We start from the raw sequence: 288,358 nt of genomic DNA, 5'->3' as shown, positions 1-288,358 counted from the left end.
TTACGCTTCATCCTTCGGACAAATTCCAAACTGTGCGAAACAGGATGTTGAAGGTGCTGACTTTCCCAAGTGGGGAGATTGTTAGGAAAAAGGCTGGCGGGGTGAACCCGAACACCAGGAGATGAGGAGATGACGTGCCTTTTCCAAACTCTTCCGATCAGACGGTGTACCATCCTCTGGGTGTCCCAAGCATGTTCTAGCTCTAGGAAGCTTCCCCTGCACCTGGAAATTTTGGACCCATGGAATGGGGACCAGGCAGTGTTACTGTAAACGGGCTGCATTTGCTGGCCCATCCTCACCAAGCCTCTCGGCCTCACGAGTGTCCAGCCTTAGGTCCCATCCAGCTGTGGGTCTAGATGTGGTCAGTCCAGGTTGCATCACAGCCCCTGAACGAATTCTGTAAGAATTTCTCTCTCTCTCACTGTCTTTTTTTTTTTTTTGTAATATATTTTTTTAATGGTGTATAACTGATTTTCAATGCTGTGTTACTTGCTGGTGTACATCCACTAGATTCACTTACAGAGAGACATCAATAAATTCTTTTTCATGTTCTTAATAGTCTGGTTTTTTTAATAACTTGATTTATTTATTTTTTGCTATGTTGGGTCTTTTTGCTGCACGCCGGCTTTCTCTAGTTGCGACGAGCTGGGGGCTACTCTTCGTTGTGGTGCACAGGCTTCTCATTGTGGTGGCTTCTCTTGTTGCGGAGCATGTGCTCTAGGCCTCTGGGCTTCAGTAGTGGTGGCACTCGGGTTCAGTAGTTGTGGCTCGCGAGCTCTAGAGCGCAGGCTCAGTATTTGTGGCGCACGGGTAAGGTGCTCCACGGCATGTGGGATCTTCCCAGACCAGGGCTTGAACCCGTGTTCCCTGCATTGGCTGGCGGTTTCTTAACAAGTGTGCCAACAGGGAAGCCCTAAATGTGTGACTATGTTTCTGTTTTGTAATTTAGTTCATGTGTAGCCATTTTTAGATTCCACCTATAAGTGATAATCTTACGATAATTCTGTTTTTCTGACTTAGGTCACTTACAATGATTGTACCTAAGTCCACGTGACTTGCTGCAACTGGCCTTATTTCATTGATTTCCTGGCTGAGTAATATTCCATTGTACATACATACCACATCTTCTTTATTCATTTTTCCTTCCAAGGACCTTTACGTTGTATCCAAATCAAGGCTCTTGTAAATCGAGCAGCACTAGACGTTGGCTTGCCTGTGTCCTGTCGATTTTTGATTATCCCAAGACATATGCCCATGAGTGGAAGTGCCTATGCTCTGTAGCTCTGCTTTTTAAATTGTTTAGGAAACACAATACACTTCTCCACAGTGGCCGTTGGCAATTTACATTCCCACCATCAGCAGTAGCAGGGCTCCCTTTTCTCCACGCCCTGTCCAGCATTTCTCGTTTTTACACTTTGGGAGCATGGCCCTTCTGACTGATGCGAAGTGAAACTCTTTGTAGTGTTGATTTGCATCACCCGCCTGTTTGGTTGGCCAAAAAAGGGCGTATGCGTTTTTCCTGAATATATTCAGGAAAAACGCATACGCCCTTTTTTGGCCAACTGCATCGTTGGCGAAGTTCAGCCTCTTTTCATGTGCTTTAAGGGCGAGTCCAATCTACTTCTTGAAATCCCTTTCCTGCAATTCTACCTTGCTTACAAGTGCTTTTCGATGACTGACCTCGAGACATTTTTCCACGGTAGGTATCATTTACAACTCTCCAGGTTTGTGAATTGCAGTGCCCCTGAGCTCCATTTTTCAACTTGTTTTTTTTGGGAACTGGCCACAAAAGAGTAGGATTGTTTCAAGCCCTATTCTGCTTCCGGGTGCAAGCTGAGCCTTTGGTGAATTCCTCTTCATGACTGGAAATTTAAGTGGCATGTGTCTGTCCAAACACCTAGGGCTTGTGTCTTATTGGTTCCCCCCCTTCCGCTTTATCATCTGGGCAAATTCCATACGGTGCGAAACAGGATGTTGAAGGTGCTGATTCCCACTAGTGGGGAGATTGTTAGGAAAGAGGCTCGAGGGGGGAACCCGACCACCAAGAGAGTAGGAGATGAGGTGCCTTTTCCAAACTCTTCCCGATCAGACCGTGTACCATCCTCTGGGTGTCACAGGCATGTTTTAGCTGTAGGAAGGGTCCCCTGTAACTAAGGAGAACACCAGGGATCGTTCCAAATCAGTGTCTTCCCGAACCCCAAAACTGAGGATGTTTTAACCTACGGGTACATGCATGTTCATGATGGGCCTTGGGCAGTAGGCAGATTCCAAGCTTTAGATGATTGAATTCTTGAGGGTCAGAAGCGGTCACCATCGGCCTCCCTTATGTTACATTTTATCTGTTGTTGATAGATGATGTAGATATAGATATCTATTCTTTTTCAAATTCTTTCTCCTTATAGGTTATTACAAAATATTTAGTGTAGTTCCCTGTGCTATACAGTAGTTCCTTGTTGATTCTCTTTTATACATAGCAGTGTGTATGTGTTTATCCCAAACTCTTAATTTATCCCTCCCCCCACCTTTCCCCTTTGCTAACAATAAGTTATAGGATTTTATATTCCTCAGGAATGGGGGAGCTGAAAGAGAGGTATCATTTTCAATGGAAAACCATTCAAAAGAAGATTGACGCTTCAGCCAAGGTTTTTAGATGTATATCCTTGAAAAAAAATCACTTAATTTCTCTAAACTTCACCTGACAAATAAGACAAAAACCTTCCACTGAACTTGCTTATAATAAAGTTTTGGAAATATCAAATAGAAGTGTTAGAAACATCTTATTTTACACGAGTCTTATACACTGCTCTGCGTTAATTACAGTTTGGTTCACACATCTGTTCATTGAAGTTACAATATTCTCAAATTCTGTTACTGATCCTCCAGAATGGGCCCCAACAATTGTACCCCTGCCCAATGTTATTGGAGCCAACAGAACGAGACAGAGTTTGGTTCAGAAGCAAAGGAAACCTTATATTTTGATCAGAGAATGGAGAGGTGAGAGCGTGCGCTCCCCCGCGGGCTGTGGGCCGGGCTGCTGTGTAGGGATCCCGTCCGCGTCAGCGGGAGGGAGGGGGCGGAGCTCTCGAGGGCCGGGTTGGCTGGAGCTCAGGCTCTATGTCGCGGAGTCTGCGCCAGGCGCAGCGAGCTGAGGTGTCGGCCCAGCCCTTTTGCACTAGGAAATCGGGTCTGAAGTGCCGGGTGTGAGGCCTCTGCATGCGGAACCCTAGGAGCACGTGAAATTAGAAAAAGCACAAAGGAAAAAAAAGTTAGACTTTATTTTATTGCCCAGGTTCTATTTTTATCTCTCAGGAATTTAATGGGCTTTGCCGGTGACAAACCCCTCCTCTGCCTTTTGTCCCATTCCTCATTCTTGGGGCGCTGAGGGTGCAGACCCCTCTTCTGTAACTGCTTCGTGCTGAGTTGGGTGTCCTCATACCCAAAGGGGGGAGGGGCAGAACTTCTCCCCAGCAGCCTCCAGGTGAGTTTGATAGTCCCCAGGCCTCCTCCCTCGCTGCTCGTCTGCCTGAGCAGCAGCATTTGAAGTTTTATAGATTCTAATGACCTTTAAGGGTCCAGGAAAGAGATGCCCAGAGACGCTGTGTGGGCCGGTTTTATCCCGGCCCCCATTTGTTCAGCCACATTAGGCTGACGGTTTATGCCAGCCTAGGTTCTCTGACCAGTAGTCTGAGCTTTCTTCAATTAGGCCACTGAATTAACGTACAAACAGCACCAGGTGTCAGATCCCTGCCTGGTCAACTCCCAGACAGTCCAGGGCCGGTGGTGATCCAGGACCATGACGGCCACTGAGTCAACGGCCTTTTGAAGTAGCTAGGAGTCCAGCCAGTCTCATTGGCCACCGTCACCGAGGTGGCTGTTGGCGTTTCTGTGGTGACAGCGTTATATACAGTTCCCCCGCCGAGCTTATTAGCTCCCCTCTGGGTGCAGTAAGTCCTGCAACCAGTAGTCTACTCTTTTGGGGCACACTCTTGTTGTTTTCTGGAAGAGATACTCCAGGTCAAGGAGATGGTCACACGAGTCGTCATGGGGTCCTGTTGCCCCAGGTTGTCTCTCTGGAGGTTGGAGCTTGAGGGCCTCTTCACTCGAGGTCAGTGTGCCCACGGAGCGATCCCTGCAACTTCAGGGCAAGGTGGCTGGTTAGGATCACCAAGTGGGGTCCTTTTCCCTTAGGAGGGAACTGGCCTTGCGGGCTGCTGATTTCCAGGTTTTTAGATACCCCCAGTATCCTGGCCGGATGGGGCGGCGGGCCCAGCCCTTGGTTACCGTAGTTTCTCCTACCCTGAGGGCATACTTGAGTTGTTCCATTTCAGGTGGTCCCAGTTTTTGCACTAATATTCCAAGGGTGATTTACCTCCTACCGGGAATGTAAAGGTCAAAGGGTTTAGCTAACTTAGGGAGGTCCAGGGCAAGGGTCTGAATTGACTGCTCTTTCCATTCTTGAAAGGCCGCTTCTGGATTCTATTCAAAAGGATCATCATCTTTTCCTTTCAGTGTTTCATATAGAGGCCCAGCTATTAGACTGTAATTAGGGATCCAGATGCAGCAAACCCCGACCTCCCCAGGAACCCCTAAGCTGTCTTCTAGTTTTAGGAGGGGTAAGGCTGCAAATGGCTTCTTCCCTTTCCTGGGATGGGCTTCTCCGACCGTCTGTGAGAATGAAGCCCAGGCAGGTCACCCTAGTCTGTGATATTTGAGCCTTTTTCTTGGACACCTTCCATCCTTTATTGGTTAGGTAGTTCAGAGGCCTCCTTAGTAGGGCTGGTGATCAGAATGTCGCCTGCATATTGAAGGAGGGTTCCCTTCTCCAGAGGTAGATCTTTTAGGTCTTTAGCTAAAGTTTCCCCAAAGATGGTGGCGGAAATTTTGAACCCTTGGGGCAGGACGGCCCAGCAGTATTGTTTCTGTTGTATGTTGAGTCCTGCCACTCAAAAGCCAAAATTTCTTGTGATTCTGGGACTAATGGAATACAGAAGAAGGCATCTTTTAAATCTAATACAGAATACCATGTCCTGGTGGATGGTAGAATGACCAGCAGGGTGTAGGAGTTAGGAACTACTGGATGTATATCCTCTATGGCTTCACTGACTGTTCTGACATCCTTTACCGGGTACCCCGCAGCCCACGGGGCTCTCGTGGTCAGGCCCCTCCCAGGATATGGAGCTCACCTGGGCTGGCACCCAGCAGCCCACGGGGCTCTCATGGGCAGGCCCCTCCCAGGATATGGAGCTCACCTGGGCTGGCACCCAGCAGCCCACAGGGCTCTCATGGGCAGGCCCCTCCCAGGATATGGAGCTCCCCTGGGCAGGCACCCAGCAGCCCACGGGGCTCTCATGGGCAGGCCCCTCCCAGGATATGGAGCTCACCTGGGCTGGCACCCAGCAGCCCACGGGGCTCTCATGGGCAGGCCCCTCCCAGGATATGGAGCTCCCCTGGGCAGGCACCCAGCAGCCCACGGGGCTCTCATGGGCAGGCCCCTCCCAGGATATGGAGCTCACCTGGGCTGGCACCCAGCAGCCCACGGGGCTCTCATGGGCAGGTCCCTCCCAGGATATGGAGCTCCCCTGGGCAGGCACCCCGGCAGGGCTGGGCACACAAGAACCGTGCGCATAGCCCTCATTGCAGAGCACCCCCAGGTCACCTGTCGGTCAGAGCTGACACAGAGCACCTCAGAGCAGGACTTGAACTAACAAACAGCAGCTCCGGCAGGTCTGTGACCCTGGGCTTCACTCTGTGTGGCCTCCCTCCACCGGGTCTTCCAGGGGCTTCCACTGCAGCTGGGGCACCAGGCCTCTGTCTCCACCCACCACTCCTCCTCTCCCTGACTCCTGCGTTCTTCTCATTAGGAGAGGGTCTTCTTCAAATTATCTCCCACTCATGGACCAGATAATATGATTAGAAAACAAGCCAGAGTTGCAGCCCCTTGTCTATCCTGACTCTCAGGACCCTACACCTGTTCCTTGGACCTGGCCGGTGCAGCAAGGCCCATTTTCTGCAAGTATGAGCCCCTGATGGGCGAGGATTGGCTGATCTGGGCAGCCTGACCCGGCCGGCCAGCCCTCCCCAGGTGTGCCTGGGTTGAGGTCAATATAAACACCCCTCCAGGCAGCAAGATCCCCTGTAGCTGTGCCTGACGCCATATTCTCTGCCCCGTCAGCAGTCTCGGGGCTGGGCTGGTGGGAGGAAGGGAGCGGCCACGGCTTTGTGGGTGGCTCGCTGTGAGTGGGGCTCTGCTGGACTTTCTGCAGGAGTTGCCGGGCTGCCACCTGCTAAGGAAGAGGATGTATCACCAATACCTGCTGTTGGAATTTCTCCCTGGGCAGAGGTGAGGAAGGAAAAAAGCAGTGGGGACCAGGACAGGAGGGGTACCTGGACAGGAGGGGTACCTCAGGTAGGGAAATGGAAAGCTTCCAGAAGAGCGCCCGGGGCCAGGACCATCCTGGCTGGCCTGCAGGCACCAACTCGGACCTGTGTGCTGTCGCTCGTGTGACTCCAAGCCCCTTCCTCTAGGCTTTAAAGTCTTTGCACACGTTCAGGTGTTTTACCTGGGAAGGGTGGGAAAAGTTCAGGAGCAGCTGCCCTTGGGCTCAGCTCACGTTTACTCAGAGACGCCTCTGAGTCCGCCAGCTTTGCAATGAGGACGCTGCTTGCGGGGGGTCTGCTGGCTGCATGGGAGACGATTCCCCACCTCTGACCAACTTCAGAATTGTTTACCACTGGAGCAAGTGTCCTGATAGGGTTTTCATCTTTATGACTGGGGGGTTCTGTTTCTTTTTTTGTTTCAAGGTAGGTTTTATTCCTCGTTTTTGTATTTATAGATATAAGCATGGAAATCATTCATTCATATAAATACGTCTATGGGAAGGGAAAAACTTTTTTTCTGTTTTTTAAAAAATTTTATTTATATTTTTAATTTTTGAATTTTTTTTTTTTTTTGGCTGGTTTCTCCTGAGGCCTCTCTCTCCTTGGCGTGTACACAGCCATCTTCCCCCCATATCCTCACATGGTCTCCCCCTGTGCCAATCTGTGTCCTAATCTCTTCTTGTAGGACATCAGTCCTATTGGACTAGGATCCACCCTAGTGACCTCATTTTTACCTTGATCACTTCTTTAAAAACCCCGTCTCCAAATACAGCCACATCCTGGGGTCCTGGGGGTTAGGGATTCAACATGTGAATTTGTGGGGGACATGGCTGAGCCCACAGCCTCCTGCTTAGGAACCAATATGTGCCTCGGTCCCTCCTTAAGTCGCACGGGGATCATGCGATGGCTCAGGGAGAGTCTGGGCAGAGTTTGTGTCCCAGCTGGGGAGCCCTTCTCTGCTCTCTCTGATCAGGCAGTGGCAGTGCGTTGCTAGCCCCGTCCTGAGGTGAGCAGTTCTGGGGTTTTGTGCCGTGTCGCCTGGCCTGCTGAGATGCTCATTGTCAGGGAACCCAGGAGCCAGCAGCCTAGTGGGGTTGCCGGGGACTCTCAGGGCCATGATGGATGCCTCTCCCACCAGACAGCCCAGCAAAAGTGGGGAAACATTTGCGGGGGTGTACAGGTGGGAGAGAGTCAAAGTCTCATTTATGCTTCAGAAAGACCACTCTTTGGGGTGGGATGTGATATGCGCCTGGGGACAGGGAGCTTTGTCAGGGCCTAATGGAGGGATCGGGCTTGGGCCAGGGCTGTGGTTGTAGAGGGAAATTAGTGTGGGGACTGGCCACAGACTCTGGAGGAGGAGCTGACAGCCACTGGGGCACAAGGAGAGTGAGAACCTAGGAGAGACCAGTGTTACCGAACTGAACTTGGGTCCGCTTGCCGGAATGCAGTAAAGCCAATCTACTGACACCGGTTGTGGTGAAGGAAAGTACAGCTTTAATTGTAAAAGCGCCAGTACAAGGAGGACAGGTGGCTTGTGCTCTAAAAGCCCGAACTCCCTGAGGGATTTCAGCACAGCAATGTTAAAGGCCAGTTGAAGGAGGGGGGGTCACAGGGTATGTGATCAGCTGGCACACAATTCTCTGATTGGTTGATGGAGAGGTAACAGGTGGTTAACATTGTAAATTCTTAGGCACCAGAAGCTCTGGGGCTACGTGTTCATGATCATTAGGTAGTTAATTTCTTCCACTTGGTGGTGGTTTTAAGCATCTGTAAAACAACCCAGGAAGCGTGCATCAGATACTACTATCCAGGTACTTCAGAGAGGAGCTACAGCAGAGGATATGGGGGAGGGGGTCTGTCCTGGGAAGGCCCCGTAGGGTCCTGCTCGGTTACACCTGGTGCCTGGGCTCGGCAACCTGGGAAGGTGGGGCTGCTCCTGGCTGTGGGGAGCTGCAGGATCACAGGCCTCTGAGGGGGCCTGTTAGCCCCCAGGGTGAGATGGGGATGCGGTGGCTGGACAGAGGCATCTGGCCTGGGAGAGGGGTCCGCGCTGGAAATGTCACTGGAATCATCGCAGGGAGAGAGAGGAAAGGCCAATGGGGGCAGGTAGGTCACAGCAGACTAAATGCAGGTGACCGCAGTCCTGTTGGAAGCAACTCAGCCAGAAAGGAGTGGCCGTCAGGGGCTCAGCTTCATTCTCTTGTTCCTTTGTAAAACCGCTGTGTCAGAGTTTGAGACACTGCCAGGCGACTTCTGGGCCCAGTGCTTCCATGGCTTCATCAAAGGGCCCAGGTGGAACACAGAACCACTGCAGGCCCCGCTCATGTCCCCACAGGGAATGAATCCCGTCGGGGCACCGCAGCTCACAGACTTCAGGGGACCTTTGTCCTCAGGACTGGTCCTCCTGCTTCCTCTCACCAGCTGGCCGGAGGCCCAAGAACCCCCAACCTGGCTCCACCCCCAGGGCCTGGATTCTGGGACAGCTTAGGGGTAAGCAAGACCCTTATGCTCCGTTATCTGCCTAGGGGTGAGGATGTCTTAAAAGCTGCAATTGACTGATTATGAAGGACTGAGTGTTTCCAGCAGGTATCGGTGGAAAGATGGGGTGTGAAGTTCCTATGTCTGCAGGGTCTTCCCAGCGTGAAGATCTGTGTTTCCCCCGGCCAGTCAGTGTCCTCCCAGGAAGCCTAGATCCAGGATTACGAGGGCAGAGGCTCTCCCCTTGCTTACTTGTAACTTCCCACTCCCACAGCAAGGAGCCTGGCTCCCACCATCTGCCATTTATCTATGCATTGCTCCTTTCCAGGTTACATGTGCAGAGGTTTCAGAATTGTTAGCTACTACACCCTGGGAAGAACTTCATAAAATAAAGCCCACTGTTTATATACGGTCCATTTTGCCTTTAGTCTACAGATTCCATTCATTTCCAAAGGTAGCGTAGGTCAGCACCTTATAACCCATCCCCTACAGTGAGTTTTTTCCATATATTTCTAATACAGTTAGATTCTGTCACATTATGTATTCCATCCTGCAACACTCCTACATTCTAAATAACTAAATTTGATTATGATTGACCCCTTGGGCTATACACATCTATGGGCTTAGGCAAGTGCATAGTGACAGGTATCCATCCTAGAGTGTCACATGGAACACTTCAAACCCCCCACCGCATGATCTGCTTATCATCTGTGTAGCTTTGCCTTTCCCAGAATGTCACCAATGGGGTCATACTGTGTGCAGCCTCCTCAGCCTGGATGCTTTCACGTAGCAGTATATACTGAAGATTTATCCATGTCTTTCCATAGGTTGATGGTGCATTCCTTTCTGCTGAGTAGTATTCCACTGCATGTGTATGGGAGGAAAAACAGTTTTCCCTCTACTTTTCTAGGTTCTTGGTTGAGACCCCCCACCCCTGTAATAAAACACAGATAACCAGGAGAAAAACAGAAGTTTAATAACATGTATACCTCCTGTATCCAGGGGAGATACCACGGAAAACTGAGTCACTCCCTGAAATGGCCAAAACCATCCCCTTAAATTCTGTCTTCAGCTAAAAACAGAAGATGCTGGGGAAGGGGGGAAGCCAGTTATGTCAGGTTATCATGCAAAGCACAGTAAACAAGGGTATGATTGTTTGCACATTTAAGTCAGGACTTCTTCAATGGTAAGAGTTACTTGAGATTTCATTATCCTTCTATTTCTGGTGCAAAGAGGGACATACCCTTATAAATGGACACTTCTCTATTGTAAATGTCCTTCACAAAAGGGCAATCTCTACTCAGTTTTCTGAGATTTTTTTTTTTAATCATACTGAAATAATCCTTATGCCAGAGAGGCGTATTTTGGGGTGGCATATTCTACTCGCCTTGACATGGATGTACCCCAGTTTGCTTATGCATTCACCTATTGAAGGACATTCTGATTTCCTCAAGTTTTTAGCCATTGTGAGTATAGCTGCTGTGCATAATTGCATCTTTGTTTGCATTTGGACATAGATTTTCAAAGCAGTTGCCTAAATACTGGAAGCACGATTGTTGGATCCCAAGGTGAGACTTGTTTAGCTTTGGAAAGAAGTGACAAACTGTCTTACATAGTGGCTGTACCTGCATCCCACCAGTAAGCAGGGAGAGTTCCTGTTGTTCCTCACCCTCTAGCAATTGGTATTGTCATTATCTTGAGTTTGGCAGTCCTGATCTTGGAGAGGCAGCAGTGAGTGGTGGCGTGAAGTGAGATCTTAATTCCCTGCCCAGGAATTGAACCTGGGGAGCCTGGATGAAAACTAGGAATGCTAGCCATCACACCCTCTGGCTCTTGCCCCCAGTGAAAAATGCATTTCTTACAGAGGCAAAACTGTAAAAACAGGTACAAAGTTTATTATTAGAGACATAGCACAACAACAAGTGGGAGAGCACACGGAGAAACAGTTTGTTTAGTTAAGACAGAAGCAAGGCAGAGATACACACCCGGAGAGAAAGGTGTGGGCATCCCCCCAGTGAGGAGGAGTGCAGTAAAGAGGCAGTTAAGTCACTTATATCGGGCAGTTCTTCCGGGTCTCTCTTTACCTCTGGCCAATTATCTGGTTTCTTTTTCCACACCTGCCCTGCCCTAGGACCCTCCCCAACATGTGTGTGCAACTTTTTTCCAAGATGGATTACAGCCCAGAGACCTATGGGACGGCCTTAGCATCACCTATTATGGGGTGGTGCCCCTTCCTTTTTGACCCCCAAGGAGGCTTTCTGTACATGTGCAATGTCTCCCTTGCCCCAAGAATGGGAAATGTATGACCTCTTGATCTTTTAACAGGGTTTAGTCCCACTCTGTCCTTGCCATAAAAATGTCCAATGTCCAGTTATTTACCCTGTTTCTGTTGCTGGTTTTTATATCGAGGTGCAGTTCTCGAAATATAGACAGGAGTCCAGTCATAAACATGTAATCCTGGAGACCGTTTGTCTCTCGCTTTAGGAAATGTAAACAGGGAGCTGGTAATGAATGTCCGGCTTGGAGCCCATCTTCTTCTCACCCCAGGAAGTGTGAACAGGAGGCCAGTTGTAAATGTCTAGCCTGGAGCCCATCTGTCTCCTGCCTCAGTCCTAATAGGTGTGCTGTGATATCTCATGATTTTAATTTGTAATTCCCTAACGGTGTATGACGTTGACCATGTTTTTGTATGACATTTACTATCTGTATATCATTTTTGGCCGGGTGTCTGTTCAGATCCTAACCCATTTTTTTATGGGGTTGTTTTAGAGATCTTTGTCTATTTTGAGTCCAAATCCTTTATCAGATACGAGTTTCGCAAATATTTTTCTCCCAGTTTGTGGCTTGTCTTTTGATTTTCTGAATAAGGTCTTTGAGAGTAGAAATTTTTAATTTCATAAAGTCCATAATATTACTTTTTTCTTTTGTGGATTGACCTTTGGTCTTGTGTGTTAAAACTCAACGCCCATGATCTCCAGACCAAACCCAGGGTCATGTAGATTTTCTATGTTTATCTCTGTAATATAGTTTCACATTTTAAATGTCTGTTAATAAATTTGAGTGAGTTTGGCGTAACTTTTTTTTTAAATCAGTCATCAATTTTATACACATCACTGTATACATGTCAATCCCAAACGCCCAATTCAGCACACCGCCATCCCCAGCCCACTGCAGTTTTCCCCCCTTGGTGTCCATACGTTTGTTCTCTACATCTGTGTCTCAACTTCTGCCCTGCAAACCAGTTCATCTGTATCATTTTTCTAGGTTCCACATACATGCGTTAATATACAATATTTGTTTTTCTCTTTCTGACTTACTTCACTCTGTATGACAGCCTCTAGATCCACCCACGTCTCAACAAATGACTCAATTTCATTCCTTTTTATGGCTGAGTAATATTCCATTGTATATATGTACCACATCTTCTTTATCCATTCATCTGTTGATGGGCATTTAGGTTGCTTCCATGACCTGGCTATTGTAAATAGTGCTGCAATGAACATTGGGGTGCATGTGTCTTTTTGAATTACGGTTTTCTCTGGGTATATGCCCAGTAGTGGGATTGCTGGGTCATATGGTAATTCTATTTTTAGTTTTTTAAGGAACCTCCATATTGTTCTCCATAGTGGCTGTATCAATTTACATTCCCACCAACAGTGCAAGAGGGTTCCCTTTTCTCCACACCCTCTCCAGCATTTGTTGTTTGTAGATTTTCTGATGATGCCCATCCTAACTGGTGTGAGGTGGTACCTCATTGTAGTTTTCATTTGCATTTCTCTAATAATTAGTGATGTTGAGCAGCTTTTCATGTGCTTCTTAGCCATCTGTATGTCTTCTTTGGAGAAATGTCTATTTAGGTCTTCTGCCCATTTTTGATTGGGTTGTTTGTTTCTTTAATATTGAGCTGAATGAGCTGTTTATATATTTTGGAGATTAATCCTTGGTCTGTTGATTCATTTGCAAATATTTTCTCCCATTCTGAGGGTTGTCTTTTCGTCTTGTTTATGGTTTCCTTTGCTGTGCAAAAGCTTTGAAGTTTCATTAGGTCCCATTTGTTTATTTTTGTTTTTATTTCCATTACTCTAGGAGGTGGATCAAAAAAGATCTTGCTGTGATTTATGTCAAAGAGTGTTCTTCCTATGTTTTCCTCTAAGAGTTTTATAGTGTCCAGTCTTAAATTTAGGTCTGTAATCATTTTGAGTTTATTTTTGTGTATGGTGTTAGGGAGTATTCTAAATTCATTCTTTTACATGTACCTGTCTAGTTTTCCCAGCACCACTTATTGAAGAGACTGTCTTTTCTCCATTGTATATCTTTGCTGCCTCTGTCATAGATTAGTTGACCATAGGTGTGTGGGTTTATCTCTGGGCTTTCTATCTTGTTCCATTGATCTATGTTTCTGTTTTTGTGCCAGTACCATATTGTCTTGATTACTGTAGCTTTGTAGTATAGTCTGAAGTCAGGGAGTCTGATTCCTCCAGCTCCGTTTTTTTCCCTCAAGACTGCTTTGGCTATTCGGGGTCTTTTGTGTCTCCATACAAATTTTAAGATGATTTGTTCTAGTTCCATAAAAAATGCCACTGGTAATTTGATAGGGATTGCATTGAATCTGTAGATTGCTTAGGGTAGTATAGTCATTTTCACAATATTGATTCTTCCAATCCAAGAACATGGTATATCTCTCCATCTGTTGGTATCACCTTTAATTTCTTTCATCAGTGTCTTATAGCTTTCTGCATACAGGTCTTTTGTCTCCCTAGGTAGGTTTATTCCTAGGTATTTTATTCTTTTTGTTGCAATGGTAAATGGGAGTGTTTCCATAATTTCTCTTTCAGATTTTTCATCATTAGTGTATAGGAATGCAAGAGATTTCTGTGCATTAATTTTGTATCCTGCAACTTTACCAAATTCATTGATTAGCTCTAGTAGTTTTCTGGTGGCAGTTTTAGGATCCTCTATGTATAGTATCATGTCATCTGCAAACAGTGACAGTTTTACTTCTTCTTTTCCAATTTGTATCCCTTTTATTTCTTTTTCTTCTCTGATTGCCGTGTCTAGGACTTCCAGAACTACGTTGAATAAGAGTGGTGAGAGTGGACATCCTTGTCTCGTTCCTGATCTTAGAGGAAATGCTTTCAGTTTTTCAACATTGAGAATGATGTTTGCTGTGGGTTTGTCGTATATGGCCTTTATTATGTTGAGGTAGGTTCCCTCTATGCCCACTTTCTGGAGAGTTTTTATCAGAAATGGGTGTTGAATTTTGTCAAAAGCTTTTTCTGAGTCTATTGAGATGATCATATGGTTTTTATTCTTCAATTTGTTAATATGGTGTATCACATTGATTGATTTGCGTACATTGAAGAATCCTTGCATCCCTGGGATAAATCCCACTTGATTGTGGTGTATTATCCTTTTAATGTGTTGTTGGATTCTGTTTGCTAGTATTTTGTTGAGGATTTTTGCATCTATATTCATCAGTGATATTGGTCTGTAATTTTCTTTTTTTGTAGTATCTTTTTCTGGTTTTGGTATCAGGGTGATGGTGGCCTCATAGAATGCGTTTGGGAGTGTTCCTTCCTCTGCAATTTTTTGGAAGAGTTTGAGAAGAATGAGTGTTAGCTCTTCTCTATATGTTTGATAGAATTCACCTGGGAAGCCATCTGGTCCTGGACTTTTGTTTGTTGGAAGATTTTTAATCACAGTTTCAAATTCATTACTTGTGATTGGTCTGTTCATATTTTCTGTTTCTTGCTGGTTCAGTCTTGGAACGTTATACCTTTCTAAGAATTTGTCCGTTTCTTCCAGGTTGTCCATTTTATTGGCATAGAGTTGCTTGTAGTAGTCTCTTAGGATGCTTTGTATTTCTGCAGTGTCTGTTACAACTTCTCCTTTGTCATTTCTGATTTTATTGATTTGAGTCCTCTCCCTCTTTTTCTTGATGAGTCTGGCTAATGGCTTATCAACTTTGTTTATCTTCTCAAAGAACCAGCTTTTAGTTTTATTGATCTTTGCTATTGTTTTCTTTGTTTCTATTTCATTTATTTCCACTCTGATCTTTATGATTTCTTTCCTTCTGCTAACTTTGGGTTTTGTTTGTTCTTCTTTCTCTAGTTTCTTTAGGTGTAAGGTTAGATTGTTTACTTGAGATTTTTCTTGTTTCTTGAGGTAGGCTTGTATAGCTATAAACTTCCCTCTTAGAACTGCTTTTGCTGCATCCCATAGGTTTTGGGTCATCGTGTTTTCATTGTCATTTGTCTCTAGGTACTTTTTGATTTCCTCTTTGATTTCTTCAGTGATCTCTTTGTTATTTAGTAACATATTGTTTAGCCTCCATGTGTTTGTGTTTTTTACGTTGTTTTCCCTGTAATTCATTTCTAATCTCATGGCGTTGTGGTCAGAAAAGATGCTTGATATGATTTCAGTTTTCTTAAATTTACTGAGGCTTGATTTGTGACCCAAGATGTGATCTATCCTGGAGAATGTTCCGTGCGCAATTGAGAAGAATGTGTAATCTGCTGTTTTTGGATGGAATGTCCTATAAATATCAATTAAATCTATCTGGCCTATTGTGTCATTTAAAGCTTGTGTTTCCTTATTTATTTTCATTTTGGATGATCTGTCCATTGGTGTAAGTGAGGTGTTAAAGTCCCCCGCTATGATTGTGTTACTGTTGATTTCCTCTTTTATAGCTGTTAGCAGTTGCCTTATGTATTGAGGTGCTCCTATGTTGGGTGCATATATATTTATAATTGTTATATCTTCTTCTTGGATTGATCCCTTGATCATTATGTAGTGTCCTTCCTTGTCTCTTGTAACATTCTTTATTTTAAAGTCTATTTTATCTGATATGAGTATAGCTACTCCAGCTTTGATTTCCATTTGCATGGAATATCTTTTTCCATCCCCTCACTTTCAGTCTGTATGTGTCCCTAGGTCTAAAGTGGGCCTCTTGTAGACAGCATATATATGGGTCTTGTTTTTGTATCCATTCAGCAAGCCTGTGTCTTTTGGTTGGAGCGTTTAATCCATTCACATTTAAGGTAATTATCGATATGTATGTTCCTATGACCATTTTCTCAATTGTTTTGGGTTTGTTTTTGTAGGTCCTTTTCTTCTCTTGTGTTTCCCACTTAGAGAAGTTCCTTTAGCATTTGTTGTTGAGCTGGTTTGGTGGTGCTGAATTCTCTTAGCTTTTGCTTGTCTGTAAAGCTTTTGATTTCTCCATCGAATCTAAATGAGATCCTTGGCGGTTAGAGTAATCTTGGTTGTAGGTTCTTCCCTTTCATCACTTTACATATATCATGCCACTCCCTTCTCGCTTGTAGAGTTTCTGCTGAGAAATCAGCTGTTAACCTTATGGGAGTTCCCTTGTATGTTATTTGTCCTTTTTCCCTTGCTGCTTTCAATAATTTTTCTTTGTCTTTAATTTTTGCCAATTTGATTACTATGTGTCTCAGCGTGTTTCTCCTTGGGTTTATCCTGTATGGGACTCTCTGCGCTTCCTGGACTTGGGTGGCTATTTCCTTTCCCATGTTAGGGAAGTTTTTGACTATAATCTCTTCAAATATTTTCTCTGGTCCTTTCTCTCTCTCTTCTCCTTCTGGGACCCCTATAATGCGACTGTTGTTGCGTTTAATGTTGTCCCAGATGTCTCTTAGGCTGTCTTCATTTCTTTTCATTATTTTTTCTTTATTCTGTTCTGCAGCAGTGAATTCCACCATTCTGTCTTCCAGGTCACTTATCCGTTCTTTTGCCTCAGTTATTCTGCTATTGATTCCTTCTAGTGTAGTTTTCATTTCAGTTATTGTATTGTTTATCTCTGTTTGTTCTTCAGTTCTTCTAGGTCTTTGTTAATCATTTCTTGCATCTTCTCAATCTTTGCCTCCATTCTTATTCTGAGGTCCTGGATCATCTTCACTATCATTATTCTGAATTCTTTTTCTGGAAGGTTGCCTATCTCCACTTCATTTAGTTGTTTTTCTGGGGGTTTTTTCTTGTTCCTTCATCTGGTATATAGCCCTCTGCCTTTTCATCTTGTCTGTCTTTCTGTAAATGTGGTTTTTGTTCCACAGGCTGCAGGATTGTAGCTTTTCTTGCTTCTGCTGTCTGCCCTCTGGTGGTTGAGGCTATCTAAGAGGCTTGATGGGAGGCTCTGGTGGTGGGTAGAGCTGACTGTTGCTGTGGTGGTCAGAGCTCAGTAAAACTTTAATCCACTTGACTGTTGATGGGTGGGGCTGGGTGGGTCTGGGTGGGGCTGGGTTCCCTCCCTGTTGGTTGTTTTGCCTGAGGCAACCCAACACTGGAGCCTACCTGGGCTCTTTGGTGGGGCTAATGACAGACTCTGGGAGGGCTCACGCCAAGGAGTGCTTCCCAGAACTTCTGCTGCCAGTGTCCTTGTCCCCACGGTGAAACAGAGCCACCCCCTGCCTCTGCAGGAGACCTTCCAACACTAGCAGGTAGGTCTGGTTCAGTCTCCTCCAGGGTCACTGCTCCTTCCCCTAGGTCCCGATGCGCACACTATTTTGTGTGCGCCCTCCAAGCGTGGGGTCTCTGTTTCCCCCAGTCCTGTCGAAGTCCTGCAATCAATTCCCACTAGGCTTCAAAGTCTGATTCTCTAGGAATTCCTTCTCCTGTTGCCAGACCCCCAGGTTGGGAAGCCTGACGTGGGGCTCAGAACCTTCACCCAGTGGGTGGACTTCTGTGGTATGTGTTCGCCAGTCTGTGAGTCACCCACCCAGCAGTTATGGGATTTGATTTTACTGTGATTGCGCCCCTTCTACCATCTCATTGTGGCTTCTCCTTTGTCTTTGGATGTGGGGTATCTTTTTTGGTGAGTTCCAGTGTCTTCCTGTCGATGATTGTCCAGCAGCTAGTTGTGATTCTGGTGTTCTCACAAGAGGGCGTGAGAGCACGTCCTTCTACTCCGCCATCTTGGTTCCTCTCCCGAAGTTGCTGAAATTCAAGGCTGTGGTTCTTAAAGTGTGGTCTCTGGACCAGCCTGGCATAAGTTTTAAAATTTGTGTCTACAGTCATTTCATTTCATACAATTTCCAGTTAATTGTTCCTTAATTATTTTGGAGAAGTCATGAGATATTTGACTGTATTTCAGTTTGAATTTCCACAGTTTACTGGATGCAGCCGAAGTGCCTTCAAGGGGCGGGGCCTCCACTGAACTGGGAGGTGGCTTGGTCTGCACGTTCCCATTGGCTGGCAGGGAACGTGAGCCTGCCTCCCTGACCCTCTGTGGGAACACGCATTCTGCCTGTGGACTTCGCTCCGTGCAGTGCTGACGGGAGCCCTGTGTCCTCAGGACCCGCTGGGGCTTTGGCTTCTGTAACACGCGGGGCCGAGTCCATGCTGACGGCTGGGCTTCAGGACAACCTGGGGTCGAGACCACACTAACGGAAGCTGGGTCTCCTCAGGACCCGCTGGGGCTTCAGCTTTGGGACATCGTGGGGTCCATTTCTCTCTGACAGGAGCCTGGTCTCCTCAGGACCTGCCGGGAGGTGATGCCCCTGAGGGAAAAGGTGAGGAAAAGTGGGGAGAAGATTCCTGTGTGTGGCTGACCGCTGAGGGTGTCTGTCTTCAGAGGAGCCAGGAGGGGAAGGGCTTGATGTGGAAAACTGGGTTTTTGGCCCCTTTTGTGTGTGGTGTAGACAGAGTGCAGTGTTGTTCTTTGGCGTGTGGCGTCCGGTTTTCCCAGCACCGTTTATTGAGGGGACTGTCCTTTCCCTGATGTATGTTCTTGGCTCCTTTCTTGTGAATTAACTGGCCACATAACTGTAGGTTGATTCCTGGGCTCTCTGTTCTGTTCCTCTGCTCTGTGTACCTGTTTTTATGCCAATTCCACAATTTTTTGTGACTGTAGCTTCGTAACGTAGTGTGAAGTCGGGGAGGGAGATGCCGCCGGTCCATTCTCCTTCCTCAGGGTCGCTTTGGCTCTTCTGGGTCTTTTGTGGCTCCACACAAATGTTAAGATTATTTGTTTTGTTTTTATGAAATGTCATTGAAATTTTGGTAGTGGTTGCGTGTATGTGTACATTGCTTTGGGTAGCATGGACATTTTCACAATATTTTCACCCATGCGCGTGGGATATCTTTCCATTGATTTGTGTCTGTTCAGTTTCTTTCATCAGTGTCTTAGTTTTCAGTGTGCAGGTCTTACAAGTCCTTGGTTAAATTTATTCCTAGTTTTCTGGGGGATGAAATTATAAATGGAATTGTTTTCTTAATTCCTTTTTCTGATCGTTCATGATTAGTGTATAGAATCACAAGTGATCCTGCAGTTTTACTGAATTCATTTTTTTTAGTTCTGACAGTTTTTTTGGTGGTTTTATGTGGAAACCTAGAATTCAGAAATCCCATTGTTTTCCACTACATCCAGGTCATCCACAGCACCCAAGACCTAGTGGCTCCTAACATTATCTTCCCACGGTGCCTCTTAATACCATGTGGACAAAGTGATCAGCATCACCACTGTGGTTGAATTTGGTCTGGGTAAGTCTTGGCCTCTCTAGCAATGTTTCATGTCATCGCTGATTTTCTGGCATGTTACTGACATGGTTGTATTGAAAAGTATTTTCTAGTAAATTTCAAATGTTTAAACTTTAAATAGCAGTACAAAGTTTTCTACATTTACACCAAATACTGCAGTGTGTTTTAGGCAAAACAGGGCCAGTCTCCCAGGGAACCAGCACATAACCCCAAAATGAGGGATAATTGTGGTTTCCACATTATAATCCTATCCACAGGACCACTTCAGCTTTCACCAGCTGCCCCAACTTTGTGGAAATATCTTTTTCCATTCTAATCCAGTTTTCTTTTTCTGGAACCATCACTGGGGCTTTCCCTCATTTTAAAAACCTTCATGGATTCAAAGTGTACAAGATGAGTATGATCTGGGTGGCTTTTCCTGTATGGCTTCTTTCACTTAGGATGTTTTCAGTGTTTATCCATGTTGTAACATGTATCATTTTTTTCATTGTGATTGAAAACACATAACATTTATCACTTAAGTCATCTTAAGTACACACTTCTGTAGCATTAAATACATTCACATTGTTGTAAAGACATCCTCACCATCCATCTCCAGAACTTTTTCATTTTCCCCAAGTGAAACTGTCACCATTAAACACTTATTCCCCTCAACCCCTGGCAAACTTATTCTACTTTTTGTCTTTGAATTTGACTTCTCTGGATACCTCATACTAGTGGAATCATAGAATGTTTGTCCTTTTGTGTCTGGCTTGTTTCACTTAGCATAATGACTTCAAGGTTCATCCACATTGTAGCCTGTGTGAGAGTTACCTTAGTTTTAAAGGTGGAATTGTATTCCATTGTGTATATACTACATTATGTTTATCCATTCATCTGCTGAAGGACACTTGTGTTGCTTCCACCTTTTGGCTATTGTAAATAATGTTGCTATGAATATGGGGTACAGATATCTGTTCCAGTCCTTGCTTTCTAATATTTTGGGTGTATACCCTGGAGCAGAATTGAGGGATCATACGTTAATTCCATGTTTAAGTTTTTGAGGAGCTGCCATACTGTTTTCCACAGCGGCTGCACAATTTTACTTCATTCCTTTATATGAAAGAATAATGCAGCTTATGGATCTACCTTATTTTGCTTTTCCATTCACCTGTTGGTGGACATTTTAATTGTTTCTACCTTGGGCTATTGTGAACAGTGCTGCTATGAATATTGGTGTATAAGTTTTTATTTGAACACCTGTTATTAGTTCTTTGGGTATATATCTAGGAGTGGAGTTGTTGAAACATATGATAATTATATTTTTATATTTTTGAGAAAATGCCAACGTTTTGTACACATAGATTGCACCGTTTTACATTTCCATGAGTAAAGTTTAAGGGTTCCAATTTCCCTACATTGTTGCCAACATTTGTTATTTTTATTTATTTTTAATATAACCATTCTAGTGTGTGTGAAGGGGTATCACATTGTGGTTTTAATTTGCATTTCCATCATGACTACTGATGTTTGACATCTTTTCATGTGCTTGTTGACCATTTGTATGTCTTCTCTGGAGAACAGTCCATGCAACTCCTTTGTGCATTTCAAACATTGGGTTGCTCTTTTACTGAGTGGTAAAAGTTCTTGATATATTCTGAATAAAGACTCTTATTAGATATATAATGTTCCTATATTTTCTTCCATTCTGTGGGCAGTCTTTTTACTTTATGGATAGCCTCTTTTGATGTACAAAGGTTTGTAATTTTGAGAAACTCCAGATTATCTGTTTTTTTCTTTCCTTGCTTGTGTTTTAGTGTCAGATCTAAGAAACTATTGCTAAATGCAAGGTCATGAATCCCTTGGTTTATTCCAGAGTACCGTCATCCCTCGGTATGCACTGGGCTAGGGTTTAGGTCTGGGGTTTGAGTCAGGTCAGGGTTTAGGGGTCAGGGGTCAGGGTTGGAGAGTCAGGGTAGAGGGTCTGGGGTTAGGGTGTTAGGGTTAGAGGTTAGGGTTCTTTAGGGTTAGGGTTAGGTTTAAGCATAACTGGCCCCCATTGCCCTTCCTTTCTCCTCTCTGAAGTCTCCAGGATGGATAGGATTTGCCCAGGGTCACACATGAGTCAGGGAGTTGAGCTGGACCACTGTTTTTCTACCCCCCAGTCCTGGGCTCTGAGAGAAGAATGAAATGTCTGTACTGTCTCCGAGGGTTTCACATTGAACTCGATGTCAGTCACGGGTTGTGGAGGGTGTCAGGAGTCATGATGGGTTCCTTCCTGCCCTCCCATCTGGGAAAGGTTGTGCTGGCCCTGCTCTGCCTGGGCAGCCCCAGTGCCAGCAGAGTGCCAGATAGGAGGGCACTCAGTGGACATGTGTGGATTAATGTAGGACTGGGTGTAGCAACCTGCCAGCCCCCTGCCTACTTGAGGGCTGGTGGGGCCCTCCTGGGACTGCAGGCATGGTTCGTCCCATCTGAGTGGGTATCAATGGACAGTCAAGTCTCAGGCAGGACAGTCCTTGACCTCTGACCATTCAGGCAGGCATCTGTGGTCCTCTAGCTCAGTTCAGCCTGGGCCCTCTCAAGACCACATGGACAGTTAGTGAGCTGACCATGCTGCTGAGCAGTGGAACAGCTACCTGGGCACTGTAGACACTCCTTTGAGATGTTTCAACTACCAACGTCCATGTGGCTGAGAAAAGGGCCTCCTCTTCACAGCCTTCACAGCCTCGTAGCCTGCAAAGAGAGGTAATAACCCTCTAAATGTTTGAGTGTGTCCCTGACACAACAACCATACAGCAGACCATGACCCTGCAATCCTTTGTCCTTTCAGTTGTTAGAAATTTTGACATTCATATTCATTAAGAATCAAAGTTATGGGAGTAACTGGGCCTCCCAGTGGGAGGTTCACACTGAGACTGCATTGTCTTGGAGAGCCAAATGCATCCACGTGGCCTCTGGAAAACCTGCCAATTATGGGTTCCATGGCATGGAATAATTCTTGAGCCTCCCATTACCTCATTGCACAAGAGTTTCCTTACCACCCTAGCATTTGGTTTCTTCCCTTAGTAAAGGAGACAGAAGAAACTGGAAAAGGACCAGTATTGTTTTTCAGGGATGGGTAATTAATATGGCCAGGGAGATGGCATAACTCAAGGGCTCCCACCTCTCAGGGGCAGGAATGAGGTCTGTGTGTCTTCTGAGGGCACGTGGGCTGTTCTGGGCCAGCCTCTGAGATGTGAGGACCTGATGCCCAAGGCAGGAGACTTGAGTTTACCAACAACAATGATCCTGCCTTTTCAGCAGGTGAAAGAACTTCTTGCAGTCTTGGGAGGACAGTGAGAGCACTGGAGGAGTAGCTGCAGCCCCTGACCCTAAGTGAACCCCTTTCTTCCTTTTGTGTCAGATTCTGTGCTGTGCAGCGAGCTGTCATTGACATAGAATCTGCTGCTTTCCCCCAGCCAGCACCTGTTCTCATGCCCAAGTCTAGTGCCTCAGTTTTCCTTTGGGAATTACATCTCACCTGCTTCCAGTCCAAATAGTTCCAGAAGGATAACCCCATGTTCCACCCAGCTCAAAGATGGGTTTACAGCCCACATCTAGCCAGTCCCATTTTCCGTCTTCTGGTGATGGCTCAAGGATGAGAATGAAACCCAAGCCAGGCCAAAGGTATTCAAAACCATGACTCTTCTTAGAACCCAAGAAAAGGAGAAACTTTTTCTCGGAAAAAGGATGGTGAGTGGTTGTCAGCCTAGAATTGCTGTTGGCCCAAGGGCGGAGAGAGAGACTGTGCCTGTGAATGGGGTCCCCCAAAGGCACTGCGCAGGACTAAGCTTTGGAGAGAAGTAAGGTCACACTGAGAGAGTGTGAGACACTGGACCTGCCAGGTCCAAACCCATTCTTAAACTTGCCACTTGCAAGTATTAATTTATTTCTACCCTTACAATAAATACTAATTTATTTTACTTCAGTATGTGTGTCCAGTCGCTGGGAATAGAAGTCCTAGTTGACACATCTGGATCAATAATCCCTGATCCTTCCTCAGGTGTCCTCCCTGGGTAGGCGTGGCCGGGGGAGATGAAGACACTGGGTGGGGTCATATACTAGGGGAGCTGCCAAACAGCTCTGTCCCTGTTCCTTCCCTGTCCTCGGAGAGGGAAACCCTGGAACAGTGATAACCAGTATGGGGAAGAGGTTCCTCAGTGGTTAATTGGTCTTTTTGTATTTTCCTTAATTTAGGGTCCATTTTGGTAATGTGTTTTTACAAAGAAATCACCCGTTTCCTCTAGATTTCCAGTTTGTTACAATAGGTTTCTCTTATTTGACTTTTAATTTTTCTAGTCTAATTTCCTACAGAATCATCACAAGTAATGAACAAATATTGATACTTTGTTATTAACTGAAGTCCCTATTCATGTTCCCTTTGTTATACCTTTCCTTGTTACATGGTCTCAAAGGACATGGGGTCATCATGTCTGTTTAGTCTCTTCTGGGCTTTGACAGTTGCTCAGACTCTCCTTGTTTCCATGACCTTGACAGTGTGGAGGAGGACTGGTCAGGTATTGTGTAAACTGCCCTGCACTGGGATTTGCTTGGTGTTTTTGTTGTAATTAGACCTGGCTTTGAAAAAGCAGATCACAGAGGTAAAGTGCTTCCTCTTCACTATATATCGAGAGAACAGGCTCTTAAGGGAACTTCTCACTTCTATTCTTAACTTTGGTCACCAGGCTGAGGTGGTGTTTGTGAAGTTTTCCCACAGTGAAGTTAATTTTTTCCCATGTCCATCCTGTGTGTCTTATTCAGGAGGAAGTCATAATGCAGAAGCCACACTTGAGGAGAGAGGGGTTAGCTTCACATCCTTGATGGACAGCTGAGTGTCTATATGAATTGTTTAGAAGCTTTCTGCATAGGAGATTTCTATTTAACATCATTCATCAAAAACTATGTAACTTATTTTTACCAGTTTGGACACATGAATAATTATTGTAAACTTTTGGTTATAAGCCAGCACTACATTATTAGACTGCTTAGTTCATTCTTGCTTTGGCCGTTGAGAGCTTTTTCCATTTGCTCCTGTTTTCATTTTACATAATTTTTCTTTTGTGGGTTTTTAAAATTTTTGGTACTTCTTTACTTTCTGATATTTTAAGATTATCCTGCTTCATATATTTACTGTCTCAGTCCTAGCATCAGCCCTTTCTTCACAGAGCCCTCGTTCCTTTTATTAGAGACTGGTATTAAAAACTTACATGTGGGAGCTAAATATGCTCAGCTGACAGTGCATGGAAATATATGCATGTATCCCAGCCTATGCATATACATATAATTATAAAGATTTCCATGTGGAACTATGTGTATCTCTGTTAGGCTAAAGATAGTTTATACTGATGGCTCCAACCTGATCTGTTATGACATGGGTATTGTAACCTTCTCCCTTTGTCTGTCTGTGACTTCCCACTCCAGTGGTAAGAAACTTGGCTTCCACCATTTGTCATTAAATTCAGTGTTTGTTCCATTCGATTACTGATATAGTAGTTTCAGTACTGTTAGCTTCTGCTCCCCATGGGAAGGAACTTAGAGTCCACTGTGTGTACAGCATATTTTGGCTTTGGCCTACAGAGTCCGCTCATTTCCAAAGTTAACTTAGGTCAGCCCATTTTGTCCCACCACCAATAGTGAGTTTTTTTCATACCTTTCTAAATCAGTTAGATTGTTTGTTACATTCTGTATGCTAGTCTTTGACACTCCCATATCCTAAGTAACTAAATTTGAATAGATTATAATTTACTTGTTGGGTTGTAAAAAATCTGCAGGTGTAGACAAATGCATAGTGACAGGTATTCACCACTAAAGTATCACACGGACCTTTTCAACCACATATTCCGTAAACTGTTTACCATGTCTGTTTTGCCTTTTCTAGAATGTCATATAAATGAGGTCATACAGTGTGTAGCACTTCAGACTGGATTCTTTCACTTAGCAATATAAGTGTTAGATTCATCTTTTTTTTTTTTTTTTTTTGCACGGGTTGATGATTCATTCCTTTATATCTCTGAATACTATTGCATTGCATGTATATGAGAGGAAAAATAATTTTCCCTCTACCCTTCTATGTTCTTCATTGAGATCCCCCTTGTAATGAAAGGGAGATGAACTGGAGAAAAACAATCAGAAGTTTAATATATACCATGCATACCTCCTGTATAGTTGAAAGATACCCAGGAAAACTTAGTCTGGCCCAAGCCATTACCTTAAAGGCTACCTTCAGCTAAGAACAGAAGAAAGATGTTAGGGAATGGAGGAAGCCATTTAAGGGAGGTTATTAGGCAAAGCACAGTAAACAAGGGTACGGCTGTTAGGCAGATTTACATCCAGATCTATGTCATTGACAAGCTTTTTTTTGTTTTAATATTTATTTATTTGGGTGTGCCAGGTGTTAGTTGTGGCATGTGGGATGTAGTTCCCTGACCAGGGATCGAACCCAGGCCCCCTGCATTGGGAGTGTGGAGTCTTAACCACTGGACCACCAGGGAAGTCCCGACAAGTTTTCTTGATATTTAGTCATCATTCAATTCCTGGTCCAGAGAGGGACATACCATTACAAATGGAGATATCCTTAATAAATGTAAATTTACCTCATAAAAGGGCATTTTCTACTTGGTTTTCAAAGATTCTCCTGGGTCTGCTGTTCTTTTAAATTAATCTGTCTAAAATAATCCTTTTGTCAAATGGGCACATTTTGGGGTGGTGTATTCTGCTCCCCTTGACATGTATGTGCCCTAATTTACTTATGAATTCATCTACAGAAGGACATCCTCATATCTTTAAGTTTTTAGCCATTATGAATAGAGCTGCTGTGCATTACTTGATGCTAGTTATTGTTTGAACACAGGTTTTCAAAGCAGTTGTCTAAATACAAGAGGTACACTTCTTGGATCCTAAGGTGAGACTATTTAGATTTGGAAAAAACTGCCAAACCATCTTCCAAAGTTGTTGTACATGCATTCCACCAGCATCTTGAGTATATTCTTGTATGCTTATTTAGTATCTGTTTATCTTCTTTGGCCAGGTGTGTGTTTCAATCTTTACCAGATATTAATGGCATCGTTTGGTATAATTTGAGTACAAACCCTTTATTAGATATGTGTTTTGGAAATAGTTTCTTCCAGTGTGTGGTTTGTCTTTTGGTTTTCTGAATAAATTCTTTCATAGAGTAGAAATTTTTAATTTTATAAAGTCCACATTATTATTTTTCTTTTGTTGATAGACTTTTGGTGTTGTGTGTTTAAAACGCATCACCACACCCAAGGTCATGTAGATTTTGTTTTCTTTTTTAAATAAATTTTATTTATTTATTTATGGCTGCGTTGGCTCTTCGTTGCTGCGCGTGGGCTTTCTCTAGTTGCGGCGAGCGGGGGCTACTCTTTGTTGCCGTGTGTGGGCTTCTCATTGCGGTGGCTTCTCTAGTTGTGGAGCACGGGCTCTAGGCACGCGGGCTTCCGTAGTTGCGGCACGTGGGCTCAGTAGTTGTGGTGTGTGGGCTCTGTAGTTGTGGTGCGTGGGCTCTAGAGCGCAGGCTCAGTAGTTGTGGCACACGGGCTTAGTTGCTCCGTGGCATGTGGGATCTTCCCGGACCAGGGCTCGAACCTGTGTGCCCTGCATTGGCAGGCAGATTCTTAACCACTGCACCACCAGGGAAGTCCTAGATTTTCTTTTTTCTTCTAGAATTTTTATGGTTTGGTAATTTAAACTTGTCTATGGGCACTTTTGAGTGAATTTTGGTTTACGTTGTAAAGTTTGTGTCTGCATTCTTTTCATTACATATGGTTTCTAATTAATTGTTCCTTAACCATGTTTTGAGAAGATACAGTGAGATACTTGGCTCCATTTCAGTTTGGATTTCCAAACTTAGTATACACAGCAGAACAGCATTTGGGATGAGGCCTCTGGGTTTGTGAGTGTGGTGCTCCTGGCACTTCCCTGACGTCCCACAGTGGGCAGTGAAACCACCTGTCTGACCCTGGGGGCACAGGTGCATCTGGCCCACAGACTTTGCTCTGTGACAAGCTGACAGGAGCTTTGTCTCCTGTCAGGGCTTAGGTTTCTGGACCATGGGGCAGTGTCTACACTGACTGGAGCTGACTTTTCTCAGGACCCACTGGTGAGGAGATGCTATAAGAGGAAAAAATGAGAAATTGTGGAGAATCTTCCTGTGCAGCTGACTGCGGGGTGGGTGGGGTGCATCTTCAGGGGACTCAGGAGAGAAAGGGTTTAATGTGCGCTTTTAGTTAGTTTTATGTGCAGTGTACATGGTGACCAGTGTCGTTCTTTGGAGTCTGGTGTGTAGTTTTCCTGGTACTGTTTGTTGATGGCTTTGGGTAGAATAAACATTTTAATAATAGTCATTTTTCTGATGCATGAGCATGAGCATGGAATATTGTTTTCTACTGTGTCTTCAATTTCTTTATCAATGCTTTATAGTTTGCTGAGTATAGGTCTTTCATGTCCTTGGTTAAATTTATTCCTAAATAGTTTGTTCTTTTTGATGGAGTTGTAAATGGGATTGTTTTCTTAATTTTTCGTTCTGACGCTTCATTTTAAGTTATAGAAACAAAACTGATTTGTGCGTATTGATTCCATATTTTGCAACTTTACTGAATTTATTTTTTAAACATATTTTTTTTTAATTTATTTATTTATTATTATTTATTTTTGTTTTTTATTTTTGGCTGTGTTGGGTCTTCGTTTCTGTGCGAGGGCTTTCTCCAGTTGCGGCAAGTGGGGGCCACTCTTCATCGCGGTGCGCGGGCCTCTCACCGTCGCGGCCTCTCCCGTTGTGGAGCGCAGGCCCAGCAGTTGTGGCTCACGGGCCCAGTCGCTCCGCGGCATGTGGGATCTTCCCAGACCAGGGCTCGAACCCGTGTCCCCTGCATCGGCAGGCAGACTCCCAACCACTGCGCCACCAGGGAAGCCCTAAACATATTTTTGAAGTAATGTGAAAAATTGTAATGCTAAAATCTCACTGTTTCTACTGCATCCCAGGTAATCCGAGGACCCAAGACATGGTAGCTACTAGTATACTCCTCTCACGGTGGCTTTTGTTTTTATTTTTATTTTTTTTATTTTTGGCTGTGTTGGGTCTTCATTTCTGCCTACGGGCTTTCTCTAGTTGCAGCAAGCGGGGGGCTACTCTTCGTTGCAGTGTGTGGGCTTCTCATTGCAGTGGCTTCTCTTGTTGTAGAGCACGGGCTCTAGGCGCCCGGGCTCAGTAGCTGTGGTGCATGGGCTCTAGAGTACAGGCTCAGTAGTTGTGGCCCATGGGCTTAGTTGCTCCGCGGCATGTGGGATCTTCCCGGACCAGGGGTTGAACCCATGTTCCCTGCATTGGCAGATGGATTCTTAACCACTGTGCCACCAGGGAAGTCCCTCCCACTGTGCCTCTGAATACCATGTGTACTCCTACAAAGGAAATAACAATCACAACTTTGGTTGAACTTTGCCTGGGTAAGTCTTGGCCTCTATAACAAAGTTTGATGGCTGTTTTATCTGATTTTCTGGCATGGTACTGACATGGCTGTTTTGAAAAGTAATTTACTCTCCAGTAATTTAAAATGTACAGAAAAGTTTCAATAATGGCAAAAGTACTCACATTTGCCACTTCACACAAAATGTTCAGTGTGTTTTACCCAAAACAGGGACACTCTCCTGAGGAATCAGCACATAACCCCTAAATGAGGAAATCATGATGTCTACATTATAGTTTAATACACAGACCCACTTCAACTTTCACCTGTTGTCCCAACTGTATGAAAATGTCTTTTTCCATCCCGATCCAGTTTCCTTTTTCTGGAACCATTACTGAGTTTTTCCTTCATTTGGACAACCTTAATGGATTTAAAGCAGACAAGATGAGTATGGGATCTGGGTGGCTTTTTCTGTATGGCTTTTTTCACTAAGGATGTTTTTAATGTTCATTTACGTTGTAAGAAATATCAGCACTACACTTTTTTTTCATTGTCATTAAAAATACAAGACATAACATTTACCATTTAATTCATTTTATGTGTAGTTTTGTGGTATTAACTGCCTTCATATAGTTGCACAAACAGGTTAACTAACGTGTACCTCCTGTGTGCATGGGAGATACCCAGGAAATTGAGTAACACCCTGAAATGGCCCAAGACATCACCTTAAATACCGTCTTCATCTAAAAGGAAAAAAAAAAGGAAGGGTATGGTTGTTTCTGTCTACATGCATTTGATTGTATATGGTTTCCAATTGATTGTCGCATAACTAGTTTTGGAGAAGTCATGGGATAGTTGGTTTCATTTCAGTTTGAATTTCCAAATTTAGTGGATTCTGCAGGCTCGATACAAGGTTTACAAACTTGATATTGGATCAGGACATCCCATGGTGTAATTGGTATTAATGGTTTGTTTAACAAAGTTCTGTGTGATATTAGTTCAGGCTGGAGTAATCCTGGTTAGTGTCTATCTGTTATACATTTGTCCCAGGATGAAAGGACAAGAAAAATAAGGCCTACTTTATAACAGTGACTTTAAACTAATTGATGGTATAATCTCAACCTAATTTTTAAAAAATTTATTTCATTGAAGTATAGTTGACTTACAATGTTGTGTTAATTTCTGGTGTACAGCAAAGTGATTCAGATATATATATATATATATATATATATATATATACACACACACACATACTGTTTATTACTTGTATATATATGGTTTATTACAGGGTATTGAATATAGTTTTCTGTGCTATACAGTAAGACCTTGTTGTTTATCCATCCTATATATAATAGTTTGCATCTGCTAATCCCAAACTCCCAATCCATCCCTCCCCATCTTCCCCTTAGCAACCACAAGTCTGTTTTCTATATCTGTGAGTCTGTTTCTGTTTTGTAGATTCATTTGTGTCTCATTTTAAATTTCACAAATAAGTAATATCATATGGTCTTTGTCGTTCTCTGTCTGACTTAACATGATAATCTCTAGGTCCATCCATGTAGATGCAAATGGCATTATTTCACTCTGTTTTATGGCTGAGTAATATCCCATTGTGTATATTTATCACATCTTCTTTATCCATTCATCTGTTGATGGACATTCAGGTTGCTTTCATGTCTTGGCTATTGTGAATAGTGGTGCTGTGCTATGAACATAGTGGTTCATGTATCTTTTCAAATTATAGTTTTGTCTGGATATGTGTCCAGAAGTGGGATTGCTGGTTCATATGGCAATTCTATTTTTATTTTATTTTTCTTTAATAAATTTATTTATTATTTATTTTTATTTTTGGCTGTGTTGGGTCTTCGTTGCTGTGCGCGGACTTTCTCTGGTTATGGCGAGCGGGGTCTACTCTTCGTTGCAGTGCACGGGCTTCTCGTTGCGGTTGCTTCTCTTGTTGGGAGCACGGGCTCTAGGCGTGCGGGCTTCAGTAGTTGTGGCATGCGGGCTCAGTAGTTGTGGCTCGTGGGTTCTAGAGTGCAGGCTCAGTACTTGTGGCACACGGGCTTAGTTACTCCGTGGCATGTGGGATCTTCCTGGGCCAGGGCTCGAACCTGTGTCCCCTGCATTGGCAGGCGGATTCTTAATCACTGTGCTACCAGGGAAGCCCCGGCAACTCTATTTTTAGTTTTTTGAGGAACCTCTGTACTGTTTTTCATAGTGGCTGCACCAATTTACATTCCGGCCAGCAGCGTAGGAGGGTTTCCTTTTCTCCACACCCCCTCCAGCATTTATTTGTAGACTTTTTATTGATGGCCATTCTGACCACTATGAGGTGATACCTCATTGTAGTTTTAATTTGCATTGTTCTAATAATTAGCGATGTGGAGCATCTTTTCATGTGCCTATTGGCCATCTGCATGTCTTCTTTGTAGAAATGTCTGTTTAGACCTTCTGCCCACTTTTTGATTTTTTGGGGGTGGGGGGTTGTATGAGCTGTTTGTATATTTTAGAAATTTAGGCCCTTGTTGGTCACATCATCTGCAAATATTTTCTCCCAAACAATTAGCACAGGTGCTGGGACAGCTGGATACCCACACACAGAAGAATAAAGTTGGACCCTTCTCCCCCTGATCCCGTATACAAAATCAACACAAAATGGATCAAAAGCCTAGATGTAAGAACCAAAATTATAAAACTCATAGAAGAAAACATGAGAGTAAATCTTCATGACCTTGGATTTGGCTCTGTTTTCTTAGATCTGCTACCAAAAGCACAAGCAACAAAAGATAAAATAGATGAATTGGACTTCCTCAAAATGAAAAACCATTGTGTATAAAAGGAGCAAGGAATAAAATAATCCACCATCCAAAATGGCACAAGATGTTTGCAAACCATGTATCTGATAAAGGATTGTAGCCCACCAGCCAAGCCCCCGGTGGTCCAGTGGAGTGTCTGTGCAGCCCCTCCCGTCCTCGGTGATCAGGGGATCTCAGGCCCCACAGTACCCAAGGGGTGGACACTGGTTATCCTCAGCACCCTCAAGGAGTGAGCGCTGGATGGCCTTGAGCCCAGATGCACTCCCATTACTGCCCTCAAAGGCTGAAGGCTTCAGCATGCCTCCAGAAGGACACAGAGTATTTGCAAGTCTTTGAGAACGAAGAGAACAGTCTTCACTTTTCTGAAAAGGGCATCTTATTATTTCACAACATGAACATTTTCAATCTGGCTCCCAGGGGTGCCCTCCCACCTTCTTTATTTCTCTGAAAGTGGGCATGGTGGTTTGGCTGTCCCCAATCCCCACACCAGGTGACAAGGCCAGTGGGGCCAGCTCCTGGTGGTCCTTAGCTTCTTTGGAGATTAACCCAGACCCTCAGCCTGAGATTGAACATGGACGCCCCTGCTTCTCCCCATCACCAATTCTCATCTCCTCCCCTGTCTCTTTTCCTCTTGCTTTTCAGAATCAGATTTACCTGATGGTCACCACTTACAGTTCCCTCAGAATCCAGAGATTTCGCCTCGAAGGAAAGGTTCTGGAAAAATCAGAGGGATAAATAAAGAATGCAGCTGATTCCCACCTTGTGCTGATGCCCAAGAAGGTGATGAGAATGAGTGTTTTCATTAGAATTTTAAATCCTCCAAGTAATAGATCATTGGGTGGGCATTGTGTCTTCCTGCTCATTCTAACTATGTCATTCCTGAATTCTAATGCAGCAAATAATTTATATTATAAATATGCCGAGGGGGAGATCCATTTAAAAAATGTTAGAGGTAACTCCAAGGGTTTTACAACAAAAAAGGACACAGAACCCTGTGTCCAGACACTGGCTGAGCGATTCCTACCCTGAGCCACAGTCCCCTGGAGGGCAGAGTGGCCATGACCCTCCTCCCCAAGGTGAGCCTACCCAGGCTCATCCCATGTGGGACCACTGCATTGCAGAATCTTAGAGTGGACAATGGCAGGCAGCTGGCTATAGAGGCGGACAAGAGAAAACTGCCCAGCAGCCTGGGACAACCCCAGGGTGAGGCCTTAGTAAGGGCCACCATCAGGTCATTAGTTAGGGCCAGCATCAGGGCTGGAGTTAGGACCAGCATCAGGGCCTTAGTTAGGGACAGCACCTCAGCCATTTTGAGAATAGAATATTCTGTTGTTTATAAACTACCAAGTCTCTGGTATTTCATTTTAGCAGCCAAAGAGCTGGCTGAGGATAAATATCTCTGAGCTTGAATACCTATCAAGAGAAACCTTCAAATCTCAAAAGAAAAGAGAAAATGGGCTGGAAAGAAACCAACAGAACCAAATAATCAATAATTGTGGAACAACTAAAAATGCTATGATATATACATAATGGGTATAGCAAGAGAAGAATAAAGAAAGAAAACAGAAAATATTTTTTAAATGACTGAGAATTTCCTCAAATGAATGTCTGACACCAAAAACACAACATGGGAACTCAGACAAAAATATGAATAGTAAAGAAAACTACTGACCAATATCTCTCCAGAACTTAGATGCAAAACTCCTCAAAAAAATATTAATGAATTGAATCCAACAATGTTTTGACAGAATTGTATACCATGAATGAGAAGGATTTATCTCAGGTATGCAAGGTCTGTTCCACATTCTAAAATCAAATAATTACAGCCATCATATTAACAACCTAAAGAAGAAAACTATATTATCATATCCATAGATGCAGAAGACTTTTTTAAAAAATCCAACACTCATTCTTCATGAAAACTCTCAGTAAAATAGAAATAAATAGGAGTTTTCTCAAGTTGATAACAAAAATCTACAAAAACTTTCACCTCACATTGTGCTTAGTGATAAGAAACATGAAACTTTCCCACTAAATTCAGTTAAAAATCAAGGATGTCCCTTGCTCGTGCAATAAGGCAAGAAAAGAAATAAAATACAGATTGGGTAGAAAAAAAAAAAAAGCAGCTCAGTTAAAAAGTGGACCAATACAATTTACAGCCACCTCACCAGAGAATACAGACACTTTGCATGTAAGTATATGGAAGAATAATCCAGATTACATGCTGTCATTAAAATGCAAATTAAAAATACAATGTTATACCACTACGTAACTCTTAGACTGGCCAAAATGTGGAACAATGACAGCAACAAATGCTGTAGAGGATGTGGAGCAATAGGAACTCTCGTTCGTTGCTGGTGGAAATGAAAAATAATAGAGCTACTTTGGAAGACAGATTGACACTTTCTACAACATTGAACATACTCTTACTATACAATCCAGAAAGTGTTGTCATGGATGTATACTGAAAGGAGTTAAAAACAGTTGTCCATACAAAATCTGCAGATGGATATTTTTAGCACCTTTATTCAATATTGCCAAAACGTGAATGAAACCAAGGTGTCTTTCAGTAGATGAATGGAAAAATATACTCTAGTATATTCTGGGAATGGAATAATATTCAGCACAAAAAAAGTAAGCTATCAAGCCATAAAAATACATGGGAAATTCTTTTTTTCTCTTTTGAAGTATAAATGATTTAAAATAATGTTAGTTTCTGTTGTACAGCATACAGATTTTTTTTTTTGGAGATTCCATTCCATAGGTTATTATAAGATATTGAATAAAATTCCCTGTGCTATACAGTAAATCCTTGTTGCTTATCTATGTTATGTATAATAGTTTGTATATGTTAATTCCATACCCTAATTTGTTCCTCTTCCCCTCCCTTTCCCCTTTGGTAACCATAAGTTTGTTTTCTATGTCTGTGAGTGTGTTTCTGTTTTGTATATAAATTTATGTATTATTTTTTTTAGATTCCACCTATAAGTGATCATATAGCATTTGTCTTCCTCTGTCTTATTTCATCAAGCATAATGTTCTCTAAGTCCATCCATGTTGCTTTAAATAGCATTATTTTATTCTTTTTTATGGCTGAGTAATATTCCATTATACAGGCACATACACCACATCTTTTTTTTAATTTAATTAATTAATTAATTTCTGGCTGCATTGTGTCTTCATTGCTGCACGCGGGCCTTCCCTAGTTGCGGCAAGCGGGGGCCACTTTTTGTTGTGGTGTGCAGTCTTCTCATTGCAGTGGCTTCTCTTGTTGCGGAGCAGGGGCTCTAGGCACGTGGGCCTCAGCAGTCGTGGCATGCAGGCTCAGCAGCTGTGGCTCACGGGCCCAGTTGCTCCGCAGCACGTGGGATCTTCTCAGACCATGGCTCGAACCCATGTCCCCGGCATTGGCAGGTGGATTCTCAACCACTGTGCCATCAGGGAAGTCCCTACCACATCTTCTTAAGTCAATCATCTGCTGATGGTAACCTGGGTTGTTTCATTGTCTTGGCTACTGTAAATAGTGCTGCTATCAACATAGGGGTGTAAGTATCCTTTCAAATTAGTGTTTTTGTTTTTTTCAGATTTATACCAAGTAGTGGAATTGCTGGATCATATGGTAGCTTTTAGTTTTTTAAGGAATCTCCAAACTCTTTTCCATAGTGGCTGGAATTCTTAAATGCATATTACAAGGTGAAAGAAACCAGTATGAAAATGGTAAAAGATATATGATGCCAAAGATATGATATTATGTTAAAGACATATGTATAAGACAGTTAAAAGGTCAGTGGTTGCCCAGGGTGGCAGAGATGGGGCAGTGAACAGCTTAAGTCTAGAGAATTCTCAGGATAATTAAAATAATCTGTATAATGCTCTTGATATAATGATGGATTCTTGTCATTATGCATTTGTCCAATCCCACACAATGTACATCACTAAGGATGAACCATAAGGTAAACTATGGTCTTTGAACAAGTATGATATATCAATGTAGATCCATCGACGGTACAAATGTTCCACTCTTTTGTGGGGTGTTGGGCATGAGGGGCCTATACCTGTGTGGGAGCAGGAAGCATATGGGAAATCTCCGTCATGTTTTCATTTTTGCTATGAACCTAAATGGCTTTTTATAAATCACTTAAAATTTAAATATTTACTTTGGTAAGTGGAGCATGAAACACTTATTGGCATATATTAAAAGATTCCAAAACTAAAATTAGAACTACCATATGACCCAGTGATTCCACTCCTGGGTGGATAACGAAAACAACCCCAAAACACTAATTCAAAAGGATACACTAATTCAATGTTCATAGCAGCATTTTTTACAACTGCAAAGATATGGAAGCAAGCTAAGTGTTCATCAACAGATGAATGGATAAAGAAGGTGTGATATATATAAACACAATGCCATCCTACTCAGCCATAAAAAACATAAAATTTTTCCATTTTCAGCAACATGGATGGAGTTGGAGGGCATTATGCTAAGTGAAATAAGTCAGACAGGGAAAGGCAAGTACTGTGTGATATCAAATATATGTGGAATCTAAAAAGTACAACAAATCAGTAAATATAACAAAAAAGCAAACTCACAGATACATAGAACAAACTAGTGGTTACCACTGGGGAGCATGGAGGAGCAATATACTGGTTGGGAAGTGGGAGGTACAAATATTGGCTGTGGGTGGGGATGTAGTTTACAAAACGGAAAATAAACAATATTTTATAATAACTGTAAATGAAAAGTAAACTTTTTAAGTTGTATAAAAATTTAATTTTTAAAAAAGAATAAAATAAAATTTTTAAATGATTCAATATTCTCAAAGAATATTTGAAAAAGTAGATATGCTTTTCTCTAATTTTTATTTAATTAATGCACTTTAAAGATGTGAGAGGACTAGGAACCAAGATGGCGGAGTAGAAGGATGTGCTCTCACTCCCTCTTGCAAGAACACCAGAATCACAACCAGCTGCTGGACAGTCATCAACAGGAAGACACTGGAACTCACCAAAAAAGACACCTCACATCCAAAGACAAAGGAGAAGCCCCGATGAGACGGTAGGAGGGGCACAATCACAGTAAAATCAAATCCTATAACTGGTGCGTGGGTGACTCACAGACTGGAGAACACTTATACCACAGAAGTCCACCCACTGGAGTGAAGGTTCTGAGCCCCACGTCAGGTTCCCAACCTGGGGGTCTGGCAACGGGAGGAGGAATTCCTAGAGAATCAGACTTTGAAGGCTAGTGGGATTTGATTACAGGACTTCGACAGGACTGGGGGAAACAGAGACTCCACTCTTGGAGGGCACACACAAAGTAGTGTGCACATCGGGACCCAGGGGAAGGAGCAGTGACCCCACGGGGGACTGAACCAGACCTACCTGCTAGTGTTGGAGGGTCTCCTGCAGAGGCGGGTGGTGGCTGTGGCTCACCGTGGGAACAAGGACACTGGCAGCAGAAGTTCTGGGAAGTACTCCTTGGCGTGAGCCCTCCCAGAGTCCGCCACTAGCCCCACCAAATAGCCCAGGAAGGCTCCAGTGTTGGGTTGCCTCAGGCCAAACAACCAACAGGGAGGGAACCCAGCCCCACCCATCAGCAGTCAAGCAGATTAAAGTTTTACTGAGCTCTGCCCACCAGAGCAACAGTCAGCTCTACTCACCACCAGTCCCTCCCATCAGGAAACTTGCACAAGCCTCTTAGATAGCCTCATCCACCAGAGGGCAGACAGCAGAAGCAAAAAGAACTACAGACCTGCAGCCTGTGGAACAAAAACCACATTCACAGAAAGATAAGATGAAAAGGCAGAGGGCTATGTACCAGATGAAGGAACAAGATAAAACCCCAGAAACAACTAAATGAAGTGGAGATAGGCAACCTTCCAGAAAAAGAATTCAGAATAATGATAGTGAAGATGATCCAGGACCTCGGAAAAAGAATGGAGGCAAAGATCGAGAAGATGCAAGAAATGTTTAACAAAGACCTAGAAGAATTAAAGAACAAGCAGATGGAGATGAACAATACAATAACTAAAATGAAAACTACACTAGAAGGAATCAATAGAATAAATGAGGCAGAACAACGGATAAGTGACCTGGGAGACAGAATGGTGGAATTCACTGCTGCGGAACAGACTAAAGAAAAAAGAATGAAAAGAAATGAAGACAGTCTAAGAGGCCTCAGGGAAAACATTAAGTGCAACAACATTCCCTTTATAGGGTTCCCAGAAGGAGAAGAGAGAGAGAAAGGACCAGAGAAAATATTTGAAGAGATTATAGTCAAAAACTTCCCTAACATGGGAAGGAAAATAGCCACCCAAGTCCAGGAAGTGCAGAGAGTCCCATACAGGATAAACCCAAAGAGAAACACACCGAGACACAGAGTAATCAAACTGGCAAAAATTAAAGACAAAGCAAAATTATGGAAAGCAGCAAGGGAAGAAGGACAAATAACATACAAGGGAACTCCCATAAGGTTAACAGCTGATTTCTCAGCAGAAACTCTACAAGCCAGAAGGGAGTGGCATGATATACTTAAAGTGATGAAAGGGAAGAACCTACAACCAAGATTACTCTACCCGGCAAGGATCTCATTTAGATTCGATGGAGAAATCAAAAGCTTTACAGACAAGCAAAAGCTAAGAGAATTCAGCACCACCAAACCAGCTCAACAACAAATGCTAAAGGAACTTCTCTAAGTGGGAAACACAAGAGAAGAAAAGGACCTACAAAAACAAACCCAAAACAATTAAGGATATGGTCATAGGAACATACATATTGATAATTACCTTAAATATGAATGGATTAAATGCTCCACCCAAAAGACAGGCTTGCTGAATGGATACAAAAACAAGACCCATCTCTATGCTGTCTACAAGAGACCCACTTCAGACCTAGGGGATGGAAAAAGATATTCCATGCAAATGGAAATCAAAAGAAAGCTGGAGTAGGAATACTCATATCACAGAAAATAGACTTTAAAATTAAAAATGTGACAAGAGACAAGGAAGGACACTACATAATGATCAAGGGATCAATCCAAGAAGAATATATAACAATTATAAATATATATGCACCCAACATAGGAGCACCTCAATACATAAGGCAACTGCTAACATCTATAAAAGAGGAAATCGACAGTAACACAGTAATAGTGGGGGACTTTAACACCTCCCTTACACCAATGGACAGATCATGCAAAATGAAAATAAATAAGGAAACATAAGCTTTAAATGACACAACAGACCAGATAGATTTAATTGATATTTATAGGACATTCCATCCAAAAACAGCAGATTACACTTTCTTCTCATGTGCGCATGGAACATTCTCCAGGATAGATCACATCTTGGGTCACAAATCAAGCCACAGTAAATTTAAGAAAATTGAAATCATATCAAGCATCTTTTCTGACCACAATGCTATGAGATTAGAAATGAATTACAGGGAAAAAAACGTAAAAACCACAAACACATGGAGGGTAAACAATATGTTACTAAATAACCAAGAGTTCACTGAAGAAATCAAAGAGGAAATCAAAAAATACCTAGAGACAAATGACAAAACATGACGATCCAAAACCTATGGGATGCAGCAAAAGCAGTTCTAAGAGGGAGGTTTATAGCTATACAAGGCTACCTCAACAAACAAAAAAAATCTCAAACAATCTAACCTTACACCTAAAGGAACTAGAGAAAGAAGAACGAACAAACAAAACCCAAAGTTAGCAGAAGGAAAGAAATCATAAAGATCAGAGCAGAAATAAATGCAATAGAAATAAAGAAAACAATAGCAAAGATCAATAAAACTAAAAGCTGGTTCTTTGAGAAGATAAACAAAATTGATAAACCATTAGCCAGACTCATCAAGAAAAAGAGGGAGAGGACTCAAATCAATAAACTTAGAAATGAAAAAGGAGAAGTTACAGCAGACACCGCAGAAATACAGAGCATCCTAGGAGACTACTACAAGCAACTCTATGCCAGTAAAATGGACAACCTGGAAGAAATGGAAAATATGAACAGACCAATCACAAGTAATGAAATTGAAACTGTGATTTAAAATCTTCCAACAAACAAAAGTCCAGGACCAGATGGCTTCACAGGTGAATTCTATCAAACATTTAGAGAAGAGCTAAAACCCATCCTTCTCAAACTCTTCCAAAAAATTGCAGAGGAAGGAACACTCCCAAACTCATTCTATGAGGCCACCATCACCCTGATACCAAAACCAGAAAAAGATACTACAAAAAAAGAAAACTACAGACCAATATCACTGATGAATATAGATGCAAAAATCCTCAACAAAATACTAGCAAACAGAATCCAACAACACATTAAAAGGATCATACACCACAATCAAGTGGGATTTATCCCAGGGATGCAAGGATTCTTCAATATATGCAAATCAATCAATGTGATACACCATATTAACAAATTGAAAAATAAAAACCATATGATCATCTCAATAGATGCAGAAAAAGCTTTTGACAAAATTCAACACCCATTTATGATAAAAACTCTCCAGAAAGTGGGCATAGAGGGAACCTACCTCAACATAATAAAGGCCATATATGACAAACCCACAGCAAACATCATTCTCAATGGTGAAAAACTGAAAGCATTTCCTCTAAGATCAGGAATGAGACAAGGATGTCCACTCTCACCATTATTATTCAACATAGTTTTGGAAGTCCTAGCCACGGCAATCAGAGAAGAAAAAGAAATGAATGGAATACAAATTGCAAAAGAAGAAGTAAAACTGTCACTGTTTGCAGATCACATGATACTATACATAGAGAATCCTAGAACTGCCACCAGAAAACTACTAGTGCTAATTAATGAATTCGGTAAAGTTGCAGGATACAAAATTAATGCACAGAAATCTCTTGCATTCCTATACACTAATGATGAAAAATCGGAAAGAGAAATTATGGAAACACTCCCATTTACCATTGCCACAAAAAGAATAAAATACCTAGGAATAAACCTACCTAGGGAGACAATAGACCTGTATGCAGAAAACTATAAGACACTGATGAAAGAAATTAAAGATGATACCAACAGGTGGAGAGATATACCATGTTCTTGGATTGGAAGAATCAATATTGTGAAAATGACTATACTACCCTAAGCAATCTACAGATTCAATGCAATCCCTATAAAATTGCCAATGGCATTTTTTACGGAACTAGAACAAATCATCTTAAAATTTGTATGGAGACACAAAAGACCCCGAATAGCCAAAGCAGTCTTGAGGGAAAAAAACGGAGCTGGAGGAATCAGACTCCCTGACTTCAGACTATATTACAAAGCTACATTAATCAAGACAATATAGTACTGGCACAAAAACAGAAACATAGATCAATGGAACAAGATAGAAAGCCCAGAGATAAACCCACGCACCTATGGTCATCTAATCTATGACAAAGGAGGCAAAGATATACAATGGAGAAAAGACAGTCTCTTCAATAAGTGGTGCTGGGAAAACTGGACAGCTACATGTAAAAGAATGAAATTAGAATACTCCCTAACACCATACACAAAAATAAAAAAAAATAAAAAAAAAAAAAGAATACTCCCTAACACCATACACAAAAATAAACTCAAAATGGATTAGAGACCTAAACGTAAGACTGGACACCATAAAACTCTTAGAGGAAAACATAGGAAGAACACTCTTTGACATAAATCACAGCAAGATCCTTTTTGATCCACCTCCTAGAGTAATGGAGATAAAAACAAAAATAAATGGAACCTAATGAAACTTCAAAGCTTTTGCACAGCAAAGGAAACCATAAACAAGACGAAAAGACAACCCTCAGAATGGGAGAAAATATTTGCAAACGAATCAACAGACCAAGGATTAATCTCCAAAATATATAAACAGCTCATTCAGCTCAATATTAAAGAAACAAACACCCCAATCCAATAATGGGCAGAAGACCTAAATAGACATTTCTCCAAAGAAGACATACAGATGGCCACGAAGCACATGAAAAGATGCTCAACATCACTAATTATTAGAGAAATGCAAATCAAAACTACAATGAGGTATCACCTCACACCAGTTAGAATGGGCATCATCAGAAAATCTATAAACAACAAATGCTGGAGAGGGTGTGAAGAAAAGGGAACCCTCTTGCACTGTTGGTGGGAATGTAAATTGATACAGCCACTATGGAGAACAATATGGAGGTTCCTTAAAAAACTAAAAATAGAATTACCATATGACCCAGCAATCCCACTACTGGGCATATACCCAGAGAAAACCATAATTCAAGAAGACACGTGCACCCCAATGTTCATTGCAGCACTGTTTGCAATAGCCAGGTCATGGAAGCAACCTAAATGCCCATCAGCAGACGAATAGATAAAGAAGATGTGGTACATATATATATACAATGGAATATTACTCAGCCATAAAAAGGAACGAAATTGAGTCATTTGTTGAGACGTGGATGGATCTAGAGACTGTCATACAGAGTGAAGTAAGTCAGAAAGAGAAAAACAAATATCGTGTATTAACACATGTATGTGGAACCTAGAAAAATGGTACAGATGAACCGGGTTGCAGGGCAGAAGTTGAGACACAGATGTAGAGAACAAACGTATGGACACCAAGGGGGAGAACTGCGGTGGGGTGGGGATGGTGGTGTGCTGAATTGGGCAATTGGGATTGACATGTATACAGTGATGTGTATAAAATTGATGACTGATTAAAAAAAAAAAAAGAACCAATAGCTCTTATTTTATATCATTGTGGGTATGTCTCCCCTAGTGTATTTATAATATACAAAGTGTATCACCCACAAATAAATTTATATGATTCACCCAATTAAAAATGATTTGTATTAATTCTTCTTTAAAAGTTTGGTAGAATTCACCAGTGAAGCCATCTAGTCTAGGTATTTTTTTGTTGGGAGATTTTTGAGAACTGATTCAGTCTCCTTAATAGTAATTTGGTCTGTTCAGATTGTTTCATTTCTTCATGATGCAGTCTTTTTATTTTTTTAATAAATTTATTTATTTGTTTTTATTTTCTGCTGTGTTGGGTCTTCGTCGCTGTGCGCAGGCTTTCTCTAGTTGCGGCGAGCAGGGGCTACTCTTCGTTGTGTTGCGCGGGCTTCTCATTGCGGTGGCTTCTCTTGGTGCAGAGCACGGGCTCTAGGCCTGCGGGCTTCAGTAGTTGTGGTGTGTGGGATCAGTAGTTGTGGCTCTTGGGCTCTAGAGCGCAGGCTCAGTAGTTGTGACACACGGGCTTACTTGCTCTGCGGCATGTGGGATCTTCCCAGGCCAGGGCTCGAACCCTTGTCCCTTGCATTGGCAGGCAGATTCTTAACTACTGTGCCACCAGGGAAGCCCCTGGTCATTTTATTTTTTTTCTTTGGCCCATTGATTATTTAGGATCATGTTGTTTAATTTCCACATATTTGTAAAATTTCCAGATTCTGTCCTGTTCATTTCTGGTTTTTTACCATTATGGTTGAAAAAATACTTAGTATGATGTCAGTCTTCTTAAATTTGCAAAGACTTGTTTAGTGACCCATCACATGATCCGTCCTGGAGAATGTTCAATGTGCACTTGAGAAGAATATGTATTCTGCTGCTGTTGGATGGACTGTTCTGTTTTTGTCTGTTCAGTCAATTTGGTCTAATATACAGCTCAGGTTCAGTACTTCCTTATTGATTTTCTTTTTGGATGACCTATTCATTGTTGAAGGTTGGGTATTAAAGATCCCTACACTTTTTTTTTTTTTTTTTTACTATTGTCTATTTGTCTCTTCAAATCTGTTAGTGTTTGCTTAGTATATTAAGATCCTCTACCGTTGGGTGCATACTTATTTATGATTTTTGTCTTGATAAATTGAGAACATTATCATTATATAATGACCTTATTTCTTTTTCCTTGTTGCAGCTTTAGGCTTAAAGTCTGTTTTGTCTCGTAAAACTCTAGCTACCACTGCTTTCTTTTTTTTTTTTTTTTTAAGTTTTTTTTTTGAAATATACGTTTCTTGTTTTTATTTTATAAACTTTTTTTTTTTTAATAATTAATTTATTTTTGACTGTGTTGGGTCTTCGTTTCTGTGCGAGGGCTTTCCCCAGTTGCGGCGAGCAGGGGCCACTCTTCATCGCGGTGCGCGGGCTTCTCGCTGTTGTGGCCTCTTGTTGCGTAGCACAGGCTCCAGCCGCGCAGGCTCAGTAGCTGTGGCTCACGGGCCTAGTTGCTCCGCGGCATGTGGGATCTTCCCAGACCAGGGCACGAACCCGTGTTCCCTGCATTGGCAGGCAGACTCTCAACCACTGCGCCACCAGGGAAGCCCTACCACTGCTTTCTTTGGTTTCCACTTGTATGGAATATCTTGTACCAGAGCTTCAATTTGAGCTTATTTGTGTTTTTAACTCTGAAGTGAGTCTCTGATAGCCAGCATATAGTTCGATCTTGTATTTTTGTCTGTCTAGCCACTCTATGAATTTTGACTAAAGAATTTACTACATTTATGTTTACAGTAATTATTGACAGTTAAGGACTTACCGATGCCATCTTATTGTTTTCTGGATTTTTTGTTGTTTCTTGTTCCTTTCTCTCTTGCTGCCTTTCTTTGTGAATTAGTGATTTTCTGTAGTGGTATGTTATGATTCCCTTCTCTTTATGTTTTCTGAATCTACTATAAGATTTTTGCTCTGTGGTTCCATGAGGCGTACAGAAAACATCTTACAGATATAACAGTCTATTTTATGTTGATAATAATATAACTCCATGTCACAAACACAAAACTACACTCTTACTCCCCTCCATGAATTTTTGTATATGGTGTTACAACTTACCTCTTTGTATATTGTTTATACATTAAAATTATTATAGATGCAGTTATTTTAATAATCACATACTTTAACCTTTATACTACAGTTAACCAGTTAACACACCACCATATCACATTATTAAAAGTATTCTTACCTTAACTATATACTTACGTTTACAAGTCTTCTGTATTCTCATATGTTTTCATGGTACTATTTAGTTTACTTTTATTGTAGCTTGACGAACTCTTTTAGAATTTTTTAAAGACAGATATAGTGATTATGAACTCTCTCAGCTTTTTTGTGAGAGTTTTTAATCTCTTCATTTAAGAAGGACAATTATGATGGAGAGCATATTCTTTGTTGGCAGTATTTTTTTCATTGAGTAATTTGAAGGTATTATCCCACTCTCTCCTAGCCTGTGAGGTTTCTGCTGAGAAATCAACTGATAACCTTATGAGGTTTCTCCTTTAAGTTATAAGCTTCTCTCCTCTTGCTCCTTTTCAGATTCTTTGTTTTTGATTGTTGACAGTTTTACTATAATGTGTTTTGGGGAATGTTTTTGGGTTTTTTTCTTTCTTTTTTTTTTTCAGTTTGGTGCCCTATTAGCTTCATAAACTAGGATATCCAAATCTCTCCCCTGATTATGAAAGTTCTCAGCAAGTATTTCTTTAAATAAGCCTTCTCTCTCTATCTTTTCCTTTTAAGCCTCCGTAATTCACAGATTTCTTTTGATGGTATCCTATAGATCACAAAATCCTTCTTCACTCTTTTTTTATGATCTATTCTGGAGAATGTTCCATGAACACTTGAGAAGAAAGTGTATTCTGTTATTTTTGGATGGAATGTCCTATAAATATCAATTAAGTCGTCTTTTTTAATGTATCATTTAAAGCTTGTGTTTTTTATTTATTTTCATTTTGGTTGATCTGTCCATTGGTGAAAGTGGGGTGTTAAAGTCCCCTACTATGATTGTGTTACTGTCTATTTCCCCTTTTATGGCTGTTAGCATTTGCCTTATGTATTGAGGTGCTCCTATGTTGGGTGCATATATGTTTACAATTGTTATATCTTCTGGGATTGATCCCTTGATCATTATGTAGTGTCCTTGTCTCTTGTAATAGTCTTTATTTTAAAGTCTATTCTGTCTGATATGAGAATTGTTATTACAGCTTTCTTTTGATTTCATTTGCATGGAATATATTTTTCCATCCCCTCACGTTCACTCTGATGTGTCCCTAGGTCTGAAGTGGCACTCTTGTAGACAGCCTACATAACAGATCTTGTTTTTGGATCCATTCAGCCAGTCTATGTCTTTTGGTTGGAGCATTTAATCCATTTACATTTAAGGTAATTATCGATATGTATGTTCCTATTACCATTTTCTTAATTGTTTTGCGTTTGTTATTGTAGGTCTTTTCCTTCTCTTGTGTTTCCTGCCTAGAGAAGTTCCTTTAGCATTTGTTGTAAAGCTGGTTTGGTGGTGCTGAATTCTCTTAGCTTTTGCTTGTCTGTAAAGGTTTTAATTTCTCCGTCGAGTCTGAATGAGATGCTTGCTGGGTAGAGTAATCTTGCTTGTAGGTTTTTCCCTTTCATCACTTTAAGTATGTCCTGCCCCTCCCTTCTGGCTTGCAGAGTTTCTGCTGAAAGATCAGCTGTTAACCTTATGGGCATTTCCTTGTATGTTATTTGTTCCTTTTCCCTTGCTGCTTTTAATATTTTTTCTTTGTATTTAATTTTTGATAGTTTGATTAATATGTGTCTTGGCGTGTTTCTCCTTGGATTTATCCTGTATGGGACTCTCTGGTCTTCCTGGACTTGATTGACTATTTCCTTTCCCATATTAGGGAAGTTTTCCACTATAATCTCTTAAGATATTTTCTCAGTCACTTTCTTTTTCTCTTCTTCTTCTGGGACCCCTATAATTCGAATGTTGGTGCATTTAATGTTGTCCCAGAGGTCTCTGAGACTGTCCTCAATTCTCTTCATTCTTTTTTCTTTATTCTGCTCTGCAGTAGTCATTTCCACTATTTTATCCTCCAGGTCACTTATCCGTTGTTCTGCCTCAGTTATTCTGATATTGATTCCTTCTAGAGAATTTTTAATTTCATTTATTGTGTTGTTCATCATTGTTTGTTTGCTCTTTAGTTCTTCTAGGTCCTTGTTAAACGTTTCGTGTATTTTCTCCCTTCATTGTAGTTTTGATTTACATTTCTCTAATAATTAGCAATTTGAGCATCTTTTCATGTGCCTGTTGGTCATCTGTATATCTTCTTGGGAGAAATGTCTCTTTAGATCTTCTGCAGTTTTCTTCATTGAGTTTTTTTTATATGGAGCTGCATGAGCTGTTTGTATATTTTAGAGTTTAATCCCTTGTGGGTTACATCGTTTGCAAATATTTTCTCCCATTCCACAGGTTGTCTTTTCATTTTGTTCATGGTTTCCTTTACTGTGCAAAAGAGTTTCAGTTTAACTAGGTCCCATTTGTTTATTTTTGTTTTTATCTTCATTACTCTAGGAGGTGGATCCAAAAAGATTTTGCTGCAATTTATGTCAAAGTGTCTTCTCCCTATGTTTTCCTCTAGGGTTTTTTATAGTATCCATTCTTACATTTAGGTCTTTAATTCATTTTAAGATTATTTTTGTGTATGATGTTAAAGAATGTTCTAATTTAATTCTTTTACATGTAGCTGTTCAGTTTTCCCAGAACCACTTATTGAAGAGGCTGTCTTTTCTCCATTGTATGTTCTAGCCTCTGTTGTCATAGATTAATTGACCTTAGGTGATTGGGTTTACTTCTGGGCTTTCTTTCTGCTCCATTGATCTATATTTTTGTTTTGTGCAAGTACCCTGTTGTTTTCAGGACTGTAAGTTTGTAGTATGGCCTGAAGTCAGGAAGTCTGATACTTCCAGCTCCGTTTTTCTTTCTTAAGGTTAGTGCGGCTACTAGGGGTCTTTGTGTTTTCATACAGACTTAAAATTTTTTTGTTCTAGTTCTGTGAAATATGCCATTGGTCATTTGATAGGGATTGCATTTGATCTATGGATTGTCTTGGGTTATATGATCATTTTAACAATATTGATTCTTCCAGTCCAAGAACATAATGTATCATTCCATCTGTTTGTGTCATTTTTAATTTCTTTAATCAGCATCTTACAGTGTTTGGAGTATGGTTCTTTTGTCTCCTCAGGTAGGTTTGTTCCTAGATACTTATTTCTTTTGATGTGATGGTAAATAGGATTGTTTCCTTCATTTTTCTTTCTGATCATTCATTTTGCTTTAAGGCTCCAGTTCCCCCTGCAATCCTGGTCCAGCTGCACACCCGGGGGCCTTGCCACCTGGCTTCCAGTAGAGACCTTGTAAAGATCCATGAAAAATCTGGACTGCAGAGCTGGTCCTTGGGGGCTCCAGCTTAAGAAGTGCTGCCCCAGGGGTTCCAGAAATTGAGAAAGGAAAAGTGAATGGAGTAGTGGGGTGGCATAGAGAAGGGTGAGTGCCCTGGGAGATTTTGAGAGAAATACCCTCCACCTAAAACCCCTACCCCTGCAACTGATATATTGGTGTCATGGGATTTCAGTGCCTTTTGTGAGGTGATGGCTCTGCTTCGTTACTCCTGTGCTCAACACTATGCCAAACCAAATCCTCACCTCTTACTGAATTCCAAGGATTTTGAAAGCACTGTTCACGGCTGACTTGGTTTTCAGTTCCCTAAACAGCAGTTTTGAGCTGTCCAAGCTATTTAAAAGTATTCTGCTTAACTAAGACAAAACTCTATTCTTTTGAAAAACTAACTAGAATTCAGAGAAAATATGCTCTTCGCCCCATTCCATCAATCTTCTGCACACTTGGTGGGTACAAGATTGGATACACCAGACACCTCTGACTATCTGGCCCAAACTGGGTCCCTTCACAGAGGGGACATAGGTCTGCCATTCAATATCCGATTCTGAAGTCTAGCCATGGCAATCAGACAAGAAAAAGAAAGAAAACCTATCCAAATTGGAAGGGAATAGGTAAAATTTTCATTATATGCAGATGACATGATATGATATATAGAACCTAAAGACTCCACACACAAACTACTAGAATTGATAAACAGATTGAGCAGGGTGGCAGGATACAAGATAAATACAGAAATCGGTTGCATGTCTTTACATGAACAATGAAATAGCAGAAAGGGAATGGAAAAAAAAACCAATCCCTTTTAAAATTGCATCCAAAAAAATAAAATACTTGGGAATAAACCTGACCAAGGTTGTGAGAGACATATAAGCTGAGAACTATAAAACATTAATAAAGGAAAGTGAAGAGGATTCAAAGAAATGGAAAGATATCCCATGCTCTTAGAATGGAAGAAATATTATTAAATTGGCCACTGGAACCAAAGCAATCCACAGCTTTAATGCCATCCCTATCAAATTACCCATGATATTTTTCACAGAACTAGAACAAAGAATCTTAAAATTTATATGAAACCATAAACAACCCAGAATTGCCCAAGCAATCCTGAGGAAAAAGAACAAAGCAGGAGACATAACGCTTCCACACTTCAGAGAATACTACAAAGCTACAGTAAACAAAACCGCATGGTATTGGCACAAAAACAGACACATGGATTGATGAAATAGACTAGAGAGCCCAGAAATAAACCCACACACCAATGGTCAATTAATCTTCGACAAAGAGGCAAGACTATACAATGGGAAAAAAGACAGTCTCTTCAGCACGTGGTGTTGGGAATGTTGGACAGCCACAGGTAAACCATTGAAGTTAGAACACACCCTCACACCATGCACAAAAATAAGCTCAAAATGGCTGAAAGAGTTAAATATAACACATGACACCATAAAACTTGTAGAAGAGAACATAGGCAAAACATTCTGTGACATAAGTTGTACAAATGTTTTTGTAGATCATTCTTCCAAGGCAATGGAAATAACAGCAAAAAGAAACAGATGGGACCTATACAAACTTATAAGCTTTTGCAAAACAAAGGAAACCATAAAGAAAATGAAAAGACAACTTATGGAATGCAAGCAACCATTTGCAAATGATGCAACCTACAAGGGCTTAATTTCCAAAATATACAAACAGCTCATACAACCAACCCAATCAAAAAAATGGGCAGAAGACCTAAGCAGACATTTCTGCAAAGAAGACATACCAATAGGCACATGAAAAGATACTCACCATTGCTAATTACTAGAGAAATGCAAATCAAAACTACAGTGAGGTATCACCTTAAACCAGCTGGAATGGCCATCATTTTAAAGTCTACAAATAAATGCTGGAGAGGGTGTGGAGAAAAGGGAATGTTTCTACACTGTTGGTGGGAACGGAAATTGGTGCAGCCACTATAGAAAACAGTATGGAGGTTCCTCAAAAAAATAAAAATAGAGTTGCCATATGATCCAGTAACCCCTCTCCTGGGCTTATATCCAGACAAAAGTGTAATTCAAAAAGATGGACCTCTTGTGGGGAGGGCTGCATAGTCTGGTGGGACAGTCCTTCACCCCATCATCAGTGCCTGCAACCTTTGCTCCTTCACCTACTCCTTCTGTGGTCAGAAGTGGTCTGAATAACCACCTTGAACTCTCTATGGCAACAGTCATGGCACCTGGTGGATATAGGGATCCTAAGGCTGTCTGGCTGCCTGCAGTAAAGGCTAAAGGCTTGGAGATTTCTGGAACATTTACTCACTGCCAAGGGCACATCTATATGGAAATGAACTTCATGAAGAAAGCTCTGTAGCACATGACAGACTTGGCAATTCAGTTTAACAAGAATAGCTTTGGTGTCATCCCCAGCACTCCTCTGGCCATCCCTACAGCACTGATGCCAAACCAGAGCATTGATGTCTCCCTACCTCTCCACACCTTGGACCCAGTCATGAAGATAGAACCTCTGAACAACCTGCAGGTGGCTGTGAAAAACAATAGTGATGTCTTCTACTTCAACTGCCTCATCCCACTCAATGTGGGTTTTGTAGAGGATGGCAAAATGAAGGACCAGGTCTTCCTTGCAACATGGAAGGATATTCCCAATGAAAAAGAACTTCAGTTTCAGATTAGGAAAGTCATTTAAATGCTGACACTGTTTCCAGCAAGTTGCAAAACAACAACATTTATACTATTGCAAAGAGGAATGTGGAAGGGCAGGACATTCTGTACCAATCCCTGACTCACTAATGGCATTTGGGTTTTGGCCCAGCTCCATAGCAAGCCAGAAAACCCCAATTACACACTGTTGCCGAAGTGTAGAGCTAGCTCCTGAAGCCTCCCAGTACATCTATCAGGTCTACGACAGCGTTCTGAAAAACTAATAGACTGGTCCGGTGCCCTCAGGCCATCCTGTGATTGGTGCAAGCCAAGAACTCTTAACTGGAAGAAATTGTATTGCCGTGTGGAATCTGAACCCAAACACACGGAGGCCACCCACCAAGGTAGTGATGGGTCTGACCTGTGCTAATATTAGGGCACAACCTTTTGGATAGTTTTAGCTATCCGACACTGAGCATTTGTAACCACAGCTTCAATCACTTCCCACCTCTTGCCACCTGCTGCTCTCTGTCCTTACTTGTGGGCTTCTCCATCCTGTGCCAGTGGCTGGCATTTTTGACTGTAGTTTGATATTTTGTAATTGAGAGCTGGCTTCAAAAGCAGCAAAAGACAAAATAAAAGCAAGGAAAAGTGTCCCTGATAGAAAAATAAGGTTATTTGTTGTGTTTTTTCTACTCAGCTGTTTGAGCATATTATACATATTACAGAGGTTTTCCAAATATTTCCCCCATTTTGTAGGTACACTCTGCTCTCTGTAAATTGTTTCCTTTGCTGTTCAAAGGTTTATGGTTTAATGCAATCTGTTTTTCAAAATTGTTTTTTCTTTTGCTGCCTGTGTTTTTGTGGTCACATCTAAAAATACATTGCCCATAGCACTGTCAAGACGTTTTTTTGCCCCTATATCTTCTTCTAGTAACTTTACAGTTTCGGATCTTATATTTAATTCTCTAAACCAGTTTGAATTAATTTTTGTATACAGTGTGAGATACAAGTCTAATTTCTTCCTTATGCTTGTGAATATTCAGTTTCCCATGAATTTACTGAAGAGAAGATCCTTTTCTCATTATATATTCCTGGCACTTTTGTCAAGATCAATTGATTGTTATATGTGGATTTATTTCTGAGGTCTGTATTTCGTTCCATTGTTCTATATGTCTGTTTTTGTACTGTGACCATACTGCTTTGATTACTATGCTTTGTAGTATAGTTTGAAATTATGAAGCATGATACCTTCAGCTTTGCTCTTTGTGCTCAAGATTGCTTTGGATATTTGGGGCCTTTTATGGTTCCTTATGAATTTTAGTATTTCTTTTTCTGTTTTCTGGGGAAACTGCCTTCGGAATTTTGACAAGGATTGCATTGACTCTGTAGATTGCTTTGGATAATATGGACATTTTTAATAATGTTCATTTATTCAGTCTATTAATATGGGCGATCGTTCCATTTATTTGTGTCTTCTTCAAATTCTTTCATCAATATTTTATAGTTTGCAGTGTACGGCTCTTTTACATTCTTGGTTAACTTTATTCCTAAATATTTTATTCTTTTCACTGCTATTGTAAATGGGACTTTTTAAAACCTTTTCTGATAGTTTCTGTTGTTAGTATAGAGAACCACAAGTGATTTTTTTTTTAAATGGATGGCTAAATGGGTTTTTATTTATTTATTTTTGGCTGTGCTGGGTCTTCGTTTCTGTGTGAGGGCTTTCTCTAGTTGTGGCGAGTGGGGGCCACTCTTCATCGCGGTGCACAGGCCTCTCACTATCGCGGCCTCTCTTGTTGTGGAGCACAGGCTCCAGACGCGCAGGCTCAGTAGTTGTGGCTCACGGGCCCAGTTGCTCCGCGGCATGTGGGATCTTCCCAGACCAGGGCTTGAACCCGTGTCCCCTGCATTGGCAGGCAGATTCTCAACCACTGCGCCACCAGGGAAGCCCCAACAAGTGATTTTTATATGTTGATTTTGTGTCATGCCGCTGACTCGATTCATTTACTAGTTTGAACAGTTTTTGGAAGTGTCATTTTTAGGTTTTTGTAGATACAAAAACATGTCATCTGCAAACAGAAAATTTAGGGTTACCTTCATGATTTGGATTTATTTTATTTATTTTTCTTGCCTACTTGCTTTGGTTAGGAATTCCAGTACTGTGTTGAAAAGAAGGGGCAAGAATTGGTACCCTTGTCTTGGCTGAAACTTAGGAGAAACACTTTGGGGACTGTTAGCTTTGGGCTTGTCATATGACTTTTAATGTGTTGAGGTATATTCCTTCTATACCTAATTTCCTGACAGTCTTTATCATGAAAGGAAGTTGGATTTTGTCAAATAATTTTTATGTATCTATTAATATGATCATATTTTCCCTTTATTCTCTTAATGTAATGTATCACATTTATTGATTTGCATACATTGAGCCATCCTTGCATCCAGGCATAAATCCCACTTAATCATGGTGAATGAATCCCTTGAATATGCTGCTGAATTTAGTTTGCCAGTATTTTGAGTGTATTTCATCTATGTTATTCAGGAATGTTGATCTGTACTTTTCTCATCGTGCCCTTGTCTGTTTTTTTTTAAATTTATTTATTTTTTTATTTATTTATTTTTGGCTGTGTTGGGTCTTCGTTGCTGCACGTGGGCTTTTCTCCATTTGTGGCAAGTGGGGGCTGCTCTTTCTTGTGGTGTGTGGGCTCCTCGTTGCAGTGGCTTCTCTTGTTGCGGAGCACAGGCTCTAGGCGCGAGGGCTTAGTAGTTGTGGTGCACAGGCTTAGTTGCACCGTGGCATGTGGGATCTTCCCAGACCAGGGATGGAACCTGTGTCCCCTGCATTGGCAGGAGGATTCTTAACCACTGCGCCACCAGGGAAGTCCCCCTTGTCTGGTTTTGGCATTACCCTTGTCTGGGATGCCTCATAAGATGGGTTGAAAGTGTTCCCTCCTCTTTAAATTTTTGGAAGTATTTGAGAAGTCTTGGCTTTAAATACTTTAAATATTTGGCATAATTCACCAGTAAAACCATCTGGTCCTGGGATTTTATTTATTGAGAGGTTTCTCAATACTGTTTCATTCTCTTTACTCATTACTGGTCTGTTCATGTGTTCTATTTCTTGGTAGGTTGTATGTTTCTAGGAGTTTCTCCTTTTTTTCCTACATAATCCAAGTTGTTTGCATATGATTGTCAATAGTACTTTCTGATTGTCATTTGTATTTCTGTGGCATCATTGTAATGCCTTTATATGCGTGTGTGTGTTTATTTGTTCATTCATTCATCATTCATTCAGTTGCTCTTTTTCTTATTCTTGCTAACAGTTTGTCAATTTTGTTTACCTTTTTAAAAAAACTCCAATATTATTTATTCTTCTACTGTTTTTGTAGTCTTTATTACTTTATTTTTAATTTTTATTGGAGTATAGTTGATGTACAATGTTGTGTTCAGTAAAGTGAATCAGTTATACGTATATCCACTCTTTTTTAGATTCTTTTCCCATATAGATCACTACAGAGTATTGAGTAGAGTTCCCTGTGCTACACAGTAGGTCCTTCTATTACTTTTATAACTGCTCTAATCCTATATTATTTATTTTATTCTGCTAATATTGGGCTTAGTTTGTTGTTTTCCTAGTTCCTTTAGTTGTAAAGTTAGGTTCTTTAATTGAGTTTTTCTTCAGAGACAAAAGGTTTTATTACTTATGGCACAGCAAGTGTGAGCATAATATTGTATTGGTTCTCCTCCACACCCCAGTTCCCATTGGGATGACAGAGTGGGATCCAGTTGAGTGCTAGGCATGTACTTGGTTGTGTTACACTGAGGAACACTGAGTTTGAGGAGTCCACTGCTTTTAAAATGAGAGGTTAGCAGGTTCCTGTTTGTCTGAGGGAGAGACATTAGCTCATTCCTCAAGGCTGTTCATTACAAACACACTCCCAAGAAATGGCTCAGGTGAAATGCTGTTAGGGCATGCATTCTTTTTCTTTCTTCTTTTTTTTTTTAATTGAAGAATAGTTGGCATATAATATTACATTAGTTTCAGTTGTACAACATAATGATTCAGCATTTAAGTATATTACAAAACTATCACCTTGATGAGTCTAGTAACCATCTGTCCCCATCCACAGTTACTGCAATATCATGAACCATATTCTTTATTCTGTATATTAAATTCTTGTCAATTTTTATCATATAACTGGAATTTTGTACTTCTTATACCCCTTCACCTGTCTTGTCAAAGACCCACTCACCTCCCCTTTTGCAACCACCAATTTGTTCACTGTGTCTGTAAGACTGGTTTTGTTGTGTGTTTTGTTTTGACATTACACATAGTGAGATCATGTGGTATTTGTCTTTCTCTATGTGAGTTACTTCACTGAGCATAATATTGTCTAGGTTCATCCATGCTGTCAAAAATGGCAAGATTTTATCTTTTTATGGCTGAGTAATATATAACTGTATATGTACATTTGTATATACATATATACATGTATATGTATCTGTATGAGTATATATCTACATATGTGTATAGATACATGTATATATGTGTATGTATGTGTATATGTATATGTATGTGTGTATATGTGTATGTGCATTTTGTATATTCATATGTATGTGTATATGTGTGTGTGTGTGTTTGTATATATATAAAATCACTTTTTTATCCATTTGTCTATCATTGAACATTTAGGCTTCTACCACATATCGGCTATTGTAAGTTACGTTGCAGTGAACACAGGGGTGCATGTATCACTTTAAATTAGTTTTTTGCTTTGTTTTGTTTCCTTTGGATAAAGAACCATAAGTGGAATTGCTAACTCATATGGTAGTTTTATTTTTTTATGCTTTCAGAACCCTCCATAATGTTTTCAATAGTGGCTGCACTGATTTACATTCTTAGCAACAGTGCAGGTCAGTGCTCTTTTCTCCACATCCTCAGCAACACTTATTAACTGTTGTCATTTTGATGATAGCCATTCTGACACCTGTAAGGTGATCTCTTTTTGTGGTTTTGAGGTGCATTTCCCTCCTGATGATTAGTGATGTTGACCATGTTTCCATGTGCCTTTTAGCCATCTTCTTTTTTTTTGGCAAAATGTGTATTCAGATCCTCTACCCAATTGTTTTTTTTGTTTTATTTATTTTTTAAAATCATAGTTTATTTACAATATTATATCAGTTTCAGGTGATATTGGATTTTTCACAGATTACACTTGATTAAAAGTTTTTACAAGAGAATGGCTATAATTCCCTGTCCTATACAATATATATTTTGCTTATCTATTTCATACATAATAGTTTGTACCTCTTAATTCTATACCCCTAATTTGCCCCTCCCCCCTTACCTGTCCCCACTGGTAACCACTAGTTTGTTTACAGATCTGTGAGTCTGTTTCTGTTTTGCATATACATTCATTTGTATTATTTTTAGATTCCACATATAAATGATATCACACAGTATTTGTCTTTCTCTGACTTACTTCATTAAGCATAATATTCTCGAGGTCCATCCACAATGCTGCAAATGGCAGAATTTCATTCTTTTTATGGCTGTGTAAGATTCTACTGTATATATATCCCATATCTTCTTTATCCATTTGTCTGTTCATGGGCATTTCGGTTGCTTTCATATCTTGGCCATTGTCAGTAGTGCTGGTACGCACATTGGGGTTTATGTATCTTTTTGAATTAGTGTTTTCATTTTTTTCCTAGATAGGTACCCAGGAGAGTTATTGATGGATCATATGGTAGTTCTATTTTTAATTATTTTGAGAAACCTCCATTCTATTTTCCATAGTGCCTGCAACAATTTACAATCCTACCCACAGTGTACAAGGGTTCACTTTTCTCCACATCCTCTCCAAAATTTGGTATTTGTAGACATTTTGATGAGAGCTATTTTGACAGGTGTGGGGTTGATATCTCATGGTTGTTTTGAATTGAACTTCTCTAATAGTTAGTGATGTTGAGCACCTTTTCATCTGCCTTTTAGCCATCTGTATCTTCTTTGGAAAGATGTCTATTCATGTCTTCTGACCATTATTGATTGGGTTGTTTGTTCATTTTTTCTGTGTGTGATATTGAATTGTATGAACCATTTATATATTTTGGATATTAACCTTTTGTCAGTCATATCATTTGCAAATATTTTCTAACACTTTGCACTTTGAATTTTGATTTTGTTGATGGTTTTCATGGCTGTGCAAAAGCTCTTAAACTTTATTTAGCTTCCATTTGTTTATTTTTGCTTTTATTTCTTTTGCCTTAGAGGCCAGATCCCCAAAAAATTATTGCTACAATTTATGTCAAAGAGTTCTGCTTATGTTCTCTCCTAGGAGTTTTATGATTTGGTGTATTACCTTTAGGTCCTTAATCCATTTTGAATTTTGTGTCTGGTGTGAGGAAGTGTTCTAAAATCATTATTGTACATGTAGCCCTCCAGTTTTCCCAACACCACTTATTGAAGAGACTGTCTTTTCTCCATTGTATATTCTTGCCTCCTTGGTGCTAGATTTATTCACCATAAGTGTGTGGGTTCCTTTCTGGGCTCTCTATTCTATTCCGTTGATCTATGTGTCTGTTTTTGTCATTATTGTAGCTTTGTAGTCAGGGAGCATGCTATCTCCAGCTTTGGTCTTTTTTTCTCAGGATTGCTTTGGCAGTGTGGGTATTTTGTGGTTCTGTATTTGGGGATTATTTGTTCTGTTTGTGAACAATGTCATGGGTATTTTGATAGGGATTGCTTTAAATCTGTAGGTTGCTTTGAGTAATGGGGCTATTTTAAAAAGATTAATTCTTCCAATCCAAGAGCATGGGCTATCTTTTCATTTATTTGTGTCATCTTCAATTTCCTTCATCAATGTCTTATACTTTTTAATATATAAATCTTTCACCTCCATGGTTAAATTTATTCCCAGGTATTTTATTATTTTTGGTACAATTGTAATTTTTTTTTCTTAATTTCTCTGATAGTTTATTAGTGAAGAGGAAAATAACAGATTTTGGTATATCAATTGTGTATACTTCAATGAAAATAAAAATAAAAATTAACAAATGGGACCTAATTAAAGTTAAAAGCTTTTTTGCACAGCAAAGGAAGCCATAAACGAAAAGACAACACTCACAATGGGAGAAAATATTTGCTAATGAAGCAACTGACAAAGGATTAATCTCCAAAATATACAAATAGCTCATGTAGCTCAATATAAAAAAAAACAAACAACCCAATCAAAAAATGGGTGGAAGACCTACACAGGCATTTCTCCAAAGAAGACATACACATGGCCAACAGGCACATGAAAAGATGCTCAACACCATTAATTATTAGGGAAATGCAAATCAAAACTACAATGAGGTATCACCTCACACCAGCCAGAATGGCCATCATCAAAAAAGCTACAAACAATAAATGCTGGAGAAGGTGTGGAGAAAAGGGAACCCTCTTGCACTGTTGGTGGGAATGTAAATTGATACAGCCACTATGGAGAACAGTATGGAGGTTCATTAAAAAGCTAAGAATAGAGCTATGTTATGATACAGCAATCCCACTACTGGGCATATACCCAGAGAAAACCATAATTCAAGAAGACACGTGCACCCCAATATTCACTGCAACACTATTTACAATAACCAGGACTAGGAGGCAGCCTAAATGTCCATCAATGGAGTAATGGATAAGAAGATGTGGTACATATATACAATGGAATTTTACTCAACTATAAAAAGCAACGAAATTGGGTTATTTGTAGAGACGTGGATGGACCTAGAGAGTCATATAGAGTGAAGTAAGTCAGAAAGAGAAAAACAAATATCATATATTAATGCATATATGTGGAATCTAGAAAAATGGTATAGATGATGTAATTTGCAAAACAGAAATAGAGACATAGATGTAGAGAACAAATGTATGGACACCAAGGGAGGAAAAAGGGGGATGGGAGAAATTGGGAGATTGGGATTGACAGATATACACTATTGATACTATGTATAAAATAGATAACTAATGTGAACTTATTGTATAGCACAGGGAACTCTACTCAGTGCTCTGTGGTGACCTAAATGGGAAGGAAATCCAAAAAACGGGATATATGTATACGTACAGGTGCTTCACTTTGCTGTATACTAGAAACTAACAGAATATTGTAAAGCAACTATACTCCAACAAAGTTAATTTAAAAAAAGAAAAAAAAGTGTATATTTCAAATTTACTGAGTTTATTTATGCTAATAATTTGTTGGTGAGATCTTTAGGGTTTTCTCTACATATTATCATATCTGCAAACAGTGACAGTTTTACTTCCTTTACAAGTTAGATCCTATTTTGTATTTTGATTTTTGTCTTTTGACTGTGGCTAAAACTATTAATCCTGTGTTGAATAAAAGTGGTGAGAGCAGGCATCCTTGTCTTATTCCTGTTCTTGGAGGAGATGCTTTCAGCTTTTCACCATTAAGTATGATGTTAGGTCTGCTTTTGTCATATATACCCTTTATATTTATTTATTTATTCATTCATTCATTCATTCAGGCCGCACCACACAGCATGGGGGACCCTAGTTCCCTGACCAGGGATTGAACCCACACCCCCTGCAGTGGAATTGCAAATTCCCAACCACTGGACTGCCAGGGAAGTTGCTGTCCTTTATTATAAAAAGGTATGTTGCGTCTGTACCCACCTTGTTGAGAGTTTTTATCATAATTCAAATGTTGAACTTTGTCGAATTTTGCCACCTCCTTTGCTGGAGGTGTGAAGTTGATCATATGATTTTATCCTTTGTTCTGCTTATCTGGTGTGTCAATTGATCTGCATAGACTGAATCATTCCTGCATTGCTGAGATGATCCATGTGATCACGGTGTATGGTTCTTTTAGTGTATTGTTGAATTCAGTTTACTAATATTTTGTTGAGGGTTTCTGCATCTATGTTCATCAGGGATATTGGCCTGTAATTTACCTTTTTTGGTAGTGTGTTTATCTGGTTTTCATATATGGGTGATGCTGGCCTCAGAAAATAAGTTTGGAAGCACTCCTTCATCAGTTGTTTGGAATAGCTTGAGAAAGATAGATGTTAACTGTCCTTTAAATGTTTGGTAGAACTTATTAGTAAAGCCACCTGATCCTGGACATTTTATTTATTGGGAGTTTTTTTATTATTGATTGATTTCATTTCTAGTAATTGATCTGTTTAGATTTTTTATTTATTGCTAACTCTATCTTGGAAGATGTATGTTTTTAGGAATTTATCCACTTCTTCTAGGTTGTCCCATTTGTTGGTGTATAATTGTTTGTCTTAATCTCGTAGGATACTTTGTATTTCTGTGGTGTCTACTGTAACTTCATCTCTTTTATTTCTGATTTATTTGGGCCCTCTCTTTTTAAAAAAACATACTACTATTGTCTTTTATTCTTTACAGAAGCTTAGTAAGTGTTTGATCTACTACCCTTACTCTATGTATACTTTTTGCAGTGAGATTTTTACTTTTGTTTTCCTGTTACTATCAATAATTAGTGAGACTTCTTTTAAGCTTAAGTAAATTCCTTCAACATTGCTTATAAGGCTACTTTATTAGTGATGAACTCTTTTAGCTTTTGCTAGTCTGGGAAACTCTTGATCTCTCCTTCGATTCTTTTTTCTCCCACATAAATTTATTTATTTATTTATTTTTGGCTGCATTCGGTCTTTATTGCTGCATGTGGGCTTTTCTCTAGTTGTGGTGAGCGGGGGCTACTCTTCCTTGCGGTGCGTGGGCTTCTCATGGTGGTGGCTTCTCCTGTTGCGGAGCGCAGGCTCTAGGTGCACGGGCTTCAGTAGTTTCGGCTCGCAGGCTCACTAGTTGTGGCTCACGGGCTCTAGAGCACAGGCTCAGTAGTTGTGGCACAATGGCATAGTTGCTCCGCGGCATGTGGGATCTTCCCGGACCAGGGCTCGAACCCGTGTCCCCTGCATTGGCAGGCAGATTCTCAACCACTGCGCCACCGGGGAAGCCCTCTCCTTCAATTCTGAATCATAATCTTACTGGTGGAGTATTCTTGTTGTAGGCTTTTTCCTTTTAGCCCATTGAATATATCCTGTCATTCCTTCCTAGTCTGCAAACTCTGCTGAAAAGTCAGCTGACAGTCTTACGAGAATACCTTGAACATACCTAGATGCTTTTATTTCACTGCTTCTATGATCCCTGTTTACCTTAAATTTTTGGCACTTTATAATATGTCTTGGTGTGGACCTGTTTGTCTTCGTCTTGTTTGGGACTCTGTGTTTCCTGGACCTGGATGTGTGTTTCCTTCCCCAAGTTAGGAAAGTTATCAGTTACTATATCCTCTAATAAGTTCTCTGCCCCTTTCTCTCTTCTCCTCTTTCTGGGACCCCTGTAATGCTCATGTTAATATTCTTGATGTTGTCTCAGAGGTCCCTTTACCTATAGTCTTAATTCTTTTTTCTTCCTGCTATTCAGCTTGGGTGATTTTCACTACTCTGTTTTCCATTTCACTGATCTGTTCTTCTGTATCATATAATATAATGTGGCTTCCCTCGTGTGTGTGTGTGTGTGTGTGTGTGTATGTGTTTTAATCTCATTTATTGTATTTTTCAGCTGTTTGGTTCTTTTTGACATTTTATTACTCTTTGTTGAAATTCTCACTATGTCCATCCTTCTCCTGACTTGGGTGAGCATCTTTATAATCATTACTGTGAACACTTTTTTTTTCGGGTAGAATGCTTATCCCTGTTTTATTTAGTTCTTCTTCTGATGTCGTGTCTTTTTACTTCATTTGTAACATATTCCTCTATTTCCTTATGTTTCCTAGTTCTCTGTGCATTTCTATTCATTAGGTTCAGGTTGTTACATTCCCGGGTCTCAGAGAAGTGGCCTTATATAGGAGATGACTGATAGGGCCCAGCAGCACGTTGTCCTCTGGTCAGCAGAGCCACATGCTCCAGGGGTGTCCCCTGTGTGGGCTGCACACAACTTTCTCTTATGGCAGGGCCAACTACTGTGGAGAAGCTGGTAGGCAGTGTTGGACCCTGGCCTAAGTGGCTGTGAGGCCCTGTGGTATGTGATTGCCATGGGTGTGCTGGTAGCCCAGGCAGCCCTCCGTTATGGGTGGCTGTGTGGTGCTCCAGGTGCACAGGTGGATAGGGTAGGCCCCCAGTGTGTCTAGTTGTGAGGCCTTGTGGTGCAGGAGTGCTATGGGCATGGTGGTAGATGGGGAGGCCCCTGATTCTAATCAGTTCCAGGGAAGACTCTAAAATGTTGCTTGCCAATGTCTCAGTTCCTAGCGAGAGTCCCAGCTGCCTCTTGCCTTTCCCAGAAGCTCTCAGAGATTAGCAAGTGGGTCTGACCCAGGTGTCTTTCACACTGCTGGCTCTGCACAGGGACTGAGAACGTGTGAGATTTGTGTGTGCCCTGTGAGAGCAAAGTCTCAGTTTTCTTTAACATCCACCTTTCCTGAAAGTAAGCCCTGGAGGTTTTCAAAGCCAGACCTGCTGTGTTCTTTTCTTCCCAGGGCAGGAACCCTGGGCTGAGCAGCCTGATGCAGGGCTCAGACCCTTCCCTTCGTGTGGAGGACCTACGCAACTGTGATATCTTCCAGCTGTGCATCACTGTGCTCGAGGTGTGGGTTCCAACTAGACTGTGTTTCCAGTCCTCCTACCTGCCTTGTGGTTTCTCCTTCCTTATATCTTTAGTTGTGGAAAAGTTTCCCTGCTAGTCTTCAGGTCATTCTCAGAGATAATTTCCGTGTAAGTTGTTGTAATTTGGGTGTGTCCGTGACAAGAGGGGAGCCTCAGTATTGTCCTACTCTATCATCTTGATCGCCTCTCAAGAATTCTTTTAAAATATATGCATTTATTACTGTAAACATAACTCTTTGAATTGCATTGTTTTTCCTGTATTCCATACATTTAGGTACTTTGTGTTTCCAATTTTGTTTGCTTTAAGATTTTTTTTTAATTTCCCTTTTGATTTATTCCTGTATTCACTGGCTATTCAGGAGCTTATTGTTCAATTTCTGAGTGTTCTTGAATTTTCAATTATTCTTTCTAATATTGAATTTCAGTTTCATACCATTGTGGTTGGAAATGATACTTGATATGATTTCAGTATCCTTGGATTTTTGAAGACTTGTTTTGTGGCTTAACATATGATGTACCCTAGGAAATGTTCTATGTGTACTTAAGAAGAATGGAAATTTTGCTGCTGTTGAGTGGAATGTACTGTATATGTCTGTTAGGTTCATTTGATATCAAGTGTGTGTTCAAGTTCGGTGTTTCCTGATTGATATTCTGTCCAGTGATCTATACAGTGTTGAAAGTTGGGTATTGATGTTTCTTACCATTATTTTATTTCTGCATTTTCCCTTCATGTGGGTTAATATTTTCTTTATATGTTGAGAGGCTCCAATGCTGGATACATACATATTTATAATTGTCATAATTTCTTGATGAATTAATCCCTTTATCATTATATGATAACCTTCTTTCCTTTGAGAGGTTTGACTTCAAGTCTTTTTTCCCTGATAATAGACTAGTCAGGCAAGTATCATTTTCATGGAGTATTTTTTTTCCAATCATTCAATTTTATGCTACATATATGGATTTAAAGTTAACATGAATCTCTTGTACACAGTATATAATTGAAGTTTCTTTAATCCATTCAGCCACCCTATGGATTATTTAAATTGAAGTATAGTTGATTTACAATATTACATTAGTCTCAGTGGTGCAACATATGGATTTAATAGTTTTACAGATCATGCTCCACTTAAAGTTATTACTAAATAATGGCTATATTTCCCTGTGTAGTACTATATATCCTTGTTTGTTTATTTCAAACATAGGGGTATTGGATTTAGAGAAACAAACTACTGTCTTTCCCTGCCCCCTTCACTCGCCCCACCAGTAACCACTAATTTGTTCTCTGTGAGTCTATTTCTGTTTTCTTATGTACATTCCTTTCTTGCATTTTTTAGATTCCACAGAGAAGTGAGAAGATAGAGTATTTGTCTTTCTCTAACTTAAGTAGGTATAAATATTCTAGGCCTATCCACGTTGTTGCAAGTGGCAGAATTTGATCCTTTTTAATGGCTGAGTAATAGTCTATTGTGTATACATACCACATCTTCTTTATCCACTCATCTGTTGATGGACATTTAGTGTGCTTCCATATGTTGGCAATTGTAAATAATGCTTCTGTGAACATTGGGATGCATGTATCTTGTCAAATTGGTGTCTTCCTTTTCTTTGGACACATACCAAGCAGTGGAATTGTTGGCTAATAGTTCTACTTCTAGCTTTTTTCAGGACCTCCATATTGTTTTCATAGTGGGTGTACTAATTTACAATCCCACCAACAGTGTACTAGGATTCCCTTCTCTCCTTGTCATGAACAACATTTCATATTTGTAGACTTTGGAATAATAGCCATGTTGAGAGGTGTGACGTGATGTCTCATTGTGGGTTTTTTTGTGGGTCATTCATTAAATTTAACTTACACATGAAGGTGATAGGCTGGATGTGATCTCCAGGTTTAGTTTGCTGATGCCTGGTATAGGTTAATTTGAGGAGAATTAATACCCTTACAATGTTATTTATTGCTTCATTTTTTCAGGTTGACATTTAATGATCGGTAACATTTAAAAATTTTTCTCCCTAACGGATATCTGAAGTCTGTCGGTTTCTTTGTTTTATAAATTAGTTCATTTCTATCATTTTTTAGACTCCAGTATAAGTGATATCATAGGATATTTGTCTTTTTCTGTCTGACTTACTGCACTTAGAATGAAATAATGCCATTTGCAACAACAGGGATGGACCTAGAGATGATCATGCTTTTTCATTTCTGAGTAATAATCGATTGTGTGCATGTACCACTTCTTCTTAATCCATTCATCTGTTGATGGACATTTTGGTTGCTTCCATGTCTAGGCTATTGTAAATAGTGCTGCAGTGCATGTTTGGGTTTGGGTGCATTTGTCTTTTCGAATTCTGGTTTTCTGCAGATGTACGCCCAGAAGCAGGACTGCTGGATGATATGGTAGCTCTATTTTTACTTTCTAAAGGCATCTCTATACTGTGCTTTATAGTGGCTGTTACCAGCTTACATCCCACCAACAGCATAGGAGGGTTCCCTTTTCTTCACGTCCTCTCCAGCATTTATGGTTTGTAGACTTTTTGATGATGGCCATTCTGACTGTGTGAGGTGATACCTTGTTGTAGTTTTGATTTGCATGTGTCTAATAACTGGAGATGTTGAGCATCTTTGCATGTGTTTTTTTAAAACACTGTGAGAAAAAGTTACAGTTGAAATTGGCTTCTTGAAAGTCTATTTTGAATTTTTTTTCGATAACTACCACGGGACATTTGTTAAGGGCAGCTGTCATTTACACCCTGGCAGTCCTTGTGAATATTAAGTGCCCACAAGCACGTTTTAAAGTTGCTGTTGTGGAAATGTGCACAGGCGGTAGGATTTCCTTTATGCCCCTCTCTGGTTACTTGGGTAAGCTGAGCTGCTGTGGAAGACGGGCTCCTGGATTGTAAATTAGTGTGGACTGTGCCAGAACAAACCCAAAATCTTGTGTTTTGTTACTTCTTTTTTTTTTTTAATTAATTTTTCTTTTTTATTGGAGTAAAGTTGATTTAAAATATTGTGTTGGTGGTAGGCATACAGAATCTTGTTATGTATATTCATATGTCTATTCATCTTCAGATTCTTTTCCCATATAGGTTATTAGAGAGTGTTGAGTAGACTTCCCTTTGTTATAAAGTAGGTCCTTGTTGATTATCTATTTTATATGTATTAGTGTGTAAATGTTTTTCCCAACCTCCTGATTTATTCCTTCCCCCCACCTTTCTCATTGGGTAACCATAAGGTTGTTTTCTAAGTCTGTGAGTCTGTTTCTCTTTTATTTTTTTGGCTGCACTGCGAGGCATGTGGGATATTAGTTCTCCCAACACCAGGGATCGAGCCCACGCCCGCTGCAGTGGAAGCTCGGATTCTTAACCATTGGACCACCAGGAAAGTTCCTGTTTCTCTCTTGTAAATTAGTTCATTGGTATCAATTTTTAAATTTCACCTATAAGTGGTATCATATGATATTTGACTTTCCCTTTCTGACTTACTTCACTTAGTATGATTATCTCTAGGTCCATCCATGATGCCGCAAATGGCATTCTTTCATTCTTTTTCGTTTCTGAGTAATATTTCACTGTGAACATGTACCACTTCTTTTTTTTTTTTATAAATTTATTTATTTATTTTTGGCTGTGTTGGGTCTTCATCTCTGTGCGAGGGCTTTCTCTAGTTGCGGCGAGTGGGGGCCACCCTTCATCACGGTTTGCGGGCCTCTCACTATCGCCGCCTCTCCTGTTGCGGAGCACTGGTGCCAGACACGCAGGCTCAGTAGTTGTGGCTCACGGGCCCAGTTGCTCTGCGGCATGCAGGATCCTCCCAGACCAGGGCTCGAACCCGTGTCCCCTGCATTGGCAGGCAGACCCTCAACCACTGTGCCACCAGGGAAGCCCCCATGTACCACTTCTTTATCCATCCATCTGCTAATGGATATTTTGGTTGCTTCCATGTCTTAGACATTGTAAATTGTGCTGCGGTGCACATATGGGTGCATGTGTGTTTTCCAATTCTGGTTTTCTCTTGTTATACGCCCGGGAGTGGGAATGCTGGATCATATGGTAGCTCTAATTTTACCTTGTAAAGGCACCTCCATACTGTTCTCTATAGTGGCTGTTACCACCTTAGATCCCAAGAGCAGCATAGGAGGGTTCCCTTTTTTCTACAACCTCTCAACCATTTATTGTTTGTAGACTTTTCAATGATGGCTATTCTGACTCACGTGAAGTGATCCCTCATTGTGGTTTTGATTTCCATGCCACTAATAATACACAAATTAGAGCATCTTTTCAAGTGCTTTTCTTTTAAACAGTGTGAGTAAAATTTACCTATTGAAATAGGATCTTGAAAGTCTGTTTCTTTTGAATATTTTTTTTGCTTACCTACCCCTGGATATTTCCTGATTGCAGGTGTCATTTACAGCCCTACAGTCCTTGTGAATATTAAGTATCCATAAGCATTGGTTTTAAAGTTGCAGTTGCAGGAAAGGGCAACAAGGTAGCGGAATTTATTCATACTCAACTTGATTGCTAGGGCAAACAGAGCCTTAGTGGAACTCCTGTTCCTAGGTTGTAAATTAGAGTGGAAAGTGCCAGGACAAATACACAAAACCTTGTGTCACATTACTTCTTGTTTAATTTTTATTTCTTATCAGAGTAAATTTGATTACAATGTTGTGTTTGTTCTAGGTGTACAGAATCTGGTTCATTCATACGTATACATATATCTAATCAGGTTTAGATTCTTTCCCATGTTGGTCATTACAGAGTGTTGAGTAGACCTCCCTTGGCATCCAGTAGGTCCTTCTTGATTATATATTTTATATGTATTATTAAATGTATGTTAACCCCAACGTCCTAATTTTTCCATTCCTTTCACCTTTTTCTAAGTCTGTATGGGTCTTTCTCTGTGGGAATATGTTCATGGGTATCAATTTTTAGATAACACCAGTAAATGATATCATCGGATATTGTCTTTCTCTTTCTGACTTACTTTACATAGTATGCTTATCTCTAGGCTCATCTGTGGTGCTGCAAAAGGCATCGTTTCATCTTTTCCATGGCTAATATTCCATTGTGTACGTACCACTTCTTCTTTGTCCATTCATTTGTAGATGTACATTTTGGTTGCATCCATGTCTGGCCATTGTAAATATCGCTGCAGTTCACGTTTGGGTGCCTGCGTCTTTCTGAATTCTGGTCTTCTCGGGTTATAGGCCCATTAGTGTTTCGGCAGGATCATATGGTAGCTCAGTTGTTACCTTTCAAAGGCACCTTCATTCTGTTCTAATTAGTGGCTGTTACCAGTTTACATCCCAGCAACAGCATAGGAGGGTGCCCATTCTCGGAAACCCATTCAGCATTTATTGTTTGCAGACATTTTTTTCTGATGGCCATTCAGATTAGTGTGAGGTGATACCTTTTTGTAGTTTAAGTTTGCATGTCTCTAACAATTCTTGATGTTGAACATGTTTTCATGTCCTTTTTGAAAAAAAACAACAACAGCAGTGTGAGCAAATTTACCTCTTGAAATTGTCTTCTTGAGAGTTTGCCCTGTTTTGAATATTAATGTCCATTCCTGACCTCAGGACATTTTTTGAGGGCAGGTGTCATTTAAAGCCCTGCAGTCCTTGTGAATATTAAGAGACCATTAGCACTGGTTTTAAAGCTGCCGTTGCCGGAAATGGCCAGAAGGCGGCAGATTTCTACATTCCCAGTTTTGGTTACAAGGGCAGCAGAGCCTTCCTGGAAGTCGTGTTCCTAGGTTGCAAATTAGAATGGAATGTGCCAGGAAAAACCTCCATAAGTTTCTGTCTCAGTACTTCTTGTTCATTGTTTTAATTTTTTAAATTGAGGTAGTGATTAGAATATTGTTTGTTCTAGATATACACAATTTGGTTCAGTTGTACAGTATATATATCTATTCATGTACTCATCCTCTTCCCATGTAAATTATTGCAGAGTGTTAAGTAGACCTCCCTTGGTATATGTTCGGTCTTTTTGATATATGTATTTAATATGCATTTGTATATGTATGGTAACCCTAATCTTAATTTATCCATTCTTCCCACCTTTCTTTTTTTAAATTTTTTAAACATTTTTATTGGAGTATAATTGCTTTACAATGGTGTGTTAGTTTCTGCTTTATAACAAAAGTGAATCAGTTGTACATCCACCTGTCCTTTTACATAACGATCATTTGTTTTCTAAGTCTCTGAGTCTTTCTCTGTGGAAATATGTTCCTTTGTGTCAGTTGTTAGATAACACCTATACGTGATATCACAGGATATTTGTCTTTTGCTTTCTGACTTACCTCATGTTCTGTGACTATCTCTAGGCTCATCTGTGGTGCTGCAAAGAGCAGTGTTTCATTCTTTTCCATGGCTAGTATTCCACTGTGTACATGGACCACTTCTTCTTTGTCCATTCATCTGCTGATGGACATTTTGGTTGCTTCAATGTCTTAGCTATCATGAATATGGCTTCAGTGCAGCTTTGCCAGCCTGTGTCTTCTCGATTCTGGTCTTCTCAGGTGATAGGGCCAGCGGTGGCCTGCTGTATCGAATGGTAGCTCAGTATTTACTTTTAAACGCAGGTCCTTTCTGTTCTCGTTATTGGCTGTTACCACTTTACATCTCACCAGCAGCTAGAGGGTACACAGTTCTCTAAATCCCCTTCAGCATTTATTGTTTGTAGACTTTTTGATGATGGTCATTCGACTGTTGTGACTTGAAACCTTTTTGTAGATTAGATTTCCATGAGTCTAATAATTCCTGATGTTGAGCTTTTATCCATTTTCCTTTTTTTAAAAAAAAGAGTGAGTAAAACTTACCTCTTCATACTCTCTTCTTGAAAAATTTGCTCTGTTTTGAATTTTTTTGGCCTTTCCCTACCTCAGGACGTTTTTTGAGGGCAGGTGTCCTTTACAGCCCTGAGTCCTTGTGAATATTAAGTGACCATTAGCTGTGGGTTTAAAGCCGCTCTTGCGGGAAATGGCCACAAGGCGGCAGCATTTCTACCTTTCAAACTCTGGGTACTTGGGCAACAGAGCCTTCCTGGAAATCGTGTTAGTAGGCTGCAAATTAGGCTGGAATGTGCCAGGGCAAACCCCCAAGAGCTTACATCTCCTTATTTCTTGTTTGTTTTTTAAATTTAATTTTTTTTTTTTAAAGAAGTTTTTACTTATTCATTTATTTATTTATTTTTGGCTGTGTTGGGTCTTCGTTTCTGTGCGACGGCTTTCGCTAGTTGTGGCAAGCGGGGGCCACTCTTCATCGCGGTGCGTGGGCCTCTCACTATCGCGGCCTCTCCTGTTGCGGAGCACAGGCTCCAGACGCTCAGTCTCAGTAGTTGTGACTCACGGGCCCAGTTGCTCCGCGGCATGTGGGATCTTCCCAGACCAGGGCTCGAACCCGTGTGCCCTGCATTGGCAGGCAGATTCTCAACCACTGCGCCACCAGGGAAGCCCTAATTTTTATTTTTTATCAGAGCAAATTTGATAAAAATGTTGTGTTTGTTCTAGGTGTACAGAATCTGGTTCATTATGTATCTATCTATTCATCTTTGGATCCTTTCCCATGTAGGTTATTACAGAGTGTTGAGTAGACCTCTCTTGGTATTCCATAGGTCTTTGGTGATTATATATTTCATATGTATTAGTATATGTCTGTCAACCCCCATATCCTAATTTATCCATTCCTCACACCTTTCCATATGGTTAAACATAATTTTGTTTTCTTAATCCATGAGTGTCCTTCTCTTGGAAATAAGTTCATGGGTATCAATTTTTAGGTAACACCTATAAAGTGATATCATAGGATATCTGTCTTTCGGTTTCTTTCTTACTTCAAGTTGTGTGATTAACCGTAGGTCCTTCCACGGTGGTGCAAACGGCACTGTTTCATTCTTTTCCATGGCTAATACTCCACTGTTTACATGGACCACTTCTTCTTTGTGCATTCATCTGTTGATGGACATTTTGGTTGCTTGCAAGTCTTGGCTATGGTAAATATTTCTGCAGTGCAGGATGGCCAGCCTGTGTCTTTTTGATTCTGGTTGTCTCAGGTGATAGGCCCAGCAGTGGGCCTACCAGATCATACGGTAGCTCAATTTTTACCTTTAAACGCACCTCCATTCTGTTCTCACTACTGGCTGTTACCAGTTTACATCCCACCAGCAGCTAGAGGGTATACAGTTCTCTAAAACCCCTTCAGCATTTATTGTTTGTAGACTTTTTTGCTGATGATCATTCTGACTGCTGTGAGGTGAACGTTTTTGTAGATTGGATTTGCATGTCTTTATTAATTCCTGATGTTGAGCATTTTTCCATGCTCTTTTTTTTTAAAACAAACAAAAAAAAGAAAAGTAAAAATGTGAGTAAAATATGCATCTTGAAATTGTCTTCTTAGAGGGCTGCCCTCTTTTGAATTTTTTGGTTGATTTTCGACCCCAGGATTTTTTTGGGGGCAGGTGTCATTTACAGACCTGCAATTACTGTGAGTATTAAGTGACCATTAGCACTGGGTTTAAAGCTGTTGTTGCAAGAAACGGCCACAAGGCTGCAGCATTTCTCCATTCCCAAATCTGGTTCCTAGGGCAACAGAGCCTTCCTGGAAGTCCTGTTCCTAGGTTGTAAATTAGAATGGAATGTGCCAGGAAAAACCCCCATAAGTTTATGTCTCATTACTTCTTGTCATTTTTTAAATTTAATTTTTATTTTTTATCACAGCAAATTCGATTACAATGTTTTGTTTGTTTGAGGTGTGCAAGTTGTGGTTCTTTTACACATATACATATATCTATTCATCTTCGGATCCGTTTCCCATGTAGGTTATGACACAATGTTGAGTAGTCTTCTCTTGGTATTCCGTAGGTCTTTGGTGATTATATATTTCACATGTGTTTGTATATCTCTGTTAACCCCAATATCCTAATTTATCCAATCCTCACACCTTTCCATTTGGCTAACCATACGTTTGTTTAATGAATCTGTGATTGCCTTTCTCTGTGGAAATGTCTTCATTGGTATCAATCTTTAGGTAACACCTATAAGTGATATCATAGGATATGTGTTTTTCGCTTTGTGACTTACTTCAAGTTGTGTGAATACCTCTAGACTCATCTATGGTACTGCAAACGGCATTGTTTCATTTTTTTCCTTGGCTAATATTGCATCTGTACATGTACCAGTTCTTCTTTGTCTACTCATCTGTTGATGGACTTTTTGGTTGCTTCCATGACTTGGCTATTGTAATACTGCTGCAGTGCAGTTTTGCCTGCCTGTGTCTTTCCAATTCTGTCTTCTTCGGTTATAGGCCCAGCACATGGTAGCTCAAAGTTTACCTTTTAAGGGCACCTCCATTCTGTTTTCATTAGTGGCTCTTACCAGTTTACGTCCCATTTAGAGCTGAGGGTACACATCTCTCCACAACCCCTTCGGCACTTAGTGTTTGCAGAATTTTTGCTGATGGTCATTCTGACTGGTGTGAGCTGATACGTTTTTGCAGATTGGATTTGCATGTCTTTAATAATTCCTAATGTTGAGCATTTTTCCAGGCCTTTCTTTTTTCTGTTAAAAAAGAAGAAAGAAAGAAGTGTGAGTAAAATCTACCTTTTGAAACTGTCTTCTTGCAAGGTTGCCCTCTTTAAATTTTTTGGTCGATTTTCGACCCCAGGATTTTTTTTTGAGGGCAGGTGTCATTTACAGCCCTGCAATCCTTGTGAATATTACGTAACCATGAGCAGTGGGTTCAAAGCTGGTGTTTCGGGAAACGGCCACTAGGCAGCAGCATTTCTACATTCCCAAATCTGGTTACTAGGGCAACAGAGCCTTCCTGGAAGTTAGGGTTCCTAGGTTGCAAATTAGAGTGGAATGTTCCAGGTCAAACCCCCAAAAGGTTATGTCTCCTTACTTCTTGTGTGTTTTGTTAATTTAATTTTTATTTTTTTTGCAGTAAATTTGATTAGAGTGTTGTGATTGTCTGGGTGTACAGAATCAGGTCAATTATTCATATATATATCTGTTCATCTTCGGAACCTGTTCTCATGTAAGTTATTACAGGGTGTTGTACTAGTAGACCTCTCTTGATATTTGGTAGGTGTTTGGTGATTATATATTTTATATGTATTAGTCATTATATAATTTACATATTTTATATGTTATGTTTATATACATATAACATACATTAGTATATGTATGTTAATCCCATAATCCTAATTATTCCATTCCTCCCACCTTTCATTTGGTTAACCATTATTTTGTTTTATAAGTCTGTGAGTGTCTTTTTCTGTGGAAATATATTCATTGGTAGCAATTTTAGGATAACATCTATAAATGATATCATAGGATATTTGTCTTTCCCTTTCGACTTATTTCACATAATATGATTATTTCTAGTCTCATCTGTAGTCATGAAAACCGCAATGTTCATTTTTTTCTGAGTCTAATATTCCATTAGGTACATGTACCACTTCTTCTTTGTCCATTCATCTGTTGATGGACATTTTGTTTGCTTGCATGTCTTGGCTATCGTAAATATTGCTGTAGTGCATGTTCGCCTGTCTGTTTCTTTCCGATTCTGGTTGTTAGGTTATAGGCCCATTAGTGGATTGGCCAGATCATATGGTAGCTCAATTTTTACCTTTTAAATGCAGCTCCATTCTGTTGTCATTATTAGCTGTTACCAGTTTACATCCAACCAACAGCATATTCAGTATGCATTTCTCCACCACCCCTTCAGCATTCATTGTTTGTAGACTTTTTACTGATGGCATTTTGTATTATGGGTAGTAATACCTTTTTGTAGTTTGGATTTGCATGCATCTAATAATTCCAAATATTGAGCTTTTATCTATGTCCATTTTCTTTTTTTTTTTTTTTATTAAAAGAGTGAGTGAAACTTACCTCTTCAAATTGTTTTTTGAGAAATTTGCCATGTCCTGAATTTTTTTGGCCATTACCTACAGCAGGATATTTTTTGAGGGCATGTGTCATTTACAGCCCTGTAGTTATTGTGAATATTGAGTGACCATTAGTACTGGGTTTAAATCTGTTGCAGGAAATGGTCACAAGGCGGCAGCATTTCTACATTCCCAAGTCTGGTTGCTAGGGCAACAGAGCCTTCCTGGAAGTCCTGTCTGTAGGTTGTAAATTAGAGTGGAATGTGCCAGGACAAATCCCCCAAAGCTTATATCTCCTTATTTGTTGTTTGTTTTGTTAGTTTAATTTTTATTTTTATCAGAGCAAATTTGATTGCAGTGTTGTGTTCTAGGTGTACAGAATTTGTTTCATTGATACATATATCTTTTCATGTTTGGATCCTGTTCCATGTAGGTTATTACAGAATGTTGAGTAGACCTCTCTTGGTATTCCATATGTCTTTGGTGAGTATATATTTTATATATATTAGCATATGTCTGTTAACCCCAATATCCTCATTCATACATTCCTCACACCTTTCCATTTGGTTAACTAAGTTTTTTTTTCTGAATACATGAGTGTCCTTCTCTGTGGCAATAAGTTCATTAGTATCAATTTTTAGATAACACCTATAAGTGATCTCATAGGATATGTGTCTTTTGCTTTCTGACTTGTGTGATTATCACTAGGCTCATCTATGGTGCTGCAAACGGCATTGTTTCATTCTTTTCCGTGGCTAATATTCCACTGTGTACATGGACCACTTCTTCGTCCATTCATCTGTTCATGGACATTTTGGTTGTTTCCATGTCTTGGCTATTGTAAATATTGCTGCAATACACGATTGCCAGCCTGTGTCTTTTTGATTCTGGTCTTCTCAGGTGACAGGCCCAGTAGTGGGCCTGCCAGATCATATGGTATCTCAATTTTTACCTTTTAAACGCGCTGCCATTCTCTTGTCATTATTGGCTCTTACCAGTTTACAACCCACTTAGACCTAGAGGGTACGCTATTCTCCACAGCCCCTTCAGCATCTATTGTTTGTAGACTTTTTGCGATGGTCATTCTGACTGGTGTGAGGTAATACTTTGGGTAGATTGGATTTGCATGTCTCTAAGAATTCCTGATATTGAGCTTTTATCAATATCCTTTTTATTTTTTTAAGATTGAGTAAAACTTACGACTTCAAATTGTCTTCTTGAAAAATTTGCCGTGTTGTGAATTTTTTTGGCCATTCCCTACCCCAGGGCATTTTTTGAGGGCATGTGTCATTTACACACCTGCAGTCCTTGTGAATATAAGTGACCATTAGCAGTGAGTTTAAAGCTGCTGTTTGAGTAAACGGCCAGAGGGTAGCAGCATTTCTACATTACCAACTCTGGTTACTAGGGCAACAGAACCTTCCTGGATGTTGTGCTTTTAGGTTGCAGATTAGAGTGGAATGTGCCAGGACAAACACCCATAAGTTTTAGTCTCCTTATTTCTTGTTTGTGTCTTTAATTTTTATTTTTTTATCAGAGCAAATTTGATTTAAAAATGTCGTTTGTTCTAGGTGTACATAATCTTGTTCATTTACACATATACATATATCTACTGATCTTTGTATCCTTTTCCATGTAGGTTATTACAGAGTGTTGAGTAGACCTCTCTTGGTATTCGTTAGGTCTTTGGTGATTATTTATTTTATATGTATTAGTATATGTCTGTTAACCCCAATATCCTAATTTATCCATTCCTCACACCTTTCCATTTAGTTAACCATAATTTGTTTTCTGAATCTGAGATTGGCTTTCTCTATGGAAATATGTTCATTTTTATCAATTTTTAGATAACACAAGTGATATCATAGGACATTTGTCTTTTGCATTCTGACTCATTTCAAGTTGTGTGATTATCTCTAGGTTCGTCTGTGGCGCTGCAGATGGCATTGTTTCATTTTTTTTTCATGGCTAATATTCCATTCTGTACATATACCACTTCTTGTTTGTCCATTCATCTGTTCATGGACATGTTTTTTGCTTCCATGTCTTGGCTATTTAAATATTGCTGCAGTGCACATTTGCCTGCCTCTGTCTTTCTGATCTGGTCTTCTTTGGTTATAGACCCAGAAGGTGGCCTGCCGGATCATATGGTAGCTCAATTTTTACCTTGTAAAGCACCTCCATTCTGTTTTCATTAGTGCTGTTACCACTTTACATCCCACCAGCAGCTAGAGGCTACATAGTTCTCGTTCATTTGACTGGTATGAGATGAAACCTTTTTGTAGGTTGGATTTGCATGCGTCTAATATTCCTTATACTGAGCTTTTAAGCATAACCTTTTTTTTTTTTTTTAAAGAGTGAGTACAACTTCCCTCTTCATATTGACTTCTTGAAAAATTTGCCATGTGTTGAATTTTCTTAGCTATTCCCTACCTCAGGACATTTTTTGAGAGCAGGTGTCATTTACAGCCCTGTAGTCCTTGTGAATATTAAGTGACCATTAGCTCTGTGTTTAAAGCTGCTGTTGTGGGAAACCGCCACAAGGCGGCAGCATTTCTACGTTCTCAACTCTTGTTACTAGGGCAACAGTCTTCCTGGAAGTCGTGTTCCTAGGTTGTAGAGTGGAATGTGCCAGAATAAACGCCCAGAAGTTTGTCTCCTGACTTACTGTTTTTTTTTTTAATTTTTAATTTTTTATCAGAGTAATTTGATTACAATATTGTTTGTTCTAGGAGTATACAATCTGATTCATTTGTACATATACATTTATCTATTCATGTACGGATCCTCTTCCCATGTAGGTTATTACAGAGTGTTGAGTAGACCTCCCATGGTATACGGTCAGTCTTTTTGATATATGTATTTATTATGAATTTGTATATGTATGGTAACCCTAATATTAATTTATCCATTCCTCCCACCTTTCCTTTAGGATTACCATAGTTTGAATTCTAAGTCTGTGAGTGTCTTTCTCTGTGGGAATAGGTTCATTTATATTAATTTTTAGATAATATCTCTCAACTATATCATAGTATAGTTGTCTTTCTCTTTCTGACTTCACGCAGTGTGATTATCTCTAGGCTGATCTATAGGCCTGCAAAGGCATCGTTTCATTGTTTTCCTTGGCTAATATTCATGGTGTTCATGTACCAGTTCTTCTTTGTCCATTCAGCGGTGGATGGACATTTTGGTTGTTTCCACACCTTGGATATTGCAAATATTGCTGCAGTGCAGGTTTGCCAGCCTGTGTCTTTTCGATTCTGGTCTTCCCAGGTGACAGGCCCAGTAGTGGGCCTGCCGGATCAAATGGTAGTTCAATTTATAGCTTTTCAACGGAGCTCCATTCTGTTCTCATGAGTGACTCTTACCAGTTTTCCTATTTCCAGATTCATAGGAGGATATGCATTTCTCCACAACCCTTCTGCAGTTATTCTTTGTAGACTTTTTAGTGATTTCCATTCTTCCTTTTTTGAGGTGATATTTCTTTGTGGATTGGATTTACATTCATCCAATTATTTATCATGTTGACCACTTTTCCATGTCCTGTTTTGAATTTTTTTCTCAATTCAAGACCGTGAGATATTTGTAAGGGCAGGTGTCATTTACAGCCCTGCAATCTTTGTGAATATTACGTGATAATCAGCCCTGGTTTTAAAGCTGTTTTTGAAAGAATTGGCCACAAGTCGGCATTTCTACACTGGCAACTCCAGAGCTTTCCAGGAAGTCATATTCCTAGGTTGTCAATTAGAGTGGAATGTGCCAGGACAAACCCCCAAAAGCTTATGTCTCCTTACTTCTTGTTTGTTTCTTTAATTTAATTTTTATTTTTTATCAGAGCAAGTTTGAGTAAAATATTTTGTTTATTCCACATGTACAGAAACTGGTTCATTTATACATACATATATATACCTCTGTTCATCCTCAGATCTTGTTCCCATAAGTCTGTCAGCATTTATACGTGGACATTTGTTCATTGGTATAAATTTTTAAATAACACCTACAAAATATATCATAGGACATTTTCTTTCCCTTTCTGACTGACTTCATGTGGTATGATTGCCTCTACACTCATCTATGGTGCTACAAAGAGCATAGTTTCATCATTTTTTGTGGCTAATACTCCATTAGCCACAAATAGTGTATATGTACCACTTCTTCTTGGTCCATACATGTGTCAAAGGGCCTTTTGTATGCTTCCATGTTTTAGTTGTTTTAAATCTTAGCGCAGTGGACATTTGGGTGTCTGTGTCTTTTTGATTCTAGTCTTTTCGGTTAATATTCCCAGTAGTGGGTTGGCCAGATCATATGAGGTAAGTTTTACTCATTTTTTTAAAAAAAGGACATGGATAAAAGCTCAATATCAGGAATTTTAGATACATGTAAATCCAATCTACAAAAAACTATCACCACACACCAGGCAGGATGCCATCAGTAAAAAGTTTACAAACAATGAATGCTGAAGGGGTTCTGGGGAAACACGTAGCCTATTTGCTGTTGGTGGGATGTAAACTGCTAACAGCCAATAATGAGAAGAGAACGGAGATGCATTTAAAAGTTAAAAATTGAGCTACCATATGATCTGGTAGGCCCACTGCTGGGCCTATCACCTGAGAAGACCAGAATCAAAAAGACACAGGCTGGCAATCCTGCACTGCAGCAATATTTACCATAGCCAAGACTTGGAAGCAACCAAAATGTCCATGAACAGGTGAATGCACGAAGAAGAAGTGGTCCATGTACACAATGGAATATTACTCCGATAAAAAATATATAGTAAATTTAAAAAAGAAACGTAAGTAATGAGACATAAGCTTTTGGGGGATTATCCGGGCACAATCCACTCTAATACACAGTCAAGGAACACGACTTCCAGGAAGGTTTGGTTTCCCCAGTAACCAGAGTGGGGAATGTAGAATTATTAGATGCATGCAAATCCAAACTACAAAAAGGTATTACTACCCATAATACAAAATGCCATCAGTAAAAAGTCTACAAACAATGAATGCTGAAGGGGTGGTGGAGAAATGCATACTGAATATGCTGTTGGTTGGATGTAAACTGGTAACAGCTAATAATGACAACAGAATGGAGCTGCATTTAAAAGGTAAAAATTGAGCTACCATATGATCTGGCCAATCCACTAATGGGCCTATAACCTAACAACCAGAATCGGAAAGAAACAGACAGGCGAACATGCACTACAGCAATATTTACGATAGCCAAGACATGCAAGCAAACAAAATGTCCATCAACAGATGAATGGACAAAGAAGAAGTGGTACATGTACCTAATGGAATATTAGACTCAGAAAAAAATGAACATTGCGGTTTTCATGACTACAGATGAGACTAGAAATAATCATATTATGTGAAATAAGTCGAAAGGGAAAGACAAATATCCTATGATATCATTTATAGATGTTATCCTAAAATTGCTACCAATGAATATATTTCCACAGAAAAAGACACTCACAGACTTATAAAACAAAATAATGGTTAACCAAATGAAAGGTGGGAGGAATGGAATAATTAGGATTATGGGATTAACATACATATACTAATGTATGTTATATGTATATAAACATAACATATAAAATATGTAAATTATATAATGACTAATACATATAAAATATATAATCACCAAACACCTACCAAATATCAAGAGAGGTCTACTAGTACAACACCCTGTAATAACTTACATGAGAACAGGTTCCGAAGATGAACAGATATATATATGAATAATTGACCTGATTCTGTACACCCAGACAATCACAACACTCTAATCAAATTTACTGCAAAAAAAATAAAAATTAAATTAACAAAACACACAAGAAGTAAGGAGACATAACCTTTTGGGGGTTTGACCTGGAACATTCCACTCTAATTTGCAACCTAGGAACCCTAACTTCCAGGAAGGCTCTGTTGCCCTAGTAACCAGATTTGGGAATGTAGAAATGCTGCTGCCTAGTGGCCGTTTCCCGAAACACCAGCTTTGAACCCACTGCTCATGGTTACGTAATATTCACAAGGATTGCAGGGCTGTAAATGACACCTGCCCTCAAAAAAAAATCCTGGGGTCGAAAATCGACCAAAAAATTTAAAGAGGGCAACCTTGCAAGAAGACAGTTTCAAAAGGTAGATTTTACTCACACTTCTTTCTTTCTTCTTTTTTAACAGAAAAAAGAAAGGCCTGGAAAAATGCTCAACATTAGGAATTATTAAAGACATGCAAATCCAATCTGCAAAAACGTATCAGCTCACACCAGTCAGAATGACCATCAGCAAAAATTCTGCAAACACTAAGTGCCGAAGGGGTTGTGGAGAGATGTGTACCCTCAGCTCTAAATGGGACGTAAACTGGTAAGAGCCACTAATGAAAACAGAATGGAGGTGCCCTTAAAAGGTAAACTTTGAGCTACCATGTGCTGGGCCTATAACCGAAGAAGACAGAATTGGAAAGACACAGGCAGGCAAAACTGCACTGCAGCAGTATTACAATAGCCAAGTCATGGAAGCAACCAAAAAGTCCATCAACAGATGAGTAGACAAAGAAGAACTGGTACATGTACAGATGCAATATTAGCCAAGGAAAAAAATGAAACAATGCCGTTTGCAGTACCATAGATGAGTCTAGAGGTATTCACACAACTTGAAGTAAGTCACAAAGCGAAAAACACATATCCTATGATATCACTTATAGGTGTTACCTAAAGATTGATACCAATGAAGACATTTCCACAGAGAAAGGCAATCACAGATTCATTAAACAAACGTATGGTTAGCCAAATGGAAAGGTGTGAGGATTGGATAAATTAGGATATTGGGGTTAACAGAGATATACAAACACATGTGAAATATATAATCACCAAAGACCTACGGAATACCAAGAGAAGACTACTCAACATTGTGTCATAACCTACATGGGAAACGGATCCGAAGATGAATAGATATATGTATATGTGTAAAAGAACCACAACTTGCACACCTCAAACAAACAAAACATTGTAATCGAATTTGCTGTGATAAAAAATAAAAATTAAATTTAAAAAATGACAAGAAGTAATGAGACATAAACTTATGGGGGTTTTTCCTGGCACATTCCATTCTAATTTACAACCTAGGAACAGGACTTCCAGGAAGGCTCTGTTGCCCTAGGAACCAGATTTGGGAATGGAGAAATGCTGCAGCCTTGTGGCCGTTTCTTGCAACAACAGCTTTAAACCCAGTGCTAATGGTCACTTAATACTCACAGTAATTGCAGGTCTGTAAATGACACCTGCCCCCAAAAAAATCCTGGGGTCGAAAATCAACCAAAAAATTCAAAAGAGGGCAGCCCTCTAAGAAGACAATTTCAAGATGCATATTTTACTCACATTTTTACTTTTCTTTTTTTTGTTTGTTTTAAAAAAAAAGAGCATGGAAAAATGCTCAACATCAGGAATTAATAAAGACATGCAAATCCAATCTACAAAAACGTTCACCTCACAGCAGTCAGAATGATCATCAGCAAAAAAGTCTACAAACAATAAATGCTGAAGGGGTTTTAGAGAACTGTATACCCTCTAGCTGCTGGTGGGATGTAAACTGGTAACAGCCAGTAGTGAGAACAGAATGGAGGTGCGTTTAAAGGTAAAAATTGAGCTACCGTATGATCTGGTAGGCCCACTGCTGGGCCTATCACCTGAGACAACCAGAATCAAAAAGACACAGGCTGGCCATCCTGCACTGCAGAAATATTTACCATAGCCAAGACTTGCAAGCAACCAAAATGTCCATCAACAGATGAATGCACAAAGAAGAAGTGGTCCATGTAAACAGTGGAGTATTAGCCATGGAAAAGAATGAAACAGTGCCGTTTGCACCACCGTGGAAGGACCTACGGTTAATCACACAACTTGAAGTAAGAAAGAAACCGAAAGACAGATATCCTATGATATCACTTTATAGGTGTTACCTAAAAATTGATACCCATGAACTTATTTCCAAGAGAAGGACACTCATGGATTAAGAAAACAAAATTATGTTTAACCATATGGAAAGGTGTGAGGAATGGATAAATTAGGATATGGGGGTTGACAGACATATACTAATACATATGAAATATATAATCACCAAAGACCTATGGAATACCAAGAGAGGTCTACTCAACACTCTGTAATAACCTACATGGGAAAGGATCCAAAGATGAATAGATAGATACATAATGAACCAGATTCTGTACACCTAGAACAAACACAACATTTTTATCAAATTTGCTCTGATAAAAAATAAAAATTAGGGCTTCCCTGGTGGCGCAGTGGTTGAGAATCTGCCTGCCAATGCAGGGCACACGGGTTCGAGCCCTGGTCTGGGAAGATCCCACATGCCGCGGAGCAACTGGGCCCGTGAGTCACAACTACTGAGACTGAGCGTCTGGAGCCTGTGCTCCGCAACAGGAGAGGCCGCGATAGTGAGAGGCCCACGCACCGCGATGAAGAGTGGCCCCCGCTTGCCACAACTAGCGAAAGCCGTCGCACAGAAACGAAGACCCAACACAGCCAAAAATAAATAAATAAATGAATAAGTAAAAACTTCTTTAAAAAAAAAAAATTAAATTTAAAAAACAAACAAGAAATAAGGAGATGTAAGCTCTTGGGGGTTTGCCCTGGCACATTCCAGCCTAATTTGCAGCCTACTAACACGATTTCCAGGAAGGCTCTGTTGCCCAAGTACCCAGAGTTTGAAAGGTAGAAATGCTGCCGCCTTGTGGCCATTTCCCGCAAGAGCGGCTTTAAACCCACAGCTAATGGTCACTTAATATTCACAAGGACTCAGGGCTGTAAAGGACACCTGCCCTCAAAAAACGTCCTGAGGTAGGGAAAGGCCAAAAAAATTCAAAACAGAGCAAATTTTTCAAGAAGAGAGTATGAAGAGGTAAGTTTTACTCACTCTTTTTTTTAAAAAAAGGAAAATGGATAAAAGCTCAACATCAGGAATTATTAGACTCATGGAAATCTAATCTACAAAAAGGTTTCAAGTCACAACAGTCGAATGACCATCATCAAAAAGTCTACAAACAATAAATGCTGAAGGGGATTTAGAGAACTGTGTACCCTCTAGCTGCTGGTGAGATGTAAAGTGGTAACAGCCAATAACGAGAACAGAAAGGACCTGCGTTTAAAAGTAAATACTGAGCTACCATTCGATACAGCAGGCCACCGCTGGCCCTATCACCTGAGAAGACCAGAATCGAGAAGACACAGGCTGGCAAAGCTGCACTGAAGCCATATTCATGATAGCTAAGACATTGAAGCAACCAAAATGTCCATCAGCAGATGAATGGACAAAGAAGAAGTGGTCCATGTACACAGTGGAATACTAGCCATGGAAAAGAATGAAACACTGCTCTTTGCAGCACCACAGATGAGCCTAGAGATAGTCACAGAACATGAGGTAAGTCAGAAAGCAAAAGACAAATATCCTGTGATATCACGTATAGGTGTTATCTAACAACTGACACAAAGGAACATATTTCCACAGAGAAAGACTCAGAGACTTAGAAAACAAATGATCGTTATGTAAAAGGACAGGTGGATGTACAACTGATTCACTTTTGTTATAAAGCAGAAACTAACACACCATTGTAAAGCAATTATACTCCAATAAAAATGTTTAAAAAATTTAAAAAAAGAAAGGTGGGAAGAATGGATAAATTAAGATTAGGGTTACCATACATATACAAATGCATATTAAATACATATATCAAAAAGACCGAACATATACCAAGGGAGGTCTACTTAACACTCTGCAATAATTTACATGGGAAGAGGATGAGTACATGAATAGATATATATACTGTACAACTGAACCAAATTGTGTATATCTAGAACAAACAATATTCTAATCACTACCTCAATTTAAAAAATTAAAACAATGAACAAGAAGTACTGAGACAGAAACTTATGGAGGTTTTTCCTGGCACATTCCATTCTAATTTGCAACCTAGGAACACGACTTCCAGGAAGGCTCTGCTGCCCTTGTAACCAAAACTGGGAATGTAGAAATCTGCCGCCTTCTGGCCATTTCCGGCAACGGCAGCTTTAAAACCAGTGCTAATGGTCTCTTAATATTCACAAGGACTGCAGGGCTTTAAATGACACCTGCCCTCAAAAAATGTCCTGAGGTCAGGAATGGACATTAATATTCAAAACAGGGCAAACTCTCAAGAAGACAATTTCAAGAGGTAAATTTGCTCACACTGCTGTTGTTGTTTTTTTTCAAAAAGGACATGAAAACATGTTCAACATCAAGAATTGTTAGAGACATGCAAACTTAAACTACAAAAAGGTATCACCTCACACTAATCTGAATGGCCATCAGAAAAAAATGTCTGCAAACAATAAATGCTGAATGGGTTTCCGAGAATGGGCACCCTCCTATGCTGTTGCTGGGATGTAAACTGGTAACAGCCACTAATTAGAACAGAATGAAGGTGCCTTTGAAAGGTAACAACTGAGCTACCATATGATCCTGCCGAAACACTAATGGGCCTATAACCCGAGAAGACCAGAATTCAGAAAGACGCAGGCACCCAAACGTGAACTGCAGCGATATTTACAATGGCCAGACATGGATGCAACCAAAATGTACATCTACAAATGAATGGACAAAGAAGAAGTGGTACGTACACAATGGAATATTAGCCATGGAAAAGATGAAACGATGCCTTTTGCAGCACCACAGATGAGCCTAGAGATAAGCATACTATGTAAAGTAAGTCAGAAAGAGAAAGACAATATCCGATGATATCATTTACTGGTGTTATCTAAAAATTGATACCCATGAACATATTCCCACAGAGAAAGACCCATACAGACTTAGAAAAAGGTGAAAGGAATGGAAAAATTAGGACGTTGGGGTTAACATACATTTAATAATACATATAAAATATATAATCAAGAAGGACCTACTGGATGCCAAGGGAGGTCTACTCAACACTCTGTAATGACCAACATGGGAAAGAATCTAAACCTGATTAGATATATGTATACGTATGAATGAACCAGATTCTGTACACCTAGAACAAACACAACATTGTAATCAAATTTACTCTGATAAGAAATAAAAATTAAACAAGAAGTAATGTGACACAAGGTTTTGTGTATTTGTCCTGGCACTTTCCACTCTAATTTACAACCTAGGAACAGGAGTTCCACTAAGGCTCTGTTTGCCCTAGCAATCAAGTTGAGTATGAATAAATTCCGCTACCTTGTTGCCCTTTCCTGCAACTGCAACTTTAAAACCAATGCTTATGGATACTTAATATTCACAAGGACTGTAGGGCTGTAAATGACACCTGCAATCAGGAAATATCCAGGGGTAGGTAAGCAAAAAAAATATTCAAAAGAAACAGACTTTCAAGATCCTATTTCAATAGGTAAATTTTACTCACACTGTTTAAAAGAAAAGCACTTGAAAAGATGCTCTAATTTGTGTATTATTAGTGGCATGGAAATCAAAACCACAATGAGGGATCACTTCACGTGAGTCAGAATAGCCATCATTGAAAAGTCTACAAACAATAAATGGTTGAGAGGTTGTAGAAAAAAGGGAACCCTCCTATGCTGCTCTTGGGATCTAAGGTGGTAACAGCCACTATAGAGAACAGTATGGAGGTGCCTTTACAAGGTAAAATTAGAGCTACCATATGATCCAGCATTCCCACTCCCGGGCGTATAACAAGAGAAAACCAGAATTGGAAAACACACATGCACCCATATGTGCACCGCAGCACAATTTACAATGTCTAAGACATGGAAGCAACCAAAATATCCATCGGCAGATGGATGAAGAAGCGGTACATGTTCACAGTGAAATATTACTCAGAAATGAAAAAGAATGAAAGAATGCCATTTGCAGCATCATGGATGTACCTACCTAGAGATAGTCATACTAAGTGAAGTAAGTCAGAAAAGGAAAGTCAAATATCATATGATACCACTTATAGATGAAATTTAAAAATTGATACCAATGAACTAATTTACAAGAGAGAAACAGGAACTTTCCTGGTGGTCCAATGGTTAAGAATCCGAGCTTCCACTGCAGGGGGCATGGGTTCGATGCCTGGTATTGGGAGAACTAACATCCGCATGCCTCACAGTGCACCCAAAAAATTAAAAGAGAGAAACAGACTCACAGACTTAGAAAACAAACTTATGGTTACGCCATGAGAAAGGTGGGGGGAAGGAATAAATCAGGAGGTTGGGAAAAATATTTATACACTAATACATATAAAATAGATAATCAACAAGGACCTACTGTATAACAAAGGGAAGTCTACTCAACACTCTAATAACCTATATGGGAAAACTGAAGATGAATAGACATATGAATATACATAACTGAACAAGATTCTTGTACGCCTACCATGAACACAATATTTTAAATCAACTTTACTACAATAAAAAAGAAAAATTAAATTAAAAAAAAAAGAAGAAGTAACAAAACACAAGATTTTGGGTGTTTGTTCTGGCACAGTCCACACTAATTTACAATACAGGAGCCCATCTTCCACAGCAGCTCTGCTTACCCAAGTAACCAGAGAGGAGCGTGAAGGAAATCCTACCACTTGTGCCCATTTCCACAACAGCAACTTCAAAACATGTGCTTATGGGTACTTAATATTCACAAGGACTGCCAGGGTGTAAATGACACCTGCCCTTAACAAATGTCCCGTGGTAGTTATCGAAAAAAAATTCGAAATAGACTTTCAAGAAGCCAATTTCAACTGTAACTTTTTCTCACAGTGTTTTAAAAAAACACATGCAAAGATGCTCAACATCTCCAATTATTAGACACATGCAAATCAAAACTACAACAAGGTATCACCTCACGCAGTCAGAATGGCCATCATCAAAAAGTCTACAAACCATAAATGCTGGAGAGGACGTGGAGAAAAGGGAACCCTCCTATGCTGTTGGTGGGATGTAAGTTGGTAACAGCCACTATAAAGCACAGTATAGAGATGCCTTTAAAAAGTAAAAATAGAGCTACCATATCATCCAGCAGTCCTGCTTCTGGGCGTACATCTGCAGAAAACCAGAATTCGAAAAGACAAATGCACCCAAACCCAAACATGCACTGCAGCACTATTTACAATAGCCTAGACATGGAAGCAACCAAAATGTTCATCAACAGATGAATGGATAAAGAAGAAGTGGTACATGTACAAAATCGATTATTACTAAGAAATGAAAAAGCATGATCATTTCTAGGTCCATCCCTGTTGCTGCAAATGGCATTATTTCATTCTAAGTGCAGTAAGTCATAGAAAAAGACAAATATCCTATGATATCACTTACAGTAGAGTCTGAAAAATGATGGAAATGAACTAATTTATAAAACAGAAACAAACCGACAGACTTCAGATATCCTTTAGGGAGAAAATTTTTTAAATCTGTTACCGATCATTAAATGTCAACCTGAAAAAATGAAGCAGTAAATAACATTATAAAGGTATTAATTCTCCTCCAATTAACCTACACCAGGCATTAGCAAACTATAACTGGAGATCACATCCAGCCTATCACCTTCATGTGTAAGTTAAATTTAATGAATGACCCACAATGAGACATCACGTCACACCTCTCAACATGGCTATTATTCCAAAGTCTACAAATATGAAATGTTGTTCATGACATGGAGAGAACAGAATCCTAGTACACTGTTGGTGGGACTGTAAATTGGTACACCCACTATGAAAACAATATGGAGGTCCTGAAAAAAGCTAAAAGTAGAACTATCATATTAGCCAACAATTCCACTGCTTGGTATATGTCCAAAGAAATTGAAGACACCAATTTGACAAGATACATGCATCCCAATGTTCATAGCAGCCTGCGCGTCTGGAGCCTGTGCTCCGCAGCGGGAGAGGCTGCGATAGTGAGAGGCCTGCACGCCGCGATGAAGAGTGGCCCCCACTTGCCGCAACTAGGGAAAGCCCTCGCGCAGAAACCCAACACAGCCATAAATAAATAAATAAATAAATAAATAAAATTTAAAAAAAAAAGAAATGACAATTATAAATATGTATGTATCCAGCATTGGAGCCTCTCAACATATAAAGAAAATATTAACCCACATGAAGGGAAAATGCAGAAATAAAATAATGGTAAGAAACATCAATACCCAACTTTCAACACTGTATAGATCACTGGACAGAATATCAATCAGGAAACACCGAACTTGAACACACACTTGATATCAAATGAACCTAACAGACATATACAGTACATTCCACTCAACAGCAGCAAAATTTCCATTCTTCTTAAGTACACATAGAACATTTCCTAGGGTACATCATATGTTAAGCCACAAAACAAGTCTTCAAAAATCCAAGGATACTGAAATCATATCAAGTATCATTTCCAACCACAATGGTATGAAACTGAAATTCAATATTAGAAAGAATAATTGAAAATTCAAGAACACTTAGAAATTGAACAATAAGCTCCTGAATAGCCAATGAATACAGGAATAAATCAAAAGGGAAATTAAAAAAAAATCTTAAAGCAAACAAAATTGGAAACACAAAGTACCTAAATGTATGGAATACAGGAAAAACAATGCAATTCAAAGAGTTATGTTTACAGTAATAAATGCATATATTTTAAAAGAATTCTTGAGAGGCGATCAAGATGATAAAGTAGGAAGATACTGAGCTCCCCTCCTGCCACGGACACACCCAAATTACAACAACTTACACGGAAATCATCTCTGAGAATGACCTGAAGACTAGCAGGGAAACTTCCACAACTGAAGATATAAGGAAGGAGAAACCACAAGGCAGGTAGGAGGACTGGAAACACAGTCTAGTTGGAACCCACACCTCGAGCACAGTGATGCACAGCTGGAAGATATCACAGTTGCATAGGTCCTCCACACGGAGGGAAGGGTCTGAGCCCTGCATCAGGCAGCTCAGCCCAGGGTTCCTGCCCTAGGAAGAAAAGAACACAGCAGGTCTGGCTTTGAAAACCTCCAGGGCTTACTTTCAGGAAAGGTGGATGTTAAAGAAAACTGAGACTTTGCTCTCACAGGGCACACACAAATCTCACACGTTCTCAGTCCCTGTGCAGAGCCAGCAGTGTGAAAGACACCTGGGTCAGACCCACTTGCTAATCTCTGAGAGCTTCTGGGAAAGGCAAGAGGCAGCTGGGACTCTCGCTAGGAACTGAGACATTGGCAAGCAACATTTTAGAGTCTTCCCTGGAACTGATTAGAATCAGGGGCCTCCCCATCTACCACCATGCCCATAGCACTCCTGCACCACAAGGCCTCACAACTAGACACACTGGGGGCCTACCCTATCCACCTGTGCACCTGGAGCACCACACAGCCACCCATAACGGAGGGCTGCCTGGGCTACCAGCACACCCATGGCAATCACATACCACAGGGCCTCACAGCCACTTAGGCCAGGGTCCAACACTGCCTACCAGCTTCTCCACAGTAGTTGGCCCTGCCATAAGAGAAAGTTGTGTGCAGCCCACACAGGGGACACCCCTGGAGCATGTGGCTCTGCTGACCAGAGGACAACGTGCTGCTGGGCCCTATCAGTCATCTCCTATATAAGGCCACTTCTCTGAGACCCGGGAATGTAACAACCTGAACCTAATGAATAGAAATGCACAGAGAACTAGGAAACATAAGGAAATAGAGGAATATGTTACAAATGAAGTAAAAAGACACGACATCAGAAGAAGAACTAAATAAAACAGGGATAAGCATTCTACCCGAAAAAAAAAGTGTTCACAGTAATGATTATAAAGATGCTCACCCAAGTCAGGAGAAGGATGGACATAGTGAGAATTTCAACAAAGAGTAATAAAATGTCAAAAAGAACCAAACAGCTGAAAAATACAATAAATGAGATTAAAACACACACACAAACACACACACGAGGGAAGCCACATTATATTATATGATACAGAGGAACAGATCAGTGAAATGGAAAACAGAGTAGTGAAAATCACCCAAGCTGAATAGCAGGAAGAAAAAAGAATTAAGACTATAGGTAAAGGGACCTCTGAGACAACATCAAGAATATTAACATGAGCATTACAGGGGTCCCAGAAAGAGGAGAAGAGAGAAAGGGGCAGAGAACTTATTAGAGGATATAATAACTGATAACTTTCCTAAACTGGGGAAGGAAACACACATCCAGGTCCAGGAAACACAGAGTCCCAAACAAGATGAAGACAACAGGTCCACATCAAGACATGTTATAAAGTGCCAAAAACTTAAGGTAAAGAGGGATCATAGAAGCAGTGAAATAAAAGCATATAATTATGTTCAAGGTATTCCCATAAGACTGTCAGCTGACTTTTCAGCAGACTAGGAAGGAATAACAGGATATATTCAATGGGCTAAAAGGAAAGAGCGTACAACAAGAATGCGCTACCAGCAAGATTATGATTCAGAAATGAAGGAGAGGGCTTCCCCGGTGGCGCAGTGGTTGAGAATCTGCCTGCCAATGCAGGGAACACAGGTTCGAGCCCTGGTCCGGAAAGATCCCACATGCCGCCGAGCACCTACGCCAGTGCGCCACAACTACTGAGCCTGTGCTCTAGAGCCTGTGAGCGACAACTACTGAGCCCGCGAGCCGAAACTACTAAAGCCTGTACACGTAGACCCGTGCTCCACAGCAAGAGAAGCCACCACCGTGAGAAGCCTGCGCACTGCAACGAAGAGTAGCCCCCACTCGCCACAACTAGAGAAAAGCCCGCTTGCAGCAACAAAGACCCAATGCAGCCAAAAATAAATAAATAAATAAATTTATGGAAAAAAAAATTGAAGGAGAGATCAAGAGTTTCCCAACAGAGGAACCAAGATGGCGGAGTAGAAGGATGTGCTCTCACTCCGTCTTGTGAGAACACCAGAATCACAACTAGCTGCTGGACAATCATCGACAGGAAGCCAGTGGAACTCACCAAAAAAGAAACCCCACATCCAAAGACAAGGAGAAGTCACAATGAGAAGGTAGGAGAGGCGCAATCACAGTAAAATCAAATCCCATAACTGCTGGGTGGATGACTCACAGATTGCAGAACACTTATACCACAGAAGTCCACCCACTGGAGTGAAGGTTCTGAGCCCCACGTCAGGTTCGGGAGGAGGAATTCCTAGAGAATCAGACTTTGAAGCCTAGTGGGAATTGATTGCAGGACTTCAACAGGACTGGGGGAAACAGAGACTCCACTCTTGGAGGGCACACACAAAGTAGTGTGCACATCAGGATCCAGGGGAAGGAGCAGTGACCCCAGGGGAGACTGATCCAGACCTACCTGCTAGTGTTGGAGGGTCTCCTGCAGAGGCGGTGGGGGGGGGGCTGTGGCTCACCTTGGGGACACGTACACTGGCAGCAGAAGTTCTGGGAAGTACTCCTTGGCGTGAGCCCTCCCAGAGTCTGTCACTAGCCCCACCAAAGAGCCCAGGTAGGCTCCAGTGTTGGGTTGCCTCAGGCCAAACAACCAATAGGGAGGGAACCCAGCCCCACCTGTCAACAGTCAAGTGAATTAAAGTTTTACTGAGCTCTGCCCACCAGAGCAACAGTCAGCTCTACCCACCACCAGTCCCTCCCATCAAGCCTCTTAGATAGTCTCATCCACCAGAGGGCAGACGGAAGAAGCAAGAAGAACTACAGTCCTGCAGCCTGTGGAACAAAAACCACATTCACAGAAAGATAGACAAGATGAAAAGGCAGAGGGCTATATACCAGATGAAGGAACAAGATAAAACCCCAGAAAAACAACTAACTGAAGTGGAGATAGGCAACCTTCCAGAAAAAGAATTCAGAATAATGATAGCGAAGATGATCCAGGACCTCGGAAAAAGAATGGAGGCAAAGATCGAGAAGATGCAAGAAATGTTTAACAAAGACCTAGAAGAATTAAAGAACAACAGAGATGAACAATAACAATGCAATAACTGAAATGAAAACTACACTACAAGGAATCAATAGCAGAATAACTGAGGCAGAAGAACAGATAAGTGACCTGGAAGACAGAATGGTGGAATTCACTGTTGTGGAACAGAATAAAGAAAAAAGAATGAAAAGAAATGAAGACAGCCTAAGAGGCCTCAGGGAAAACATTAAACGCAACAACATTCGCATTATAGGGGTCCCAGAAGGAGAAGAGAGAGAAAGGACCTGAGAAAATATTTGAAGAGATGATAGTCGAAAATTTCCCTAACATGGGAAAGGAAATAGCCACCCAAGTCCAGGAAGCACAGCGAGTCCCATATAGGATAAACCCAAGGAGAAACACACCAAGACACATATTAATCAAATTGGCAAAAATTAAAGACGAAGAGAAATTATTGAAAGCAGCAAGGGAAAAACGACAAATATCATACAAGGGAACTCCCATAAGGTTAACAGCTGATTTCTCAGCAGAAACTCTACAAGCCAGAAGGGAGTGGCATGATATACTTAAAGTGATGAAAGGGAAGAACCTACAACCAAGATTACTCTACCCGGCAAGGATCTCATTCAGATTTGATGGAGAAATCAAAAGCTTTACAGACAAGCAAAAGCTAAGAGAATTCAGCACCACCAAACCAGCTTGACAACAAATGCTACAGGAAATTCTCTAAGTGGGAAACACAAGAGAAGAAAAGGACCTACAAAAACAAACCCAAAACAATTAAGAAAATGGTCATAGGAACATACATATCAATAATTACCTTAAACGTGAATGGATTAAATGCTCCAACCAAAAGACACAGGCTTGCTGAATGGTTACAAAAACAAGACCCATATATATGCTGTCTACAAGAGACCCACTTCAGACCTAGGGACACATGCAGACTGAAAGTGAGGGGATGGAAAAAGATAGTCCATGCAAATGGAAATCAAAAGAAACCTGGAGTAGCTATACTCATATCAGATAAAATAGACTTTAAAATAAAGAATGTTACAAGAGACAAGGAAGAACACTACATAATGATCAAGGGATCAATCCAAGAAGAAGATATAACAATTATAAATATATATGCACCCAACATAGGAGCACCTCAATACATAAGGCAACTGCTAACAGCTATAAAAGAGGAAATCGACAGTAACACAATAATAGTGGGGGACTTTAAAACCTCACTTACACCAATGGACAGATCATCCAAAATGAAAATAAATAAGGAAACACAAGCTTTAAATGACACAATAGACCAGAAAGATTTAATTGATATTTATAGGACATTCCATCCAAAAACAGCAGATTACACTTTCTTCTCACGTGCACAGGGAACATTCTCCAGGACAGATCACATCTTGGGTCACAAATCAAGCCTCAGTAAATTTAAGAAAACTGAAATCATATCAAGCATCTTTTCTGACCCCAACACTATGAGATTAGAAATGAATTACAGGGAAAAAAACATAAAAAACACAAACACATGGAAGCTAAACAATACGTTACTAAATAACCAAGAGATCACTGAAGAAATCAAAGAGGAAATCAAAAATACCTAGAGACAAATGACAATGAAAACACGATGATCCAAAACCTATGGGATGCAGCAAAAGCAGTTCTAAGAGGGAAGTTTATAGCTATACAAGCCTACCTCATGAAACAAGAAAAATCTCAAGTAAACAATCTAACCTTACACCTAAAGGAACTAGAGAAAGAAGAACAAACAAAACCCAAAGTTAGCAGAAGGAAAGAAATCATAAAGATCAGAGCAGAAATAAATGAAACAAACAAAGAAAAGAATAGCAAAAGTTAATAAAAGTAAAAGCTGGTTCTTTGAGAAGATAAACAAAATTGATAAGCCATTAGCCAGACTCATCAAGAAAAAGAGGGAGAGGACTCAAATCAATAAAATCAGAAATGAAAAAGGAGAAGTTACAACAGACACCGCAGAAATACAAAGCATCCTAAGAGACTACTACAAGCAACTCTATGCCAATAAAATGGACAACCTGCAAGAAATGGACAAATTCTTAGAAAGGTATAACCTTTCAAGACTGAACCAGGAAGAAATAGAAAATATGAACAGACCAATCACAAGTAATGAAATTGAAACTGTGATTAAAAATCTTCCAACAAACAAAAGTCCAGGACCAGATGGCTTCACAGGTGAATTCTATCAAACATTTAGAGAAGAGCTAACACCCATCCTCAAACTCTTCCAAAAAATTGTGGAGGAAGGAACACTCCCAAACTCATTCTATGAGGCCACCATCACCCTGATACCAAAACCAGACAAAGATACTACAAAAAAATAAAATTACAGACCAATATCACTGATGAATATAGATGCAAAAATCCTGAACAAAATACTAGCAAACAGAATCCAACAACACATTAAAAGGATCATACACCACGATCAAGTGGGATTTATCCCAGGGATGCAAGAATTCTTCAATATACGCAAATCAATCAATGTGATACACCATATTAACAAATTGAAAAATAAAAACCATATGATCATCTCAATAGATGCAGAAAAAGCTTTTGACAAAATTCAACACCCATTTATGATAAAAACTCTCCAGAAAGTGGGCATAGAGGGAACCTACCTCAACATAATAAAGGCCATATACGACAAACCCACATCAAACATCATTCTCAACGGTGAAAAAATGAAAGCATTTCCTCTAAGATCAGGAATGAGACAAGGATGTCCACTCTCACCACTATTTTTCAACATAGTTTTGGAAGTCCTAGCCACAGCAATCAGAGAAGAAAAAGAAATAAAAGGAATACAAATTGGAAAAGAAGAAGTAAAACTGTCACTGTTTGCAGATGACATGATACTATACATAGAGAATCCTAAAAATGCCACCAGAAAAGTACAAGAGCTAATTAATGAATTTGGTAATGTTCCAGGATACAAAATTAATGCACAGAAATCTCTTGCATGCCTATACACTAATGATGAAAAATCTGAAAGAGAAATTATGGAAACACTCCCATTTACCACTGCAACAAAAAGAATAAAATACCTAGGAATAAACCTACCTAGGGAGACAAAAGACCTGTATGCAGAAAACTATAAGACACGGATGAAAGAAATTAAAGATGATACCAACAGATGGAGAGATATACCATGTTCTTGGATTGGAAGAATATTGTGAAAATGACTATACTACCCAAAGCAATCCACAGATTCAACGCAATCCCTATCAAATTACCAGTAGCATTTTTTACGGAACTAGAACAAATCATCTTAAAATTTGTACGGAGACACAAAAGACCCCGAATAGCCAAAGCAGTCTTGAGGGGAAAAAACGGAGCTGGAGGAATCAGACTCCCTGACTTCAGACTATACTACAAAGCTACAGTAATCAAGACAATATGGTAGTGGCACAAAAACCGAAACATAGATCAATGGAACAAGATAGAAAGCCCAGAGATAAACCCACGCACCTATGGTCAACTAATCTATGACAAAGGAGGCAAAGATATACAATGGAGAAAAGACAGTCTCTTCAATAAGTGGTGCTGGGAAAACTGGACAGCTACATGTAAAACAATGAAATTAGAACACTCCCTAACACCATACACAAAAATAAACTCAAAATGGATTAGAGACCTAAATGTAAGACCGGACACTATAAAACTCTTAGAGGAAAACATAGGAAGAACACTCTTTGACATAAATCACAGCAAGATCTTTTTTGATCCACCTCCTAGAGTAATGGAGATAAAAACAAAAATAAACAAATGGAACCTAATGAAACTTCAAAGCTTTTGCACAGCAAAGGAAACCATAAACAAGACGAAAAGACAACCCTCAGAATGGGAGAAAATATTTGCAAACGAATCAACGGACAAAGGATTAAACGCCAAAATATATAAACAGCTCATGCAGCTCAATATTAAAGAAACAAACAACCCAATCCAAAAATGGGCAGAAGACCTAAATAGACATTTCTCCAAAGAAGACATACAGATGGCCAAGAAGCACATGAAAAGATGCTCAACATCACTAATTATTAGAGAAATGCAAATCAAAACTACAATGAGGTATCACCTCACACCAGTTAGAATGGGCATCATCAGAAAATCTACAAACAACAAATGCTGGAGAAAAGGGAACCCTCTTGCACTGTTGGTGGGAATGTAAATTGATACAGCCACTATGGAGAACAGTATGGAGGTTCCTTAAAAAACTAAAAATAGAATTACCATATGATCCAGCAATCCCACTACTGGGCATATACCCAGAGAAAACCATAATTCAAAAAGACACATGCACCCCAATGTTCATTGCAGCACTATTTACAATAGCCAGGTCATGGAAGCAACCTAAATGCCCATTGACAGATGAATGGATAAAGAAGTTGTGGTACATACATACAATGGAATATTACTCAGCTGTAAAAAGGAACGAACTTGAGTCATTTGTTGAGACGTGGATGGATCTAGAGACTGTCATACAGAGGGAAGTAAGTCAGAAAGAGAAAAACAAATATCGTATATTAACGCATGTATGTGGAACCTAGAAAAATGGTACAGATGAACCGGTTTGCAGGGCAGAAGTTGAGACACAGATGTAGAGAACAAACGTATGGACACCAAGGGGGGAAAACTGCGGTGGGGTGTGGATGATGGTGTGCTGAATTGGGCGATTGGGATTGACATGTATACACTGATGTGTATAAAATTGATGACTAATAAGAACCTGCAGTATAAAAAAACAAACAAAAAAAAACAACTAATACTAAACTTTCCTTGGGTTATTTGTATAGAAATATGTTAATATAAATGTTTCAGACATTACATGAAATTTCTAAAAATCTTATATGTTCTGGTATAATGTTATAAGTCATAATTCTAGTTAATACTTTAAAATGTATATCTCAGAAATAACTAAATTTCCTTGTCAATTGCATTATTATGAACTTTTATCAAATCTTTAACCGTGGTCATTTTTAAGTCTTTTGTCATTTACACACAGTTCTGGGTGTACTCTGATGCTTTTGCAAAAATGTTCCTATAAAAGGGTTTCATCTTCAAGGAATTCATGGAAAAGACTCTGACAAGTACAGGTTTCTGGTAACGGACTATACTGCTGAAATGAATGAATAAGCATTTTCAGAACTCTAATGGAAAACTGATGAACTCATAAAAGTGCTAACAGAAGATCAAGATGAAAAAAAAATTAATTACATGGGACTGAGTGAACTGATGAGGATGATTATAATTTTTGTGACTTTCTGTTTGAATAAAAAAAAAATCCCACAAGGACTCAGACGCAAAAAAAATATACAAATCAATTTTCACTGCAAAGTAAAGGAACTGTTACAGTGGAGGATTACTGGACTGAATGTCAATATTATGACGTAGTATGAGTGTGTTTCATGTTTGCAATCATTGTTGCTTTTGTTGTGGTCATCCATTTACAATGCTTGGTGTCAGTTTATTTATCTCTTGTAAAAATAAAATACAGTGTGTGTGTGTGAAAAAAAAAGAATAGTTTTGGAGATTTTTGAAATCTATATGTATTTCTATATCTACATCTGTATCTATTCAAACACACAGTGTGTATCCTTTTGCTCAGTATTTTATCTGTGACATTCATCTATGTGGTTGCATATACTTATAGTTAATTCATTTTCATTCTATACAGTATTCCATTGCACAAGTATGACACTTTTTAATCCATTTTACCTTTGATGTACCTTTGATTCAATGCTGCTATACGTGTCTTGTACATATCTTTTGGGATGCATGTGCATGCATTTCTGTTGGGTATATACCTAGAAATGGAATTTCTGGCTCATAGGAAATAAGTATATTCAACCCCAGTAGAACATGCCAAATTTTTGTTTTCCCCAAATGGATATACTTATTACATTACCACCACGAGTGTGTGAAAGTCCTCATTGTTTCACATCTCCATCAATATTTACTCTCATAAAGACTTTCTAATGTTGGTCATTCTGATAGAGGTATAATGAGTTCTCATTGGAATTTAATTTGTATTTCCCAGATTGCTGGTGAGGATTAGCACCATTTCACTTTTTGGTTGACTATTTGAATAATCTATTTTGTGAAATGCCTGGTCAAGCCTCTTGCCAATTTTTCTATTGAGTTCTCTGTCTTTTTTCTATTAATTTGAATAACTTTGTATGTATTCTCAATATGGGTGCATTCTGGTTATATTTATTGCAAACATCTTCTTGTATGTTCCAGGGTGCATTTTTCACTTGCTTAATGATGTCCTCAACTTTCATTAATATAATCAAATAGAAAAAGTTTTTCTGATGGTTAGTGATATGGGTATCTGGCTTATTAAGATACCCACCCTGAGATCTATACTTTTGCCTTTACCTACCCAGAGATCATAAAGATATTTTTCTTTGCTAAAAAAAAAAAAAAAAACTGTTTCCCAGACTAGCAAAAGCTAAAAGAGTTCATCACTAATAAAGTAGCCTTATAAGCAATGTTGAAGGAATTTACTTAAGCTTAAAAGAAGTCTCACTAATTATTGATAGTAATAAGAAAACCAACAAAAGTAAAAATCTCACTGCAAAAAGTATACATAGAGTAAGGGTAGTAGATCAAACACTTACTAAGCTTCTGTAAAGAATAAAAGACAATAGTAGTATGTTTTTTTAAAAAGAGAGGGCCCAAATAAATCAGAAATAAAAGAGATGAAGTTACAGTAGACACCACAGAAATACAAAGTATCCTACGAGATTAAGACAAACAATTATACACCAACAAATGGGACAACCTAGAAGAAGTGGATAAATTCCTAAAAACATACATCTTCCAAGATAGAGTTAGCAATAAATAAAAAATCTAAACAGATCAATTACTAGAAATGAAATCAATCAATAATAAAAAAACTCCCAATAAATAAAATGTCCAGGATCAGGTGGCTTTACTAATAAGTTCTACCAAACATTTAAAGGACAGTTAACATCTATCTTTCTCAAGCTATTCCAAACAACTGATGAAGGAGTGCTTCCAAACTTATTTTCTGAGGCCAGCATCACCCATATATGAAAACCAGATAAACACACTACCAAAAAAGGTAAATTACAGGCCAATATCCCTGATGAACACAGATGCAGAAACCCTCAACAAAATATTAGTAAACTGAATTCAACAATACACTAAAAGAACCATACACCGTGATCACATGGATCATCTCAGCAATGCAGGAATGATTCAGTCTATGCAGATCAATTGACACACCAGATTAGCAGAACAAAGGATAAAATCATATGATCAACTTCACACCTCCAGCAAAGGAGGTGGCAAAATTCGACAAAGTTCAACATTTGAATTATGATAAAAACTCTCAACAAGGTGGGTACAGACACAACATACCTTTTTATAATAAAGGACAGCAACTTCCCTGGCAGTCCAGTGGTTGGGAATTTGCAATTCCACTGCAGGGGGTGTGGGTTCAATCCCTGGTCAGGGAACTAGGGTCCCCCATGCTGTGTGGTGCGGCCTGAATGAATGAATGAATGAATAAATAAATAAATATAAAGGGTATATATGACAAAAGCAGACCTAACATCATACTTAATGGTGAAAAGCTGAAAGCATCTCCTCTAAGAACAGGAACAAGACAAGGATGCCTACTCTCACCACTTTTATTCAACACAGGATTAATAGTTTTAGCCATAGCCAAAAGACAAAAATCAAAATACAAAATAGGATCTAACTTGTAAAGGAAGTAAAACTGTCACTGTTTGCAGATGACATGATAATATGTAGAGAAAACCCTAAAGATCTCACCAACAAATTATTAGCATAAATAAACTCAGTAAATTTGAAGTATACACAATTTTTTTCTTTTTTTAAATTAACTTTGTTGGAGTATAGTTACTTTTCAATGTTGTGTTAGTTTCTACTATACAGCAAAGTGAAGCACCTATACGTATACATATATCCGCTCTTTTTTGGATTTCCTTCCCATTTAGGTCACCACCAAGCACTGAGTAGAGTTCCCTGTGCTATACAGTAGGTTCTCATTAGTTATCTATTTTATACATAGTATCAATGGTGTATATTTGTCAATCCCAATCTCCCAATTTCTCCCATCCCCCCTTTTCCCCCCTTGGTGTCCATACATTTGTTCTCTACATCTATGTCTCTATTTCTGTTTTGCAAATTACATCATCTATACCATTTTTCTAGATTCCACATATATGCGTTAATATACGATATTTGTTTTTCTCTTTCTGATTTACTTCACTCTGTATGACTCTATGTACATCCACGTCTCTACAAATAACCCAATTTCATTCCTTTTTATAGTTGAGAATATTCCATTGTATATATGTACCACATCTTCTTTGTCCATTACTCTGTTGATGGACATCTAGGTTGCCTCCTAGTCCTGGCTATTGTAAATAGTGTCGCAGTGAATACTGGGGTGCACATGTCTTTTTGAATTATGGTTTTCTCTGGGTATATGCCCAGTAGTGGGATTGCTGTATCATAACGTAGCTCTTAGTTTTTAAGGAACCTCCATACTGTTCTCCATAGTGGCTGTATCAATTTACATTCCCACGAAGAGCAAGTGGGTTCCCTTTGCTCCACACCTTCTCCAGCATTTATTGTTTGTAGATATTTTGATGATGGCCATTCTGACCCGTGTGAGGTGATACCTCATTGTAGTTTTTGATTTGCATTTCCCTAATAATTAATGGTGTTGAGCATCTTTTCATGTGCCTCTTGGCCATCTGTATGTCTTTGGAGACATACCTATTTAGGTCTTCCACCCATTTTTTCATTGGCTTGTTTGTTTTTTTGATATTGAGCTACATGAGCTATTTGTATGTTTTGGAGATTAATCCTTTGTCAGTTTCTTCATTTGCAAATATTTTCTCCCATTGTGAGTGCTGTCTTTTCGTCTTCTTATGGTTTCCTTTGCTATGCAAAAAAGCTTTTACGTTTAGTTAGGTCCTATTTGTTAATTTTTGTTTTTATTTTCATTGAAGTATATGCAATTAATATACAGAAATCTGTTATTTTTCTCTGCACTAATAAACTATCAGAGAAATTAAGGAAAAAAATTACAATTGTACCAAAAATAATAAAATACCTGGGAATAAATTTAACCATGGAGGTGAAAGATATATATATTACAAATTATAAGACATTGATGAAGGAAATTGAAGATGACACAAATAAATGAAAAGATAGCCAATGCTCTTGGATTAAAAGAATTAATCTTTTTAAAATAGCCCTATTACTCAAAGCAACCTACAGATTTAAAGCAATCCCTATCAAAATACCCATGACATTGTTCACAAACAGAACAAATAATCCCCAAATACAGAACCACAAAATACCCACACTGCCAAAGCAATCCTGAGAAAAAAAGACCAAAGCTGAAGATAGCATGCTCCCTGACTACAAAGCTACAATAATGACAAAAACAGACACATAGATCAACGGAATAGAATAGAGAGCCCAGAAAGGAACCCACACACTTATGGTGAATAAAAATACCACCAAGGAGGCAAGAATATACAATGGAGAAAAGACAGTCTCTTCAATAAGTGGTGTTGGGAAAACTGGAGGGCTACATGTAAAATAATGAATTTAGAACATTTCCTCACACCAGACACAAAATTCAAAATGGATTAAGGACCTAAAGGTAATACACCAAACCATAAAACTCCCCAGAGAGAACATAGGCAGAACACTCTTCGACATAAATTGTAGCAATAATTATTTTGGGATCTGGCCTCTAAGGCAAAAGAAATAAAAACAAAAATAAACAAATGGAAGCTAAATAAAGTTAAAGAGCTTTTGCACAGCCATGAAAGCCATCAACAAAATCAAAATTCAAAGTGCAAAGTGTAAGAAAATATTTGCAAATGATATGACTGACAAAAGGTTAATATCCAAAATATATAAGTGTTTCATACAACTCAATATCACACACACAAAAAATGAACAAACAACACAATCAATAATGGTCAGAAGACATGTATAGACATCTTTCCAAAGAAGATACAGATGGCTAAAAGGCAGATGAAAAGGTGCTCAACATCACTAATTATTAGAGAAGTTCAATTCAAAACAACCATGAGATATCAACCCCACACCTGTCAAAATAGCTCTCATCAAAATGTCTACAAATACCAAATTTTGGAGAGGATGTGGAGAAAAGTGAACCCTTGTCCACTGTGGGTAGGATTGTAAATTGTTGCAGGCACTATGGAAAATAGGATGGAGGTTTCTCAAAAAATTAAAAATAGAACTACCATATGATCCATCAATAACTCTCCTGGGTACCTATCTAGGAAAAAAATGAAAACACTAATTCAAAAAGATACATAGGGCTTCCCTGGCGGCACAGTGGTTAAGAATCCACCTGCCAATGCAGGGGACAGGGGTTCAATCCCTGGTGTGGGAAGATCCCACATGCCGCGGAGCAACTAGGCCCATGCACCACAAATACTGAGCCTGCACTCTAGAGCCCGCGAGCCACAACTACTGAAGCCCGTGCTCCTAGAGCCCGTGTTCCGCAACAAGAGAAGCCACCACAATGAGAAGCCCGTGCACCGCAACGAACAGCAGCCCCTGCTCGCTGCAACTAGAGAAAGCCCACGCACAGCAACAAAGACCCAATGCAGCCAAAAATAAAAAATAAAATAAAAATAAAAAACATTGTTTAAAAAAAAAAAGATACATAAACCCCAATGTGCATAGCAGCACTATTGACAATGGCCAAGATATGAAAGCAACCAAAATGCCCATGAACAGACAAATGGATAAAGAAGATATGGGATATATGTACAGTGGAATCTTACACAGCCATAAAAAGAATGAAATTCTGCCATTTGCAGCATCGTGGATGGACCTCGAGAATATTATGCTTAATGAAGTAAGTCAGAGAAAGACAAATACTGTGTGATATCATTTATATGTGGAATCTAAAAATAATACAAATGAATGTATATGCAAAACAGAAACAGACTCACAGATCTATATACAAAGTAGTGGTTACCGGTGGGGACAGGTAAGGGGGGAGGAGCAAATTCGGGATATAGAATTAAGAGGTACAAACTACTATGTATGAAATAGATAAGCAACAAAATATATATTGTATAGGACAGAGAATTATAGCCATTCCCTTGTAAAAACTTTTAATCAAGTGTAATCAGTAAAAAATCCAAGATCACCTGAAACTGATATAATATTGTAAATAAACTATAATTTTAAAAAATAAAACAAAAATAAAAACAATTGGGTAGAGGATCTGAATACACATTTTGCCGAAAAAAAAATGATGGCTAAAAGGCACATGGAAACATGGTCAACATTACTAATCATCAGGAGGGAAATGGAACTCAAAATCACAAAAAGAGATCACCTTACAGGTGTCAGAATGGTTATCATCAAAATGGCAACAGTTAATAAGTGTTGCTGAGGATGTGGAGAAAAGAGCACTGACCGGCACTGTTGCTAAGAGTGTAAATCAGTGCAGCCACTATTGAAAACATTATGGAGGGTTCTGAAAACATAAAAAAATAAAACTACCATATGAGTTAGCAATTCCACTTATGGTTATTTATCCAAAGAGAACAAAAAAAAGCAAAAAACTAAAGAGTGACATGCACCCGTGTTCACTGCAACATAACTTACAATAGCCGATATATGGTAGAAACCTAAATGTTCAATGATAGACAAATGGATAAAAAAGTGAGATAGATATATATATATATATGTATACACACACACACATACATGTATACACATACATACATATGAATATACAAAATACACATACACATATATACATGTATCTATACACATATGTAGATATATATTCATATACAAATACATATATATGTATATATGTCTATACAACTGTACATATACAGTTATATATTATGTATTACTCAGCCATAAAAAGATAAAATCTTGCCATTTTTGACAACATGGATGGACCTAGAGAGTATTATTCTCAGTGAAGTAACTCACATAGAGAAAGACAAATACCACATGATCTCACTTATATGTGTAATGTCAAAACAAAACAAACACAACAAAACCAGTCTTACAGACACAGTGAACAAATTGGTGGTTGCAAAAGGGGAGGTGAGTAGGTCTTGGACAAGACAGGTGAAGGGGTATAAGAAGTACAAAATTCCAGTTATAAAAATTGACAAGAATTTAATATACAGAATAAAGAATATGGTTCATGATATTGCAGTAACTGTGGATGGGGACAGATGGTTACTAGACTCATCAAGGTGATCGTTTTGTAATATACTTAAATGCTAAATCATTATGTTGTACATCTGAAACTAATGTAATATTATATGCCAACTATTCTTCAATTTAAAAAAAGAAAGAAAGAAAGAAAAAGAATGCATGCCCTGACAGCATTTCACCTGAGCCATTTCTTGGGAGTGTGTTTGTAATGAACAGCCTTGAGGAATGAGCTAATGTCTCTCCCTCAGACAAACAGGAACCTGCTAACCTCTCATTTTAAAAGCAGTGGACTCCTCAAACTCAGTGTTCTTAGTGTAACACAACCAAATACCTGCTAGCACTCAACTGGATCCCTCTCTGTCATCCCAGTGGGAACTGGGGTGTGGGGAAGGAGAACCAAAACAATATTATGCTCACGCTTGCTGTGCCATAAGTAATAAAACCTTTTGTCTCTGAAAAATAACTCAATTAAAGAACCTAATTTTACAACTAAAGGAACTAGGAAAACAACAAACTAAGCCCAATATTAGCAGAATGAAATAAATAATAAGGATTAGAGCAGTTATGAAAGTAATAGAAGGACCTACTGTGTAGCACAGGGAACTCTACTCAATACTCTGTAGTGAGCTATATGGGAAAAGAATCTAAAAAAGAGTGGATATACATATAACTGATTCACTTTACTGAACACAACATTGTACATCAACTATACTCCAATAAAAATTAAAAATAAATAAAGACTACAAAAACAGTGGAAGAATAAATAATATTGGAGTTTTTTTATTGAAAAGGTAAACAAAATTGACAAACTGTTAGCAAGAATAACTAAAAGAGAGACTGAATGAATGATGAATGAATGAACAAATAAATAAACACACACACATGCATATAACGGCATTACAATTTTGCCATAGAAATACAAATGACAATCAGAAACTACTATTGACAATCATATGCAAACAACTTGGACTACTTAGGAAAAAAAGGACAAACTCCTAGAAACATACAACCTACCAAGAAATGGAACACATGAACAGACCAGTAATGAGTAAAGAGAATGAAACAGTATTGAGAAACCTCAATAAATAAAATCCCAGGACCAGATGGTTCTACTGGTGAATTATGCCAAATACTTAAAGTATTTAAAACCAAGACTTCTCAAATACTTCCAAAAATTTAAAGAGGAGGGAACGCTTTCAACCCATCTTATGAGGCATTATCCCAGACAAGTGTAATGCCAAAACCAGACAAGGGGGACTTCCCTGGTGGCGCAGTGGTTAAGAATCCTCCTGCCAATGCAGGGGACACAGGTTCCATCCCTGGTCTGGGAAGACCCCACATGCCACGGTGCAACTAAGCCTGTGCACCACAACTACTAAGCCCTCGCACCTAGAGCCTGTGCTCTGCAACAAGAGAAGCCACCGCAACGAGGACCCCACACACCACAACGAAGAGCAGCCCCCACTCGCCACAAATGGAGAAAAGCCCGCATGCAGCAACGAAGACCCAACACAGCCAAAATAAATAAGTAAATAATAAATTTTAAAAAAAAAACAGACAAGGGCACGATAAGAAAAGTACAGATCAACATTCCTGAATAACAGATGAAATACACTCAAAATACTGGCAAACTAAATTCAGCAGCATATTGAAAGGATTCATTCACCATGATTAAGTGAGATTTATGCCTGGATGCAAGGATGGCTCAATGTATGCAAATCAATAAATGTGATACACTACATTAAGAGAGTAAAGGGAAAATATCATATTGATACATAAAAATTATTTGACAAAATCCAACTTCCCTTCATGATGAAGACTGTCAAGAAATTAGTTATAGAAGGAATATTCCTCAACACATTAAAAGTCATATGACAAGCCCAAAGCTAACAGTCCCCAAAGTGTTTCTCCTAAGTTTCAGCCAAGACAAGGGTACCAATTCTTGCCCCTTCTATTCAACACAGTACTGGAATTCCTAACCAGAGCAAGTAGGCAAGAAAGATAAATAAAATAAATCCAAATCATAAAGGGAAACCTAGATTTTCTGTTTGCAGATGACATGTTTTTATATCTGCAAAAACCTAAAAATGCCACTTCCAAAAAACTGTTCAAACTAGTAAATAAATCGAGTAAGCAGCATGACACAAAATCAACATATAAAAATCACTTGTGGTTCTGTATACTAACAACATAAACTATCAGAAAAGGTTTTTAAAAGTCCCATTTACAACAGCAGTGAAAAGAATAAAATATTTAGGAATAAAGTTAACCAAGAATGTAAAAGAGCCGTACACTGCAAACTATAAAATATTGATGAAAGAACTTGAAGAAGACAAATAAATGGAACCATCGCCCATATTAATATATTGAATAAATGAACATTGTTAAAAATGTCCATACTATTCAAAGCAATCTACAGAGTCAATGCAATCCATGTCAAAATTCTGAAGGCAGTTTCCCCAGAAAATAGAAAAAGAAATACTAAAATTCATAAGGAACCATAAAAGGCCCCAAATGTCCAAAGCAATCTTGAGCACAAAGAGCAAAGCTGAAGGCATCACGCTTCATAATTTCAAACTATACTACAAAGCATAGTAATCAAAGCAGTACGGTCACAGTACAAAAACAGACATATAGAACAATGGAATGAAATACAGACCTCAGAAATAAATCCACATATTTACAATCAATTGATCTTTCACAAAAGTGCCAGGAATATACAATGAGAAAAGGATCTTCTCTTCAGTAAATTCGTGGGAAACTGAATATTCACAAGCATAAGGAAGAAATTAGACTTGTATCTCACACTGTATACAAAAATTAATTCAAACTGGTTTAGAGAATTAAATATAAGATCTGAAACTGTAAAGTTACTAGAAGAAGATATAGGGGCAAAAAAACGTCTTGACAGTGCTATGGGCAATGTATTTTTAGATGTGACCACAAAAACACAGGCAGCAAAAGAAAAAACAATTTTGAAAAACAGATTGCATTAAACCATAAAGCTTTGAACAGCAAAGGAAACAATTTACAGAGAGCAGAGTGTACCTACAAAATGGGGGAAATATTTGGAAAACCTCTCTAATATGTATAATATGCTCAAACAGCTGAGTAGAAAAAACACAACAAATAACCTTATTTTTCTTTCAGGGACACTTTTCCTTTCTTTAATATATTTTGTCTTTTGCTGCTTTTGAAGCAAGCTCTCAATTACAAAATATCAAACTACAGTCAAAAATGCCAGCCACTGGCACAGGATGGAGAAGCCCACAAGTAAGGACAGAGAGAAGCAGGTGGCAAGAGGTGGGAAGTGATTGAAGCTGTGGTTGCAAATGCTCAGTGTCGGATAGCTAAAACTATCCAAAAGGTTGTGCCCTAATATTAGCACAGGTCAGACCCATCACTACCTTGGTGGGTGGCCTCCGTGTGTTTGGGTTCAGATTCCACACGGCAATACAATTTCTTCCAGTTAAGAGTTCTTGGCTTGCACCAATCACAGGATGGCCTGAGGGCACCGGACCAGTCTATTAGTTTTTCAGAACGCTGTCGTAGACCTGATAGATGTACTGGGAGGCTTCAGGAGCTAGCTCTACACTTCGGCAACAGTGTGTAATTGGGGTTTTCTGGCTTGCTATGGAGCTGGGCCAAAACCCAAATGCCATTAGTGAGTCAGGGATTGGTACAGAATGTCCTGCCCTTCCACATTCCTCTTGGCAATAGTATAAATGTTGTTGTTTTGCAACTTGCTGGAAACAGCGTCAGCATTTAAATGACTTTCCTTAATCTGAAACTGAAGTTCTTTTTCATTGGGAATATCCTTCCATGTTGCAAGGAAGACCTGGTCCTTCATTTTGCCGTCCTCTACAAAACCCACATTGAGTGGGATGAGGCAGTTGAAGTAGAAGACATCACTATTGTTTTTCACAGCCACCTGCAGGTTGTTCAGAGGTTCTATCTTCATGACTGGGTCCAAGGTGTGGAGAGGTAGGGAGACATCAATGCTCTGGTTTGGCATCAGTGCTGTAGGGATGGCCAGAGGAGTGCTGGGGATGACACCAAAGCTATTCTTGTTAAACTGAATTGCCAAGTCTGTCATGTGCTACAGAGCTTTCTTCATGAAGTTCATTTCCATATAGATGTGCCCTTGGCAGTGAGTAAATGTTCCAGAAATCTCCAAGCCTTTAACCTTTACTGCAGGCAGCCAGACAGCCTTAGGAACCCCATATCCACCAGATGCCATGACTGTCGCCATAGAGAGTTCCAGTTGGTTATTCAGACCACTGCTGACCACAGCAGGAGTAGGTGAAGGAGCAAAGGTTGCAGGCACTGATGATGGGGTGAAGGACTGTCCCACCAGACTATGTAGCCCTCCCCACAAGAGGTCCATCTTTTTGAATTATACTTTTGTCTGGATATAAGCCCAGGAGAGGGGTTGCTGGATCATATGGCAACTCTATTTTTTTGAGGAACCTCCATACTGTTTTCTATAGTGGCTGCACCAATTTCCATTCCCACCAACAGTGTAGAAGTGTTCCCTTTTCTCCACACCCTCTCCAGCATTTATTTGTAGACTTTTAAATGATGGCCATTCCATCTGGTTTAAGGTGATACCTCACCGTAGTTTTGATTTGCATTTCTCTAGTAATTAGCAATGGTGAGTATCTTTTCATGTGCCTATTGGTATGTCTTCTTTGCAGAAATGTCTGTTTAGGTCTTCTGCCCATTTTTTTGATTGGGTTTTTTTGTGTGTCTATTTAGGTCTTCTGCCCATTTTTTTGATTGGGTTGGTTGTATGAGCTGTTTGTATATTTTGGAAATTAAGCCCTCGTAGGTTGCATCATTTGCAAATAGTTGCTCCCATTCCATAGGTTGTCTTTTCATTTTCTTTATGGTTTCCTTTGTTTTGCAAAAGCTTATAAATTTGTATAGGTCCCATCTGTTCCTTTTTGTTTTTATTTCCATTGCCTTGGAAGAATGATCTACAAGAACATTGGTATAACTTATGTCAGAGAATGTTTTGCCTATGTTCTCTTCTACAAGTTTTAAGATGTCATGTGTTAAATTTAACTCTTTCAGCCATTTTGAGCTTATTTTTGTGCATGGTGTGAGGGTGTGTTCTAACTTCAATGGTTTACCTGTGGCTGTCCAACATTCCCAACACCACGTGCTGAAGAGACTGTCTTTTTTCCCATTGTATAGTCTTGCCTCTTTGTCGAAGATTAATTGACCACTGGTGTGTGGGTTTATTTCTGGGCTCTCTAGTCTGTTTCATCGATCCATATGTCTGTTTTTGTGCCAATACCACACTGTTTTGTTTACTGTAGCTTTGTAGTATTCTCTGAAGTCTGGAAGCATTAGGTCTCCTGCTTTGTTCTTTTTCCTCAGGATTGCTTTGGCAATTCTGGGTTGTTTATAGTGCCATATAAATTTTAGGATTCTTTGTTCTAGTTCTGTGAAAAATATCATGGGTAGTTTGATAGGGATGGCATTAAATCTGTGGATTGCTTTGGGTCCAATGGCCATTTTAATAATATTTCTTCTAATCCAAGAGCATAGGATATTTTTCCATTTCTTTGAATCCTCTTCACTTTCCTTTATTAATGTTTTATAGTTCTCAGCTTATAAGTCTCTCACAACCTTGGTCAGGTTTATTCCCAAGTATTTTATTTTTTTGGATGCAATTTTAAAAGGGATTTTTTTTTTTACATTCCCTTTCTGCTATTTCATTGTTAATATAAAGACATGCAACGGATTTCTGTATTTTAATCTTGTTTCCTGCTACCTTGCTGAATCTGTTTATCAGTTCTAGTAGTTTGTGTGTGGAGCCTTTAGGTTCTATGTATCATATCATGTCATCTGCATATAATGAAAATTTTACCTTTTCCCTTCCAATTTGGATAGGTTTTCCTTCTTTTTCTTGTCTGATTGCCATGGCTAGACTTCTAATATTATGTTAAAAAGAAGTGGTGAGACTGGGCAGCCTTGTCTTGTTCCAGATTTTAGTGAGAAGGCTAAGTGCTTTTCACCATTAAGCATCATATTTGCTGTGGGTTTGTCATAAATAGCTTTTAGTATGTTGAGATATGTTCCCTCTATACCCACTTCCATAAGAGTTTTTTTTTTATCATGAATGGATGTTGAAATTTATCAAATGCTTTTTCTGAATCTGTTGAGATGATCATGTCATTTCTGTCTTTTTTGTTGTTGATGGGGTGTATCACGTTGATTGATGTGCATATGTTGAAACATCCTTGTGACCCTAGGATAAATTCAACACGTTCATGTGTGTGATCTTTTTTATGTGTTGTTAGGTTCGGTTTGCCAACATTTTGTTGAGAATTTTAGGTTCTATGTTCATCAAAGGTATTGGCCTGTCATTTTCTTTTTTGGTGGTGTCTTTGTCTGGTTTTGGTATCAGGGTGATAGTGGCTTCATAGAATATCTTTGGGAGGCTTCCTTTCTCTTCGATCTTTTGAAAGACTATTGGAAGGAGTATGTGGTGACCAGAGCTTGCACCGGATGTTGAACGGGGTCTCCTCTTTGCTCTGTGGTTGACACAGCCCTCTCAGGGGCAGGGTCTGCTCCCTAGATGTTGGAATAGAAGCCTTCAGGTCTGTTTCTATGCTGGATTAGAGAGCATAATGAGGTAGGCTGGATTGGAGCACTCCCAATGGGAGGGGAGTCACTGAGCATTCCTCTGCCAGAGCTGTCCACCAGGAAGTGTCCTCTGTGGTGTCACCTGTCACCCATGGTGCGGGCTCACAAAATACACTGGTGTTGGCACTGCCTTCAGCCCCTCCTCAACTGTGGGAATGCAGGCAATCAGCCCTGGTGTCCCTTAGGCACAGTGGTCACAAAGCCACCAGCGCAGATCCGTAGGTGCTGACCCACTGATGTCAGGTTCCAGGACCCAGTGTCCCACACATGGACCCACCATGGGAGCTATGGAAGCAGACTAGACCCCAGCCCTGCCCAGCCTCCATGTGCCCGTGCCCACAAACACCACAGCTGCTAAGGCTGGACCTGTCCCAGGCATGGGAGTGCCCACTGTCCACTCGGATGTCCCACAGGTACTGAGTTTATAAAGCCAGTGGCATAAATCTGCAAATTGCACAGCCATGGGGAGAGGGCTCAGGGATCAGCCCTGCTTCCTAAGTCAGGCAGTACCTGGGGATCCACTCTGATGTCAGCCCCACCTCCACGTGTGGGCAACCTGCTGACACTTGTGTGCTCCCAGAGGTCGTCTTAGAGGTGGCACCAAGAAAGAGGCTGCTATGGTGGCCCTGCCCCTCAACAATGACGTTTTGCTTCTATGGCCAGCCTGGTCTTCTTCCGCATACACCCCGGGTTGGGCACATACCACACTCCAGCCCCTTCGTGCTGTCTGCATGCAGCCAAACCCAGTCCACTCCCCTGGTCTGTCCTCTGAAGCCCACATTTCAGCACCCAACCCCCACACACTCCAGCAGGCACACGTCTTGGGCTGAGGACTGCAGCTAGGGAGCACAGGTCCTCTGTGCAGGTCTCTGTTTTGTCTGCTGCAAACTCACTGCTGCGCTCTCCTCCAAGCCTCTGCAGCTCCGTTTCTGTCCCAGCTCATGTCCCCACTGGTTCAGGGGCTTCCCAGGTGAGGGAAACTGTCCTCTTTCACAGCTCCCTCCCAGGAGGGAGCTGCTTCTTCTTCTTCTTCTTTTTCTTTCATCCTATCTCATTACGTGGAGATCTTTCTTGCATGTCTGAGTGTCTGAGATCTTCTGCTGCCATTCAGTAGGTATTCTGTGAGGATTGTTCCACAGGTATGTATTTTTGATGTATTTGTGAGAGGAGGTGAACTCCACATCCTTCTGTTCTGCCATCTTGATTCAACCTCTATATAATTTGTTTGCCTTTTTTCTTCTACTTCAGGAAATCAAATTATCAATGACACAAGGAGACTGACCAGAGGCCCAAGGACACAGGAAATATCAAGGTCGTTACACAAACATCAGCCCCACAGAACCCCAAAAGCCCAGATCCTGAAGAAGCAAAAGAGGAGATAAACTGCCTTAAAAGGGATATTAGTCATGTATACTCCCTGCAAGAAAGAGTACATCAAAGGGCTTGTTTCCTCTGATGATGACAAGAGATGCTACAAAGGCACTTTAAGTTTTCAATATAATGGAAAAAAAACGATCACATTGGCACTGTAATTTATTTTCCCCGCCATCATTGAGGTTGGGTGCCTCTTCATATGTAAAATGATTGTTTTTATTTCTTTTTCAGTGAAATTTAATTTCATAGGTTCCAAATACTTTTATTTGGTTGCTTCTATTTTTTTCTCTTGACTGAGAGGCAATTTGAATATACTGTATATTTGTGGCGTCTTCTCCCACAGCATCCTTCCAAACCAATTACTGTACACATAGTCACTAAAAAATTTGTCAAGAACTTGTTGTCACAGGTCATCCACCACTCAAGACACTTGATATGAGGGCCATCTGCCATGCACAGCCTTACATCAAGAGCTCTGTACTGAGCTCTTTGCTCTCAACTTGTGGACCAGATAAAGGACAGGATGAGGATATCATTATTCCCTCACCAGCTGCACTCAAGCACATTGGTCACTGCTCAAACATCATTGCCAAGCTGACAGACAACAGGCCTGGGATCTTCTCCTATGATTTTCCCCTAGTTTGCCACCAAGACATTTGATCTGGACCATGTCACCATCACCTTACCCTGAGAAGTTTTTTTTTCTAAAATGAACCTGAAATACTGTATTTTTCTCCTTTTGTGTCCAGGGAGAAACATCTCTAGTTTTCTAAATCATAAAAAAAAGTTATGAATATGATGTTCTGTGCAAGAGATAGAAAATCAACATTTTGGGGCTTCACCACATCACCACCCTGCAAGTCACGTGATCGGGCTTTAAATCAATCAGCTGACCCTTGTCCCTCACTGAACAGCTTTAAATAAGCTGCACACCCTTTAATTTACCTGACCCTGTATGAACTCAGAATCTGCCCCTGAAACTTGCACCTTCAAAAGTCAGGAGCTTCACGTTGATCCCAGCACCGAAAATAGCTCTGGGCATACAGGCTGTGATCACTGATGGTGCAACAGATAAGTAAGTGAGACCCTTCTGCTGAGGTCAGGGGTGTGTAGACAGAAGGAAAAGGCTCCGATGAAAAGGGAAGAAAGAAGTTTGGGGAGAACTCTGGAGAGCTCAGGCACAGGGTAGAGTACAGCCCGCCATCAAAAATGCCACTGGTTTTATATGCTCCACATTCACAACCACCTGACCTGTTTTCCAGGTTAAAACACTCACGCAGGCCTGCAGGGAATAAACTGTCAGCCCAAGATTCAAACAAAATATTTCTGAGTCCAGAATCCTGCCTCTGGTGAAAACAAAGGCAATCACAGTACAGAGAGCATGCCACAGTGTCTGGCCACTGTGCCACCCGACCAGGATGTAAGTTCACAATCGGATATTGATGGCAGACCTATATCCCCTCTGTGAAGGGACCCAGTTTGGGCCAGAGAGTCAGAGGTGTCTGAAGTATCAAATCTTGTATCTGCCAAGTGCACAGAAGATTGATGGAATGAGGCGAAGAGCATATTTTCTCTGAATTCTTGTTAGTTTTTCAAAAGAATAGAGTTTTGTCTTAGTTAAGCAGAATACTTTTAAATAGCTTGGACAGCTCAAAACTGCTGCTTAGGGAACTGAAAACCAAGTCAGCCATGAATAGTGCTTTTAAAATCCTTGGAAATCAGTAACAGGTGAGGATTTGGTTTGGCATAGTGTTGAGCACAGGAGTAACGAAGCAGAGCCATCACCTCACAAAAGGCACTGAAATCCCATGACACCAATGGATCAGTTGCAGGGGCAGGGGTTTTGGGTGGAGGGTATTTCTCTCAAAATCTCCCAGGGCACTCACCCTTCTCTATGCCACCCCACTACTCCATTCACTTTTCCTTTCTCAATTTCTGGAACCCCTGGGGCAGCACTTCTTAAGCTGGAGCCCCCAGGGACCAGCTCTGCAGTCAAGATTTTTCATTGGTCTTTACAAGGTCTCTACTGGAAGCCAGGTGGCAAGGCCCCCGGGTGTGCAGCTGGACCAGGATTGCAGGGGGAACTGGAGCCTTAAAGCAAAATGAATGATCAGAAAGAAAAATGAAGGAAACAATCCTATTTACCATCACATCAAAAGAAATAAATACCTAGGAACAAACCTACCTGAGGAGACAAAAGAACCATACTCCAAACACTGTAAGATGCTGATTAAAGAAATTAAAAATGACACAAACAGATGGAATGATACATTATGTTCTTGGACTGGAAGAATCAATATTGTTAAAATGATCATATAACCCAAGACAATTCACAGATTAAATGCAATCCCTATCAAATGACCAATGGCATATTTCACAGAACTAGAACAAAAAAATTTTAACTCTGTATGAAAACACAAAGACCCCTAGTAGCCACACTAACCTTAAGAAAGAAAAACGGAGCTGGAGGTATCAGACTTCCTGACTTCAGACCATACTACAAAGTTATTGTCCTGAAAACAACAGGGTACTTGCACAAAACAAAAATATAGATCAATGGAGCAGGAAAGAAAGCACAGAAGTAAACCCAATCACCTAAGGTCAATTAATCTATGACAACAGAGGCAAGGACATACAATGGAGAAAAGACAGCCTCTTCAATAAGTGGTTCTGGGAAAACTGGACAGCTACATGTAAAAGAATTAAATTAGAACATTCTTTAACAACATACACAAAAATAATCTTAAAATGAATTAAAGACCTAAATGTAAGAATGGATACTATAAAACCCCTAGAGGAAAACATAGGCAGAAGACACTTTGACATAAATTGCAGCAAAATCTTTTTGGATCCACCTCCTAGAGTAATGAAGATAAAAACAAAAATAAACAAATGGGACCTAGTTAAACTGAAACTCTTTTGCACAGCAAAGGAAACTATAAACAAAATGAAAAGACAACCTGTGGAATGGGAGAAAATATTTGTAAACGATGTAACCCACAAGGGATTAAACTCTAAAATATATAAACAGCTCATGCAGCTCCATATAAAAAAAAACTCAATGAAAAAATTGTAGTAGATCTAAAGAGACATTTCTCCCAAGAATATATACAGATGACCAACAGGCACATGAAAAGATGCTCAAATTGCTAATTATTAGAGAAATGTAAATCAAAACTACAATGAAGGGAGAAAATACAAGAAACGTTTAACAAGGACCTAGAAGAACTAAAGAGCAAACAAACAATGATGAACAACACAATAAATGAAATTAAAAACTCTCTAGAAGGAATCAATATCAGAATAACTGAGGCAGAAGAATGGATAAGTGACCTGGAGGTTAAAATAGTGGAAATGACTACTGCAGAGCAGAATAAAGAAAAAAGAATGAAAAGAATTGAGGACAGGTTGGGGAGAAGATGGGGGAATAGTAAGACGCGGAGATCACCTTCCTTCACACAGATACAGTAGAAATACATCTACACGTGGAACTTCTCCTACAGAACACCCACTGAACGCTGGCAGAAAACGTCAGACCTCCCAAAAGGCAAGAAACTCCCCCCGTACTTGGGTAGGGCAAAAGAAAAAAGAAATAACAGAGACAAAAGAATAGGAACGGCACCTGCACCAGTGGGAGGGAGCTGTGAAGGAGGAAAGATTTCCATGCACTAGGAAGGACCTTCGCGGGCAGAGACTGCGGGTGGCAGGGGGGGGAAGCTTCGGAGCCACGGAGGAGAGCGCAGCAACAGGGGTGCAGAGGGCAAAGCGGAGAGATTCCCGCACGGAGGCTCGGCGACGACCAGCACTCACCAGCCCAAGAGGCTTGTCTGCTCAGCCGCCAGGGCGGGCGGGGCTGGGAGCTGAGGCTCGGGCTTCCTTCGGATCCCAGGGAGAGGGCTGGGGTTGGCGGCGTGAACACAGCCTGAAGGGGTTAGTGCACCACAGCTGGCTGGGAGGGAGACCGGGAAAAAGTCTGCAGCTGCCGAAGAGGCAAGAAACTTTTTCTTGCTTCTTTGTTTCACGGCGCGCAAGGAGAGGGGATTCAGAGCGCCGCCTAAACGAACTCCAGAGACTGGCGCGAGCCGCGGCTATCAGCGCGGACCCCAGAGGCGGGCGCGAGCCGCGGCTATCAGCGCGGATCCCACAGCAACAGGGGCGCAGAGGGAAAAACGGAGAGATTCCCACACAGAGGCTCGGCGCCGAGCAGCGCTCACCAGCCCGAGAGGCTTGTCTGCTCCCCGGCCGGGGCGGGCGGGGCTGGGAGCTGAGGCTCGGGCTTCGGTTGGATCGCAGGGAGAGGACTGGGGTTGGCGGCGTGAACACAGCCTGAAGGGGTTAGTGCACCACAGCTGGCTGGGCGGGAGACTGGGAAAAAGTCTACAGCTGCCGAAGAGGCAAGAAACTTTTTCTTGCTTCTTTGTTTCGCGGCGCGCAAGGAGAGGGGATTCAGAGTGCCGCCTAAACGAACTCCAGAGACTGGTGCGAGCCACGGCTATCAGCGCGGACCCCAGAGGCGGGCGTGAGCCGCGGCTAACAGCACAGAATCCAGAGACAGGCGCGAGCCGCGGTTATCAGCGCGGACCCAAGAGACGGGCGTGAGATGCTGGGGCTGCTGCTGCTGCCTCCAAAAAGCCTGTGTGCGAGCACAGGTCACTCTCCACACCGCCCCTCCCGGGAGCCTGTGCAGCCCGCCACTGCCAGGGTCCCGTGATCCAGGGACAACTTCCCCAGGAGAACGCACTGCGCGCCTCAGGCTGGTGCAACGTCACGCCGGCCTCTGCCACCGCAGGCTCGCCCCGCCTCCTCTGTACCCCTCCCTCCCCGCGGCCTGGGTGAGCCAGAGCCCCCGAAGTAGCTGCTCCTTTAACCCCGTCCTGTCTGGGCGGGGAACAGACACCCTCAGGCGACCTACATGCAGAGGCGGGTCCAAATCCAAAGCTGAACCCGGGGAGCTGTGCGAACAGAGAAGAGAAGGGGAAATCTCTCCCAGTAGCATCAGAAGCAGTGGATTAAAACTCCACAAACAACTTGATGAGCCTGCATCTGTTGAATACCTGAATAGACAACGAATCATCCCAAATTCAGGAGGTGGACTTTGGGAGCAGGATATATTAATTTTTCCCCTTTTCCTTTTTTTGTGAGTGTATATGTATATGCTTCTGGGTGAGATTTTGTCTGTATAGCTCTGCTTTATAATAGCTTTATTTTACTTCACTATATTATAGCCTCTTTCTTTCTTTCTTTCTATTTTTTCTCCCTTTTACTCTGAGCCGTGTGGACGAAAGGCTCTTGGTGCTCCAGCCAGGCATCAGGGCCGTACCTCTGAGGTGGGAGAGCCAACTTCAGGACACTGGTCCACAAGAGACCTCCCAGCTCCACGTAATACCAAACGGCGAAAATCTCTCAGAGATCTCCATCTCAACATCAAGACCCAGCATCACTCAATGACCAGCAAGCTACAGTGCTGAACACCCTATGCCAAACAACTAGCAAGACAGGAACACAGCCACATCCATTAGCAGAGAGGCTGCCTAAAATCATAATAAGGCCACAGACACCCCAAAATACACCACCAGACGTGGACGTGCCCACCAGAAAGACAAGATCCAGCCTCATCCACCAGAACTCAGGCACTAGTTCCCTCCACCAGGAAGCCTTCACAACCCACTGAACCAACCTTAGCCACTGGGGACAGATACCAAAAGCAACGGGAACTACGAACCTGCAGCCTGTGAAAAGGAGACCCCAAACACAGTAAGATAAGCAAAATGAGATGACAGAAAAACACACAGCAGATGAAGGAACAGGGTCAAAACACACCAGACTTAACAAATGAAGAGGAAATAGGTAGTCTACCTGAAAAAGAATTCAGAATAATGATAGTAAGGATGATCCAAAATCTGGGAAATAGAATAGACAAAATGCAAGAAACATTTAACAAGGACGTAGAAGAACTAAAGAGGAACCAAGCAATGATGAAAAACACAGTAAATGAAATTAAAAATACTCTAGATGGGATCAATAGCAGAATAACTGAGGCAGAAGAACGGATAAGTGACCTGGAAGATAAAATGGTGGAAATAACTACTGCAGAGCAGGATAAAGAAAAAAGAATGAAAAGAACTGAGGACAGTCTCAGAGACCTCTGGGACAACATTAAACGCACCAACATTCGAATTATAGGGGTCCCAGAAGAAGAAGAGAGAAAGAAAGGGACTGAGAAAATATTTGAAGAGATTATAGTTGAAAACTTCCCTAATATGGGAAAGGAAATAGTTAACCAAGTCCTGGAAGCACAGAGAGTCCCATACAGGATAAACCCAAGGAGAAACACGCCAAGACACATATTAATCAAACTGCCAAAAATTAAATATAAGGAAGACATATTAAAGGCAGCAAGGGAAAAACAACAAATAACACACAAGGGAATCCCCATAAGGTTAACATCTGATCTTTCAGCAGAAACTCTGCAAGCCAGAAGGGAGTGGCAGGATATACTTAAAGTGATGAAGGAGAAAAACCTACAACCAAGATTACTCTACCCAGCAAGGATCTCATTCAGATTTGATGGAGAAATTAAAACCTTTACAGACAAGCAAAAGCTGAGAGAGTTCAGCACCACCAAACCAGCTTTACAACAAATGCTAAAGGAACTTCTCTAGGCAAGAAACACAAGAGAAGGAAAACACCTACAATAACAAACCCAAAACATTTAAGAAAATGGGAATAGGAACATACATATCGATAATTACCTTGAATGTAAATGGATTAAATGCTCCCACCAAAAGACACAGGCTGGCTGAATGGATACAAAAACAAGACCCATATATATGCTGTCTACAAGAGACCCACTTCAGACCTAGAGACACATACAGACTGAAAGTGAGGGGATGGAAAAAGATATTCCATGCAAATAGAAATCAAAAGAAAGCTGGAGTAGCAATTCTCATATCAGACAAAATAGACTTTAAAATAAAGACTATTACAGGAGACAAAGAAGGACACTATATAATGATCAAGGGATCGATCTAAGAGGAAGGTATTACAATTGTAAATATTTATGCACCCAACGTAGGAGCACGTCAATATATAAGGCAAATACTAACAGCCATAAAAGGGGAAATCGACAGCAACACAATCATAGTAGGGGACTTTAACACCCCACTTTCACCAATGGACAGATCATCCAAAATGAAAATAAATAAGGAAACACAAGCTTTAAATGATACATTAAACAAGATGGACTTAATTGATATTTATAGGACATGCCACCCAAAAACAACAGAATACACATTTTTCTCAAGTGCTCATGGAACATTCTCCAGGATAGATCATATCTTGGGTCACAAATCAAGCCTTGGTAAATTTAAGAAAATTGAAATCGTATCAAGTATCTTTTCCGACCACAACGCTATGAGACTAGATATCAATTACAGGAAAAGATCTGTAAAAAATACAAACACATGGAGGCTACACAATACACTACTTAATAACGAAGTGATCACTGAAGAAATCAAAGGGGAAATCAAAAAATACCTAGAAACAAATGACAATGGAGATAAGACGACCCAAAACCTATGGGACGCAGCAAAAGCAGTGCTAAGAGGGAAGTTTATAGCAATACAAGCCTACCTCAAGAAACAGGAAACATCTCGAATAAACAACCTAACCTTGCACCTAAAGCAATTAGAGAAAGAAGAACAAAAAACCCCCAAAGCCAGCAGAAGGAAAGAAATCATAGAGATTAGGTCAGAAATAAATGAAAAAGAAATGAAGGAAACAATAGCAAAAATCAATGAAACTAAAAGCTGGTTCTTTGAGAAGATAAACAAAATTGATAAACCATTAGCCAGACTCATCAAGAGAAAAAGGGAGAAGACTCAAATCAATAGAATTAGAAATGAAAAAGGAGAAGTAACCACTGACACTGCAGAAATACAAACGATCATGAGAGATTACTACAAGCAACTCTATGCCAATAAAATGGACAACCTGGAAGAAATGGACAGATTCTTAGAAATGCACAAACTGCCGAGACTGAACCAGGAAGAAATAGAAAATATGAACAGACCAATCACAAGCACTGAAATTGAAACTGTGATTGAAAACCTTCCAACAAACAAAAGCCCAGGACCAGATGGCTTCACAGGCGAATTCTATCAAACATTTAGAGAAGAGCTAACACCTATCCTTCTCAAACTCTTCCAAAATATTGCAGAGGGAGGAACACTCCCCAACTCATTCTACGAGGCCACCATCACCCTGATACCAAAACCAGACAAAGATGTCACAAAGAAAGAAAACTACAGGCCAATATCACTGATGAACATAGATGCAAAAATCCTCAAAAAAATAGTAGCAAACAGAATCCAACAGCACATTAAAAGGATCATAAACCATGATCAAGTGGGGTTTATCCCAGGAATGCAAGGATTCTTCAACATACGCAAATCAATCAATGTGATACACCATATTAACAAATTGAAGGAGAAAAACCATATGATCATCTCAATAGATGCAGAGAAAGCTTTTGACAAAATTCAACACCCATTTATGATAAAAGCCCTGCAGAAAGTAGGCATAGAGGGAACTTTCCTCAACATAATAAAGGCCATATAAGACAAACCCACAGCCAACATTGTCCTCAATGGTGAAAAACTGAAACCATTTCCACTAAGATCAGGAACAAGACAAGGTTGCCCACTCTCACCACTATTATTCAACATAGTTTTGGAAGTGTTAGCCACAGCAATCAGAGAAGACAAAGAAATAAAAGGAATCCAAATCGGAAAAGAAGAAGTAAAGCTGTCACTATTTGCAGATGACATGATACTATACATAGAGAATCCTAAAGATGCTACCAGAAAACTCCTAGAGCTAATCAATGAATTTGGTAAAGTAGCAGGATACAAAATTAATGCACAGAAATCGCTTGCATTTCTATACACTAATGACGAAAAATCTGAAAGTGAAATTAAGAAAACACTCCCGTTTACCATTGCAACAAAAAGAATAAAATATCTAGGAATAAACCTACCTAAGGGACAAAAGACCTGTATACAGAAAATTATAAGACACTGATGAAAGAAATTAAAGATGATACAAATAGAAAAAAAGCTTTTGCAGAGCAAAGGAAACCATAAACAAGACCAAAAGACAACCCTCAGAATGGGAGAAAATATTTGCAAATGAAGCAACTGACAAAGGATTAATCTCCAAGATTTACAAGCAGCTCATGCAGCTCAATAACAAAAAAACGAACAACCTAATCCAAAAATGGGCAGAAGACCTAAATAGACATTTCTCCAAAGAAGATATACAGATGGCCTACAGACACATGAAAGAATGCTCAACATCATTAAACATTAGAGAAATGCAAATCAAAACTACAATGAGATATCATCTCACACCGGTCAGAATGGCCATCATCAAAAAATCTAGAAACAATAAATGCTGGAGAGGGTGTGGAGGAAAGGGAACACTCTTGCACTGTTGGTGGGAATGTAAATTGATACAGCCACTATGGAGAACAGTAGGGAGGTTCCTTAAAAAACTACAAATAGAACTACCATACGACCCAGCAATCCCACTACTGGGCATATACCCTGAGAAAACCATAGGTCAAAAAGAGTCATGTACCAAAATTTTCATTGCTGCTCTATTTACAATAGCCAGGACATGGAAGCAACCTAAATGTCCATCGACAGATGAATGGATAAAGAAGATGTGGCACATATATACAATGGAATATTACTCAGCCATAAAAAGAAATGAAATGGAGGTATTTGTAATGAGGTGGATGGAGTTAGAGTCTGTCATACAGAGTGAAGTAAGTCAGAAAGAGAAAAACAAATACAGTATGCTAACACATATATACGGAATCTAAGGAAAAAAAAAAAAAAAGGCCATGAAGAACCTAGTGGCAAGACGGGAATAAAGACACAGACCTACCAGAGAATGGACTTGAGGATATGGGGAGGGGGTGGGGTGAGATGTGACAGGGTAAGAGAGTGTCATGGACATATATACACTACCAAATGTAAAATAGATAGCTAGTGGGAAGCAGCCGCATAGCACAGGGAGATCAGCTTGGTGCTTTGTGACCACCTAGGTGGGTGGGATGGGGAGGGTGGGAGATGCAAGAGGGAAGAGAAATGGGAACATATTGTGTATGTATAACTGATTCACTTTGTTATAAAGCAGAAGCTAACACACCATTGTAAGGCAATTATACTTCAATAAAGATGTTTTAAAAAAAATAAACAAACAAATAAATAAATAACCAACAAGAACCTACTGTAAAACATGGGAACTATACTCAATATCTTGTAATAACCTATAATGGAAAAGAATCTGAAAAAGAATATATATATATATATGTAACTGAATCACTTTACTGTACATCTGAAACTAACACAACATTGTAAATCAACTGTACTTCAATTTAAAAACCATCATTTCAGAATACTCATACATAAATATGAATGTAAAAATATTGAATAAAATATTAGCAAATTGGAAAGAAAGAGAGAAAAACAAAGAAAAGAAAGAATGAAGAAAGAAAGAAAAAGAAAGAAAGAAAGAAAGAAAGAAAGAAAGAAAGAAAGAAAGAAAGAAAGAAAGAAAGAAAGAAAAGAAAAGAAAGAAAGAAGGGGAAAGAAAGGAAAAAAGTGGTCACCCACCGAGAAATTTTAAAAAAAGAAGTTCAAACTTCCAGTTATAAGCTAAATAAGTCACAGAGATGTAATGTACATCATAATGAATATAGTCAATTATATAGTGATAACTTTGTATGGTGACAGATGGTTAATAGACCTCATGGTGATCATTTCATAATGTATGTAAATGTTAAATCCCTATGTTGTACACCTGAAACCAACATAATATTGTATGTCAACCATACTTCAATAAAAAAGAAAAGAGAGGGAAAAAAAAAAAAAGAATTGAGGACAGTCTCAGAGACCTCTGGGACAACATTAAACGCACCAACATTTGAATTATAGGGGTCCCAGAAGAAGAAGAGAAAAAGAAAGGGACTGAGAAAATATTTGAAGAGATTATAGTTGAAAACTTCCCTAATATGGGAAAGGAAATAGTCAATCAAGTCCAGGAAGACCAGAGAGTCCCATACAGGATAAATCCAAGGAGAAACATGCCAAGACACATATTAATCAAACTATCAAAAAAGAAAAAAAAAGAAAAAAGAAAAAAAAATTTAAAAAAATTAAATACAAATAAAAAATATTAAAAGCAGCAAGGGAAAAGGCACAAATAACATACAAGGAAATGCCCATAAGGTTAACAGCTGATCTTTCAGCAGAAACTCTGCAAGCCAGCAGGGAGTGGCAAGACATACTTAAAGTGATGAAAGGGAAAAACCTACAAGCAAGATTACTCTACCCAGCAAGCATCTCATTCAGACTCGACGGAGAAATTAAAACCTTTACAGACAAGCAAAAGCTAAGAGAATTCAGCACCACCAAACCAGCTTTACAACAAATGCTAAAGGAACTTCTCTAGGCAGGAAACACAAGAGAAGGAAAAGACCTACAATAACAAATGCAAAACAATTAAGAAAATGGTAATAGGAACATACATATTGATAATTACCTTAAAAGTAAATGGATTGAATGCTCCAACCAAAAGACACAGACTGGATGAATGGATCCAAAAACAAGACCTGTATATATGCCGTCTACAAGAGTCCCACTTCAGACCTAGGGACACATACAGACTGAAAGTGAGGGGGTGGAAAAAGATATTCCATGCAAATGGAAATCAAAAGAAAGCTGGAGTAGCAATTCTCATATCAGACAGAATAGACTTTAAAATAAAGACTATTACAAGAGACAAAGAAGGACACTACATAATGATCAAGGGATCAATTCCAGAAGATATAACAATAGTGAACATATATGCACCCAACATAGGAGCACCTCAATACATAAGGCAAATGCTAACAGCCATAAAAGGGGAAATCGACAGTAACACAATCATAGTAGGGAACTTTAACACCCCACTTTCACCAATGGACAGATCAACCAAAATGAAAATAAATAAAAAACACAAGCTTTAAATAATACATTAAAAAAGACGACTTAATTGATATTTATAGGACATTCCATCCAAAAACTACAGAATACACTTTCTTTTCAAGTGCTCATGGAACATTCTGCCAAATAGATCATACTTTGGGTCACAAATCAACCCTCAGTATATTTAAGAAAATTGAAATTGTATCAAGTATCTTTTCCGACCATAATACTATGAGACTAGACATCAATTACAGGAAAAAAAATCTGTAAAAAATACAAACACATGGAGATTAAACTAACCAAGAGGTCACTGAAGAAATCAAAGAGGAAATCAAAAAATACCTAGAATCAAATGACAATGGAAACACGATGGCCCAAAACCTAATGGATGCAGCAAAAGCAGTTCTAAGAGGGAAGTTTATAGCAATACAATCCTACCTCAAGAAACAAGCAAAATCTCAAATAAACAACCTAACCTTACACCTAAAGCAATTAGAGAAAGAAGAACAAAAAAAACCCAAAGTTAGCAGAAGGAAAGAAATCATAAAGATCAGATCAGAAATAAATGAAAAACAAGTGAAGGAAACGATAGCCAAGATCAATAAAACTAAAAGCAGGTTCTTTGAGAAGATGAACAAAATTGATAAACCATTAGCCAGACTCATCAAGAAAAAAAGGGAGAAGACTCGAATCAACAGAATTAGAAATGAAAAAGGAGAAGTAACAACTGACACTGCAGAAATACAAAGGATGATGAGAGATTACTGCAAGCAACTATATGCCAATATAATGGACAACCTGGAAGAAATAGACAAATTCTTAGAAAAGCACAACTTTCCGAGACTGAACCAGGAAGAAATAGAAAATATAAGCAGACCAATCACAAGCACTGAAATTGAAACTGTGATTAAAAATCTTCCAACAGACGAAGGCCCAGGACCAGATGGCTTCACAGGTGATTCTATGAAACATTTAGAGAAGAGATAACACCTATCCTTCTCAAACTCTTGCAAAATATAGCAGAGGGAGGAACACTCCCAAACTCATTCTACGAGGCCACCATCACCCTGATACCAAAACCAGACAAAGATGTCACAATAAAAGAAAACTACAGGCCAATAGCATTGACGAACATAGATGCAAAAATACTCAACAAAATACTAGCAAACAGAAGCCAACAGAACATTAAAAGGATCATACACCATGATCAAGTGGGGTTTATCCCAGGAATGCAAGGATTCTTCAATATACGCAAATCAATCAATGTGATACACCATATTAACAAACAGAAGGATAAAAACCATACTATAATCTCAATAGATGCAGAAAAAGCTTTCGACAAAATTCAACACCCATTTACGATAAAAACTCTCCAGAAAGTAGGCATAGAGGGAACTTACCTCAACATAATAAAGGCCATATATGACAAGCTAACAGCCCACATCATTCTCAATGGTGAAAAACTGAAAGCATTTCCTCTAAGATCAGGAACGAGACAAGGTTGCCCACTCTTACTACTATTACTCAACATAGTTCTGGAAGCTTTAGCCACAGCAGTCAGAGACAAAAAGAAATAAAAGGAATCCAAATCGGAAAAGAAGTAAAACTGTCACTGTTTGCAGATGACATGATACTATACATAGAGAATCCTAAAGATGCTACCAGAAAACTACTAGAGATAATCAATGAATTTGGTGAAGTAGCAGGATACAAAATTAATACACAGAAATCTCTTGCATTCCTATAAACTAATGATGAAAACTCTGAAAGAGAAATTAAGGAAATCCTCCCATATATCATTGCAACAGAAAGAATAAAATACCTAGGAATAAACCTACGTAAGGAGACAAAAGACCTGTATGCAGAAAACTATAAGACACTGATGAAAGAAATTAAAGATGATACAAACAGATGGAGAGATATACCATGTTATTGGATTAGAAGAATCAACATTGTGAAAATGACTATACTACCCAAAGCAACCTACAGATTCAGTGCAATCCCCATCAAACTACCAATGGCATTTTTCACAGAACTAGAACAAAAAATTTCGCAATCTGTATGGAAACACAAAAGACCCCGAATAGCCAAAGCAATCTTGAGAAAGAAAAACGGAGCTGGAGGAATCAGGCTCCCTGACTTCAGACTATACTACAAAGCTGCAGTAATCAAGACAGTATGGTACTGGCACAAAAACAGAAATATAGATCAATGGAAAAGGATAGAAAGCCCAGAGAAAAACCCACGCATATATGGTCACCTTATCTTTGATAAAGGAGGCAAGAATACACAATGGAGAAAAGACAGCCTCTTCAGTAAGTGGTGCTGGGAGAAATGGACAGCTACATGTAAAAGAATGAAATTAGGGGCTTCCCTGGGGGCGCAGTGGTTGAGAGTCTGCCTGCCAGTGGAGACATGGGTTCGAGCCCTGGTCTGGGAGGATCCCACATGCCACGGAGCAGCTGGGCCCATGAGCCACAACTGCTGAGCCTGCGCGTCTGGAGCTTGTGCTCCACTACAAGAGGGGCTGCGACAGTGAGAGGCCCACACACCGTGATGAAGAGTGGCCCCCGCTCGCCGCAACTGGAGAAAGCCCTCGCACAGAAACGAAGACCCAACACAGCCATAAATAAATAAATAAATAAATAAATGAATGAATGAATGAAATTAGAACGCTCCCTAACACCATACACAAAAATAAACTCAAAATGGATTAAAGACCTAAACGTAAGGCCAGACACTATAAAACCCTTAGAGGAAAACATAGGCAGAACACTCTATGACATAAATCACAGCAAGATCCTTTTTGACCCACCTCCTAGAGAAACGGAAATAAAAACACAAATAAACAAATGGGACCTAATGAAACTTAAAAGCTTTTGCACAGCAAAGGAAACCATAAACAAGATGAAAAGACAACCCTCAGAATGGGAGAAAATATTTGCAAATTAAACAACTGACAAAGGATTAATCTCCAGAATATACAAGTACCTCATGCAGGTCAACATCAAAAAGACAAACAACCCAATGCAAAAATGGGCAGAAGACCTAAATAGACATTTCTCCAAAGAAGATATACAGATTGCCATCAAACACATGAAAGGATGCTCAACATCACTAATTATTAGAGAAATGCAAATCAAAACTACAATGAGGTATCACCTCATACTGGTTAGAGTGGCCATCATCAATATAACTACAAACAATAAATGCTGGAAAGGGTGTGGAGAAAAGGGAACCCTTTTGCACTGTTGGTGGGAATATAAATTGACTCAGCCACTATGGAGAACAGTAAGGAGGTTCCTTAAAAAACTAAAAATAGAACTACCATATGACCCAGCAATCCCACTACTGGGCATATACCCTGAGAAACCATAATTCAAAAAGAGTCATGTACCACAATGTTCATTGCAGCACTATTTACAATAGCCAGGACATGGAAGCAACCTAAGTGTCCATCGACAGGTGAATGGATAAATAAGATGTGGCACATATATACAATGGACTATTACTCAACCATAAAAAGAAACGAAATAGAGTTATTTTAGCGAGGTGGATGGACCTAGAGTATGTCCTACAGAGTGAAGTAAGTCAGAAAGAGAAAAACAAATACTGTATGCTAACACATATATATGGAATCTAAAAACAAAAAAAAAAACAAAAGGTTCTGATGAACCTAGTGGCAGGACAGGAATAAAGACACAGACATAGAGAATGGACTTGAGGACATGGGGAGGAGGAAGGGTAAGCTGAGACGACGTGAGAGAGTAGCATTGGCATATATACACTACCAAATGTAAAATAGATAGCTAGTGGGAAGCAGCTGCATAGCACAGGGAGATCAGCTCGGTGCTTTGTGACCACCTAGATGGGTGGGGTAGGGAGCGTGGGAGGGAGATGCAAGAGGGAGGAGATATGGGGATATATGTATAACTGATTCACCTTGTTATACAGCAGAAACTAACACAACATTGTAAAGCAATTATACTCCAATAAAGATGTTATTAATTAATTAATTAAAAAAAAGATACATGCACCCCAATGTTCACTGCAGCACTATTTACAATAGCCAAGACATGGAAGCAACATGAAAGTCCACTGACAGATGAATGGACAAAGAAGATGTGGTATATATATACAGTGGAACACTACTCAGACATAAAAAAGATGAAATAATGCCATTTGCAACAACATGGATGGACCTAGAGATAATCATACTAAGTGAAGTAAGTCAGACAAAGACAAATACCATATATCACTGGTATGTGGAACCTAAAAAAAAAAGATATACATGAACTTATTTACAAAACAGAAACCAACTCACAGATAAACAAACTTATGGTTACCAAAGGTGAAAGGTGGGGGGGAGGAACACAGTATATTAACCATACTTCAATAAAAAATATAAAAAATAAATTGCATTAAAAAAGTTATATGAGTGCAAGGATAGTTTGGAAAAGGAGTCACTTTTCACCACAGAAGATTTGCTTTAACATACTTTAACTGGTGATCTCTGTTGTAATGCATGATATGTTTCAGAATGTTATTGATAATTTGTTGATTAAATCTAAACTATTTTTTAAAAAGTATAATACACTCCATAATTGACTGTTTCACCAGGCTGTACTCAGTGCTCGAGAATTCACTCATCTTTCATAACAAAGTTTTATACCACTTGAACAGCATCCCCCATATCCCCCACCACAACTTCCTGACAGTCAAGATTCTGGTCAATACGTTACACCAAATGGACTTAACAAGCATATATAGAACATTTCGTCCAACAATTTGTTCTCATGGAACATACTCCAGGATAGGTCATATCATAAAACACAAATACGTCTTAGCAAATTTAAGAAGATCAAAATCATATCAACTGTCTGGACAGAATGATATAGAACTAGAAATCAACAAGAGTCTATCTGGAAAATCTACAAAAATGTGGAAACTAAACAGTACACTTCCAAAAAATCAATGGGTCAAAAAAGAAATCAAAAGTGAATTATAAGGACTTCCCTGGTGGCATGGTGCTTAAGAATCCGCCTGCCAATGCAGCGGACACGGGTTCGAGCCCTGGTCTGGGAAGATCCCACATGCCACAGAGCAGCTAAGCCTGTGTGCCACAGCTACTGAGCCTGTTCCTCTAGAGCCTGTGGGCCACAACTACTGAGCCCGTGTGCCACAACTACTGAAGCCCACACGCCTAGAGCCTGTGCTGCACAACAAGAGAAACCACCGCAATGAGAAGCCCATGCACCGCAGCAAAGAGTAGTGCCCGCGCACCGCAGCAAAGAGTAGCCCCCACTCGCCACAATTAGAGAAAGCCCTCACCCAGCAACAAAGACCAAACACAGCCAAAAATAAATAAATTTTTTTTAAAGTGAATTTTAAAAAACCCTCAAAACAAATGAAAATGGAAACATAACCTACGAAAACCTATGGGATGCTGCAAAAGCAGTTCAGAGAGGAAAGTTTACAGCCATAAGTGCATATGACAAGAAATTAGAAAGCACCTAAATAATCTAACTCTACACTTCAAGGAACTTGAAACAGAAGAAATGTATCCCAAAGTTATCAGAGGGAAGGATGCAATAAAGACTAGAGTGGAAATAAATAAAATAGATTAAAAAAATCAATAGAAATGATCAACGAAATAAAAGCTGGATTTTCAAAACCATAAAATACACAAACTTTCAGCTAGACTAGGAAAAAAGAGAGAAGACAAAATCAGAAATGAAAGAGGAGACATTATCACTGATATGACAGAAATACAGTATCATAAGAGACTACTATGAACAAATATATGCCAACAAATTAGATATCCTAGAAGAAACTGGTAACTCCTAGAAACACACTACCTACCAAGACTGAATCAGGAAGAAATAGAAAATCTAAACAGACTAATAACAAGGGATTGAATCAGTAATCAAAAAACTCCCAACACAGAAAACTCAAGGACCAGATGACGTTACTGGTAAATTCTACCAAGCCTATGAAGAAATATTAACACAAGTAATAACTCTTCCAAAAAATTGAAGAGAAGCGAATACTTCTAAACTTGTTCTATGAGGCCAGCATTTCCAAAACACCAAAGTCAAAGAAAGACTCTGTAAGTAAAGAAAACTACAGGTCAATAAAAGTGATTAACATAGATGCAAAAATTCTGAACGAAATATTAGCAAATCAACTTCAACAATACATTAAAAGGATCATACACTGTGACCAAGCGGGATTTATCACTGGGATATAAGAATGCTTCAACATTCACAAATGAATATGCAAGATACATCACATTAATAGAGTAAAAATTAAAAACACATGATCATTTCAATACATGCAGAAAAAGCAATGGACAAAATGCTACTCTTTTATGATTAAAAACTCTGAACAGATTGAGTATAGGGGGGAATGTACCTCAACGTAATTTAGGCCATATGTAACAAGCCCATAGCTAACATCATACTCGTTGGTAAAAAGGTAAAAGCTGTTTTTCTAAGATCAAGAACAAGACAGTGATGCCCACTTAATCACTCTTATTCAATATAGTACTGGCAGTGTTAGCTGGAGCAATTAGGCAAGGCAAAGAAAGGTGTCCAAATCAGAAAGGGAGAACTAAAATTATCATTATTTGAAGATGGTATGATTTTGTATATAAAATATCCCACGGAATTCACCAAAAAGTTGTAACTAATCAACAAAGTATGTAAAATTGCAGTATATAAAATCAACATACATCATCTCTTGTATTTCTACACACAGATAGTAAAGCATCTGAAAAAATAAAACAATCTAATCTACAATAGCATCAAAAATAATAAAATATTTAGAAATAAATTTGACAAAGTTGTTGAAAAGTCTCTACACTGAACACTGTAAGACATTGATAAAATAAACTGAAGTCACTAAAAAATGGAAAGATATCCTATGTTCATAGATTGGAGGAATTTCTAAGATTAAAAGTCCTTAACACCATCTGTAGATTCTAACAATCTCTCTCAAAAATCCAATGACATTCTCCACAGAAATAAAAAATCAATTCTAAACTTTCTATGGAACCAGAGAAAATCTGAATAGCCAATACAGTGCTGAGAAAGAAGAACAAAACCTGAGGCATCACAGTTCCTAATTTCAAACTATCCTACAATCTATATTAATTAAAACAGTACAGTGCTGGCATCAAAATAGACACCCAGACCAACGCAACAGAACAGAGAGCCCAGAATTAAACCCCTACATATAAGGTTAACTAATTTTTGACAAGGTAGCCAAGAACAACCATAGGAAAATATTAGTGTCTTCAATAATTGGTGTTAGAAAACCTCGATAAGCACAAGCAAAACAAAAATTTGAACCCCTATCTTACGTCAGTCACAAGAATTAACTCAAGATGGATCAAAGACTTGAACCAAAGAACTGATACCATAAAAGTCCTGAAAGCATAAAAAACTCTTCCACATTGGTTTTGATGATTATTTTTTTAATATGACACTAAAAGCACAAACAACAAAAGCAGAAATCCACAACCAAGAAGAAATCAAACTTAAAAGTTTCTAGGGACTTCCCTGGTGGTCCAGTGGTAAAGAATCTGCCTTACAATGCAGGTGATGTGGGTTTGACCCCTGGTCAGGGAACTAAGAACCCACATGCTGCAGGGAAACTAATCCCGTGCATCACAACTACTCAACTCGCCCGCCTCAGTTAGAGAGGCTGCGTGCTGCAAACTACAGAGCCCACGCACCCTGGAGCCTGCGCACCACAACTAGAGAGAGAGAAAAAAAAAAAACCGCATGCCACAGCTAGAGAGAAGCCCGCACACTGTAACGAAGAGCCCACATGCCGCAACTAAGACCCAACGAGGCCAAAAAAAATAAATTAAATACATGAATAAATAATAAAGCTTTAAAAAAGTGCTACTGTACAACAATATAGACAATCAACAAAATGAAAAGTAAACCTACCAAATAGGAAAAAAATGCAAACCATAGATTGGATAAGGGGCCTGTAATCAAAATACATTTTTAGAAAAACTCATAAAACGCCACAAGAAATCAAACAATCCAATGTATGAATGGGCAAAGGAAACAGATTTTTCTTCCAAAAAAGACATATAGATGGCCAATAAGTATACAAAAATGTACTCAACATGACTAATCATCAGTACAATGCACATAAAAACCACAATGAGATATTATCTCACACCTGTTAGAATGGCTATCATCAAAAAGACAAGAAAATAAGCGTTGGTGATGATGTTGACAAAAGGGAACACTTGTGAACTGTTAGTGGGGATATAATTTCACAGCAGGTATGGAAAACAATATGAAGGTTGCTCAGAAAAGTTAAAAATAGATCTATTACATGATCCAGCAATTCCATTTCTGGGTATTTATCCAAAAAAATAAAAGCACTAACTTGAAAAGAAATATGCACTCCCATATTTCTTGCAGCATTATCCACAATAGCCAATATATGGAATCAACCTAAGTTCCTATCAAAAGATGAATGGATAAGAAAGATATGATATCTATATCTATATACTTATCTATATTTACATACACACAATGGATATTATTTAGCCACTAGAAAAAAGGAAATTCTACCATTTTTAACATTGATGCACCTTGGGTGCTGATATATTATGCTGATATAAGTCAAATTATGCTGATATAAGTCAAAAAGAGAAAGACAAATACTATGTGATATCCTTTATATATGGAAATAAAAAGAACCCACACTTATAAAGAGTAGAATGTTGGTCACCAGGGGCTGGGGTATGGGGAATAGGAGAGATGTTGTATAGGATACAAACTTTTAACTAATAGTAAATAATTCCTAAAGAGCTGATTCACACAATAGTCAATATAGACCATGGTATTGTATTATAATCATCAAACTTGCTAAGAGACTAGATCTTAATTTTTCTAACCACAATAAAGAAATAATTATGTGACATGATAGAGGTGATAGCTACTGCTACAATGGCAAAGCATAACACTTAAATGTACCAAAGCACCATTAAATTCAACTAATATTTTATGTTAAATATAAGAAAAAAGAAATGCAATAAGCATAATCAATATACAAACAGATCAAGCAGAATAAATTTTCTGTAAGTTAGAAGACAGTAAGTTGAAAATATCCACTCAGAGGAGAACACAGAAAAAAAGAGTGAAGAAGGATTTTGTTATCTATAGGATACCATCAAAAGAAACCTTCTGTGAATTATGGAGTCTTAAAAGGAAAAGATAGAGAGAGAAGGCTTATTTAAAGAAATAGTTGCTGAGAACTTTCATAATCAGGGGAGAGATTTGGATATCCAAGTTCATGAAGCTCATAGGGCACCAAACTAAAAAAAAAAAAAAAAAAAAAAATTCCCCAAAACACATTATAGTAAAACTGTCAACGATCAAAAACAAAGAATCTGAAAAGCAGCAAGAGGAGAGAAGCTTATAACTTACAGGAGAAACCTCATAAGGTTATCAGTTGATTTCTCAGCAGAAACCTCACAGGCTAGGAGAGAGTGGGATAATACCTTCAAATTACTCAATGAAAAAAATACTGCCAACAAAGAATATCCTCTCCATCATAATTGTCCTTCTTAAGTGAAGAGATTAAAAACTCTCCCAAAAAAGCTGAGAGAGTTCATAATCACTATATCTGTCTTAAAAAAATTCTAAAAGAGTTCCTCAAGCTACAATAAAAGTAACCTAAATAGTACCATGAAAACATATGAAAATACACAAGACTTGTAAACATAAGTATATAGTTAAGGTAAGAATACTTTTAATAATGTGATATGGTGGTGTGTAAACCAGTTAACTTTAGTATAAAGGTTAAAGTATGTGATTATTAAAATAACTGCAGCTATAATAATTTTAATATATAAACAATATACAAAGAGGTAAATTGTAACACCATATACAAAAATTCATGGAGGGAAGTAAAAGCATAGTTTTGTGTTTGTGTCATGAAGTTATATTATTATCAACATAAAATAGACTGTTATACCTGTAAGATATTTTCTGTACGCCTCATGGAACCACAGAGCAAAAATCTTATAGTAGATTCAGAAAACATAAAGAGAAGGGAATCATAACATACCACTACAGAATATCACTAATTCACAAAGAAAGGCAGCAACAGAGGAAAGGACAAGAAAAAACAAAAAATCCAGAAAACAATAAGATGGCATCGGTAAGTCCTTAACTGTCAATAATTACTGTAAACATAAATGTATTAAATTCTTTAGTCAAAAGTCATCGAGTGGCTAGACAGATAAAAATACAAGATCGAACTATATGCTGGCTATCAGAGACTCACTTCAGAGTTAAAAACACAGATAAGCTCAGATTGAAGCTCTGGTACAAGATATTCCATACAAGTGGAAACCAAAAGAAAGCAGTGGTAACTAGAGTTATACCAGACAAAATAGACTTTAAGTGTTAAGCTGCAACAAGGAAAAAAAAATAAGGTCATTATATAATGATAATGTTTTCAATTTATCAAGACAAAAATCAAAAATAAATATGCACCCAACAGTGGAGGATCTTAATATATTAAGCAAACACTAACAGATTTGAAGAGACAAATAGACAATACTAAAAAAAAAGTGGGGCTTCCCTGGTGGTGCAGTGGTTGAGAGTCTGCCTGCCAATGCAGGGGACACGGGTTCGAGCCCTGGTCTGGGAGGATCCCACATGCCGCAGAGCAACTAGGCCCGTGAGCCACAACTACTGAGCCTGCGTGTCTGGAGCCTGTGCTCCGCAACAAGAGAGGCCGCGATAGTGGGGGACCCGCGCACCGCGATGAAGAGTGGCCCCCACTTGCCGCAACTGGAGAGAGCCCTCACGCGGAAACGAGGACCCAACACAGCCACGAGTGGATAAATTAATTAATTAATTAAAAAAAAAGTGTAGGGATCTTTAATACCCAACTTTCAACAATAAATAAGTCATCCAAAAAGAAAATCAATAAGGAAGTACTGAACCTGAGCTGTATATTAGACCAAATTGACTGAACAGACAAAAACAGAACAGTCCATCCAACAGCAGCAGAATACATATTCTTCTCAAGTGCACATTGAACATTCTCCAGGACAGATCATGTGATGGGTCACTAAACAAGTCTTCGCAAATTTAAGAAGACTGACATCATACTAAGTATTTTTTCAACCATAATGGTAAGAAACCAGAAATGAACAGGACAGAATCTGGAAATTTTACAAATATGTGGAAATTAAACAACATGATCCTAAATAATCAATGGGCCAAAGAAAAAAAATAAAAAGACCAGGGGCTTCCCTGGTGGCACAGTAGTTAAGAATCTGCCTGCCAATGCAAGGGACAAGGGTTCGAGCCCTGGCCTGGGAAGATCCCACATGCCACGGGGCAACTTAGCCCGTACGCCACAACTACTGAAGCCTACACGCCTAGAGCCCGTGATCTGCAACAAGAGAAGCCATCACAATGAGAAGCCTGTGCACCGCAACAAAGAGTAGCCCCCGCTCGCCGTAACCAGAGAAAGCCCATGCACAGCAACGAAGACCCAGCGCAGCCAAAAATAATAATAAATAATAAAATAAATAGTTATAAAAAAATAAATAAAGTAAAAATAGAATTGCCATATGAACCAGCAATCCCACTCCTGGGCACATATCCATACAAAATTATAATTTGAAAAGATACATGCACCACTATGTTAATAGCACCACTATTCACAATAGACAAGACATGAAAGCAACCTGAATGTCCATCAACAGATGAATGGATAAAGAAGATGTGATAAATATATACAATGGGATATTACTCAGCCATAAAACAGAGTGAAATAATGCCATTTGCATCTACATGGATGGACTTAGAGATTATCATACTAAGTGAAGTCAGGCAGAGAATGACAAATACCATATGATATCACTTACATGTGAAATCTAAAGTGAGACACAAATGAATCTACAAAACAGAAACAGACTCACAGATATAGAAAACAGACTTGTGGTTGCCAAGGGGAAGACGGGGAGGGATGGATTGGGAGTTTGGGATTAGCAGATGCAAACTATTATATATAGGATGGATAAACAACAAGGTCTTACTGTACAGCACAGGAAACTATATTTAATACCCTGTAATAAACCATATGTATATATGTAATAAACAGTATGTGTGTGTGTGTATATATATATATATATCTGAATCACTGTTGTACAGCAGAAATTAATACAACATTGTAAGTCAACTATACTTCAATGAAATAAACTTTTTAAAAATTAGGTTGAGATTATACCATCAATTAGTTTAAAGTCACTTTTATAAAGTAGGCCTTTTCATTTTTCTTGTCTTTTCATCCTGGGACAAATATATAACAGATAGAAACTAACCAGGATTACTCGAGTCTGAACTCATATCACACAGAACTTTAATTGTTGAACACACCATTAATACCAATTACACCATGGGATGTCCTGATCCAATATCAAGTTTGTAAACCTTGTATCAAGCCTGCAGAATCCACTAAATTTGGAAATTCAAACTGAAATGAAGCCAACTATCCCATGACTTCTCCAAAACTAGTTATACGACAATCAGCTGGAAACCATACGCAATCAAATGAATGTAGACAGAAACAACAATACCCTTCTTTTTTTTTCCTTTTAGATGAAGACGGTATTTAAGGTGATGTCTTGGGCCATTTCAGAGTGTTGCTCAATTTCTTGGGTATCTCCCATGCACACAGGAGGTACACATGTTAGTTAACTTCTTTGTGCAACTATATGAAAGTAGTTAATATCACAAAACTGTATACGTAAAATGAATTAAATGGTAAATGTCATGTTTTGTATTTTTAATGACAATGAAAAAAAAGTGTAGTGCCGATATTTCTTATAACATAAATGAACATTAAAAACACCCTTAGTGAAAAAAGCCATACAGAAAAGGCCACCCAGATCCCATACTCATCTTGTCTGCTTTAAATCCATCAAGGCTGTCCAAATGAGGGAAAAACTCAGTAATGGTTCCAGGAAAAGAAAACTGGATTGGGATGGAAAAAGACATTTACATACAGTTGGGACAACAGGTGAAAGTTGAAGAGGGTCTGTGTATTAAATTATAATGTAGACATCATGATTTCCTCATTTAGGGGTTATGTGCTGATTCCTCAGGAGAGTGTCCCTGTTTTGGGTAAAACACACTGAACATTTTGTGTGAAGTGGCAAATGTGAGTACTTTTGGCATTACTGAAACTTTTCTGTACATTTTAAGTTACTGAAAAGTAAATTACTTTTCAAAACAACCATGTCAGTACCCTGCCAGAAAATCAGATAAGACAGCCATCAAACTTTGTTATAGAGGCCAAGACTTACCCAGACAAAGTTCAACCAAAGTTGTGATTGTTATTTCCTTTGTAGGAGTACACATGGTATTAAGAGGCACAGTGGGAGGGACTTCCCTGGTGGCACAGTGGTTAAGAATCCGTCTGCTAATGCAGGGAACACGGGTTCAACCTCTGGTCCGGGAATATCCCACATGCCGCAGAGCAACTAAGCCCGTGGGCCACAACTACTGAGCCTGCGCTCTAGAGCCCATGCACCACAACTACTGAGCCCACGCGCCTAGAGCCCATGCTCCACAACAAGAGAAGCCACTGCAATGAGAAGCCCACGTACTGCAATGAAGAGTAGCTCCCACTAGCAGCAACTAGAGAAAGCCCGTGCACAGCAACGAAGACCCAACACAGCCAAAAATAAATAAAATAAATAAATTTATTAAAAAACAAAAAGAAAATCTACATGACCTTGGGTCTGGTGATGCGTTTTAAACACACAACACCAAAAGTCTATCAACAAAAGAAAAATAATTGATAATGTGGACTTTATAAAATTAAAAATTTCAACTCTATGAAAGAACTTATTCAGAAAACCAAAAGACAAACCACACACTGGAAGAAACTATTTCCAAAACACATATCTCACTAAAAGGTTTGTACTCAAATTATACCAAACAATGCCATTAAAATTTGGTAAAGATTGAAACACACACCTGGCCAAAGAAGATAAACAGATACTAAATAAGCATACAAGAATATACTCAAGATGCTTGTGGAATGCATGTACAACCAACTTTGGAAGATGGTTTGGCAGTTTTTTCCAAATCTAAATAGTCTCACCTTAGGATGCAAGAAGCGTACCTCTTGTATGTAGACAACCACTTTGAAAACCTGTGTTCAAACAAAAACTAGCATCAAGTAATGCACAGCAGCTCTATTCATAATGGCTAAAAACTTAAAGATATGAAGATGTCCTTCTGTAGATGAATTCATAAGCAAATTAGGGCACATACATGTCAAGGGGAGCAGAATACACCACCCCAAAATGTGCCCATTTGACAAAAGGATTATTTTAGACAGATTAATTTAAAAGAACAGCAGACCCAGGAGAATCTTTGAAAACCAAGTAGAAAATGCCCTTTTATGAGGTAAATTTACATTTATTAAGGATATCTCCATTTGTAATGGTATGTCCCTCTCTGGACCAGGAATTGAATGATGACTAAATATCAAGAAAAACTTGTTGGGACTTCCCTGGTGGTCCAGTGGTTAAGACTCCACACTCCCAATGCAGGGGGCCTGGGTTTGATCCCTAGTCAGGGAACTAGATCCCACATGCCACAACTAATACCTGGGGCAGCCAAATAAAATATATTAAAAAAAAAAAAAAAGCTTGTCAATGAAATAGGTCTGGATGTAAATCTACGTAACAACCATACCCTTGTTTACTGTGCTTTGCCTAATAACCTCCCTTAAATGGCTTCCTCCATTCCCTAACATCTTTCTTCTGTTCTTAGCTGAAGGTAGCCTTTAAGGTAATGGCTTGGGCCAGACTACGTTATCCTGGGTATCTTTCAACTATACAGGAGGTATGCATGGTATATATTAAACTTCTGATTGTTTTTCTCCAGTTCATCTCCCTTTCATTACAAGGGGGATCTCAATGAAGAACATAGAAGGGTAGAGGGAAAATTATTTTTCCTCTCATATACATGCAATGCAATAGTATTCAGAGATATAAAGGAATGAATCATCAACCCGTGCAAAAAAAAAAAAAAGATGAATCTAACACTTATATTGCTAAGTGAAAGAATCCAGTCTGAACTGCTACACACTGTATGACCTCATTTATATGACATTCTAGAAAAGGCAAAACAGACATGGTAAACAGTTTATGGAATATGTGGTTGAAAAGGTCCATGTGATACTTTAGTGGTGAATACCTGTCACTATGCATTTGTCTACACCCGCAGATTTTTTACAACCCAACAAGTAAATTATAATCTATTCAAATTTAGTTACTTAGGATATGGGAGTGTCAAAGACTGACATACAGAATGTAACAAACAATCTAACTGATTTAGAAAGGTATGAAAAAAACTCACTGTTGGTGGTGGGACATAATGGGCTGACCTAAGTTAACTTTGGAAATGACCGGACTCTGTAGGCCAAAGGCAAAATATGCTGTACACACACAGTGGACTCTGTAAGTTCTTTCCCATGGGGAGCAGAAGCTAACAGTACTGAAACTACTATATCAGTAATCGAATGGAACAAACACTGAATTTAATGACGAATGGTGGAAGCCAGGTTTCTTACCACTGGAGTGGGAAGTCACAGACAAACAAAGGGAGAAGGTTACAATACCCATGTCATAACAGATCAGGTTGGAGCCATCAGTATAAACTATCTTTAGCCTAATAGAGATACACATAGTTCCACATGGAAATCTTTATAATTATGTGTATATGCATAGGCTGGGATACATGCATATATTTCCATGCACTGTCAGCTGAGCATATTTAGCTCCCACGTGTAAGTTTTTAACACCATTCTCTAAAAAAAGGAACGAGGGCTCTGTGAAGAAAGGGCTGATGCTAGGACTGAGACAGTAAATATATGAAGCAGGATAATCTTAAAATATCAGAAAGTAAAGAAGTACGAAACATTTTAAAAACCCACAAAAGAAAAATTATGTAAAATGAAAACAGGAGCAAATGGAAAAAGCTCTCAACAGCCAAAGCAAGAATGAACTAAGCAGTCTAATAATGTAGTGCTGGCTTATAACCAGAAGTTTACAATAATTATTCATGTGTCCAAACTGGTAAAAATAAGTTACATAGTTTTTGATGAATGATGTTAAATAGAAATCTCCTATGCAGAAAGCTTCTACATTCATAGAAGTGTCTATTCATATAGACACTCAGCTGTCCATCAAGGATGTGAAGCTAACCCCTCTCTCCTCAAGTGTGGCTTCTGCATTATGACTTCCTCCTGAATAAGACACACAGGATGGACATGGGAAAAAATTAACTTCACTGTGGGAAAACTTCACAAACACTACCTCAGCCTGGTGACCAAAGTTAAGAATAGAAGTGAGAAGTTCCCTTAAGAGCCTGTTCTCTCGATATATAGTGAAGAGGAAGCACTTTACCTCTGTGATCTGCTTTTTCAAAGCCAGGTCTAATTACAACAAAAACACCAAGCAAATCCCAGTGCAGGGCAGTTTACACAATACCTGACCAGTCCTCCTCCACACTGTCAAGGTCATGGAAACAAGGAGAGTCTGAGCAACTGTCAAAGCCCAGAAGAGACTAAACAGACATGATGACCCCATGTCCTTTGAGACCCTGTAACAAGGAAAGGTATAACAAAGGGAACATGAATAGGGACTTCAGTTAATAACAAAGTATCAATATTTGTTCATTATTTGTGATGATTCTGTAGGAAATTAGACTGGAAAAATTAAAAGTCAAATAAGAGAAACCTATTGTAACAAACTGGAAATCTAGAGGAAACTGGTGATTTCTTTGTAAAAACACATTACCAAAATGGACCCTAAATTAAGGAAAATACAAAAAGACCAATTAACCACTGAGGAACCTCTTCCCCATACTGGTTATCACTGTTCCAGGGTTTCCCTCTCCGAGGACAGGGAAGGAACAGGGACAGAGCTGTTTGGCAGCTCCCCTAGTATATGACCCCACCCAGTGTCTTCACCTCCCCCAGCCATGCCCAGGGAGGACACCTGAGGAAGGATCAGGGATTATTGATCCAGATGTGTCAACTAGGACTTCTTCTATTCCCAGCGACTGGACACACTTACTGAAGTAAAATAAATTAGTATTTATTGTAAGGGTAGAAGTAAATTAATACTTGCAAGTGGCAAGTTTAAGAATGGGTTTGGACCTGGCAGGTCCAGTGTCTCACACTCTCTCAGTGTGACCTTACTTCTCTCCAAAGCTTAGTCCTGCTCAGTGCCTTTGGGGGACCCCATTCACAGGCACAGTCTCTCTCTCCGCCCTTGGGCCAACAGCAATTCTAGGCTGACAACCACTCACCATCCTTTTTCCAAGAAAAAGTTTCTCCTTTTCTTGGGTTCTAAGAAGAGTCATGGTTTTGAATACCTTTGGCCTGGCTTGGGTTTCATTCTCATCCTTGACCCATCACCAGAAGACTGAAAATGGGACTGGCTAGATGTGTGTTGTAAACCCAACTTCGAGCTGGGTGGAACATGGGCTCATCCTTCTGGAACTGTTTGGACTGGAAGCAGGTGAGATGTAATTCCCAAAGGAAAACTGAGGCACTAGACTTGGGCATGAGAACAGGTGCTGGCTGGGGGAAAGCAGCAGATTCTATGTCAATGACAGCTCGCTGCACAGCACAGAATCTGACACAAAAGGAAGAAAGGGGTTCACTTAGGGTCAGGGGCTGCAGCTACTCCTCCAGTGCTCTCACTGTCCTCCCAAGACTGCAAGAAGTTCTTTCACCTGCTGAAAAGGCAGGATCATTGTTGTTGGTAAACTCAAGTCTCCTGCCTTGGGCATCAGGTCCTCACATCTCAGAGGCTGGCCCAGAACAGCCCACGTGCCCTCAGAAGACACACAGACCTCATTCCTGCCCCTGAGAGGTGGGAGCCCTTGAGTTATGCCATCTCCCTGGCCATATTAATTACCCATCCCTGAAAAACAATACTGGTCCTTTTCCAGTTTCTTCTGTCTCCTTTACTAAGGGAAGAAACCAAATGCTAGGGTGGTAAGGAAACTCTTGTGCAATGAGGTAATGGGAGGCTCAAGAATTATTCCATGCCATGGAACCCATAATTGGCAGGCTTTCCAGAGGCCACGTGGATGCATTTGGCTCTCCAAGACAATGCAGTCTCAGTGTGAACCTCCCACTGGGAGGCCCAGTTACTCCCATAACTTTGATTCTTAATGAATATGAATGTCAAAATTTCTAACAACTGAAAGGACAAAGGATTGCAGGGTCATGGTCTGCTGTATGGTTGTTGTGTCAGGGACACACTCAAATATTTAGAGGGTTATTACCTCTCTTGGCAGGCTACGAGGCTGTGGAGGCTGTGAAGAGGAGGCCCTTTTCTCAGCCACATGGACGTTGGTAGTTGAAACATCTCAAAGGAGTGTCTACAGTGCCCAGGTAGCTGTTCCACTGCTCAGCAGCATGGTCAGCTCACTAACTGTCCATGTGGTCTTGAGAGGGCCCAGGCTGAACTGAGCTAGAGGACCACAGATGCCTGCCTGAATGGTCAGAGGTCAAGGACTGTCCTGCCTGAGACTTGACTGTCCATTGATACCCACTCAGATGGGACAAACGATGCCTGCAGTCCCAGGAGGGCCCCACCAGCCCTCAAGTAGGCAGGGGGCTGGCAGGTTGCTACACCCAGTCCTGCATTAATCCACACATGTCCACTGAGTGCCCTCCTGTCTGGGCACTCTGCTGGCACTGGGGCTGCCCAGGCAGAGCAGGGCCAGCACAACCTTTCCCAGATGGGAGGGCAGGAAGGAACCCGTCATGACTCCTGACACCCTCCACAACCCGTGAATGACATCGAGTTCAATGTGAAACCCTCGGAGACAGTACAGACATTTCATTCTTCTCTCAGAGCCCAGGACTGGGGAGTAGAAAAACAGTGGTCCAGCTCAACTCCCTGACTCATGTGTGACCCTGGGCAAATCCTATCCATCCTGGAGACCTCAGAGAGGAGAAGGGAAGGGCAACGGGGGCCAGTTATGCTTAAACCTAACCCTAACCCTAAAGAACCCTAACCTCTAACCCTAACACCCCAACTGCAGACCCTTTACCCTGACTCTCCAACCCTGACCCCTGACCCCTAAACCCTGACACTGACTCAAACCCCAGACCTAAATCCTAGCCCAGTGGATACCGAGGGATGACGTATGTACTCTTGAATAAACCAAGGGATTCATGACCTTGCATTTAGCAATAGTTTCTTGGATCTGACACTAAAGCTCAAGCAATGAAAGGGAAAAAAACCGGTAAACTGGAGTTCCTCAAAATTACAAACTTGTACACCAAAAGAGGCTATTCATAAAGTAAGAAGACAGCCCACAGAATGGAAGAAAATATTGGGACATTATATATCTGATAAGAGTCTTTATCCAGAATATATCAAGAACTTTTACCACTCAACAAAAGACCAACCCAATGATAAAGGATTTGCATGGACTGTTCTCCAGGGAAGGCACACAAATGGTCTCAAGCTCATGAAAAGATGTCAAACATCAGCAGTCATGATGGAAATGCAAATTAAAACCACAAAGTGATAACCATTCTAGTGTATGTGAAAGGGTATATTAAAAATAAATAAAAATAACAAATGATGGAAACAATATAGAGAAATTGGAACTCTTAAACTTTACTTGTGGAAATGTAAAATGGTACAATCTATGTGTACAAAACTTTGGCATTTTCTCAAAAATATAAAAATGTAATTATCATATGTCTCAACAACTCCACTCCTAGATATATACCCAAACACTTGAAAACAGGTGTTCAAATAAAAACTTGTAAACCAATATTCAAAGCAGCACTGTTCACAATAGCCCAAGGTAAGAACAATTAAAATGTCCACCAACGGGTGAATGGATAAGCAAAACAGGGTAGATCCATAAGATGCATTATTCTGCCATATAAAGGAATAAAGTAAAATGGTGCAGCAGCTGTGGAAGACAGTAGGGGAGCTCGTCAAAAACTTAAATGTAGATTTAATGTTAGGATCCCTCAATTCCGCTCCAGGCTATACACCCAAAATATTAGAAAGCAAGGACTGGAACAAATATCTGTACCCCATATTCATAGCAACATTATTCACAATAGCCAAAAAGTGGAAGCAACACAAGTGTCCTTCAGCAGATGAATGGATAAACATAATGTAGTATATACACAATGGAATACAATTCCACCTTTAAAACTAAGGTAACTCGGAGGAGGGGCAAGATGGCGGAAGAGTAAGACGCGGAGATCACCTTCCTTCCCACAGATAAAGTAGAAATACATCTACACGTGGAACTGCTCCTACAGAACACCGACTGAACGCTGGCAGAAGACGTCAGACCTCCCAAAAGGCAAGAAACTCCCCACGTACTTAGGTAGGGCAAAAGAAAAAAGAAATAACAGAGACAAAAGAATAGGGACGGGACCTGCACCAGTGGGAGGGAGCCGTGGAGGAAAGGTTTCCACACACTAGGAAGCCCCTTCGCGGGCGGAGACTGCGGGTGGCAGAGGGGGGAAGCTTCGGAGCCACGGAGGAGAGCGCAGCCACAGGGGTGCGGAGGGCAAAGCGGAGAGATTCCCGCACAGAGGCTCGGCGCCGAGCAGCGCTCACCAGCCCGAGAGGCTTGTCTGCTCACCCGCCGGGGCGGGCGGGGACTGGGAGCTGAGGCTCGGGCTTCGGTGCGAGATGGGAGGGAGTCCGGGAAAAAGTCTGCAGCTGCCGAAGAGGCAAGAGACTTTTTCTTGCCTCTTTGTTTCACGGCGCGCAAGGAGAGGGGATTCAGAGCGCCGCCTAAACGAACTCCAGAGACGGGCGCGAGCCGCAGCTATCAGCATGGACCCCAGAGGCGGGCGCAAGCCGCGGCTAACAGCGCGGTACCCAGAGATGGGCACAAGCTGCGGTTATCAGCGCGGACCCCAGAGACGGGCAGGAGACGCTAAGGCTGCTGCTGCCGCCACCAAAAAACCTGTGTGCGAGCACAGGTCACTCTCCACACCACCCCTCCTGGGAGCCGGTGCAGCCCGCCACTGCCAGGGTCCTGTGATCCGGGGACAACTTCCCCGGGAGAACGCACTGCGCGCCTCAGGCTGCTGCAACGTCACGCTGGCCTCTGCCGCCGCAGGCTTGCCCCGCCTCCTCTGTACCCCTCCCTCCCCCAGGCCTGAGTGAGCCAGAGCCCCCGAAGTAGCTGCTCCTTTAACCCCGTCCTGTCTGGGCGGGGAACAGACACCCTCAGGCGACCTACATGCAGAGGCGGGTCCAAATCCAAAGCTGAACCCGGGGAGCTGTGCGAACAGAGAAGAGAAGGGGAAATCTCTCCCAGTAGCATCAGAAGCAGTGGATTAAAACTCCACAAACAACTTGATGAGCCTGCATCTGTTGAATACCTGAATAGACAACGAATCATCCCAAATTCAGGAGGTGGACTTTGGGAGCAGGATATATTAATTTTTCCCCTTTTCCTTTTTTTGTGAGTGTATATGTATATGCTTCTGGGTGAGATTTTGTCTGTATAGCTCTGCTTTATAATAGCTTTATTTTACTTCACTATATTATAGCCTCTTTCTTTCTTTCTTTCTATTTTTTCTCCCTTTTACTCTGAGCCGTGTGGACGAAAGGCTCTTGGTGCTCCAGCCAGGCATCAGGGCCGTACCTCTGAGGTGGGAGAGCCAACTTCAGGACACTGGTCCACAAGAGACCTCCCAGCTCCACGTAATACCAAACGGCGAAAATCTCTCAGAGATCTCCATCTCAACATCAAGACCCAGCTTCACTCAATGACCAGCAAGCTACAGTGCTGGACACCCTATGCCAAACAACTAGCAAGACAGGAACACAGCCCCATCCATTAGCAGAGAGGCTGCCTAAAATCATAATAAGGCCACAGACACCCCAAAACACACCACCAGACGTGGACGTGCCCATCAGAAAGACAAGCTCCAACCTCATCCACCAGAACACAGGCACTAGTCCCCTCCACCAGGAAGCCTACACAACCCACTGAACCAACCTTAGCCACTGGGGACAGATACCAAAAACAACGGGAACTACGAACCCGCAGCCTGTGAAAAGGAGACCCCAAACACAGTAAGATAAGCAAAATGAGAAGACAAAAAACCACACAGCAGGTGAAGGTGCAGGGTCAAAACACCAGACCTAACAAATGAAGAGGAAATAGGCAGTCTACCTGAAAAAGAATTCAGAATAATGATAGTAAAGATGATCCAAAATCTTGGAAATAGAATAGACAAAATGCAAGAAACATTTAACAAGGATGTAGAAGAACTAAAGACGAACCAAGCAATGATGAAAAACACAATAAATGAAATTAAAAATACTCTAGATGGGATCAATAGCAGAATAACTGAGGCAGAAGAACGGATAAGTGACCTGGAAGACAGAATGGTGGAATTCACTGCTGCAGAACAGAATAAAGAAAAGAGAATGAAAAGAACTGAGGACAGTCTCAGAGACCTCTGGGACAACATTAAACGCACCAACATTCGAATTATAGGGGTCCCAGAAGAAGAAGAGAAAAAGAAAGGGACTGAGAAAATATTTGAAGAGATTATAGTTGAAAACTTCCCTAATATGGGAAAGGAAATAGTTAATCAAGTCCTGGAAGCACAGAGAGTCCCATACAGGATAAATCCAAGGAGAAACATGCCAAGACACATATTAATCAAACTATCAAAAATTAAATATAAAGAAAACATATTAAAAGCAGCAAGGGAAAAACAACAAATAACACACAAGGGAATCCCCAAAAGGTTAACAGCTGATCTTTCAGCAGAAACTCTGCAAGCCAGAAGGGAGTGGCAGGATATACTTAAAGTCATGAAGGAGAAAAACCTACAACCAAGGTTACTCTACCCAGCAAGGATCTCATTCAGATCTGATGGAGAAATTAAAACCTTTACAGACAAGCAAAAGCTGAGAGAGTTCAGCACCACCAAACCAGCTTTACAACAAATGCTAAAGGAACTTCTCTAGGCAAGAAACACAAGAGAAGGAAAACACCTACAATAACAAACCCAAAATATTTAAGAAAATGGGAATAGGAACATACATATCGATAATTACCTTAAATGTAAATGGATTAAATGCTCCCACCAAAAGACACAGACTGGCTGAATGGATACAAAAACAAGACCCATATATATGCTGTCTACAAGAGACCCACTTCAGACCTAGAGACACTTACAGACTGAAAGTGAGGGGATGGAAAAAGATATTCCATGCAAATGGAAATCAAAAGAAAGCTGGAGTAGCAATTCTCATATCAGACAAAATAGACTTTAAAATAAAGACTATTATTACAAGAGACAAAGAAGAACACTATATAATGATCAAGGGATCGATCCAAGAGGAAGATATAACAATTGTAAATATTTATGCACCCAACATAGGAGCACCTCAATACATAAGGCAAATACTAACAGCCATAAAAGGGGAAATCGACAGTAACACAATCATAGTAGGGGACTTTAACACCCCACTTTCACCAATGGACAGATCATCCAAAATGAAAATAAATAAGGAAACACAAGCTTTAAATGATACATTAAACAAGATGGACTTAATTGATATTTATAGGACATGCCACCCAAAAACAACAGAATACACATTTTTCTCAAGTGCTCATGGAACATTCTCCAGGATAGATCATATCTTGGGTCACAAATCAAGCCTTGGTAAATTTAAGAAAATTGAAATCGTATCAAGTATCTTTTCCGACCACAACGCTATGAGACTAGATATCAATTACAGGAAAAGATCTGTAAAAAATACAAACACATGGAGGCTACACAATACACTACTTAATAACGAAGTGATCACTGAAGAAATCAAAGGGGATATCAAAAAATACCTAGAAACAAATGACAATGGCGACACGATGACCCAAAACCTATGGGACGCAGCAAAAGCAGTGCTAAGAGGGAAGTTTATAGCAATACAAGCCTACATCAAGAAACAGGAAACATCTCGAATAAACAACCTAACCTTGCACCTAAAGCAATTAGAGAAAGAAGAGCAAAAAAACCCCAAAGCTAGCAGAAGGAAAGAAATCATAAAGATCAGATCAGAAATAAATGAAAGTACGGAATCTAAGGAAAAAAAAAAAAAGGCCATGAAGAACCTAATGGCAAGACGGGAATAAAGACACAGACCTACTAGAGAATGGACTTGAGGATATGGGGAGGGGGTGGGGTGAGATGTGACAGGGTAAGAGAGTGTCATGGACATATATACACTACCAAATGTAAAATAGATAACTAGTGGGAAGCAGCCGCATAGCACAGGGAGATCAGCTCGGTGCTTTGTGACCACCTAGAGGGGTGGGATGGGGAGGGTAGGAGGGAGGGAGATGCAAGAGGGAAGAGAAATGGGAACATATTGTATATGTATAACTGATTCACTTTGTTATAAAGCAGAAGCTAACACACTATTGTAAGGCAATTATACTTCAATAAAGATGTTTAAAAAAAAAAATAAAGAAAGAAATGAAAAAGAAATGAAGGAAACAATAGCAAAAATCAATGAAACTAAAAGCTGGTTCTTTGAGAAGATAAACAAAATTGATAAACCATTAGCCAGACTCATCAAGAGAAAAAGGGAGAAGACTCAAATCAATAGAATTAGAAATGAAAAAGGAGAAGTAACCACTGACACTGCAGAAATACAAACGATCATGAGAGATTACTACAAGCAACTCTATGCCAATAAAATGGACAACCTGGAAGAAATGGACAGATTCTTAGAAATGCACAAACTGCCGAGACTGAACCAGGAAGAAATAGAAAATATGAACAGACCAATCACAAGCACTGAAATTGAAACTGTGATTAAAAACCTTCCAACAAACAAAAGCCCAGGACCAGATGGCTTCACAGGCGAATTCTATCAAACATTTAGAGAAGAGCTAACACCTATCCTTCTCAAACTCTTCCAAAATATTGCAGAGGGAGGAACACTCCCCAACTCATTCTACGAGGCCACCATCACCCTGATACCAAAACCAGACAAAGATGTCACAAAGAAAGAAAACTACAGGCCAATATCACTGATGAACATAGATGCAAAAATCCTCAAAAAAATAGTAGCAAACAGAATCCTACAGCACATTAAAAGGATCATACACCATGATCAAGTGGGGTTTATCCCAGGAATGCAAGGATTCTTCAATATATGCAAATCAATCAACGTGATACATCATATTAACAAACTGAAGGAGAAAAACCATATGATCATATCAATAGATGCAGAGAAAGCTTTCAACAAAATTCAACACCCATTTATGATAAAAGCCCTGCAGAAAGTAGGCATAGAGGGAACTTTCCTCAACATAATAAAGGCCATATATGACAAACCCACAGCCAACATTGTCCTCAATGGTGAAAAACTGAAACCATTTCCACTAAGATCAGGAACAAGACAAGGTTGCCCACTCTCACCACTATTATTCAACATAGTTTTGGAAGTGTTAGCCACAGCAATCAGAGAAGACAAAGAAATAAAAGGAATCCAAATCGGAAAAGAAGAAGTAAAGCTGTCACTGTTTGCAGATGACATGATACTATACATAGAGAATCCTAAAACTGCTACCAGAAAACTCCTAGAGCTAATCAATGAATTTGGTAAAGTAGCAGGATACAAAATTAATGCACAGAAATCTCTTGCATTCCTATATACTAATGATGAAAAATCTGAAAGTGAAATTAAGAAAACACTCCCATTTACCATTGCAACAAAAAGAATAAAATATCTAGGAATAAACCTACCTAAGGAGACAAAAGACCTGTATGCAGAAAATTATAGGACACTGATGAAAGAAATTAAAGATGATACAAATAGATGGAGAGATATACCATGTTCTTGGATTGGAAGAATCAACATTGTGAAAATGACTCTACTACCCAAAGCAATCTACAGATTCAATGCAATCCCTATCAAACTACCACTGGCATTTTTCACAGAACTAGAACAAAAAATTTCACAATTTGTATGGAGACACAAAAGACCCCGAATAGCCAAAGCAATCTTGAGAACGAAAAATGGAGCTGGAGGAATCAGGCTCCCTGACTTCAGACTATACTACAAAGCTACAGTAATCAAGACAGTTTGGTACTGGCACAAAAACAGAAATATAGATCAATGGAACAGGTAGAAAGCCCAGAGATAAACCCACACACATATGGTCACCTTATCTTTGATAAAGGAGGCAAGCATATACAGTGGAGAAAAGACAGCCTCTTCAATAAGTGGTGCTGGGAAAATTGGACAGCTACATGTAAAAGTATGAAATTAGAACACTCCCTGACACCATGCACAAAAATAAACTCAAAATGGATTAAAGACCTAAGTGTAAGGGCAGACACTATCAAACTCTTAGAGGAAAACATAGGCAGAACACTCTATGACATACATCACAGCAAGATTCTTTTTGACCCAGCTCCCAGAGAAATGGAAATAAGAACACAAATAAACAAATGGGACCTAATGAAACTTAAAAGCTTTTGCACAGCAAAGGAAACCATAAACAAGACCAAAAGACAACCCTCAGAATGGGAGAAAATATTTGCAAATGAAGCAACTGACAAAGGATTAATCTCCAAGATTTACAAGCAGCTCATGCAGCTCAATAACAAAAAAACAAACAACCCAATCCAAAAATGGGCAGAAGACCTAAATAGACATTTCTCCAAAGAAGATATACAGATGGCCAACAGACACATGAAAGAATGCTCAACATCATTAATCATTAGAGAAATGCAAATCAAAACTACAATGAGGTATCATCTCACACCGGTCAGAATGGCCATCATCAAAAAATCTAGAAACAATAAATGCTGGAGAGGGTGTGGAGGAAAGGGAACACTCTTGCACTGTTGGTGGGAATGTAAATTGATACAGCCACTATGGAGAACAGTAGGGAGGTTCCTTAAAAAACTACAAATAGAACTACCATACGACCCAGCAATCCCACTACTGGGCATATACCCTGAGAAAACCATAGGTCAAAAAGAGTCATGTACCAAAATTTTCATTGCTGCTCTATTTACAATAGCCAGGACATGGAAGCAACCTAAATGTCCATCGACAGATGAATGGATAAAGAAGATGTGGCACATATATACAATGGAATATTACTCAGCCATAAAAAGAAATGAAATGGAGGTATTTGTAATGAGGTGGATGGAGTTAGAGTCTGTCATACAGAGTGAAGTAAGTCAGAAAGAGAAAAACAAATACAGTATGCTAACACATATATATGGAATCTAAGGGAAAAAAAAAAGGCCATGAAGAACCTAGTGGCAAGATGGGAATAAAGACACAGACCTACTAAAGAATGGACTTGAGGATATGGGGAGGGGGAGAGTTGAGATGTGACAGGGTGAGAGAGTGTCATGGACATATATATACTACCAAATGTAAAATAGATAGCTAGTGGGAAGCAGCCGCATAGCACAGGGAGATCAGCTCGATGCTTTGTGACCGCCTGGGGGGGTGGGATGGGGAGGGTGGGAGGGAGGGAGATGCGGGAGGGAGGAGATATGGGGATATATGTATATGTATAGCTGATTCATTTTGTTATAAAGCAGAAACTAACACACCATTGTGAAGCAATTATACTTCAATAAAGATGTTTAAAAAAAAAAAAAAAAAACTAAGGTAACTCTCACACAGGCTACAATGTGGATGAACCCTGAAGTCATTATGCTAAGTGAAACAAGCCAAACACAAAAGGACAAACATTCTATGATTTCACTTGTATGAGGTATCCAGAGAAGTCAAATTCAAAGACAAAGTAGAATAAGGTTGCCAGGGGTTGAGGGGAGTTAGTGTTTAATGGTTACAGTTTCACTTCGGGAAAATGAAAAGATACTGGAGATGGATGGTGAGGATATTTTTACAACAATGCAAATGTAGTTAACTGTATACTTTAAATGATTTAGATTACAAACGTTATGTGTTTTTAATCACAATGAAAAAAAAATGATACACGTTACAACATGGATAAACACTGAAAACATCCCAAATGAAAGAAGCCATACAGAAAAAGCCACCCAGATCATACTCATCTTGTACACTTTAAATCCATGAAGGTTTTTAAAATGAGGGAAAGCCCCAGTGATGGTTCCAGAAAAACAAAACTGGATGAGAATGGAAAAAGACATTTCCACAAAGTTGGGGCAGCTGGTGAAAGCTGAAGTGGTCCTGTGGATAGAATGATAATGGGTAAACCATAATTATCCCTCATTTTGGGGTTATGTGCTGGTTCCCTGGGACAGTGGCCCTATTTAGGGTAAAACATATTGCAGTATTTGGTGTGAACGTAGAAAACTTTGTACTGCTATTTAAAGTTTGAACAGTTGAAGTTTACTAAAAAATAAATTACTTTTCAATACAACCATGTCAATAACGTGCCAGAAAATCAGAGATGACATCAAACATTGCTACCCAGACCAAATTTGACCACAGTGGCGATGCGAATCGCGCTTGTAGGAGTCCACATGGTATTAAGCAGCACTGTGGGAAGAGTGTATTAGTAGCCACTATGTCTTGGGTGCTGTGGATGACCTGCAGGTAGTTGAAATAGTGGGATTCCTGAATTCTAGTTTTCCACATAAAACCACCAAAAGACTGTCAGAACTAAAAAAATGAATTCAGTAAAACTGCAGGATCATTTGTGATTCTATACACTAATAATAAACAATCAGAAAGAGACATTAAGAAAACAATTCCATTTACAATTGCATCCCTCAAAAAAACTAGGAATAAATTTAACCTAGGACTTGAAAGACTTGCATCCTGAAAACTCTAACACATTGATGAAAGAAACTGAACAGACACAAAAAAATGGAAACGTATCCCATGCTCATGGGTGAAAATATTATTAAAATGTCCATTCTACCTAAAGCAACGTACACATTCACACAACCACTACCAAAATTTCCATGACATTTCACAGAAAAAAAACAAACAATCTTAACATTTGTGTGGAGCCACAGAGGGCCCAGAAGAGCCAAACTGACGCTGAGAAAGGAGAACAAGCTAGAGGCATCTCGCTCCCTGACTTGACACTTCATTACGAAGCTCCAGTCCCAAAAAAGTGTGGAATTGGCCCAGAAACAGGCACACAGACCAGAGGAACAGAACAGGGAGCCCAGAAATAAACCTACAGGTATGTGATCAGTTAATTCACAAGAAAGGAGCCAAGAACATACGCCAGGGATAGGACAGTCCCCTCAATAAACGGTGCTGGGAAAACCAGACGCCACACGCCAAAGAAAAACACTGCACTCTGTCTACACCACACACAAAAGGGGCCAAAAACCCAGTTTTCCACATCAAGCCCTTCCTCTCCTGGGTCCTCTGAAGACAGACACCCTCAGCGGTCAGCCACGCCCAGGAACCTTCTCCCCACTTTTCCTCACCTTCTCCCTCAGCGGCATCACCTCCCGGCAGGTCCTGAGGAGACCAGGCTCCTGTCAGCGTGGACTCGGCCCATGTTGTCCTGAAGCTGAAGCCCCAGCGGGTCCTGAGGAGACCGGGCTCCCGTAGGTGTGGACTCAACCCCAAGTTGTCCTGAAGCCCAGGCCGTCAGCACGGACTCGGCCCCAAGTGTTGCAGAAGCCGAAGCCACATGTGGTGCTGAGGAGACTGGGCTCCCGTCAGCTGTGCGCGGAGCCAAGTCAGCCGGCAGGACGCGTTCCCGCGGAGGGTCAGGGAGGCGGGCTCACGTCCCCTGCCAGCCAATGGGAACGTGCAGACCAAGCCGCCCTCACCGTTCAGCGGAGACCCCGCCCCCTGAGAGCAGTTCTGCTGAATCCATTAAACTGGAAATTCAAACCGAAATAGAACCGAATATCCAAAATAGTTAATGAACAATTAACTTGAAACGGTAGGGAATGAAATGAATGTAGAGACCAAATTCACTCAAATTTATTAACAGGCACTTAAAATGCAGAACTATCAAAATTATAGAGATAAACATAGAAAATCTACATGACCTTGGGTTTGGTCTGTAGGTTATGAGCTTTGAGTTTTAACACACACACACACAAAGCCAATCCACAAAAGAAAAAAGTAATATTGTGGACTTTATAAAATTAAAGATTTCTATGCTGAAAGACCTTATTCAGAAAATCAAAAGACAAACCACAAACTGGGAGAAAAATATTCGCAAAACTTGTATCTGATAAAGGATTTGGACTCAAAATATAGAAAGACCTCTAAAACATCCCCATAAAAAAATGGGTAAGGATCTGAACAGACACCCAGCCAAAAAAAGATACACAGATTGTAAAAGTCATACAAAAACATGCTCAACATAATAAACTGTTAGGGAATTACAAATTAAAATCATGATATATCAAACCACACCTATTAGGACTGCTAAACTCCAAAAATATGACAATACCGATTGCTAGAAGGTGAGGAACAACAGAAACTCTCCCTGCTTACTGGTGGAATGCATGTACAGCCACTTTGTAAGACAGTTTGGCAGCTTTTTCCAAAGCTAAACAAGTCTTACCTTGGGATCCAACAATTGTACTTCCAGTATTTAGGCAACTGCTTTCAAAGTCTATGTCAAAATGCAAACAAGGATGCAATTATGCACAGCAGCTCTACTCATAATGGCTAAAAACTTGAAGAAATCAGAATGTCCTTCAATAGATGAATGCATAAGCAAATTGGGGTACACCCATGTCAAGGCGAGTAGAATATACCACCCTAAAATACACCTCTCTGGCATAAGAATGATTTTGGTCTGCTTTAAAAACAAACAAACAAACAAAACACAAAGAATCTCAGAAAACTGAGATTGCCCTTTTGTGAAGGACATTTACAACAGAGAAATCTCCATTTGTAAGAGTATGTCCCTCTTTGCACCAGAAATAGAAGGATAATTAAATTTCAAGTAATTCTTATCAATGGAGAAGTCCTGACTTAAATCTGCAAGCAATCATACCCTGTGCTTTGCATGATAACCTGCCATAACTAGCAGGTTTACTGTGCTTTGCATGATAACCTGCCATAACTGGCTTCCCCCCTTCCGCAAAATCTTTCTTCTGTTTTTAGCTGAAGATGGTATTTAAGGTGATGGCTTTGGTCATTTCAGGGAGTGACTCAGTTTTCCTTGGTATCTCCCCTGTATTCAGAAGGTATACATGTTATCAAACTTGTTTTTCTCCTGGTAGTCTGTCTTTTATTAAGGGTGGGGGGAGTCTCAACCAAGAACCCAGAAGGGCAGAGTGAAAATTGTTTTTCCTCCCATACATATGCAATGGAATACTACTCAACAGCAGAAAGGAATGAACCATCAACCTATGGAAAGACATGGATAAATCCTCAGTATATACTGTTAAGTGAAAGTGTCCAGTCTGAGGAGGCTGCACACAGTATGACCCCATTGATGACATTCTGGGAAAGGCAAAGCTACATAAGTAATAAGCAGATCACTTCACTGGTTTGAAGTGATACTTTAGGATGGATACGTGGCACTATGCATTTGTCTAAGCCCACAGATTTGTATAGCCCAAAGGGTCAATCATAATCTATTCAAATTTAGTTATTTAGGGTGTAAGAGTGCCACAGGGTGGAATACACAATGCGACAGCATCTAACTGCATTAGAAATGCATGGAAAAAAACTCACTGTAGGGGATGGGGTATAAGGTGCTGACCTAAGTTACCTTTGGAAATGAACAGAATCTGTAGACTAAAGGCAAAATGGACCATACATAAACAGTGGGCTTTATTTTATGAAGTTCTTTCCAGAGGGTAGTAGCTAACAATTATGAAAACTTTGCACATGTAATCTGAAGAGGAGAAATGAATTGATAAATGGCAGATGGTGGGAGCCAGGCACCTCACTGTGGGAGTGGGAAGTTACAGATAGCCAAGGAACAAGAGAATGAGGCTGAGCCCCTGATGGCCACCCCTTTTTGGCTCTGAGTTGCTTCCAACAGGACCGCAGTCACCTGCACGTAGTCTGCTGTGACCTACCTGCCCCCATTGGCCTTTCCTCTCCCTCCCTGGGATGATTCCAGTGACATTTCCAGCCCGGACCCCTCTCCCAGGCCAGATGCATCTGTCCAGCCACTGCATCCCCATCTCACCTTGGGGGCTAACAGGCCCCCTCAGAGGCCTGTGATCCTGCAGCTCCCCACAACCAGGAGCAGCCCCACCTTCCCAGGTTGCCAAGCCCAGGCACCAGGTGTAACCGAGCAGGACCCTACGGGGCCTTCCCAGGACAGACCCCCTCCCCCATATCCTCTGCTGTAGCTCCTCTCTGAAGTACCTGGATAATAGTATCTGATGCACGCTTCTTGGGTTGTTTTACAGATGCTAAAACCAGCACCAAGTGGAAGAAATTAACTATTTGATGATCATGAACACGTAGCCCCAGAGCTACTGGTGCCTAAGAATTTATAATGTTAACCACCTGTTACCTCACCTTCAACCAATCAGAGAATTGTGTGCCAGCTGATCACATACCCTGCGAACCCCTCCTCCCTCAACAGGCCTTTAAAATGCTTTGCTGAAATCCCTCAGGGAGTTCGGGGTTTTAGAGCACAAGCCACCCGTCCTCCTTGTACTGGCGCTTTTACAATTAAAGCTGTACTTTCCTTCACCACAGCCGGTGTCAGTAGGTTGGCTTTACTGCACTCGGGCAAGCGGACCCAAGTTCGGCTCAATAACACTGGAGTTTCCCAGTCTCCCCCTTCCTTGTGCCCCAGTGGCTGTCAGCTCCTCCTCCAGAGTCTGTGTCCAGTCCCCACACTAATTCTCCTCTACACCCACAGCCCTGGCCCTAGCCCGATCTTGTGCCTGATTTCTCCATCAGGCCCTGACAAAGCTCCCCACCCCACGGTGCGTCTCACATCCCACCCCAATGTGGCCTTTCTGAAGCACAAACAAGACCTTGACTCTCTCCCCTGTGTGATCCCCCGAAGGTTTTCCCTCATTTTCTGGAGTGTCTGGTGGGGGAGGCGTCCCCCATGGCCCTGAGAGTCCCCGACATCCCCACCAGGCCGCCGGTTCCTAGGTTCCCTGACACCGAGCACCTCAGCAGGCCAGAAGACCCCGGGGGCTAACAGGCCCCTCAGAGGATTGTGATCCCGCTGCCCCCCACCTCCCCTGCTTGCTGAGCCCAGACACCTGGTGTAGCCGAGCAGGACCCTATGGGGCCTTCCCGGCACAGACCCAGAACTGCTCACCTCAAGAGGGAGCCGGCACTGCCGCTGCCTGATCGAAGGGAGCGGAGAAGGCTTCCCCAGCTGGGACACAAACACTGCAGGAGTGGTCTCTCCCTCGGCCATCACATCACCCCCGTGGGACTTGAGGAAAGGAGGGACCGAGGCACATGTTAGTTCCTAAGCAGGATGGTGTGGGCTCAGTCGTGTCCCCCAAAATTCATATGCTTAATCCCTAACCCCCAGGACCCCAGGATGTGGCTGTATTTGGAGATGAGTTTTTAAAGAAGTGATGAAGGTAAAATGCAGTCACTAGGGCGGATCCTAGTCCAATAGGAGTGATGTCCTACAAGAAGAGATTAGGACACAGATTGGCACAGGGGGAGACCATGTGAGGATACGGGGGGAAGATGGCTGCCTACACGCCAAGGAGAGAGAGGCCTCAGGAGAAACCAGCCTGCAGACACCTTGATCTCAGACAGCATCCAGGACTGGGAGATGTCTGTTGTTTAAGCTGCCCTGTCTGTGGTGTTTGTTATGGCAGCCCCAAACAGACTCACACACAGGGTAACTCAGGGCTCCGACTGGACAGAGCCCACTCTCCATTCCCCCTGTATGTGAGTTCCAGGAGCCTCAGGAACTGAGGAGGGGGGTCCCTGAGGAGAGGCACAAGATACAAGACCTTAGGCACAACACGACTGCATTCACATTAAACGTGCCTGAACTACACTCACACAAGATGCTTTTGTCCTGTATATACACCCACACTGACACCTTCAGTCTGAACTGCAGATCTTTGGCTTCACCACCTCCACTGAGAGCATTAGCTTCACCTGCTGTGAACCACCTCCTATAGGATTTCCAGAACCACAAAGCATCGAAGAGCTCATGCTAATGTGTAATCACATTTCATTAGCCCACAGGGACTGTGGGCTAGTGTCCTGGCAACTCTGCCACAGCAGAGCTGCCCAGCTGCTCACCAAAACCTGTTTTCATTTTTCTTGCTCACGGCTACCCTGCGCCTCCCAGCGATCCCACTCCTTGCAGCTGGGACCACCAAAATGTCTGTGGCACTGTGTCTCATGTTACCAAGGGGAAGGGGTGGAGGTGGTGAGGGCCTTGGCCAGCCTGCACCCTAGGATGGAGGGCATGGTGCCCACGTGGTCACCCCACCCTGCTGGTTGGACCCCTCACCCGGAAGCAAGGAGGAGAAACAAGGTGGACACAGCCTGGGCCCTGGCACCCACCTGCCCTGGACTTTCTCATGAAGGGGACAGAGACACCTTGAGCTTCAGCCCATTTTTGGGGGGACACTTTGTTCCAGTAACAAACATTTGCCCTAAAAGCCGAAGTGCTTTACAAAGCCCTCCCCAACTGTAACAGAAAGTAAGGCTTACTTTATCACACTTTTCTCAAACCATAGCCCAGGCTGAGACCACCACTCTGGTAATGGTGCTTCAGAGCAGCCCCTTTAAAAGATCCCTGGAGTTCAGCTCCCCGAGCTCTGCCTTCGGCTTAAAGGGGAAGGTTCCCTGACAACCTTGACAAACCTGCTTGGTTTCCTTGACAACAAAGTTTCACAATCTCCCGAACTCTTCTCCTTCAAACATTCCTATTCTAGGCTTGATGAGCCTAAAGTGACAGTGCCATCATCACGTGCCAGAAAGCAATTCCTCCAAGCCCATAGTTATTGGTTACATGATTGTAACCTATTGATGATGAAATCCCAGAAGAGCCAGCTTTGCAAGGTAACCACTTCTGCACTTGGCACTAGGTCCCTTTCCACAGGCAGGATGGAGTGGCTGCTTTCACGGGCCCTATGGTGGAAGAGCTCACCTTCTGATGAAGCCAGGCCTTGATCCTTTCCAGGTGATTCCAGGGTTCTCATTCTCCCCAAACCCCCACCCACATGGCTGCTGTCTGTGCCAGTCTATACGGGACCTTAGTAATCTCCTAAAATGAGGGTTATTTTATACACAGATAACGGGTTGAATGGTGGCCCCAAAAGATGGTGGCCCCCAAGAACACATGAACAGGACCATATCTGGGAAAACGGTCTTTGTAGATGTAGTTAAGGATCTCGAGGTGAGGTCATCTTGGGTTAGGGTGGCCCTCAATCCAATTGACAAAGTCCTTATAAGAGACAAAAGAGGAGAGACAGACACAGAGGAGAAGACATGTGAAGACGGAGGCAGTGATGGGAGGGATGCAGCTGCAAGCCTCGGGACGCCTGGAACCCCCAGACTGGAAAAGGCAGGAAGAACCCTGTCCTGGAGCCTCTGGAGGGACTTCAGCCCTACAACACCTTGATCTCAGATGTCTGGTCTCCAGGACTGGGGGAGGATGAATTCCCGTTGATTTAAACCACCCAGCTTGTGGTCATTTGTTACAGAAGCCACAGAACAGTCACACAGACCCTGCTTGGTAGGATCCTGGAAGTGTGGGTTTCACTAAAGGCCGACAGAGGCTGGATTGCAGAACCCTTAGAGTCAGCATTGGGCCCCCGGAAACCCTAAAGCAGTGGCTGGACACCAGAATGTTGAGGGGTCAGTCAGAAGCCCATCCCTAAGGGTGCCGGCTGCACACGGCCTCCCCAGGTCCTTACACCTGTACATGGGGGGGAAGGTACCTCAATCCTGATTGAGGATGTTTAATGTCACCATTCACGTTGCTAATTAAGAACCCGCCAGTTACACAGATGAAAACCCAATCAGGACACTTATTACACCGATGAACAATTCTGAAGATGGTCGGAGGTGGGGAATTGTCTAACATGCAGCCAGCAGTCCCCACAAGGAGGGTCCTCATTGGAAAGCTCGTGGGCCCTGCGGAGGCGTCTCTGAGTAAACATTAGCTGAACCCCAGGCCAGCTGCTCCTGAACTTTATCCACCCTTCCCAGGGAAGCAGACCTAAATACATGCAAGGACCTTACAGGCTGGAGGAAAGGGCTTGGAGCCACGCCAGTGACAGCACGCTTGCTGAATTGGCTCCTGCAGGCCATGTGGGATGGTCCTGGCCCAGAGCCTCTTCGGAAAGCTTTCCATTTACCTACCTGAGTTACCCCTGCTGTCCTGGCTCTGACTTCTTTTTTTCTTGCTTCCTCACCTCTGCCTGGGGAGAACTTTCAACAGCATGTACAGGAGACACACCTTCTTCCTTAGCAGGTGGCAGCCTGGCAACTCCTATAGGCAGTCCAGCAGAGGCCCACTTAGGCCGGGACACCCACAAGGCCGTGGCCGCTCGCTCACTCCCTCCCACCAGCCCAGCCCAGCCCAGCCCCGCGGCTGCTGATGGAGCAGACAGTATGGCGTCAGGCACAGCTGCAGGGGATCTTGATGCCTGGAGGGGGCCGGGGGTGGGGGTTATATTGACCTCAACCCAGGCACACCTGGGGAGGGCTGGCCGGCCGGGTCAGGCTGCCCAGATCAGCCAATCCTCGCCCATCAGGGGCTCATACTTGCAGAAAATGGGCCTTGCTGAACCGGCCAGGTCCAAGGAACAGGTGTAGGGTCCTGAGAGTCAGGATAGACAAGGGGTTGCAGCTCTGGCTTGTTTTCTAATCATTTTAACTGGCCCATGAGTAGGAAACAACTTCAAGAAGACCCTCTCCACACAAGACAAATCTGGAAGTCAGGGAGAGGAGGGGTGGTGGGTGGAGACAGAGGCCTGGTTCCCCGGCTGCAGTGGAAGCCTCTGGAAGACCTGGCGGAGGGAGGCCGCACAGAGTGAAGCCCAGGGTCACAGACCTGTCCAGGAGCTGCTGTTTGTTAGTTCAGATCCTGCTCTGAGGTGCTCAGGCTGGGGGTGCTCTGCAACAAGGGCTATGGGCACGGTTCCTGTGCGCTGAGCCCTGCCAGGGTGCCTACCCAGGTGAGCTCCATATTCTGGGAAGGGCCTGCCCACGAGAGCCCCGTGGGCTGGGAGGGGCATGTGAACGAGCGTCCTGTCTTTGCAGGCAGCACAGCTGCTTAGCAACTCCCCCGTGAGTGGTGCTGGGGTGAGATGAGAGCCAAGAGCTACTGCGGGCCCCCTGAGCCCCTGCCTGGGCCCATCCAGAGTGATGAGGTCAGTAGGCGGGTGCTGGCCACTGTGCTGCATGAGGGGAGCCCCACGGGTACCTCTTGTTTCTTCCACCTGACACCACGGAGGCCTCCCCCAGACAGAACAGACAGCCTGCCTGGGGCAGGTGGGAGCTCCTGGTGACCCTGCAGGGGACACGGAAGGGAAGGACCAGGCAGGATAGGAGTGGGTGCCCAGGTGGAGCCGTTGGGTGGGGACCGAGGGGGCATTTCTGGGTCTAAGCTGGGAGTGGACAAGCAGGTGGTGAGTGTGACCCAGGAAAGCTGGCCTGGTGACGTGAGGCTGAACCCACTTCAGGGTGACAAGCCTCCCGAGTGACTGCCCCGCCAAAAAAAAGGATTGTGAGACGAATCCTGTTAAAAGGTTTTGTAACGTGAATCTGCTGAAGGGAAGGTTTTGCAAAGTGAATCCCCCTAAGAGGAGGCTCTGTGAGCTGTCCCCTCAGAGGGGACACGTGGAACCTGCCGGGTGTGGGCAGTCACCCTGGGCGGCTGGTGGGTTCAGACCCCACTCTGGGGCCTCACCTTGTGCTTTGCCTAATAACCTTCCTTAACTGGGTACCCCCTTCCCCCAACATCTTTCTTCTGTTTTTAGCTGAAGATGGCACTCAAGGTGATGGCTTGGGGCCATTTCAGAGAGTGACTCAGTTTTCCTGGGTATCTCTCAAGTATACAAGAAGTATACACGCTATTAAACTTCTGTTTTTTCTCACTTATTACAGGAGGGCCTAAGCCAAAAACCTAGAAAGGTATAGGGAAAATTATTTTTCATCCTTCCCCATGCAGTTGAGTACTATGCAGCAATAGCAAGGAATGGACCATCAACCCATGCAAAGACATGGATGAATTTTATGTATGCATTGCCAAGTGAAAGAATCCACTCTGAAGAGGCTACACAGTGTGACCAATTTACACAACATTCTGGAAAAGGCAAAACTACACAGAGGGTAAACAGTTCATGGGGTGGGGTTGGGGTAGAAGTATTCCATGCAATTCTTTACTGATACACACCACTATGCGTTTGTCAAAACCCAGAGATTTTTTTCCAGCCCAATGAATAAGGTAGGACATCCAGTTGGTGTCAGAGTATCGGTCATTGGTGTGGGAAAAACTGCATGCACACCACACGTGCATTTGTGAGGCTTGAGAAACACCAGCCACAGTTCTCAAAGGTTATTAATCCCCTGCAGAATGTGGAAATGAGAATTAATCAGTGGCCTTTCCTCTCTAGTCAGTGATGGACACCAGGACTCTGCATGTTTGACAAGTGCACCAGGGATCCTTATGAGTGAAACTTGTGAAAGCATGGCTGACAAGATAAGGACCAGTCCTTAACACGGCTCAAATCTCATCAGGTATGGCCAGAGGGGTCATTTCAGTGTTACTCATATTTCCCTTGAACAGAAGCACCAGCATTTCCTTTATGGAACACATGCTGGTCTGCTTTACTGTCTTGCCCACACATGGCCTTTTTACTGGAACCTCCTTTTCATTCCCAACTTTGCCCTCCTGGACTTTATCTCATTCTACAGCAGTCTGCTTACTTAGGCAGTCTCCTTCTGAAGAAAAAAAAAAAAGAAGACTTTTTTTTTCTAAATTCAATGTATGGCTTGCAAAGTGAAGTAAGCACCAACCTCTATGGGAAATACCCTAAGAGACTTAAGGGCATGAGGCTACCTGGGATCCACAGAACTGTCCCAAGGCCTCTGTCCAATTAAGTGACACTCAGAAAGTGATCAGGGGATGCATAGAGGTGTCTCACTTAGGGTCCAGGGATTAACTACCAGTCCTCCAAGCTCCCTGTATCTCCCCTTTCCCATATTACATAGTCTGAGATTCCCGCCTCCTAGGTTTGGGGACATGCATCTGTGCATATCATGGGAAAAGACTACCCGGGGCAGCAGAAGAGGGAACGCTGAGAAAAAGAGAGAAACTCTGCTCATGACTGCTTAAACCTGGGAATTCTTGAGCTCTGGTTTTAGGTACAGAGGCATTTACAGAAAGAGCTCTTCAATGCAATTAGAGGGGTAAGCTGAGTTCGGGGGACATGAACTCAGCCCTAGAGACCTGGAGGAGCAGGGAGCAGAGCTGCTCCCCCTCCTCTATATGAAACCCAGGGTAGTTCCAGTTCTACTGCCTAAGAGAAAGATATCTTCCAAAATTTAAATTGATTTTGGTTCACATGTTAATATGAAATAAATGTTAAACTTGGAGAAGATGGTATTTGTTCTATCAACCAAAAAATAATGCAGGAGGCTGCAAACAACAGAAGAGTTTATTTTGGGGGGTCTTAAGAATTGCAATTCAGGAGACACAGACTTGGTAACCCCAAAGGAGTGTTCAGGAGAACAGCAAGAGTCAGGGGCTTATAAAGACAAAAAGCCACAAGGTTGTTAAAACTTGCCTGGTGAGAACTGTAATTAATGCTGATGCGAGTCAGAAAATATTTGTCCTTGGGAATCACAAGTTGTTTTAGGGTAGGGGTGCAATACGTAGATAGGCTGTCATGAGTTTCTGGCAGATGTTCTGGATGACTTCATCAGGTCAAAAGGTCAGATTCCAGCCAGGCTGAGAGATGCATTATTTCACACTTCCTTAAGGGTCTCCAGGCTCCATTTTAGAGAACTCTCTCAGCAATACTGACTCCATTTTGATTTTCCTTTCACAGTTCTGGGAAAATCAGAAGTGTGTCTTCTTTTGGAAAAATCTCTGTAGCATGAATAATTGGGATCTGATCTTGCCAAATTCTAGCCAGCACGAACTTCAAATTTTCCAAAATAAATAAATAGATAGATATTAACTTAAAACATTCTTTTTCTATTATTTATCTATTTTATATGTATTAGTGTATATATGTCAATCCCAATCTCCCAATTCAGCCCACCCACCACCCCCACTCGCTTTCCCCCCTTGGTGTCCATACGTTTATTCTCTACATCTGTGTCTCTATTTCTGCTTTGCAAACCAGTTCACCTGTACCATTTTTCTAGATTCCACATATATGTGTTAATATACGATGTTTGTTTTTCTCTTTCTGACTTACTTCACTCTGTATGACAGTCTCTAGGTCCATCCACATCTCTACAAATGACCCAATTTCGTTCCTTTTTATGGCTAATATTCCATTGTATATATGTACCACATCTGCTTTATCCATTTGTCTGTTGATGGGCATTTAGGCTGCTTCCATGACCTGGCTATTGTAAATAGTGCTGCAATGAACATTGGGGTGCATGTGTCTTTTTGAATTATTGTTTTCTCTGGGTATATGCCCAGTAGTGGGATTGCAGGGTCATATGGTAATTCTATTTTCAGTTTTTTAAGACACATCCATGCTGTTCTCCATAGTGGCTGTATCAATTTACATTCCCACCAATGGTACAAGAAGGTTCGCTTTTCTCCACACCCTCTCCAGCATTTGTTGTTTGTAGATTTTCTGATGATGTCCATTCTAACCGGTGTGAGGTGATGCCTCATTATAGTTTTGATTTGCACTTCTCTAATAAGTAGTGATGTTGAGCAGCTTTTCATGTGCCTCTTGGCCATCTGTATGTCTTCTTTGGAGAAATGTCTATTTAGGTCTTCTGCCATTTTTTGATTGGGTTGAAGACAAACATTCTTTGCTTGACCAAACTTTAGGCTCCTAAAGCTTCTCTTATGCCCATCTATGCACTTCCTTGTAAAATCCAGTTTTAGCAAGAATACTGCTAAGTCAGTTCAGCCAGAATCCACCACCCTCGCTATCTGCTCTGGTTCCTCATTCTCTACTATTCCACAGGTGATGTCTGATCACCATGGAGTATCTTCTGAAAGAAACCTGCTCATCAGTTTAGCCAGAATTCCCCTTACCCATGATGTTTCCTCTTAGTAATTTTCTATCCACTGACCCCCCGACCCTGCTCGTTGGCTATAAATTCCCACTTCATCCTGTATTTGGAGTGCAGCCCAATCTCTCTCACCCAATACAAAATCCCATTGCAGTGGTTCCTATACCAGTTGTGGAGATAGCCCACCCCCAGAATAAAATCTTCCTTACGATGCTTTGTCGAGGAACATTCAATTAACTGTCAAGTTAAGAAGAAAACTTGATAGTTAATTGAATTAAGAAGAAAAAAGGGAATTTTTTTTTAACCAAACTGAGGATTATAAGCCGGGAAGCAGATTCTCAGAAAGCTCTGAGAACTGTTCTGCCTGTTAGAACTCTAGGACATAGTCAAATACATTTCTGAGACAAAGGATCATACATCAAAATGACACACTGATATTTTACAGAAGTTCACCAAGGATACATAGTCCAGGTAAGCCCATACAAAGTAAGCTGCAAGTCATCATTACCCCCTACAGAGCTGGGAAAGAACATTATTCTTTCAAGAAGTTACATTGCGGGCCTCCCTGGTGGTGCAGTGGTTGAGAATCTGCCTGCCAATGCAGGGGACATGGGTTCGAGCCCTGGTCTGGGAAGATCCCACATGCTGCGGAGCAACTAGGCCCGTGAGCCACAATTACTGAGCCTGTGCGTCTGGAGCCCGTGCTCCGCAACAAGAGAAGCCGCGATAATGAGAGCCCTGCGCACCGCGATGAAGAGTGGCCCCCACTTGCCGCAACTAGAGAAAGCCCTCGCACAGAAACGAAGACCCAACACAGCCATAAATAAATAAAAATAAATAAATAAAAATTAAAAAAAAAAAAGAAGTTACATTGTTAGCTTAAGAAGAAAGAAAAAAAATTGATCTTTATGGTTGAGCAGGCACCCCCATCTTTGAGGAGCTCTGGTTAACGTGTAATGCAGATGCACACAGCACATTATGGAGGGAGGAGGTCCAAACACAGAAAATTTTATGTTTAATTTTTTTCTTGTCCCGCCTTAAAATATAAACTTATTTCATCAGCTTTAACAAGTATCACTGAAGTTTTTTCTTTAACACAAACATTCTTTCAGATAGCTGGGGAAATATAGATAAGGAAAATGGGAAAATATTTAGAAATTAATGACAAATTATGGGATGCCATCCACGCTTGGCCCCATGAAGTCCCCGATACTGAGCCCAGGGCTGCGTCTCTAGTGAACAGGGAGCAGAAATGGAAATAACGTTCGCTCTGGTTTCCATCGCCCGCACAGACAATTCCAGCCCTTGCTAAACTGAATAACCCATTCCAACCGCAGGAACCACAGACGTTGTTCGGGATCCCACCACGGCCCACTTGGACCCAGCGAGGTCCCCGCCCGAAGCCGAGTCGCGCCCAGAGCACTCGCAGGACACGAGTCTCCAGGCGCGAAAGGGGATTTCGACCTAAACCGTTTTCAACATGTTAACAGGGAAACATCCCAGCATTCACTACGGAAGGCCTCACAGCTCTAAGCTCGTACCTGGAGTTGTCCGAAACATTTAACTTGAAGCCCCGAGGAAGCAGCCCGGCTCCCCGGACACCAGACGAATCAAACGCACCCAAACGCTGAGACTGGAGGTGTGTCGAGCCGCGGTAGGGGCCGACCCGGAAACGGCCTGGGGCGGGGCGGGAAGGCTCAGGCCTCACCCACGCTGCTCCGCCCCGCCTCTCCCTGACTAAGGCCCCGCCCCGCGTGCGTAATTTCCTGCCGACGCGGAAGCGGATTTCGGGAGCGAAGGTCCCCTCGGGTGAGTGAGCCTTTGGGCTCTGAGGATCAGAGCTGCGCTCCACAGCCCCCTCCCGACCGCATCCTTCACACGCAGGTTCCGGGGTCCCCGTTCTCGCCCCTCTGGCCCGCGTCGCCTTGAGACTCGGGATGCCGGGCGCTCGGCTGCCGGGTCCGAGTCCGCGTCCGTTTCCGGTCAAAATCGCTCCGAGGCCGTCCCCGTCAGGCCTTTCTGCCTTCGGTCTCTTCACCGTCTCCCGGACCGACCCGCGCCGTGTCAGGTCCCCACTCGCGACGTGGACTCTTCGCCCTTCGCGCCCCGCATCGCCCCTCTCGGCCCCTCAGGGCAGCCCGGGACGCCGCGCCCTCCCGCGGCCCTGGGACTCCACAGACCCCAGTGTTTTCCTGAGACCAGCTGCCCATCCTGGGCCTCCTGCGGCCGGGCCCTGCCGCTCGCTGCCCTTCGCGGTCACCGCCTCAGAAAGGCCCTAGAGCCCCGGGCTGGGGGCAGGGGCCCAGTCCTGTCCAGTGACGCCGCGTGTCCTTCTGTCCCAAATCCTATCCGCTGGCGATACCGGCCAACGTGTGTCCACATTCCCGATGTCTCACGGGAAAGTGTGCTCTTTTGGGCAGAGCATCTTTGTTCCACCCCTGTGGATGTCGAGTGGGCGGGGGAGGATGAGACAGAACAAGGAGACCGATGGAGTAAAGGAGAGTGAGGACTTGAAAAGTAAAATAGAGGAGGGAGGTAGGTGGGTGCAATGGAATCGGAAAGACAAAATACAGGTGAAAAAGAAAGTGACCTGGGCAAGAAGCAGTATGGTACATGAAAACAGACAAAAAGGAGATCAAGAGGGAGATGGCCAAGGACAGGGTAGATGAGGGGAATTTCACCAACAGTAGCGGTTGGGGAAAGTAGAAGGATAGATTACAAATTCATTAGATTTTTTTTAAATTTTGAAATTACTTTTCTTTTTAAATGTATTGTGTCAGATTCAGATCATGAGGCCTCAGTGCTTTTCCTGTCTTTATTGTATACTAAAAGCATTCTTTAGTGCTTAGTAAAGAAGTTTTACACTATTTTTCAGTGCAGTTGGTAGGGATATTGATGATTTTTGTCTTAAAAGTCAAAACCAGGTAGTTTAAGCAGGTAGTCCAGTATTCAACAGCATCCTTTCTTCTGTATGTGACTTTTTAATTTATTGGTCTGTGAGCTAGTTTCCAACTAAGTATATGCTCTTTTCAAATTCCCTTTGTTTTTTTGTTTTGCAAATATTGAACGATAGGCTGGATGGTTCTAGAACTTTGTTCTCACGGATCTCATTTGTTCATGATGAATACATTATTAAGAGCTATTTCCACAGCTGAACTTTTGTTTTCCAATGCCGATAATTAAGTGTTCTTAATATTATATTTTTTGATATATTCATGGAAATGTATATTTTTATATTTATTATGGAAAAGAGAAATTAAATGATTTTAATCAGTATGATTAAAAACATGACAGAGAACTTGCCCTTGCTCGGGAGAATTAAATATTATCTGGAATCTTTAGGGGCAGGGGTGAGAATGGTAAGCCTTGCCACTATCCAGTCCAGACCACCCCATGCCTGTGAGGCCAGTAATGGTTACTCTCTCCTGTTGACACCTCTTCCTGCCCCCAAACACACACACATAGTACAAAGGCAGCTGGTAGGGAAAGACCAAGATTTTTTAAACTAAGCACAGAGCAAAGGTATTTCTCCAATGAGAAGATGACACTTGGCTCTGGGAAGGGAGCTTGGAGGAGAAAGGGCAATGCAGTTTGGATGTTAAGGAATGGAAGAGAGCCTGGGGAGCTCAGGAATAGGAGAAAAGGAGACCTCTGCCCATCCTTACTTGGGGATCCTGTGCTCAGCAGGTACTAGAAGACACTGTGAGGATGGTGACTTGAAAGGGAGGGTCACACCAACTCACATTCCCATATCTGCCACGTGATGTGTGGGCTTTACAGTATAGAAGGGTGTATGGAGTAAAGGGCAGAGAAACTTAGCTGTTGGTCTCCATGTAGGGGTTTATCGTCCCTGCTCCCTGGTAGTTCAGCAGACAGCAGAGGACTATTTTTTCCAAATGTTGAATTTCTCCCTACATATGTGGTTGTGGCCAGGAAGGGGATAAGTTATTTGAAGACCTGAATGGCACATTCTCAACACTCAGGAGTGACTTCTTGCCTGAGAAAGACACTCAGAGGAGAAAGAAGATGAGGAGTCAGGAATAAATCTTTATCTGGAAAAGGTCATATTGTCTGTTGATTGTTCTGTCCTCTCCTTCCTGAAATACTGTTTTTAGGACGTGCTAAAATCTGACTCTCAGATATCCTGCCTAACACATTTCCTCACTCACTGACGGCCTCTCCTATCTCCAGACCAATTCTGTCTCACTGTCAACCAGTGACATGGAACTTGTGAAATGGCTCCATTTGGGGGATCATTATGAGAAATGCTGCATGCCCAGACATTGATTAGAGACAAGGACTGGGCACCATAGTGTCAGTAAGATTTGCCAGTAGGGCTTGCATAGTGACCAGATCTGGATGTACTATAGACCCAAGATTAAAGAAATTGCACACATCAGTACTGAATTAATGTCAGGAATACCTTAAAAATCATGGAGAGGGGGAAATTTGTTCCACCTGATTTTATAATACATTTGAAGCTTAACTAAGTGAATCTGTGTATTTGGCCTCAAAATATTAATGATTTGCAATAGAAGGGAGAGATTAGAAACTTAACCATGACAAGTTAAGGTGGCATTTCACCCACATCATGTAGTATATTTTATTCCGTAATTGTTTAAAAATAGAATCAGCGAGAGGATTTTAACACTGTTCACATCACATCCGTCCCAGGGAGACCTTGGTGTTCATGGATTTGTAAAGAATTGACGTTTCTGCAGATATTTGAGGGTTCCTCCTCTTTGGGTATGTTGGGGTTTCATTGCTGGGCCAAGAGATGGTACGTTTCATTTTGTAATAGATTCTGGCACGATCCCCCGTACACACATAATACACAACTGTAAAGAAATCCTCATCCATCATCAACTCCTGAGGTTTCCCCCGTACTTTAACCAGGATTCATTTAAAATTTATTTATTTATTTATTTTTGGCTGCGTTGGGTCTTCATTCCTGTGCGCGGGCTCTCTAGTTGCGGCGAGCAGGGGCTACTCTTCGTTGCGGTGCGCAGGCTTCTCATTGCGGTGGCTTCTCTTGTCGCGGAGCACAGGCTCTAGGAGCACGGGCTTCAGTAGTTGTGGCACGCGGGCTCAGTAGTTGTGGCTTGTGGGCTCTAGACGCAGGCTTAGTAGTTGTGGCTCACGGGCTCAGTTGCTCCGCAGCATGTGGGATCTTCCCGGACCAGGGCTTGAACCCGTGTCCCCTGCATTGGCAGGCGGATTCTTAACCACTGCGCCACCAGGGAAGCCCCGCATTTTATTTATATATATATATGTGGTTGTAGATTTGGATAAAATGACAACTCTGTTTTTAATTTCCATTTTCCTAATTACTTAAGAGACTGAATGAATGTTGTTCTTTATAGACATGTATATGTAAAATGAATTTTTCTACTTATTTTTCTGCTTATATTTTATAGTTTATAGTTTAATTATACACACACACATATGTGCACACTTTGGTCTGATAACGTTGGTGAAGTGAAACCAAAATCCTTCCTTCATGGCTTTTGCTTTTTTTTCTTTCCTTTGTAAGGTGTCACCTATTTCATAGTATAAAATATTATGTTCATTTAGTCATAATATATTGTTTATTTCAACTATTTAATTTGAATTATTTTAAAGTTTCCCATAATATAGGTTCAGATGTAATTTGACCTATTTTTTTTTCCCCTTTTCACAATTATTTTGGCTGTATCCTCATCCCAAATCAAAATTGAGACAAAATTGACTTTTAGGATAATTCTCATTTTTTTATGTGAAATATCACATATGACTTTGGGGGTGGGGTATACTTGATTTACAATGTTGTGTTTCAGATGTACAGCAAAGTGGTTCAGTTATACATATACATATATACATTCTTTTTTAGATTCTGCATGTGACTTTTAAATTTGAGTCACACCAAATTTCTGCAGTCACTGAGACATTTTTGTCACCATGTCCTCTAGTCTAAGAATTTGGTTTGGCAGGCTTTGTTCATGTCGTATTTATGTCCTCAAAAAGTTTTAAAATTTCTTTACATGGGTTTGCAAATTTATTTCAAGTGAGTCATAATATTTTGCTGTTGTACATAGAGACTGGCTTTTGTGTGTTTACTTAGTTTTTAAATTATTATTACTAAACAGGAAATATTGATTTCAGTATATTAAGATTGGATTTGTTCTCTTTAAAAAATATTAGGTATGATAGTTAAAATGGATTCTCCTATTTTTTTTTGTTTGAAATCATGTCTTCTGAGAATCAATACAGTTTCAGCTCTTTGATGCTATTTTTGAATTTCCTCTCCTTTCCTCTCTTTTCTTGGTTCTGATTCAAGCACCCAGTGCACTGATTTCTAGGATACTTCCTACTTCTATTTCCTTCTGATAATTTTTGAATAAATTAGACAGACCTCAGACAGGCCATCTTTATCCTGTGCCCAACCAAATAAGTTTAGTTCTCTGCTAACCTGTCTTTAGGTTTATATAGTAACACCATATTGTAACTTAATATTTATGTTTATTAAATTGTAAATGCATTAAGGGGAGGAAATAATCATGTCATTGTTTTGCTTTACTGTATGCCCAGCCCATAACACTAAGTCTGACTTGTAATCGGTGCCCAGCAGTATCTGAGAAACAACAAAAAATTGTTTTGTTTATGTTTCCTTTTCTTTTTCTCTCATATCCTTCCACCTCTCCCACCATAATTTCACTACCCACACCCTGTGCCAGACAACCATCATCTAATTCTTAAAACTCATTAAACCTTTCTGAATTACTTAACTCCATTCTTCAACAAAAGGCTCATGTACAAACACAAGTCTTCCTGTCACTTTCTTGCTTTCAGTTCTCCAGTGAATTCCCACTAGCTTTAGAAGAAGGACCAATCCAATTACAGTGGCCTTTAGGCCCTGAAATCTACTTGCCTGACACCCTCTCCAGGTCTTCCTGTCACTCAACTGCCTTCCAATGTGTTCTCATTTCCTGGGGTACAGCACATTCTGTGATGTGTCCATGATTTTATACTTGTTCCTTCATCAGAAAGAAAAAGCAAACTTCTGAACCTATTTCCGTCTCTGCAAAACTCCCTCAGACTTTTTGCCCAACTGAATTTTTAAGGTGTCATAAATAACGTGTGCATTTCTAGAGAGCTTCCCCACCTCCACAAATGAAATACTTTAGTATATGTTCACAGAGTATCCTTGTCATTATTTCTTTTTTGTTTTTTTTTTTCATTATTTCTTTAATCTCTTCTAAGCTCGTATTTAACTCCATAATGACAAATGATCTCTCTGCTTTATTCATCAGTATGATTTCACTCCCTGCTACAGTCTTGGCCCTGAGTTGACATGAAACATATTCATTTATGGCAAAAGGAGATCATCACTTGCCTCAAATATGTTGCAGTAAATAGGCTGAAAAGACATAGACCATCTCAGAAATACATGGAAATCAAATAGTTGATATAGTTTATTACAAAAGTAATACATACTAAATCCTTTTTTTACTGTCAGAAGAGTATAATTTTAAAAAAGAAAATTACAAAGAATTTCTTATGGGATCAAGTATTTCTTATGCCTTATACCTAAAATGAAAATATATTGCTTGATTTTCCTTCAGAAATAATATCCTTCTATAAAGTAATATCTTAAGATTTTTAAATGTTTAATTTCCTTTTTAATATCAGTTTTTAAAAATATGCTACTTAGATGGGAATTCCCTGGTGGTCTAGTGGTTAGGATTCAGGCTCTCACTGCCATGGCTCGGGTTCAATCCCTGGTCGGGGAACTGAGATCCTGCAAGCCCCACGGCACAGCCCCACCCTCCAAAAAAAATCCTGTTTAGAGACAGAAAGTAGAATGGTGGTTTCCAGGCATTGGGAGGAAGGGGAATAGGGAGTAGTTGTTTAATGGGTACAGAGTTTCAGTTTTACAAAATGAAGAGAGTGTTGGAGATGGATGGCAGTGATGGTTGCACAATATTATGAATGTATTTAACATCACTGAACTATACACTTAAAAATGACTAAGATGGTAAATGTTATGTGTATTTTACCACAATAAAAAAAATTAAATTCTGTCTACAATAAAATCAATCCTGAAACTGATCATTTATTCTGGAAATCCTTAATATTTTGAGGATTGTAGGGTTTTGCAGTTTTTAGGACATGAGCTAGATCTGACTTGAAGAGATCTAACACTGGATGAGCTTTTTCTCACTTGGTAGTAAAAATGAAAGATATTTTCTTTCGGTAGATATTTATTCAGCACAAACACTTACACTTCTATAGAGTCACACTTACGTCCACAGCCTGAGAAAATGTTGGTAGATTACAAATCCTCCTACAAATAAAAATAGAGAGCAGGAAGGGGTCTCTTGGCTGCAGATTCTCAGTACTGCCCTGAACAACCAAAATCCATAAAACACTGAAGTCTCTGAGAAAAGGCATGAAGTTTGCTTTTGAGACTTTTAGAAGAAGCAGAATTAAAGGATATAATTTGTTGTCCTTAATTTCATCTACAGGGTTTACCTAAAGAGGCATTTCTTGATACATTTATCTTGATTGGGACCCAAGTTAATCAGATTTGTCCTTTGGATTACAAAACTGCATTAAAAGAGAGTTCACCATCAAAATGATGCATTCTCTAGAAAGAGAAAGAAGCTCTGAACTCTGGAATGTTGTGTCAGCATCCTCAATAAATATTTGGTTTCACTGGATTTTCCGTCTGTTTGGGTTCTGGTGAGTACTGGAGATCATTTTCACCAGGAGGGATGGCCCTCCTTTATTTTGTAAATGATTTTTTGTGAGAAGTGTTCATTTTGGTAGGAATTCAGTGACAGGATCTCTGAGGAACTGACATTCAAACAGATTGAAGGAAATAAGTATGGGGTAGGAAATTGTGTTTGTGGATTTGAGTAGAAATGAAGGATAATAGTGAACAGTGTAGAAGTAATAGCAATGCTAAATTGTATTTGCGATGTTCTGAGAGAGCATATAAAATGTCAACCCTTGGATGTCTGGTGGAGACATTGAAAAGTTTAGAGACTAGATCAAGAGTAATATTTGGGGAAAGTGGGAGATAATGTCCTGAGATCTATTTCCTTTCTAGTGTATGTTAGTTTCAAAAAAAAAAAGCAAACTCAGAAATGGAATTCAGATACGAGTTTTGTCACTTTCAATTTAGAAAAAGCAATGGAAGAAATTGAAGCAATTGAATAAATATGTGGGCATACCTGGGCAGTGTACATAAGTAGAGAAGGATGAAGGAGTAGGATGGAGTCTTGAGATCTTCCAACAATATTGTTTGAGAAGTTCTTGGCAAGTGATACGGAGTTAGAATGACCAGATTCCTTTGAAGACTGTAGACTGAGATGTTAGAGAAACCTAGGAAAAAGTATGTTCCCAAAAAGAGGTCATGTTATACTTTTTATTAAGCTCTAGGTAAAAGCCTGAGGCACATACGTTGGATTTATTTATGCAGATATTATCAGTACGATAAGTCAAGTGGTGACTGGGATGTGAGGATTTGGCAACTGCACCTTCATCTTTTAATTTGATTGTAAAGGCAAGAAGGGAAAAGTAGGGATGGATTGAGCCACCAGAGGGCTGGAACGGAGCTGGAGAAACTGCTAGTGCACGGAGTAAGAATGATTCAACCTGATAAGTTCTATGGTGGTTACTAGAGGTGGGGACACATGTGGCATGAATCAGGGATCCCTATGGATTTTAGGAGGGGATTGGACAGTTCTGAACACCAGGGGTTAATTAGCATACAAAACTCAATGGTTTTTCACATTCTGCTCTCTAAATTGAAGGTATTTATATCTTCTTTACTAGCAACAATAGTCATAGCCTTCTTGCGTTTGATCCTGGTAGAGGAGAGCTCTAGCCCTATTTCTCTTAGAGCACACTGCATGTTTCTTTTGGTTGTCCAGGGGGCTACTTCCAGGTGAAGCATTGGGGCTTCATGATAAGTGAATATGGAGGTTGTGAACAGCTAGAGTCTAATGACTTTTTTCTTCTTCCTCAGCTTTGCCTCCTGTTGCTTGGACTGTCTGTAAGTGAAAACCCAGAAGTCAGCTGGCAGCTGAGCTAGTTACAATGGAATCACAGGTAAGTAGGAAATTACTCTTTCTACTGAAATTGCATCTCTATTTTCAGTATATGGACATATTTCTCCTACAGGCACACATGTTCTAAGCACACTCGAGAGATTTTTCAAGGATCTGAGCTTCAGTTAAGTTTCCCCAGAATTCTGGAATGGTCATGTTGGATCAAGGACTCATCAAGTGGTAACTTCTTCCCAACATCACACTAAGATATTCCAGTCTCTATTAATGCTGTGTATTCATAGAAGAGATGAGAGAGGTTTTCTTTTTCTCGTCTAGCCCATGGCCTAGTTGGCCAAAAAAAAAAAATTAGTCATTAACCACTTTATTAATTGTAATGAGCTTAGGATTGAGGTGAATACTGGTGATGAAGATGAGTGAGGAGGAAAACATTACAAACCAATAGAGAGGCAGATGTTCCCACAGGTGAGGTCAGTCAATCCAGTGTTACAGGTGCTGGGGGGAGTCTCAGAGCCTCTGGCTTGAGCTGCTGAATCATTTATCCTTTATAATGAACACCTCAGTTTTGTAGAGATGAAAGCCTACACCTTCTGATCCCAAGACCTGTTTGAATTCTAGTCAGTTGTGCAGAATCCTGGATGTTGCTTCAGTATTCTCTGCCATTTCATGAATAATAAACCTAAAAGTTATATTTAAGAAATATTTGCTAGATAGTTAGTACTTTACACATTAGCTCATTAGATCTTTCAGAACTCATAACAGATTATTAAACCTTTTCACTGATGAAGAAACTGAGACCATAAAGGGGAATAATCTAACCATAGCCATGCTTTTTTTTTTTTTAATATATTTTTGGCTGCGTTGGGTCTTCGTTGCTGCACATGGGCTTTCTCTAGTTGCGGCGAGCAGGGGCTACTCTTCATTGTGGTGCGCGGGCTTCTCATTGCAGTGACTACTCTTGTTGTAGAGCATGGGTTCTAGGTGCGCAGGCTTCAGTAGTTGTGGCATGCAGGCTCAGTAGTTGTGGCACGCGGGCTGTAGAGCACAGGCTCAGTAGTTGTGGCGCACGGGCTTGGTTGCTCCGCGGCATGTGGGATCTTCCCAGACCAGGAATCAAACCCGTATCCCCTGCATTGGTAGGCAGATTCTTAACCACTGCGCCACCAGGGAACTCCCACCATAGTCGTGCCTTTAAAAGTGGCATATCATGGATACTTCATCCCTTGTGAGAAGTCTTTAAAAGATTTACTTGAAATTGGTTGAGAAGACTGTTTTCGATATAAGTTTTCAAGTGGAAATGTTATAATCATGATCTGGAAGTCGTAATTACAAATTTATTGGGAAATCTCCAGGGTATATTACACCACACCTCATGTGTTATCTCTTTATAATGAAGTTTTATGTATCTAGAGTGTGTATGTCTCTGTAGGTATATCTGGAAGTCAGATGTTCATGTCAACACTGAGAATGATGTGATTGGACCCAAAATACTGTTTGAGATTTCTGTACACTCGACCCCCATCTCCTTAGTGCTTGACACCTGTACCATCCTCCCCTGGCAGAGATGGCCCTGTCTGAAACAATGTCCATCATATTTTAGGAATCAGTGACCTTCAAGGATGTAGCTGTAGACTTCACCCAGGAAGAGTGGGCCCTATTGGACACATCCCAGAAGAAACTATTCAGAGATGTGATGCTAGAGAACATCAGTCATCTGGTCTCAGTTGGTGAGTCTCTTACTCTTTATTATGTATGTATTCATTCATTCAACAAGTATGGAGAAAAACTTGCCTATTTCTTACTCCAAACTCTGTCTTGATCCTTTCATAACTCTCACAACTACCTTATCGCAGTTTTCTTTACTTCTTGCTTACATTTAGTTTGTCAGTCCCATTACAGTGTAATCTTCTTGACATAATTTTGTGTCTTTCTTGCTACTCAGTCTCTGATGCTCAAACAGTGGTGGGAACTATTTTTGTATGTGAGTAAATGTATTGATTTTTAAAACTTTATTTCTCAGCAAGGACTGGTTTGATCAGATCACAGTGTTAAAAATAACAGATATATTGTTTTCCACATAGAACTTAGATTTTTGTGGTGTATTTATTGGAAGTTATATTCATTGGATTGTTTTTGGAGGCTGTATTTTTTGGATTCTTTTTGGATATAATATTAAAACACCGTAGAATGAAAATATTGCAGATTCCACAGTCTGTCTTTGAACTTGGGCATGGGCATTAGCTGTGATAGGTTCTTAATGTCCTTGGGAACAAGTTCAAGAGCTATCATTTTGCTGGTCAAAGAGTATACATGTTGTTTTCAACGTACTCTTCTCTGTGCTGACCCTCAGAGGTTATTGTATTCTTCCTCATTAGTCTGCCCTGTACTGATGCACTGTTATGTGCACAGAACTCAAAATCCACATATCTTTCTCCTACAAACAGGCAATCAGCTCTACAAATCAGATGTGATTTCCCATTTGGAGCAAGGAGAGCAACTTTCAAGAGAAGGGTTAGGTTTTCTGCAAGGCCAGAGTCCAGGTGAGATCCAAGAAGCTGTGCTTCAATAGGAGGAGGAGCCTGGTCAGTGAGTGAATAGGCCCTAAGAAATATCACATGAAGATATCTAAGTTTAGTGATATTTTTAAAATTTAGACCATATCATAGGAGAAAAATTTTTCAGATGATGTCATACCTTGCAGGTATCAATTTTCTATTCACGTGTCGTTCTGCCTTTGTCTTTGGCTTTAGGCAAGGTGAAATTTATATACTCACTGGAGTTAATAAACATTCACAAAAAATCCCTTTTCATGGTCCTGTTCTATGAATAGGATCTTCTCTTTTCCTCCCCAACTTGCCATCTTCTTTTTTTTTCTTCCTCTTAAGTGTTTGTTTGTTTATTGGCTGCCCCGGGTCTTCGTTGTGGCACATGGGCTCTTCGTTGTGGCATGCGGGCTTTTCTAGTTGTGGCACGTGGGCTCAGTAGTTGTGGCTCCCAGTCTCTCTAGTTGTGGTGCAGGCTCTAGAGTGCATGGGCTCAGTAGTTGTGGTGCACAGGCTTAGTTGCCCTGTGGCATGTGGGATCTTAGTTTCCCCGACCAGGGATCAAACCTGCATTCCCTGCGTTGAAAGGCAGATTCTTAACCACTGGACTACCAGGGAAGTCCCCACCATCTTCATTTTATTTTTCTCATATTTCAGTCCTGAGAATGACAATTGTTATAGTCCTATAATGTGTTTCTTCTCTTTAGAATATTCCTTAATTTGATGTTCTTTCGTTTTTTCTCTTCAGACTATTCCTTAATTTGACATTCTTTCCCATCTGTGTGTCAGTATTTGAAACATACACAAATGGGCATTGGGTCTCTTCACCATTTTAATTCCTAATACCACTATAGAGATTTATTTTTTCCAGTCATTTCAGGTAGAGAAGATGATCTGAGAAAACAAGAAATGATATCCATGCAGCATATCTACAAGAAGGACACATCTGTAATCAGTGCAATGGTAAGCTTCACGGGTGTAAACGTGTTCTTCCAAATGAAGACCTAGGAACTGAATAAGTTGGGAATTTGGCACACTTACCTGATTTAAGTTGGGATCATGGGCTCCCACAGGAGAAAATTTTAGTTAGTTTGGTTTTAGGGAAGAAACATTAACCTGTAGTCAAAACCATAACTTGAGGTCTTATATAAACAGACAATTATATAATCATGGCTTATATTCCTAATCACTGAAACATAATAATGTCTTTAACATCTGTATAAACAGATGTCTCTGCAGTTGGGTTACTACAAAAGATAAAATCTATGCTTGCAAGAGAGTAATGTCCCATGTTTATGTAAATAACATAGGGACAATTTTAACTGGAGTCTGTCACTGCATGATTACTCTAGAATTTATATGTAGAGGAATGAATGAAGGAATGAATAAATGTGGGCAAACCTGTAACAGTCTCTCATTTCCTTTCAAAAAGCAGAGATCTCACAGTCAAGAGGATCCTTTGGAATGCAGTGATTTCAGAGAAAAGTTTACTGAAATCTTAACATTGGCTCAATATGTGATACCTCAAGTGGGAAAGAAACCCTTTATCAGCCAAGATTTTGGAAAAGCCATCAGTTACTTGTCATCCTTTAATATACATAAGCGCATTCATGCTAGAAGTAAATCATATGAATGTCATCAACGTACGAATGCCTTTATTCAAAGTTCTGCCCTTAGGCAGCACAATAATACTCAAACTGGAGAGAAAACATTTGAATGTCATGTATGTAGGAAAGCCTTCGGTAAAAGTTCTAACCTTAGACGACATGAGATGATTCACACTGGAGTGAAACCACATGGATGTCATCTGTGTGGCAAATCCTTTACTCATTGTTCTGACCTTAGAAAACATGAAAGAATTCACACTGGAGAGAAATTATATGGATGTCATCTGTGTGGGAAAGCCTTCAGTAAAAGTTATAACCTTAGGCGACATGAGATGATTCACACTAGAGAGAAACCAAATGAATGTCATCTGTGTGGGAAAGCCTTCACTCATTGTTCTGACCTTAGAAAACATGAGAGAACTCACTTTGGAGAGAAACCATATGGATGCCATCTATGTGGGAAGACATTCAGTAAAACTTCTTACCTTAGACAACATGAGAGAACTCACAATGGAGAGAAACCATATGAATGTCATCTATGTGGGAAGGCCTTCACTCATTGTTCTCACCTTAGAAAACATGAGAGAACTCACACTGGAGAGAAACCATATGAATGTCATCTATGTGGAAAAGCCTTCACTGAGTCTTCTGTGCTTAGACGACATGAGAGAACTCACACTGGAGAGAAACCATATGAATGTCATCTGTGTTGGAAAGCCTTCACTGATTCCTCTGTCCTTAAGCGACATGAGAGAACTCACACTGGAGAAAAACCATATGAATGTCACCTATGTGGGAAAGCCTTCAATCACTCTTCTGTCCTTAGACGACACGAAAGAACTCACACTGGTGAGAAACCATATGAATGCAATATATGTGGGAAAGCCTTCAATAGAAGTTATAACTTTAGATTGCATAAGAGAATTCACACTGGAGAGAAACCGCATAAATGTTATCTATGTGGGAAAGCCTTCAGTAAATATTTTAACCTTAGACAACACGAGAGAACTCATGCTGTAAAGGTAATAAATGTGGAAGATTCACCACCCATAGCTTCAAAGTATAAACACTATTGTGGACTCACACAGTGAAGAAATACTATGTTTATATTCAGTGTATAAGAGCCTTTATTCGTCCTTATTACTCCACTCAACTAAAGTTAATTCAAAGTGGAGAGAATCCATATGTATGTCACCTATGTAACAAAACATTTAGCAGTGGACTCAGGTGGGAGAACTGAAACTGCAAATGGAATGAATGTGGAAGAATCTTCATCCTCAGCTGTAACTGTTAAACTAAATGGATAAATCACATGTCAGAGAAATTCTATGTCTGTAATCAGTGTGGAAATGCCTTGAGTTATAAGTTATCCTTTAAATAAATAAGTAAACTGCACAAGAGAGAAATTCTAGACCTGTAATCACTGTGCACTCTCGTTTAACTTAGCACCACCCTTAGCATTCATGAGAAGACTCAGTGTCAGGTAACTGCTAAAAAAAGAAATAAGTGGGAACAAATTAGGACATAAAGGAGATTGAAGACATTTGGAATGTCCCATTTCTGGAATGCCTAATATATTTACACTTACTCATGTAATGACAAAGTACTGCCCCTCCTAGTGATGCATAAAACACCCAGAAAGCTGGGAGAGCAGAAAGAAGCCAAGATAATCTGATCTTGCCCATATTCCCCTGTCACAACAGCCATGAATCCACAAATCACCAACTGGGAATGATACCCATGAGTCCCAGCCCCTCCCATATACAAATACAGAAGGCTAAGAGAGAAAAAGTTGGAGCTTCTCTGCTGCCAGGGCAACAGAAGGGCTGGTTCTTGGTACTCATTTGAACATGACTAATATCTGTGTTTCACAGGTGGCAAAACTGAGAACACAGATGCTTATAATTCATTTATCCCATGTTTTTCTGAGGGATACATATGGACTCAAAGTGAAGGGATGGGAAAATATATTCCACATAAATGGAAATCATAAGAGCAGAGCTAGCTACACTTTTATCAGACAAAATGGACTAATTCAAAAACTGAGTTCATGAAGAGGATGTAACATTTGTAAATATGTTATACAATATAATACCCAGACTAAGTTCACAAGATATTTTGTAATGACGGAATAGAGGAGGTCTTCCAAAATAAAAGGAGACAACATGAAGGAAAGATTTATATTTTATCATATAAAAATTATAACTCAAATGGATCAAAGTCCAGGCACGTGTACATGTATAAGTCTGTGTGTGCACAATAAAACTACAGAATATAAAACAGTATGTAAAATTACATGAAAAATTGGCCAAGTAAGAAAGTTAACTTATATGTACATGTCTATGAAATAAAATGCATTGATAAATTTTATTCAGTAATCAGTGATAAGGAAAGAGACAATACTCATTTTTCCACATACATAAAAAATAATGTAGTATCAAGTCCTATTTAAAGCTGAGCAAAAAGCCCACATTCTGGTTGTGGGTGAGGATATCATTGCAGCTTTAGGCAGGGGGTAGCTTGCCAAAATCTGTCAAAATATTAATGCACCATAACTTGAACCAGCAACCAAACTCCAACTTGCCCAAAGCAGGGAAACACTCAGACATCTGCAGATAAGTCACTGTGCTCAGAAACAGCCACAAAAAAATTCTTTATGAATCCAGGAACATCAAGGTCTCCTTAGGATAGATGTAGTGTGAGCTATTTTAGACATTTAGGTTGATTGAATTTTAAAAAAGCAGGGAATAAAACCCACCCCATCATGTGGATAAAATGCAGTCTTAATTTTCACTGTTACCAGTTTCTGAGTTCTCTATTTTATTTTAAACAATATTTTGCGGCCAAATTCACACTGATTCACTTTGTTAAAGGTGGGATGTGTTATAAATTTAGGTAGATCAAGTTTTCCATTATCAATCTTGTTTTCCAGCTATTCCTGCAGATTAATAAAAAGTTTTCTGTGCAATTCCTTTAATACCTTATCCATAGAGAATTGACAGTGCATCCAGATGTGACCCCTGCTGTGCTATCTCTTTTAAACTATAGTGCTCATTCCCCATTCAGGTCACATCTGAGTGTGAAGTCCTTCCCATGATTATCCCCCAAATGGAGCCAGTTCACAAGTCATGGTAAGATGGAATCTATCCTGAGGTGGAAGAGGGCTCAGGGAAGGCCATGAGTGACTGTGAGCAAATGTGTTGGTAAGATACATGAGAGTTAGAGATTAGCAGGTCCTGGGGAAAAAAAAAAAAAAAAAGCGTTTTAGGAAGAGAAGGTAACAACCAACAGAGAGGATGATTCCTAAGAAGCATTCCTGACTCCTCATTTCAAATGAGCTTTCTAAGGCAAGATCTAAGTCACTCCTGGGTGTTTGAAAATATGCCTTTCAGCATACCCCCTTCCTGTGACACAACCATACAGATAAGGAGGAATTCACTTGTGGATATGACAGTCGTCTGCTGTCCACTAAAAACTGGGAATTCAGGGTCAGTAAACTACGTGGAGCCTGCAGTTTGGTTTTTCCGTCCTTCAGAAAGTCCTCCTATCCTGATGAAACCCACATATTACTTGGCAGCAGTGGGTGTGTGGGAGGGACTGACCTACCCTTGAAGTTGGAGACATTGAAGACACTTCTAGTACCTGATGAACATAGGATTTCCAGGAAAGGATGGGCAAAGATTTTCATTTTTCCTAATTCTAAGTTTCCCAGTGTCCCACCCATTCCTAGCTCCTTCATCCACTATAGCATTCTTCTTTTCATTCTCCAAGCTCAGTTCACATAGCCAAGTGTCCCCTCCAAATGGGAGAGATATTTATATTCTATGCTTAGTTTTAAAAATCTTGGTCCTCCCCTACCCAACTGACCGGGAACTCTGTGCCTGTGTTGGACAGGCAAGGAAGTCAGTGGGAGAAGCCAGTAGAATGTAGAAACCACTAGCCTCAGAGGAATAATGTAGCCTGAACGGAATAGGGCAGGGTTTACTCTATCACTCCTACATCTAAAGTTTATAGACCGTATTTCATACTCTCAAACAAGAGTACCTTCTCTTCTATGGTTTTAATAATTATCTCAAGTATTTAACATCTCTTTTCTAGAACATTACATTAAACTATCAGAAAACATACAATTAAGAACAAATTACCATCACTGGAAATCATGAAGGAAAGCCAGCTATGTAAACACCTCTATGCAGTGTATTCATCCTGAACAGATGGGCCTTGTTGGAACAAAATTCAGGTACAATTCTGTCAGTCCTTGCACATTTACAAAGAAAGGATAAAGGGAGCTTATAGACTTAGTGGGAAACTTCAGTTTACAGACCACTAAGTTAAAAGATTGCATAAGGGAATTAATGAAAATTATTATTAGACAAACTGGTTAAACAAGATTTTGACTGTTAATACAAAAAAAGTTTTGTCGATATGCTTACCAAGTGCATATTGAAATAGAATAATGTTATTTAGTAAGCTCAAAAGAATATTTTCAGCATACGATAAAGAGTGGAAAATGACATATAATCTGAAAGTGACACAATAAATTTAAGAGAAATAATTTTTAAAACACCGTAATGAATTTGAGATCTATCATTCTTTTACTCTCTTCCTATTCTGTCCTACTCCATCTCTCTGCTGATACCCTTTTTGTCTGTTTTCATTTAACACACTGCTTCTTGCCCAGTCACCGTCTGACTCTTCTCGTATCTAGATAAAGTCCATCAGACCAACCTGTTCCTCCATCTTCTATGTTACCCTCTCATTTTCTCCCTCCCTGACTCACTCTGTCTCCCTGGTTCTCCCTTTGTCTTTCTTCCCCCTTCCCCCTCCCCTGCCCTTCACCTCCGTATTCAGAGGGATGGAATAAAGATGCCACCTGTGCAGGAATGTAAACACACCCTGGCAGGCACCGCCAGTGGGATGGGATCTGGGACAGGACACGGGTGTCACAGGACAGGGCCAGTCACCTTTCCTAGCCAGGGCTCAGGGGTGCCAACTAAAAATCGGCACATGTCATCTGCCTCTATAAGGACTAAGTCACAGACCGCTACAGCTGCTGACCTTCAACAAACCCTGAAAGGAGATCAGGATGGAGATGAGAAAGGAGGCACTCTGTGTTCTGGGGAAAACTGGCAGAACAGGTCTTCAGATAGTTAGCTGTTCTGCTCCTTGTGATGAGCAGCAAGCCTCTGCCAGAAGGTGTGCTTGACTGCACATACCCCCTTCCCTGCAATCCTTTATAACACTGACCTTCCCCTACTTCTCTGGAGCGGTTTCTCAGAGCTATCTGAAGTGCTGTCTCCCGGGCTATTGTCCTAATTTTGCCCCAAATAACACAGCTCACAACTCTCACCTTGTGCATTTTTTTCCCAGTAGACAGGGGCTTCCCAGAGGCAGTGACCGCGAAGGGGAGACCTGTGGAGGTACAGGGCCCAGCTCCATGAAGACAAGGATGAGGAGGTTAGTCCTCTCCCGAGGACTGAGGTCTGCAGAATCCCAGGGCCAGGGAGGGCGTGGCGTCCTGGGGCTGCGTTGAGGGCCAGGATGGGTGATGGGAGGCGAAGGGTGAGAGTCCACGTCCTGAGTGAGGACCTGGCACAGCACGAGGCAGGAGACGGTAAAAAGACCAAATGCGGGAAGGTCGGCAAGGACCTCGGAGTGCTTTTAAGCAGAAAAGGAAATGACCCGAACTCTGCTGCCTGGCCTCCGGGCGTTTCAGGATGAGGCATTCTCCCTGAGGGCGGGACAAGGGGGTGCAGTGCCTGTGACAACTGCAGGGACCCACAGACCCAGGGGTTAGACACTTCAGACACGCCCTCTTGTCATAGGAGTCAAGCACTATACTTCTGCCTCTACGAACTGTCCATTCCCCCAACCCACCTTCCACGTCAAAACTTCTGTGTTCATGTTTACATGCAGTGGGTGTCTGAGTAACGACAGTGTCTCCCCACCACATCTCTGAGACTCTATTTCCTAATGTGGGAATTAAGTCCAATGAAAGCTGAAGGGTAAAAGGAAGTGACAGTGCTTTGAAGTATAATTTAATTGGTTTTCTTTACTATTACTAGAATTAAATTTTTTTTCCAGGTATTCCTTTGCAAAGCCCCCTCATTAAAGAACTACTCTTTTGAGGGGAGAGATTCAGCCATACCTAACACATCTTGATGAGAGTCAGTCGGATGGCCTGAAAAAGATGTGGCCTCTCTAAAACATAACGCAGTGCACATAAGGGAACCTATTTCCACATTCCTGGGGTGGTGGGGGGACTTTCCTCCTCAAGGTACCCCTGGTCCTAGTACATGTGACCATCAAGTGACCTGAGGGTACTCACATGTAAGGGACCCTCAGCTTGAGATGTTTGCTGTGAGTTAAAGTACAGAACCCTGGTGAAATGAAGCAGTTCATACGTTTGGTTTAGACAGATACAATAAGGGAGATTCCAATTCCCCTTCATGGGGACATGAGCACATTAGGGGAGTTAGTGAATAGGGTGTTTCCCAGTGTTGAAAACGTTTGCAAGGCTTTTGTCCTACTGAGATTCTGCTGAGATCATCAGGATGCTTGTGCAGCAACTCTTGTCTCATTTTTTTCATGAAGAATTGTACGTTTATTTTAATATTTTAACAATGCCATGTTGGAAGTGAAGAAAACACAGCCATCCAGGAGTGGAAAGTGGGGAGTGAAGAACATAAACACAATGAGTGTTGGCTGAAAACCTTCACAACCAGCCTCAGATAAACACTTTAGAGGTCCCAGAGCCCCCATCATAGGGAATCACAAGTCATTTCCAAAGACAGACCTTCGTGAACAGGGCAACACAGAAATACCCACATACCCCATATTGCTGTGGTTCACCACCACATCTGTCCACGGGCCTCTGAGAAAGGATCAGAATGTCCAGTTCTTTGTGAGGGAAGTTCACAGTCAATATTTGAAGTTGGCTCCTTCATACTCAATCAGGAACCCTTTCCTTCTACTATTCCTGGAGGAAGAATGAGTTTTGCAGATGAAGGAAAGAATGGTAGATGGCTTCTGAGTCATCTTAAGTGTCATAATTCCAAAAAACATGTACTGGGTTCTGAGTCTCTCCTGTTGTGGATATTAGGCCACTATTTCTCGTAAGATGCCTTCCTGTCAGGATGAGTGCTGAGGACTAAGGGAAGCTGGGGGTGTGGGGATCAACAGGCCCTGAGAGCCGAGTCTTTAGTAACCTCACCTTTACTCACGGTCCCTCCAGTGCCCACTCCTGTGCACAGGGTACCAACTTGCCTCCACAGAACCAGACGCTACCCCAGACACAGGCTCCCCACAGCACCTGTCTGACTGAGGTTCCTGCTCAACAGGCTGCACACGTGGGGAGGATCTGCAATTAGCACTCTCCCCTTGCAGGTTCAGTATCTGCAGCAGCAACCTGGTTCTTTCACTGACTCTAGACTCTAGACCCCTGGACCAGTGACAAGGTCTCAGAGCACAGCAGAATTTGTAGCACAATATCATTCTTCCACCAACTCTGAAATTTCCCCTAGATGTCCTTGCTTGCCTTCTGCCTCCCACCATTTCCACTTCTTCCTTCCTTTCATGCAATGAATATTACTAACTGCCAGGATATTGAGGATTAAATTACATAATGTATTGAGGTCCCCAGCACAGTGCCCTGTACACAGTGGAGCCTAACAAACCTGAGAGCACACAGGAGATGCTCAGTAAAGCTTGTTTTAGTGAATTGATGCATGTTGTTTCTCAAATACTGTCTTGCTCAGACACTGCTGATTTCTCTATTCTTCTCTCAATTTGACAAGGGTCAACAAATAATATAATTTTGGGGAGGGGGAGGTAATGGGTGATATTGCTGGAACCAAATCTACTTGTGCTGAGAAATGATGTTGTGTCCCAGCATTTCCATTTTTAAGTTAAAAATAAAATTTCGGGGGCTTCCCTGGTGGCGCAGTGGTTAAGAATCCGCCTGCCAATGCAGGGGACACAGGTTCGAGCCCTGGTCCGGGAAGATCCCACATGCCGCAGAGCGACCAAGCCCGTATGCCAGAACTACTGAGCCTGTGCTCTAGAGCCCACAAGCCACAACTGCTGAGCCCGCATGCCACAACTACTGAAGCCCACGCGCCTAGAGCCTGTACTCCGCAACAAGAGAAGCCACCACAATGAGAAGCCGGCACCGCAACAAAGAGTAGCCACCGCTCGCCACAACTAGAGAAAGCCCTCATGCAGCAACGAAGACCCAACGTAGCCATAAATAAATAAATAAATTTATAAAATAAAATAAAATTTCATCGGTCCCTCCCAAACTTCCTGAATCATAATTTCCTAGTGTTGAACCCCTGATCTCTAAGAGATTTGCATGTACATTAGAGCTTAAAAAGCAATATTTACTTAAATAATTCTCAACACTGCTTTCCCATTGGGAAACCTTAGGTAGTTGTAAGAAATACCATCACTCCAGAAATTATTTCAGTTGTTCTGAGGATGAGCCTAGGATCAATACTATTTTAACAAAACCTTCATGACCCCTTTTTTTGCAGATCAAAGAACATTTATTAACCCTCAGGTGATTCAAATATCAGGTTGCTATCTATATTAGACCTTAAAATTCTTTGACTCTTGTGGTCATCAGAGGATTCCAGAAAGGAGAAGTTTTTCTGTGCTTCTCTAGACTTTCCATTGCCAGAAATTAAGACCCACGACACTCTTGTTTCTGTCGTTGTTGTTGTTTCAAAATTCATGACACAGTGATGAGGCAGGAGTACCACTATCGCCACTGCTGGAAATGAAGATGCTAAAAGGTTGTCTTAGGCTGCTCTGAGCCCCTGACTCTAAGCTAAATCCCCAAGGCTGTCCTGGAAAAGGTGGTGCTAGAATGGAAAGCAGGAAGACAGCAACACACCAGCAGGACGAAATGTAAAATTTTCTAAGTTCTCCAGGAAGCCCTGCAGGGTTCGTATAGGCATGTGTTACCCTCTGCTGGCCTGGGCACATTGAAAATGGGATCTACCAACAGCCCCTCTGAGATATGAAAACCAAGAGGTCAGACCTCAAAGGAGCTGATCAGAGCAGAAGGTAGAAGGGCACCCAGATGGCAAGGGCTGAGACTGTGCTGGACATATAAGGTATGTTGTAGGCGAGGCTTCTCCTTGCTGGGTACGGATCTGGTTCCTGTCTTTGTAGGGGTTGGCCTAACTCCAGTGTCCAGGGATGGGCAAACCCTGGACCAGGGCCTCTTTTCCTCTCTCTGGTAGTTCTCTTCTCCTAAGTGTCTCACAAGTTCCCAAGTTTTTCCATGCTCTCCTCAGGTTGGTTTTCTTTTCCCTCCTGATGTTTGTCTTTGCCTTGCAGAACAAGTTTCCTAGCACAAACCTAGAACTAAGACTTCAGACTACCCAGTGGGCCCAATGTCATTATCTTGTTATTCAGTTAGAGATGTCTGTATTCTTTTATCTCCTTAGGTGTATTATTATTATACTTCCTCATATTAATGTCATAAGGATAATAATCACTATAGTTATTTATTATTATTAAGTTTCTTAGTATGGATTTTCATGTGTGGTTATAGTTACACAGCATTGACTAGTGATTCTCTACTTAAGAAAGATGTCTGATTTTCAGAAGATGTTTGCCAAGGGTTCTCGAACAGACACACATTCACAGTCCCCCAGGCTCCTTGCCATACCACTTGGTATCTTTTCAATAAGCAAAACCCTTATTTTTCAATTCCAACTCCAGAAGCAGGGACGAACCTGTGAGTAGGTGAGTTCCAGATGAGGATTCCATTGATCTTAGTGAGGCTCTGCTCACTTTGCAACAGCTCTTCAGGGACCAGGAATCTCTTTTTCCATCTGAAGAGACCCAGGGAAGTATTCCTTGACCTGCTAGAGAAATCACAAAGATTTGTAAGTCAACTCAGGGATGCAGAAACCATTCTTATCTTCCTGAAAAGGTTGTAGAAGGTATCTCAACCTGACAGAGCATTGTCAGAATTTTCTATGTCACTTTAGGAGGTCCAAAGTACCATTGCTGAAAACTGAGGAGCACAGAGGATGAGCCACACCTGCCAGAGCCTCTGCAAATATTCTAAGTCCTTTTGGGTGCCCAGAAAAGCCAGGGGCTGAAATGGAAGGCAGGGAGAGTGCAACACACCAGAACGATCAATTGAAGAACTTTATACGTTCTATGTGGCTACAAGGAACCTCTAGTGCCTGCTCGTGTCACACCTTGCCAGCTGGGAGCTCCAATAGTAACATCCTCCAACAGCCCCAGAATGATATATATGAACACAGATGTCTGGACCTCAAGGGGCCTGGGTTGACCAGATGGCAGAAAGAAAGCTAGGCACTGAGAACTGAGATAGCACTGGGGGCTTAATGTATGTTACTGGTGGGGTTACTGTATCCTGGATGTAAATCTGGGGTCAAGCTTTGTCAGCCCATTGACCTGAATCCTGATATCTGGTGGGAATACTTTTTTTTAAAGTATTTATTTATTTATATATTTGGCTGTGGTGGGTCTTAGTTGCGGCACGTGGGATCCTTGTTGCGGCATGCGGGATCTTTTGGTTGCGGCATGTGGGATCTTTTGGTTGCAGCATGCAGGATCTTTAGTTGCAGCATGCAGACACTTAGTTGCGGCATGTGGGATCTAGTTCCCTGACCAGGGATCGAAACCGGGCCCCCTGCATTGGGAGTGTGGAGTCTTAGCCCCTGGACCACCAGGGAAGTCCCTCTGGTAGGAATCCTATGACTGGTAGGCTCCAGACCCGCGTCCTCCACCTCTGCTAGGGAGATCCCTCTTCCCAGGGTTGGTACAGGAGATCCCTCATTGGCCCATATTCCCCTCCTTTGGGTTTTACTTCCCTCCTGTTCTCATCCATGACTTTCAAAACACATTTTATTGTGCAGACCTAGGGTTCAAACTCCAAAATATTCCATGAGGTCCAATAACAGTATCTGGTCACTGAGGTAGAAGAGCCTGTATTCTATTCTACAATCTCCCTAGGTTTCTAATTATTATCATTTTTATAGTTACTACTTTTATTGTAATTAGGATAATCATCATTATCAATGTTGTTACTCATTATGATTTTTAGTATTACGGTTTTTTTAAAAAAATTTATTTATTTATTTATTTTTGGCTGTGTTGGGTCTTCGTTTCTGTGTGAGGGCTTTCTCTAGTTGTGGCAAGCGGGGGCCACTCTTTATCGCGGTGCGCAGGCCTCTCACCGTCGCGGCCTCTCTTCTTGTGGAACACAGGCTCCAGACGCGCAGGCTCAGCAATCGTGGCTCACGGGCCCAGTTGCTCCGCGGCATGTGGGATCTTCCCAGACCAGGGCTCGAACCCGTGTGCCCTGCATTGGCAGGCAGATTCTCAACCACTGCGCCACCAGGGAAGCCCAGTATTACGGTTTTTTATTATGCATTATTTTTGTGGTGGTAGTTATACAGCACTGAGCAGAGTTTCTCTTTTCACCTAGGTGTCAGGTTGACTGAAGATAAGGGAAGGTCCCTCAACATACCTACACATTCACAGTTCTCCCAGGTTCCTGCAGTAGCCTTTTTTTTTTTTTTACGTGAAAGCACCTTCATCAGTTTTTTTTTTTAATAATATTTTTTAAATTAATTAATTTATTTTTGGTTGCATTGGGTCTTCATTGCTGTGAAAGGGTTCTCTCTAGTTGCGCCGAGCGGGGGCTACTCTTCATCACGGTGCACGGGCCTCTCATTGCGGTGGCTTCTCTTGTTGCGGAGCAGGGGCTCCAGGTGCACAGGCTTCCGTAGTTGTGGCACGTGGGCTCAGTAGTTGTGGCTCACGGGCTCCAGAGCACAGGCTCAGCAGTTGTAGCGCACGGGCTTAGTTGTTCCATGGCATGTGGGATCTTCCTGGACCAGGGATTGAACACATGTCCCCTGCATTGGCAGGCGGACTCCCAACCACTGTGTCAGCAGGGAAGTCCCCCTGCAGTAGTCCTTGAGGCCTGTTTGTCAGATGAGCCTTTTGAAATATTAGAAGTCTCCTTCCAGAGGCAAACCCTGCCTGGGCATCTGGAAAATTTTACAAGTCTTATTGAGGGCCCCCAAACTGTTTTGCTGGCCTTAAGGACCCAGAAGGCTGTCTTAGACTAACCAGAGACTTCACATAATTTTCTAAAACAATTCAAAGGCACGGGAGGTGCTGTTACCTTCCTGGAAAAGCTGCAGAGGGCATCCTTGCCCACATGAGCCTCCTCAGGATTCTAAAAGTCAGCAGAGAGGCTGGAAATCTGGCTTTAAAAACAACTGAGGCTCAAGGGAGGCATCCTAGGCCCTCCTGAGCCTCTGGGAATGTTCTACAACCCCTTCGGTGTCTAAGAAAGGCTGGTGCTGGACTGGATGGCAAGGAGGGGACAACCTGTCATGTGACCTACCATCAAATTTTCTAAATCACTCAGTGAACTCAGTAACAGCTCAGGCTGCTACTGTCGCCCCTGCTGGATGAGGAGCACCGGCTGAGATATGTGAACTGAAATTTCTGGACCTGAAGAGGCTAGGTAAAGAACAAGAAAGGCAACCAGGCCATCATGAGGACTTAAAGTGCCTAGTAGAGGGGGCCTTTGAGCAGCAGGTGGATCTGGGCCCTGCCTTCTTTGCAGGGACCCAGGCCATCAGAAAATTGGCTCAACCCCTGAAATTCCGTGAGGTTCCTGTGGCTGGTTGGTTCTAAAACAGGGTCTCTGTATGTCTGCCCTATAGGGATCTCTTCCTGGGGTTGGCATGGGAGTTCCCAAGATTGCCCATGTCCTGAATATTATTACAATAATTCCTTATCTTTATTGTTGTTGTTGTTATAAAACATTGAATAAAGTTTCTTGATCCGTGAAGAACTGTCTGATTTCCTGAAGATGAAAGAGGGTTCCCAAAGCACACACTGCTGCTCTCTGGCTCCCAGGTTAGCTCCACAGTCACTTCCCCCAGGGAACTTCCAGAAACTTTCCAAGTACACTACCAGATGCTTGGACTGGGTTTTTTTTGGTTTTTTTTTTTCCTCAGGAGAAACTCAGGGAGGGCATCTTGCCTGTCTGAGCCCCTGGAAAATATTCTAAGTCACCGTAGGTGCAGCTTTGAAGTGGTTGCCTATTTGAAGTGGATGCCTCAACAGTCAAAGCTTAACTCAGGCACTTGTATTACAAAAAAAGAAAAACCAACTGTCACGATATACATTACAGACATTTAAATGAACAAAAATAAGAGTTGTCTCGAATGACAGATTGTTCTTCAGATGAATATTTATGCCCTATCTTGCTTTTACTTATTTCAAAGTCAGCATTTCAGAATAATGACTACATATAAATACTAGTCCATTTCATTTTTTAAATAAGAAAAATTAATATTGTTACTATGGCTTAGTTGGATTACACAAGAAATCAACATGACCAGCTAGTCTAGAACATCATTCTTGAAATAAGCAATATTTACAATAAACAAAAAATACACCATTGGCAAGCCATTAATTTAATTTAATTTAAACCTCAATTAACGAATATCTACATTAAATTTGATAGTTTCCTTACATTATTTCTCCTGTTTGACAGAAACCATGAGCTCAATGAAAGTGGGTTCTGCTGCCCCCAAGTGATCTCTTTCTGTCATAGAACCTCCAGATGTAGCATGGGCCTACTTACACCTTGGTTTTGATGTAGCAAAAGCGATTTAGGACTCCCGGGTACAGAGTTGTAAGAGACTAATTTTGTGTTACTTTAAGTCAACAAGTCTGTGGTAATTTTAGAGTAACAGTAGGACATTATCCATGGAAGAATATCAATACAATCAACATTTAGATGGAATACAGTATGACCATGAGCAAGGTGCCTTGCTTTAAAACAGGTTAGGGAGCTACAAGCAGAATTGGGAAGAGCACAAACAAATAAATCAGATCACATACATTGCTATCTTTATGTTTATTTGTTTCTGATTGTTACAGATTATGATTTTGATAAGAATAAATAAAGTAGTCCTTTAATAACTTGATTCTATTTTAAAAAGTGTATTGGTGCAGACATCTTCCATCAGAACTACTGTATGTTATATTGTGTACAAGTTCACAGAAAATGAATTTGTCAAAACTCAATTTACTAAATATAGCAAATTTCCCACTCACCAACCTCACTGATTTACCAAAACGTAATTTGTGTCAAACATAAATACATTTTAAGGAGATTTATATTTGGAAGGAATGATTTTTTAACACAGTTTAAGGTCAGCTAGGTATTTCAGTTGACCAGTTACCACTGGATTTAATAGATCCAGTAAAATCAATTTGTTGACTTTCAGTGTGGTTTAGTCTTCTAATGAGTTAACATTCATTTAGAGATGTATACATTCTGATGTTGTGTACATGTATGCATACATTCACAATATTATTCAGCCTTTCAAAAGAAGGAAATGTTGCCATTTCAACAATGTGGATGAACATAGCTGATGTTATGCTGAGTGAAATAAGCCAGACACAGAAAGACAAATACTGCATAATATCACTTACATGTGGAATCTTAAAAAGTGGAACTTACAGAAACACAGAGTAAAATGATGGTTTTCATGGGCTTGAGGTGGAGGAAATGTGGGGCTTTTTTAGTTGTAAGATGAATAACTTTTGGAGGTCTAATGTAGAGCATAGTGATTATAGTTTAAAATAGTGTACACTTGAAATTTGCTAAATTAGTAGATCTCAACACGCACAAAACAGTAATCTGTGAGGTGATGAATAGGTTAATTAGCTTGATTGAGGGAATCGTTTCACAATGTGTATGTATATCAGAACATCACATTGTACACTTTTAGTATATACAGTGTTTGTCAATCACACCTCAATAAAGCTGGAACAAATAGTTTGAAAAAAGGAAAAAAGGAAATAGAGAACAGTATGGATCCTCTTGCTGAAGATTCTGTGCTGTAGTAATGATAACAATGAAAAACCTCAAAAACATGGGGCTTCCCTGGTGGCGCAGTGGTTGAGAATCTGCCTGCCAATGCAGGGGACACGGGTTCGAAGCCGGGTCTGGGAAGATCCCACATGCCGTGGAGCAACTGGGCCCGTGAGCCACAATTACTGAGCCTGCGCGTCTGGGGCCTGTGCTCCACAACAAGAGAGGCCGCGATGGTGAGAGGCCCACACACTGCAATGAAGAGTGGCCCCTCTTGCCACAACTAGAGAAAGCCCTCGCACAGAAATGAAGACCCAACACAGCCATAAAAATAAATAAAAATAAATTAAAAAAAAAAAAACCTCAAAAAGAGTGAAACCTCTGGGAAAGAACAGGAAGTTTGCTTCTGAGACCTTTAGAAGAAGTGCAGAACTAGAGGACTTGGTCAGTTTTTAAAAGTTGTATCTACATGATTTACCTAAGCAGGGGGACATATTTTGTTACTGGGAATGCTTGATTGGATTTATCTTGACAGACACTCAAGTTACTTAGGATGTGTCCTTTGGGTTACATGGTGAGAGAGGTTAGATGGTTGATGGGATTATAGTTTATGAGGTTATATGCTTGATGAGGTTATCAACTGCATAAAAAGAGAACTCACATCAGAGCAGTGCTTTGTGTAGAGAAAGAAGTTCTGAGCTCTGGAGTGTGGTGACAGCAACCTCAGGAAAAGACCTGGCTTCATTGGATTTTCCATCCATTTGATTTCTGGTAAATAATGAAGATAATTTTCACAAGAAGGGACAAATGTCATTTATTTTAAAAATGAATTTTAATTGAAAAATGATCACATAATCTGTCTACAAGAATTTGGGGTAGGCCCCTTGAGGGTTGGTTTGGTTGTTATGGACATAGAAGTTTTCTAGATTAATAATTTCTACGTCATGGTCACAGGGAATTGTACCTAACCTTAGAATTCAGGTAATATTTTTTTGCAGTTATACCAGTGGAGAGCACAGTAAATAAATAAATGAGTTGCCTAAATGAATAGTAGAATTATATTTAACACAAAGGGGAGGGAAAGAGGAAGGCTAACTGCGGCTGAGATTTAGAAAAGGGATCTTTGAGGAGTTAACATTTAAACCAAGACCGAAAGAAACTGTGTATGGTGTGAGAGTGTATGTGTGGATGAAGAATGCTAATAGGTCTCCGTGTAGGGATGAGAGCAATACCTAATTGTATTTGTGTGGTTCTCTGAGGGTATGTGAAAGATCAACCCCTAAAGGTCTGGCAGAACCATTAATTAACAATGCCAAATAGAGGAGTCTGATTTACATCTTCATTTTGGTAGGGGAGGTAATGTCCTAAAACATTTAATTTTAGTAGCACATGACTATGCAATTAGAGTTGGTAGGTCAGGATTCCATAATCCCTGGGATTAGTGTCTTGATCAGCAGAGGTGGTAAAAGTTCAGACAGACATGAGAATCGCTGGTCTTTCTACTGAAGTGAGTAAATGTGGATTAAACAGGCAGGTACAGCGAGGAAGGTGGTGGACGGCAGGTTCCCAGGTGGTAGGAGAACCTGGGTGGGGAGTGATTCTGTGAGATGAGCTGAAAGGGGAGAGGCTGGGATTCCATGGTGGGGCCTCTGAGTCCTTCCCTGAGAGGTGATGATTCCTGGTGAAACCTAGGTGTGGCGTGTACCCCTCACGACAATCCTGCTGAGAAATTTGAGTTTGGGAAACAGACCAAAATTGAAAGGCCAGATGACCCATTTCCAAGCCGTGCAATTTTGTCACGTTACTAAAGCTCTCTAAACCCCTGTTCACAACATTGGTTCCCTCAGTAAAGGATTCAAAATCAGCAGGGTTATCGTGGGGCTCAATGAAGCCTCTCTATGGAACTCTGCAAGCAGGGATCTCATTTAATAAAACTTTTTTCTTTTTCTCTAGACATAGGAACAAGGAGGTGCGTTGAAACTCCTGCAGAGAGGACCATCAGAAGGGTGCACAGATCTCACACCCAGGCCTGAAAGATGGGGAACTGCCTCAAATCCAGCATCTTGGATGACAGCTCTGTTCCTGAGTCTCCATCCCGCTGGGTGGGCCCAGGCGGGAGGAGACGTTGGGATCAGGAACCACATCCGGAACAAGTTCCAAATCCCATCCATCTTCCAACACCCAGCCCACTTCACCAAGCAGCACAGCTGACGGAAGAGGAACAAGTGAGGTTAGCTCAAAGAATCAGCCTTAAAAAGCACCTGCCTCAAGGAGTGTACGGAACAGATGGATTTGAAGAAAAGATCCAGGAGGAGTGTGTGATTTGTTGGTTGGAGTTTATGTGTGGGGACTCCATCAGATCTCTGCCCTGCGAGCACTTCTATCACCTGAACTGCATCAATGAGTGGTTGACCAGGTCCTTCACCTGCCCCTACTGCCGGGGGCCCGTGGATGTCGCACAGCCTTCATCCCAGGACATTAATTGAGCCAGGATCTCTTGTTTGATTTCAAGTGTCCCATCATTTTTAGTGATTTTGGTATTTTGTCATCGTGTCTAAATAGCCAGGGATTAGGAATTAAAATCATGCACAAAGACTTCCTAAAAATTCCTGTCATGTTGCAGATGCTGGCAAACAATTTATAATGTTTTAGAAACTTAGGGAGATAATGGCATGTAAAGCCTTGACCAAGTGTTCAGAAGTGTAATTATATCTTAGCATTTTTCCAGTACATAGGATGTGTACCATGTTGCAGCAGCTATACATGTTGTATTGTGTCTGTTGAAGATTAGGGAAAAGATAATGGTTACTTTTCCTAAGTGATATAACTTTCTTCTCCCCAATCCAAACTGGCATTTGGACCAAGGTTTTATGAAAAACTACAATTTATACAACTGAACTAAAATGAAATCCAATTATATATGAGTGAATAAGTGAAGAATCTTATTTTCAAATAACCCTCCTAAATGGTCTTATCTTTTTTGTTCTCCATCATTTTGAGACATTTAACTTTTTGTCTTGTAAGTCCAATCAAGGTGAACAGAGTGTGTCACAGGGAAGAACAGTCCTGAGTAGGTTTATTAGCTGTGTAATTACGGTGTGTTCATGTAATTTAGCTGTGTTTGTGTAAAGGGATAATAAAATAGTTTTCCATCTAAAGTCAGAGTTGAGGGAGTGATATTGCTGGAGACCCCACGTGGAGGAGGGAGTCAGAATGATTCAGGATGAGTGTATGCAGAGGTTTGACTTGGATTTGCAATCATGATTTGGAATTATGGAGTGAACTGAACTTCTGATCACTGTGGGCTAATGAGCATACACACCTCCGTGTTTTCCACATTTTTATCTCCCAAATGGAGGTGTTCATATATTATTCATTAGCAATAATAGTCATAGTCGTCTTCCTTGTGACCATAGGCAAGGAAAGCTCTCCCCTTCTTTCTCTTAGAGCACACTGCATGTTCCCGGTGATTAGGCCCACATCCTCGTGAAGAACTGATGTTTATGAGATGTGGGTCTGGAAATTGGAAAACTGGGGTCCCATGGCTTCTCTGTCCTTCCTCAGCTTTGCCTTCTTGATGCTTGTACTGGCGACCCTTCCCCTTTCACCCTCTCTCCTAGTTCAGATGAACTTGTGAGTCCCACCTAAACCACACAGACCCTGGGTAAATGCCTGCCACAGCTCTCAGTGCTCCATCTTGTGCAAACTGTTCCCCTCAGTTCTCTTCCTCCTCTGTCTCGGACCCTGACCCTGTGGAAACAGAGGGAGGTTAGGTGACTGGACACGCCCTGGGCACATAGAATCCTCTAGTCCACCCTGAGCCATATATGTGGGACATTCTCTCCACTGAGACTGTCCAACCAGTGCTGAGAGTGAACAAGAGGAATCTGGCTCCAGGGGATAATTGCACGACTTTCTCAGACCTCCTAGGACTATAAGCCATTTGTGATCTCCTGTTCCAAATACACCCAGCCAAAGGCACTTTAGGTTTGATTTCCCATAGCAATCCTCCCAGGATCTGCACAAACATTACAATTCCCTATCCAATCTTTGGGGATAAGTCTCTGATGACTGTGTAGGGAGTGTCTTCTCTTTTCTCTTCTTTAAAATTTCTTTTTTCTTAATTTAACTATACTTGATTTACAATATTGTGTTAGTTTCAGGTGTACAGCTTCACATTCTTTTCCATTATAGGTCATTACAAGATATTGAATATAGTTCCCTGTGCTATATAGTAAATCCTTGTTGTTTATCTATTTTACATATACTGTAGTGGTGTGGGTCCTCTACTCCTAATTTAATCCCATACTCCTAATTTATCACTCCCCCTCCCCTTTCCCCTTTGGTAACCATAAGTTTGTTTTCTATGTCTGAGGGTGTTTCTGTTTTATAAATAAATTGATCTGCATTATTTTTTAGATTCCACATATAAGTGATATCATATAATATTTGTCTTTTTCTACCTGACTTACTTCATTTAGTATGATAATCTCTAGGTCCATCCATGTAGCTGCAAACTGCAATATTTCATTCTTTTTTATGGCTGAGTTTTATTCCATTGCATATATGTACCACATCTTATTTATCCATTCATCTGTTGATGGACACTGAGGTTGCTTCCATATCTTGGCTATTGTAAATAGCACTGCTATGAACATTAGTGTGCATGTATCTTTTCAAATTAGTGCTTTTGGTTTTTTTGGACATATACACTAGAGTGGAATTGGTGGGTCATACGGTACTCCTATTTTTAGTTTTTTGAGAAACTGCCATACTGTTTTCCACAGTGGCTGCACAAATTTACATTCCTACCAACAGTGTACTAGGGTTCCCTTTTCTCCACATCCTTGCCAACATTTGTTATTTGTGTTCCTTTAGATGAAAACCATTTTGACAGGTGTGAGGTGACATCTCATTGTGGTTTTGATTTGCATTTCCCTGATGATTAGCGATGTTGAGCAGCTTTTCTTGTGCCTGATGGCTATCTGTATGTCTTCTTTGGAAAAATGTCTATTCAGGTCTTCTGCCCACTTATTAATCAAGTTGTTTTTTTTTTTTTTTTGATGTTGAGTTGCATGAGCTGTTCATATATGTTGAATATTAACCCCTTATCAGACATATTATTTGCAAATGTTTTCTCCCACTCAGTAAGTTGTCTTTTCATTTTGTCGATGGTTTCCTTTGCTTGCAAAAGCTTTTAAGTTTACTTAGATCCCATTTACTTTTGCTTTTGTTTCCTTTGTTTTAGGAGTTATGGTATGATATCAAAAACTGTAATTGTGAGGGAAGGAGAGTATATATGAAGGATTTTAAAAATGCATTTGGAATTAAGAGATCAGCAACTTAAAACAATCACGAATATATATAGACTGATATCATATACCTATTATTTATTATCAGTATTATAATTATTTATATTTATACCATTCTGATCATTGTCAAGTAAAATCAAACCCAGATTTACATAGGGAGAGACTTTAATTAGAAAGAAAGGTTATTGCAGGAATTCCCTGGTGGTCCAGTGGTTAGGACCCCTCACTTTCACTGCCATGGCTCCTCAGGTTCAATCCCTGGTCGGGGAACTAAGATCTCACAAGCTGTGCTGCATGGCCCAAAAAAGGGAAGAAAGAATTAAAAGCTATTGCAATAGAGAGAACTATCTGATTGCAGAGATCAGCAAGCATCTCAAAGTCAAACAAAAAAAAGGATTTTCTTTCACATGGTAAAGGGGGTAAGTGGTAAGGGGAAGTTGGGCACTATGAGGAGCTTAAGCCAACTGTGTGACCAGTGTGGTGTGGAGGGAAATATGTCTTGCCATAGCCCATCTATCCAGGCTTCCCATGTCTCCAACCCCCTCTGCTTGCTTTCCATGTCTATCCTCAAGTATCTCTACCCACTGTGCCGTAGTTTGGTTATAAGTTTGCCTACTGAAGGGCATCTTGGCTCCTCATAGATTTTGGTCATTGTGCATAAAGCTGCTGAATATATTGCATGCTGTTTATTCTGTGGACACAAATTTTCAAACCAGTTGGGCAAATATACAGGGACACAAATGATGCATCGTATGCTGAGACCATGCTTACGTTTCTAGGAAACTACCAAAATGTTTTCCAAAGTGGCTGTACATTATACATTCCCACCAGCAATGAATCAAATTTCCTGGTGTTCCCCATCCTCCTTTGTGACTCACATTATCAGTTTTTTCAGTTAGCTATTGTAATAGGTGTGCAGGGTATCTTGTTGCTCTTTTAATTGGCTGTTTCCTAACGACAAGTAATATTGAGCATGTTTTTGTATGTTTGTTTCCTATTTGTATATCTTGCATGATGACCTTTCTGTTCAGATACTCAACCTTTTTTTTTTTAATTTTTAATTTATTATTTATTTATTATTTTTATTTTTGGCTGTGTTGGGTCTTCGTTTCTTTGCCTGTGAGGGCTTTCTCCAGTTGCGGCGAGTGGGGGCCACTCTTCATCGCGGTGTGCAGGCCTCTCACTATCGCGGCCTCTCTTGTTGCGGAGCACAGGCTCCAGACGCTCAAGCTCAGTAGTTGTGGCTCACAGGCCCAGCTGCTCCGCGGCATGTGGGATCTTCCCAGACCAGGGCTCGAACCCGTGTCCCCTGCATTGGCAGGCAGATTCTCAACCACTGCGCCACCAGGGAAGCCCTCAACCATTTTTTAATTGGGTAGTTTGTTTTCTCTATGTTGAGTTTCACAAGTGCCTTGTATATTTTGGGTACAAGTCCTTCTAAACATTTATGTTTTGCAAATATTTTCTCCCAGTCTGGGACTTGTGTTTTCATTGCTTGAATTGTTTCTTTTGTAGAATGAAAAATTTTAATTTAATAAGGTCCATATTATCAATTTTTTTCTCATAGATTGTTGTTTTGATTTTGTACATTAAACTAATTAACGTATATTAAAATTCATGTATATTCTCTGTTTTCTTATGTCACTTTTTGTTTTAAATTTTACGTTTAAGTATATGAACTATTTTAAGTGAACATACATATAAGTTTTGTGTCTTTGTTCATTTCATTGCATATGGTCATCCATTTGTGCCATCATCTTTTGTTGAGAGACTGTATTTCCCACTGAGTTGCCTTTTCTTCTTTTACTACAATCATTTGACTGTATTTTCCTGGGTCTGTTTGTACACTCTCTGTTCTGTTTTTTTATTTATCTGTCTATTATTTCTCCAATGTCAGGCACTCTTGTTTACTGAAGATTTATAATAAACTTTGGATTAGGAAGTGTGGTTCATCAACTTTGTTCTTCAATATTACTTAGTCTACTCCAAGTTTTAATAGAGTTAGCTGATAGCTTCAAAATAGCTTGATTCGTATTGGGATTGCACCGAATTTATAGATCAAGTTGGGAAGAATTAACATCATAACAATATTGTGTCTTTCAATCATGATCAAGGGATACCTCTCCCCTGATTTACATTTTTTTTCAACAATTTTTTTTTCTACACACAGACTTGTACATATTTTGTTGGAGTTATACTTGACGATTATTTGGGGGTATGCATTGAAAATTGCATTGTTTTTCTTTCCAATTCCAATCATTAAGTGTTAGTGTATGGGAATGCAGTTGACATATTTTGCTTCTTGTTATCTCCATCCATTCCAATCAAAGCACGGTGTGGTAGGCTCCATTTGGTGTTAACTTTCAAAATCGTGGCCTTGAATAATCCAACACTGGATTTCAGTTACTCAGACAGAGACTAGGAGAGGGCGCCAGGAAGCACTGAACAGCGAGCTCCGTGCGTCTTCTACTGCCCCCAGTCCTTCAGCCTGCAGGCGGTGCAAACCCTCCTGCGGGGACCCTCCTGCGGGGACCCTCCTGGCATGCGTGCACATTCTGCCTGCTGACGTCACAGCGTCCTCAGTGAGGAAAGCTTTTCCTTCTCCGATGACTCGCCAGAGCGCGCCGCCAGCTTCCGGAAGACATGGGACCGCGTTGCCCTGAGGAGAATGCTCCCTGTCCACGCCAAGGGCTGAAGGGGCTGTGGGTGCGTCTCCCCGACGACTTCCTTAAACTGCAGCAGAGCCCCTTGATTTCCTGGACGATCCTGCGTGGTTTATTCTCTACTTTCCCAGGTAGTATTTCAGCAGGACTGACTCTTCAAAAACAAAACCCAAGAACAACGGACATTGAGAGTTTGGATGGATAATCATAGAATACTGTGGTGTTTGCTATGGATTCAGGCTTGTTTTGAGGAAGGAACCCCTACACAGATTCGGAGAAAGGGAAACACATGGACACTCATGACGGGAATACGCGAACTGTCGGGCCCTTCCTGGGGGACGAGGGTGTGGGCAGTGCGGGTCTGGCCGTGAGAGAAAGGGAAGTAGGGCGGCCACCCCTGGGCTTCTGTTAATTTTCAGCGGTTAGTTCCCCCACAACTGTAACGTACTTGAACAATATCAGACGGTTGCAGAGTGTATGTCTTCTAACGCTCACGTTATTTTAAGTCCATACATTATTTATACCAAAACCATAACTTATCACACTTTGAAATGAGACTACTGTCAGCTGTCTTTCTCCCAGGTCTTTATGAGATGATGTAATTTGATACAAAGAGTGGAAATTTCGGGAGAAATCTTTTAAAATGGATCAGAAAGGGGTAGTGCTTTGTGATTGCGAGAATTAGAATACACATACCCCTCTCGTATGATTCAAGGCTTTCTGAAAGTTGGGCCCTCTTCACATCTGCGGTGATCTTCCACCTCCTCATTCTCTGAGAGAGCTCTGCATTTTGTGTCAGAGGCCAGTGGGAGAAGATTTTTAATATGACCCTTTGCCTGACCCACGATTCTGGGGTTGTTTACTCTCCAGGTAACCAAAACCTTCAGGACTGACCACATCATTTTAATATTAAGATACAGTGAACTTTAATTTGATTTTAAGTTTTGAGAGCAATAATGGCACTTTATTATTATTATTTTTTTAAGTGGAGTCTCTGACCTGGGGTGTCAGGTCCCCTGCGGGGCCCTTAGCATATGCAGGCCTCACATCTCTCTAGAGTTAAACTAAGGAGCAGGCTTCAGAGGATGCTGCCACAGCTTTACTTTTTCTTTTTCGTTGAGGTATAACTGACATAGAACACGATATTAGTTTCAGGTGTACGACATAATGATTCAGTGTTTGTATATCTTGTGAACTGATCACTATAAATCTAGTTAACATCCATCACCACACACAGTGACACAGATTTGTTTCTTGTGATGAGAACTTGTAAGACTTACTCTCTTAGCAACTTTCAAAGATGCAGCACAGTTTTAATAACTATAGTCACCGTGCTGTGCATGACATCCCCGTGACTTATTTACTTTATAACTGACAGTTTGTAGCTTTTGAACCCCTTCACCCATTTTGTGCACCCCACACTCCCCACCTCTGGCAACTGCAACTATTCTCGGTATCTGTGAGCTAAACTTATTTATTTATTTATTTATTTATTTATTTATTTATTTATTTATTTATTTATGGCTGCATTGGGTCTTCATTGCTGCATGCAGGCTTCCTCTAGTTGCGGCGAGCGGGGGCTACTCTTCCTTGCGGTGCGTGGGCTTCTCATTGTGGTGGCTTCTCTTGTTGTGGAGCATGGGCTCTAGGCGCACAGGCTTCAGTAGTTGTGGCACTCGGGCTCAGTAGTTGTGGCTTGAGGGCTGTAGAGCACAGGCTCATTAGTTGTGGCGCATGGGCTTAGTTGCTCCACGGCATGTGGGATCCTCCCGGACCAGGGCTCGAACCCATGTCCCCTGCATTGGCAGGTGGATTCCCAACCACTGCACCACCAGGGAAGTCCCTATGAGCTAAATTTTTAAAAGATTCCTCATGTAAGTGAGATCTTCCTCTGTCTGACTTATTTCACTTAGAATAATGCACTCAAGAACCATCCATGTGGTCACAAATGGCAGGGCTTCCTTCTTTCTTATGGCTGAATTAAAGCAAGGAAACAGTCGGTCAGGAAACGCAGAACATTTTTACTGTGTTGCTTACTTGAATTGACTCCAAAAATGTTTGACTTTTTCCCTTAATGAAACAATCATAATAGGTAGGACTTAACTCTCTTTGTATTTTGACCCATAGTGTCCCCTAAAATAAATTGGAAACATAAAATCATATACGTTGCTGATGAGTTAGTGTGTAAACACCTGGCTCTAAATTTACCATGAGCTGAAAAGGACTGGGTGTCATTGGGTCCACCTGGACCCATGTCCACGTGGACACCCACACCAGGGCAGCCTTTCTGGACCTGAAATACTGCTGGGCAGAACCAGGAGACCAGGGAGAAGCAGGAGAGGAAGATGGGAGGAGGCTGAGGGAAGAATCAGCTCCTCAACCGCTGTTCCAGGTGCCTGAGGAGTGAGTCCTGTGCAAGGTAGTATGTCCTTGGGCACTGCAGGGCATCGTGAGGGATGGAAGGGTGGAAGTCCTGTGGTCCTGGGCAGCTGTCAGCACTCCTCCAAGTCACCTGCAGACCGTCCGTTGTTATGAAGGCCTGTGAGACAGGCATGCACAGCCCCCTCCAGACACAGACTTCCTACTGGAAAGTGCTTGTGGCTCAACTAAGTCTGCATTTTATGGCCTTTTCCTCTTCATGGCCTGCTACTAGTTGCACAATTTAACCTTCATATAGTGTTCTAAACGGAAAACGACAAACTCACAGAAGCAGAGATAGAATGGTGGTTGCCGGGGGCTGGGGTGGGAAAATGGAGAAAAGGTACAAACTTCTAGTTCCAAGTTCCAAGCCTCCAGCTTAAGATTACTTCGGCTATTCAGGATCTTCTGTGGTTCCATACAAATTTTAGGATTGTTTGTTCTATTTCTGTTTTTATAAAGAAAGCCATTGGGATTTTGATAGGAATCAGTTGAATTTGCATATTACTTTGGGTTGTATGGACATTTTTGAACAATATTCTCTCAATCCCTGAGCACAGAATAATTTCCATTTATTTGTTTTCAATTTCTTTCATCAATGTCTTAGTTTTTCACTGTCTAGGTCCTTTACCACCTTGGTTAAATTTATTTCTAGACATTCTTTTTGATTCAGTTGTAAATGGGATTATTTTTTATTGTTTGTTAATGTGTGGAAATGGAACAGATATTTGTATATGGATTTTCGTATCCTGCAACTTTACTGAATATATTTATTCTAACAGTTTTTTGGAGTCCTCAGGGTTTTCTATATATAATATGTCATCTGCAAATAGTGACATTTGACTTCTTTTCCATGTTGGATGCCTTTTTTCTTGCTTAATTGCTCTGGCTAGGACTTCCAATATTACACTGAATAAAAGTGGTGAGAGTGGGCACTCTTGTCTGTTTCTGATCTTAAAAGCTTTCAGCTTTTCACCATTGAGTATGATATTAGCTGTGGGCTTGTTATATATGGCCTTTATTATGTTGAGGTGTGTTCTTTCTGTACCCATTTTGAGTTTTTATCATAAATTGGTGTTCAATCTTGTTAAATGCTTTTCTGCATCTACTAATCATATGGGTTTTATTCTTCAGTTTGTTAATGTGGCCTATCACATTGATTTTGTGGATGTTGAAACATCCTTGCATCCCTGGAATAAATTCCACTTGATCATGGTGTATGTCTTTTTAATGTATTGATGAAATTGATTTGCTAATATTTTGTTGAAGATTTTTGCATCTATATTAATCAGTGCTTGTCTGGTTTTTGCTATCAGGGTAGCGCTAGCTGGTAAAATGAGTTTAGAAGTGCTCCTTCCTCTTCTATTTTTTTGTAGAGTTTGAGGATTGGTATTAATTCTCCTTTAAATGTTTTGTAGACTTCACTAGGACCTTCTGGTCCTGGACTTTTGTTTGTTGGGAGGTTTTTGATTACTGATTCAGTCTCCTTACTAGTAATCAATCTGTTCAGATTTTGTTTCTTTGAGTCAGTAATGGTAGGTTGTATGTTTCTAGAAATTTGTCCATTTCTTCTAGGGTGTCCAATTTGATGGAGTATAATTGTTCAAAGCAATCTCTCATGGTCTTTTCTGTGGTATCAACTGAGACCTCGTTTTTTCTTGGTGAATCTAGCTACAGGTTTATCAATACTATTTATATTATTATACTATTTATATTATTCAAAGAACCAGCTCTTGGTTTCATTGATCTTTTCTATTGTCTTTTTAGTCTCTATTTCATTTATTTTCCCTCTGACGTTTATTTCTTTTCTTCTACCAACCTTGGGTTTCATTTGTTCTTTTCCTAATTCCTTTCTAGTTTGTACTGCTATAAACTTCCCTCTTACTATAGCTTTTGCTGCATTGCATAGTTTTTTTTTTTTTTTTAGAAATTTCATGTAATGTCTGAAACATTTATATTAACATATTTCCATACAAATAACCTAATGAAAGTTTAGTATTAGTTGTTTTGTTTGTTTGTTTTTTTATACTGCAGGTTCTTATTAGGCATCAATTTTATACACATCAGTGTATACATGTCAGTCCCAATCGCCCAATTCAGCACACCACCATCCCCACCCCACCGCAGTTTTCCCCCCTTGGTGTCCATATGTCTATTCTCTACATCTGTGTCTCAACTTCTGCCCTGCAAACCGGCTCATCTGTACCATTTTTCTAGGTTCCACATACATGCATTAATATACGATATTTGTTTTTCTCTTTCTGACTTACTTCACTCTGTATGACAGTCTCTAGATCCATCCACTTCTCAACAAATGACTCAATTTCGTTCCTTTTTATGGCTGAGTAATATTCCATTGTATATATGTACCAAATCTTCTGTATCCATTCGTCTGCTGATGGGCATTTAGGTTGCTTCCATGACCTGGCTATTGTAAATAGTGCTGCAATGAACATTGGGGTGCATGTGTCTTTTTGAATTACGGTTTTCTCTGGGTATATGCCCAGTAGTGGGATTGCTGGGTCATATGGTAATTCTATTTTTAGTTTTTTAAGGAACCTCCATACTGTTCTCCATAGTGGCTGTATCAATTTACATTCCCACCAACAGTGCAAGAGGGTTCCCTTTTCTCCACACCCTCTCCAGCATTTGTTGTTTGTAGATTTTCTGATGATGCCCATTCTAACAGGAGTGAGGTGATACCTCATTGTAGTTTTGATTTGCATTTCTCTAATAATTAGTGATGTTGAGCATCTTTTCATGTGCTTCGTGGCCGTCTGTATGTCTTCTTTGGAGAAATGTCTATTTAGGTCTTCTGCCCATTTTTGGATTGGGGTGTTTGTTTCTTTAATATTGAGCTGAATGAGCTGTTTATATATTTTGGAGATTAATCCTTTGTCCGTTGATTCGTTTGCAAATATTTTCTCCCATTCTGAGGGTTGTCTTTTCGTCTTGTTTATGGTTTCCTTTGCTGTGCAAAAGCTTTAAAGTTTCATTAGGTCCCATTTGTTTATTTTTGTTTTTATTTCCATTACTCTAGGAGGTGGATCAAAAAAGATCTTGCTGTGATTTATGTCAAAGAGTGTTCTTCCTATGTTTTCCTCTAAGAGTTTTATAGTGTCCAGTCTTATATTTAGGTCTCTAATCCATTTTGAGTTTATTTTTGTGTATGGTGTTAGGGAGTATTCTAATTTCATTCTTTTACATGTAGCTGTCCAGTTTTCCCAGCACCACTTATTGAAGAGGCTGTCTTTTCTCCATTGTATATCTTTGCCTCCTTTGTCATAGATTAGTTGACCATAGGTGCGTGGGTTAATCTCTGGGCTTTCTATCTTGTTCCATTGATCTATGTTTCTGTTTTTGTGCCAGTACCATATTGTCTTGATTACTGTAGCTTTGTAGTATAGTCTGAAGTCAGGGAGTCTGATTCCTCCTGCTCCCTTTTTTTGCCTCAAGACTGCTTTGGCTATTCGGGGTCTTTTGTGTCTCCATACAAATTTTAAGATGATCTGTTCTAGCTCCGTAAAAAATGCCATTGGTAATTTGATAGGGATTGCATTGAATCTGTAGATTGCTTTGGGTAGTATACTCATTTTCACAATGTTGATTCTTCCAATCCAAGAACATGGTATATCTCTCCATCTGTTGGTATCATCTTTAACTTCTTTCATCAGTGTCTTATAGTTTTCTGCATACAGGTCTTTTGTCTCCCTAGGTAGGTTTATTCCTAGGTATTTTATTCTTTTTGTTGCAATGGTAAATGGGAGTGTTTCCATAATTTCTCTTTCAGATTTTTCATCATTAGTGTATAGGAATGCAAGAGATTTCTGTGCATTAATTTTGTATCCTGCAACTTTACCATATTCATTAATTAGCTCTAGCAGTTTTCTGGTGGCAGTTTTAGGATTCTCTATGTATAGTATCATGTTATCTGCAAACAGTGACAGTTTTACTTCTTCTTTTCCAATTTGTATTCCTTTTATTTCTTTTCCTTCTCTGATTGCCGTGGCTAGGACTTCCAGAACTATGTTGAATAATAGTGGTGAGAGTGGACATCCTTGTCTCGTTCCTGATCTTAGAGGAAATGCTTTCAGTTTTTCACCATTGAGAATGATGTTTGCTGTGGGTTTGTCATATATGGCCTTTATTATGTTGAGGTAGGTTCCCTCTATGCCCACTTTCTGGAGAGTTTTTATCATAAATGGGTGTTGAATTTTGTCAAAAGCTTTTTCTGCATCTATTGAGATGATCATATGGTTTTTATTCTTCAATTTGTTAATATGGTGTATCACACTGATTGATTTGCGTATATTGAAGAATCCTTGCATCCCTGGGATAAATCCCACTTGATCGTGGTGTATGATCCTTTTAATGTGTTGTTGGATTCTGTTTGCTAGTATTTTGTTGAGGATTTTTGCATCTATATTCATCAGTGATATTGGTCTGTAATTTTCTTTTTTTGTAGTGTCTTTGTCTGGTTTTGGTATCAGGGTGATGGTGGCCTCATAGAATGAGTTTGACAGTGTTCCTTCCTCTGCAATTTTTTGGAAGAGTTTGAGAAGGATGGGTGTTAGCTCTTCTCTAAATGTTTGATAGAATTCACCTGTGAAGCCATCTGGTCCTGGACTTTTGTTTGTTGGAAGATTTTTTAATCACAGTTTCAATTTCATTACTTGTGATTGGTCTGTTCATATTTTCTGTTTCTTCCTGGTTCAGTCTTGGAAGGTTATACCTTTCTAAAAATTTGTCCATTTCTTCCAGGTTGTCCACTTTATTGGCATAAAGTTGCTTGTAGTAGTCTCTTAGGATGCTTTGTATTTCTGCGGTGTCTGTCGTAACTTCTCCTTTTTCATTTCTGATTTTATTGATTTGAGTCCTCTCCCTCTTTTTCTTGATGAGTCTGGCTAATGGCTTATCAATTTTGTTTATCTTCTCAAAGAACCAACTTTTAGTTTTATTGATTTTTGCTATTGTTTTCTTTGTTTCTATTTCATTTATTTCTGCTCTGATCTTTATGATTTCTTTCCTTCTGCTAACTTTGGGTTTTGTTTGTTCTTCTTTCTCTAGTTTCTTTAGGTGTAAGGGTAGATTGTTTACTTGAGATTTTTCTTGTTTCTTGAGGTAGGCTTGTATAGCTATAAACTTCCCTCTTAGAACTGCTTTCGCTGCATCCCATAGGTTTTGGGTCGTCGTGTTTTCATTGTCATTTGTCTCTAGGTATTTTTTTATTTCCTCTTTGATTTCTTCAGTGATCTCTTGGTTATTTAGTAACGTATTGTTAAGCCTCCATGTGTTTGTCTTTTTTACGTTTTTTGCCCTGTAATTCATTTCTAATCTCATAGCATTGTGGTCAGAAAAGATGCTTGATATGATTTCAATTTTCTTAAATTCACTGAGGCTTGATTTGTGACCCAAGATGTGATCTATCCTGGAGAATGTTCCGTGCGCACTTGAGAAGAATGTGTAATCTGCTGTTTTTGGATGGAATGTCCTATATATATCAATTAAATCTATCTGGTCTATTGTGTCATTTAAAGCTTCTGTTTCCTTATTTATTTTCATTTTGGATGATCTGTCCATTGGTGTAAGTGAGGTGTTAAAGTCCCCCACTATGATTGTGTTACTGTCAATTTCCTCTTTTATAGCTGTTAGCAGTTTCCTTATGTATTGAGGTGCTCCTATGTTGGGTGCATATATATTTATAATTGTTATATCTTCTTCTTGGATTGATCCCTTGATCATTATGTAGTGTCCTTCCTTGTCTCTTGTAACATTCTTTATTTTAAAGTCTATTTTATCTGATATGAGTATAGCTACTCCAGCTTTCTTTTGATTTCCATTTGCATGGAATATCTTTTTCCATCCCCTCACTTTCAGTCTGTATGTGTCCCTAGGTCTAAAGTGGGTCTCTTGTAGACAGCATATATATGGGTCTTGTTTTTGTATCCATTCAGCCAGTCTATGTCTTTTGGTTGGGGCATTTAATCCATTCACATTTAAGGTAATTATCGATATGTATGTTCCTACGACCATTTTCTTAATTGTTTTGGGTTTGTTTTTGTAGGTCCTTTTCTTCTCTTGTGTTTCCCACTTAGAGAAGTTCCTTTAGCATTTGTTGTAGAGCTGGTTTGGTGGTGCTGAATTCTCTTAGCTTTTGCTTGTCTGTAAAGCTTTTGATTTCTCCATTGAATCTAAATGAGATCCTTGCCGGGTAGAGTAATCTTGGTTGTAGGTTCTTCCCTTTCATCACTTTAAGTATATCACGCCACTCCCTTCTGGCTTGCAGAGTTTCTGCTGAGAAATCAGCTGTTAACCTTATAGGAGTTCCCTTGTATGTTATTTGTCATTTTTCCCTTGCTGCTTTCAATAATTTTTCTTTAAGTTTTGCCACTTTGATTACTATGTGTCTCGGCGTGTTTCTCCTCGGGTTTATCCTGTATGGGACTCTCTGCGCTTCCTGGACTTGGGTGGCTATTTCCTTTCCCATTGTAGGGAAGTTTTCGACTATAATCTCTTCAAATATTTTCTCTGGTCCTTTCTCTCTCTCTTCACCTTCTGGGACCCCTATAATGCGAATGTTGTTGCGTTTAATGTTGTCCCAGAGGTCTCTTAGGCTGCCTTCATTTCTTTTCATTCTTTTTTCTTTAGTCTGTTCCGCAACAGTGAATTCCACCATTCTGTCTTCCAGGTCACTTATCCGTTCTTCTGCCTCAGTTATTCTGCTATTGATTCCTTCTAGTGTAGTTTCCATTTCAGTTATTGTATTGGTCATCTCTGTTTGTTTGTTCTTTAATTCTTCTAGGTCTTTGTTAATCATTTCTTGCATCTTCTCAATCTTTGCCTCCATTCTTATTCTGAGGTCCTGGATCATCTTCACTATCATTATTCTGAATTCTTTTTCTGGAAGGTGGCCTATCTTCACTTCATTTAGTTGTTTTTCTGGGGTTTTTTCTTGTTCCTTCATCTGGTACATAGCCCTCTGCCTTTTCATCTTGTCTATCTTTCTGTAACTGTGGTTTTTGGTCCACAGGCTGCAGGATTGTAGTTTTTCTTGCTTCTGCTGTCTGCCCTCTGGTGGTTGAGGCTATCTAAGAGGCTTGATGGGAGGCTCTGGTGGTGGGTAGAGCTCTGCATTGCATAGATTTTGATATGTCATATTTTCATTTTTGTCTTCCAGTAATTTTTTATTTCTCCTTTGGTTTCTTCATTGACCCAGTAACTGTTCAGTATCATACTGTTCAGTCTCCACATATTTGTGACTTTTCCAGCTTTCTTCTGGTAGTTTATTTCTAATTTCATACCATTGTGATTGAAATTATAAGAAGCATCTTTTCCAGTCTTCTTAAATTTATTGAAACTTGTGTACCAAAATACGGTTTATTCTTGAGAAAGTTCCATATGCCCTTTAGAAGAATGTGTATTCTGTTGCATTTGGATGAAATGTTCTGTACAAATCTATCAAATCCACCTGGCCTAATGTTTAATTTAAGGCCACGATTTTCTTGTTGACTCTGTCTACATGATTTATCCATTGATGAAAGTGGGGCATTAAAGTTGCCTACTGTTATTATATTGATGTGTATTTCACTCTTTAGGTCTGTTAATATTTGCTTTATATTACTGAGGTGCTCCTGTGTTGGGTGCATAAATATGTACAGCTGTTCTATCCTCTTTTTGAATTGACCCCTTTATCATAATGTAATGCCTTTCTTTGTCTCAATAACGGTATTTTTAAAAGAAATGTTATGCACCAGCAGACTTCATTCACAAATTATCTATTTATTGACCTTTAATTCATCATTGTGATGTATGTATATATTAACAGTACAGTAATAACACATCATCCTGTGTTCTACATTTTCCAGTTAATATTCAAAGTTACTTTCTGGTTGAACTTATTCATCATGATTATGACTATTGCTGCATGAAAAGTTGAAACTGACCAACATGGTAGTTTTTTCAGCAACAACTTTGATTCATTAAAAGAAATTATTGCTTATTGTTACAAAATTCTGCATTCAGAATTCCCAGATGATGTCACAATCCTGGATATTTATCCTACATTTTTTTAATAATAGGCCACTGGGCAATATTATAAATCAATGTCTAAATTGTATGGCAAAAATATTGATAGGTGTTTTTCCCAGTCAGGGATTTCTGATGCAAACTCCAATCTTTCATTTGATTTTTAGCACTGGTATATACAGTGTTTGAAATTGAATGTCAACTAAGGAATTAAAAATCATTGAAGACATCCCTTCATTCATTACACTGAAAGTGTTTTGTACATAGTGTGGAATCTTACATCTACAATAGTATCTCTTCAAGTAAAAGTTTCTTCAAGGCATATTGCACTGAATATGTTCTCCAGCACTAATTTTCTGTTATTACCCTAGCATGCACTCCTCCTGGTAAAGAGTTTCCCATCTAATTTCCCATTTTAGGGAAATTAGAATATTATTCATAGTGAGTTTTGTGCACTCCACAACTAGAAATCAGCTTAAGTCTCTTCCACCTTGATTATAAACATAGGGCTCCTCCAAGTGGAATTCACTCATGTTGTTTAAGGATAAATTATAAATGAAGGTAGTTCCATAATGAATATAGTCATAGAATTTCTCCCGTGTAGCGTTCTGATTTGTTTCAGTTTAGAGCTGTGGCTGAAGACTCTTCCGTGTTCATAACATTTACAGAGTGAGTTCTCTTGTGTCTTCTAAAGCAAGAGCTTGTAACAAAGGCTTTCTCACACAAATGACATCCAAATGGTTTTTCTCCAGTATGAGTTCTCTCATATTCTCTAAGACAACAGCTTTGAATAAAGACTTTCCCACAGAGATGGCATCCAAATGGCTTCTCTCTAGAGTGAGTTCTCTCATGTCGCCTAAGGCAAGTGCTCTGAACAAAGGCTTTCCCACATAGATGACATTCATATGGCTTCTCTCCAGTATGAATTCTCCTATGTCTATTTAAAGATGAAGAATGACTGAAGGCCCTTCCACACTGATTACAGACATATGGATTCTCTCCTGTGTGAGTTATTTTGTGAAAATGAAGATGAGAGTTTTGGCTAAAGTGTTTCCCACATTCATTACATTTAAAAGGTTTCTCTCCAGCATGAATTAAGACATCTTGGGTCAGTGTGCAGCTGTGAGTGAAAACTTCATTGGTCCTTTTTTCTTACAATGACACCAATCCCTTCGTGGGAGACCCACTCTCATGACCTCATCTAAACCTAATTACCTACTATAGGCCCCACCTCCAAATACCATTATATTGGGGATTAGGGCTTCAACATATGAATTTGCTTGGGGGAGTGCGGGACACAGACGTTCAGTCAATAACAGTAAATAAACCAAAATCAGCAGGGTTTTTATGAGGATTAATTAAGCAAATATGTTTAAATCTCTAAGCAGAAAGTAATGTTTAATACAATTTCTGTTTTCCTTATTTTCTGAACTTTAGGTATAAGGAGGTGTGTTAAATCTACTTTTTTGTGATATATCATTTTTCCATGAAACACATTTAATTTTGGTGAAAATTTCAAGTTTACCAATACTTTCAAATATTGGGTTGGCCAAAAAGTTTGTTTGGGTTTTTCCGTAATGGACCACAGCTCTTTCTTTCTACCATGTCAAGACACAGTGACAAGGCAGCCTTCTGCAAACCAAGAACAGGTCCATCACCAGGAACCAAATCTGCTGACACCTTGACCTTTCAGCCTCCAGAACTATGAGAAATAAATGTGTGTTGTTTAAGCTACCAAGTGAGTGGTATTTTGTTATAGCAGCCCAGGATAACCAAGACATTTACCTATCTAACAAATGACATGAACATGGTTTCAGAAAGTTTGAGACACATCTGTTAGATGGGAATAACATGCATGGTGCCAGCAAGATAAATTTATGGGGTTATCGTTGGTGATTTTAGTAAGTCAAAGCATGAGGAAATGTAAGGAAATGGTAACAACACTTTCAACTTTCAGTTTGATTGGGAAGGAACAGCAGAGCAGAAACTAGAGAGAAGATAGGTTCAGATGAAGATTTTGTTTCAAAATGGAAGAATCTTAATAGTTTAATATTGAGTAGAGAGGTCAAGGAGAATAGGACATACGTCTGGTAAAGCAGATTTAATATAGAAGCAATAGCATAAAGTTCCTAAGATAGCAAGAGAGGCAAGGACTTAATTGGAGAAATTGGAATGTCCCAGGGTAGAGAGGACACTTCAATTTACAGGAGAGCAGTAGTAATGGATGGGTATGAATGCAGGGATAACTGTAGACTTCTGGGCAGTCATCTGAGGTTTGACTTACAGTTTGTCAAATGATCTAATTCATCAGTGTAGTAGGGGGCAATCCCTTCTGTGGAGACTAGTAAAAGTAAGTGTGTGTGTATGAGTGTGCGTGTGAGTGTGTGTGTGATGAATAAGGTTTGAAGTGCTTATGGAGATGGAAGGATACTTTTGTTGGCAGGATTTCCAGATACATATGAAAGTTTCTGGGAGTTGGCTGTATTTAAACCAGTATCAATATCCTAGTCATGTGTTTGCCAGATGCAGCCACTGAGTAGTGAGGAATTTGGAGTCACCAGGATTGGTGTGTTGATTAACAAATGTAGTAAAAGTTCCAATAGACATAAGAATTGTTTGTTTTGGAAAATTATATTTAAAACTTAAATAAATTACTATTAAATTATAAACTGCGTTAGTATATGAGGTATACCTTAAAGTATAAGTTACTAGATGATACTTTATATTTTGTTGAGGACGGCATAGAAAAGGCTGTCTGAGGAAGAATTATCTAAAAATTACCAGATTGATGAAGAGTAGGAATTAGCCTGGAAACCGGTGCTGGGTAACAGAGGAGGGAGACAGAGAACGTTCTCCATAGAAGGAACAACCCTTATTGATAAGTTGGTTAGACTGATGATTATCAGGGGGAGAGGAAGAAGTCCGTGCCATGCATGCTCCAAGGCTGCTTTTCTAATGCCTGAGTCCTACCCCCATAGATACATATTTTGGTGAGGTTGGCATAAGGCTTAACACTCTCCAGATAATGTTAATGTGCAGCAAAGTTTGAGAACCATTGGAGGTGGTGGGCAAAAATAATGTATCACTCACACAATCTTTTAGGTGATGTTCAAAGATTCACCCACAAAAACAGCCCATGTACAAATAAAAATTCACATGATTATGTTGCAGTAGTGTATAAACTCTAGGAGAGTGGTTTAGGAATAATCTCCATTAAAGTAAACACTGCTCACATAGGACTGTATTTCCTCCTGAAAAAAGGGACTAGTTCTTTAGCGAGGTAGTTTTTCTAAGGAATCCCTGGAAACTCTTCTTTAAATAGTAATAATGACAATGAAAACATAAACTGAAGAAATTATTCTTCAATGCAATGTCACTTCTTTTACCTTCTCAGCTTTCATTAGATCTAATCCCCAGCCAAGGAAACAGACTCAGAGATGTGGTGTAAAGACTGGTACCCATAAGGTACCCATCTCATGGACTCAGCTTCTCCTAGGGAGATATGTATCCCATATGGACCCAAGAGGAATCACTACAGTCGATATGGAGACCCCCAAGCACATATTATGTATAAACCTAAATGCAGAAGACTTGGTGGAGAAGGTGATTTGGAGGCTGGATGAGTTACACATGCAGATATATATCACTTGACTCTTTTGTAAGCCTCATCCTAACTTGACATAAAACATTGAGAAATAGAAAACAAAGAGATTAAAATATCTCACATTTTTTAAATTAAACACTTTCAGATAGCTCTGTGATACAGAAAAAGAAAAATGTGAAATTACAATATATTTAGAAATTAATGACAAGCATCCACGCTTGTCCCAAAGGTCTTGCATTTATATATCACCTCAAGATGAGTGAAACTGAACAAGTCAAATGTAAGGAGAAAAGAATTTACATCTACACACGCAGTACATTTTACTCTTGTAAAGCAATGCCTCAGCCCCTCAGCCTCGCAGCCCAGGTCCTGGCCCCAGGAAGTCCCCGATACTGAGCCCAGGGCTGCGTCTCTAGTGAACAGGGAGCAGAAATGGAAATAACGTTCGCTCTGGTTTCCATCGCCCGCACAGACAATTCCAGCCCTTGCTAAACTGAATAACCCATTCCAAGCGCAGGAACCACAGACGTTGTTCGGGATCCCACCACGGCCCACTTGGACCCAGCGAGGTCCCCGCCCGAAGCCGAGTCGCGCCCAGAGCACTCGCAGGACACGAGTCTCCAGGCGCGAAAGGGGATTTCGACCTAAACCGTTTTCAACATGTTAACAGGGAAACATCCCAGCATTCACTACGGAAGGCCTCATAGCTCTAAGCTCGTACCTGGAGTTGTCCGAAACATTTAACGTGAAGCCCCGAGGAAGCAGCCCGGCTCCCCGGACACCAGACGAATCAAACGCACCCAAACGCTGAGACTGGAGGTGTGTCTGGGCGGGGCCAGACCCGGAAACGGCCTGGGGCGGGGCGGGAAGGCTCAGGCCTCACCCACGCTGCTCCGCCCCGCCTCTCCCTGACTAAGGCCCCGCCCCGCGTGCGTAATTTCCTGCCGACGCGGAAGCGGATTTCGGGAGCGAAGGTCCCCTCGGGTGAGTGAGCCCCTGGGCTCTGAGAATCAGAGCTGCGCTCCACAGCCCTCTCCCGAACGCATCCTTCACACGCAGGTTCCGGGGGTCCCCGTTCTCGCCCCTCCGGCCCGCGTCGCCCTGAGACTCGGGATGCCGGGCGCTCGGCTGCCGGGTCCGAGTCCGCGTCCGTTTCCGGTCAAAATCGCTCCGAGGCCGTCCCCGTCAGGCCTTTCTGCCTTCGGTCTCTTCACCGTCTCCCGGACCGACCCGCGCCGTGTCAGGTCCCCACTCGCGACGTGGACTCTTCGCCCTTCGCGCCCCGCATCGCCCCTCTCGGCCCTTCAGGGCAGCCCGGGACACAGCGCCCTCCCGCGGCCCTGGGACTCCACAGACCCCAGTGTTTTCCTGAGACCAGCTGCCCATCCTGGGCCTCCTGCGGCCGGGCCCTGCCGCTCGCTGCCCTTCGCGGTCACCGCCTCAGAAAGGCCCTAGAGCCCCGGGCTGGGGGCAGGGGACCAGTCCTGTGCAGTGACACCCCGTGTCCTTCTGTCCCAAATCCTATCCGCTGGCGATACCGGCCAACGTGTGTCCACATTCCCGATGTCTCACGGGAAAGTGTGCTCTTCTGGGCAGAGCATCTTTGTTCCACCCCTGTGGATGTCGAGTGGGCGGGGGGGTTGAGGAAAAAGGGACAAAGAGGGAGAGCCAGGGAGACAGCCAACAAGGGAGAGTGAGGAAAAAGACTGCAAAGTAGAGGATGGAGAGTGGGTGGAGTCTGGACTTGGCAAAACAGTAAGAGTGGGAGAGAGTGAGCTAAGCAAGAAGCAGTGCGATCAATGAAAATAGACAGCAATGGAATCAGAGAGATGGAGGAGGGCAGAATAGGAGGAGAGAGCCTTGATCAATAGCAACAGTAGGGGCAACAGGAGGGTGGACCCCATCCCATTCATTAAATGGCTTTCTGGTTTCCACATTACTTTCCTTTTGAAATGTATCGTCTCAGGTTTGGTTAGCGGCCTAATGCTTTTCCAGTCTTTATTACATATTGAAAATATTATTTGGTACTTTACACTGTTTTAACGTGTTCTTGGTAAGGATGTTGGTAATGTTTTTATTAACAGTCAAACCTAGTTAATCATTCTAGTATATAACAGCTTCTTTTTTTTGCTTATATGATCTTTTGACTTAGTTGGTCGTGAGCTAAGGTTTCCAACTAAGTGTATGTTCTCTTCAAGTTCCTTTTGTCTTTTCTCTACAAATGTTCAAGGATCCAGTCATCCTTGCCGCTCCTAGCCACCAAGGGGGACAGGTACAAGTCTTTCCCTGGGTCCCCTGAGAACTTAAAGAATTTGTCATTTCTCAGTGTGTGCCTCCCTTAGTGCCTTCCGGTCCAGCACCAGCCTTTCCTGGGTATCTGAGGGGACTTAGAACATTTCCAGGCAGGCCTAGAAAGCTTTCCATGGGACTGCATTTGGGTAGTGGCATTTCCCAGGCTCCTGAACTGACCTAGAAAATTCTGCAGCAGGATTAACTGGCATAGGCACCCTCTCCATTCTTTCCAGACAAACACTAGTGGCTCTTGGGTCCTCAGGGCCACTTAGAAAATCTTAAGAGTGCCAGGCAGGAGATAGATGAAGTTCACTGATGTTCCATGTTAACAAAAGCAGTTCCTGGCTTGACAAACTTTTTTTTTTTCCGGTGGCTCTTACGGGCCAAAATGCCCTGCCTGGTGTTTTTACTTTTCCCATGTCCCACTGGAAAAAGAGGTTTAAATAGAGGAAGGGGGTGGTCTGATGCACTTGGAAAGACAGTAAGAGTGAAAGAGAGTGAGTAAATAGCATATTTTGGTGTTTAATTTTTGCTAGAGATATGCAGTGTCCATTTTTCCTGTTCAAATGTTTTTCATATGGTACAGTTTCACTGAGCTTGTTTCGGTATTTTTAGAATTAAAATTAAAATGTGAAATTTATAAGGCTTCTCTTCAAGAAATGGTATCTATGAATTGCGTAATATTTTGTTTGAAATTACAAAAGAGCAACAGTTGGCCTGAAGAATCATACTGTGTAAGGAGTCCTGAACACCTTGTTAGACAATAGTCATACCTTATTTGGCAGCAGCCTTAGAAAGAGATGCATTTAGGGGCAGCAGAAACTCACTTTCATAGAGCTCATGGTTTCTGTCAACTAGGCCAAGTGATACATGGAAACTATGAAATTAAATGTAGAAAACTACTTGTATGGATTTTATTTAATTGAGATATGGTTTCCAAATGGTACGTTATATATTTATTATAAGTTTTGCTTATATGAAGGATGTTCTAGAATAGATGTTCATATTGATTTTTTTGTGTAATCCAACTCCTAGGAGCAGTACTCATTTTTCTTCTTTCTTTTAAAAAAAATACTGAAATAGAAATTAGCAAGAATGATAGGGCATGAAAATTCATTTGGAAAACAATTTGTCATTCAGAGACAACTCTTATTTTTGGTTCATTTAAATATGTTTGTGTGTATGTTTCCTCCAGGGAAGCTGGACTCAGGATCCATCTTTACTTCCCTCCAAAGCCTCACCTACACCAAATGTTAAGGCCTCAGCACTCTGATTGCTGACCGCCTTGCTGCACTTTCTGCTGGCCACCTTCAGGTCGGACATCTGGGCTTGTACTTCTTGTTTAGAGCTGTTCATGGGCCATGGGATTGTTCCCTCGGCATACTCAGAGTTTCCTGGCTTTGAGGCTGTGACCTGGTGTGGCATTAATGGTTCCCTGGTTCTAGGGTATACTTAGAAATTTCTGCACAGGTGAGGCCTTCTCTCAAGACTTCTGAACTTGCCTTGGTGGTTTGTTGGCCCTGAGAGGTCTCAGGAAATTTGAAGTGACTCTTGTGGCCCAAAGATGGCCTCCAAGTAACTTCGGGCAGCCACGGGCCCTTGCTGGACCCCAGATAACTTAGAATATTTTCCAGGGTCTCAGGCAGGACAGGATGCCCTTTTCTAGCTTCCCTTGTAGAAATGACACGTCTGAGCATCTGGAAGGGGACTTGAAAATTTCCAGGGACTCGTCAGGGAAAATGCCATCAGGAGGTAGTGTGGTAAAGCAGGAACACCTGTGTGTGTGTGTATATATTGGAAATAGTCATCCTAGCCAGTAAATCAGACTGTGACTGGATAGAGAAATGTTATTTAATGTCTTATAACAACAACAACAACAATGGTAAATAATAATGTCAGGAAATGGGAGAATAGAGTATAGACTACCCTGAATGAGTGACAGAGCGCCCAAATCAGTACTTATGGGGTGGTTTGAGTCGCAGTCGTACGTAGTTCTGTACCTTGAAACGTGTTCCTTGAAGGTGGAAGACAAGGCCAGAAGGGAAAAGCAAACCATCAGAAGTCAGGCGGAGGTGTAATTGGGGGATTCCTGGGGGACCCTAGGGGGGATATTAGGCACTCACCCACTGCCCTAAACCCACCTGCTTTCTGGAGAGCAGCCAGCTAGCTGATGGGGCGCAGCTCCCTGCCAGGAAGGCAGGACTCCTGAGCCACGCCCACATTCCTGCAGCGTAGCAACCCTGCCTACTGTGAACATTAAGCCCCCAGCAGCATGTGATCCTCACCACCACACTGCCCTCTGCCCTCTGCCCTCTGCTCTTCCTAGGCCCAGGAGGTCCAGACATCTCTGTGTGCAAATCCCCGAGCCCTGGGCCATTGGAGGGCTTTGATCTCGGTGATCCAAAGCCAGCAGGTGAGACACGGGCTGGTCTTTGTCCATTAGCAAACTCTGGACTTCATGTCTTCCCACACCATCACTTAACCACCCTCATATATATGTACCCCATTCACCTTTCATCAGCTCTTCCTGGAGAAATCGTTATTTCCTGTTTCTGAGACGACTTTCTAGTAAGTGATTGAGCTCTACTGGATAAAATAACACCACATATTGTATTATGATACCATAAGCTTGAAACTAGTAACATAGCTACTACTAATGGTCAAACTGCATAGAAATCATTCACTAATTCCACATAAACATGCTACGTGTCTTCTTTGTTTTTTGTTTTTTTGTTTTTTTTTAATTTATTTATTTTATTTATTTTATTTTTGGCTGCGCTGGGTCTTCGTTGCTGTGCGCAGGCTTTCTCTAGTTGCAGCGAGCAGGTGCTACTGTTCATTGCAGTGCGCAGGCTTCTCATTGCAGTGGCTTCTCTTTGTTGTGGAGCATGGGCTCTAGGCACGTGGGCTTCAGTAGTTGTGGCATGTGGACTCAGTAGTTGTGGCTTGTGGGCTCTAGAGCACAGGCTCAGTAGTTGTGGCACACGGACTTAGTTGCTCCATGGCATGTGGGATCTTCCTGGACCAGGGCTCAAACCCGTGTCCCCTGCATTGGCAGGCGGATTCTTAACCACTGTGCCACCAGGGAAGCCCTAAGTGTCTTCTTTGTACTGTTAGAATACATCAGTGTGAAAAATAGAGTTCCTTGCTTTTTGGAGCTAACACCCAGATCTTTTCTATAGTCAAACTTTTTCTATAAGTGGTTGGTCAGATATTAAATATTTTATGCTTTGCAGGTGTCTCTGTGACAAGTTCTCAGTTTTTCCATAGCTGTACAAAAGCAGCCATCAACCAAACATAAACAAATGAGTGTGGTTGTATTCCAGTGGACAAGGACATTGGAAAAGGATTCGAATTTCATATATAATTTTTACACATGATGAATGTGCTTCTTTTGGTATTTTTCAAAATCGAAGAACCTGAAGACACCTCTTACCTAGAACTGTTACGGTGCAGCAAGTAAGATTCGCACATGGTGTGTAGTTCTAGGACCCCTGACTTGCATCGTTGTTTGCATATCCAACTCTTTCATCCCTAACAACATTATTTCACATATTCTCCACTTCACCCAACTTCTGCCCTAACTCACTCAATAGATGTGCTGGATCCCACTTCATAAAGAAATTAAAGCCCATCTCTTTGGAAGTTTTCTTCACCAAATCTTAAAAAAAAAAAAAATCCCTTGTGGTACATCTATTCAATGGAATATTTACTCAGCCATAAAAAAGAATGAAATAATGTCATTTGCAGCAACATGGATGGACCTAGAGATTGTCATACTGAGTGAAGTAAGTCAGACAGAGAAAGACAGATACCATATGATATCGCTTATATGTGGAATCTAAAAATGGTACAAATGAATTTATCTACAAGACAGAAATAGAGTCACAGATATAGAAAACAAACTTATGGTTACCAGGGGGTAAGGGGAGGGAGGGGTAAATTGGGAGATTGGGATTGACATATACACACTACTATATATAAAATAGGTAACTAATAAGGACCTACTATATAGTACAGGGAACTCAATACTCTGTAATGGCTTATATGGGAAAAGAGTCTAAAAAAGAGTGGATGTATGTATCTGTATAACTGATTCACTTTGCTGTATACCTGAAACTAACACAACCTTGTAAATCAACTATACTCCAATAAAGTTTTTTTTAAATAAAAATTAAAAATAAATAAATACAGGTTTTTGGTTTTATGCTAGTAGCACTTTATTGAGGTGTAATTTAAATACAGTAAAATACACTAATTGTTGCAAAAAAAACAAAAACAAAAAAACCTTTGTGTTCCTAACTTCCTTTACTCCTTCCATCATGTTATAATAAAAAATACACCCTTACAAGAGTCTTCCTTGACCATTCCAAGCTGAGAAAGTTGCTTTTACTTGCCTAGACTTTTCACCTGGATATGTCTTGGTTTAATATTCTATCTAAGGACATGTCCATCTCTCACTTGGAATCTCCCTTTCTTTCCTTTCTACTTCCATCCAGAGAAAGCTGCTTTTTTTTTTTTTAATTAATTAATTTTATTTATGGCTGCGTTGGGTCTTTGTTGCTGCACGTGGGCTTTCTCTAGTTGTGGTGCATGGGCTTATTGCGGTGGCTTCTCTTGTTGCGGAGCATGGGCTCTAGGCGCACAGGCTTCAGTAGTTGTGGCTCGCGGGCTCGAGAGTACAGGCTCAGTAGTTGTGGTACACGGGCTTAGTTGCTCCGTGGCATGCGGGTTCTTCCCGGACCAGGGCTCGAACCCGTGTCCCCTGCATTGGCAGGCGGATTCTTAACCACTGCGCCACCAGGGAAGCCCAGAGAAAGCTTCTTTTTAAGGGCTCTTGTAATTAGATTAGATCTAACTGCATAATCTTTCAAGTTCAACCGTTAGTGACCTTAATTACATCTGCCAGATCTCTTGCCTTGTAACATACCATAATCATGAGAGTACCATGAGGGGGTATCCTGGGGGCAGTTCTGGCCTAAAGCAACTTCTTGAAAATATGCAGACTGCTGGTATCCACCCCAGACCAGATGGGAGTGACTGCTGGGTGATATTTCTCATTTCCACATTTCCCAAGGATTCCTAACCTGTGGGGATTATGGTTGGTGTGAGTCAAGAGCCCCGAAGTCTGGGGCTATTGTTGGGATCTTCTTGTCTCCCTTTCAGTTGTGTTCTGGCTACTTTAATTGTGCCCAAGAGATTGTAGCATGGAATTCTCAGCACATTTTTTGTAAAATGTAAGGCAATTTTTTATTTGCTTTGCTTTCTTTATCTTAACAGTTTGGTATTATTTTCTGGCACAGCTTCTATAGGTGATACATCTAGTCAGGCAACTTAAGACAGGTTCAAATGGAGAGACCCCCCCCCCCCCCCCGCAAAAGGCAACAGGGGCAACGAAATGGTCTTAGGGATCTGTGGAGATGGGTTCACCTTGAACTCTTGCCCTTCTGCTCACTTATCACCTGCAAACTGCCCTTGTTGCCCCATATGTAAATAAGAACAGCCATGACTCATATTGTCCAGGTTTCAGCACTTTACACTCACGAAACCATTTCCACTCCTTAACAACCCTGTGAGGACAAGGGCCATCTCCGTTTGTGCATCGCCCAGCATGTGGGGATCCTGGCTGGAATCCAGGCAGGCTGAGTCCAGACTTTGGGCCCTTGACTCCTGAGCCATCTGGGTTCAGTATTCTTCTGGCCTTGGGGGCCCCTGCCCTCCAGAATGACGGTGGTCACATGAATGACGAAGATACCCATGGAGGTTGTGTGGATTCAGTAGGAAGAACAACTGCCGACACTGGTTGAGCACTTGTTATGAGACAGCTCAGGCAGACATATTTCAGATGAAATCATTTCCAAGCCTGGGGAAGTGGTGCCTGGTCACGTGAGCTCCTCTGGACGTCCCAGACCCAGCACAGTCTGGAGCGACGGAGAGAGAGGGCCTGGGCCTCAGATGTCGTTCCTGAAGGATAACTGTTCCTTGACCCTCTGGTCCCTATACCCCAGAAGAGGTTCAGAATTGCTCACAATTGAGACATGAACAGGGATAGGGACGAGGAATGGAGAAGGGGCTGCGTTGTGGCGGTGTGGTTGGCAGGGTGCGGGAGGGCGTCTTGACTCTGTACACAGCAGGCACGCTGTGCTTTCTTAGTGTGCTGTGCATTTGGCATAAAGTTGGCCATGAAGCCCTCTCCAAGCCACCCCTTGGTTTCCTCTATTTAGCAGTCGGAGAATCCTGTAACCAGTGTCCTGGCTGAAGAGAAGTGTGTTTCATCTCAGAGAATTCTGGGGTACACTGTATGGTGGGAATAGGGGCTGCTTGACTGTCATCAGCTCCAGATCCCCATAAAAGCCTGGAGAGACTAAGGTCTGGAAATGCAAGCTGCAAGGGTACAGGCTTGGAATTTGCCTGTCTAGGCTTCTAGGAGGACCGGGAGGCGGATGGTATGTTGGGTGAGTAGAGCACATGTCCAGGCTCAGAGGAGAGGAGGCTGTGAGGCCCATAGAAGGAGCTAGATCTCCTCCTCTCCACCCCAGAGTCCTCCACTGCCGGTCAACGCGTGGGAGCCCCGTGTGTATCCAGGACCTCTTCCAGATAGTTCTCTTTTCCATCCTCCTGCTTGTTCCCGTCCTCAGGGCACACGCCTCACCGTGCAGACTTGGTGTGACTCCAGTCCTCCCCGTGAGCGCTGGTATGGCCACATGGTCAGTGACTCTTAGAAGTCTTTATCTTTCTGCCATCTCCTTGGGCTAATTATCATCCTCAACCTCACTGTCATTGTTCTTGTTAATCATCAGTAGTGAAGTTATTACCACTATTACTATTTATCATTCTTGTTATAAAATATTGCATGAAATTCTCTGCCCCCAGAGAGCTTCTGATTTACTGAAGAGGCTGACAGAGGGTCCCCACAGTACCTCCCAGTAACTTCTCGGGAGGAGCATCTGGGAATTGTCAGAGGCTGGAAACAGTCCATGTGAGCAGGGATGGCGGTGGGAGGATATGCTGTTCTGCCTGAGACCCTGGAACATGTCCTGAGTGAGGAACAGCAACTGCTCATGCCTGGCAAGAAAGGCTGGCGGGGTAGCCCCTGACCCCCAGAGCCTCTGTAATTTTCTGAATCCATGTGGAGGTGTTAATTAGATGTGTGTACACCTACCAAAATGTGGGTTCATACACTGTAGTTTAAACTACACAGTTTACATTGTAAACCATGTAAATGTGGGAGGTCTCACATTTCTTTGTAAAACTTTTTTTTTCTTAAGATCCCACCCCGGTAAGAGATGACTAAATTATGCCACAATATAGATGAACATTCAGTTTCTCTTGCTTCAGGGAGTATTTTCTTCACAAGCGTGCCGTTTATGCACAGCACTAGCCTGGATTGTGGAAATCCACATTTAACCTGAAATCCTGTGCATGGCTTAAGGGGCCAGCATTCAGAGACCAAGTTTCAAAACAGGCAGGCTCTGAAGTAACATTTTTGAAGGAAGCTGGGAACTATTTTATACTTGATGTGATTATTATTCCGTATTAGAGGAAGAGGCATGTTGGTAACACTGCAATTTGTAGTGAATAAGGTTTCTGAAAGCACATAAAGTTTAGGAAGGAAAGACCTAAAATCTCTGTCCGTCGTGCTAAACACACAGGGGCCAAAAAATACATTCGCCTTCTCCATGCCTTGGTCACTGACTGTGCTTCTGAGCCGTTTCAGACACCACTCACCTGCAACGGAGGCTGAAATGACGTCTGTCGTGGGTTGAATCTGTGACCCCAAAAAGATAAGCCCAAGTCGTAACCCCAGGGATCTGTGAATGTGAACTTATTTGGAAATAGAGTGTCTGCAGATACAGTTAAAGATCTCAAGTTGAACAATGAGGTATCACCTCACACCAGTCAGAATGGCCATCATCAAAAAATCTACAAACAATAAATGCTGGAGAGGGTGTGGAGAAAAGGGAACCCTCTTGCACTGTTGGTGGGAACGTAAACTGACACAGCAACTATGGAGAACAGTATGGAGGTTCCTTAAAAACTAAAAATAGAACTACCATACGACCCAGCAATCCCACTACTGGGCATATACCCTGAGAAAACCATAATTCAAATAGAGTCATGTACCACAATGTTCATTGCAGGACTATTTACAATAGCCAGGACATGGAAGCAACCTAAGTGTCCATTGACAGATGAATGGATAAAGAAGACGTGGCACATATATACAATGGAATATTACTCAGCCATGAAAAGAAACGAAATTGAGTTATTTGTAGTGAGGTGGATGGACCTAGAGTCTATACAGAGTGAAGTCAGTCAGAAAGAGAAAAACAAATACCATATGCTAACACATATATATGGAATCTAAAAAAAAAAAAAAAAGGTTATGAAGAACCTAGGGGCAGGACAGGAATAAAGACGCAGATGTAGAGAATGGACTTGAGGACACAGGGAGGGGGAAGGGTAAGCTGGGACGAAGTGAGAGAGTGGCATGGACATATATACACTACCAAATGTAAAATAGATGGCTAGTGGGAAGCAGCCGCATAGCACAGGGAGATCAGCTGGTGCTGTGTGTCCACCTAGAGGGGTGGGATAGGGAGGGTGAGAGGGAGACGCAAGAGGAAGGAGATATGGGGATATATGTATATTTATAGCTGATTCACTTTGTTATACAGCAGAAACTAACACACCATTGTAAAGCAATTATACTCCAATAAAGATGTTGAAAAAAGATCTCAAGTTGAGTTTCCTTAATTTATTGTGGACCCTAAGTCCAGTGAATGGTATCTTTGTCAGAGATGAGAGGGAGTGTGAGCCGCAGGGAAAGAGGCCACGTGGTGACGGAGGCTGAGACGAGCCAGCAGAGGCCAGGAGCTGCCAGAAGCTGGAGGGTGGGGGGCGGGGGGCGGGGGGGGTCCCCAGGGGTTCCCAGAGTCTGTGGAGGGGGTGTGGCCCTGCCAGCACGTTTTTGGGGGCTTTGAGAGAATAAATTACTCTTGTTTTAAGCTCCCAAGTCTGTGGTAATTTGTTACGGGAACCCTAGGAAACTAATATAGTGTCCTTTGTGACATCATCTAATTTTTCAAAATGATTTCTCAAAATGACATCACTTTTATTGTTTATTTGATGCTCTCAGATAAGATGCAAGTAATGCGTACAAGTATGAACCATAAGAAAAAAGCCACTGTACATCCAACAAATACGGTCCCCGTGTGGAAGTTTACTATCTGACACTTGGCTCCTGTCCCACATGCACACTAACGCACACGGCCGGGCCTGTGTGTTTAGGAGGGTTTCTTTGGGAAGATGCTGCCTTTCAATGACAGTGGGCTTATCTTTATAAAGTCAGTTCCCACAAACACTGGGGAACAGGCTCAGAATTTGTGTTTTTTAGTGTCATTGTCTTGGAATTATTCATATAATTAAAAGTAATTCCCATATCTGCCTTGTCCATAATTATTTGCCCCTTTTTTCGTCTGTGTTTTGTTTGTTTCTAGTATTACTCTTTCACATGATGTGCCCCATGTGAATTCAGGTTATAAATCTTTTCAAGAACAGCTTCTGTTTTTCCAATACCCCATTTTTTTTTAATACTCAGTTTTCCCAAGCCAGCATGTTCTAACATGTAAGTGTATCTGTTAGGAAATGTTGAAAACTGGTGACATTGTCATTTTTTGCTGTAAATGTTTCTGAATTCCTCTGTACCCCACTATGTACATAAAAATTAATTGAGTTTTCAGGAAGTTCTTATATAACTTCTATTTTAATGAACTGAAGCAAGTAAACATAGCATATAGCATTTAGTTAGTTTTCCCTGTATTTATATCTTTATGGATTTGGACATTTGCTATTTATAATTTAGTTTCAATTTCATACGAGCTTTCTCTATTGCATGGAAAGATCATTGTTTTAGGGAAAGAGGATAGATAACTTTTAAAGATAGAGGTGGCAACCAGGAGAACTCCATAAGATATTAATACTATGCAGCCAAAATAAAGGAAAAGAAACTATTCCTAAAGCATTTACATGTCTCCATAAAAAGCTCCACCATTAAGGCAAAGTGCCTTCTGCCCCCATTGTCAAATAAAACTTTCCCTGCTGTCTCTATAACCCCAAAAGTTTATGAATCTTCACACATAGAACGCCAACACACATTCCCCAGATCTCTGAATTTTATAAAACATAAGCTCAAATACAAAATCCCATATCTGACCAAGGCAAGGTGATATGCAAAAAATACCTCTGTTCTCATACTTAGCTCTCATACACTTATCCCATCTATGCCACCCACAAACCACAAAATCTATACTAAGAATCCCTCCAAATACTTAATTGCTCAGCCCGGTACTCCCTGAGAACTCACCCTGAGACCTCTTTTGACAACCTATCAGCATCTGTGCAACACCCAATCCCACTAGAAAACCTCCAAAATCAAATATGCAAAGTTGTTAAGGAGATTCACACGTATCCCACACATGGGCATGGGATACGTTTCAGGGCATGGAGACACAGTTTCCCTTGTAAGGCCTCGGCCCTGGATCCATCACCGTTACGCAGTGGCACCAGTGTACACGTCACCGAGCCTCACCTTTGTTTCTTCACCCCAGAGTGACTGTGTGTGTGCTCATTGCACACGTGTGCCCTCAACACTTGTACCAGGATAACTGGAATACATGCACAGCCTCCTCACCCTTCCTGTCTTTTCTCTTGGTGCCTCTGGCACTCGGCTCCAGACAAGGGGGTTCGCTACTGTTCTCCTCCGCCTGAGCTGGGATGTCCCTGAATGAAACGTTCAGCAGGTAGTTTTCCTGCTCTGGAGATTATTCTCATCCCACCTCTTTATTTTGAGTGCTGAATCACAACTGCACTGCAGCACCCCAGGGTGAATTCTGTTTTCCTGAGGTTGAATTCAGGCTTTGGTCAGTTTTGTTCTTGGAGGAATTTCCACTGGTCTAAAGTGATTCCTTTGGTTGGTGTTACTTCCAAATTCTCCTGTGACTCAGGAACTTGGATGTAGGCGTCTCCTTCAGGGCTTCCTAAATCTGCTCCCATGGCTGTGTCATCAGCCCCAGGGCTGTTGGTTCCCTACCTATTGCCAAACTCCCACTCTTTCTTTCCAGTTCGTTCTTCTGTTAAAGAGGACATAGGCAGTTTGGCTCAGGAAAGAAGTCATGTCACAGGTGGCTACCTTAGATCATCCATCATCCCACTCTTTTTTTCCCAGTTTTTACATATCAGAAATAATGTCCATTGAGACAACTCAAAGCAGCATAGACCAGCACAGCTTAGAGTAAATAGACAAGTGGTCCTGCGTTCTGCTGAGACAGGAAGATTTGCATGTCAAGACACTCGGGATATGGTTACTCAGCAATTTGGTCACCTGTGAACCGTTTCAATACAAGGATGAGGACCTTGGAGTGTGCAAAGTAAACATCTTGGCAGTAGGCATCTTCTTTAGACAAACACTACAATGACAGGAGTTTTCGCGGTCCAGCTCTTTGGGCTTCATCGACTATCCTAAAGCTTGGCTCTCACTCTGAGCTACCTTGATATCCAGCTTAATGTCCAGGTAAGGGTCAAAGGTGTTTAAAATGCCCTTGCAATGGAGACACTTGATTTAAGGTCTCCAGCACCCTCCAAATATTGGTCGTGTTAGGGGGTGCCCTTGAAGTGACACTGTAACTACTTGTCCCCTTGCAAACGTGCCTTCTGCATGGCATTGACAGTGAACATCAGAAATTCATGGGCATCTTCCTGCTTGTGTGTATGGAAGCCAGCAACTCACTGGTGTGATGGCTTGATAACATCACAACGATGATGGCTTGCCTAGTACATAGAGTGCAGAATCCTTAACGCTGACAAATCTGAGAGTACCCCTGAGTCGGTGTAGAGTTGGCAAGGGATGGCGTATATGTCAGATTTTGCAGCGCTGCATTCATGTAGCAGGCGGCCCCATATTCCAGAGTCCCATAAAGTCTCTTTTAAGTCAGACAAGTTTCTCTGAAGGAGTGAGCACTGTTGCCACAGAAGCAAAACCATCATGCAGGTTATGGTGTCTGTGGTGATTGTGTTGGTTTTTCTGCTAGAGTGAGACCCCAGTGGACTTCAGCACCAGCTGTGGGTGCCTGAGCAGGTTTGTGTTTTGGAAAGATAATGAACTGAGTCTCACCTCCCCAGTGGAGAAAAGTAGCTTCAGTGTCTCAAACTGGCTGTACCATTTTACATTCCCAGCAGGAGTGAGCGAGAGCACCTGTTGCTTCATATCCTTGTTTACATTTGGTGTTGTCAGCATTCTGTGTTTTAGCCATGCTAACAGGTCTTTTAATTTGCAGTTCCCTTATGACATGTTGGATCTTTGCCATCTGTATGTCTTTGGTCAGGTGTCTGCTCAGATAGTTTGTGCATTTTTAATTGGGTTGAACTTTTAAAACTTCTTTTACGATTTATTATTATTATTTACTTATTTTTGGCTGCGTCGGGTCTTAGTTGCGGCACGTGGGATCTTTGTTGAGGCGTGCAGGATCTTTCGTTGCGGCGTGCAGGCTCTTCGTTGTGGTGTGTGGGCTTCTCTCTAGTTGTGGCGTGCGGGTTTTCTCTTCTCTAGTTGTGGCGTGCAAGCTCCAGGGCGTGTGGGCGCTGTAGTTTACAGCACACAGGCTCGCTAGTTGAGGCGCGCAAGCTCAGTAGTTGTGGCCCGAGGGGCTTAGTTGTGGCATGTGGGATCTTAGTTCCCTGACCAGGGATCGAACCTGAGTCCCCTGCCTTGTAAGGCGGATTCTTTACCATTGGACCACCAAGGAAGTCCCTTAAATTTTAATGAAGTCCAATTTATCAATTTTTTTCTGACATGGATCATGCCTTTGGCACTGTACCTAAAATGTCATCTCCAAACCCAGAGTCATCTAGACTTTCTCTTATGTTGTCTTCTAGGAGTTTTATAGTTTTATATTTTACATTTAAGTCTATGATGCACTTTCAGTTGATTTTTATGAAGGGTGTAATATCTGCATCTAAGTTCATTATTTTGCTTGTGGCTGTCCAGTTGTTCCAACACCATTTGTTCAAAAGACTGTTGTTTCCTCGTTGAATTGCCTGTGTGCCTTTGTCAGAGATCAGTCCAGTATATTTGTATGACTCTCTTTCTGTGCTTTCTATTCTGTTCTATTAAACTATTTGTCTATTCTTTTGTTAATACCACAGTGTCTTGATCACTGTAGCTTTATGGTAACTTTAAGTATTAAAGTTGGGTGGTGTCATTGTTCCAACTTTGTTTTTCTCCTTCAATGTTAGGTTAGTTTTTGGTCTTTTGTCTTTTCATATAAACTTTAAAATCAATTTGTTGATACCCCCAAAATAATTTGCTGGGATTTTGACTGGCATTCTATTGAATGTGCAGGTCAAAATCAGGAAGATCTGACATCTTGACAGAATTGTGTCCTCCTAACCATGTACATGGACTAGCTTTACTTTTATTTACATATTTATTGACTTCACTGAGTTTTGTACTTTTCTTCATATGAGTTTTATATATCTTTTATTAGATTTATGCCTAAGGATTTCATTTTTGGGGTGCTAATATAAATAATTTATTTCAAATTCCAGTTGTTCATTGCTAACATGTAAGAAAGTGGATAGCAGGGAAGCCTGTATTGTGTAGTAAGGTACTTGCAAGTGGCATGGTGTCACTTTAAAGTAGACTTAGATTAGTTGTAAATGCATATTGTAAACTCAAGGACAGTGACTAAAACATTTTCTAGAAGTATGATTGATTAATTGATACAGTAAGAACAAAGAATGGCATTATATAAATTATATAAAATGCTCAGTTAAAACCAGGTAAGGGAGAAAAAATTGGAAGACAAAAAAAATAATAAAGGACAAGGGCAATGAATAGAAAACAGTTACAAATATGATAGATACCAATCCAATAGTAACAGTAACCACTTTAAGCATCAGACGTTTAAATACATCAATTAAAAGAAAGACTGGGAATTCCCTGGCAGTCCAGTTGTTAGGACTGTGCGCTGTCACTGCCGAGGGCCTGGTGCAATCCCTGGTCAGGGAGCTAAGATGCCACAAGCCTGTGGGGCACAGCCAAAAAAAAAGACTGTCAGAGGGGATTTTAAAAAAGAAAAAAAGACTCAACTATACGTTATGTAAAAGAAACCCACATTAAATATAAAGATACAGATGTATTAGAAGTAAAGGGATGTAGAAAGATACATTTGTTAAAAATAAGCAAAGAAAGCTGGACTGTAGCTATGCAGAGTATAGTTAACACTCATATTCTACATATTTCCCTTAACACAGAAATTTATTTTGTAACTGACCCCAGTCATCTTAATTATATTTAGAGCTAAGTAAAAAAACTGGAAAGTGACCAACATAATAGCTTTTCAGCTGCAACTTTTAATCTATATATTTATATATTACATTTTAAAATGTAATATAATAATTTTCACAAAATTCTGCACTCAACATTCCCAAATTGTTCCATGTTCCTACATTTTATTTTATTTTCAATAATAAGTCATTAGGCAGAAGTTTGAATTTATAGATGAATTGTGTTGTAAAACATTTATGTTAGAGGTTTTTCCAACTCTGAGACTTCTAACATGAATTTCCACTGAAGGCTTTTTCACTTTGATTTTAGGATTGGTATCTCCTCAGTATGGGAACTTTAATATTACCTAAGGGGTTGGAAATCACTGAAGGCTTTCCTTAATTAATTACACTGAGTGTTTTATACAGTGTGCAGTCTCACATATTCTATAAGTAAAGGGCTTTTTACATTTCTTTCATTTAGTAACTTCTCCAGCATGAGTTATGTGTTATTTCACTTCCAACTTGCTTCTCCTGGTAAAGACTTGTCTACTTTTCTAAAGATTTTCCTGTTTTTATAGTTCTTCCTACCCTGAATTTTCTTGTGCACACTAACACTGAAGCTTAGATGAAGTCCCTGCTGCAGTGGGAACAGAGAGAGGCTTCCTCCCAAATGGAGGTCACTCGTGTTGTTTAAGGATAACTTACGGGGGCTTCATTGGTGGCGCAGTGGTTAAGAATCCGCCTGCCAATGCAGGGGACACGGATTCGAGCCCTGGTCCAGGAAGATCCCACATGCCGCGGAGCAACTAAGCCCGTGCGCTACAACTACTGAGCCCGTGTGCCACAACTACTGCAGCCCACGTGCCTAGAGCCCGTGCTCCGCAACAAGAGAAGCCACCGCAGTGAGAAGCCCCTGCACCGCAACAAAAGAGTAGCCCCCACTCGCCTCAACTAGAGAAAGCCCGCGCAGAGCAACGAAGACCCAACGCAGCCAAAAATAAATAAATAAATAAAATAAAATTTTTAAAAAAGATAACTTACGGGTTACAGAGACGTAGATTTTCACCCCGTGTGCGCTCTCTGGTGTGTTAGGTTAGAGCTGTGGTGAAGACTCTTCCACACTCGTCACATTTATAATTCGGGCACTCATGTCATCCAGACTGAGAGCTTTGACAGAGGCGACCCCGCACAGATGGCATCCATATGATCTTCCTCCAGGGTGAGTTCTCTCACGTCATCCAAGGACAGAAAGTTGGAGACAGTGACCTTCATAGACCTCCCAGGAGAAATCCCTTCCCACTGACTTCATACGAGGAAGAGCAACAAATTCCCTGGATAATGGTTAGTTTTACCTCCTGGATGTTGACAAAACCATGGCTGAGGATGCCTCCCTTTTGGCAGATCGTTCTAGGAAGGTGGGAACCAAATTCGCAGCAAACTCATTCATCTGTGTCATCGTCTCCATTGAAGTGTCGTCCCTTTCCTTGGTTAATTAGTGCCCACCTTTTTTTCTTCCTTCATCTTAATTACAATTCAGTCTGCTTTATTCTGTTTTTTTGGGTGACTACCCAAGTCCCTTATGGTAGGTAGGTCAAGAGGCAGAGAGAGAGAGAGCTCTCCCCCCACCCCCAGGCAGACTAAAGACTGAGGATCTGGTGCAGGATGTCCCTTCTTCACTGCCTTGACTGGGGTCAACACATATCAAGGTTAAGGCAGTGGACTTGGCCCTCCTGCCCAGGCTCACAGGTCTGCTCCCTCCCCCAGCCCCTGAGGCCTGTGACTACAGCATCCTCGAAGCTTTAAACAGCTTCTCGGTGCTCATGGGGACTCAGGGAAAACAGGATCTGCAGACCAGGAAGCGGGTCCTCACCCGACCCCAGGTCCCCGGCACTCCAGCCTCCAACCTTGAGGAACAGACGTCTGGTTTCACGCCCATCTGCAGTACTTCAGCAGCTGAAGGGACTCAAGTTGAGCATCTACTCTGCCCCGTGGCTGAGGAGCTTCACAGATACAAATAAAGTGCAAAACCCTGTCTTAGAAAACCTTTGACCCTGGTGGGAACAATACCAGCCAGTAGGTACTGGAGGCTGAATTTAGAGGGTAGTTGAGACTCTTCCACTTTTCCGAAAGGGGACACCAGACTCCGGCAGGCCACCACTGTCCTGAAATGACAGAGGCTCCTGGGCCTGTCTGCACCAAGAGGTGCAGTCGGTGTGAAATTCACCCTGGAACCCAGACGTGCTGGGGGGGAGAAAAGTGTAAAATACCTCACTAATAATGTTTAGATTGAGTACATGGTTAAAGAATCGTATTTTGGATCTATTGGGTTAAATAAAATGTTATGAAAATTAATTTCTTTTACTTTTTCTTGTAGCTACCAGCACACTTAACATTGCACGTGATTCTGTTGGACAGCGTGGGTCCAGAGCCGAGTCAGTTCCTGCTTTGGGAGCAGAGAGTCCTCCGTGTGGGGTGTCCTGCCCGCGGGACCTTGGGCAGCATCTCCAGCGTCATCCACCAGATGGCAGTAGCTCCTCTCCAACACGACTTTGCCAAAGTCCCCAAGGGCTTGGAGTAACCCCATCTGTCCATGCTGCAGGTAAGCTTGCTGCCGCCTCTTCCTGCTCCGAAGGGCGCGGACCATCCTTGCTCCTGAGGACAGACCGGCCTGCGTGTCTTGTTTGCGGGGCAGGGTGTGGGGCGGAGCCCCGTGTGGTGGGAAGGGAGCTTGGGGGGGTGGGTGCCATCGCTCCTGCTGTGTGTCCGTATGTGACTGGGCACCACAGTCCTTCCTGCAGATGGTGGGGCAGGCCGTGAGGCAGGGTCCCAGCACCCCACCTCTCGCACGAGTGCCGCGCCCGATGCCCTCCCAGGAGGCAGGAGGGCCTTTTCTCCACAGCAGAGATCAGTGTATAATGCACAAATAAGGCAGAGGGTGGAAGCGCCAATGTGAGCAGCTGCTGCCCAGCCAGGCTGGGTGTACCCTCACCTCCTTGTCCGAGGGAGGAAGCCAACATCGTCCTGCACCCCTGTGTGGGAACTGAGTATGTCTTCCCAAAGGCCCTGAGTGACAGAGACAGGATCAAACCCAGACCCTCTTTCACCCAAACCCATGTTCCTTCCACAACCCTGAAATCCCTTTACTCTGCCCCACGGAGCCCAGGGACTGGATCCTGAAGATGCGGTGGGGGTCCCTCGATCAGACACGTCCCCTTGGGCTGTGCCTGGCGTTCCCCAGAGTATGTGTCCAGGGGTTCGTCCTTACACTCCCTCCCCATGGCTGGGCCTGTGACCAGGGGCTGAGAGCAGGGCCCTGCTGGGCAGAGAAGAGGGGGCATGGGGCGGCCATGGGAGCCCCCAGCTCCTCCCAGGTCCAGTTAGGTGCATGACCCCGAAGCTCCCCTTGAACTGGTGTAATCCAAACAAGCGAGACAGGTTCTCAGAAAGGATTAGAGGGTTTAGGTGTACTCAGTCCCTGGAGGACATGGACGTCTGTGTTCAGTTCCCTTGCAGAGCCTGGTGCTTCCTATCTGTTAGCCGGGGTCCCAGAGACAAGGCCACCTGGTTACTAAGGACTGAATTCACTTTTCATGCCGGCTCGAGGTTTCCCAATATGCAACTAGTTCACAGCCTGCAGACACGACCAGAGGACGGCTTTGAAGAGACACTGTCGGCCCAGACGGGGACGTCAGGCCAGCAAAGGAGGCCAGTGTGCTGCTTGTTTGCACGGCAGATTACATTTTCAAATAACATATCATAACAGATTAAAGCTGAAAAAAATCATTTTTTCCAGGCCACTGAGCACTTTATAAGATTATTCAGTCCAAAGGGGCTCCTGACTGTCATCCTCTCAAGGTCAGGAGAACAAAGTTTCTGCCAGTGGCCTCGGTCCCAATCTGAGCTGAGACGCAGCTGGCCATGCCAGGGAGCTGGTCCATAGCTGCCTCTTCCTAGAGAGACAGCCAGCTCTTGTCAAAGCAAATAGCAGACACCTGAACCAGTGAGCACTTTTTTTAATTAACTTGGAGCGACTGGAAGGGGTAACTGAAGGCCCCTTTGGGGGTTTGGTGTTTCTGTAGGAGGAGAGCTTGATTCCTGCAGCTGCTGAGCCTGGTCAACAAACAGAAACCCATCAACAACAAAAACGTTCCCGAGTGAGGCTCCCTTGGGGTCCAGCATCCAAGGATCTAGGAGAGACAGGAGTCAGGACCGCTCATGATTCCTGAGGGGGCAGCAGGGTCGCGGTGGGGGGAGACGGGAATGAAATGACCCCCGGGAACCTGGGCATCTGCTCCTCAGAGCCATGGGGCCTCATCTCTGGTCTGACTTCATCCCCCACGGCCCACCCTGCCCCTTCCAGACAGAGGACCCAGCGCTCAGGGAAGGTGCCTGGCCCCAGGTGCACCTCCAACGGCAGCATCTGCAGGAAGTCCCTGCAAGGGAGCTGACCTTGGCTTAGGGAGGATCTGCACCCTTTTCCTTCCAAGAAAATGGAAAAACGCATTGGGAGGGGGACTGACAAAACTTGCTCTGGGGAGACAGCAGGGGCAGAATGGAGACCAGGGGGCAGAAATTCCTTCACTGAGCACTCACTCTGGGCCCAGCACTGCGGCAGGACCCAGAGGTGGAGAGTGGGCAGGACCAGCAAGACGGGGCTGTTCCAGGATAGTGTGCACCAGCCGGGGTGAAAGAGGCCTTGCTAAAACACAGTCAAGAAAACACGGAGTGTTAGGTCTGTGATCAAATCAGTGGGATAAAGATCCCCTGGAAGCCATGTCAGTTCACCAGATCTGAATCACAGCCGCACAGACAGATGTGAAGATCGGCATGCGGTACAGTGAGAGTGAGGGTCCTACGAGGGGAATGGGGCTCTCCCCTTGCAGCTCAGAGAGAAGCCCACAGGGGCTGGAGCCACGAGATCAAGGGGCCGGCTCGGGACCTGAGTTTGGAGAGAAAAGGCAGGGTTGGATTTGCAGAGCCTCACAGGCTGAGAACAAGTTAGGAGTTTTTTGAGCATGGACGTGACCACCTGATTCACCCCCAGAGGACCAGCCTGTCTTCACATGGAGGGTGTCGAGTGGCGGGTAGCTGGGGAGCCCCGTCAGGAGGCCCTGGCAGACAGCACAGGTGCCCACTAACCACGGGACACGCTCCAGGACTGGAAATTTAGGAAAGAGAAAAAGGAAGTTGCAGAGAGGCGAGTGGGACCAGCTTTGTGGGAGGAGCACGGCGCCTGCCAGCCCTCCACTCCTTGCCGGGCTCCAGGGGCCGATGTGGGCAGAGGCCTGCAGTGCACGTACCAGGAGCAGGTGGGGCTGTGAGGAGGGTGCGAGGCTCTCAGCCTTGCTCCCCGCCTGCCCCTGGTCTGCAAGACCCCCAGGGATTTAGCCCTCCCTTGGGGTAAACATGAAGCTCAGAGGGAAGAGGAAGGCCTGGGCAGGAACGTTAGGGCAGCTCTCTGGGGCACCTGCTCCCAGGGCCGCGTGACCCGTGCATCTCAACTCCAATTTGGTTACGGTACCACCTACTTCTAGGACTGCAGAGGCGAATGAGGAACAGCCGCGGCCTTCGAAGGCGGCACTCACACCAGAAGCAACGGGAAGGCGGCATTTAGCAGAAGTGCACTTTCACAGCTCTTTAGCATTTAAATTTTTTTAATTTAAATAAGAATTTAAAATTTTTAGGGTGCCCAGCATGCTGGTTTGAAACACGTACACACAGTGAAACGGTTACTAGAGTCAAGCTAGTTAGCACGTCCGGCTCACGTAGTGACCACTGTGTGTGGTCAGAGCACTTGAGATCTACTCCTTGAGCGAATTTCCAGGACCTGACCCAGCGTTATCACCTGCAGTCACCGTGCTGGACAGTAGTCTCGGGACTGCTCACTCTGTGTCCCTGCAGCTTTGTCCCTGTGACCAGCTCCTCCTCACCTCCCCCGCCTCCCAGCCCTTGCTCACCCCCATCTACCCTCTGCTTAAAATTTAAATCAACAAAGCTGACATCAGAGCTCCTTGCATAAGAATGGATCAGGGAGATCTCTTTTTGGTGAGAGTTTGGGTACAACTTAAAATGCTCTTAATGCTGCAAAACTGCTCAGGAGGTGCCGTAGAACAAAAACGTCTCCCAGTTCTAATTTCCACCCGCAGTGGCTCCACAAGCCCTGTAGGACCATATCCATTCAGGTTCTTATCTAAATGAGTATGTGTGGCTTTGTGTGTGTTTGTCTTGTTTTTTTCTTATTGTGGAAATTTGCCAGCAGAGAGAATAAGTTACACAGCTGGGCGATCTGGTTCCATCTTTGCCCTTCCTACCCCTCTCCCCCAGGGGCGTTGGGGCAATTCCAGATATGGTACTGTTGCATCCACCCTAAGGACCTCTGAAAGATGGGAGGTAATTGCGTTTCTATCATTAAGCAAAAAGTTGACAATAATTGCTTAGCAAAACAAAACACCCAGCATGGTATCTGTTAATCTGTGGCCTCCTTTAGCTGGGAGAATGCAGGGCTGTGGAAGGGTGAGCGTTCTGGGGCCGGCTGGAGGCCTCTGGGCACCACGGCGATCCCATCATGGAAACCCGGGTGCCTGGCTGTCTCTCTCGGTGATGTTAGCAGCCTTTGAAAACGGTTGCCTAGATTTACTCAGGTATTCTGAGTTGTGAAACAATGACATTTTAATTCCAAGCTTCTATTTTAAAAAAACAAAAAACGCTTTCCCTCATCAACTACTTGTACCTTGAGGTTCAATTTAGATTTTGCGCTTCTTGTTTTAATGTCTTTGTTAACTCATGGATTTACACATTAGATGTGTTTCAATGCGGTAATTCTCACATCTTCAGTCAGTGGGGCCTCTTCAGTGAATCCTTTTGACGTGGACCTGGAGACCTTTGGTGGCTTTCTTGTTTTCTGGTGGACACGATGTTTTAGATGGTGCATTTCCTGACTCAGACATGAAATCTTCCATTTCTCCCAGAAGCCACGGATGGTTTTAGTGAGAAATCTACTCACTGGGGGTGACTATTGATTGGTTTTGGTCCCTGTTTTCAGTCCTTTTCTGTACAAAGCTAGTCATTTCATATCCATAATTCCCATTTGAATTTAGGAATACAGTGTTTTTACTTAACCTCATCCATTGTGTGACCGTCTCCTTTCACTCACACTATTTTGATTCTCAGTGATATCAAAGTAATGAATGACTCAATCTGACCTCAACGTAAAAATGTTAGTCTCAGAATAACAATGCCCATGCCCGCTCCCGCTTTTAACTTAGTGGTTTCCTTCTGTTATTGTTATAGTTATTGCTATTATGGGTGTGTTTCAATATGCAGGAAGGCCTGTATTTTCCTGGCACGCCTTTATTGTTGGCAGGGAATTGACAATGCTTGTGTAGATTTTCCTGTGATTGTTCATGCTGCTTATTTTTAAAAATAAAACAAAACAAAGACTTTTCCTGAATCTCCAGGACATAGCAATGGGCTGGCATAGCTTTTTAACTTCGAAGCCCTGGTGCTTCCTCTTTTGTTGTTTTCACAAAGCGATGAGCAGTTCAGCCTGGGCGGTTCAGAACTCAACCCGCTTGTCTCCCCTCCCCGACCACCTGCAAGGTGCTGTCTCCTCTGCCCCTCCGTGCGTCCTGCTCAACGTGGTCAGATTCAGTTCTCAGGAGTTTCTCCTGAGGGAAGGAATCTGGGTGCTGGGGGAGCTCTGTTAGTTTTGAGTTTATAGGGTTCAGACTGTTCCAGAACTGTGGGATCCTTGGGTATTGAGTGGGTATTGGGTTCTTAGTTTTGCTTTCAAATCTAGTGTGTCTATTTCTGGGAGAATTTGGGGAAAATACAAAAACACTAAATTGCCACCATCTTCCCAGACTCCTCCTTAAATGGGCCTTCAACTTTCTAATGAGACTTAGAACAGGGTCAATTGTAGAAAAGAATACAATACATCACTGTTATTGTGGACAATATAATCATTCACTAAAATTCAAAGTCAGTGTGCTTCCTGGTACCCAGGATTCTCTAGAAGGCTGTCTCCAACGGTTCTGGTCTGTACTCTTCTCTTGAGGTTACGAAATAATTTTCCTGGCCGCCAAGCAAATCTGGCCGATATTCCCCTACCCTCTCACAGAGCAGTATATGCAGTTCTGATCACCACACACCATGAAGTCAGTAAGAAAACTGGAGAGCAAAAACAAGGAAGTGGTGATGAATTAGGTTCCCATTGCTGCTGTAGAACACTTCCAAAAATTCACTGGCTTAAAACAGCACATATTTATGATCTTACAGTTGTAGAGACAGAAGCCTGAAGCGAATGCACAGGCAGTTCCTTCTGGCGGCTCCTGGGGGAACTTCTTCGCTGTCTTCTTCCAGCTCCCCGAGGCTCCTGCCCCCTCCTCCACCTTCAAGGCCTCCTGGCAGCTTCTTCTCACATCTTCTTCCTCTGGCTCTGACCCTCCTGCCTTCTCCTCAGCCACCAGCAGGGAGTTTATGGGTGAAATTCAGACCTGAAGAAAGGGCCTGGGCAGAGGAAGGAGGTGTGGAGCTTCTGGCCACGGCGGGGGCTCTGGTGCCGGAGGAGGGTGGGGAAAAGGAGCCCAGGGGTCAGCACATGCCAGCTGCCCCCGAGCCCGCACCCCTGCATTGGCCACTCACACTCCTCCAGTGAGTTCTGAGTCTAGGGCCCAGGACCTGAGTGTGACATTATTTGGAAGATCCATCACTGAGAGACAGAGAATGAAACCACTGTTTCCATCGAAGCGCTGGCAGCTGAGATGGGTTCACACTCAGGTGGGGGCAGACTTAGTCAGCGGGGGGACGGGGGGCGCAGCAGAAGAGGCAGGGCGCCCGGTCCTGGTGGGGCCGTGGCGTGCTGGGGCCGCTCTGCGAGGGGTGAGCGTCCCTCTGAGCCCCTCCCATGGGGTGAGTGTGCAGGAGAGGGCTCTGGGTGGCAAGCTCCTGCTCGGCACGTGGGGCCAACAGCTCCCAGCACCTGGTTCCTGGGGTCCTCCTGCTGAGGGGTGGTCTGAGCGCCATGGCCCTCAGAATGGAAGTTGCCCCTGGGGTCATTTCTGGGTAATCCTGCTTGTTACGTTTCAACCACACTGTCTTCCACTTGTCGAAAAGTTTTACAGAAAATGTTGCTCTGGGGCTTCCCTGGTGGCACAGTGGTTAAGAATCCACCTGCCAGTGCAGGGGACACGGGTTCGAGCCCTGGTCCGGGAAGATTCCACACGCAGGCTCAGTAGTTGTGGTGCACAGGCTTAGTTGCTCCGCTCTAGCCGCGGAGCAACTAAGCCTGTGCACCACAACTACTGAGCCTGCACTCTAGAGCCCACGAGCCACAACTACTGAGCCCACGTGCCGCAATTACTGAAGCCCGCACGCCTAGAGCCCGTGCTCCGCAACAAGAGAAGCCACCACAATGAGAAGCCCACACACCACAACAAAGAGTGGGCCCCGCTCGCCGCAACTAGAGAAAGCCCACACGCAGCAACGAAGACCCAATGCAGCCAAAATAAATAAATTAATTAATTTAAAAAAAAAGAAAATGTTGGTCTATCGGGTAAATCCACCCCCACGACCCCAGACCATCCACGCAATGATGCATTAACTTTAACTTTCCAGAATCTCCCGCTCGTAGAGATTCAGAAGTAGCCCTTGGCTGGTTTGTTGTTCTACAAGAGACATGACCCAGCTCCCTGGCGGTGGACAGTGGCCAAGGGAACAGAAGAACCAGCCTGTGGGCTGCCCTTAGCAGGAAGCCACCAGCTTCTGGGCTGGGCTGATTAGAAATTGGGTCTTATGTTGGGTTTGACCCCAAGAATTGAACCCACGGAGGCAACTCTGCAGACTGTTTTCCACTGTGAATTCTGGAGATGAGCTGGAGATTATTGGGCAAAGAAAATTGGAAAATTCCTGATACTCTGCCCTATTCAGAAGGGCAGAGTTTAGACGCCCCTAGAAACAGAGCGGCTTGGAAAGATTGTTCCTTGAACAAAGCGCTTCCTTCCAGGACTGCAGGACTTTTTCCTCAGCTGCCCTTTTTGCATCGCCTCAGAGATTGTTGGGACTTGACATTCTAATATCCCACTGTCTGGATGGACCAAGTTTATTTATCCACTCACCTGCTGAAGGACATCTCGGTTGCTTCCAGGTTTTGGCAGTTATGGATAAAGCTGCTGTAGACATTTGTGTGGACATAAGTTTTCAATCCCTTTGAGTAAATACCAAGGAGCATGATTGCCGGATCACGTGGTAAGGGTATGTTTAGTTTTATAAGTAATCACCAGACTGTCTTCCAAGGTGTCTGTACCCTTTTGCGTTCCCACCAGCAGTGATGAGAGTTCCTGTTGCTCCACGTCCTTGTCAGCATTTGGTGTTCGTGCTCTGGATTTTGGCCATTCTAATACGTGTGTGGTGGGATCTCATTGTTTTAATTTTTATTTCCCTAATGACATACGACGAGGAGCATCTTTTCATATGCTTATCAGCCATCTTGATGAATTTTAATATAATTTCTAAAATTCATAGAGGGAAAAAAAGGTGATTTTGGTTAAAGTTTTCTGGCAAATGGAAGAAGTAACACATATGTGTTCATATGGCAAGTGGTTTTACCTCTGAAACATTGATACAAAAACTCCACAAACATCTGCAGAAGGAGTTTCCATAAGGAGACACAACACGTTAAGCTTCAAGTATTCTGACTTTGGTTAACAGTGAGAGGCTCCTTTAGTGTAAAGAAATAGAGTGCAGTTATTTTAACCTCATGCAGAAGGAGGCTTTCTGTAAAGTCTGTCCACGACGGACCTGGAGTATTGAATAAAATGTTCTCTTTCTTTAACCGGTCATCTCTTGACAAGTAGAAATATATATAGATATAGATATTTAAATTATAAATATCTATATCTATATCTATCTATCTATATATATATATATATAAAGCACAGACACCACTGCTCCAGATTTGTTCAAATTGGTTCAATGCTGCATTTCAATTCTTGTGTCAAATGCTGGTTTAGAAGGATTTTTGGTGACGTGTAATCTATGGTCTAATGATCCAGGCTGATTGAATGTTGAGTCAGTAAGAATTTCTCATTTCTTGTTATATGATGTTCACTTTTTTGAAAGCAGATTTTTTTTATATAGAGAAAGAAGGTAAATGTCACACATTTCAATTTAAAATGTGAAATGAAGTATATTTTCTTGCTAATGGACACAAAAACGTGGTTTTTTTTCTTTTTCCCAATCAACAGATTTTATAGAGCAGACCCATTGTTTCTGTTGAATCCCCACTATGCCTATGGACTGGACACATGGTGAGTCCTAGGACCTCATCACCCGTCTGCCTTCACAGCCTCTGCCGCGTCCCCTGCAGCCCAGGCTCTGTGGCCCATTGCTGGGTGCCCTCCATTTATTAGTCTCAACTTACTTTGCACAATTTCTCTTCCAACTTCTCTGATGCTATAAAACTCCTCTCTTTTAAATTCCATCAACACATTTTGTCTATTTCTGCCTCTGCACATCTGTTTTTGCTGCTCCAACATGAATGCCAACCTCTTTCTCTCCAACAATTAAAATTGGGCCTGTGCCTCAAGGTCGCTACAAGGTTACCTGCCCGATGTGCGCACAGCTTCTACACTGCTTTGTCATCAGACCACTTACTAAAACTGCTCACATTACTCAACCCATCCCAGCTTCAATTTACCATAATTCACGCACAGAATGTCCTTAGCACCCACTGCTGCCTCAGATGCCTGGATGAAGGGCAAGAAGTCGGCACCAGCTGAGGCCGCGAGCTCACGGCACCTGCAGCTCCTTTGGTCAGAAGGCGGAGTCGGCTCAGACACGCGGCCCCTCAGGCTGTGAGGACTCCCAGGAGGGCAAGGGGACGAAGTAACAGGGTGGGCTCAGGGTCACCAGAACTCCAGTATCCACGGCCTTCGAGTGGACGACTGCAGTGAGCCTGGAGAAGAGCGTGCGGCCAGCTCGGAATATTCGTCCCGGGGGGAAAGGCTGACGACTGGGCAAACGGCGCCAGGAGAAGGCGGGAAGGACGGAGTTGGGCCTGTTGGGCACAGCGGGGGCTCTGAGCTCGGCCACGTGGGCTACTGGAGGGTGAACGCCGGCTGCTGTGCGGGGCCAGGTGCAGGGAACGAGGCTCCAGTCTCCCAGAGGCACGTGGAGGCTCGGACCCTGGGAATTGGCCAGACTCGGGACTTGCTGACGGACTGGGCTTGCGATGTAAGGAGACCGGGTTTATAGAAAGTTCCTGAGCCTGGGGCCTGAGCCGGTGCTGGTCCCTGCCACGCTGAGCAGAGCAGGGCAGGGCAGGGCAGGCAGGGGTCCTGCGCTGAACCTTTCCGTCTGAGCTGCCGGCCAGAGATCCAGGTGAGACGTCCAGGCAGAGGTTGGGTATGTGAGCCCAGAGAGCAGGGCTGAGCATCTAAATGTGGGAACCTGTCAGCATTGTGGTCGTGCTTAAACTCTTGGGATAGGGTGCGACCCCCTGAGTACGGAGACAGACGAAAGGATTTCCATTATTTCCAGGAAGAGAAGAGGATCCAGCCAGGTGGCCAAGGGCACAGCAGGAAAACTGCAAGTTCCCAGAAAAATCACTTCAAAACCTGGTTTCTGGAAGGTCAGCAAAAGTGTCCAAATACTGTTGCAAGGACCAGGCAGATGAGGATGACATCTGCCAACAGGAAGATGACAGGGACTTTGTCAAGAGCATTTCAGAGGCGCCGCCACCACCCCTGGGCTGGAAGCCTGGTCAGCAGAGCAGGGGTGGGGGAAGCCATGCAATAACGGAGGACAGAGAAGTGAAGTGGAATCCGGAGGCTGACGTGTGCTTGTCAGAGGGGGTTCTGCTTGATTTTTGTTTTGCTTTTAGATGAAGACCAGCACATTTGCACATTGATGAGTTGACTCAAGGAGGGAAAGGAAAAAACAAGCCCCAGGTACGAAAGGCCGCCTGGATGTGCGTGGAGATTCTCATGGTAATGGGCAGGCCCCACCTTCACTCCGGGCTTCCAGTCTGGTTCACTCCTCGTTTGATCTGTTGTGGGAACCATCGTCTATGGTTTGTTTTTCTCAGATGGGTCTCTGTGCCTCTGTGGTTGGTCCAGATGTGGACGCAGGAGCTGTGCCATAGGGGCGGCCACCCCACGTGCTGGGCACTTTGCTAGCACAGGGCTGCGTGGTTGTGAACCCAGACCGAAGAGTCCTTCAGAGGAAAATGTACGATCCCCAAATTGGCCGTGTCAGGTGGCATTCAGAATGAGTGCCAGAAATAGCCTGTATTTTTGGTGCAATCAGCCACCTCATACCTTTTTCCTTAAAGCTTAAAGGAAACAGAAAAGCACACACAGCCCTCAACATTTCTTTGGTCCAAGGTGTTTGTGTCTGAGACCCAGACCACCCACGAGGGAAGTGTTCTAGAAAAGTGAGGTGTTCTTATGTTTTCAGCTGGATCAGTGGGCTCCCTGTATCGTGCAATCAATGGGGAAACGGACCTTGAGATCCCAGAATGAGCATCTAGGAGACGGGCATCTCACCTGGGTACAATGCACCAACCCTTCAGCTTGCAGAACTACCCTCCCACTTCGACAACCTTGGCCGAGGGAGGCCTGTCCTTGGTTTCTGGCCGCTGTGAGCCACGTGTGCCCTGGGCATGAGTAGAAGAGGGGGGTCCTGCTCGCCCCCGTGTGACACATCGACCAGCCCACTTTACAGGACCGTGGACGTGACCTGAGGTCCCCGTCCCCACTGCAGGGAGAGCCTGCTGCTCCTGGACTTTCAATCTGCGTAAAGTGTCTGAAAAGGGACTGTGTTCGGAGGATTTGGCTTCTGTCCATCTTGCCTGACAGTCCAGCTACATCTAAGTCAGTGTGGCTTTTAATGCCATAAGCTTTGGGCGCTGTGCCAAAGTCCAGCCGCATACCCACCGAAAATGCAGCACACGCTGCAAAGAGAGGGAGTGACTTTGCCTTAATAGTGCTTCACGGGAACCTGTGTTTGTGGGCTGATTCCCATGTATGGTTCCTCACTTCCTGTGGGATGAGGCTGAGACTCCTTCACATCATCCATCATCTGGTCCTGTTTTTCCAGCTTCAGCTCCCTCCTCTCCCCACATCCCTGCCAAACACTTCCTATGTTCTAACTTAGTATTTTTTAACTTATTCACAAAGATTGCTCTGCACTAACAGCAAAGCCTATGCTTAACAGTATTCTTGTTTGCAGAAGGTTTTGTTTCTGTGACAGAGTCACTTACAACTCTGCACCCTCTCAGATTTTGTTTCCCTCTGCATACGACGTCTGAATACCTCATTACTGTCTGGTGAGCTCCTATGCATACTTCAAAGCCCAGTTCAAATGTTATCAGCTCTGAAACCTTCAACCACTCCACCCCTAACCAGAGTTGTTGCTCCACAGCCTTTTGCTGTAGAACTGATTATATTTGTGTATAACTTTGGGCGTTTTTGTTAACATCTTTGCCTTCAACATTATGAGCACCTCAGTAGAGGGACTAGCTATGATACGCCTGGGTGTTGCATATCACAGTGCTAGCACAAAGTGGGGTTACTAAATATGCTCTTCTTTGTCCAAGGAAAGAAGGATGAAGGAGGCACAGCACTAATGAGTGCCATGTTCTTAGTGGGTCATGTTTTAGTAAAAGCCAGCACAGCTGTTCTGGTGAACTGGCTGACCCCGCCCTGCTTCCTAATTAGAATTGACAACTGTAGGGGCACCTGCTCTGCTTGCCTGTCCAGCACCCTCTTTCTCTTCTTTATAAGGGCACCCTGTTTTCCTTTGGGGACTCACTCCTCTCCAAGGCATGTAACTTGGGTGACACTCATGAGAGTGTGACTGGGTGGGGCTGTCCCACCTTGTGTCTCTGGGGGGGGCCCACAAGCTAGGCCTCTCCTGGGAGGGTCTTCCATCCCCGACTGTGGAGATGGGTTCAAGGTGGGCACCTGACTCTAGCAAGACCAATACATTATTATACCCACGTCTGCTGGGATTATTGAAGGAAAGCCCCTCTTTTTCTGATGACTGGATGCAAAGCACATGAAAGCCCCAAGTTTTGGGAGTCATTGTTGCTGCCACATGGAGAAACCAAGCCAGCAATGAAGCCTACTCAGAAGGAGCGACCAAAGATGGGGACAAATTTCCAATATGACCACCTGGATCCAGCCATGCCTGATGCTCACACCTGGGCCTTGGGCTACATATCCTAAGCCATTTTGAATTGGGCTTCAGTCCATTGCAATATACCATGTCCTGGCCATTCCCTGATGAATCTCCCTGTCAGAGAAGAACCGACTCAGTGGCAATGTAGTGATGGCAGATGCTATGCAGGGAGGAGAAGGGGGAATTCCTGCTGAGGGTCATTGTAAGCTTCCTGAAGGCTGTGGTCCTAGAACCCAGGCAGGGGCATGTCCGCACGCAGCAGTGGTCAGAGCGTTCCAGGCCAGCCACGGCTGGGAGAAGAACACCCAGTATCAGACACAGGAGAACACTTGCTGAGCCCCTGCCTGCACCCATGCCGGGCAGAGGACCCCGGGCCCCAGGGTGCTGCTCCTCTTCTGCTTTTGCCTCACAGACTGACCGGCTCTTCAACTTGAACTTGCTGGAAGGTGCAGTTTCCAGAACAGCGACCACTCCCAGGCCAGCATTTGTCTTCTGCCGCCAGGTTACAATATTGCTGAGAGCTGGATCACACACATGCGTATGTGTACATGTATGCATGTTTGTGTACATAGTAATACATAGCCTACATCTCTGACTCTGCCTCTCAAAAGGCAATTTCCTGTCTCACGATCTCCTCCTGGCTAGGGGCTCGGCTGCCCGCGTGGCTGCTTGGCGACCTCAACACAGGTCTGTGGCCCCTCTGCCTGATTCTTGCCACGTTTTAATGGGATGTGACAGAGAGAAAACAGCTATTTGCTCTAATGAATTCTCCTTGGCAAATGAGAGATTACTTTAAAATCAAAGCAGCCAGGGCTGATACCCCAAGTGGAAATAATTAAATTTCGTGCTAGAGAAAGATTAGAGGTCCTTACAGAGGGATGAGAAAAAAGCCTTTAAAAATCCAAGTTCAAAAGTGTTTTAAAGAATATGGAAGTGAGCTTATTTGCTGCAGAGATGGTTTCCGGTTGCGTGTTTAGGGTTTGGTGCATCCCACACGGGCAAGGGCACCAGTTCCTTCCAACTAGATTGTATAGTCAGCACTGCTGAGGGGAGGGAACTGACCACAAACACAACAAAGTGGGGACGGATGTCTGTCGGTGGAAATCTGGGCTCGGGGAGTGAGAAGTAGGCACTACATCTGAAGTGCTCATGTCACCATGAAGTGTCAGCAGGAAGGGCCTCTGGCTGGGTGAGTGGAGAGATGGTGGGAGGGAAGTTAGGGAGTTGGGGGAGAGTTAGGTAGGCAGCCGGGCTGGGACAGGGCAGGTGGGCACGTCCTCAGGGCCCACTGCCCTTTTCCTGACTCAGAATCCAGTGAAAAGGAGGTGATGAGGGCTCTGAGCACCCTTCCCTGGCTCCTTCAGATTCCTGGTTCTAGCCTCATGGGGGATGCTGTAGGCAGGAATGCATCTTCCCAGACTCTGAGTCCTCTGTAGTAAACAATGCCCAGGAAATCAGCCTGAGCTGGAGGGAATCAGAGCCCAAGTCATTATAATGACAAAAGATTTCAGAAGGCTCAGAGGAGCACAGCTCTTCTGCACGTGAAGGAGCCTTTCTGATTGTCATGGACGACTGACTAGCTCCGTGTTTCTCTCCAAAGCCCTGTAATTCTAGAAATCAGAACTGATTAGAAAACTAAGGCAATTGCTAGGCAGTTTCAAAGGCTTGAGGAGGCATGTCCAATAAACCAAGGATGCAGTTTCACGGGAGAACCTAGACACGTGTGGAAGCTGTGGACCACAGGGTATTGCAGATACCACGCAGGGGGAGGTGACTGATAGCCACTTCGTGGAGATCAACTTGTCCGTCAAGATGTGTGTTGACTTTTTGACCTAGAAATTTTAGTTTTTAGGAAACTAGGCTAAGAAAATAATTAGAAATACGAATATTCACACCTGAAGATGTTCATAACAGTATTACTTATCATAGAAAAATGACTGAAGGTATCTGAGTTCAAAATGATGAACTGGTTAAATATAAATGCAATGAAATGCTATTAGTCATTAAAATTGTTCTGAAATTTTTTAATCTATGGTGAAATGTTTGTAAAGAACTTTTTAAAAAATATTTATTTATTTATTTTTGGCTGCATTGGGTCTTAGTTGTGGTGCGCCGGCTCTCTGGTTGAGACGCGTGGACTTAGTTGCCCCAAGGCATGTAGGATCTTAGTTCCCCGACCAGGGATCGAACCCATGTCCCCTGCATTGGAAGGTGAATTCTTAACCACTGGACCGCCACAGAAGTCCTGTAAAGAACTTTTTTTTTTTAAATTTTACTTATTTTTGGCTTCGTTGGGTCTTCGTTGCTGTGTGCGGGCTTTCTCTAGTTGCAGCGAGCGGGGGCTACTCTTCGTTGTGGTGTGCGGGCTTCTCATTGCAGTGGCTTCTCTTGTTGTGGAGCACGGGCTCTAGGTGCGCGGGCTTCAGTAGTTATGGCTCGCAGGCTCTAGAGCGCAGGCTCAGTAGTTGTGGCCCACGGGCCCAGTTGCTCCGCGGCATGTGGGATCTTCCCAGACCAGGGCTCAAACCCATGTTCCCTACATCGGCAGGCGGATCCTTAACCACTGCACCAGCAGGGAAGCCCCCTGTAAAGGACTTTTAAGTGAAAGGTGAGTATGGGACTCCACATAAAATATTTTAGCTATTGCGAATGAGAGTAGTTGCTTTCTGTAGATGTACATGAATATTGCATAGAGGAAAAAATCAGAAAAGAATCCATCAAAACACCAACTATATATATTTCTAAGTTACATATATCTTAGCATTATGGGTACAGGTTTTTTTAATTTTCCTCTTTGTACTTTGCTGTATTTTCTGAAATTTTAATGATAGAACGTATCACTTTTTAATCAGAATTTTTTTTTTACTCAGACATGTCACTTAACCACTCAAACCCTCAACTTAACACAGTAATTTAACATCCTCTTCCTATTTTTTTCCTGTTCTGGTTCACGCATCTGATAAAAGAAGGTTGCATTGGATGAGTGTCAGTCCTTGTCCAACCTCGCTTCACACGACGGTGACATCAAGTCAGCAGTCCCATGTCCTTGAAACGTGCGGTTCTGTGTTTTCGCTCTGAAGCTCCAATCCTGCTCTGGACACCCTGTGCGGGAGCAGCTCCCACGCGAAGGGGGCGTCTCCCCCCAACCGTGCGCTGGGAGGGGTTTAAAGACAGCACCACGACCCTGGGCTCTCACACGACGTGGCCTGACAGTCCCAGGTTCAGCCTAAAAGCAGCAGGGCCCCGTCCCTCTCCCCGCTTGGCAAGCCTTCTTGTCTGTCGTTGCATGTGGTCTCCTAAAACTGGACGGACAGGCAGTGTTTTAGAAGGTTTTATCTCCATGGCTTATCACTACTTTCTTATTTTATTTTTAGGTAAAAGTTGTATATATTTGAGGTGTACAACATGATTTGAGACAGGCATACATAGTGAAATTACTACAGTTAAGCTAATTAACATATAATTTCCTCACATAGTTACCATAGATCCCAGAACTTACTCTCCTTCTAACTGGAAGTTTGTGCCCTTTGACCAACGTCTCCCCATCGCCCCACCCCCAGCCCCTGGCAACCGCCATGCTACTCTCTGCTTCCATGAGCTTGACTTTTTTAGATGCCTCATATAAGTGACATCATGCAGTAATTTTCTTTCTGTGTCTTGCTTATTTCACTTAGCATAATGCCCTCAAGGTCCATCCATGTTGTTGCAAATAGCAGAATCCCCTTTTTTTAAGGCTGAATAATATTCCATGGTGTATATATCACATTCTCTTAATCCATTCATCCATCAGCAGACACTTAGGTTGTCCCCCTGTCTTGGCTATTGTGAATAATGCTGCAATGAACATGGATAGGTATGTAGATATTTCTTTGATGTAGGGATTTTATTTCCTTTGGATAAATACCCAGGAGTGGAATTGCTAGATTGTATGGTAGTTCTGCATTTAATTTTTTGAGGAACCTCCATACTTTCCATAGTGCTTGAACCAAATTCCATTCCCGCCAACAGTGCACAAGGGTTCCCTTTTCTCCACATCCTCGCCAACACGTGCTAATTCATCTTTTTGTTGATGGCCATTCAACAGGTGTGAGGTAATAGCTCTTCGTGGTTTTGATTTGCATTTTCTGATGATTAGTGATGTTGAGCATATTTTCATGTACCTGTTGGCAGTTTGTATGTCTTCTTTGAAGAAATATCTATTCAGGTTCATTGTCCATTTTTTAATGGAGTTGCTTGATTTTTTGCTGTTGAGTTATATGAGTTCCTTTTGGATATTAGCTGCTTATCAGGTATATGGTTTGCTAATATCGCTTCCCTCTCCGTGAGTTGTGTTTTCATGTTGTTGCGTTTGCTGCTTCTCACTACTTTCTAATCTCATCACCCACCTTTCCTCAGCAGGACTCACCCTTCCTGCCAGCCTGGACGGTGCGTGGAAGACCTGGCGCTTCCCATGCAAACCTCCCTGGGTCCTTCCACTGCCCGCCGTGCCCCTCTCCCCCCTCTTCACCTGATGAAACCCTAGGCTGTAAACATTTTTGGTGGAAAACCATGTCTTCATCACTTTCATCTACCTCTAAGCCTTATACAGTTTTTGCACTTAGTGGATATTCAATAAATATTTTACATAAATTGCTGTTGGAGTCCATTTTTGAACAATGTAAGAAAACAAACCTTGGTTTTTAGCCTCAAACTTAATTTTTAGCCCCAAACAATATTCTTATCCTTGATCACTCTCCTTATTTACCATATTTAGCTTGGAATGATTTTAGCTTTTCCCAAAATAAAATTTACCCTCAAATGATGAAGTTTTGCCACCAGAGAGTAGATCTTAATGAATATACCCTTGGCTGTAGAGGTGGTTAAAAAAAAGAGTTGAAGAAAAAAAATTAAACAGTAATAAAACCATTGGAACTAATACGTAAGTCTATTTTCAAAGTTATCACTTGAATGTAGATATTTCTATATTTTTAAAAAATCAGACTTCGTATCTATTGTCATATCTTATTCATTTATTTCCCAATTCTGAAAGCATCCTTTTAAGAAAAAAGAAATCTAATTAGCATAAATTACAAAGGAGACAAGGAAATCCTCCTCCAAATGGGACGTATTAAGACCCTTGCTCCTTGGGGGACGTGACTCACTCCACAGGATCACACATGAATATCTTCTTGATACACAAGTTTCAAAAAACAGCTGGGGTTTTAAAATTAAACTTGCCTTCGTTTTTATACATAGTTTGGCACAAGTCTGGCACTCCTAGTCACAACTAAAATCGGGTGGCATGAGGCAGAGGGAGATAGGGCTTCAAAAGTGCCAGCCGTCCCACCCCGTCTGCGTGCGGGTCCCAGCAGGACTGTGTACTAAAGCGCTGTCCTCCTCCGGTGGTTAAACTCCTCGAAACTTGCGAATCGCTGACGTGCCGATTAATCTTTGCTTCATGGCTCTTATCCTGGTAGTTATTCTCATCAGGCCACAAATGATTCCATTTATTACCTCCCTGTTCTGTAAGGTTTGTTCCCCTTTTGCTCCGTCTTCCTCGTAATGAGAGACCACAGCTGCGGCCGCTGGGCTCCTAGGATTTCCTTTGCGTCTGAGGAAAGTATGCAGAGTTCTAAGCCCTGGTTCCTGATTTTCATTGAATAGGTCGTATTTTCTGAGCCTCATAACCTCGGCATCTCCTGTAATCAGCTTTTACGTTACAGGTCCCTACTTGGGATATTGTGACTGTTGGGTAGAGCTGATCAGGAAAGAAGTATATTGTTGCAGAAGTGAGAAGAAATTATTAGGCTAACTCATATGTGAGGGAGATGTACCTGGAAGAAAGTCTGTAATAGGGCATGTATGTTCGGGGGTATTTTTAAGTTGTATTGACAGACATGAAATCTGTTGAACCTGAATCAAGCAAATATGACTTTGGTCAGTTCAAAGAAACCTCTCGCTCAGCAGGAATGAGGCCCTGAGGAAGGAACCGCCCCTGGGCTGTAACGCTTTCTCGAGCTCCGGATCCGGACTCGCGGGCAGTGGCTGGAGGAGGAGGAAGGGCCTGCGGGAAGAACGGGAGTAGAGTCTCTGCGCTCAGGACGCGTGCACGCAGCCCGCTTGTTCCTCCTGAACACGGGGGTCAGGAGCCCCCACCGGCCCCGTCGCCGAGGGGCTGCACCCTTGACCTTTGACCGATCCCGCCAGTAAATGCTTGAGTCCACCCAAAAGGATTGGGAAACGCCGTCAGCTGTTGTGTCCCTGCGTAGACGCCCCTCAAAGGGGCAGGACTGGAACAGACTGGAACAGGATGGGAGAAGCCGACGGCAGGATTCCAGCGAGCGGCTCCACCGGGTGCGAGGAGGAGCCTGGCAGGTCTGCCTCCAGGCCGGAGCCTCCCCTGCGCTCACAGCTCACCATTCCGTCTGGATGCTGGTTCTCTCGCGATATCTGTCTCTGTGGCAGCTCAGCGGCCTCCACCTCCCCTCATCCCACCAACGCTTGCACACAACACACGTACACATGCATAACGTGCTCACAATCACACACGCATGTGCAAAACACATACGCATGCACACACGTGTATACACATACACGTCCATGCAGAGGACACGTGTGCACACAAAGCAACACCCACAGAGGAAACATACGCACACAGTACTCACGTGCATACGTATACACAACATACACCCACACATGTACACACATACTTAAATACATATACACACACTACACGTGTGTACACACATGCACCCACACTATGCACACACACATACGGAAACATACAAACGCACGCACACAGGTGCTGGAGTTGGCCTCTAGTCCGACACGTCCTCACCCACCAAATTCCCCTGAGGGTTGGCACGGCTAAGGGGATGGAGAGTGCTGCTCGAGACAATGAGTCCGCGGCCCACTTACCTCAACAAGGCTGGCTGAGCTCCACGGCAGCCACCACGCCCACGGCCCATGCTGACCCGCGGTGCCAGTGGCACTGCCCCGTCTTGGTTCTGACAGCACAGCCCAGGAGGCTGGGGGCCTGCGTGTGCAGGAAGCTTCGAGGTCGAAGCGTGGAGCCGCAGGGCCAAATCACACACCCCCGGGCTTTGCACACGTGCAGGTTGTGAATGGGTTTTGTAGATGAAGGTGAAATCCTGTCTTTCTATGCAGTCTGCCTGCTTAATGTCGAATATAGGCCTTACACAATATTTTTGGTTCATTAAATTGTAACTTTTCAATAAGCTGGCTGGTCCCACACATTAAACATTTTCGAGAATGCTGGGGAGGGGAACATGCACCAAACCACTGAATTACTTGAAAGTCGGGTTTCGAGGACTGGTGAGCTGTGGACGAGCAAACGGGGAGTTGACCACCACCCACGTTTTATTTTCCCGGTTACAGCCCGTTTCCTCTGCCACCTCATTTCCCAGTCCCTGTGCTTTTCTCTGTGCTGTTGATTCTCAATATATTCCTTGTTCCAGTCAGGTCATGCTGTGCACACATCTTGATTTCCAGACAAGGTTAAAATCCCCTTCTGTCTCTTTTAACACCTATAGTACCTAGCAGAGGGTTCAAATATTTATTGCTTGTTAATGCATGATTGATTAGCAGGGAACAGAACTAATTTTTTAAATTGGTTGCCAGTTGAAAAAATTAAACAAGATATCCCAGTGCTTAACCATAGAAATGTGACGACCTGACTCCTGTGATCACCTGGTTAAAACTCCTTCCAGCTAACTGCCCCTGGTTATCCACATCTCCTGGTTACACCTTCTGTTTCTAAGAAATCTCTCCGTAGACAATCTTGTTGGATACTTTACAAGACCCCACAGCCCTTCTCCAGTGTGTGTCCCCCTGAGTGGGCACCCCAAGACCCCCACCAGCCCTCCTCAACGTTCTTCTCTTTCAGTGCATTTTAATGAACAGTTTTGAAGTCTGTGGAAATGTGGGTGTGTTTCTTGGGGCTAGTCTTTTCAAAAGGAGAGCAGACCTTTCGTATTTGAGGATGTTTCGTCTTTTGGAGCTGATAAAGAGTCTTTAAAAACAAGGGAAATAGAAACCAGAGGGAAAGTACAGTGAGTGAACACCGTACTTTTTCTCACGCCCCAAGTGGGAAAATGCGCGTCTTAAATAAAGGAATACATAGTCCTGGATGGCTTTAAACTAGCATGTTGTGGAATCAACGCATCCCTCTTAAAACGACCTATTAAATAGAGAAAACCTGTACTCCACATCTGCCAGCTGACCCTTCTGTTCAGAGGCTCCCTTTGCAATGCTAGGGTTACAAGCATGATCTCCCCTCTCATCCCATTTGTGTTGAGCCACCACTGACCTGCAGAGCTGGGTGAGACTCACCAAGATCACTGGACACCTTTGCTTCGGAATGAGACCACACTCACCGTGCGGTATAGTGCGTCCCAGGACTTATAAGTGGAAATTTGTAGCTTTGGACCCGCACCCATTTCACCCACCCCTAATCCCTCCTCTGGTAACCACCAATCTGTTTTCTGTAACCATGAGGTCAGTTTTTGTCATGTGTTTTTTTTTTTTTAATTCCGCATATGAGATCATACGGTGTTTGTCTTTCTCTGACTTATTTTACTTGGCATAATACCCTGTAGGTCCATCCATGTTGTCACAAATGGCAAGATTTCCTTTTCTATGGCTGACTAGTATTCGTGTGTGTGTGTGTGTGTGTGCGTGTGTGTGTGTTACATTTTTCTTTATTGATTCATCCATCAATGGACACTCAGTTTGCTTCCATATCTTGGCTATTTAAATGCTGCTGTAAACATGCGGGTGCATATATCTTTCCATGTTAATGTTTTCATTTTCTTCAGAAGTGGAATTGCTGGGTCATATCATAGTTTAATTTTTTTTAATATTTATTTATTTATTTGGCTGTGCCAGGTCTTAGTTGCGGCACGTGGGATCTTTAGTTGCGGCATGCAGGATATAGTTCCCTGACCAGGAATGGAACCCAGGCCCCCTGCATTGGGAGCACAGAGTCTTAACCACTGGCTCTCCCGGGAAGTCCCTAATTTTTAACTTTTTGAGGAACCTCCAGACTGTTCTCCATAGTGGCTGTACCAATTTACATTCCCACCAACAATGCACAAGGTTTCCTTTTCTTCACATCTTCGTCAACATTTGTTATTTCTTGTCTTTTTAATGATGGCCATTCTGACAGGTGTCAGGTGATATCTCATTGTGGCTTTGATTTGTATTTTCCTGGTAATGAGTGATGTTGAGCATCTTTTCATGTACCTGTTGCCATTTGTATGTCTTCTTTAGAGAAACATCTCTTCGGATCTTCTGCTCATTTTTTAAATAAGATTGGGTTTTTTTTTTTTCCTATTGAGTTGTTTGAGTTTATTATATTTTGGATATTAACCCCTTGTTAGAGGTTTTCTCCCATTTGGTAGGTTCCCTTCTCATTTTATTGATGGATTCCTTTGCTGTGCAGAAGCATTTTAGTTTGATGTAGTCCCTCTTGTTTGTTTATGCTTTTGTTGCCTTTGTTTTTGGTGTCACATCCAAAAAAATCATCACCAGGACCCATTCGCAGAACTTACCGCCTATGTTTTCTTCTAGGAATTTTATGGTTTTAGGTTTTATGTTCAAGTCTTCAATCCATTTTGAGTTAACTTTTGTGTACTGGGTGCCATTCTGAAATATCCACAAGACAAGGAGAACAAGGATGAGGTCACTGTCCTTCTTCTGATTTTCAAGACAGTGGATAGGTATTTTTCTAAAGCTCCTGAGACTCCACTAGGACCCGGTGGCCACGGGCAGCTTCCACGCTGGGTCAGCTGTCAGAGGCGCTTGTGTTGCGACTGTCCAGATCCTGAGCTTCTGGAAGGGAAGCAGAGCCTTTGGAGAGAGACTTGGGAAGTGGGTGGGCTGTGAGGGGTGGGTGAGAAAGAGAAAGGCAGATCTCCGGGCTGTTCAGATGAGCCTCAGCAAAGCAGCGCAGGCAGGACCAGCACTGGTCACCAAGCCACAGCTGCCCTCCTTCTACAGGCTCTCCAAGTGTGGAGAAACCTGCCGTTTTCCGTCTGGGACTGTCTCTGTGCTTTTTCAACCAGATTTAATCTTTACAAAATGTGATAACCAAAATAAAGGGATTAATTTTCCCTATCACCCTTTTCCCTTCCTTGGCCAGATCCTGGTTTTAATGGGAGTTTCCAGAGGGTTGAACCCAATGCTCCTCAGAAAGGATTTTTGCTCTTGTTGACTCCTTGATTTGGGGTTTGCTTGAAGGTCTGTTTTAACAAGTTTTCGAATCAAAGTCCGGTCTGTTCAGTCTGTTTCAGGCAGAGAGGCTGGGAAATGAACATAGCAGTCTGGGTAGTAGAGCCAGAACTCCCAACCTGCCATAGCACGGTTCCGGCAGGAGGCGCCTGGCCTGCTGTGGGGGTGAGGGGGGGTATTGCCCAGGCGAGGGAAGGAAGGCAGCCCTGTGAGAACTGCCTTTGGGGGAATAGTCCCATTGAGGTTGATGTTGCCAACAAGGGCCCGGCTCTGTGGTGGGTTCTTCTACCTTGGAGACAGTGTTCAGCTGAGCCCAGGCCTTCCATTCTTGGCTTCAGTCTTCAGTCATTTGCTTCCGTTAAATGTACCAAATTCCTAAATCATCTCCAATGCTGACCAGTACTTTTAGACAGAGCAGGACTCTTAACATTCTTCATGTGTGGCTGTCAGATTAATTTTGATGTAGACTTGAGTGAATGATAACGCCAAAAATTTGTTCAGTGACCCTGCACCCTCCAGATGCCATTTTATCAAACTAACAGGACTGTGTATCAACTTCTAAACTGTATCAAGGACAGAGATGTGCTTCGGGGACATGCTGTGTCCCACATACCAACTTTCCCCCGAAGTCTGTAGATTTAGTGTTTGTCCACTAAGCATCATTGGACAACCATTAGCCGTGAAGATCACCAGCATGTGTGTGACATGTTTCCCCCCAACCAGAGAGATGTCCTGGCCCTTCCTCTGGGGCCTCGTGATACTGTGCACACAACTCTGCGGTCGTTCTGGACACTTACTATGCTACGGTTCAGACACGCCCACAGACAGTGACAGGTGGGGTGGGGTCTACGTGTACGACAGACAGAAGCACACAAATGAGGTGCAGAGAGAGGGCTGCACCAGCGACCAAAGGGAGGGGAATCTGAAGACAGAAAACCCCCTGTCTCTTAACACTGCTCTGTCACAAAGTGGCTCTAATATGAATAATAAAGATTTTAAAGAGGGGTGCAGATGTCACATTAAATGCAAGTCAGCTGACAAACTGATACTTTGAAAAACTAAGTGCAATTTTGATAACCGATAGTGGTTAATATCAATACAATATAAAGATGCCTTAAAATGACAAGGAAACTGAAATTGTGAAGAGACAGGCAAGAGGAAAATATATAAAGCATAAAATAGGTTATTTACAGAAGGAAAATACATGTAACTAAAAACTCTTCAAAAACATGGGAACAGAGTTTCCTCCTTCCTAGAATTTAGGGGAAATTACAGGTAAAATAATACCTATTGGTTTGAGAAATATTAGAAGCGTTCTACCATAAACTGCAAGACATGAAGGGAGAAGGGAGTTCTCCCACAGTCCTTGTGAAAATACAAATTTTTGTCTTTTGAAAGCGTGGCCAGATATATCCAAACTATAAGTACACTTATCCTTAGTACCAGTGACCTGACTCCTTGCCCCATAGAAATAAAAGAACGTAGGAAAATGGGTATCAGAATGTCAGTTGGCCGAGGTCACCAAACCCATTAATAGCAGAAGTGCTGAGACGAGAACGGGAGTGTTGGGGGGCGTTTCTGAGACCCAGGAGGGTGAGTCAGTCGTGACCACCAGGCTAGCTTGTGGGTGAACCTCTAGCCCGAGAGCTTTGGTCGGCTGGCCGCCCATCTCAGCCACTCCACTGAACCAGGGAGTCTTTGAGGGAAAATAACACTCTCCCTCCCTCCTTGGGAGAATGGCTTAAGGTGAGGGCACAGCGATGGGAAAGCACAGGTGCGCAGGGAAGGTGAGCGCAGCACACATGAACTGGGCATTGTCTCGAGTTCTGTGTTTCAACAGCCCCAGACCTGGAATAGCTCTGTACATAATTCCATCCACTGTGGAAGCCATAATGCCCCCTGTTTATTTACGACAGAAGAAATTAGAACAGGTCACCAGTCCATCCCTCTCGCTGAGCAGGATTCTTCACACTAATCTCTCTCCTGTCATTGAAAGCCATCAGCAAGTTACACTTAATGTTCTGCGTCCTCTAGGGAGAGTAGAAATAATGACAGTTGTCAGCACTTTCTTCCTGGGCCCCAGACACCACAGCCAAGTCTATCTCAGTGACAGGAGGAGTGGTGTCACTGGGGTCGTGGAACGCCCCCCTCCTCCCTCCCCGCCTGAGCTACAGCAGATAAATCTCTGCCACTGAGTTTCCTTCGAGTGGAAACCCTCATGCATCCTGAGGAGGAGTGAGTTGTCCATGGGAGTCATATCAAAAGATGAAAGATTTACACAAAGAGGAAAATCCCAGATTGTGTGAGACTCTTACCTGCATCCAGGTGTCTCCTCCTCGCCGGTCCCCTGGTCACAGTGACCACGAGTCACGGGCTGTCTTCACTGGCATCCAGGTGTTTGGAGCAGGAGAGCGTGGGGTCTCTCAGCCCGTGGCAGCCCCTGTGCCGTGTGACCTTGGACTCTTCCTTAGAGGGGGGGGCAGGGGCCTCCAGGGCCATCTCTAGCGTTGATTCTGCGGGCGGCACCTCCGTCCACCCTCCCCCACGGCTCCCTGTACATCAGTCGGTCTCAGACAACTCATCGCTTAAGTCACAATGACACGTTTCAAATTTTCTGCAACAACCGTATCTCACTTTACAATCAGAAAAAGAACAAATGTTTTTAATATTTGAAATTTTCAGGGAAAAAAGTTAAAAACCCAAACCTTTTAAGAAGTTGCAGCAGACTGAAAGATGCTGAAATTGCAGATGACTAAAGCAGGGACCAGACTGACTGCTAAACAATAATTCTTAGAAGAAGGGGCACGTGCAGGTCAGACAGAGGGAAGCAAGTGCCAGCCCCCTGGAACATGGCAGGTTCCACCCGTGTTGGATGAGGAGGTGAGCGGGCACTAACTCCGGCTCAAGGTCTCCTACTTTCCTGCTGAAACAACCAGTGAAGGAGGAATGCAAACACTTCCACAGCCGCACCACACTGGGAAATGAAAGATTAATTTTTCTTTGCAGGTACTGATTAAGGAAGCTTTCATCAGCTGCCCAATTAGGGAAATCAATGCAGCATCACATGAAACGGGTCTAAATGTTCCCTTTTTATGGAACATACACAAGATCTCCTAACAACCACCACGTTGCCTACTTGGTTATTTAACACAGGAGAAAACAGGCCCTGAGGAGTTAGGTAACTGGCCTGAAGTCACAGAGCGAATTTATAGCAGGGCTGAGACTAGGCCTGGAACTTCCCACATCCCGTGACTGGTTCCCCATCTCCTCCGAACACCCTCATCCGTCCATCCCTAGGTGACCTCCCTCCAGATATGTTTGAATATCCCACTTCTCCCGTCTCCACTGCCTGCTGGAGGGGCCTGCCTGCCCCCACCCTAAATCCACCCTTCAAATAACAGGGCATCGTTTCAAGATGTACACTGTATAACTTGGCTGCTTGAAATGCTCCAGTGCCTCCTGTGGCCCTTGGGATGAACCCAAACCCTTGGGTGTGTGAACGGCCGCCGAGGCCCTTGCCTCACCCTCCTTCTCCCCAGGCTCCCAGACTCCTTCCTGCCTGGCCTTCGGCCTCGGGGCTGCATCTGCTCCTGGGAATCCCTTCCACCCAAAGACAGGTCCGAAGCGGTCGTTACTCTCCTGAGAGCTCCCGCTTGCGAACCAGGAGGGCGGCACAGCCTCAAGGTGCAGAAGGGGCAGCTGCCTGTCTGCCCTCTGGCCACTCTCTGGTCACCTGAGGTATGGTGATTATTCAATGTCTCTGACTCGGTTTCCTTGCCTGTAAAATGGGGATTGAGTTATACTCAGGAAGACTCTAGCTCAGCCCAGGGCGAGTGCTGTATGTGTGTGTGCTACATAAAATGAATAAGTTAAATACAAGTAATGATTTGTATTAACATTTCAGTTTGAGGGAGAATCATAGCTGGGGGACTGTTTTCTGGCTTTGGCAGCTGCTGCTGAGAATTCTGATTCCCTTCTGAACCCCCGGCCTGTGTGTCGCCAGGTGAAAGATCACAAGTGCAGACCTTTCCTGATCCATACGCATTTCAAGTGTCCCTCATTAGTCAGACATGTCCGTGCACCTCTCAGTTCCAAGACCAACCCTGTGAACTATTAATCACTCTGAGGAGGAGCTCGATTGCCCCAAGGTCCCTCAGATGCAGAGAAATAGTGAGAAACCGAGATGTGGTGTCCCTGATGGTGACAGCAGGACAGGACTGCATCGCTGAGCATGGGTGTGGGCGAGGCTCTGACTGGCCATCGGGCAGCACCGGGGTGAAGGTACCCTGGAAAGGGAGGTCCGCATCCAGGGGAGGTGTGGGTAGCAGGCCACATTCAGTAAGCTGTGCATTAAACCCAGGGTAGCTAAAGTAAAAATGCAGTGGAAGGGCCAGGCGACAAAGCTGAAGAGCGTGGACCAGGAAGACAAAGAGATGGTTAATAGGAGAGAAAGGACAATGGAAAGAATGTAGACGGAGGAGGATATTATCAAAAACAAATGCAAGAAACTTACCAGCCCCTACGGACACCCACTACGGGGCCGTAACGGGAACTCAGGCCGTCTCAGTGGCCACAGGTTCAGTCCGAAAGTGTGGATTGTCTGCAAACGGGCACCACGAGGGGCGAACCTAGGGCTTAGGGTCTGCCAGGCGGGGCTGACCTGGGAAGAGATGGCTGGGACATTAGGGAGAGGGTGATGGGAGTTGGGGGGTGGGGTGATGCTGAATGCGTGAGGAGCAGGGCCGGGGTGCCCCGCAGGGAGCTCGAGGCGCCCACCCACACAGCCCTCCTTAAAGACCAGCTTGTGTGTCCTCCTTCCTCTCCTCCCGTCAGCCCCCCGGGGAGCCTTAGCTCAGGTCTTTGCAAATCCAACCATCCTCCTTCAGTGTGCCAGGTACAAAGTGGTCGAGGCAAGTGGATTTATCTTTATTTCCCCGGTGGGATTGGATTAGCCGTGAATGCCCTCCTCTGAATAGATCACCTGTTTCACACCCTCCCTGTTCCTGCTGGCATCAGAGTGATGCCTTTCAGTCTAGGTAGAAATTAAGTGAAATCAAATTGAAGATGTGGTTCACGTTACACCGGGTCATGGAGGACTTGGGCACCTGGAGGAAGGACTCAGCAGCAGGTAAGGGAGCAGAGCCAAGCGTGGATTCCAAAATGGTGCCGTGACTCCCTCTTGGAAGATGCGGGGCTGTTTATGGGACTCAGAGGGGAAGGGGTTTGCTGGTGGGGCAGCAGCGGTCGGAGCAGGCTCTGGGGACTTGACCGCCTAAGGACAGTCCCGTGGTGGGAACGGGGCGGGTCCAGGCTCTGTGGGGTCTGAGCTTAGCCAGGTTAGGGAGCCTCTTCACAAAGAAGAATTCAAAGTGACCGACAAGGTGTGTCGAAACAGGGCCCTGGCGCTTCCTCAGCTCCGTGGTGCATCCCCCGTGGGGCTGGGACTTCTCGAACGGAAGCCTAACGAGAGGAATCTTATGTTACTGTGATGGAATGACCACTGGATCTGTAGTGTTTCTTGGTTTTGTTTCAATATAAAACTTTCTCCCTCCACACTGTGGTCAGTGTGCCATAAACCGGGCAGTCTGTGCCAGCCACCATGGTTCAAAGGGACCCTGATAACAGTTTCCCAAGAGAAGCACAGCCAAGAAAATAGTGATGCCCCTTGGGCTTCCCTGGTGGCGCAGTGGTTGAGAATCCACCTGCCAACGCAGGGGACACAGGTTCGAACCCTGGTCCGGGAAGATCCCACATACTGTGGAGCAGCTAAGCCTGTGTGCCACAACTACTGAGCCTGTGCTCTAGAGCCAGCGAGCCACAACTACTGATGCCCGTGTGCCACAACTACTGAGCCTGTGCTCTAGAGCCCACGAGCCACAACCAGTGAGCCCATGCACCACAACTACTGAGCCTGTGCTCTAGAGCCAGCGAGCCACAACTACTGATGCCCACGTGCCACAATTACTGAGCCTGCGCTCTAGAGCCTGCGAGCCACAACTACTGAGTCCGTGTGCCACACTACTGAAGTCTGCATGCCTGGAGCCTATGCTCCACAACAAGAGAAGCCACCGCAATGAGAAGCCTGCGCACCGCAACCAAGAGTAGCCCCCGCTCGCCCCAGCTAGAGAAAGCCCGCGCACAGCAACGAAGACCCAACACAGACAAAAATAAATAAATAAACAAATTTATTTTAAAAAAAAAAAGAAAGAAGGAAAATCGTGATGCCCCAGAAGCCACACTGATTGTTTCCATGTTTTGGCTGTTGTAAATAATGCTGCAATGAACGTGGGGGTGTAGGTATCTTTTCCAGCTAGTGTTTTTGCTTTCTTTGGATAAATACCCAGAAGTGGAATTGCTGGATCATCTGGTAGTTCTATTCTTAATTTTTTGAGGAACCTTCATACTGTTCTCCATAGTGGCTGGACCAATTTACATTCCAACCAACAGTGCACAAGGGTTCCCTTTTCTCCACATCCTCACCAACACTTGTTATTTCTTGTCATTTTGATGATGGCCATTCTAACAGGTGTGAGCTGATATCTTATTGTGATTTTGATTTGACTTTCCCTGATGGTTAGTGATGTTGAACATCTTTTCATGTACCTATTGGACACCTGTATGTCTTCTTTGGAAAAAATGTCTATTCAGAGCCTCTGCCCATTTTTTAATCAGATTGTTTTTTGGTGTTTGTTTTTTGCTATTGTGTTGTTTGAGTTCTTTATATCTTTTGGATATTGATCCCTTATCAGGTATATAACTTGCAAATATTTTCTCTCATTTAGTAGGCTGCTTTTTCATTTTGCTGATGGATTCCTTTGCTGTGCAGAGCTTTTTAGTTTCACGTGGTCCCTCTTGTTTGTTTATGCTTTTGTTGCCTTTGCTCTTGGTGTCAAGTCCAATAAATTATCGCCAAGACTGATGTCAATGAGCTTATTGCCTATGTTTTCTTCTAAGAGTTTTATGTATTACATTCAAGTCTTTAACCTATTTTGAGTTAATTTTTGTGTATGGTGTAAGATAGTGGTCCAGACTCATTCTTTTGCATGTGGCTGTCCAGTTTTTCCAGCACCATTTAATTAAAGGGACTGTCCTTTGCCAATTGTATATTCTTGACTCCTTTGTCATGAATTAATTGACTACATGTGCATGGGTTTATTTCTTGGGCTCTATATTTTTTCCATTGATCTGTGTGTCTGTTTTTTAATGCCAATGTTAAACTGTTTTGATTACTATAACTTTGAAATATCGTTTGAAATCAGGAAGCATGATGACTCCAGCTTTGTTCTTCTTTCTCAAGATTGCTTTGGCTGTTTAGGGTCTCTTGTGGTTCCATACAGATTTTATATTTGTTATATTTCTGTGGAAAGTGCCATTGGAATTTTGATACGGATGACATTGAATCTGTATATTGCTTTGGGTAGTATGGGCATTTTTAACAATACTAATTCTTCAAATCCATGAGCACAAAATACATTTCCATTTATTTGTGTCTTCAATTTCTTTCATCAGTGGTGTACAGTTTTTAGTGTACAGGTCTTTCGCCTCCTTGGTTAAATTTATTCCTAGGTGTGTTATTGTTTTTGATGAGATTGTAAATGGGATTGTTTTCTTAATTTATCTTCTGATAGCTCATTATTAGTGTATAGAAATGCAGCACAACCAAGTGATAGGAGGGTTGGAACCCTCAGTCGCACCTCCACTCCCCACCTCTGGGGAGGGGAAGAGAGCTGCAGGTGGAATCTACCCCCAGTGGTCAGCAGTTCAATCAATGAAGCCTCCATGAAAACCCAGAAGACGGGGTTTGGAGAGCATCCAGGTGGGTGAACACATGGAGATGCTGGGAGAGGGGCGCCTGGAGGGATCACGGGGCCCCAAACCCCCTCTGCACGCCCTGCCCCACGTGCCTCCCATCTGGCTGCTCCTGAGTTCATCCTTTTATAATAAACCGGTCATTTAGTAAGTAAAATGCTTTCTGAGTTCTGTGAGCCACTCTAGCAAATTAATTGAACCCAAGGAGGAGTCGTGGGAACCTCCAGACTATAGCCAATTGGCCAGAAGCACAGGTGACAACCTGGACTTGCGTTTGGCACTGGGTGGGGGGCAGTCTTGGGGTCCTGGGCCCCTCCCCTGTGGAATCTGACACTTACCTCCAGGTACAAAAGCCAGAACTGACTGACTCGTAGGTCACCCAGAGAATCGCTTGGAGGCATGGGGGAAACCCACACACATTGGAACAGAATCATACCTGTTCACATTACACTGGATCTTCCTGCAAGCGGGACCAGCCAACTCACCAGGTGTGCAAAGACCAGTGAAGTCAAGCTGTGGGTGCACCTCTGTCCACAACAGCCACCAGGGCAGCCTCAGCATCGCCCAGGTTTACACCGGGCCCTGACCTCCGCTATGCTGCCCAGGTTCTTTCCGGCTTCTGGCCCCTGAACTTCACTTTGCCTCTTAGTGATCACAGAGGCTTATGCTTCCCCGTCTGCCTCTTCTGCTTCCCAGCCACATTGGAGAAGAAATAACCTAGAGGGAATCACCTGCTTTGACAAATGATTTAGGCCAGTCAAGTTATCCAGTATCCCCCAGCCTCTGTTTCCTGACCTGTAAAATGCGTATTTAAAAAAATTCTTCATATGGTTTTGTGATATTTGGTTGGTTTTCAGTCCCTTCGATACATTGTCCAAAGGCACCTTTGCGTTTACTTTCGATTTCACAGGCTACTTCTTGCCGTTTAAACAGATGATCGTCCAGTTGGAAGTTTCAGCCGCAGCTGCTTCCTGCTTTGAATCCCAGCCTCATAGAGTTTATTTAAGTAAGATTTTTCTCAACCTGTGAAGCACAATTCCGAAGGCACAGAAAAGAAGCAATGTCTGCACCTCATCCGCACAATGTGGTCGAGTGCCAAGTGCCACAGAATGTCCCGCAGAGGCCACGGGGGAGTGACCCCTGGGGAAACGGTGCTCCAAGCTTGATGGACTGTAACGTCGTAGGAAAGAGAAAGAAGTGCCACAAATGAGAAAATACAAACGCGGTCTTGTCACGGATGGAGCTAGTGTAACCCTGGGAGACAGGAGGCTGCAGAGGAGCCTCCTGGGGAGGGGTCGGAGGTACTGAGACGGCTGAAGAATAGAAGGAAGAAGATCCAGACGCAGAAATGCCCTCTGGCTGAGTCAGCAAGGAGGGCACCACCAGGTGAGCCGCTGACATTGCTCTCAGTTATGCGTGTGTATGACATGCGTTATGTATTTTAGGTTATCATATGTATAGTTATGTATGTATATGTGTGTATATATATATATATATAGTTACGTATGTATGTATACTTCTGTAGCAGATTATGTAATTATGTAACAATTTGTGTTATCTAGTATTTAGTATGTAATTATAATTATATATTACATACGGTATATGACATATAGAATGTATTAAATATTCCATATATACTATATAATATGTAGAATACTATATATACAATATAATGTATACTATATTGTATATAAAATATATTGAATATAAAATAGTATATTTGGGATAATAGTATATAGTATTATAGTTACATATGTTATAACCATAATATATAGCTATACTATATATAGTATATAGTATTCTATATAGTTATATATTATATATTATATAAATGTTTTATATGATATATAATCTAAATGTAAATATATGGATATAAAATATTTTTTAAATACATTATTTTAAAAAATAAATGGAGAAAACTACAAATATTATACATTTGATCTTTCCAACAAAGAGCAGCAGATTAAGAATCCAATAAAAGCTAGAAGGAGTTCTGGCTCTCTCTAATCAGCTGTGGAGTATTGGAAAAATCAGTTAAGCTCCCTGGTCCAGTCTTGTCAGTAACTGAAAGATTAGCTGGTGCCCCTTAGGGGCCCTTCCTGAGCTTTCCTACAGAGTTTGATCCAATGTAGGGCATGCAGACCCATGATTAAGCATTCGAGAAGCTCCCTTCAGCTGGTTCCTTGGGTGTGGATCACCTCTGTCCCTGCCCAAGGCCCACAAGGACCCCGCCCTCTTGTGTGAGCCGGCCAGGGGCGATGACAGAACCCCTCCCTCTGCCTGGCACCCCCAGGCCCCTCCCCTGGCTCTGGCTTCTGGACCTCTTCCTGCCTTTGATACTTTCCCATCTATAAACCAGGGGTCTTTATCTCTCCTTGAAGTTGAGTTACTTAATCAAGATATTTTATATCCATCTTCTTGTATCACTTTTTTGTCCTGCAACATAAGACCAAAAGATAAAAATTTTTCATTTTTTAAAGATACCTTTATGCATTCGTATCTTTAATTTTTTCTCTTTTATTTCTTCTGGTTTTTTTCTTTAGGAGCACCAATTATACACATGTTATTTTCTCATCGTCTCCACATCATTCCCTGGCCCCCGAGTCACTTAACTGCCTTGCACTGTGCATGCCCAGCATCCTGAGTGACTTCAGGTTTGCTCCCCGTGTCCAGGACAGCACTTCCCACCTGCTTCTCCTACTTCTGATGGCTGCTGTTGGCGCTTTCACCTCCTGGCCTCTTCCTCCTTCACCCACTCCTGATCCTCTGTCCTTGTCCTGCAATCTCTCCTTGGAGCCCTTACAGCTCTTCCTTCTGCTTTTCTCCTAGGACAGCTTGTCTTGACTCCAAGTTTGTTTAGTGATGTTATTTCTTTGAATGATTTCTTATTTCTTTGTCTTTTTGCAATTTTGAAAAAAAATTAAAGATACAGGAAAAGTATAAAGAATTTTTACAAAACACATTGTGTTTCCATAACCCAAATTTAACTACATATTTTGTCATACTTGTTTCTAATCCTTTTAAAAGAAAAAATACATAATAGATATAGCTTAGGAATCCTTTATGAACAACACAGAGGCCTGTCCTCACTCACCCAGTGGTAAACAGTTTGGTAGTTTGTATTTTTATATTCCTTTTTAAAAAATTTACATATGTACATGTGTCCATTATACAAATTTATTTTTGAAAGTGTTACTTTACATTAAGTGGCACCATGCTGTATTAATTATTCTGCCCCTTCCTCTTTTCACACTATGTTCGTGATCACAAAATCCTATATTACCTATATTTCATCCTACTAGTTTTTGGTTGGTCACATTTAGGCTTTGATTTGTCTTATTCGTAAAGCAGGAATCTTGTTTAACAGGTTTTCCCGATAGAGAGACCCAGTCTCCCCACATTATATATTGAATGTCCGTGTTTCCTACTGACCTGTGACGCCACCACCATCAGATTACAAAATTCCCAAATACACACAAGACTGCTTCTGAGCTCTTCTTTTCCCTTGATCTGTTTTTCTACTGCTGTACTGTTGTCACAATCTTTATGACTGTACCTTTGATGTATTCATTTTCTTGTAAATTCTCCCAATTTGGCTTTTTCTCAAAAAAAGAGTTTTTGGTATTTTTCCTTCTCAAACTTTTTTAACCTTACATTATAGAAAATTTTAAACATATGTAAGTAGACCCAATAGGATAGCCCAATCCCAGCTGCAGTGATAATCAATTCATGCCCAATCTGGTTTCATCTACGCCTCCCCCTTGGTCCCCCCACCCCTGCCCCAGATTCTTTTGAAGCCAGTTCCAGGTAGTGTATCATTCCAAGCATTTCTTTTTTTCTTTTTTTTTTTTAAATTTATTTATTTTTGGCTGCGTTGGGTCTTTGTTGTGGTGTGCAGGCTTCTTATTGCGGTGGCTTCTCTTGTTGCAGAGCATGGGCTCTAGGCGTGCAGGCTTCAGTAGTTGTGGCATGCAGGCTCAGTAGCTGTGGCTCTCGGGCTCAGTAGTTGTGGCTCGCGGGCTCTAGAGTGCAGGCTCAGTAGTTGTGGCGTACAGGCTTAGTTGCTCCGTGGCATGTGGGATCTTCCTGGACCAGGGCTCGAACCCGTGTCCCCTGTATTGGCAGGCGGATCCTTAACCACTGCACCACCAGGGAAGCCCCCAAGCATTTCTTAAGCTATTTCTTTACACATATTCTCTAAAATCAGTTTTTTAAGTTCCCCATATATTTTGATGGAGTTTTGATTGAATTTTCATTGAATTTAAAGATTTTGGAGAATTCACTTACAAAATTGAATCTTTCTATCCATGAAATTGGATAAAATTTCTAACCATGAAATTTTTCCCCATTTATTAAATTCTTCCTTTATATCTTTTAATAACACGTTTGTTGTTTTCTCTGTGAAGATGTTGCACATTTGTTAGATTTTGCTGCAACTATGAATGTTACAGATTTTGCTGTGACTATGAATGACACAGTTTAAATTATAATTCCCACTTGGTTATTGCTACTGTAAAGAAATGATATGAATTTTGTGCATTGCTCTTGTCCCCTCCAAATCTTGCTAAACTTTTATTTTTTTATTTTATTTTTTAATAAATTTATTTATTTTTGGCTGTGTTGGGTCTTTGTTGCTGCACACAGGCTTTCTCTAGTTGCGGCGAGTGGGGACTACTCTTTGTTGCGGTGCGCGGGCTTCTCATTACGGTGGCTTCTCTTGTTGCGGAGCACAGGCTCTAGGCACGCGGGCTTCAGTAGTTGTGGCACGCGGGCTCAGTAGTTGTGGCTCGTGGGCTCTAGAGCTCAGGCTCAGTAGTTGTGGCGCGTGGGCTTCAGTAGTTGTGGCACACAGGCTCAGTAGTTGTGGCTCACGGGCTCTAGAGTGCAGGCTCAGTAGGTGTGGGGCACGGGCTTAGTTGCTCCGCGGCACGTGGGATCTTCCTGGACCAGGGCTTGAACCCGTGTCCCCTGCATTGGTAGGCAGATTCTTAACCACTGCACCACTAGGGAAGCCCTAAACTTTTATTAATCTGAGTAGTTTATTCATAGATTCTCTTGGATTTTATAGGTAGACAATCGTATCATCTGCAAGAAAATGATAGCTTTGCTTTCTCTCATCCCTTATAACTCATGGTTTTTATTTTTTATTTTACTGCAAAGGCTTGTTCTCCAGTGCACTGTTGAGAAGAGTAGTGATAACTGGCTGTCGCGCTTGTCCCTCACATTCGTGGCTCTTGTACATTCCCCATCTGCCTAACATCTTCTCCTCGCCCAGCTGGGCAGCATGTCTCCACCTGGCCCCGGGCTGACTCCAGGCAATCTGCATTCATCTTTGAGGGAAGCGGGTCTGCTGAGCCAGCCTGGTCCTGAAGGCCCATGGGGGCAGGGACAGGGCTGAGCTGCAGAGAAACCACGACACCACCTGGGTTTGCTGTCGTCCCCTGCAGGATCCCCTCACTCACACAGGGTGACGGTGGCCGCACCCTCCCCGCCCACCTCCCCTTGGCCGACTCTTAGCTAAAAGGCTGGGTCATAGGCCAAAGAACTAGCACGCAGACTGGCCTTCAGTTTTAACCTCCCACCATGTGAGAGGGGTCTCAGCTCACCCTTCTCAGGCCCATCAGCCCAGGGAATCCCCCTGCACCCCTACCTCTGGGACAGAGCCAGGGTCCACGACCAGGTCAAATAGGGGTAGGCATCCCCAGCCGAGCGATGCATGGATTTGCCCAGGCCCTCATCCCTGATGCATGACAGGTCCCCGAGACTCCACCGCTTTCTCTTCCCTGCCCTGCTCTTTGCCTTCGGTGTGTGGCAGGGACAGGACGCTCGGATGGGGTGAGTGGCAGGCGACCCTGGGGTGCGGGAGACCCTGGGCGTTCATGCTTCCTTAGCTCCTTCCCCTCCTGCCCCTGATTCCCAAAGTTGTAAAAGTAGGTTCCACTTCCCAGCTTCCTGTACAGTGATGTTGAGAAAGCCCAGGAGTCCACTTTCCCATATTCTCACCTCAGGACATTTGAACAGTTAATACTTTAGCAGCAGAAAATAAGCCACCACATAAGCAGTAAGTTTCTTGGTTAGAAAACGAGCCATCAGAGAAAAAATAATTTTTGCAGAGAAGGAGAAATAGTGGGTGGGCTGAGTTTTCTATCTTTCGTATGGTAGATTAGTGATTATATGTCTGCACAGTGGCAGCTAACATTTTCAAATAGGAAGGCATATGATTAAATCTCTTTTGATGTTATCTGCAAATTGTTTCTCTGAGCTCTGCTTCCAAAGGGTAGCTCTCCAATTAGAGTCAGAGATGATTATTGTGGAGTTAGCCCTCACTGTCTACTGCTTAGACAGGTGACTTCTTCTTTAAAGCGCTAATTAGCCCTACATGCAGTATCTTGTATCGTATGTGACCTTCAGCATTTTGTTCTTTTCTAATTGGAATCATCTCTCCTCATGCTTCTCCAATAAAATGGAGAACCTGTTGGGAGCTCTTTGCTGCTCCCTCCCAAGGCCCCTGTGATCCGCCACGAGGCGCGGGCAGTCCTGCGGCTGCTGCTCCCCTGCCCCCGGGGCAGTTCATTCCGTCCCCAGGGCTGATGCTTTAGTAAGTTCATTTCCACTCAGCAAATTTACAAACACCTCTCTTGAAGTAATAGATTGTTCGCTCTTGACGACTTGTTATTATTATTGAAATGGACCTTAAATTAGGGTCAGGGATCCCTAAACCTCTCATGGTCACTAGTGAGCAAAACGAAGGTTAAGGAGTGAGGACGTGTTAGGTACGATGTCCTCACACCTTCGTTTTGCTCACTAGTGACCATTAGAGATCAATTTAGAGACTCTTGACGTTAGGTCCTTTTTTGAAGGGTTAATTAAATGACATTATATAAACCACCTTGACGTGCTTTAAAAAACACTTCCATCCCTCTTTTCCAAGTGAACTCCAGTTCCTGGCTGGTCCATGGGTGACGGCTGTGCTGTGGCGTCGGCGTGGGGACTTCTGACAGCTGTGCTGATGAGGACGGTGTGTGGCTCTCAGGGACACTCACAATGCACCGGGCTCTGCCCAAGTCCGAAGAAGACTGATCACCGTGCACTCAGCCATCACTACACTGCTGGGGGGGAGGGGAGGGTGGGGCAGGTACCACTACTGTGTTTTGCAAAAGAGAAAACAAGGAGGCACAGGGGGTTAAGGGCCTGCCGTGGGCAGGCGAGCTAGGGCTGAGCCTGTCGGTCTGGCCCCTTCACCACCATCTCGTGAACAGTTTCCATGATGAAAGCAGAGGCACTGTTGGGTGGATCCCGCATCCTGATAACCCGTCAGCTTCAGTCATCAAACCCGCGTCCCCTGCTGTTCACTGTCCTCTGTAAACCTCCTCCCATCTCGTTTTCATTCAGTGGGAGGCTCGTTCCTTCAGCAAACATTCCCGGAGCTCCATCGAAGTGTGGGTTCTTAGAACTGTGTCACAGCTCCGATGGGGAACAGAACAGAACTGCACTCCCCCACGGAGATTACAGTCCAACTCGGAGAGGCGCACCTGAAGTCACTTGGTAATAACTTAAAGGTTGTAACTGCGACAGTGGCTCAGAGGGACAGAGGGGCTGGACTGAGAGTTCGGAGGGTCGAGGGGCACCAGCAGGAAATGCCTGCGCGAGCTGAGTAGATGGTGGCGAGGCAGTGGGGATGCAGGGGTCCTCTTGGTGGGAGCCTGGAGCACCAGTGGGGTGGAATTCACAGATGGCGCAAGTCGGGACAGTCCCGCTTCCAGTGGGAGGCGTTGGTGGCTCAGTGGCAACGCTTGTGCCTTTGTCCCCACACTGGACGAAGGCACAGGATCATCTGCCTGTGCAGAACCATTGTTCTGTGAAGACCAGTAACCCATCTGTGGGCAGCAGGGTAAGGCCCCAGAGATGTCCAAGTCCTAATCCCCAGAAACAGTGACTACCTTAGGCTAAGCGGTAAATGTTGCTTATCAGCTGACCGTGAGGTGGGCGGTCAGCCGGGATCACCCAGGTGGGCCCAGTGTCATCAGGGTCCTTATGAGTGAGTGGAGGAACCAGGGAGAGGGGGGCGGGAAATTCTTGGTGGTCAGGGCTGGCTTTGAAGGGGGAGGGTCCCGGGAGCCGAGGAAGGTGGGCAGCCTCCAGAAGCAAGAAAAGGCAAGAAGTGGGTTTTCCGTGGGACACGGCTCTGCCAACACCTTGATTTTAGCTCAGAGAGACCCCTTTCCGTTTCTGAGCTCCAGAACCATAAAGTGATAAATTTGAGTGTTTTAAACCATTAAGTTTGTGGTAATTTGTTCTAGCAGCAGTAGGAAACTAATACGAATACTATGATTTTTTTTCCTGAATATTTCGTTTACCACACTGACTGGAGTGTGAAACAATAGGTTTGACTGTGAAAATGCAGCTAAGATTGACCTGACCTTCAGCCAGTCAGGCCCAAGCACGTTTCTGAATAATGCCCAACTTGGTGTTTACACCCTCCAGTTTAAAAAAGTGATTATAATAGAAATATTAAAAAATGTATTTTTGCTTTTCTCTTGGGTTTTGGATAAAGATATGTAGGATTTAGCATCTCTTATTTCATGTTTCTCCTTTTTATTCAAGATGAAATATTCCCAGAAATGTCAAAATGACACAGACATGTTCAGCGTTTGCTGTTTCCAGGTCGTGGGGCTGGCAGAACTCCTGGCACCTGTATTAGTATAAAAACTGGAGACCCAGGACCAACACCGGGGTCTGTACTGGTTTGGTTGTCGTCAGATTATATGATCTAAGAATGATGGTTTATAATCACTTCTTTACTATGGTTTATTGTTTTTTTCCCCCTCCAATTTTTTTTTAATGAAATTGTGCTTATACAAATTACTAGTTTTATAAAAGTACAAAAGGGCTTTCACCTAGTTTCTGAAGAATAATAAGATCAGTGTTGTAGGGGAATAAACTGTGGCTGCTTAAGAAAGGCCGAGGACCACCCTTCACACTCCGGCCCCCGTTTCTCAGGTCACACAATCTGTTTCACCAGCTCTAAGGTGTTCCTGACGGTAAGACTCATCTTTATTTTTCTAAACCAAGAGAGAGAAAATACTTCCAATTAAACTGTTATGAGCTGTGTAACTGAAGATACATTCTGCCTCCAGAAATGTTAAAATGTGAAAACACGGGTACCCGGAATTGTGGAAACACGGTGGTCCTGAGAGGGGAAACATAGAGGCACCAACAGGAACGGGCTGGGCCCCGGGACAGCGGGTGGGACAGCCTGGGGCACAGGAGAGCGTTCCCGTGGGTGAGACGTCCGCCAGGTAAACGGACTTTACCAGCCACACACCTGAAGGCACTGGAGGGGCAGCTTCCAGGGTGCAGCTTCCCCTCCTGGGCCCCGGCTTTCCCACTTGGCTGGGGCTCCTCCTGGGAGCAGTGGCCACGCCAGACTGGCCGACTGTCCAGTCTGCGGGCCACCGCCCTCATGCACCTTCTGTGGTTTTAGCTCTGGTTCCCAAACGATGGTTTGAAAACCCACTTTACCTCACAATTTCTCATGAACACGTACTTGATATTATTGTACTCAGAAATTTTGTGTATTGGCAAAGGGCATAATGACAAAAAGGTACTATTCAGTAACATTTCAGAAATGTGTGTTTTATTATCACAAATACATCTAGGTACATGCGTAGACAGGGGGCCACACGTGAAAGACATTTGATTTTTGGACCACGCTGAGTAGAGGGTCCTTACGACACATGCCTCCAAAATGTGGTTTACGGCTGAGCCTGGTGCAAGCTCTCAGCTTCGAGCACCCTTCAGAGCGAGAACTTTATGTATTTTTTATTTAAGTATAGTTGATTTATAATACCGTGTTAGTTTCAGTTGTACAGCACAGTGATTCAGTTACATGTGGATAACTGAATATATATTCCTTTTAGATTCTTTTCTGTCGTGGTCCAAACGCAGGTTGGAAAAGAATTTCCAGACACAAGGCAGAATGTAAAGAGGATGGAATTTATTAGAGGGAACGGTTGCTGCCAGAACAGCGGGCCGACTTCCTAGTAGTCTGGGAGAGCCGACCCTGAACATGTGCTATTAGTCGGTTTTTATAGCCAGAGAACAAAAAGAATGGTCTGAGGTGAAAATTTCTTTTCTCGATTGGTTGAGGCACATATATATACCTTCCTTCTCTAGGGTGGGAGTGGGACAAGGCAGATGCCTTTCCTTATTTGGGACGAGAGAGGAACAGTCCCGTTGCCCAGGTGGGCTCAGGAATTTCGTTCCCATCGCAACATGGCGCGGAGGGCGAGAGAGTCTGGTGGGGTGTGTAACACAAACTTTTTCAGGCAGGGCTGTCCTTTGTCCTTGAAGCACCATTGTCCTTGGAGCACCACATTTTCCCTTATAGGTTATTACAGAATATTGAGTAGAGTTCCCTGTGCTACACAGTAGGTCCTTGTTGGTTATCTATTTTATACGTAGTAGTGTGTATCTGTTAATCCCAACCACGAGAGCTGTATTTAAAGCCACCCTGGGCCCTCCCGAGCATTCCAGCCTGAACTCCACCCCAGCCCCTACCCCCGCCCTCGGCCATTGTGCTGCTAAATACAATCTCTTACTGTGTTTTAAATAGTGCCGGATGCCTCACTGTCATTTATTGTAGTCACCTACGTGGGCCTTTGCTTTCAGTAATATTTAAAGCTGTGCCTAATTAGATTTAACTCCATTTGCTTGAAGACTTCTTAAGAATCCTTTGCAAGGTGGATTAGTGCTCCAAACTCATGTGAAGTCTGGGTTTTTATTTATCCGCTGATTTTAAAGGATGGAATGCCTACCTCACACTTTTAGGTCTTATCCCCTTCTTCCCACTGGAGATTGGAAGGAAGGCTAGCGGGAAAGAGTCTGTGGTGAAAGAACTGTTCCCCCAGCCTTGTGCTCTCTGCGGGGGTGTCTTAACCTCATCTCAGGGCCGAGGGGGATTGTTCAAAGCCCAAAAGCTGCCTCTGGAGTCCGGTGAACCGACCTATGAAGCTGCTGCTGACAGCCCTCAGGGTGGTCTTTTTTCCTTTTTAAAAATCTGCTTTTGCTTTATTTGTTTCCATTGCATTTGTTTTTCTTCCCTAGGAGACATTGCAGCGATGGCCCATAGGGGAGGGTGAATAATTACCCGGGTGAACAGAGGGGCACACAGCACGCTGGCGGGCGTGCGAGCAGGTGGCCAGGAGGGGCTCTGTCCCTGACGGACGGTCTGGCTGATGCCGAGGGCTTGAGCGGCCAAGGGCCTCTGCTGAGAAGTCTGCTCCCTCAGAGGGGGGCCGACGGCCCAACCCAGAGCCCAGGAAGCCGCGAGCCCCAGGGGCCACGGGTGGGCTCGCTGCAGGTGGGAGCTGCCCGCAGGGAGAGCATTTGCCCGCCGCCCAGCCTCCTCCTCTCCCACCCGGTCCCCCCCCACCCCATCATCAACCCCCTTATCTTACAGCTCGGGAGGTCAGGGTCCTACTAGGTGTTGGCAGGGGAGGGTTCCTTCTGGCGCCCAGAGGAGAATCCACATCTTTGTTTTTTCTAGCTCTAGAGGCTGCCTGCGGGCCCAACAGGCAGGACCCACAGCAGGCGGCCAGTAGGGGAGCAGGGTGGGGCCCCTGGGCTGTGCAGGGCCGGACCTGCGGGCGGGAAGGAGGACGCAAATCTACAGCCTTCCAGAGCCCCCAGTCCCGGAGCTGAGATGCGCCTGAGCTCAGGGCGTGGCCTGCCAGTCTCCAGGGTCCAGGCTGGCAGGTAAGCAGCCTGGATGGTGCCACCCCTATGGTTTTACAAGTAAAAAGCGAACAAATTGAAAATCAACAATGCTTCTTAGACCCCTCAGAGAACTGAGATCACAGGGCAAACACAAGGTCTGACCTGAGGTGGGGAGAAAACAGAACTGAGAGGCTCTTGTGAAGGTCACGGTCCCAGTCGCTGGCACCCTCAAACCTGAGATGTAATCACACTCTCCACGACGCCCACGTCCCCACCCCCTGTCCCCCACACCCGCGTCGCTGCTCCCCAGGCCTCTGCCCCCCAAACCCACGTGCCTGCCCCCATGCACCCTCGTGCCTTGGACTGGGCTTCTAGGCACAGGGGATTCCAGTGGAAAACACTGCACGTCTTGATCTCAGGTGGCCTCGGCCTGAGGCAGGATTTTGGCTCCCGGCCAGAGATTGAAGTCGGGCCGTGGCAGTGAGGGCACTGAATCCCGGCCACTAGACCAGCAGCCAGTGACAAGGCCCTGGCCCTTCAGCTTTGTAGAAATGAATTTCCACAAAGAGACGGAAAGCAGTGAAACAAAGTGTTTATTAGGAGGAAAAAGAGTACGTGTGGATAGACACATGGGTGGACTCAGAGAGTCCCGCCCTCGTGGTAGTTTGACTCACTTATATGCGGCAGTTCTTCTGGGTTTCCTCCGGCCATTCATCTTGCTTTGTCTGGCTCTGAGTCTGTATTTGGTTTATCTCAAGGTCCTGCCCTGTGTGTGCGTGCATCTCTTAGCCAAGATGGATTCTAGCGCAGAGGCCTGTGGGTAGGTTGACATCACCTACTATGGGGTGGCGCCCCCTCCTGTTGACCCCCAGGAGCCTTTCTGCACGTGTGTAATCAGGAAGTCTCCTTGACCTCGAGAATGAGGAATATGAGGTCTCGTTATCTCTTACCTGGGCTGGGCTCAGGTCCTCCTCCCTCCTGCTGCTGTCTTCGTCTTGAAGTATCTGTCCAGGGGGACAGACTCTAGCAGCTCAGCCTGGGGCCATCTATCCCCTGCCTCACCAGCTCGCCCCACACCCACGTCCTATCGACAGGGCTCCGACGAACAGGGGATTCCAGCGGAAAACACTGCACGTCTGAGACCTTGTTTAAGGGGAACTGCCTCTCCTATGTCTCACTTCTAAACAGTAAATTTTTAGTTACACATTTAACAAACCACCTTGTGAGAGCCATAACACTAATGGAAGTTCACATGCAAATCCACTATAAACAGCATCGTGGCATCTACTCATCAGCAATAAGGAAACGTTACTATGTTTCCATAACCATAAACCGCTTGTCCTGGGTTATCAGGAGGTCTTCCCTCTCACCAGGAATGAATGCGTAGCTCAGGCGGTCCCACCTCTGCGGCCTTATTCCCTGGCATTGACTCTGCTCACCCAGGGTGAACACAGGACTGGCGCACGCGTTCCCCAGCCACAGGGACTACACCGTCCCTCCTGGGTTTCCTAAACCCTGTCCACACCGGTGCACATAGTCCCTTTATTAAATCCTCCTTCAACTACCCCCATTTGCATGTTCCATCCTTCCCTGTGGGGATTCTGCCACATCTGAGGAGGTAGAGAGGGATCTAGTATGTAATACAGACCTCTTTCCACTGGCTTTGTCAAAATAAATGCCTGTAGTTGCTAGAAAAAGCATGTGGTTTTCTGTACCTTAACCCGGATGGTGTGAATGCGTGAAATTTCATTGAGCCATCTCACCTCTTCTGGGGAGACTGGCGGGCAGAAGGAATGCCAAAGCACAGGTTAAATTAAACCCCAGGAAGCCGGAAGAGCCGGAGAATTAAGATTTGCCGCACTTTTGGCAAGGCCCTGCTGTAGAACGCTATTTTCTTTTTATTTTTGCACTTTTCTTAACCGAAATACTGTCTGAAATACTTTTACCATTTTCCTGTTGCCACTGTGAAAAGCACTGTTGGGGAACGGACACTGGGTCAAGCGGGCAAGGGTAATTTAACATTTAGTTTTGTATTAGAAATTGTGGTCCTGTTCTCTTGACACCATTCCCTGGAAAAGCCCTTGTTTGCGCTCAGAGACCAGCATTGTACAGGACGTCGAGCAAATGTTTTCCACGCGCACACAGTGTTTACAGAGCAGGAGCAATCGCGTTTTGATTCTGTCCTCTTGTGTCACATTTGGCGCTGACACTGGGCTGAGTTCCAGACGCAGTGGACGTCTGTGTGAACTGGGCCTTGCCCCTCTTAGACCTCGCCCCTCTTAGAGCTCAGCTGTTCTGTGAAAGTTCTTGGGTTGAGCACGAGATGCCAGCCTCTCTGCTGTGTCCCCTGTGGAACGTCAGACACATGACAACTGCAGACCACAGAGGTCAGGCCCTGTGCGCCGTCACCCGCGGGGCCTCCCCCACCCAGCAGCGGTGTTTAGGCTGCAGGATGGGGAGCCCTCCGGGCACCGCGGGGAGCACAAGTTTTGCCCAGATTTCTCTGATTCAAACAGTAACTGCTTTCGCTTGTTTTATACATTAATTGAAAGCCCAGTCATTGGAACAAAGAGTTTGAGGGCTTAACAAAAATAGGAAACAACTGATCTAAAGCAGGGGCTTCCAAATCTGGCTGCAGAGAATCAACCGGAAAGACTTTGGGTAACAGAAGTGTGCGGGGTTTACCATGATCAAAGCGAAGAGAATCTCATGGGGATGGGACGGCAGCTTTCACAAGCTCATTGGGTGATCCTCGTGCACACATCCTGGCAAGCTTGGGAAACGTTCGTCTGGACCAGCAGTTGAAACCGTACTGTGCCTTAGAATCTCCTGAGTAGCTTGTAGATTAGCAGCTGCCCAGACCTCAGCCCCAGAAATTCTGACTGAGAAGCCACAGGTGTGCCTGGGATGCTGCATTTAAATAAACGCACCAGACGATTCTAATGTAAGTAGTTTGAGGGCCGCGTGCAGAGAAACATGTGAACACAGTTAACGGCATGTGTGCCCCATGGTGGACCTTCCCTCTTGCAAAGGTGAACGTTTCCTGCATAGCTATCTGAGGCTTAAAAACAGGGCTTCTTTTAAAAACAACAGTGGTTGTTTCCGAGTGGTGGAATTATGGATGGTTTGTAGGTATTTATTCTTTATGCTTGTCTGTATTTTCTAATTTTCGTTAAGCGTATAGTATATTCCATCTACTGTATTGTTTCAGTAATAAAATAATAGTGATCAATAATTTTAAAATATGATAAAGAGGAATACAACTGAAAAATCTGTCTCCTTTCTAAGCAACAAGTTTAGAAAGACATTCTTGCCCATTTTTTAGAGTTTGGTTCTTGGTCTCCTTTTCCATAGTACTCATGTCATGTGTGTTACATAGATTTCCCAAGGTAGCTCATTACAGCCTATTTAACCAACAGCAGCTGACACGAGTGTTTGATCTTTTCACGTGTGCTGTCTGCTTTATAAACCGCAAGCTGTGTTGTCCTGCTCCACCTTTTTTGTCTTCTATTGTCTTTTTATTTTCTTCTGCCTCTTATTGTTTGCGCTCATATTTCCCTTATTCCTCATCCTCTCCTGCCATCCCCACTTTGAATCTCTAGTTAATACAGGAAAAGCTTCAGGCAAAGCACAGACAATGGTAGCTTTACAAGGCACTAATCCCATTCATGAGAGCTCTGCCCTCGGGGTTCAAGCACCTCCCAAAGGCCTCACCTCCTAATGCCATCACATCAGGCATTAGGATTTCAACTTGTGGATTTTGAGGGGACAAACTTTCAGGCCATAGTAACATCAGACTTTATCAAGTAAATAAGCAACATAATCTGGAAGTATCTCCATTTACCAACCCTCCTGGTATATTCCTTCAAGTCTGTTGTGAGATCAATAGAATCTTCTGGTCTAGAACATGAACATGCATATTTAACATTTTTTATATGAAGGATGTGTTTCATTGATTTGTTCATTCATTTATTTATTCAGCAAGTATCTAAGTGTCTAGTACGTACCAGGCACTGTCCTGGGAGCCGGGATGCATTGGTGAACAAAAGAGAAAAAAGAAAATTCTGCCCTGGTGAAGCTTATATCCTGAGGTAATTAATAAATTAATAAATTTATTAATACATTAATAAGGGTGAAAAATAGACCAGTGTGAGGGGGTTTCTGAGTGTCTGGGGGAGGTTGCAATTTTAACTGAAATACTAAAGGTAGGTCTAATGAGAAGGCAACCTGTGAGAGGAGCCTTGATAAGGTAGGAAGCCATCATATGTAAACGTATGATACTTGCAAGTCACCTGAAGGCCCAGCTTTCGCAAGATCTTGTGCAGACACTGTCTACCGGGCAATTTTCCTTCCATCTCAGGATAAGACAAGGCAGAGCAAGGGGGCACTTCCCTTGTAACAGCAGGAATCACAGCAAATCTGTGTTTCCTTCTTATAAATGCCCTTTTAAGGTTTTATAGCTCTAACAACTATTGTAGACAGCACAATTGTCCTTCAGTCAAAGGAGAAACATCTATATAAAGTAGGTTATTTATTTTCCTCTCAAGATTTTTCTTTAAAATACATGCAATTTCCATGGACCTATGAGGCTCTCTGGCTTAGAACGCTGGCTGAATATTTTCCATCAGTACACTTTTTCTCCTGGTAGGGAAGGATAATATCTTGAAATATGAATCTCCCTGACTTCCGTTTATCTACTCCCTTGTATGTGACTTTGCACTAGTTAGAACATCCACGTTGCCTTGAAAAGAAGTAGGAGTTTTAGAGCGGGAATCAGAAGCAGAAGAAAGGGTAAATGTTTGATTTATTTTGCTGCAACAACTCAACATGAGGCAGTGGAGCCAAGAAACAGAAAGTAAGCTCCTGTCTCTAGACTTTGCTGCATCACTGGGGCAACTTGACAGGGTCACTTAAGCAGCCACACTAATCCTTGGGATTTCCATCGGCAGCTGCCTACACATCAGACCCATGGGTCACAGAGACGAGAGACCCCAGCTGTGCACAATACCTCACCAAGTCCCAACCAAGTAGCTACACTGGGGACCCTCCACTGCCCTCCACAGCTCTGGACACGTGTAAGTTCCCTCCTCGGTTTGGTTGTGCCTCAAGGTTTCCCCATTATATCTCTAAAATATGAACCTGGGATTGGGCTCCCTTCCTAAGCATGGTCTTAGCTTTGGCATTTGCTTTTCTTTACTTCTGCCCACTCAGACATAGTAGAGAAGTTCTTCTCGGAAGAATGACTTCAGCAGAGAAGTTGCAGGCAGTTATGTGCCATAACTTAGGTACTCCTCAAATGTTAGGCTTTCAGCAATGCTACACCCACCAGTGGCTCACGTCACTTATGTTGCTCTGGGTTTCATGTTGCAGCAAAAGCAAAGAGCATTTGTAGAAAGACTGAGCAAAATTGTTGGTATTTTTGCTGTTCTTTGCTTCCCCTGTCCTTGGAGGTGGATTGAGACACCTGGAATGAGGCTCTGTGGGCCAGCAGACAGAAAAAAGGTGAGCCGTCACGGGGCCAGGAAGTGCCTCCTCTGTTTAGACATCTCTGTGAGTGTGGGTCCTGGTGTGCACAGAAACAAATTCTGGCCCTCGTACACACCTACTCTCCTGGCTGTGGCTGCCTTTATCAACTCGGTCCCACAGATGCAGACTCCCTAACGGCGTGAATTCATCCTCTTTCTGTCCTGCCATCTTCAGCATTTCAGATGAAGCTGAGGTTTTCATGTGAACAGAGAAGCTAAATTTCTGTGTTCTGGTTATAGAGTTCCACGTGTGCATTAGACACTTTTTTCCAACAGATGAGAATCATTTCTGTTGACATTTTCAACCATTCAATTCCACTTGCTTTTCTAAATTAGATTTGCTTTAACTTCATTTTCTCCCAGACATTATTGGAAGAATGATTATGGAGCCCATTAACCATTTCATCATTTTATTGCTAATAGCCAAACCAGAATTAATTTTCCAAAATTATGTAGCACATTACCATAATGATTTACTAAAACCCAGGTGTATTTAAAATACTGCCTTTCTATTGTTTGTTTCTTTTATTTTTCTTTTTTAAAATTTTTTATTTCATTTTATTTATTTATTTGTTTATTTTGGCTGCGTTGGGTCTTTGTTGCTGCATGTGGGCTTTCTCTAGTTGCAGCCAGCAGGGGCTACTCTTTGTTGCCGTGCGTGGGCCTCTCATCGTGGCGGCCTCTCTTGCTGTGGAGCACAGGCTCTAGGTGCGTGGGCTTCAGTAGTTGTGGCACGCGGGCTCAGTAGTTGTGGCACACGGACCCAGCTGCTCCGTGGCATGTGGGATCTTCCCGGACCAGGGCTGGAACCCATGTCCCCTGCATTGGCAGGCGGACTCTTAACAACTGCGCCACCAGGGAAGCCCCTGTTTATTTTCAATTCTATCAAAAAGCAGTAAACTTCTGCTGACAAAATTGCTTGGAAAAACCCAGTTGTTCAGCAGGCAATGTTGCTGTTTTCCATTTATTAGGTTTTTACTGTAGCCCTGGTGACGGGGCATCTGTGGCACATTGCCTTCATTTGTACGACTAGTGACCCTAACCAGAAAGTCAGAAAATTCTCATGGCTGGACATGAGAGGATCTGCTCATGCCTCTTCTTTCGAAGAAGGGTCCCCTTAATAGACTTTGCTCATCTCACCCAGAGGCTGAACCTCTGTGCTTCCTCCCAGGAGGGTATGGTCAGTCGTCCCCCATTCAGCAGAGGGACAGAGTCATGATGGGCAGGAGACCAGGGTGACCTAAGGTGACTGGAAGTCTGGGCCAGTCAGAGAGCAGCCCAGCAATGCTGTTGATAAAAGGCTACAGACACCTTAGCAACCACGCCCAACCCATGGTGGTCTCGCATTTGGTGGACGTGGGGAGAGGGATCTGGGACTTCCAGGCTCAGACACAGAGACCATCTGCTGTGTTAGGGGAAGAAAACCATGTTTGGCATGGGAGGCTCGGCTCCAGCTCTGCCGTTACTCCACCAGCTGAGTCTTGAAGGTGTGGCCTTATCTACAAGGACGGATTCGGCTCCACGCAGAGTTTTCTCTTGGTTCTAACAATCTATCGAAGTTTATCCCATTGCTTGGATCTCACAGAAAGCAATATAGAAACAAGAGCACGTGCCAGCATGGAAATAACCATGCAGAGGACGAGCCAACTTCAGTACCGTATCTGAGGTGACTCTGAAGGGGACTTGTTCCCACTGCTCCAGCTGTGGTCGTGTGTGTAGATCAAACGATGTTGGCTGGATGGGCAGCCAGCCTCTCCCTCCCCTCTCCACCCAGAATTCTACGTTCAGGGCTCTGTAAAGTGTCAGACCCTAGTCCCTGCCTTCAGAGAGCTCACGGTCTTCACGCAAAGCTGAGATGTTTTTATAAGTCGAGGGCAGGGCGAGCTGGGATTTAAGTAACTGAAAGGAGTTACAGGAAACTGTGGTTGTCTGGTGACTGGTAACGACTCAAGCACTGGAGGGCTGGGGGAAGGAGGATCACCTAAAACAGGCATCTCAGGAGGGCGCCTCCCAGGGAGGTGGACACGCAGTGATGGCGTCACACAAGCCAAGTCACACCCTGGATCCACGTCTGCCTACTTGTGGGGTCCCGGCAAGGCTACTGAGCTTTCTCGAAGCCTCGGGGCCTCGTCTTCAAGACACAGTAATAACAGAATTGACCTTTTAGGGTTATTTGGAGCATAAGGCAAGCAGAGTGCTTGAGCACAGCCGGGTGTGCAGTGAACAGTAAGTAAAGGTTAGCCATTTACACCATCACTGTCATTATCAAAGCTGTCACTGTTATCAGCATATAAAGAGAGGGTTGGTCTGAGCCTTGAGGAGCGGGGTCATGTGGGCAGGCTGAGAATAACTCGGGACTTCATGGAGATGCTCCCTTGAATCCATGGATGGAATTTCAAGACACCAGAACTGGGAGAGACTTAGAGACTTACCATTTTTGTTTCTAGATTGAAGTGCCTGCTTTCTGAGATTTACATTAGAGGAAAGGGAGCCTGGCTCTAAGAGATGTTACAGAAAACGTCTGCCCTGTTAGAATCCATATTAAGTTAGGAAACTATGTTTTTCCCCCTCACCTGCCAAAGTGAATTTTAGTATCTTCTTATGACTGCTCAGGCTAAAGTGATTTCCCTGCACCTGTGACCCCCATCAAAGTTCACTTGTGCGAATGACCTGGCCCTATTCCTTGGGGTCTTTTGAATTTTCATTTAAATGTTCGATTGTTACCACTTCTTACATGTATTTCCTGCCTCAATCACAGAGCACAAGCTCCTAGCAGGCAGGGAAGGTTTCTACATTTCTGCAGTTCCCACAACTCTTAATATGATTCTGGGTGTGGGGTAAGCCCTCAACATATTTGCTGGTTGTTTGATTTTTTAAATTCAATATGTTGCATAAAATTTGGCCAGGAATATGTCAGATAGAAATGTTCCTCCCAAAGAAAAAATATGTATTGGCTTGTCGAGGTTTAACGTACTTCCAGTGAAATGCCCGGTGATATTTAACACAGGCATAGTCTCATCTCAAACTACACCAGACACTCCCATCACCCCAGAAGGTTGCCCTGTCCCTACCCTGGCCCCACAAAGCCACCATGGGCGTGATTCTATCGCATTTCACATGAATGGAGTCACCTGGCATATACTTCCGTGTCTGCATTCCTTCACTAAGATACTATTCTTGACAAGTGTCCACATTGTAGCACGCATCAGCGGCTCATTCTCTTCCACGGCTTGAATATTCCAGTCTGTTAGTCCACTTCCTTGCAGACAGATATCTAGGTTGTTCCAAGGAATAAACTGCTACGAACATTATTGTACACGCTCCTCGTGGCCATGTTTTCATTTATCTTTGATAAATACCTAAGGTGGAACGTGCGGGGGCATCTGTATTAATGTAAACATGTCCATGAGTGGAGTTAGAGACAGCCTTGATACCGAGCAGGGCCCAGTGGGGCTCCTGGGCACAAAATCCTTCCTGTGTCCCCATTTCTTTGATTATAGGAAACAGGCTTCAGTCAGCCTCCATGACCTTCCATGAGTTCCATGGGGCAGATTCAAGCAGTTGTTAATTAGGGAAGGGAGGGGGTGTGAGACAAGGGAGGAGGAGTCAAGAGAAACAATAGAGCAGCCTTGGGGCAGGGTCCTGGTTCCCCATCAAGGGATACACAGAACAATGTCTTTGAGCTGTTTTGCAGGTACTGAGACCCCCACCAGGTGGGAGAAGTTAACGGTTAATGGCATGCTGCCCATAGAGGCTGGATTCGGCTTCAGCTCTGCGCCAGGTGAACAGAGAGGGTTTGGAGCTGGGTGAGGAGTTGTGGGCTTGCAAACTGGCTGCTCTCAGGATGAAGCCTGATGACGACACGTCTTGTCCGGCAAGTACAGAGTTTCAAAAGTGGAGGGATGAGGTGCCTGCAGGTGCTGTGCAGTCAGCCTTCCCATCCCTCCATCCCACGCTTACCACGTGCTCCTGGCCACCTCTTAGTTCAGGATCCTAAGATTCTATTCTGATTCCTATTTGAAAGATAAGGAGGCCCAAGACGGACAGGAGATCTGAAACAAGCCAGCAAACACAAGCTATCTCCTCCTCTGCCCTGGCCATCGCTGCCTGCTGGCCTGGAGGCATCTGTCAGAGAGGTGCTTTTGGCCCAGGCCTCTCCATATTTTGTACGTCTTTATAGCCATCACCCCATTTTCTGTGTATTTGCTGTCCTGTATCTGCTTTGAACAGTGAGCTCCTGAAAATCAGGGATTTCAGCTTCACATCCTCACCGCCTGCCATGGTACCCAGCATGTGGTCTGTGTGGTCACCCTAATGTACCTACTGCTCTACCAAGTCTGCACCAAGGTGACAGGGTTTTGTTTGGGTAGTTTGGTTTGGTTATTTCGCACCCCAGTATTATCGTTGCATAGAAAACAGAATTAGTCTTCATGTGTTGTATAAAGATGCCATTAAACATCTTATGTGTTCCAGACAGGGTGGAGCATGGAAAAAGAGACAATTCCCTGAGCCTGGAGGGAGCAAAGCTGAGCTTGTCTCCAGAGGATCAGGGACACACTCCCCAGAGGTGTAGCGGCCTTCAGGACGCATGGGGGCCCCGTGCTGGCTGCACCCCAAGCCCCCGGTGAGGCATGGAGGCACCAGCACGCCTGTGACCAGTGACTGCCCCAGCTCACTGCTACGGCAGACCCCAACTTTGGGGAGGGGCTGCAACAATGTGTTTAAGTGTCCCCAAATCCTTGGATCGAATCACAATTGGATTATTTTTAGGAAAATAAAGAACTCGAAATTCTCCCTCGTCCCAGTTGATGGACTTGTTAGATGAAGGGACGGCTCTCCCCTCACTCCCGGGGCTCCACAGCGCCCAGCCACACCCTGCCTTTGCGCAGCATCTTCCTGCCCCTCTGCTGCTTTCTCCTCCTCCACTGGTGAAGTTTCTAGAGGGCCGTGAACATGCCCCTCTTTACAAGCAGAAAGCTAAGTGTGCTCTCAGAGATATTTGCTGGACGGAATTGACCTGAACCACGTGGGGGGACCCCTGCGTTTCTCTGCGGATGGCTGTCACTTTGCTTCCTCTCAATCCAGCCAGCGGTACTCCTTCACAAGGAGCTATGTGGACGCTGGCCAATTAGTCTAGACTTCATACTCTTCTAAGCCCCGTGGGGTGCCGGCGGGGCTCTCGCCCTGGCAATGTCGACCACAACTCCACTTGCACTTGTCTTTGGCCCAACAATTCCAATGATAGTAATTTACTCGCAAACACACCACCCCACAAATTTAAAAAAGAAACCAAAACCGCCCACGCATACAGCTACTCATTTATTTTTAACGGCAAAATATTGGAAAGAACCGAACGCTCATCCATGGACGATACCTAAAACTAGGAAAAGAAGGGGGCGGTTCTTAAATTGGGGATATGCAAGCAACACTGCTGACCTCTGTCCGTAATCACTTTTCCTCTATTTTAAAAGCATGTAAAGAACACTATTGTAATAAGCACCAGGAATAATTTACAAAAAATTTTTCTAAAATATGAATACCTACTATATTTTACACATTTTACAAAAAGAAAAATACTAAGATCAAATACTTATGTCCTGCTCACCATACCCCAGGTACTGTTTTGAATGTTTGACCATGTTAATTCAATTTTCATAAAGATCCTGTGAGGTAAGCCCCGCTGCCGGCTCCATTTTACTTGCGGGGAAAGTGAGGCGGAGAGAGGTTCAGGCCTTAGTTAATGCCC

General features: G+C 42.2%; 1 protein-coding gene, 3 long non-coding RNA genes and 3 pseudogenes across 12 annotated transcripts; 3 read left to right on the top strand and 4 right to left on the bottom strand.

Annotated features, from left to right (window-relative positions):
• The first annotated feature begins 49,876 nt into the window (after window positions 1-49,876).
• LOC137755861 (AP-2 complex subunit beta pseudogene) lies at window positions 49,877-50,735 on the top strand (annotated as a pseudogene).
• A 20,060-nt stretch (window positions 50,736-70,795) lies between these two features.
• On the bottom strand, window positions 70,796-166,054 carry LOC137755923 (uncharacterized). Its single transcript, XR_011072128.1, has 3 exons — window positions 165,949-166,054; window positions 98,297-98,423; window positions 70,796-71,638 (listed from the first exon to the last, which is right to left on the bottom strand). It is a non-coding gene; the product is annotated as an uncharacterized lncRNA (long non-coding RNA).
• Window positions 106,681-107,540, bottom strand: LOC137756088 (AP-2 complex subunit beta pseudogene; annotated as a pseudogene).
• Window positions 166,055-166,165: 111 nt separating the features above from the next.
• ZNF596 (zinc finger protein 596) lies at window positions 166,166-180,000 on the top strand. 9 transcript variants are annotated; one of them, XM_068532164.1, is made up of 8 exons: window positions 166,166-166,216; window positions 172,912-173,128; window positions 174,420-174,502; window positions 174,575-174,681; window positions 176,060-176,186; window positions 176,904-176,999; window positions 177,874-177,965; window positions 178,435-180,000. In XM_068532164.1, exons 5-8 carry the CDS (start codon window positions 176,153-176,155, stop codon window positions 179,698-179,700), a joined length of 1,488 nt encoding a protein of 495 aa, XP_068388265.1. In that variant the 5' UTR covers window positions 166,166-166,216; window positions 172,912-173,128; window positions 174,420-174,502; window positions 174,575-174,681; window positions 176,060-176,152; the 3' UTR covers window positions 179,701-180,000. The 9 variants fall into 9 exon arrangements, with proteins under 9 accessions (XP_068388265.1, XP_068388264.1, XP_068388262.1 ...); XM_068532163.1 differs by having other exon boundaries at window positions 174,551-174,681; XM_068532161.1 differs by lacking the exon at window positions 174,575-174,681 and having other exon boundaries at window positions 177,883-177,965; window positions 178,438-180,000.
• A 4,133-nt stretch (window positions 180,001-184,133) lies between these two features.
• LOC137756052 (uncharacterized) lies at window positions 184,134-216,330 on the bottom strand. Its single transcript, XR_011072165.1, has 3 exons — window positions 216,252-216,330; window positions 188,356-188,487; window positions 184,134-184,198 (listed from the first exon to the last, which is right to left on the bottom strand). It is a non-coding gene; the product is annotated as an uncharacterized lncRNA (long non-coding RNA).
• A 148-nt stretch (window positions 216,331-216,478) lies between these two features.
• Window positions 216,479-272,468, top strand: LOC137756031 (uncharacterized). Its single transcript, XR_011072158.1, has 4 exons — window positions 216,479-216,514; window positions 234,525-234,749; window positions 266,303-266,755; window positions 272,301-272,468. It is a non-coding gene; the product is annotated as an uncharacterized lncRNA (long non-coding RNA).
• LOC137756087 (ubiquitin carboxyl-terminal hydrolase 17-like) lies at window positions 228,665-229,796 on the bottom strand (annotated as a pseudogene).
• Window positions 272,469-288,358: the final 15,890 nt, after the last annotated feature.

This window comes from Eschrichtius robustus, chromosome 21, assembly GCF_028021215.1.
Source record: "Eschrichtius robustus isolate mEscRob2 chromosome 21, mEscRob2.pri, whole genome shotgun sequence".
In the NCBI taxonomy this organism is placed as follows: Eukaryota; Metazoa; Chordata; class Mammalia; order Artiodactyla; family Eschrichtiidae; genus Eschrichtius; species Eschrichtius robustus.
This window is presented reverse-complemented; position numbering and strand designations above follow the sequence as displayed.

What these genes read in the sequence shown, in the direction of transcription:
- ZNF596 (XM_068532157.1), top strand. An exon ending in CAGTCATCTGGTCTCAGTTG is followed by an intron (nt 176,187 to 176,903) that starts GTGAGTCTCTTA and finishes TCCTACAAACAG; the next exon opens with GCAATCAGCTCTACAAATCA. An exon ending in TCTGCAAGGCCAGAGTCCAG is followed by an intron (nt 177,000 to 177,873) that starts GTGAGATCCAAG and finishes TATTTTTTCCAG; the next exon opens with TCATTTCAGGTAGAGAAGAT.